At 48.5% G+C, this 217,594-nt stretch overlaps 10 protein-coding genes and 1 long non-coding RNA gene across 20 annotated transcripts; 7 read left to right on the plus strand and 4 right to left on the minus strand.

The window, feature by feature from the left end:
* Positions 1–19,109: 19,109 nt before the first annotated feature.
* LOC122377839 (xyloside xylosyltransferase 1-like) lies at positions 19,110–38,876 on the minus strand. Of its 2 annotated transcripts, none has more exons than XM_043358329.1 (3): positions 38,657–38,876; positions 20,801–21,280; positions 19,110–20,528 (listed from the first exon to the last, which is right to left on the minus strand). In XM_043358329.1, the coding sequence occupies exons 2-3, from the start codon at positions 21,227–21,229 to the stop codon at positions 19,857–19,859; spliced, it is 1,101 nt and encodes a 366-aa protein (XP_043214264.1). In that variant the 5' UTR covers positions 21,230–21,280; positions 38,657–38,876; the 3' UTR covers positions 19,110–19,856. The 2 variants fall into 2 exon arrangements, with proteins under 2 accessions (XP_043214264.1, XP_043214263.1); XM_043358328.1 differs by lacking the exon at positions 38,657–38,876 and adding an exon at positions 24,829–25,052.
* On the minus strand, positions 28,994–31,333 carry LOC122377798 (uncharacterized protein K02A2.6-like). Its single transcript, XM_043358228.1, has one exon. It carries the CDS (start codon positions 31,331–31,333, stop codon positions 28,994–28,996), a length of 2,340 nt encoding a protein of 779 aa, XP_043214163.1.
* On the plus strand, positions 35,370–45,602 carry LOC122377838 (zinc finger protein 135-like). Its single transcript, XM_043358327.1, has 7 exons — positions 35,370–35,409; positions 35,661–35,674; positions 39,619–39,833; positions 41,427–41,534; positions 41,741–41,938; positions 43,396–43,530; positions 43,920–45,602. The coding sequence occupies exons 3-7, from the start codon at positions 39,703–39,705 to the stop codon at positions 45,187–45,189; spliced, it is 1,842 nt and encodes a 613-aa protein (XP_043214262.1). The 5' UTR covers positions 35,370–35,409; positions 35,661–35,674; positions 39,619–39,702; the 3' UTR covers positions 45,190–45,602.
* Positions 45,603–47,338: 1,736 nt separating this feature from the next.
* LOC122377840 (zinc finger protein 436-like) lies at positions 47,339–60,528 on the minus strand. Of its 2 annotated transcripts, none has more exons than XM_043358331.1 (6): positions 60,396–60,528; positions 56,448–56,723; positions 55,880–56,073; positions 55,259–55,408; positions 54,724–54,849; positions 47,339–49,133 (listed from the first exon to the last, which is right to left on the minus strand). In XM_043358331.1, exons 2-6 carry the CDS (start codon positions 56,643–56,645, stop codon positions 47,975–47,977), a joined length of 1,827 nt encoding a protein of 608 aa, XP_043214266.1. In that variant the 5' UTR covers positions 56,646–56,723; positions 60,396–60,528; the 3' UTR covers positions 47,339–47,974. The 2 variants fall into 2 exon arrangements, with proteins under 2 accessions (XP_043214266.1, XP_043214265.1); XM_043358330.1 differs by lacking the exon at positions 60,396–60,528 and adding an exon at positions 58,919–59,065.
* A 7,354-nt stretch (positions 60,529–67,882) lies between these two features.
* LOC122377841 lies at positions 67,883–91,069 on the plus strand. Its single transcript, XM_043358332.1, has 12 exons — positions 67,883–67,998; positions 68,678–68,775; positions 69,208–69,303; positions 81,041–81,190; positions 81,510–82,028; positions 83,465–83,593; positions 85,854–86,067; positions 87,450–87,668; positions 88,876–88,988; positions 89,153–89,305; positions 89,836–89,886; positions 90,080–91,069. Exons 1-12 carry the CDS (start codon positions 67,908–67,910, stop codon positions 90,176–90,178), a joined length of 1,932 nt encoding a protein of 643 aa, XP_043214267.1. The 5' UTR covers positions 67,883–67,907; the 3' UTR covers positions 90,179–91,069.
* Positions 91,070–95,839: 4,770 nt separating this feature from the next.
* On the plus strand, positions 95,840–116,369 carry LOC122377843 (fibropellin-1-like). Of its 2 annotated transcripts, none has more exons than XM_043358335.1 (14): positions 95,840–95,946; positions 97,304–97,407; positions 101,732–102,023; positions 105,875–105,945; positions 106,400–106,468; positions 107,232–107,366; positions 107,747–107,914; positions 108,302–108,477; positions 108,801–109,110; positions 109,557–109,637; positions 110,845–110,895; positions 111,161–111,306; positions 115,145–115,338; positions 115,727–116,369. In XM_043358335.1, the coding sequence occupies exons 2-14, from the start codon at positions 97,305–97,307 to the stop codon at positions 115,740–115,742; spliced, it is 1,812 nt and encodes a 603-aa protein (XP_043214270.1). In that variant the 5' UTR covers positions 95,840–95,946; position 97,304; the 3' UTR covers positions 115,743–116,369. The 2 variants fall into 2 exon arrangements, with proteins under 2 accessions (XP_043214270.1, XP_043214271.1); XM_043358336.1 differs by having other exon boundaries at positions 111,164–111,306.
* On the minus strand, positions 109,319–134,580 carry LOC122377844. Its single transcript, XR_006255926.1, has 3 exons — positions 134,413–134,580; positions 118,419–118,569; positions 109,319–109,620 (listed from the first exon to the last, which is right to left on the minus strand). It is a non-coding gene; the product is annotated as an uncharacterized LOC122377844 (long non-coding RNA).
* LOC122377842 (neprilysin-1-like) lies at positions 118,010–126,977 on the plus strand. Its single transcript, XM_043358334.1, has 16 exons — positions 118,010–118,103; positions 118,352–118,527; positions 118,888–119,007; positions 119,307–119,552; positions 120,075–120,301; positions 120,728–120,943; positions 121,151–121,252; positions 123,277–123,430; positions 123,691–123,808; positions 124,061–124,157; positions 124,363–124,536; positions 124,952–125,055; positions 125,185–125,292; positions 125,577–125,790; positions 126,018–126,185; positions 126,505–126,977. Exons 2-16 carry the CDS (start codon positions 118,362–118,364, stop codon positions 126,679–126,681), a joined length of 2,391 nt encoding a protein of 796 aa, XP_043214269.1. The 5' UTR covers positions 118,010–118,103; positions 118,352–118,361; the 3' UTR covers positions 126,682–126,977.
* Positions 134,581–156,674: 22,094 nt separating the features above from the next.
* LOC122377849 (serine/arginine repetitive matrix protein 2-like) lies at positions 156,675–182,938 on the plus strand. 2 transcript variants are annotated; one of them, XM_043358349.1, is made up of 3 exons: positions 156,675–156,792; positions 174,344–180,903; positions 182,162–182,938. In XM_043358349.1, the coding sequence occupies exons 1-3, from the start codon at positions 156,779–156,781 to the stop codon at positions 182,386–182,388; spliced, it is 6,801 nt and encodes a 2,266-aa protein (XP_043214284.1). In that variant the 5' UTR covers positions 156,675–156,778; the 3' UTR covers positions 182,389–182,938. The 2 variants fall into 2 exon arrangements, with proteins under 2 accessions (XP_043214284.1, XP_043214286.1); XM_043358351.1 differs by having other exon boundaries at positions 174,344–180,846.
* Positions 182,939–197,312: 14,374 nt separating this feature from the next.
* LOC122377806 (flotillin-1-like) lies at positions 197,313–205,245 on the plus strand. 4 transcript variants are annotated; one of them, XM_043358236.1, is made up of 2 exons: positions 197,313–197,480; positions 202,324–205,245. In XM_043358236.1, the coding sequence occupies exon 2, from the start codon at positions 202,360–202,362 to the stop codon at positions 203,635–203,637; it is 1,278 nt and encodes a 425-aa protein (XP_043214171.1). In that variant the 5' UTR covers positions 197,313–197,480; positions 202,324–202,359; the 3' UTR covers positions 203,638–205,245. The 4 variants fall into 4 exon arrangements, with proteins under 4 accessions (XP_043214171.1, XP_043214172.1, XP_043214174.1 ...); XM_043358237.1 differs by lacking the exon at positions 197,313–197,480 and adding an exon at positions 197,549–197,633; XM_043358239.1 differs by lacking the exon at positions 197,313–197,480 and adding an exon at positions 197,552–197,642.
* A 421-nt stretch (positions 205,246–205,666) lies between these two features.
* Positions 205,667–212,237, plus strand: LOC122377807 (ras-related protein M-Ras-like). 3 transcript variants are annotated; one of them, XM_043358242.1, is made up of 6 exons: positions 205,680–205,786; positions 205,969–206,013; positions 209,045–209,263; positions 209,690–209,843; positions 210,169–210,331; positions 210,703–212,237. In XM_043358242.1, coding segments are annotated over exons 2-6 (627 nt in total). In that variant the 5' UTR covers positions 205,680–205,786; positions 205,969–206,012; the 3' UTR covers positions 210,793–212,237. The 3 variants fall into 3 exon arrangements, with proteins under 3 accessions (XP_043214176.1, XP_043214175.1, XP_043214177.1); XM_043358241.1 differs by lacking the exon at positions 205,969–206,013 and having other exon boundaries at positions 205,667–205,786; XM_043358240.1 differs by having other exon boundaries at positions 205,675–206,013.
* The last annotated feature ends 5,357 nt before the right edge of the window (positions 212,238–217,594 follow it).

Genomic DNA, 217,594 nt, shown 5'->3' on the forward strand with positions numbered 1-217,594 from the left:
TGATACAACTATATATTCCTATCAACTGAGGGACTGAGGCAGACCAGACCGGAAGACCGTTTGGTGTTACTTGCGCAATACCGTGAGGAGGTTACTGAGTGCTATATTGCGGACATTGCGAGTTTGGCGTGCAATGCGAGGGCAGTGACAGTGAGGGATCCCAAGTGACAGTGTTCCTGGCGATGCGTGGTTCGATGCGGAGAAGAGCGACTCGGACATTGGGCGATTCTGGTATGATGCCAGCCGGCATTTGTATCGGTATCAACAAAAAGTGAAAGCAACTATAAAAAAGACACCGGTGCAGCGTGATCAACCTTCCTTCGGTTTAAACCCCTCCCAGTGTAGAGCCTGGGTGGACCTTTACATTGGTGATGGTCGCGCAGAATTGATGCTAATTGCATCAAGTGTGTAGATAAGGACTGTACATTTAGGAGCGTTCTGGCCGTGTGTTTATTGTCCATGCTATATTAGAATAGTTACGTTCTGTGGCGGAGTTAGTATGTTTAGTAAAACGCGTAACTAGGTGCGGTGGTGTAATGCCAGTGTCGGTGTATTGAGATATGCCATAGGTAGTTCAGTGTGTCAAGGTAGTTAATAGGTAATTAAGTTGGTTAGGTGACGTTTGCCAGGGTGACGGTATTTAGATAATATAAGGTGTTTGTATTTAAATAAGGCCTCCAGAAGTTGTGCTAATATGTAGTTTAAAGCTGTGTAATCGATAAGCAGATCGCTGTGCAATGACTTAGGTTGCGCTAATATCTATGAATACTCTGCGGTATTGATAGATTAGCAAAAATAACAAAACACATATGCGACATATAGCGATCTTGTACACCGACAGCCGGCCGCGCCAGCTCGCCGCCGGCTAGAAGGTGGCCGGCCTTGCGACTGCGTGAAAACGTATAAAAAGGCGCGTGTGACGCACGGGCGAGAGATTCGTGCCCGAGGTCCCGACGCAGTGTGGTCTCTTTGCGATCATGTAAGTACTTGGGCAGTTCCGGCCTTGGTGGAAAGGCACGGGCTGGACTCTGGCTATACAAACCCTATAGGGTTTGTATAGCGAGGGTTAACCCTCGCCCGTATAGGGGAGGGGGTCGAACGGACCCCCCCCCATGGTTTTTCGCGAATAACTCGCGTAAAAAGCGGCCGATCGCGACGAAACTTTCAGTACCCTCGCGTTAATTAATTTACACTACCCTGAAAATTTCATGACCCTGACCCCAATGACCTTTGACCTGTGACCTACTTTTCGAGACCATTTGGCCGGAATCGCGATTCGGCGTATGTCGGCTCGCATTAGCCGCGCGTTTGCAGTCTTTTCGTGGTTTCAAGCGTTCAAACATGTGATGTGATGCTGCCCCATGCATTAGGGTGGGTGTCAAGGTCACCTGAAGGTCAGGTCATTGACCTTTGGTGACCTTGGTTCACTTTTTCGAGTTTTACATGTTTCTAGGCCAGTTTTTGGAGCTGAATTCGAATTTAGCAACCATATGAACATTTACGAAGTAGTTTTGGTGCCTTCGTAACATGTTACGAAGCTGTCAGAGGTGGTTGACACCTACTAGGAATACCCGGCAGGACCCTACTGGTTGACCTGACTTGACCTGGACTAAATGCATAAAGACATCATCTGTGATCAAAACTAACATGATATTCGTGATCAGTGCCCCGAAAAACCCACAGCAGCCACACTTTACGACGTTCTAACAGGTCCCAATTTTCCCGACTTTTGGGTCATTGACCTGACCTGCAAGGTCAACCAATGACCTAGAACCTTAAAATTAGGTATCATCGGCTTCCTCTCGTCACGGGCAACACGCTCGTTTTTTCCGCGAAGCTCTAGCTCGATCAGGGGCGAAACGGCAAGGGGGGGGTCCAACGGACCTCCCACCCCTTATACGTTCGCGGCTGGAAAAACACCAATACGGGCGAGGGTTAAGATGGAAATATGCTAGAGCGCTGAAAACACTGGATGCGTTCAGCTCACCGATACGAATTCATTGCAGCATGACCTTTTCGGTGACCTTGACTGAGTTCAATTTTTTTTTTAATTGACCTTCGATGTCAACTTTTAGTTCATTCAACGCGTCTCGACAAGAGAAACGCGATGCCTGTAAAATCAACGCAATACAAGTTTGTCAAAAAATAATAAAAAAACGTTTTACCGCAACCGTTGATCTCAGGTCAAATCTGAGATCTCAGCAAAGCCTTTGAAAGAGCTATCTAATGCGCTTTTCCGCGGTGCTATTGCTCTATCGGTTCCCGACTTATGTGCCGATTTGTGAACAGTTGTCAAAATCGGTGGTAAACTCTGCGATGACCTGATCGAAAAATGGTCTGCATATTTCTGAAAGATCTTATAAGACAGCTACCTGGGTCCTGCGCCATCATGTCCCTGTTGATCATCCTGCACAGACACCCCTGCTCTTTTTACGTAAATTATATTCTTGTCTCCTGCAGGCGAAGAGCTCTTCAACCTCCTTATGGCGCTCGGAGATGATATTGACTGCTACATCACAGAAGGTGTGTGCTACCTCACCTGAAGGCCAAAGGACAGCTCTACGCCGTGGTCGTCGAGGGGAAGGAAGTGGCGGAAACTGGAAGCCTGGAGGAGGCTCTGCTTCTTCTGGTGTGGGGGCACCATATTTTCTACGACAAGTACGTAGCGGCGACGCGCAAAGGGGTCCTCTTCCTCGGGAAGTATGTTCTGGGGTACCTCGAGGCCAGTGTGAGCACCCCTCTAGCAGTCAAAAAAGCATTCAAGGCGCTGGGCCTGATGGGAGTGCTGCCTCGTTCCGCCGCCGGCGAGTGAAAGCGAGTGTTTTGAAGGGTCGCAAGATGGCGGCTGGTTTGTTGACTTCATAAGTTCACGGGGAACTGTTTGCCATAGCTTTTGCGTGGAAACGATAAGAACGTTGCTACAAACGCTGTTTGAAGCGCTCAGTTGTGTTCCACAATACATTCGAGTCGTTCACTGACGTCTTTAATTTTGCGTGATGGTGTAGATGACCAGTTCCGGACACTCGAATATACCGGTATTTCTCATATAGGAGACTAATAGTACCGGTAATATATATATATATATATATATATATATATATATATATATATATATATATATATATTATATATATATATATATATATATATATATAATATATATATATTATATATATATATTACCGGTACGCTGATGTATGACGCTAACAGGAACAGGCTCTGCACCGGTATAGAAAAACCATCCCAAGAGTCATTTGACACCGTCGAGGTGACACCTACGAGGGGTGTTTTTTGAAGCGTACCAAAAACGCGCAGTTTCCAGGAGTCAGATTACACCCGGAATCAGACACTTCCTAGAGTATTATGACTCTGATTTGGGGTGTATTTTATACCACATGTCGTCAAATGATTCCCGGAATCATACACCGTGTGGGATCAAAATACACCCTCAAGATCCGATTACTCCCTGAAGTGAAACCTGAAAGGGGGTTTTTTGAAGCGTACCAAAAACGCACAGTTTCCAGGAGTCAGATTACACCCGGAATCAGACACTTCCTAGAGTATTATGACTCTGATTTGGGGTGTATTTTATTCCATAAGGTGTATGATTCCGGGAATCATTTGACGCCGTACGGTATAAAAATACACCCTCAACCAGTGTCATAATACCCTAGAAAGTGTCTGATTCCGGGTGTAATCGGACTCCAGAAAACTGCGCGTTTTGGTACGCTTCAAAAAACACCCTTTTAGGTGTCATATTTTTTTCAGTGTAGTCTCCAAGGGTCTTAGGACCGGCGGATTGAGAGGGTCTGTGAGCCTCTGTCCTGTTCGTGACCGCTGCTGCGGCCGAAATTTCGACTCAAGCACCGCCACACACGTATACACACACTTGCGTAGGATATTTACTTGTAGGTTAAGGCTGCGGTACCGTGACTAGTTAAGGTGTAACATGATGGCTCTTGTATCATGGAACATGACTCAGTTTATTTCGGCTCTTCTGGCAAACATTTTTGGCTTGCACTGAGTCAGTTCCCTTTGGCGATAGTCAGTTGGTGTTATTATTTGGCTTGAGTCTTGTTTCGATGGTCTCGAAATGGTTTTGGCACTTTGGCAATTTTAGCAAGGCACGGATACCGTGACCCTGCTCACTTTGGCTTTTTTGTTGTTCGACTTGTTTCGGCCTTATTCATTCGTCTTTTGATTCATTCATCTTTTATACGTTTCGGCTTTTTAATACAATACATATTTAGTTCGTATACCTTTACGTTCTTTCTCGAGGTTGGGCAACGAATGTGGGAACACGGGCAGTATGACATCTCAGACGAACGGGCTGGTGGGTCTCCAGCAAACAGTCGATCAGTTAATGCCCTAGACCACAGTAGTTGGTAAAGTTTCAGTTCACCCCTAGACAACGGTTACTGGTTGACGGCTACAGGATCGTACAGTGTTAAGACGATACCCTAGACAACGATGAGTAGGATTGTGCAGATGGTACAGATTAGAAAACACCCTTAGACACCACGAGTAATAGTAATAGCAGATGAACAGTAACAGCAGCCAGTAGGCGGGCCTGTGTCTATCCGCACACCTATCCACCACCTCTTCAAACATCTTCCTCCTTCTCCCAATTATCCTCATCCTCCTCCCAACCCTAACACCACTTATAAATTCACACTGGGGGCTCGTCCGGGATGTGATCTTAATCAGCTCGATTAAGAGACCTGAGGCCTCTTGCACCAAACTACCTAGCTAGGTAAAATCGAAAAACCGGTTTCAGAATAAGCTAATCTAAAGGTGGTAAATTTGTTTGCAATAGCCCAATACATAATCCTACATGTGCTTGCTAAATTTTGCACGCAAATTGTTACATTTGAGACTTAGACTGGGTATACGATGCAAAATAATTCAAGCATTGGTGCAAGAGGATTTTGGTGCAAGAGGCCTCTGGACAGGCTCCTACTGGCTTGTAGAGGTGCTTGTTTTGTTTAACGGTTTTCATGTTCCCGGCCTCCAGCCGGTGAAAGTATAAATCACTAGGTCCGTTGGGGTTCACGGTACCGCGAGCCGAAGGTCAAGGTCAGTGAAACTGACAGTCATGGTCACAGAACGGACACCGCGCCGCCACTACACACGCACACGGGACTGGGGGAGGGCTGCGGGAGGGCGTTGACCTCATGACCTCACCGCACGGCGGTGGTGGGAAACGCCGCCCACAGCTTGAGTCTAAAACTTTTTTCAGCTGTTGGTGTGGGTGTAAGGCGTGTATGGCATGATATCAATATGCTATGTATGCTGTGTGTCCCGACTCCCGCCCCGTGTTTTGTGTACATTTTTTATTTTACTGACAGACACCTAGACGAAGCAGTGTCCCGACTCCCGTCTCGTGTTTAATGTTTATTTTACTGAAAGGTACCTAGTTGACGCAGAGATGGGGTTAGGTATAGCGAAGGGGTGACATTACCATTCCAGACAGTAATGAATAACCCACAATAGTAAGATTAAAGCGGACCCCCCCCCCTCAGGCCAGAATCTTCAACCCCTAACAAGACGAACCGACAAAGTGTGACGAATCACGACTGACCATGGACTTTTATACTTTTCCCTTCCTTCAGCATGAACGGAGACGGACAGACATCCAACGCAAATGACAGGGACGGGCCGGCGCCGTCCCGACCGACGCCGCCGCCGACCCCGCCTTCATCACCCGACAATGACAAGGATGACAAGGACGTAGACTCTGAGCTCGAGACTACGGAGCTCGAGTCGGAGACGGAGACAGAAGAATACAGAATGTCCCCGACGCAGCCCGTTTGGGGCGAGGAGCCGGTCGGGCATGTTATACAATGCGCATCGCCCTGGCCGGACGCGCCCGATTGAAGAGGGGTTCCTTCGGTTTTTAGCCTCCCTTGAGGAGGAACTTACCGTCGAAACCACCTCCTCGACATCCGTCACCGTTTGCAATGTGTAAAAAAAGGACTATCATACAGGTGACTGACTGATGACGAATAAAAGGGTCAACAAACGACCCAAGACAAGTGTTTATGAGCATGGATATGGACGAACAGAGGACTACACATCCTTTATAACTAACTGAATTAGACAAACGACAGTGTAAACGGACATAATGGCAACGTAATAAGTAAAGGAGGACGGTACACTGCGCAATGACGCCTGACAAGACGAATTAGAAAGACGTATTAGAGCGAAAGACCTGACCAGAAAGATGGGCATGGTATGATATTCGGCACTAGATACCTGACGTAGGCACCAGGTAAATGTGACGGTGATACGGAACGACTCGGCAGCCACAAGGTGTAGCCACCAGCGCGTTGAAAGACTACGGCTGGCATGAGGTCACCTGGCGATCGGGTACTTGGAGTGTCAGGACGTAGAGTCTTAGATAGGAGACCAAACCACCCCACTCTACGGGCCGGAGATAGCGTATAAGGGGCGAACCCCCTGGGCCATACGCGCTACGCGGCGGCGCCTGATCAGCGAGCCAAGTAGTTTAGACACTGCCAGTGACGAGGCCCCAGGGGGTACAGATTACATAAGGGTGGTGTCTGTGACCCCACGACAGTCATTGGAAGAGAGGTATTAGTTGCCACCCTCGTTTCCGTTATTGTTCTTGTTCTAGAGAATGGAAACCCGGATGGTGTTGAGGTGGTGGACGCTATGTGGACGCTAGTCCTGTGCCCTTCAGGCTCCGGCTTCGGCACAATTTACGCGTAAACTGCTTTGTTTATAAGGGGGGGGGGGGCGCGGGTGGGAGGTGTTGTAGCATCTGGCCCCAAGATATTGTAGCATTTGGCCCCAGCCTCCACTCCCCAAATTTCAAAATCATGCTTGTCTTTCTTCGAACGATGCTTCAACGCACGGCGGCGCACAAACGCGATGTAACATCTGGATCTTGTCAAAGGTTGACAAAAGTATATAGAACTGCAAGCTCAGCATGCGTCACAACCGACGATGACTGACAAGGGCGCAGCGATGTAATGACAGGCGACATCTGCCTCATATCACCATACTAGGTACTGCAAATGTGCAATGACGTTGCGTTTATGCTAGGTAACATCTGTGTGGTGTCAGCGCGCATATGCACACAAAGAGATCACGAGGCCAGCAACGTGACCCGTGCATATAAAAACTTGCTGGCACGAGGTAGGTCAAGTTAGTCCAGACCGAGGCACTGTACAATCAAGACCTCAGTCGCAGGGCGGTGCAAGATCCACCGGGTCATACGTAAACGTGTCCCCTGCTCGGCCAAATAGAAGGAATCTACGACAACTGAGTTTCTTCTGAGCCGAGCCGGCTTCACCACTACCGAGAAGCAACAGGGGCACCGTGTTACAGTGTCCCGACTCCCGTCCCGTGTTTTGTGTTCATTTTTCACTGACAGGCACCCTGTTGAAGCAGTGTCCCCACTCCCGTCTCGCGTTTGATGTTTATTTTACTAATAGGTACCCAGTAGAAGCAGAGAGCCTGTGTTAATGCGGTTAGGCATAGCGAATGGGTGACATTGGCATACCTGACAGTAATGAATAACCCCTAATAGTAAGGTAAAAGTGGACCCCTTAGGCCAAAACTTTAGACCCTAACGAGACGAACAGAATAAGTGTGATGAATGGCGACTGACCATGGACTTTTATTTTTTCCCTTCCTTCAGCATGAACGGAGACGGACAGACGCCTCCCCACGGGGATGAGACAGCTATGGCATCGCCCCGACCGACGCTGCCGCCGACTCCGACCCAGGACGAGATGGCTCGGGCGTCGTCCTGACCGACGACGCCGCCGACTCCACCCCCTATGACCTCCGACGATGACGGGGACTCGGAGGCAGAGTCGGAGACGGTCTATGAGCTGTCCCCGACCCAGCCCGTCTGGGACCTCTCCCAGCCGGTCGGAGAGGTGGTGCGGTGCGCCTCCCCATGGTCTGACATGTCGGAGGACTGGGAGACAGAAGCGGAGGAGGAAGAGTTTCGGGCATTTTTGCTCTCCCTCTTCGAGGAGGAGGAGACCCCCATAACGACTTCTCCGACTCCGCTTGTTAATTGACCCTGATGACGAATAAAATGGTCAACCAACGACCCAAGACAAGTGTTTATGAGCATGGATATGGACGAACAGAGGACTACACATACTAAACGGACATAATGGCAACGTAATAAGTAAAGGAGGACGGTACACTGCGCAATGACGCCTGACAAGACGAATTAGAAAGACGTATTAGAGCGAAAGACCTGACCAGAAAGATGGGCATGGTATGATATTCGGCACTAGATACCTGACGTAGGCACCGGGTAAATGTGACGGTGATACGGGACGACTCGGCAGCCACAAGGTGGTGCCACCAGCGCGTTGAAAGACTACGGCTGGCATGAGGTCACCTGGCGATCGGGTACTTGGAGTGTCAGGACGTAGAGTCTTAGATAGGAGACCAAACCACCCCACTCTACGGGCCGGGAATAGCGTATACGGGGCGACCCCCCCCCCCCTTGGGCAATACGCGCTACGCGGCGGCGCCTGATCAGCGAGCCCCATAGTTTTGGACACGGCCAGTGACGAGGCGCCAGGGGGGTACAGATTGCATAAGGGTGGTGTCTGTGATCCCACGACAGTCATTGGAAGAGAGGTATAAGTCGCCACTTCGTTTCCGTTCTTTTCCTTGTTCTAGAGAATGGGAAACCCGGATGGTGTGGAGGCGTCTGCCCGCGTGGGGAAGACGGAAGGCGTGGGCAGCCCACCCACGGCCCCTCCAGCGACGGGAGGAGACGAGGAATATTATGACCCGAGACCGAGGTCCCGATGGACAGCCTAGCACGAGGCAGCGACATCCGTAATCTCACGGGACAGCCTGGAGCCGGACAAGGTCAGTTCCGATCACCTGTGATGGACGGGGGGATGGTCGGTATTCGTAATGCACAGGGTGGTCCCGGGAGAACAACAGGTCAGGATGACTCGTTCATCCTACGCAATTTACCCTCCTTCAAGGGTGAATACAATGGTACAGCGGTTACAGACTGGGTGCAGAAAATAGAGATGTTGATGAGGCTCACAGGAGTCCCCGATAGTGACATTTTATCCCTGTTACCCCTGCGGGCTGAGAGTCAGGTCGTGAGTTTCCTGGAAGGTCTGCGCAGTCGTCTGACTCCCACACAATATACTTGGTCCAGAGTAAAGCAGGCCTTACTGAAACAGTATGGTGGTATCTCAGACTCGGCTAAGCTCGTCACCAAGTTTCATTCAACAAGAGTGGGGCGTGAGACGCCGGTGCGTAAATTCGCGCAGGAGGTGGAACGACTCGCTCGACTCGCCTATCGGGAACTGGCAGGAGACCTGGGATCGGAAGAACAACGTGCGGTGCAGAGAGGCATTCTCAATCGAATTGCCCTAGAGCAGTTCATCTCTGGACTTCCCCCGATGCTGAGCCGAGCTCTAGCGGAGCGGCAGATCACGGACTTCGAGGAAGCTGTCAACATAGCCGCCCATCTGGATGAGGTAAACTCCAGATATTTCAAACGATCAACCATTAATGCTATGTATGATACTGGCAAACAAAACGGAGAAGATGACTATTCTGGTTATCCTTGCGACACCGTCCCAAGGGGACATCAACAGAGCCGGAACAAGCCGGCCCGGGGCAACAACCGACCCAGGCAGCAGGGACCAGAGTGACGAACCAGAGTATCCAATAGTGACGAGAGCCTGCCGGATGATGCGCGGAAGGTTCCGCGTGAGTGCGGCCAAAGCGCACCACTGTGGCGCTACTAGCGCCACCTCTCGATGCTGACCGTCCGACGCTCGTAAGGAACGACGGTCCGTCATACGACGCCGGTGACAGAGCCGCTGAAAGCTGACATGCCACCGCCGCAGCTCCAATACAGACGGTTCACAATGCGCCGCCTGACAGAGTCGCCGGTCACCTGCGAGCTGCCGTCGCCATGCTGCCGCTGCAGCAGCGCCACGCGCCACCGCCGCAGCTCGGCCTGCTCGGTACACTCGGGGGCAGATTGATGTTCCACCACTCCCTACCTATCAGGCTCCCATGGCTCAGCACTGGCTGCTGCCAGTGGCAGCACTGGCAGCACTGGCACTGGCAGGCAGTGCTGACCAGTGCTGAGGGCAGGCAACACTGGCAGCAGCCAATGCTGAGCCATGGGAGCCCGATGGGTAGGGAGTGGTAGAACATCAATCTGCCCCCGAGTGTACCAGTCCAGCTCGGTCTGCTCGGTACCGGTCGGCGACGCGCCATCGCCGCAGCTCCAATACGGACGGTTCGCCATGCGCCGCCGGACAGAGCCGCTGGTCCCCTGCGAGCTGCCGCTGCAGCAACACCGCTCGGCCGTTCCCTATAGGCCGCCGCCGCCCTGCAAAGCGCTGCCCTGCGGTGCGCTATAACGGCGCTGCTCAGCCATGCCCCGAGTCGCCGCCGCTCTGAAGCGCAACCGAACGCTTCAACGCGAAACGTGGATAGCCGAGTCGCCGCCACGCTGCTCTGCTGACTCCACTCCGAGTGCAACGCGCCGCCGCAAAGCCGTCCCGCTCGAGAGCCGCCGTCCTGCCGCGCACAGCCGGGTTGCACCGTCGCACCGCCGCAACAGCGCAGCCAGACCACGCTGCGACGACGAGCCGCCGCAGTTCCGCACTGGGAACATCGTCGGGCCGCCTGCCCGACGCGCCGCCGCCACACTCCACATGTCGATAAGAGAGTTGTTTAGGTTCGATTAGTTGTTAGCCTGTTCTTCTCGTTTAAAATTCACTTAGCTGGCTTATTCCATTTAACCAATCTTCGGGCACGATCGGCACCGGCCTTGACCGTGTTCACTCATTGTTTATGTTTATGTTCATATCCGTGTATGTTACTAGTGGTGTTGGTTTGTTCAGTTACTTGTGAGGTTTATGTCCCGTAGTGCAGCGTCTAAATTCGTCTTTGGAAACAGGTGATTTCTTGTAAACTTATTTCATTTAACCACTCTTCGAGAGCGATCGGTACGGGCCTTGCCCGTGTCCACTCATTGTTTATGATGACTGTGAAAATCATATCCGTGTATGTTGCTAGTGGTGTTGGTTTGTTTAGTAACTTGTGTGGTTTATGTCCCGTAGTGAAGCGTCTAAACTCGTTTTTCGAAATAGGTAATTTCCTGTAAACATTACATACATGCACCCTTCCCCCGGAGTAAGGGGATTTAAACCCTCTCCCAGAGAAGGGGGTATGTATGTAATGTCAGCGCGGCCTGGGTAGGTCCCAGGAGCAGCCGCCGCCACGAAACGGGGCCGGCCTCTACCCCGAGCCGGCCACGTCACGTGGTTTCGCCTCGGACAGCTTAAAACGTAGCGCTCGCCGTCTATCGGGGCGCTTCGTGGCTGGCGACGTTCGAGGTAGGTGTCTGCTCCTGCTTTTGGCTAGAGGGTTGAATTCCCTCTCCGAGGATTGTCTTCAAAATTTTAGTTGCGCGTGTAGGTACTTAATAATAGCAGTCTGTTTGTAATGTCTTGGTTTCGTGTTTTCTAGAATAAAAACGTCGGTAAAATTGTTACATATCTTTTACTGCGAAGAGCTGGGAGTATGGAAGTATTTGACGGAGACGCTAAATCACACACGGTTCGCTGTTAATAATTTGGCTTAACCGGAATTAGCTGTTAAAGAGCCCAAGAACTGACACAGCCCGATGGGACCGTAGCCCACCACGTGGTTCAAAAACAGCAGCATCCCACTGGAACCAGAACCGATCGATTGTTGTGCACTGCACTGGGTGGCAGACGGTGCGGCACACACTGTTATTAGAGTTGCAGGCGTGTCCTAGACATGAGCCTCGTTTAGCAACAACATAGTATAGTAGGAACAAACATTTCGTGATACTACAGGCACTATGTGGACGCTAGTCCTGTACCCTTCAGGCTCCAGCTTCGGCGCAATTTACGCGTAAATTGCTTTGTTTATAAGGGGGATAGGAGGTGTTGTATACAACACTTCCCATCCCCCTTAGCATCTGGCCCCAAGGTATTGTAGCATTTGGCCCCGGCCGCCACTCCCCAAATTTCAAAATCATGCTTGTCTTTGTTCGAACGATGCTTCACCGCACGGCGGCGCACAAACGCGATGTAACATCTGGATCTTGTCAAAGGTTGACAAGTGTATATAGAACTGCCAGCTCAGTCGACGATGACTGACAAGTGCGCAGCGATGTAACATCTGGATCATGTCAAACGTTGACAAGTGTATATAGAACTGCAAGCTCAGCATGCGTCACAACCGACGATGACTGACAAGGGCGCAGCGATGTAATGACAGGCGACATCTGCCTCATATCACCATACTAGGTACTGCAAATGTGTAATGACGTTGTGTTTATGTCAGGCAACATCTGTGTGGTGTCAGCGCGCATATGCACACAAAGAGATCACGAGGCCAGCAACGTGACCCGTGCATATAAAAACCTGCTGGCACGAGGTAGGTCAACTTAGTCCAGACCGAGGCTGCACTGTACAGTCAAGACCTCAGTCACAGGGCGGTGCAAGATCCACCGGGTCATACGTAAACGTGTTTCCTGCTCGGCCAAATAGAAGGAATCTACGACAACTGAGTTTCTTCTGAGCCGAGTCGGCTTCACCACTGCCGAGAAGCAGCAGGGGCACCGTGTTACACTATCTGTGCTCCGTCAGTTATATCAGATGTCTGTCTACGCGTAGCTTGCGGCAGTACTCCGGCCGTCATAATAGTGGTCCATATTTTCGAAGGCGTTGGCTGGCGGTATGAACCAGCACTATTTGCTTTCCTGTCGCACTTGTAGCTTAGTACAATACATTAGGTGACGGGAGACAATCCTCTATCAAGAGGTCGGGGTAACGAAAAGGGGTACGACACGTCAGAGAGAAAGAAAGAAAACACTGAGACACACCATCGAACTCGTCCGCTCCGAGAACACACATGTCACTCAGATTATACGAAGATTCCAACAGCGAACACAATCCCGCAACGCCTCCTGACGTTCGACCCGGTCTGGGGCGAACTGAAAAACGGAAATCATAGCTACAGCAACTGAAAACTGTGACGTGACTAAATGACTGGCGTTATGAAAAATAGAATGGCTCCCGAATCTCGGAACAAAACGAGCGTGTATGAGATGCCGACGGTCATCACCAGACAGGCGGGAGACAAACACGGCGGCATTGACCTTGTCTTCTGGCCTCAGGTAGGTACACAAGTGGTGGCCCGAACTAAGCTGGCCCTACGGCCGCCACCAACTTCCATCGGTGGCGGCGCGGGATGACATCCCTCCGTTCGGGGTGCACCTCGTACCAACTGGCCGGGAGGGTAGCAAAGATCACACCTCTTTGTCGCAAGTGAAGCTGAACACCGTCCGTCAGATCTCGCCTCTCCCTCGGGCTGCGAGTTGCGATAACTGCACTCAAGGCTATTAAAAAGATGCTTTAGGAGGCAAGGTGATGGTCCGACGGCCGCGGGCGCCACTTACAGGTCGATATCCCCTCGGTGGCAGCGCGTGACGACTTTCCCCTGTTCGGGTTTCACCTGGTAGTCAAGTGATAAACATGGCGGAATAGACTATGTCTTCTGCCTATATGTGCACGGGTGGCCTGAACCGAATTCGCCCAACGGCCGCCACCAAGAGACCAACTTCCTGTCGGTGGCGGCGCGGGGTGATATTCGTAGTTTCGTCCCGGAGTACACCTGTTGCCGGCCGGCCGAGGGGGAGTGGGGGGGGGGGGGCAGTGAGACGGAGCTTATTGAGTACAGTACCGCATCTCGATGTCAAGGGCGGAGCTGATCGCCGTACGTCCTGAGCTGATCAGCCTGTGTGGTTTGCGCCGTTCGACGCGCCCACCCTAGCCCGCAGAGCTTTTACGTAGGGTAGGGTTCCATGACGTCCCGACCCGAGCCGATGTAAGTGAGGCCTGAGTCTAGTCCACGTACATTCTAGTCCAGAGGAAACGTTCATTAGTCCATTGTGCCATTAAAAACATTGCTATCGACGCAACATAAACAAGAAAACTATGTTCCATCATTTGAGGGACGAAAAATACCGCGTTGTTGAGTTGAGTCAATAAAACGTCAAGCCAGCTGAGTTGCAAGAACAATCAAGACTCAGATAGCGGAGAAGTGTGATGTCAGCATATGAAGAAGTGTATTGTCACCATATAGAGGTGCAGTGGCAGTGGCTCGATGGCGCCTCGGAGAAGTGGCAGTTATGTGACGGGGCAACGTTCATCTCGGACCGGTCTATGATTATTGATTTCGAAAAGCAATCAAGACTCAGACAGCGGAGAAGTGTGGTGTCAGCTTGGAGAAGTGTATTGTCAGTGTCTGGGCGGCACCAGGGAACAGTTGTGTTCATGTGACGGGCCAGTGTTCACTCCGCACCGATGTATGGTTTTGTTCCGAATGCGAAGCGCACGCCGTCTAAGGCGCTTTGTGACTGACAGCGTTCGACGCAGTTGTGTGCACCTGCTCTGTGCAAGCTCCCGTTGTTTCAAGCTCCCGGATTCCGGCGGTCAATGTCAAGTAGCCTGGTGATAAACACGGCGGTATAGACTATGTCTTCTGCCTATATGTGCACGGGTCCGGATTCCGCCGGTCAATGTCAAGTAGCCTGGTGATAAACACGGCGGCATAGACTATGTCTTCTGCCTATATGTATGTGCACGGGTCCGGATTCCGCCGGTCAATGTCAAGTAGCCTGGTGATAAACACGGCTGTATAGACTACGTCTTCTGCCTATATGTGCACGGGTCCGGATTCCGCCGGTCAATGTCAAGTAGCCTGGTGATAAACACGGCGGTATAGACTACGTCTTCTGCCTATATGTGCACGGGTCCGGATTCCGGCGGTCAATGTCAAGTAGCCTGGTGATAAACACGGCGGCATAGACTATGCCTTCTGCCTATATGTATGTGCACGGGTCCGGATTCCGCCGGTCAATGTCAAGTAGCCTGGTGATAAACACGGCGGCATAGACTATGTCTTCTGCCTATATGTGCACGGGTCCGGATTCCGCCGGTCAATGTCAAGTAGCCTGGTGATAAACACGGCGGAATAGACTACGTCTTCTGCCTATATGTGCAAGGGTGGCCCAAACTAAGCTGGCCCTACGGCCGCCACAACTTCCCATCGGTGGCGACGCGGGATGACATCCCTCGGTTCGGGGTGCACCTCGTGCCCACCGGCCGGAAGGGCAGCAAAACGGCATTAATAGAATACCGCACCTCCCTGTCGCGGGCAAAGCTGATCACCGTCCGTCAGATCTCGCCCCTCGCTCGGGCAGCGAACTACGGTAAATACACTCAAGGCCATTAAAAACATGATGAACGATGCAATGAAACATACGCCGGTCGGAGATGCGAGCTGTCAGCGTCGGCTGTCTCCAGCTGTACTGCATAAAGACGGCGGGTCTCTGGTTGGCTCAGAACACGCTCGGAGGAATGTGGACAGATAGACAGACGTACATCAAGACGGTGGTTCTCTGGCTGGCCCAGGACACGCCCGGTGGAACGTGGACAGACGTCACTGACATCGCCCACCGACCCAATCAGCCCTCAGCGCTGTCATCCGAGTTCGATGCAACTTTCAGCGATGTATGTCTCGTCAATAACCCTTTCGTTTCAGACTGCAGCTCTGGCCTGGTGTTCCTGTGACTGGTGCTGCCATCTCCACCGGTTTTCGGTTGTCGGCCCTGCAATCTGTCAAACTTGTTTCGGCACCGACTGCAGAATGTAGCTACTTAGCAATGTCTTTTAACAGCATTTTAACAGCAGTTTTACCTGTTGGTGTTTTATCAGACGCATATCATGGGTTTGCATCAACTTCATTATCTCATTATAGCAGCTTGTTATTTTGGCCCGTTACAGTTTGAAGCATAGCGTCTATGAAAGCTCATGCATCCGTAAAGCCCGTGCCTGTAGGAATAGGTGTTCCTGGTCGACGGGCGCCGCGTCGGAACGCGAGGCTGGCTTTCACCTCCGGCGGGCCGACCGTTCCGACTCCCGCCTCGAGCTGGGTTATAATATAACGCGTGAGCGCCGACCGATCGGGGCTCTCGTGTGCTGGCTTCGCTCGAGGTAGGTGTCCCGCTGACCCGGAGGATGGGGCCTTGTGCTCACCCCGCCTCCCTAGCTAGACTAGGAGCAAGGTAAAGTAAAATATGTATAGATTGCGCGTGTTAGGGTATGTTAGGATAATCTGCGCGTTTATCTGAAGCGATATAATTTCCCGTAGACGAACAATATTTCACCCAAGCAGTCTTGTTTCACCCTTTGGCATTATTCTTGCTTTATGTTAATAATAACGGAACAGAAATCTTTATCTTGTTTGGCGGAGAGAGACATCGAATCGAGAGACGAAAGACGGAGATAATGAATGAGTCACGGAGTTAAAACATTAACGTAACATAAATGTAATAGGTATTAACGTACCTTGTAATTAAGACGGTGTATTGCACACCGCAACCCACGAGGGTGCGCGACCCACCGTGTGAGCTCAAAGGTGATGCATTCCCTGTCAATCGGATGCTAAAGTAAAGTAAGGACAATAGCTGGACCACCACGGCTGGGTGGCAGACGGCTGTCGGAGGATTGCACGGGTGTTGGCACTTGGCGGTAGCGCTGCCGCTGGCATCACGAGTACATTACACATCAACAGAGCGGATCAGCGACAGGTCGAAAGAGTTCAGCGCAGGGCACCCCGGCTGGTAGAGAGCATCCGCCACAAACCCTACACGGAGCGACTCAAACAACTCAAGATGCCATCTCTGCATTATAGACGACTGAGAGGTGATATGATCTTCACATACCAACTATTTCACGGAGGGGTCGATGCCGACCCCAGGTCATTCTTCGTTCTGGCTGGAGGAGTTACTCGGGGACATCAGTTTAAAATCCAGAAGTTTCCAGCAGCCTCGAGGGTGAGGCGGTCGGCCTTTGCCGCCCGAGTCGTGAACGACTGGAATGGACTGCCCTCCGAGGTGGTTGATGCACCCTCGCTTGATGCAGGCGAGGTTGATGCAGGCAAGACTGGACGCACACTGGTCCCACATCATATACTCCATACCTGATCCTGATTGATCTCGTAAAGCCACAATCCCAGGAGCTCGATAAGATCGGGTACCACAGGCCATTATGTCTAAAAATCCCGAGACCGTAAGGTAAGGTAAGGTAAGGTAGTACAGGTGAGCGCGGGAGGAATCGTATGTATAGAGTCTATGTTTTAATTTGTGTATTATTGCCGTTCTGTAGGTTGGCTGCAGCAAATCGCCGCTCACTGAGTCTGAGGCTTATTCTGTGTAAGAGCGTCGTACCCCGCACCGCGTTCGTGCGTCGTCCGATTGAAACTCGTTCTGAGTTTATTATTGACACCTTTCAGAATGGCTTTCAAGCGCAGTAGTGAGGCGGGTAAAATGGAACAAATGAAACCGCGAAAGAAAAGTAACGCAACAGTTGTTCAGAATCTCGATGATCCAGCTGACAGGCTAGTAGAGGACGGAGAGAAGGGACGAACAGCATCCTAAATGTTGCACCAGCCTGGTCAGAACAGGAAGACGATGGTGCTGCAGCCTAGGAGTTCATTCGCTACAACCTATTCCCACAAACTCGAGAACGGATGGTTGTTTCATGTTTGCCACATTTTCGATGGCTATTGGCCATCTACCGGCGACCTGAGGAGGTCCTGCTGTGGTATTGGCCGTTGCCAGTAAAATACAGTCAGTCGTGGCCTGACCGTGGTCTGTGTGGTTTGTCTCAAACTGACTTACCATGATTGAAGCGGAAAGGTCGGATCCCTCCCACTGACAGGTCATGGCCTCTTGTGGAGACCACGGCACCGACTTGACCTCGGGAGGGACAGCAACCGCTTCATCACGAGCGTGTCAGCTTCCTTCCATAGGCGTGAGCCGTGCTCATCGGTTGGTGGCTATGGTGCTCCGTTTTTCGAAAATCTGCCAAGTTCTGTGAAAAGAAAGAAAAAGATTGCTGGTCATGATACTATATAACAATGTTTGAAGGGCGAGAGCTGAAAGGACTTAACTAGAAACGTCAATCAGATGGCATTTGGGACATAACGATATCAAACAGCTAACAATCGGCCTTGATATTCAACAAGGCTGTTTTGATACCGAGGGGCCGGAGCGGGTGGGCGCTTCCCCGCCGTTTCGCCCTTAGCTGGACTAGTTAGAATTTAATGTTAGAACACCATTGAGGTCTACTCAGGTGTTGACTTCATGTTAATGTCAGGTCAAAGTCAGGATTAGGATGTTTGACCTCCCCGTATAATTCATGTAGCAAATTGTCCGATTCGAGCTCTTTCTGAGTTTATTGAAGCCTTTCCAGAATGGCTATCCCACTTTGGTCTGCAGTTACTGACCCCTAAAATGTCGATGAACGGATCCCACAAGTAGGACATAAAGTCATGATCCCTAATCATTGAGAAAGGACAAGCTCATTCCAATATCTGATGGTTTGCACTTTGCAATGTTTCTTGGTGTTTTGCTTTGTTTCGGCTTTAAATAAACAAGCAAACACTAGACAGAAATCAGCTAGTGTCCGAATCACTCGTCAGTCATTTGCAAACCTCAAGTCCCTATATTGCCACTCACCTGCGTGTCTCAGGAGCTCCTGAATGAGCGTGTACTGGTGGCGAGTGCTTGTGTGCAAAGGGCGGCAGCCGAGCTCGCCGGCGAGTCTATGAGCGACGAACATTTGTGAGCAGATACCAACCGAGCTTATCAGCGGAAAAGCCGGATGAAACGCCAGCATCGGACACGTGTGTGCAAATGGCAGCGTCCGCCATAGCTGCTGTGTCGCAACTCGCAATCGCCCCTCGCCTACTACAAAGGGGACGGGTCCGCGCCATGCCGGCCCCCCGACCAGCGGACATCCGCCATTCGGTCAAAGATAGCTCGTGCAGATGGAGCTTTTAGGCACTTGTTGGGTTGGGGTACCAATGAACATTCAATGAGACAACGCCGATCAGAGTAGATGATGTGAGAGGCTAAGAGCTAAGTCTGTCCTGAGTGTGTAGATTTGAGTGAGTAGGTGCCGTAGATTTACATAAGCAGTTCATTTATCCATGCCCTATACAGAAGCCTAAAAAACGCACAGTGAGATGTAAAAATATGTATTACCTAGAAAGACAAACACAAGCCGAGGCACAACCGACAAAGAATGAATCAATGTACACACAGCTATATAAGCCTACAAAAGAAAGACAACCGAAGTAACGCGAGGCTATCCCAATACATGATAGGAACACGCAGTTCACTGGGCAAAATTCATGAGTCGTTACTACATATAACACAAGGCATATGAAATGACGCACAAGTCTAAGTTGAACCTTAAAGATCAACACAAAACCACAAAAATAGAGCTTAAATCTTAAAAATTCCCTGAAATATTTAAAATTTAATTTCACATAATGACCGCATAAAGAAATTATAAGCACTCACTTCAAAGATGTCCTGGTTCTACAAGCTGGCCAGCTTTGACAAACTGAGAGAAGTGTGCACAAATAAACGCAAAAGAATTACGTAATACGCACGGAAGAAGGCTACTTGGCATTGTCGAAAACGAACTGCACCACACTACGTTTACGGCAGAACCAAACGACTGCTAAAGGAACTATAAGAGGTAGGCACAGCATACTGACCAGACGTTCGAATGAGATCACGCTTAAGCCCTGATGATACAAACGTTATGATACAACAAACTCATGCGCACACACACAGTGCACTGAATCATCCACTGCATGAGTTCACCAAAGTGCGTCCGAAACTCTAGTCCTTACCCGTTCCATGAATTGTGCACACCACCATTCAGCTCAGTCCCTCGCCGTGCCACCGGTGACTCCTCCTATTTGGGAATCTCTGTTTGGCAATTACCGTGGTAAATGCTGATGGGACCGTCACAGCGGAAGTACTCATCGAACACATCGGGGTGCACCTTACGCCAGAACGTGCAGAGCTGTCGGTTCCAGCCGCACGGCAGCACATAGAACAGCTGCGGATCGTCCAGCGCCAGCAGGGTGTACAAATCCTGGTCGCCCAGGTGGCCCTTGAAGCCGTCATAGCGCGACACGCGCCGCGAGATCTCGTCCGGAGTCAGCAGCGCGTTGTAGCGCTCCGAGCGGCGCATGCGCGCCAGGTCCAGCAGCACCACGCCGCTGTTGAGTCCCGGGAATCCGGCGGGCGGCGCGCCGCCGGCCGTCACGTTACCCGTGCGCTCTCGGTAGGCGGTCAGCACGTGGCGGTACACGGGCGACAGCTCCCAGCTGAGACCCATCACGTGCTCGGACGAGAAGTGCTCAAAGTGGCGCGCTAGCTGCGCCAGATCGTCACGCACACTCACGTCAATGTCGAGCATGATGAGCCGGTCCAGGCCCGGCAGCGAGCGGTGCATGGTAGTCGTGAGGAAGAAAAGGACGTCGTTGTAGTAGGTGCCTTTGCGCGGAGCGAAGTGCACCTGCAGAATCTCGATCAGCGACTTCATCTGTTCGGCCATCGGTGCGATCGCATGACTGGTCACCTGAAGGGAGAGGAAAGCGGAGGGTCAGTGATCTTCAGAATACAAAAACCGTATACGCCACGGTAAGCTACACGTCCGGGGATGAAAGACAACACGCAAAATAGGAACACAGGAAAAAAAACCAACATAACGACTAGCGCGGCGTTAAACTCAATGTCAACAGCAAATAAACTATTATTTCTGTTATCCATAAAAGGCGAAAGCAACAAAAATAAATAAGTAAAACATAAATAGTGGTACAAAGCAGGCAAGCAGGCTGCGCCGTGGCTTACCTTGAATCGATTCGGCAGTTGGGCCTTCGCGAACACAGCGTCAATGACCGCCTGGCTGCGCTCGTCGGTGAACATGTTGAAGTTGACACACTCCTTGGTGCGCGCCGAGAGGCTTTTCAGCGTGTGCAGCAGGTTGGGCTTCATCTTGGGGTGCTGGTCGGCCTTGGTGAAGATGAGTCCGACCTGGATCCACTCAGCACAGTGCGCCGGCGCGGTGACCAGCCGCGGCACGGGCGCGCGGTCCCCCTCCTCGTCAGCTGCCGCCGCCGGGGACGCCAGGTCGGCGTCACGCCACCGCGCTGACTCCAGCTGGTCGTTGAGGGAGCCGGGGCCGCTCTGGGCGTTCCACAACAGCAGGCCGCTGAGCAGCAGCCCGACCACCAGCAGCAGCTGGCCCAGCCGGCGCCGGTGCAGCTTCAGTACAGCCATCACCGCCAGTCACCGCCGCTAGCTGCTGCAGTAGTCTGAGTGGCCGCACCGCTGAAACGGGTCCGGAGTGAGGCGCGGTGCAGCGGCCACAGAGTTCGCTTGGCCGGCGGCTCGGCGAACCTCCTCTTATCGCACCGCTGGCGATGGTTTTATCCGAGTTAAAATGTAATACAAATATTTTGTGTTCGTTCAATACAAAGGGGCAAGTAGGTGATAGAAGTTTTCCGTAATTTCATGTGAAAAAAGGATGAAATTAAAAGAAAAGATCAGTGCCCTCTGGCAAAAATAATTGAACGCTGGCGTAAATATTTGAAAAACAGATGAAACCGAACAGATTTCTGAACCACAAATTACCAAATGAGAATCGGGATAGATGATGCTGGTAGCTGTCACCATCATAAAAAAGTGCGAGCATGCGTACTTAATCCGCTGTTACGATCGCAAAATACACTTCTAACTTCTAAGTGTTCTAACTAAAAATTAAGATGTATCTGTCGGGTACTATGGAGACAATTTGTTATTATCTGTACTCTGAGTCACCCTTGACAACAAAGTTATTTTCTGAGCATTGGACCGGGAAACGCTTTAACCCGCGCCCCACTGGGGGGGGGGGGGCTATTTATAGCCCCTCCCCTCCCGTTTTTCTGCAATAACTTCCAAACCGCTTGACGTATCGACGCCAAACTTTCAGTAACTTCGGCTGCATCAATTTGACACATTGTGTCAAAATTTGAACTTCATTCCTACCATAGGTCGGCCGGAAATGACGTCAGAATGACGTCATGTTCGGCCGATTTCGACGCAAAACATTGAACCACGGCAATCGCTCCCAAGAGCTCACTTTTTAAGCTAGATCCAATTTCTTTGCATAAGAGGACTCAGAATAGACTGCGCTATCAAACTGCTATCTCGGATTTTCGAAATTTTGAAAATTTCGAAAATTTTATATAATAAAATTCAAAATTTTACATTTTTTCAATTTTTTTTTGCTTTTCGAAAAAAACGGATTATATGTGATAGAACGCATTACCTATTATGACTAACTCTAAAACAAGTTTTAGCTAAATATCTTCAAAAATGGCCAAGTTATACGCATTATTGCAAAAAATTAACAATTACTAATTTTTCAAATCAATTTTTTCAGCACGAATTTGATATCGTACGCCAATATAAATAGCACCATCGTGTTCCTGAGGTCAAACTGCATCCAATAGACACCTTTTTTGTTGAAAAATTTTAACTTCAAAATTTGACATTTTTTGACCTGAAAGTGACCTGACCTAAGCTAAATTTGACTCAAAATGACCTCGAATGACACAGACGACATCAAATTCGAAATTTTTGGCCTAAATGGACCATAAACATGTGTCACGTGACCGACGCATGATATAATATTTTCGTGACCTGTGATGACCTGACCTTGACCTGAAAATCAAAGTACAAGTTTGGTACCCTCAGAGTATCTAGAGCATCTGTTCACGAGTGTGTGAACCAAAAATGAGCCTGATCTGACCTGTAAGACGGCGGCCAAAGCCCAACACGTGAAGAAGCCAAAATGCTAATAATTTTTACTTTGACCTGACCTGTGACGTCATCGGTGACCTCGAGGTCAATGAAATTAGGTTTCGCTCGACAGTTTTTCCGGGGCTATCAGACGCCGTTTGAAATTTGCCGATCGGCCCAGTTGTTACGGAGTTAGGAGGGGGGCTATGAATAGCCCCCCCCCCCCCCAGTAGGGCGTGTTATACGCAGACCCCAGTGGGGCGCGGGTTAACGTCAAAACCGCTAGAAATGCCGACGTGAGATCGTACGAGCATCACGGGCCAGCACCACCCGGCCGTATCACCGGCGGCGCCGTCTACTCGGACAAACAGGCAGACTGAGCCGAGAAAAACACATTCCAGGCCGGCCGCGGACCCCGGATCCCGACGGACCCGAGCGGGTGGAAGCCTGGGCGAAGGAGGGCCAAGTGACACCACTAATTACCATAGGTATTCAAATGCATGATTGGAAACCCCAAGGCAGAATATATTTGCTTGGGTAGAATGATGAGAGAGTGCTGACTCCCATGACATGTTATGTAAGATGCAGTGGCAGATTCAAGTGTGAAGGGGCGGAGGTGGCATTTGGGAAAAATGCTCCCTTTGCAGTGCCTGAAATCAATGAAATTGTGCCTTTTTCCTAGAGTAAACAGGTTTTACTAAGAAAAGTGTGTTTTTGACTGCAAAGCAGTAAGTAAGGAATCCAAATACAGGATTTTTTTTGGAATTTGGAGAAACATTTTTGGGGTGTGCCAGCCCTCCCCCACACACAGCATCTGAGATCACCTTTGTGGATCCCCTACAGCCAGATGCCAAATCAAAAGGTGTCCAACTGGGTATTCTTTGACACCTATCTTCAGTCCAAAACAAATCTGAGCTTTCAAGACATTACTTCTAATTGATCTTGGATGTCATATGAGTATATGATACAACTTTTGCATACACAGTGCAAATGACAGATGATTTTGTCAATTTCTTCCTTTTTCAATGATCCATATTACTTCAAATTGTCACTGATATTATACCTCTCCAGCAACAAGGCAAATGGTTCTAAAATTCAGTGCCAATACATGCATGAAGGCCATTAGAAACAGTGGTAGTTCATAAAACTCAGCTGGCAAGACAATGCATTTTGCATTTCAATCCTCAATGCATTTTGGCACACTGATAGAAATTAGATATACTCAGACACTGGCATTGTTTTGAGTTCCTTATTGTGATCACTGCCCCTTCAAATGCTACATCCACCTGCCCCGGGCGGCGGGCCGGTTCTCTGCGGCACCCAAGCAGGGCCAGGAAATACAGTCAGGAGTCAGGTCAGGTGACCCTAGCATGTTTGAACCCCTCCTGACTCCTCAGTGTCTGTCTACCTCGGCTCCTCAGCTGCATGGTGACATGGGGTAAGTGGTGCTCAGCAGCATCAAATACCCAATATAGACCAGTTTATTTTTGTTTCGGTTTAAGGTCAGATCATCGACAGAGGTCATCAATGATAGCATTTCATTAAGTTTAACATTTCGGTAAAAGTATACATTAAGTCCGAGTGACTGTTGAAAGATAAAATTTTCATATTCGTACATAATTTGACATCCTGAATCCAAAAATAATACTTATATGTCCTGGAACTAAAAGAAAAAACATAATCAAACCTGACCTAACCTTACCTATTTAGTACCTACAAACCCAACCTACAACCTACAAACCTACAACCTCAACCTAACAACCTAAAACCTACAAACCTACCAACCTAAATCCTAAAACCTACAAACCTACAACCTAACCTAGGTAACCTAAAACCTAATTGTTCTGCTGTTACATATTTGTATCAACAGCGTCACAATTGTCCACTCGGACCTAATATATACTAATAGGTACCAACATTTCTTACATAACTCACGAAATCAGGAATGGTTAGAGCCGTAACTGCAGCAGTAGCTGTATTGTATTGTATTGTATTTACATTTAAGAGCGATCCACATACGATGTGCGTGGCGATTACTGCTCTGACGAGCTGTTGTGTTGTACCATGAAACAGGGTCCTGTAACCTGTAAACTTACCTTAAAATCCAAGGCAAAGGCCAAAGCGATGACTTTAAGTTGACAACTGATAGACGACTGACGACTGCAACTGACGAGTCAAATAAAATTAGAGCCAAATAATGCCACTAACAACTTTCTCTAGTAGTCCATATCGTTCTACTCAATGCAGGAATATGCCCAGTATGAACAATTATAAGCAATTTAATAACAATACCTAACATAAATCAGGAACATTCCCTGTGCAAAAATGAGGGATCCCCCAACAATAAACGTGCGCGTCACAACTGCCGCAAAAAGCGAAGCTCTTTAAGGATAAAGATAAAAACAGATTGGTGCCTAAAATACTTATCTACTTTTGATGACGTACATGAGCAGGAAAAATATTTACCTTTAAAATAAAATAATGCTTTCGGATTTTAAAAAGCATGTTTAGAGACATACGTTTTATGAATCTAATTAAAAAGTTTTTTACATTGTAAATTCATCTCACTGAAACTTGTTTTGTTTATCTGACGTCATGATAATTTTACCGATCTATCTCAATGGTCTTGCAGTTGTTTTTTGGTAATGTTGAATTCTATGTTCTGCCTTTTTTATCCATCCGCGGATTCAGCGCGCTGTGATAGTAATATATTTATAGTCACCGTGGTAATATTTTGTTATTCCGGTCCTATTAGGATACCCGGAGGGCTGTTCACGGGCCCTGTGTGCGGTCGGACCGCACACAGCCTCCAAGCTCCGCCCACTGCGTCCAGTGGCGGATCTAGGATTTGAGTTTAGGGGGGGCCAGGGGGGTACGCTCCGGCTGTTAAGCATTATGAAAAATGGTGACAGACGTTTGTGGAGGATTGTCGACGAACTCTTGTTCCGTGAGCAGTACTTACACGCTAGCGGAAAATTCACCAATCAGCGCTCGGCGGTACTCGACGCTGATTGGTCCGACGCTTGTGACGAAATTGCGGGGGACCGCAGTTATTCTCTATGGACCCGAATAGGCTTTTGGATTTCGGAGGGGTTTCTTTAAAATTATATGCTGTTTCGAGCTGTTTTCGAGTTGAAATATATTTCTTATGACTGTTACCTATATAATGGCACCATAAAATCATGATTTTGATAAATATTACCGATGAAATATCGGCCGAAAAGACATGCTGTCATGGTACGGACTGCCCTGCGGCTGATGTGGGGTCCCTAATGCCAGCGTATGGTAATAATGGGGTGACGAAGGTTTATTGGAGACTCTTAGAGCCCCATCAGCATTCAGCATAGGGTCATCAGAGGCCGGGAACGTCCATCAGGGGTCTGAGTAGGCCTGTCATAGGGGCATACATGACACATCATGGCCCATGGGTCAATGTAGATCCATGGGGCCGTTGAAGGGCCAGCATTGTTCAGCGTGGGCTCGCAATTACCTCTGATGGGCATATGCCGTGCCCCGATGGACTAACGCTGGCCCCTGATGAACCATCACCAGCCCCTGATAGGTCTACAAAGCCCACTGCTGGGTCTAAATTGGTCACTGATATGCCCAAATGGGCCACTGAGAAACCCGTACAACATCCCCTGACTGCACCTGCTGGACCAGTGCCGTCCTCTCATGGGCCCACCACAGCTCTTGAATGACCTTTTCAAGTCCCTTGAAGTGCCTTTATTGGCCTAAATGGCCCCTGATTGGCTTATGTGGTCCCTATTGGTCCTATATGGCCCCCATGAGCCCTCAACGTCCCTAGACGGCCTTACATTATATGTCACTGGGCCCTGTTGGGTCAGCACCGGCCCCTGATAGGCTTGCACTGGACCCACCGGGCCTATACCGACCCATGAAGGGCCTATGTCGAGCCCTCATGGGCCTCCGATGACCACACGCCGGCATGTGTGGCCCCATCAGCAGTGGTCCGTCTATCCCATGTACTTACGGTCTTTTTGGTCGATGTGACACCGGTAGTATATAGAAATGTTATGATTAAATGTCGTTATTACACAGTCAAAAGTCACAGAAAGAATATCCAAGCTCAAAAATGGCCTCAAACCCAACAAAAACTGGTACAAATCCCCTTCAAAAGCCGTAAGTCTATTAAACGCCATAGGGGAATAGCTGCAGTCCCCCGCAATTTCGTCACGAGCATCGGGCCAATCAGCGTTGAGTATTGCCGAACGCCGATTGGTCGATTTCCGCTAGCCTGTAAATGCTGCTTGCGGATATAGTTTTGAACAAAAGAGGGTCGCGGCTACTAATTATCGCTTGTCACCACTTTTTCGTCGGGAGCGTTCTACCTGGTTTATATAGCCTTGGGGGGGGCAAACATTGCGCCGCCAGGCAAGTCGGCGAGAATTTCAAACGTCCAGTCTTAGGAACAAAAAAAAAAAAAACGAGCTACCCCTATTTTTCTCCTCGGATTTCGGGAATTTTTTTTTTTGATTTTTTACATTTTTGTCAGTTCGGCCAAGGCCCTATATACCAGGTAGGGTCGTCCGGCGATTCTACCTGATCGTGACGTCAGCTTGTGACGTCATCTGGGGGCAAGTCTTGAAGCCCCGTTTGAGTCCCATGTAAATGGGCGATTTTTGAAGCGCTGTAGAACAAACTCTGTCGGAGCTAGCACAAAACCAAGAGCATCATCGGAAAGACGAGACATTTTTCTTTGAATTATCTAAGAGCCGTTTTTCACTTAACCCATTAGTTTTTCCGAAAATGCGTAAAAAAAGCCCCCATGCCTCCGCAGCCTCCCTTCCGCCGGCCGCTGCGCCGCCGCGGTAGTGTAGTGGTTAGGATGCTTGCACCGTGATCCAAAGGCCGCGCGCTCGAATCTAGGCGCGGGTCGGACTCAAATCGAAATTGCAAGCAGACTATGTGTTTTTTCTTTACAAATCTGTTACGCCGCTAGTATCCGCGGCTGAGTTCGTTCCAGCTTCCGGGTCCGCGATCTCGGTCCGCGATCTCACACAGCGTTCTGAATAACGTAGTCCTGTATTGGTGATCGGTGTCCGGCGGGGGCCGCTGCCCGACTGCTGCACGGCCGCACCGTGCCCACGAGCGCAACGAGCTCAGCGCCACCTAGTCTACTGCACAAAGTTCAGAGGGCAAAGGGCTACGTCACCACACACTACCCCCCTCAACAGGAATGACAGTCGTGGCGAAGCAGACAACACAAAAACTGGCCGAAATAAGACTAAACATCCGTCTAAAACTATTTCAAAGCAAAGCCAGTCGCTTCGAACACGACTTTGTGTCGCCGTCACATTTCGGCTATGAGGCGACGTGGCTGCTTCCGCTGCCTGACGGAAGCACGCTGAGCGATGCCCCCAGTCGCTGATCCAGCTCCTGTTCCTGTCGCCGATGAGGTCACACCGCCACCTCTGCTGACCTGCGCCTCCTCGGCACCAGCGTCGCCGCCTGCAGCTACCTGCGCTTCCTCGGAGCTGCCACCGGTAGCGGTAGCAGGTGCTGTCACAGCATCATTGCCCGTCGCCTCTGGTCCGTCTGTGGCCGGTGACCTGACCGTCGTTTCCGACCCGCCGGTCACACCTGACCCGACGATGACCCCCGGTCTGATGGTCACCGGTGGTTCGCCAATTCCGGTGGGTGCCACCGGAACCTGTCCGTTACGGTTCGGTGCTGCCACCGTCGGCTGCCGGCTGATTTCCTCCGCGCCATCGGACGCTGCAGCAGCCTGTTGGGTGCCCGCCAGACGCAGCTGGTCGGCGTGCCGCGACCAGATCGCGCTCCCCACGTCCACTTCGAACGACAGCGGGCCCGTCCGGGCGGTGATGACGCCCCGCCGCCACTTGGACGGTCCACCGTAGGCCCGTGTCCAGACGTGGTCTCCGATCGAGAACTGCCTGTTGTGACCTGGCCTACCGGCCTGCCACTGGCGAAGTTTTTCCTCACGCTGCCGCACATGCACATCCGGCTTTAGGAGGTCCAGGTTGGTTCGCACGTTCCGTCCCAACATCATTTCCGCTGGAGACCTCCCCGTGGTCGCGTGTGGCGCCACCCGGTATGCCAGCAAGAACCGCTGGATGCGCTGAGAAAGCGTTCCTCCGTCCTTGAGTGCAGCTTTCAAGCCATTCTTTACGGTTTGAACTGCGCGCTCCGCCGCCCCGTTGCTACTTGGATGCCACGGCGCTGTCCTGATGTGCCGAATCCCATTCGAGTTCAGGAACTGGGAGAACGCAGTGGCGGTCAGCTGGGGTCGCGCAGAACACGCACCGTGCTTTCCGTGCTGGTCTCACGCATCGGCACTGCCTCCACCCAGCGCGAGTAGCTGTCATACACTATCAGAAAGAAAGAGCCCTGGAAGGGTCCAGCGAAGTCGATGTGAACCCTGAACCAGCAGCTGTCCGTCGGTTCCCAAGGGTGTAGTTCAGCACGCGGTGGTGCCCCGCGCTTTTCCATGCAAGCCGCGCAGTCACGCGCTAGGGCCTCCAGCTCGGCGTCCATGCCAGGCCACCATACGTATCGGCGCGCCACACCTTTCATTTTGGCGCTGCCCAGGTGACCTTGGTGCAGCTCTGCCAGCACCTGTTGCCGAAGGCAGTGGGGAACCACCGTCCTGCCACCCCAGAGCAGACATCCCAGGTCCGTGGAGAGCTCATCCCGCCTCTGACGGAACGGGGCCAGCTCCTGCTCCACCTGTCCGGGCCACCCACTGTGCACGTACGTCAGGACGCGCGACAGTACCCGATCGCGGCGTGTCGCCGCCGCGAGTTGTTTGGCCGTCAGAACCGGAGCTACTCCGTCCATGAACAGCAGATACGAGCCGCCGCTGGTGTCGTCCTCAGCGTCCGCTGGCTCGACCTCTCCGCCTGGCACTGCCATACGAGACAGACTGTCCGCCAGGTGCATATCTTCTGATGGACGCAGCTCCACATCGTAGGTGAAAGCCGCGAGCTGCAGCGCATACCGCTGTAGCCTGGCCGCAGCCAGCGTTGGCAGCTCACGCTCCGGACTCAAGATGCGCGACAGCGCCCTGTTGTCCGTGACCAGGGTCCACCTCCGGCCGTAGAGAAACTGACCGAAACGCTTGACAGCGAAGGACACCGCCAGCGCCTCCTTCTCTACCATTGGATATTTCCTCTCCGTTTTTGTGAGTGTCCGAGAGGCGTACATCACCGGACGCTCCAGTCCTTCCTCGTCCGGCTGCAGAAGCACGGCTCCCACGCCGACTTCACTGCTATCTGTGACGAGCTTGAGCGGCGCCTCTGCATCGTACCGCTTCAGGACTGTGTCCCCTGCCAGCAGTTTCCGCACTCTGACCAGTGCGTTTTTGTGCACATTAGTCCATTTCCACGTGGCGCCCTTCTGTAAGAGATCGTACAGCGGCGCTAGTGCCGTGGAGAGGTTGGGAAGCACGCGCTGGTAGAAGTTGATGCTCCCCAAGATGCTGCGCAGACTTTTCACATCCTTAGGGTCCGGCATGTCGATCACTGCGTCAACTTTCTCCTGTACTGGACGCAGCCCCTGTGCTGAGATGCGCCAGCCGAGGTACTGCACCTCGTCGAGTCCAAGTTGACACTTCTCCCGTTTCAGCTTCACTCCATGAGCTTCCAGCCGAGTTAGCACTTCATCCAAGCGCACGCACAGGTCCGTCATGTTCGCCGCCGTCACCAGCAGATCGTCTTGATAGGCCACACACCCGTCTATGCCATCCAGGATGTGATCGATTGCTGCCTGAAACACCGAACTGCACGCCGATATGCCGAACGGTAGAGATTTCATCCGATACCGTCCTCGGTGCGTGACGACTGTTGTCATATCTCGCGATTCCTCCGCGAGCTCCAGCTGCAGGAAGGCGTCTTTCAGGTCCAGTTTGCAGAACCGCCGTCCTCGGACGCTCGCAAAGATGTCCTCGGCGGATGGCGTAGGATGCGTCGCCATTTGCAGCTGCGGGTTTACCGTCAGTCGATAATCACCGCACAGACGCACACCACCATCAGCCCGTGGCACCGTCACCAGTGGTGTTCCCCAGCCGGGCGCGTCGTTTGGTCCGACTTTTTCCGCGATCCCGGCCTGCACCCAGCGGTCCAGCTCCTGCTCGACGGCCGGTTTCAGTGCATATGGAGGCGAGCGCACCGGCCGTGACACCGGCCGTGCATCCGGTTTCAGTGTCAGGTGCGCCTTTACTCCACTGATGCGCCCCGGTGTGCCGTCAAACACCGACTTGTGCCTGTTACAGACCGCCTCCAGATCCGCCGTCCCTCGGTCCGGAGTGACGTCCATCACCGCCGTCTCTCCGCCGCCCACACTGATGTCCAGAGCCCGCAGCCAGTCGCGGCCTAGCAGACGGCGATCGCCAGGCAGGTCCACCACGACCAGTCGCAGTCGATGGTCCCGACCGCGAAACCTTACAGAGACGTCTGCCTCACCCCGGAGAGGGATCCGGTGACCAGTGAATGACGACAGCTGTAGCTGAGTAGGTTTCAGTCGCAGCCGCGGGATGACCGTGTCCCGCCCCACAGCAGTGATAGGGCTGCCGGTGTCCACCACCATTTTGATGGCCACCCCGTTCACCGGCAGAGTCATTTTAACCGCTTCCGTCAAGTTAACAGCGTTTATCTGCCCCAGCCCCCACATGTCCGCCGTGGCAGGCTGCTGTCGGCATTGGCTGCGCAGATGTCCGATCTGCTTGCAGCGGTAGCACCGCCGCGTCTCCGGTGCCGGTCTGACCCCGTCGGACCCACGAGTGTCAGATTCCCGGCGCCCCGGCCCCGTCGGCCGCCGTGACGCTGGTGCCGCACGCGCTGACTCATCCGGGCGCCGTCGGCTCTCCTGACAGTCCCGCTGAAAATGTCCCGCCGCACCGCAGCGGTAGCAGCGGACCGTGCGCCGCTGGCGGTTCCGGTTACCGTCAGCCGTGCGCTGTGGCCGGACAGCGTTCAGCTGATCCGGTCCCGAGGTCACCACATCGACCTCTGGCCGCTCGTCCAATGCGGTAGTTGACCGTCCGACGCCGTCCGTGCTCAGAGACGCGTTACGGAACTGCGTCACTAGCATTTGCGTTTGCTCGTATGCACGAGCCGTAGCCTGCAGATCTTGCAGTGAAAAGTTGTCTCCTTTGGTTCCGACCGTCTGCAACAGTCGCTCCTGAATTTGTGGAGTCGCGCCGGCCACGCTCCTGTCCCGGAGCTCACGGTCGAGGTCAGCCGCCGGGAACCCGCACCGCCCAGCCACCGCCCGCAAACGAGCCAGGTACGCGTCGAATGACTCGCCGGCGTACATGCTCGTGCGGTGGAACGTTACACGTTCCGCCATAAGGTTAGACGTCGGCTGCAGATATTGGCGTAGTTTAGCCACAGCGGTGTCGTATTGTGACGTTGCAGCCGTTGCAGCCGCGGTCGGCTCCGGCAGGGTGTCGAACACGTCCTGGATGTTCGGCCCCATTAGATGGAGCAGGACTGCAGTCCGCCGCCGGTCGTCTGTTATGTCCATCGCCTCGGCGTAGAATTCCAGACCCTTCAGCCACCGGCTAAAGTCCATCTCCTTTGCAAAAGGAGCCACGCTCGGCAGTCCGGCCGCCATGTTTGCCACCGCCCCGAGCCTGCACCGGGGTCGGGCACTGCACACTGCACTGACCGCGCTGACTCACCAGTCACGCCACACCGAGCAGAGTCCAAAGTTCAGAGTCCAGCGGCCGCCGTCGCCGCCCGCACCACTGTTCACCCAACACGGAGGTGCAATACAAATGTTCCCAACAACGATACAGCGAAACGCAGCGGCAGAGCTTACAGCGTTAATGCACAAAATTATGCAGCAGTATAAAAAAATACTAAGCACTAAGCAGAACTAAGCACTAAGCAATATCACCCGGCCCGACGCTATCACTTCACCGTGATGTATATCCGCGCCGACCGCCGCGCACTGCACCATCCAGCACGCCAAACGAGTTTGTCCGAGTCCCGACGCTGTCACTTCCCCGTGACGTATATCCGCGTCGGCCACCGGTGCCGCACCACCAGAACGCCAAATCCGTGAGAACGCCACTTGTCCTTCCGAGATCACCACTAAGCGAATCTCATCCTCGTCGCCAAGTTGTTACGCCGCTAGTATCCGCGGCTGAGTTCGTTCCAGCTTCCGGGTCCGCGATCTCGGTCCGCGATCTCACACAGCGTTCTGAATAACGTAGTCCTGTATTGGTGATCGGTGTCCGGCGGGGGCCGCTGCCCGACTGCTGCACGGCCGCACCGTGCCCACGAGCGCAACGAGCTCAGCGCCACCTAGTCTACTGCACAAAGTTCAGAGGGCAAAGGGCTACGTCACCACAAAATCACTTATATTACAGCTAACCGTTCATTTAACTATCAATAACAATTGACTGAAAGCCAAAATATAGATTACATTCTTATAAAACAAATTCAAATATGGCGGCCGTTGCGCTAGGCTCCGCCCCCGACTCCGCCCCTTCGCGTGACGTCATCTGTGCACTTGGACACACAGGGAGATAGGGGACGACATGGGCCTGAGTTCGGCCAAGCCAGGGCAGCGCAAAAAAAATTGCAGCCACCCTGACTCCGGGAGATAGTTAGAGAATAGCTCACCGGCGCTATGGACGGTCCGTCCTCTACCTCCCGCATCACCTCGGCAAGACCTCGTCCGAAAGGTCCGCCCGCGCCGGTTCTCAAGGGCTTCTGTATCCGGAGACCGATAAGGGTCGCAGCAGCAGGTTCATGTGTAAATGCCCACGACCAAAGGCCACATCAGCGTACCTGCGATACTATACGCAGTCAGGGTTGCCACGTAGTTAAACGTATTAACAGTTGTTTCCGGTAATAGAAAATGAGATCAGTCGATTAAGAATCCCAACAAGAAATAGACGAAGAACAGCGCATTTGTTTTCGGTCCTGCATTTATTGATGCAATTACAATGAACATTCCTTAACTTTGGGACTAAACTTCGCGAGCTAGCAAAATTATACAATAAGTGTTACTTTCGAGAGGAGATAAACGATGCTTCTACAGACTACATAGGACCACAGCGCAACAGCCAACGGAATCACACTGAACAGCGTTAAGTTCCCACAACATACTGAGCTTCTCCCAAGGCTATATAAACCAGGTAGAACGTTCCCGACGAAAAAGTGGTGACAAGCGATAATTAGTAGCCGCGACCCTCACTTGTTCAAAACTATATCCGCAAGCAGCATTTACAGGCTAGCGGAAATCGACCAATCGGCGTTCGGCAATACTCGACGCTGATTGGCCCGATGCTCGTGACGAAATTGTGGGGGACTGTAGCTATTCCCCTATGGCGTTTAATAGACTTACGGCTTTTGAAGGTGATTTATACTAGTTTTTGTTGGGTTTGAGGCCATTTTTGAGCTTGGATATTCTTTCTGTGACTTTTGACTGTGTAATAACGACATTTAATCATAACATTTCTATATAGTACCGGTGTCACATCGGCCAAAAAGACCGTAAGTACATGGGATAGACGGACCACTGCTGATGGGGCCACACATGCCGGCGTGTGGTCATCGGAGGTCCATGAGGGCTCGACATAGGCCCTTCATGGGTCGGTATAGGCCCGGTGGGTCCAGTGCAAGCCTATCAGGGGCCGGTGGTGACCCAACAGGGCCCAGTGGCATATAATGTTAGGCTGTCTAGGGACGTTGAGGGCTCATGGGGACCATATAGGATCAATAGGGACCACATAAGTCAATCAGGGGCCATTTAGGCCAATAAAGGCACTTCAGGGGACTTGAAAAGGTCATTCAAGAGCTGCGGTGGGCCCATGAGGGGACGGCACTGGTCCAGCAGGTGCAGTCAGGGGATGTTGTACGGGTTTCTCAGTGGCCCATTTGGGCATATCAGTGACCAATTTGGACCCAGCAGGGGGCTTTGTAGACCTATCAGGGGCTGGTGATGGTTCATCAGGGGCCAGCGTTATAGTCCATCGGGGCACGGCATATGCCCATCAGAGGTAATTGCGAGCCCACGCTGAACAATGATGGCCCTTCAACGGCCCCTAATGGATCTACATTGACCCATGGGCCATGATGTGTCATGTATGCCCCTATGACAGGCCTACTCAGACCCCTGATGGACATTCCCGGCGTCTAATGACCCTATACTGAATGCTGATGGGGCTCTAAGTTTCTCCAATAACCCTTCGTCAACCCATTATTACCATACGCTGGCACTAGGGGCCCCACATCAGTCGCAGGGCAGTCCGTGCCATGACAGCATGTCTTTTCGGCCGATATTACATCGGTAATATTTATTAAAATCATGATTTTATGGTGTCATTATATAGCTAACAGTCATAAGAAATATATTTCAACTCGAAAACAGCTCCAAACAGCATATAATTTTAAAGAAACCCCTCCGAAATCCAAAAGCCTATCCGGGTCCATAGAGAATAACTGCGGTCCCCCGCAATTTCGTCACGAGCGTCGGACCAATCAGCGTCGAGTACTGCCGAGCGCTGATTGGTGAATTTTCCGCTAGCGTGTAAGTACTGCTCGCGGAACAAGAGTTCGTCGACAATCCTCCACAAACGTCTGTCACCATTTTTCGTAATGCTAAACGGCAGGAGCGTACCCCCCTGGCTTCTCCAACACCTCGCAAACCAAAAGCTCTGACTGAGCCTTTCTGTGTTTGTCCCCAGGGCTGTTCACGGGCCCTGTGTGCGGTCGGACCGCACACAGCCTCCAAGCTCCGCCCACTGCGTCCCTACGTCAGCCTTCCGTCACCGCACACAGCGATCGCTGTGGCCGGTCGGGACTGGCCACAGCGGACCGTCCACCGCACGCAGCCGTGACGTCAGAACCGCCTACCCATCCCCTACCCCCACGCCTGCTGGACGCACCGCACACAGCGCACGCAGCAGTGTGCGGTGCCCGTGAACACCCCTCCCGTTAGATAACGGTATGGCTCATGAAAAAGCCGCGATTGGTAATCTTCTTTACGTTATTCCTCTCAGAAACCTATCTCGCACTTCATGCATACACATATGCAGCTCTTGTAGAGACTCTCGGACTTTGACACCCTTTTGGCACCCTCTTTGGAAATGGCTGTATCCGCCTCTGGACATAACTAATGTAGCCACAGTGGAAATGCTAGGTACTATTGGATATTTAGACCCACCAATATTTTTCAGCTCCTACGCCCATGCTATCTAGCAATAAAATATTATGCAAACACTTCTTATATACCCATGCAAACCCACCACTGTCCAACCGCTCACCAGTGTGGTGACCCCTGACCCCACACCCCACTGGCGTCTGGCGGTCTGCTGTTGACGGTTTGTTTACTTGTTTCAAGGTTTCAATAAATCGCGTTATTTTTTTTTTTTTTTGGTAGCAGTAGCAGTAGTAGCACTGCTGATGGATGACGGAATGACATTCATGGGGCGGAGGACTTTTTATCAGCTCACACGAATATGACAACCTTCTAGTCCTCCATTTATTTCACATTTTCTTTTCAAACACCATATTTTTAGTATTCAAGTTGTAGTTTTTTTTTAGGGGGGGGGGCAAAAAGATATGTTTGCCCAGAGGTTTTCCGTTTAGGGGGGGGCAATTGCCCATTTTGCCCCAACGTAGATCCGCCACTGACTGCGTCCCTACGTCAGCCTTCCGTCACCGCACACAGCGATCGCTGTGGCCGGTCGGGACTGGCCACAGCGGAGCGTCCACCGCACGCAGCCGTGACGTCAGAGACGCCTACCCATCCCCTACCCCCACGCCTGCTGGACGCACCGCACACAGCGCACGCAGCAGTGTGCGGTGCCCGTGAACACCCCTGATCCAAACATATCAATATACCTAGCTTGGGCCTGAATCCTTTTTGACTTACGGACACCAACACTGACACTACTAATGATAACAGTAAGAACAACTTACAATCCACCGCAAAGTATTGCGGTATTGGTATCAGCCGTGGTCCGTGGCTATGCTTTGGACTTTGGTTCTGTATCTTATGAGGGATTTGCCAGACAAAAAATACATTTTGAATGTAGTTTACACGTAGGAAGTTATTGAGGTCAAACTGAGATCATGTTCGAGCAGAAATGAGCAAAAAACATGAAATCTTGAAATGCTCACAAAAGCTACAGTTAACCCGGCAGTTGCTGGGGTATTTCGCCACCCACCCAGCCGATAACTCGAGAACCAATAGGCGCAGCGAAACGCACGAGGCGGCAAACGAAAGAACGCGACGAGACGCTTCAGATGAGTACTTTAAAGTTGAATTTTGAGGTCACAGGTCAGGTCAAGGTCAGGTCAAACACCTGAAATCGGGCTTTCAGTAGCATGGACTTCAGGCCTGCGCAATGGGCGCCTCTCGTCATAAACTCTGTCAAAACGGTGCACAATCCATCATATAAGGCCCACAAGAGTGTCAGCTCCATATAGGGGTCAGTCAAGCATAGGTCAGGGTCAAGGTCAGGTCAACCGGGCAGGCACATATCCCCGAAAATCAAAACTGATATTCGCAGCCTGTGACACATGTTTTATAGGTAATTTGGGGCGTAGAACACGATGGTGACATTCATTTTACCATATGTTTACGTGTTTGGCTAAAAAAGTTCAATTTAAGAAATGCATGTATCATGGTCGTGAAGTAGTCACGAGAAATTGCCAAGATTCAGTTCAAGATTTTGGAAAATGTGGAACGATAATCAACAATCGAAGATAGCCATTTGATTCTTCATGGTATTGGCAGTCTAATGGCGTTTACGGCATGTCTGTATGTCTATTCTGTGATTTTATATTATTTTTTGAACATATGCCGTTTTTGGTCGATAACTCAGAAATCATGACGTCACTAAAACCTCGATATCTCAAAAAATTTCCGACCGATTTTTTTTAAACTTTGTCACAATAAACTTCAATCAATTCCCTACAGGTACCTAAAATTTGGCGCGCCTGCGGCGTGCCGTTTTTATGCTATGGCCCGGCGAAAAAAGTGGGGGCGTTTAACGCCCCCCCCCCCAACAACTCGCGGGTTAACAAGTAATTTCAAAGTTCTTCCAGTCCAGTGGTCATGTAGAAAAAAGACGGCGCTACAAAACTGCTATCTTGATTCTTGGATTTTCAAAATTTTGGAATTTTTACCCCTAAAAATTAAAAATGATTTGATTATTGATTTGATTTAAAAAATTCAAACGCAAAAGAATCCTAAAAACTTTTGGAATTTCATAAAAAGCGGAATATATGTGAAATTCCCTGCGCTGTTCTGTTCTGTCTATGTTCTACATACTAAATCTTAGATCAATGCCTCCTTTTTTGGCCAAGTTATAGCGAAAAAACTGTTCAAAATTGATTAGGTACATCAAATTTTTGAACTCAATTTTTAGCAATTCTAGACCACGTAGCACGAAACAAAGACCACCATTAGACTCCCTGTGACGAGCTGCATCAAATCAATATCCATTTTATGCAAAAATATCAAGTTTGAAATTTGGCCCAATTTGACCTGACCGGCTTGACCTGACCTTCATCAGAACATAACCTAAACTGGCCCCGCAGGCTGCCTAGTGCCTGACCCACATATTCGCACTTGGCATGTAAAATATATTTGCGATTGTGAATATCTCGTGTATCAAAAATACTGCCTACGGTCACCTACAAAATACTAGGTCACCTAAGCCTTTAAATTTTGTGCGGAGGTGTCAGATTGATGCACGGGAAGGTACCGGAAATTTGACGGCGCAAGTAGGTCAAGTTTCTTAGTCGATTTAAGTACCCGTGGCACTGCTGCAATCGTGTTTGATTGTTGGTGAATGTAGGCTTTTTTTACCTTACCGGTTTATATAGCCTTGACCTTACCGATGTAATGGAAAACGTAACGACACCGTAACGTTTAAAACACGTCATGCAGGCGGTCGGTAGATCCGACCGGACCCACCTTTCTGAAGAATGTAGTACTGCGTGCGCTGCAGTTGTACGCTCAGAGTTGGGACGAGAAGGCCGCGACGACCCCAGCTGTCGGAGGCTGCGGCGCACCGGGCCACCGGCGCCGCCGCCCCCAAACGCTGAACTGTGCCCGAGCTCTCCCGGCCAGGGTCGCGCCCATGGGAGAGAGCTGGCCGCCGCTCACCGTTAACGGCTCAGTTTCGCCTGCCGCGGCCGCTGTGTTGAACGGTCTGCGCCCGCCCGTTTCGCCCAAATCGTCGGTGTCACGGTGCGTGCGGCCGTCGGTCACTCATAATGCGGTGTGGAGGCTCCTCCCCGCCGGGCATTGTTTGTGTGCGGTACAGCGTCCTCATTTCGAAATGGCGCGGTACGCTGAATTTCATCAGTGCGAGGCACGCTGTGCGTATTTCGATTCCACCACCGTGTATGTACATTTTGCTTTGAACTAGATATAATGGTGTTCTTTTGTGCTAGTGTTAGTGTGTGTACTACTGCTGCGTGGCTTTAGTGTTTCTCTCTCTCTCTCTTTCTCTCTCTCTCTCTCTCTCTCTCTCTCTCTCTCTCTCTCTCTCTCTCTCTCTCTCTCTCTCTCTCTCTCTCTCTCTCTCTCTCTCTCTCTCTCTCTCTCTCTCTCTCTCTCTCTCTCTCTCTCTCTCTCTCTCTCTCCTCTCTCTCTCTCTCTCTCTTCGTCCATCTCTCTGCTCTTCTTTTCTGCCCTCTTCCATTCTCTTTCTCTCATGCACCGTCCTGCTCCTTTCTCCTCATTGGCCATGTGAAACTGCCTCTCCTACATCCGCCAGTCTGTCAGACGATTACAGCCCGCACGGAGGATAGATCAGATGGCTCTCCATCCCCCCCCCCCCCCCCGCCATCTGGCCTGATCGACCAATCATGATCGGCAGTCATGGCATGCCTGTCAATCGTATTGACTTCTGGCCTACCTGTCTTTCACAGGTGATATAGCGGCAGTGGCGGCGGCAGTGGCGGATACAGCGACGGTGGTACCGGCGCCGGTGACCGTGGCGGTGCCAGGCCGCCATGCTGGGGGAGGCGGGCGGAGGAGGGGCCGGCGACAGAACCCGCACCGTTCTGCAGCTAGCTCCGCCCGCAGCCCGCCACCAGCCGGGGCAGGGATGGACAGAGACGGACCGCGTCCACTGGATGAAAAGGTTAGTGGCGTGGTTTGTTCTATTAACCCGAGCCATGCAGTGGGGAGGGGGGAAGGGGTGTTGAACACCTTCCTATGGGTTTTGGCATACTTAATCATACATCTTTTCCGCACATGTGAAAATTTCAGACCAAGGTCTCCGAAAGTCCGAAGGACAGGAAGGTAAGTGGTAACCAAGTCACGTGAAGTGACCTCACCTCAAAAAAGTTTCAATGCCTGTCATAGCTATATCGAGTGATGGATCACTTTGAAAATTTCAGCAATTAATGGAAGCAACAGTATATTCAAAATGTATGTGTCGGAATTTCGACATCGGTGACCTAAGGCCAGGTCAATTTTGCGACCTCTCCATTATAAGTCAATGGGAGAAAATTGTAAGACTCTTTTGAACGAACGTCATTCTAAACACTCTCAAACGTTGAATTACAAGTAAACATGGCACACTGAACCGCAAAATGGCACCTGTGACCCCTCCTTATGTCCCTGAGATTATCTCAGGTCACGAATGGTATCTACCAGTTTTTCGCTACTAACTTTTGATAGGGGCATGCTAGAACGATGAAAATGTCTCAGATGTGTTCAGCTCGACGATACGGATCGACTGATATGCACCACGACCTCTTCATGTCAGGTCATGACCCTGACCTGAGGTCAAATTTTCAAAATGGCTCATTCGATGCGTCTCGACGGGAGGAAAATGATGCTGGTAAAAGTAGACCCGTGCAAGTTATGAGCAAATAGTTATTGCAGAAGTATTGTTCCCGGAAAATGTCTTTTTTGGCAGTTACAATTAAATCATATGAACATAACGAAAAAAAAAATATAACCCAGCACACCTGGGTGATATTTTTTATCTGAGGACAGTCTACAGAAAGAGTGTTCAAAGAGCTATCAAATGCGCTTTTCCTTGGCGCTGTAGCTCTATCCGTCCCTTAGCTATGCACCGGTTTGTCTAAAATTGTCGAAGTTTGGCCTGGCAATTGGCGGAATTTAACCTTCGATGACCACTGATGACCTGGCCTTTGACCTGACCTAAAAGGTGACCGAAGTCATTTATCAAATGTTCTACATATACCCAGCATGATACCGCCGACGGTTTAGCGTTCCGTGATAACCACTGAGTTGTGTTTGTCTGTGGAATGCTGTGTGATACTTTTGCGGGGAGAGGGCGGGGAAGGGCAATGATTTTGTTTACCGTCTCCGTTGTAGGTGATAATGACTTGCGGCCGGCGCTGGGTCACTACCCCTCCTACAGCGCAGTCGAGGTGACTGGCTGATCAGGTCGTTGGCCCCATCGGGCCCGGTATGAGGGCATGACCTGCCGGTCATCTGGGAAGTGTGGTACGGGCTCCGACTCGCCCTGGTCCCATGACGGATGGTCTGTTGTTGTCTGGCCCGAAATCCCGCCCGGGGCGGCAGAGCCGGCACTGCTGACTGTAATGGTAATCGGTGTTTGCGCTGCTCTTCGTTTCGACTGGCTCGGCACCGGTGGGCGCCTGAACCTGACGTAACGTTGAATGGCATTTCATATATCCTCATTTCTACCTATTTTGCATTTTCAAATTAATATCTTGTGTACATATTTCATCTGCAGGTTTTTGAATGGTGAATACGACCGATGGATATCGACGAAACGTCAACTGAAAGTGGAAGAGGACCATGTTATCGTTAGAGTTCTGCTCGACTTCTTCCAGTTACATGGGTAAGGGTGAATGTATTTCTGATTTGCTACCTTGTGTATCTGCCATTTACAAACGGTCTGGATGTTCCTAATTTGATTCGTCGTGCATTTACAGGTGCTCCTAATATGATAAATGAATGACTGTTCTCATAGTTCGGCCGATTTCAGGACCTTTCTTTAATTTTAGTTGCCACACATTTTATGACGTTTGTTCACCACTCTTTCAGAGGTCTTGACTGGTACACATCGAATAACAACGGCTCCCTGACGAGCTATCCAAGTCTTAAACGAGACGTCCCGCCTACTGGCCGGTCAGCTGAGGAGAGTGACAGCCCGCACAATAACCGGTCATTGGAGCGGGATGAAGTCACACTCATTGACCGGTCGACGGAGCAGGATGACCACTTCTCCGCGGAAGATACCGGGTAAGGAGGAGTAGGCACTAGCTACTCACCTTGCCAGACAAGTATTTAAACGGTGGATGTCCATTGTCCGTCCACATGTAGGGTGAAGTCGTATAAGAGTACGCACTTAGTGGATTTCTTGCTCTCATTTGTTTAATATTTGAAGGAAAGAAATCGCAAATAGGGAATATTAAAGTTCATTGAATTAGCCATCAACCCATGGGGTAACGATCCTTCAGCGTAAATGGAAGTGGTCTAAAACTGACATTTTCTGAACCACTGCAGTTGCGTACTCTTACCATATGGGGTGTGTAAGAGTACGCACGCCAGGCGGGTGGAGTACGCAAGCATATGAACACACACCTATGTGGCTTGTACTGTCCAAATGCTTAACTTCAAACTCAGAAGGCATTTAAGTTAATTCTAGTATCCAAAAAGAAAAACATAAAATAAATCTTTCAAGTCTATAAATCAGGAAATAATCATGTCGTGTGTTTCTTAAAAAAAAATGCACAATCAAAAGGGAGAATAACTCGTATTTGGAAGAATTTCGGGTACGCATCTGCATCACAGTGCTACATTGATGATATACCTACAAAACAAACGTCATTGAGCGATAGATTACTAATTTTATATTTCTGTATATTCGATTTAATGTATAATTCTGCGTACTCTTACCATCCTGAACAGTGCGTCCTCTTACCGTACATGCAATTCGCTCACAAAACAACCCCGAAACGTTGTGCAAAACTTCGCAAACAGAATATTGCACTGCACATTATTTCCCCAGATAACCTCACAAGTTTCCCACAACAATCACGGAAATGTACCTTGTCTCAACTGCCAAGTATCAAAATTATTGTACCATACCATAATAATATCATAACGCTCGAAAATCATATTCATCGCCTTAAACTCAACAGCGTCGCCGCTCAACGCACACATTCCGTTGGTGACAAGCACGCACTGGCGGCTTCATGTCACTTCATGAACTCGACAAACCCGCGTTGCTAAGCAACCGAAACAGCTGATGCGTACTCTTATCGCCCGCGTACTCTTACCCGCCCTTACCCTATATTGGTCATAGTTGGACATCGAGTGCTTTTTATACTAGATTATCTTACCTGTCGGTTTATTCTTGCACTCAATCCATATGCGTTTCACATGTCGACGGCAACCCGTTATCTTACCGTGGTATCGGCTCAGTAGCTTGTTTTGCGTCGTATTGAGAGTGGCTGTTTAAGCCACGCTTCGCCATAGCCTTGTCCGAATTTCGGTCATTGTACGCTGTTGCTTAAACCCATTGTATAGCTCCATTTTCTGTAGTGTTACCTGATTTCGTTAATTCAGTTTGTGCTAACAATTCCCATTGCTGTATCTACTCTGTCCCCCCCCCCCCAAATGCGGCCATTTCCTGTCACATTCTCTTTCTTGCACTGACCAGCCACGCCTCACATGCACTTCCAACCCCTTTTCAGGTGTGATTCGCGACTCTCTGAGCCAGATGACCCGGAAGAACCCCCGCCACCGAAGGAACGATCTCGCCCCGTCGTCAACGGCAGGTTAACAAGCCTACAGAACAGTCGTCAGCAGGAGACGCTGATAAAGGGCAGGTGAGATAGGTAATAGCGTTTCTGCGTTCATATTAAGTACACCATGATAGTTAATATGAACCCAGATGATGTGTGTGTATATTTTGGCGCTATTCGTTTTATTTTATACATACACACTACACAGTACTCGTATAACTAAGTTTCAGTCGTTATCACGTCTATTTCTCCTACACTACAGTTGACATGTTTATTTTGCGAACAATTGTTCTCTCAGGTGTACTCGCTCCACCTTTACTTGTGGGTGTTGTGGATATTTATGGAATGGTTACATGTACCACTGTCAACTTCTTCCTGATAACCAATATAACCTCCCCTATACGAGTATTGTTACAACCTCCCCTTCACTGCCTTAGTGGGGTCGCCGACTGATCACGCATGTCCTCCCTCAGGAGCCCTCCACGTCCACCGGCGGTGCCGTCTGCTGAGGTGGCTGAGGAGCGACCTCCTCCTGACCTGCCACCCGTCGACGGGCAGCTGATGCCCCTCTTCTGCTGCGGTCTGTGCGGCGCCGGAGATTTCCCCACTCTCGCCGCACACTTGGAGCACCTCTGGAGGGCGCACACTGAGCTACGGATGCTGGGCAGCGCTCAGCGGCGGCGCGTGCCGCTCAAGCTGCGACCGCACATGTTTGTGCTGTGTGCGCTGTGCGGGCTGAACAACCGCAGCACGAGCACGGCAGGCGCGGCGGACCGGCACCTGACGCGCGCCCACCTGCCGGCCAGACACCGGCGAGCCCTGGCGGCCGCCACCGCCGGCCCCTCCCGGTATGTCTGTGATGACTGTGAGATGGAGTGCCCCAGTCGGGCAGAGCTGGCCGTGCATGTGTTGGATGCGGGTCACGGCTGTGTCGGGTTTGTGTGTGAACTGTGCGGCGAGGAGGGGGAAGGAGAGGCAAATGCGGCGCACCACCGTCTGTGGCACAATGCCACGCTGCCGTTCCAATGCTACCTCTGCGCTGAGCGGTTTGCTGCTGAGCCCGAGTGTGTGGTTCATGTTCGCGCCGAGCACTCGGCGAGCTTCAACATACACCGGTGTGCGCGTTGTCCGTACGCCACATCCACCGTGGGCCAGTTCGTGGCGCACGCGCGCTCGCACGTGGGACTCAACACGTGCGTATGCCACGAGTGCGGCGTCACATTTCAGACGACTCAGTCGCTGCGGCGTCATCTGATGACGCACGCGCGCAGTGAGTTCCGCTGTCGTCATTGTGACAAGACGTTCCGCCACCCACTACCACTGGAGAGGCACGAGCGCAGCCAGCACGATCGGCCCGACGACCACAAGTGCTCCACATGCGGTAAGCTGTTTTCGTCTCGCTATCATCTGGAGAGGCACGTGCTGATCCACTCCGGACGCCGACCGCACCAGTGTGACAGGTGTGGCCGCGGATTTGTACAGAAAGGGGATCTGGCGCGACACGTGCGCAAGTGCCGAGTGGGCGAGCCGGGAGAGCCGCTGGCTTTGCAGCCGCCGCTGAAGGTGGCGGCTGTGCCGGCCGTGTGCCCGCCCCCGCCCTTGGCGCCACCGCCGCCGCCAATAGCGCCGCCAGTGACGGTACTGGCACCGATGCCGCCTCCTCCCCCTCAGCAGCAGTCGGTTTTACTGCACGTGTCGCAACCGCCTGTGGTGATGCCGCTGCCCGCTCAGGGGGCTGGATAGATCCCCAAGGAACTGAATGGGCCCTCAGTGAGCTGGATAGGCTGTCAGGAAAGGATGTCGAATCCAATGTTAGGTCGGTATGTAGGCACTTTGCCGGCGCCACGTACATTGTTAGCATTGTTAGTTGACGGTTGTGTGTTGGATTGATGAGCTGCTGAAGGATTTGTCTCCATAATATTCACGTAACGTTCGTAGGAACGTGAAAACCGTAACCATAAATGTTCTCCATAAGAATAGCAGAACAACTGTAAACGCACTGGTAAATGTAGTTTCAGCAGCGCATTTGTCGCTGTTTGAATAATCATGTCGGTGATCCTCTTTAAGATCATGGCTCCATACACCTCGCGATTTTTCCCGCGAAATACAGCCACTCTATACCTACCAGTAAAACGCCTTTTGGGCGAAGAACGAGCGAGCGAGATAGTGAGCCCTGCACGTGCAGAAGGGCGAGAGGGTACTTCCAACGGGCTTGTGCAAAGCACCCTTCTAACCGGCCGCTAGCGGGTGTACCAAATTTGAACGCAATCGGCCCACCCGTTCCTGAGATCTGGAAGCGGCATTCTGCACGTGCGCACGTGCAAACGGGGTCCAAAATGACTTTTGCACGGCACCCTACTAACCGGTCCCCAACCGTGTACCAAATTTGAGCGCAATCGGCCCGGCCGTTCTCGAGATCTGGAAACGCCCCCTGCACGTGCGCACGTGCAGTAGCACCCTAACCGCAACACATGGGAACGCATTGCCTGGTGGGTGCCTACCTGTATGCCAAGTTTCAGCGAAATCGCCCCAGTAATTACCGAGTTACTGAAATGGGAACACATTTGGCACCTCTTATTGTTGTATTTTGCACGTGCAGTGGCGGTCACTCACATAGATGAAGAGTATCCGACCTTTGGTAGAAGGGATGCAGCTACCCTTTAAAAATGACCGCAAGACAATCGCTCAAGCCGCTGCTGAGATATGGGCCTCTCAAAATCATTACTTTTGCAAAACTGCTTGAACACCCTTGACTTTTCACGTGGCACGTGCCACGGCGGTCACTGAGATGTATCAAAAGTAGTCAATTACGGGGTAGAAGGGATGGGGCTGCCCAGCAAAAAAGACCGCAGGCCAATCGGTCCAGCGGTTGCTGAGATATAAGCCTCTCAAAAGCGTTACAGGCCGGGCCGGGCCGGGCCGGGCCGGGCCGGGCCGCTCATACTGAGATTTTTCCGTTATATTGAAAAGACTTCGCTTCGCTCGCTGCGCTCGCTCGCTCGTAATAATCCGCAAATCAGGCAGTTGATGTTGATACTGTTGCTCCATAGAACGCTGTTCAGAATGTGTTTGTATTTGGACACAACGATTTAGCCAGGCGCCGCCATCTCTGGAATTATGTCCGTTGGAAGTGCTGTCTTGAACTATTGCCAAGGGGCTCCTGGTCATTATTATTTACAGCTCGTGTGTATTTGAAGTGTTACATGTTTGTAGATGCGGATTTCATCAACTCCCCAGTTGATGTTGACATTCCATGACGTCTCATAAGGTTGTCTTAGCCATGTTCTTGTAGTTTTACGCAGTGTGCAATGTGCATATGTCCTGAAAGGTGTCGAAGTGGCTTTCTGCGGTGGCTCGAGCTATTTATTATTACTGTTTAGGCTGGCTTTTTGCGATGTGCAGCCGTTTGTCCCAGGATATGCCATAATGAGCTGATCTGTTATGTCAGTACCCAGTCGTTAAGCTCAGATGTATTAGCGACCGGCCGCGGATCCCAACCTAACTCCATACAATTTGTGCACTGAGTCGCCATCGTCGCCATAGCGACGACGCCCGTTGCTTCTGTCGGTCTCCATAGTTACCCTGCCCGAACGAAGCCTTTTACGTGCTGTTGAGATCTGAAAGGGTACTTGACGGACGAAACGCGGCGAAAGCCGTCAGTGCTGATCACTCTTGAATGAGTTTGTGTTCTGACAACCGGAACAGATGTCGATGTGAGCCCTGCTGGACAAGCTGCTCTTGGAAGCGACTAGCTCACTGGGCTTTTGCCGGTTGTAAGTGTCTGAAAAACCTCGCTTCAGCTGTGTGCTGTTGATGTCAAATACAGCGGGAAAATACGATGGTTGACGGTGTACATACAAGTTTGCGTTGGAGTACGCGAAGAACGGCTCACTGTAGCAACATGCATATATTTACAGTACATAGAAATACACTGGTCACAGCCTCAAGGGGTATCCAAGTGGACAATGTCCACATCAAATGCATAGCATCAACACAGACGTTCCGGTCAAGGTTACGAGAATCAACACGAGTAAAAGAAATGAACGAACACTGCTACTGGATTTGTGGGATGACTGTCTCAAAACATGTTCATGCGAGACGTTCGCGATTGAACGAAACTACCAGCGGTCGGGAATTTGTTGAAACAGTATGTACTGTACAGATCTCCACGCCCTGAAATGGGTAAAGTCGACTCTATTTCGACCTATTGATAGATTTCAGGTCAGAGTTTACAAAACATCTGAATTTCATAAGCAGGATTGTTGCGTAAAAATTGAGCTATTTACAATCGCATATGGTAGGATAATACTAATGCGCAAAAATATCATCAAATGAACTATGAAAATCCATATCCAAAACATGCATACCGATACAAAAAGACACCAGTTACAAAACTCATCGCGAAGGAGCCTGATACAAATACTTGCGGAATCGCCTAACTACACAGTCTATCGTTAGGTCATGTGACGATTATTTACTGGCATGGCACTTGAAACCTGACCACTGAATCAATGCACCTCTGAACCTACTAAATCGACGTAAATACACTGTGTGACATATCCGTGAACTTGCACCGCTTATAGTGACTCTGCAGGTCTCCTTTTTGGACGAAACCCCGTCCACACTTGTCACACTGGAACGGCCGCTCGCCCGTATGGATCATGAAGTGTCGCTTCATCGAGTACGCTGAACCAAACTGTCGACCACACACGCCGCAGGTGCATTTATCCGGCCGGTGATGGGCGTTCAGCTCGTGCCGCCGCCGCGTCTGAGGGTGCGAGAACACCTTGTCACACTTGTCACACGGAAACTTGGAGTCACTGTGCGTCCGGATGTGATGTTTGAGTGACATTTTGGACACAAACATGACACCACACACGTGACATACGTGTCGATTCAGGTGCGAGTGTGACCGAATGTGCAGTAGGAAGTCGTGGAACAGAGCCGTCACGTAGCCACACCCACTGCACTTGTGGACGTTGTAGTCGCCCGAGTGATGGCGCTTGATGTGCCCGATGCAGTCTGCCTCGCTCACAAACATCTGCATACAGAAGTAGCACTGGTACGGGTGTGACAGATAGTGCGCGCGGAGGTGTGCAATGTAGTTGGCGTCGCCCTCCATGTCCAGGCCGCAGGCTGTGCACCGGTGTGCTGGGTTATCATGCTCCGTGTCGAGCGAGTGCAGAGCCAGGGAGCCCCGGTCGTCGAACTCCACTAAACACTCGTCACAGCGGAGAGGCTCTCCACCAGGAGTCAGCAGCGACGAGTGCGACGGCATGTGCTGTCGCGTCAGGTACATCAGCCCGTTGACGTAGCCGTTGCTGCCCTTGTTGTTGAGCCCGCAGAAGGCGCAGATGACGAACAGCTGCGGCCGCAGGCGGATCGGCACCCGCTGTATCCGACCGCCGACCATGTGGAACTCGGTGTGCTGCCGCCACAGGTGGTCGAAGTAGCGCTCCACGTCGTTAAAGCCCCTCTCGTCGCAGAGGCCGCAGCTGAAGTAACAGAGGAGCTCCGGCTCCACCGGCGGAAAGGTGAACAGTTTGGCCGGCTCGGCGCCCGGGGTGAGCTCGGCGCCAGAGGCCAGGTCGAGCACCTCCTCCTCGTGGCCGCCGCCGTCACTGCACGACTCGTAGGTGACGTCGGCGTCCATCTCCGTCACCGGCTCCGGCTCCGGCTGGTGCCACCTGAGGGGAGGAGAAGGCGGTCAGATGCACCCTTTGAGGGAGGGCTACAGTATGAAGCATCGGTCACGCGCGCCCTCTGAGAGAGGGCTACAGTATTGGTCAGACGAATGGCCTGCAGCGGCGCTATACGGCGGCAGGGTTGGCATTTTTGCCGGCGAAACTAGTTCTTGCCATTTGCCGGCTTAAACCGACTTTAATAAGCGGCAAAAAGTGGCGAAAATTGCCAACACTAAAAATCATAACGCTATGCCTAGGCATGCATATGAACAGGGAACATTTAAAGCAGGATTCAGTGAAGGCCATATGTATGCTTTCAAACAGAAGCGTGATATTAATCCTTCCGCCGTGCTTCATGTGTCCACCCTTTCACACTTGTACGGAAAGGGGTTGGGTGAAGCCCCACTCCCTCCTAGCCCGCGCCCCGTAGGAGGGGGGCGAAACGTCCCCCCAAGGGTGGCAGTGTTCGCCGATAGCCCTACGGTGCGCGGGTTGAGCGAATAATTAGCGTAAAAAGTGGCCGATCGTGATGAAGCGTTAAATGTCCTAGAGTTAATTGATTTTATATACTATGGAAACTTAACCCGCGCCCTGCTGGGGGGGGGGGGGGTGTTTGAACACCCCCCTTGTGGTTTTTCGCGAATATCTCAAAAACGGGGGGTGTTCAAACACCCCCCAACAGGGCGTGGAAATCCAGGACCCCCAGCCCGGCGCGGGTTAATGGCCCTGACCCAAATGACTTTTTACTTGTGTTGACCTATTTCTAGGAGTAGGGGCCATGTAAGGCCGAAATCGCGATTCGGCGTATGTCGGCGCACATTACTGCATTTTGACCTTAAAAGGTCATCTTGAAAATTTTACCTCAGGTCAAGGTCATGACCTGACCGGAAAAGGGTCATGTTGCATATCAGTCGATCCGTATCGTGGAGTCAAACACATCTAAGGCGTTTTCATTGCTCTAGCGTGCCCCTGTCAAGTTATTAGCGAAAAACAGTTGGATAAAAATCGTGACCTGAGATGACCTCAGGGACATAACGAGGGTTCACGGGCGTCATTTTCCGGTTCAGTGTGTCATGTTTACCTACTTGTATTACGATGTTTGAGAGCATCTAGAATAACGTTTGTCAATTGTCCAAAAGAAAAGATGTGCAGAAAAGATGCCTGATAAGGTGTGCAAAAAAGGTGTTTCTGAGATATTCGCGAAAAACCGCAGGGGGGGGGTGTTCAAACAACCCGCTCCAGCAGGGCGTGGGTTAAATACCAGCCGAGTTTTATATGGACCGTATTTCTGCGCTTTGTAACCACCACAGACCTGACCACGGTTGGAATTGACGTTTTCGGTCCTGGCCCCGGAGAATAAAATCTGTGCGGGAGAACCAGCCAGCTTTTACAAAACCCAATATTAATATCATATGTTTGGCCTACTAAATGTGGGAGCTGTTAAAATGTGTTACTCTCAATGCTATTTCTGCATATGATAGGTGTAATATAAGCAGTTTTTCGTCACAAAGGCCTGCAAATTTTGGTGATTTCAGGTGGCGGAGTATAAATTTGTAATGGAGAACACAATCTTTTGGACCCGACTGGGACCAGCAAAGGGTCTTATTTCGAACATTGGACCTGACGCTCCTTTGTTTCAATTGTTTGACCCGTGCCACATGCAGTGATGACCATTCGCATATATCGAGAGTGGTCCGATACTTATAGAAGGGATGAAACTACCCGAAAAATACAAGTCAGTCGGTCTAATGGTTGTTGAAATATAGGCATATCAAAAACGCTACGTGAGCGGAACAACTTTGACGCCCCTGATTTTGCACGTAGCACGTGCCATGTTTGTCATCAATATGCATCGGAAGTAGGTTCATGATTTAAAGAATAGGTCTATCTTCCTGATGAAGAAGGCCACTATTCGATCGGTGGAGTAGTTTCGGAGACATAAGATTGTGAAAAGCGTCACGGGGCCGGGAGCTGCGACTGCTCGCTTGTTGACTATAGAATAGTGTAAAGAATAACACTATTACACTATGACTATAGGATAGCGGTCAATACGAATAAGTCAAGATATAAGTTTGTATAGTTGTATTTTGCGTACATATAACTATAAGTTTTAACTAGTGATAAGATATATAAGTATCACAATGCCAATTATATGTTCCAAAGAACAACATAAGTACAAAATAGCAGTTAGTACCATCTAGTCAGAGATTAGGGACACTGAGTAAAATTAAACAGATGTGTATAGATAATCGGTCCGCAGAGAAGCGCCGAGTTGCACCCTCGTATCACGTCACGTGAGTAAGCAAGAGCTTCAAACTCTAACCCTTATTATAGTGTTAGTTAATGACCGTGGCAGCGGCACGGTGCACATGTCACCAGGTTAGCTACACCACAGTGATGTCCTCCTTTGTGTCGAGATCAGTTACGCGGGCCTGATCTTCATCTCGGTCTTCTTCAGTGAGTTATAGTCCCTCCACTTCCACCACCATATTCCAGCGATGGCCCACTCGCCGCCGTCCCTGTACGGTCCGTTCAGGCTGCTGGACCCGCACGCGTTGTGCCACCAGGCCCCCTGACGGCGCTGTGCACAGTGACGGTAAGACGAGTCGTCCTGGTCACGGTCACGGGTCGAGAACTTCATATTGACGTTCAGCCGCAGACCATCCCCGGCAGTTCCCGTGTAATTGGAGGCGCTCAGTCTGTAGCCGTCCACCTCAGACGAGACGCCGAATCCCTGGTATGTAGCGTATGATCTATTGCCGTCGAACGCCTCAAGGTCGATACGTAGCTCGTACCGTCGGTCGTTTGATGAGGTCAGCTGCCTCACTTTCTGCAAGCCCCACCAGAATTCCTGGGCTACATTACCAAATCCCTCCTTATACTCCTTCCATCCCAGGTAGAAGTCCTGGCGGGGTTGGATGTTGTCTCTCCGCTGAAATACCGTCCAGTTCCCTCCGGCAGTGTCCATATCGCAGTAGGCCTCGACGGGTGGTTGTTGGCTATCGCCACTCGGCCGAAGGAGGTAGACTCCAGATGGGGAGTCGACAGGCAGGTCGCTGCAATCACGTGGGTACTGCTGGTTCACTGTACCGTTATCTTTAGTCACTGTAGCGCCATTGTCCATGGTTTTTTGTTCTGTGGGTTGAACATCGAGTTGGTCCGGCTGTGAGTGCTGGCTGTCCAGCCTTGTAGCCAATTGACCCATTTCACGGACATGTTTTTCCATGTTGGTGGCGATAGCACTCAGCCGTTCTGCGAGGTCGTTCACAGTGACTGTTGTCTCGTCCTGCTGGGATTTTTGGCCGTTCAGCTGGGTGACGACCTGGTCCAGCTGAGTCTGCTGGCCGTCCAGTCGGCCGGTCAGCTCCTCCATTCGGGAGTTGAGCAGAGTCAGCCTGTCTTCGATGGACTCCAAGCGTGACTCAATTCTGCGCTCCAGAGCCTGCATCCTAGACTCCAGCCTGTTTTCCAGACGTGCCGTTCCTGACTGCAGTTGATCACGCACCAGTTGCTGTGTAGCTTCCCCCTGCGGGACGGAATGGCCCTCGTCACAGCCGGCCGTCACGATGAGCAGGGCTAAACTAAGAAGCATTGCCACCCCGCCGCTGAGGGCCGACATGGTGACACGGACACAGAGATGGCAGGCCTTCAGCGCCGGCTGCCGATCTCGGACTGACGGCTCGGAGCTGGCAGGTCGTCTGCAGAGCTCGGTACGGCTGACCTCTGTCAGAGGCGCCACATCCGGTGAGGTGGCCCGGTCCCGTGACCGACGGACCCAGCGCTAAACATTTACAGCGGCCTCTGACCACTCTGTTGCAAGAATCACCTTGCTGCTCCGTGCTCTTAGCAGCCACCATAGGTATCGATTTCTGTTCGTTTGCAGGTGCCCTAATTCACCTAATTTCACTCCGGCCTGACTTTTTGGAGCTGCAACAGGCGGCGCGGGTTAAGGTCACCGGTCGCGGCGAATTTGTAGTGCTCGGGTACCCACAACTCAGCAGAAATTGACACCTCTGGTAGACACAATCATAACCCCGTTTATTTTAATTTAATTTAACGTTAACCCCGTTAAATTCGCTCAATAAACGACTCAATATGTTTGAAACTTATTAAAACACACGAACAAAACACCAACAAATGTACTTGAATTGTGGCATCTGAAGGATTTGAACGATACACGCTTGGACGCAAAAACAGTCTATTAGATTTGGTAAGTTCAAGTGTTAAGAAGTTGTTATTTGCTTGTCCTGCCCGCTCCGTCCGGAGCATTGATGCTAACTTTGAAAAAAAAACTTGTTGCCACTGGCAATTGCTCTGTTTTAGGGATATTATAAGATTACACATAACAATTCACGGCGTATTGGAACTTACTGACATGGAGCCAACTGGAAACATGGTTTCACAGGTTGCGTATGGTGAGATCTACTCGGATCAAAGATCTTGGTTAGTCGTCAGATCCTGTGAGATCATAGATAGGTCCAAGATATATTTAGGTTCAATGGAATCATAGCCCTAGTTTGTCATTTGCTTCGATATTCATTGAGATCATAGATCCATCATCCGGACCCATGCACATGTCTGGTGCGGTCGCAAAACGTCAGTGTTGAACTGTTATCTCTCGCCGCGGGGTGGAGCCTGGAGGTGCCGCGGGAAAGGGGGTTTGTTGGTTCAGACGGACAGGGGTCACCTTGGAGGTCCCCGGTGGCAGCGGCCGGATGCTTTATTTGCACAGTCCCAGCCCCTGCTGGAGCTTGGTCCAAGCTTACGAATTGCAGGTCTTTCCTATTGACAGCATTTGGTAGCTCATGTCATTATTCTGCTGTTTGCAAATGCGTACCTGAATTAACTTTTTTCATGGGAGCGTCAATATTCGGTGAACCGAAATATGTCAAAACCTTGTTGCATTTAACAGCCGTTCAACGAGACTGAACCCCAGCTAGTGCTGTCAAATCCCATTTACGACCTCGGTAAGGTTTTGTTCCGACTTTGGAGCATCTCGGCGAGAGCTGAGTGACTGAAGGATGGTGAGGTCAGTAATAGTGGCGTGCTAGTGCTAATGACGGGCAGATGGACGGGGGCATGTCATGGACACACGGACGGACGGACAGAGAGACAAAGATAGAGCGAGTTAGACAGAGAAAGGGAGGAAAGAGAGATAGATGAGCCTCGTTGGAAGACAGGGAAAGTGTGAGGAAGACTGAGATGGGGACTGAGGATGATAAAGAGCAGCGGATAAGGAGGTTGAGAGAGACAAAGAGAGACAAGGGAGCTATGCCATTTTACTCCTTGATTTCCAATTCCTAACCAAACTCACCAAAATGTCTATGCTTTTAATTCAAATGACATTCGTCAATCATCCATACAAAGGCCAGTCAGGACTGATAAATGGCTTCAAACATATCATTCGCTTATTATATCATTCCGCTCTTAGTAAATATTTCCACATGGCCCCTTTTGCCAAAATTGCCGTTTGCCGCCAAGGTAATTGGCTACTTACGGCACGCATAAATTCTCTTTTTCAGACAAATTACACATGCTTTACCCCAAAGAACCCCAGCACTATCGCTGTTGTGACAATAGTCAGGCAACTTACCCGGGTGGTTTCTTAGACCTGGGGCAGGGCCGGTCTCGCCGTGGGATGGACGCTCGGGCAGTACGGCGAGCTCTCACAGCGACCGGTGCTGAGTGAGTGACCGGTTGGCCACTTCGTGCAACGGCGCTGAAATGAGCACAGAAGTGCTGAGGGGTCAGCCGATGCAATTACATTAGATGCCAAGTGCAGCGACATAACTTTTGATAATGACACGTAATGTATTCGGGCATCCAGCTTGTTCAAGCCTATTTGATAACAAGAAATGAGCAATCCTAAGATGGGTTGCATAGCATGTATAGTCAGATACTGCCACATACTCTTCACTACGGCCGTCGGAAGAAATAATACTAACAACGATCATGGCCTTTCGAATTTCGCGTAAGCCATACTCATCACACACTTGGCATAATATGAGTTTAATTTGTATTGATGTCTCTAGTAAAAAAAAAAACGATAACGGCACAACAAATCCTACCTAGCGTTGTACCACCCGTAATCTCCGGTCCCTCTCGCCGGCCGTAGTTGCCCCACTCACCAGGACGTTGCCATCTCTCCCCCGGCGCTGCGAACGTCCACGATCCGCGGTGGCGGCGGACGCGCCGAGCCACTGATCTCGCAGTGAACCACCCTGGTGTTCTCGTCACCGCCGTACTCGTCCTGATCGACGTCCGCCTTCATCGCAAGTCTGTAGAAACATGAACGAGTTATGAGACAGGGACGTGGGGATGGGGGGGGGGGACAGTCGGGGGGGGGGGAGGGGCAAGGGGAAAAGTCCGCATGAGGAGGAGGGAAGATGGGGAGAAAGAATTAAAGAAAAAAGGAGGGATAATTTAGGGCGAGAGGAGGATCACGGGACGGTTGGGGAAGAAAAACGAGGTAAGATGGGAGGATAGATTGAGGACGAGGGAGGAATGAAAGGGGGACGACAAAAGGAGAAGAGAAGGTTGACAGAACGAAGGTAGGGTCATACACGGCCTCTCTGCATTGAAGTTAAGTCACCTTTGCAACATTTGAATTATAAGTTGCCATCAGCATAACCAAAAAAGTACCTACCAATTAATAGGCAACCTCAATCACAGGACTAAATCACCAACATCGTTTGCTATCGTACACGTCCCAGTCCCAGCCCACATTCGTGCTGTAAACCCTTACTCACTGTTCCGACTCCACGGTGCTCTCGTAGAGGTCGAGCAGCACGCGCGCCACCTCATGGTCCTCCAGGAGCTGTAACCTCTGTTTGACCGCCTGCCAGCGCGGGTATTCGCCGTGCAGGAACACCCGGCCGGCGGCCTCGTGGCCGTCCGACACCACAGACACCTCCATATTGTGGTGGGCGGTGGTCAGGTGAGCCTGTGAGGAGGAAGAATGACATGAGATATGAAGTAGATAAGCAGAGACTACTGCAACTACAGCCACCACACAACAGCGATGATTGACTATTATGCAGCTTGGGGAGTAGAAGAGTGTCCAGTATCTGGCTTGAACAACTTAAGGGAGACAAAAAGAGATAACGGCTGAAATAAATACGATAAAAAATAGTGGACATACATAAAAACGTTAATTGCATACACAATTCACAAACTAGCAGACACTAGCAAGAAGACACCATTATCGGGGCGAATTACTATTCATATCAAAATCCTCCTGACAGACTTATAGCAAGCACAGTAGCTCCAGAGCATCGTTCGCTCTACCACTGAAACCTCATGCTGGTCGTCTCTAACCTTGCTGAGGTCGATGTACTGCACGGCATCCACCAGCTGTGCCCCGGTGTGCTCGGCCAGCCGAGTGAACACGGCGCTGGCAGTACCGGGCAGCTCCGAGGCGCGTGACGGCAGTACCATCACCGTGTCGGCCGGCAGCACCGTCAGCTGGTCCACGCCGGCCGGGAGCAGGCTGGCCTGCAGGTGGCCGCCGTCCATTGTCCTCCAACTGCTGCTGCTGCTGTGGTGGCAACTGCTGCCGCTTCTACAGCCAATGATAGGTGTTTAGAGGTAGGTCTGAAAGAAAAACAAATGATGAATGTCAAGATGAGCATGTTTATCCCGCGCCCCGCTGGGGGTCCTGGATTTCCACTCCCTGCTAAGGGGGAGGGGGTTGAACACACACACACCCTTCTAGCTTGGCACCTGGGCCACGTAGCGATACGCGAAAGGCGGTGTTCGAAACAGCGCCAAAAATAATGACGAAATCACTTCGGTCACTTTTTGGCCAGGCCAAAGGTCAGGTTACCAGAGGTCATTGAAGGCAAAATTTCGCCGATTTTCATATCGAATGTCGACGATTTCCAAAAAGCCAACGCTTAACTCGGGAACCAATAGAGCTACAGCGCCGCGGAAAACCGCATTCGAACACGGATATTAACGCTCTTTCTGAGTATTTCTCTCTGATTTGACCTAATGTCAACAGTTTTTCCTGCAGGGGGAAAAACTGCCAAAAACCTATCCTTTCCAGAGTTTTTTTGCAATAACTTTTGACACAAGCCTTGCAAGAGCTTACTTTTACCGACATCGTGTTCCTCTTGTCAAGACGCATCGAATGAACTGTAATTTGATTTTACAATTCAGTGCTATTCATAATGGCTTTCGTCCAAAAGAGGTGCTTTTCACTTTTCTCCCATTGACTTATAATGGGAAGGTCACAAAATTGACCTGACCTTAGGTCACCAATATCAAATTTCAAAAATATAAATTTTGTATTAACTAATTCTCTTATCAGTCGCTAAATGTTTCAAAGTGATCGGTCACTCAGTGTACCTGTGGCAAACATTGAAGCTTTTTATGAGGTGAGGTCACTTCAAGTCACCTGGTGACCTGACCTTGAATGACCTTGGTCTGAAATCTTAACAACATGTGTAGAATTGATGTATGATATGGTGTGCCAAAAACAGTATTTGCGAAAAACAGCAGGGGGTGTTCAAACACCCCACGCATGACTATTGTAGGGCGCAGGATATTGTAGGATGCAATGAGTGTCATTGACTGAAAGTAAATTAAATGATGAACTAAGATTTCTGTGTCTTAACTCTTTGGTGAGCAAAATTATGAATTATTTTGTCTGTGATTCATGGTAGTGGTGTCTAATTTTTTAAATAAATATGAAGTCAGTGAGTGGGACAGCTAATATCTTGCTTCAGTTATGGCTGTGTTCTGTGCAGCAAAGTTTCCTGTAAAAAAATAAATACTGATTGCAAGTAGAGGCAGCAGCACAAATTTTTGCCAGTGGGGGCCCAACTGTTGTCTGATACCCCATTGCCCCAGTTCATAGAATCAAGGAACTCCTTGCCCCTAGATGTTGCCAATCAAAATTATTATAATTTCATGTACACTTATTGATTATAGCATTGTGCCAGGCCATTCAAATTGGTTCATAAGTGGTGCACACCTCACAATGTGTCAAATTAATGCTGGAAATTGGCAAATGATAGCAATTCCACACAGTGACACAAGGTCAAGGCAGTGACCTGAAATTGACTTTTCGCAGAGACTGACTGAAGCCGTGCAGACATCAATAGTTCAAAAGGGCGTCAATATTGGTGCCAAACCTAAGCCACTGAACATCCCTTCAACAGTATCACATGAAGTATAAACCATCCATAGAATTGAAACAGAGCAATAGCAATTGCTGCTCTCTCCCCGTTTCCGGATGACAGTGAAAGCAGGGTGCCTGCGGCGATTTGATCAAGGCTCTTGTAATTCACTCCCAAAAAACATGTGACAATCACTGTCTAGAAGGTATTGAGAGGAGAACTACTCAATAGTCATGGACCAAATATGCTGATGCCCTCAGTCGCCCTGTTTTCACCGGTGTTCCTGTTACCCTCCTTTCTATAATAATTCTTTTGTTTTACCATTTCATTTCAGGGCTTCAGAGGTGACATTTCTTTTGGTTTGTTTGTTTTTGGCATTCAATGTCTGGCGATTTTCATGGACGTCGTTTGGCTTTCCAGGACGTCAATGAGAATCCATTTGTGATTTTCCACCCAGTCACTGATAATCAGGACACTGGGTCACGGTGCAATACTAAGGCTGACTTTAATGTAAAAACATGCTACATGCAATACAAAATACATTCCCTGAACTATAATTGCTCAAAATTACAATAAATACACACAACTTCACTTTAAACCTGAAACACATTGATATCACCAAACAATTCAAACTCAGATTCATAAAAGGATAATAAGGTAGCCTACCTTAAAAAATTTCTTTCACAACAATATTTGCAGTTTCCAGCAAGGTCAATTTATGCAAAATTATACGACAATACAACTTACAAGGTACAGCTCCCACAAAAATGAATAATCGCTTGTAATATATTAAATAGGCATATCTGGCGAGTCAGCGTCAAACACGAGCGCAAACACGGCTGCTAAATTAAAAAAGGACAACATTTTCCCATTGCCAACCACGTAACCATTAGAGCACTTCATGGGCCGGATAAATCCGTTATCCACGGATAAATCCGCGGACCGGATAGGATTGGATTCTAAATTTGTTAAAAAAGAACGGATATGGGCGGGCCGGATTTGGGAATTGAAGGTTGAACCCGGATCAAAACGGATCAAAATTTTAACATTCAACATTGAAGTTAAAAATTAACCTAATGTGTTAAGCGGCAGCAGAGGTTTGATTAAAGTAATAGGTATCATTTTATGACACTCACTTGTCACAAGACTTGTCTTCAAGTGGATAATGTATGCAATGTATGCATGGTTTTTGGAACCATGATGGTCTATGAGATGTATGGCTGTCTGGTCCCTTAGATTGAATTTGTTAGTCCAGTTTTGGGTGAAACCAGTTATTGGTGAAACGGATTATTACGGATATTTTTTGGAAGTTTGGCTGCAATACGGGTCATGGGTGGGCCGGATTCTGATATTCAAAGAAAGGCGGATAATGGGCGGATCTGGATATGACTTGCCGGATATGGGCCGGGCCGGATCCTAAAAAGCCTATCCGTGAAGTGCTCTAGTAACCATCATACCAATATACCACAACTCAGTGATTACCACACAGATCAACCACACAGATCAACACTAATCTGCTATCATTCTATTTGTTATAGGATGTGAATCTATCACTTTCGCTTTGCCCTTAAACCGAGCACAGTGACCTCAGTTATACGTAGTGGCTGACCTTTGAATATAAACACAATAACTGGTGACCTCGGTTCACTCAAGCATATTCTCACTTCTCAGATTGTAGTTAGAAAGCAGCAGCAAATGACGTTATCGAGACAGAAATGCTTGCAGAAATGTCACCTGCATGATTCGATTCACCGTATGCGAGAGGGGCGGAGCTTACCATACAGTTAACAGTTGGTGGGGCGGCTGCCCCAAGGCCATCTAGCTGCCCCATCAACTTGCCATTTGCCCCACCAATGAGCGTTTTCCCCACAAACTTTAGCTGATCTTTCGGACTTTATGGCTTTGCAAATCAATATTTTTTACACGAGGTTCTTTGGGATGTCTGTGTAATGCAAAATATTATAGGTATCTGTAATGATGAACTTTGATTCAATGTAGCATTTTATTCAACTTCACAAGATTTAACTACTTTTTGCCCCACGGCACTGTCCCTGGAAAAGCTCCACCCGCTATTTCATCTACGATGCTAATATGATGACCTCACGTGACCTTAGTGACCTTGAAAAGTCAGTTTAGTACCTACATATCTGCGTCTATTTGCGGAGATCGAGAGACTCAGCAACCACCGGTACTGTCACGGTGTGACTCGATTTGGCCCGACACCACTCCGCCACGGCACGGCGATCCAAACACCGCGGTCGCCAGTACCGAACTGTATTTCCGTGACCTGACCCTCTGCGCCGGCCGGCACAGTGGCGCAGAGGCGCACACAGGGACCGGACAGCGGAGCGGCGCAGAGGCGCACACAGGGACCTGACATTCTCTCCTCTTGCAAAAAAAAATAGATAACAAGGACAACAAAACAAACAATATAACAGCAAAACAGCTAACCAGTGATCCATATTCCATACCATACACACAGTGATCGCATACCGCCCACATTCACAAATACACACATACCTACATTAGTACACTAGTCCACCAGCCGATCAACTACCGGTTTGAGATATTTCACATGGGTGCGGCGGGTCTGACCAGTCTGTGGGTCCACACACTCGACATGCCTCCTACTCAGCCTTCTAACCAGCAAATGAGTTGAAGACCACGGGGGAATTAGCTTCCGCGCCGCGCCAGGTGGACCACCGACGTTTCGTATCCTAACCTGATCGCCGGGCTTGATAAGCGGCTCCCGCGCCCGATGCCTCAAATCATATCGCCGCTTCTGATCCCCCTGTGTCATTCGCAATGTGTCATGTGCATTTTTCAAGGTGTCCGCGACCAGTCGCATCTTCTCCTGCACAAAGTCGTCTGAATATCTCGATACCGGCTGCGCGATGAGACGAGAGACAGACGCATTGACATGCCTCATAAAGAAAAGAAAGTGAGGTGAATATCCATGTGAATCGGAAACTTCGCTGTTGAGTGAAAAGATGACGGGTAGCAAGTGGCTCTCCCAATCGACACCGTAACAATCGGTTAACGCCCGCAGCCTTCGCTTAATATCACGATGCTTCCTCTCTACCTTCCCTATACCTTCGTGGTGATGGCCGACGGAATGTCTAATGGTAATACCCCAAAATTGACACAGCGCTGATACCTTCTGGCTTTTGAAATTAGCCCCCGCATCCGTCTCGATATGCAGAGGGGGTCCATATGTCAAGAACTGCGTCGACGACGCTTCGACTACGTCGTCAGCAGCGCCAGTCTGAAGAGGATAGTGTGTAAGAAATCTCGTGAATTTGTCTAGGCATGTTAGCACCAGACTTCTCCCTGTGAGACGGCTGGTCGGCATGTACACAATGTCAATGACCAGCGTGTCACCGGGCCCCCCGGGCGGCTGAGGTAACAGCGGCGGCGCCGGTGGTCCCCGATCATCTTTCTTTTCACTGCAGCGCCTACAACTATCGACGTAGTTTTTGCAGTCACGTTTGAGACCCAGATACCAAATCTGTCGCGATAACTTGTCGTAAAGTTTTTCGTGGCCGCAGTGTCCGTGATGTGAAGGGTCATGAATCATGATGATGATACATCATTTCGAATCGCTTGGCTCGTGGCCATACGATCCGTGGCTCTCTCCCCTCCTTCCCTCGCACACACAGAATGCCTTCACGCAGTTCGAATTTAGAAATGTCCTCCCTTTTCAGTGCGGGGGGACAGAATTTGGGCCATTTCGAATACTTCAAGTGATGAACGAGAGCGCGACAGTCCCTGTCGTGCTTCTGATACCAAACGATCGACTCACGAGCCATCGGTAGGTCGGCACTGCCCGGATCACTGACAATGTTGACTCGATCGCCCACGATCGGCACACCGTCGCCGCGCGTCGGCCTGCGACCGTCCGCCGCCGCCGGGGGACGATCACCCGTCACCACCCCCGGTCCGCGGCCACCTGCCGCCACCGCCGGGCTGCGGCCACCCGCCGTAGCCTCCACCACCGTTACCGCCCCATTGACCGTCTCAGTCCTACTCATCTGTTCAATCTCCGGCTGATTCTCCGGGATCCTTGAGATCATATCAACGTGCTGCATCGAGGCCGCAGGGCGATGCTCAGTGTCAAACTGGAACTGGCTTACATATGATCGCCACCGAGCGATACGGGGATTCGTGTCATCGTTATTTTGCAAAATTTTTAGCGCACTTTTGCAATCGCAAATCCAAATGAATTTTTCTCCAGCCAAATATCTATAAAATTTCTTGAGGCCTGTGATAAAACTGAAAACCTCGAGCTCAAAAATAGTCCACTTCGATTGTGCCCTGCTATATTTGCTTCCATTGACCGCGATGACTTTTTCTTCGCCGTTCTGCATCTGGCACAGAATCTGACCAGAGCCCACTGTGCTGCTATCAGTGTACAATATAAATCCGTCGCCGTTGCGAGATGGATATGACAAAACGCGATTCGACAGCAGGCACCCGCGCAAAGAATGAAATGCTTCATCCAACTCGGAGTTCCAGTAGAATGTGTCCGAGTTTGAGAGCTTAACTAAAGGCGCTGAGATGCTCGCAAAAGAAGGGATAAATTTCCTAAACCAAGCATAAAATCCGTAAATACGCTTCGCCTCCTTCACCGATACGGGCGGTTTGAGTTGCTCGATGCACTGAATCCGTTCTGGGTCGATTGATATACCCTCGGGTGTGATCTGGTGCCCAAGATAGGACAATTTTCGCATGCCGATCTTGCACTTGTTCGGTGACAACTTGAAACCCGCCCCATGAAGCTTATTTAGAACCGTGTGCAAGAGCTTCAGATGACTCTCCATATTTTTGCTCGTCAAGAGTACGTCATCCGCGTAAATAGATACGCCGGGTATATCACCAAGTACCCGATGCATGACTACGTGCAAAAAATAGGATGATTGGGCACAGCCCATGGGCATCCGCTGTGGATAATATGTCTTTCCCAGCGCGTAAAATGCGCAAATCTTTTGAGATTCCTCGGACAAACGGAGGTTCCAAAAAACATGTTTTATGTCTAACGAGCTTGCGACATTCCACCCCTCTAATGAATGTAAAAATTCATCGATGTTCGGCAGAACGAACTTTTTCGGTAGCAAATTCTTGTTGATGTCCCGCATGTCCTGCACGATACGAAACTCGCGTGACTTCCCTTTCGGAACCAGAATGACTGGAGAGTTCCAATCACTCGTTTCGCCTACGGCAATGACACCGCTAGCCTGCAACTCATCAAGCTGTTCCTTCAGTGCCTGTTCCTTAGCCCAGGGAACCGGATATGGTTTTGAAAACTGGGGCTTGGTGCCTGGTGCTAGCTCTAAATCTACGTCACCCTTATTGTAGCATCCCACGTCTGCGTAGCTGGTGGCGAAACTCCAGAAAACGACTGTAGTAGAGAGGCCATCTTTTCACGAGACGATCCCGTCACCTGATCACCCACTGCGAAGTGAGTCAGAATTTCATCCGTGTCCGAACCGAGAAACTGTGCATCATTGCTAGACACGGCATTTGTCTCCGGCGTGTCGGTGGGCGTGTCACGGGGAATAGCATCGGCCACATCTGCGCCATCTAAAGGCTGCAAATAGCCGACTACATCCCGCCTACGGAGTGTCACGAAACGGTCCGACCTGTTCCTCACCACTAGCGGAATTTCGTGAGACGAGTACGGTTTGACAAGCGTGTCTCTAAATTCGATTGGTGCAGCGTGAACACCGCTAAAGACATACTCTGTATCCACGGAAAGTTCTTGGTCAGTACGTACACAGAGACAAGACACGGATCTGGGTGGCACACGCACCGGCTTTTTCAATCTGATCTTTACCTGATTCACCGCGTCGGAACAATCGAACACTACACGATTCGCTCTAAAAAAATCCCAGCCAAATATACAATCATGGGAAAGATTCTCAACAACAGTTGAGAATCTTTCGAGACATCGAGACAATCGAGACAAACTACGATCGAGACAATAACGCCATATGCGATTGTATTGCCCGTTTCTACTTTCTGAATTCTGATATGGCGACCTCAGGTGACATCGGTGACCTTTATTCCGCGAGTTGCGGGGGGGGGGGGCGCCAAATTTTGGGTACCTCTAGGGAATCGATTAAAGTTTATTGTGACAAAGTTTCAAAAAAAAAAATCGATCGGGAAAATTTTTGAGATATAGAGGTTTTAATGACGTCATGATTTCTGAGTTTTCGACCAAAAACGGCATATGTTCACAAAATCATATAAAATCACAGAATATAGACATACAGACATGCCGTAAACGCCATTAGACTGCCGATACCATGAACAATCAAATGGCTATCTTCGATTATTGATTATCGTTCCGCATTTTCCAAAATCTTGAACTGAATCTTGGCAATTTCTCGTGACTACTTCACCACCATGATACATGCATTTCTTAAATTGAACTTTTTGAGCCACTAACACGTACATATAGGTATGATAAAATGAATGTCACCATCGTGTTCTATTCTACGCCCCAAATTACCCATAAAACATGTGTCACAGGCTGCGAATACCTATCAGTTTTGATTTTCGGGGACATGTGCCTACCCGGTTGACCTGACCCTGACCCTGACCTATGCTTGACTGACCCCTACATGGAGCTGACACTCTTGTAGGCTTTATATGATGGATTGTGCACCGTTTTGACAGAGTTTATGACGAGAGGGCCCATTGCGAAGTCCTGAAGTCCATGCTACTGAAAGCCTGATTTCAGGTGTTTGACCTGACCTTGACCTGACCTCTGACCTCAAAATTCAACTTTAAAGTACTCATCTGAAGTGTCTCGTCGCGTTCTTTCGTTTGCCGCCTCGTGCGTTTAGCTGCGCCTATTGGTTCTCGAGTTATCGGTTGGGGGCGTTTAACGCCCCCCCCCCCCAGCAAACGGTGGGTGGCGAAATACCCCAGCAACTGCCGGGTTAAAGCTCAAAAGAACGTCTTGTATAAGTTTTTGTCATCCAATCGCTTAGCAACTAGAGGGGCCGAATTCATTCGCTCCAAGTCCCACCCAGCTCCGTAGTGCTTACTGAGATAGGGCTTGCGAAAAAGCGTAGATACCTTTTGACATTGTGCTTCTCGAGAGAACTCCGAAGCCAATGGTACCCATCAGCTACCTATTTGGTGTCAGGTCAACCGGTGAGTCAGGTCAATGAATCGAAAGTTACTTTTAAAAACTTCCGGAAAGACATCGCATGACAAGGATGAAATCAGGGCACTTAAAGGGACCCTCCCACCTTCAAAAAAGCTTATGAAATGGCAAGAAAGTGATGTCGCTCGGTTCAGAAAGAGCGAAAACGAATATCTACAAAATTTCACCGAAAAATATTCACCGGTTTTCAAGATATTAGACTTTTACTTTTGTTTACTTTTTGGGATCTCCGCTGTTCCTAGCGACTTTATTTGGGAGCAATAGTTTGGCAGCTGAAAGTGCGGCATTTGTTGCGCGCAAAGCAGCATATACCACCGCGTGCACTACAAAACGTTTTAGTCGAACATTTAAAAATCGTTAGATATCTGCGCTGACGTCACACATTCAGAGGGGTATTCCTATGCATTAGCCCCTCTGAATCAAAATGCTGCAATTTTGAAATTCAATATTTCCGATTTAAGGCATTTCTCGATGCTGTGAGTGCCGAAACGGGTAATTGTGAGCCAGGGACCCCATTTTGGCTATCTCAACTCAAATCTAATGTTAACCCTCGCCGGACCTATTGGTTTTCTACATACGCGCCGGCCGAGGGGGGGGGGGCGGGTACGACCCCCCCCCTCGCCGTTTCGCCCCTGGTGGAGCTAGCGCGTCGCGGAAAAAACGAGCGTGTGCGCCGTTACGAGACGCAGAGATTGGTACCCGATTTTAAGGTCCTAGGTCAACCGGTGACCTCTGAGGTCAGGTCAAGTGCCCCAAGGTACGGTTCAGTTTTTGGTGAATAACTTCGCAAAAAACGGCCGCAGAGCGCCGATTTTGGCAGCATCGTGTTCGTCTCGCTCAGGCGCGTCGAATGATATACTTTTTGTCCGGGTCAGGTCAACTTGGGGTGTTGACCTCAGGTCAAGGTCAGGTCAGCACCCCCAGGTCACGAAGTTGGTCGAAAGGGGTCATGTCGCATATCATTCGATTCGGCAGGTCTTCCTGAGTCCATTGGTGGCTTTCCCGGCTCGCTAGCTCAGTTTGATCAAGAGTTATTGACGAAAAACTAATATGACCTTGATGACGTCATAAATGACGTCACGCAAGGTCAACATTGCAAAAGTGACGCATCTAAGCTTGCAAGGAGTGCATAAAATCACGATTCTGTGTGCTTGAGATAGTTGGAGATCGTTCCCGGCGCCAGAATAGCAGTTTGAATTTTTCCCCATTGACTTATAATGGTGAGGTCACGAAAATGACCTGACCTCATATGACCTTTAGGAAAAATCCGAGATATACAAGTTGTGAGACTCATAATGGATACTAGATCCTGCAAGTTTCATTTCCCTGTGACATCTCCTCTGGCAGTGAGGGCGTTGCGAAGTTGCGACATCTGAAGACCGTGCAGAGGTTCACTTATGACGTCATAGGTCAGTGACCTGACCTGACCCAAAAATGCGGTTGGTGTCAAAAGTTGCGGCTTGGATCAAAGGTCAGGTATGCCAAGTTTCAGCTCTCTATCGCCAGCGTGTTCGGAGCTATCGCGAAAAAACCCTATGGGGGGGGGGGGCGGCACCCGCCCCCCCTCGGCCGGCGAGGGTTAAGGTGGGAGGGTCCCTTTAAAAGGGCACTAAAGGACAAAATTATCAACAAATTCACCTTGTTTAACCAGGACGTCATACCTATAGTGCATTCAATGTATTCGGGGATCTAGTAAAGAGCAAGTAGCCTACGAATACCTATATTCAAGAAGCAATTACACATAATAATAAGCGGAGCTTATTATTGCAATAATAAGCGGACCGGTTTCATCTATCAAGGAATTCTTTGACACTTTTAACAAGAAAAGTAGCACAGTTTTCTTGTTATACGTTTTTTTAAGCGCTGAAGAAATCTTTGATAAGACGAAACCGGTCCGCTTATTATTAGGATGTAAATTTGCTTCTTGAATACATTCGTAGGCTCCTTGGTCTATACTACACAGGACTGCATGCCTGTCCAATGTATCTACATTCGAGGATCTACTGAACACGAATTCAGGATATGTTTTTGCCGATGGTTGTCAGCTAAAATGACCGAGTTGAATTCGTAAAATACCTACCTTTATACTAGCCTTTGCATCTACATAGTCGCCTACCACGCAGGACTTATAGGGCACAACTTTGATCATAGGACAATCATACGGCTTCTATAATATCCATAGATTAAAACCATTCACCAATTATACCTAACAACCGCATGGCGAGACAAAAAAAAATAAAGTTTTTAATTGCGTCAATGCCCGCGTTCTTGTAAGAACACTGGCAATCTATGAACGAACCAAATTCCGCAGCGCTACATCTCACTTCCACCACCGACTTTGTCCATGCATCGGTCTGTCATGCGCGTGGACACCTCCCCCCCCCCACGCTGTGTCGTCGTACGATATCGGCAGTAGTTGACCGGTCGGTACCGGCGGCGGTCAGAGGTGACCGGGTCAGTGTGTTAGTCAGTTCAGTCGTGATGGCCGGAATGAGTGGTGGAGCGCCGCACAGGGCTGATCGAATCCTCGGCTGTGGCGTGCTCCTCTCCGGATGTGTCCTACTCGGAATCGGTAGGTGAACTCTAAGGTCAGGTCAGGTCAGGTCAATGGCTCCGAATACATGAGCAAATAAATGCGCATCAGGAACGGATTTTCCTATTCGCCCGGCACCGTGATTCGTTTGTAATACTAGCATTTACTCCGCTGATGTATCTCGGTCAATATAAAATGCAGAAACTCAGAAGCTTATACATTGGTCACCATGGTAGGCTGCTCTCAATCAATTAGTTACCGGTTTCTATACGGGCATTTCCTAGCATTTAGACCTAATTCAACAGTGTTTTACAGGCCCAACCTTGTAAAACACTGTTGGCTTACTTCATTTATCACTCGTAATGCTTACCTACACCGTTTAAATTTAAGGTCCAATATAAGTGTAAACATAAATAAACATGTTAATTACTACGCTCGGATTGTTAAACAATTCGAATCGTTGCGAGACATTTACCCAAGCAGAATAGGTATCGTCTGTTATTATTGCTAACTTTTATATGTAGATGTAAGATGAGTGACTAATATGTTCCGACTGCATTTCGCCTGTCAGATTTGGATGTAATTCCAATTATCTTCACATTTACTGTAGAATTCAAGCATAAATAAAACTAATGTTCTACGTGCTTTATGAGCTTTACAGCCTATTTGATACACAGGCCTTCACTATCGCTTTAAAAATTTATCTTTCTCTTCGTAGGGCTAATCTTGGGACTGGAGTTTCCGCGATATGTCATCGACCAGAAGATGAAAACTTCCTGCGTGACAGGAGCCGACACACAACACTACAGGGACTGGGTAATACGGTCTTCGAGTTCCAACAGCATGGCCACTGGTCATCCTATTCCTCAGTCAAAATTTCTTAATTTGTCTCATAGAGCCAGTTAACTATGGCTATGCATCTGTCGAATCATGCAATATCCATGCTTATTAGAGAGATCCATTATAATTATGATATCCTCAGAAACTTCGACATTTATGACAGATTTGAGGATCAAAGTTTTGCGCTCTGTCAGTTTTAGAATGAAATCGAATATAATTAGACTACAGCTTGGCAGGGCTATCACTTTAGATGTTATGTTGTGTCACTGTTTCCACGAAAACATGTTGCTAGAATCGCCCATAGTCCAATGCGTCGCATTGCAGTCAATAGTGCTAAGATCGGCACACCGTCACGCGAGCTATTTAGCATTTACGTCACGTGGTGCACGCAATGCCCGTCTGTTGCAGCTCTCCAGTTATAACTCGACAGGCGTGTCCCTCCTGACCATTTGGCCTGCCAACGCGAAATCAGGCTTAGGAAGGACCCCACCTGGGAATCGCAAGGTAGGTTGATGCGCAACTATCATTAATATCTTTAATAAACTCGCTCGACCGCACCGATCGTTCCCTTGTTAAGTCGTTAATTATGTGTGCTGGTCATTGTTCTACAAAGGTTGAACGGGTTTCATGGACGATGTAACTTTGACAGAATGTCAATACCGCACCTTTTATCATGAACATCGCATCTATACCTGCAACTTTAATGGATTACTGTTGGTAATATATGAATAAATAATATAGTATATTCTAATAATATAATATATTTATAGTAATATATATATATATATATATATATATATATATATATATATATATATATATATATATATATATATATATATATATATATATGTTTCAATGAAAATGACAGCGTAACGGGCGTTGTTTTGCTTCTTGCCAAGATTCTCTAGGCTTCTCACAGTTTTTCGATCATCTAAGGAAAATTCATGTAAAATAGTGCCTATATTACTAGGCACTATTTTACAGGCATTTTTGTATTCGTGAAAAACTGCTTCCCAACTTCACTCATATATATATATATATATATATATATATATATATATATATATATATATATATATATATATATATATATTATATATATATATATATATATATATATATATATATATATATATATATATATATATATATATATATATATATATATATATATATATATATATATATATATATATATATATATATATATATATATATATATATATATATATATATATATATATATATATATATATATATATATATATATATATATATATATATATATATATATATATATATATATATATGTTACAGGCAAAGTGAAAACTCGGGCATTTTGCAAAATGCCTAGGCAATTTGCAAAATGCCTGACCGGCCAGGCATTTTGCAAAATGCCCAGGCAGTTTGCAAACTGCCTGACCCACCAGGCATTTTGCAAACTGCCTGAAATATTTTCTCAGGCATTTTGCAAAATGCCTGACATCCAACTCGCACTAGCGACGATGTATAGGTAAGCATCATTTGTAACTGCCGCTTACAACAGTTAATCGCTGTCAATGCACACCAAGCGAGGGGTCACTGCGTTCTCCGGGTAGCGCCGCCGAGTTCAGGTCACTGAGCCCCAGCGGCCGTCGGGTGCCGAGCACCGGGCGTGATTTCGTGGGGTAAACATGCGCTCGGTACAATGATTATACTGTTTCTAAGAGCTCTTGGTGGCTTTTTGAAAATACTATGGGTGGATATTGATCAGAAAAGAATACTCTTCCAATTCACGAAAATTTGATTGTTACACGTTAAGGTATATTATCAATCGTCTCTGCCGGAACAGTTGCCCACCAGGGCAGAATACTGGACATCGCAGCTTTTATACACACGGCTACAATTCCGTATATACGAAAGGTACGGAGACGGTGGCTCAAGTCCATTCAGCGTTGGCTCCATCTCGACAGAATTGACGCAAGACGTAGGTATTCAGAGTGTCACGAACTTGATACGCGGTTGGCGCGGTCTTGTCCCTCCATGCCCCTCCTGAGTGCTGAATGGATATAATTTGAACGGGCCCGGCACCAGGGCATCTGGACCAGGGCACTTGGCATCTAAATCGGCCATCTCCCGGTATCTGAAGATTTTACCCTGAAGCTGTAGCCGCTCAACCTCAGGCTGCAACCCTGACTTACCGTCATCCATAAGTGGTGCAGCTGGATTTCGACAAAACCCACCAAATCTGGACCATTCAGGACTAGAGATTCAGACTTTTTAATGATGAGGCCGTGAGCCGATATTAGCCGTATTCACGACGGCCATCTGGTACACATTTGGTTAACATCTGGTGCAGATTAGGTGCATATTTGGTCAAATTAGGTTCAGTGTGTCTCTTAGTAGTTATCAGCTAGGGTTGTACTAATTGCTTATATGCCTCCTTTGTCATATTATCAGAGAGCATCATCGGTTAAAACACTGAAATAAATTCATTAAATAAAGATATTTGCTGTAAAAGAGATTAGGTGCAGATTTGGTCAAATTAGGTGCACTCGCCGGATAGCCCGTCGTGAAAACGGCTATTAGAGCTCTTCTTAGTCACTAACCGTCCCGACAAGCAGTTCTGGGCCAACAGCAGCTCAGAGGCGCTGCACCGTCGAGACGGTGAAGCACCCACTGGGCACTGGGGATTCTCGTTTGGGACATGATGGGCTACAGAGGCCTATTTGAGCTTCACCAGGTGCCGCGGGGACAGACCATGTGGCCGCTGATAACTTGTCAGCGAGGTGCTGGAGAACACTGATGCAGTTACGATGCAATGCATTTCGGGACACAAGTACAACATCCCGCAACAATTTCGTGACACCCTGTATTCGTGACCGTGGAATGTGTCACATGTGCCCACAACACATGTGAAATGTGTTGTGGGGTCAGTCACAGTAGAACGTTTATGGTCTACGCCTGTAGTCAACAAAAACGGTGGAATATATGAAAACCCAGGCATTTTGCAAAATGCCTGGCGGGTCAGGCATTTTGTAAAATGCCTAGGCAGTTTACAAAATACCTGGTGGGTCAGGCAGTTTGCAAACTGCCTGGGCATTTTGCAAAATGCCTGGCGGGTCAGGCATTTTGCAAATTGCCTAGGCATTTTGCAAAATGCCCGAGTTTTCACTTTGCCTGTAACATATATATATATGTTTTTTTTTGCAAAATTTGCAAAATGCCTGACTGGCTAGGCATTTTGCAAAATGCCCAGGCAATTTGCAAAATGCCTGATCGGCCAGGCATTTTGCAAAATGCCTAGGCAGTTTGCAAACTGCCTGGCCCACCAGGCATTTTGCAAACTGCCTGAAATTATTTTCTCAGGCAGTTTGCAAAATGCCTGACATCAAACTCACACCAGCGACGATGCGTAAGCATCATTGTAAGTGCCGCCAACAGGGGTTAATCACAAGCGATACGCACCAAGTGGGAGGACACACAGTGAGACATTATCCGGGTAGCGCTGCTGAGTTCAAGGTCCCTGAGCCCCAGGCAGCGCGAGCGGCCCGGCCGCCGCGCCGGCTACCGGGCGCCCGGCGCGGTTTTATCGGTAAACACGCGTTAAACACGGTTATGTTTCTAAGAGCTTTGATGACTCTGGAAATACTTTGTGTGGATATTGATCAGAAAAGAATGTTCTTTCGATGCATGGTAGCTTGGTTGGCGAGCCACACGTCTACATTATTAATGCATTGTGGCCGTTTTCACGACGGAATAGCAGGCATCTATTTAATCCCCATTTAATCCTTTAGTTCCTCAGGAATTTTAGTAGTTCTTTTTAGTAGGTTCCCCAGCTTTCGAATGAATGGTGCGTTAGTTTGCTATTTTTCTATTAAATATCACATCGATTTACTTTATCTAAGGATTTATCACTAATATCAACATAAAGCGTAAGCACAATTATAAAATTATGAAATTATTAAATACTAGTACAATAGTTAAAAAAAAGATACTGAGTTGCCAGGCTACAAAGAATATATTCATTTATGGCGCACGACAGACATTTAGAAAGCAGCGCCCTGTTTTATTGCACGCTGCTAGCCGCTTCCATTGGGTTTTGCAGGCCGACGTCATTGGTCGTTACACGTATGATGTCACGCGCAGAGGTGAAAAAAACCGGCTACTCGCCTGCGTGCGTAGGTGACAGCCATAGGAATAAGGAGACAGATTCGAGCATCTTAGTTAATGCACCTAAAATTAATAACTAGGCCGTTTCCGCTAAAATCAGAGCTGTCTTCCCATAGAGAGCCACTATGGACCACGGCACAAAAATTTAACAGCGTCATCTCTTTGTAGACAGCTGGGGCTGAAAAATCCCGCCGGTGCGACAGCCGGTGCGTTGTGAATCGCCATAGACAACGCAGGAAAAACGGCGACAGCGCGACAGCTCGTCCCCGCTCGTCGCCGGTTGAGCGGTGGCGGGGACCGGCGCGGCCTTGGCCGCCGCTGGAGTAGGGGAGGACCGGACGACTGGGACGGGGGACGTCACATCTGGGCCACAACTGGGGTGAGGTCTATGACCATCGGTCCCAGAAACTTTGTAGGAGCGTTGATAATTGGTTCTGACTACTGAAGCAAAGGCAAGTGAATCAGTGACAAAACTGACAAGTGACAATCCTTTCGTGAGTTCTGATTGAACTGGATCTGGAAGCCAGGAGCCAGGAGGAGCTAGAAAGTCGATCAGACCTTTAGGTAAGTTGGAAGAAAGTGATTGATTTTTTGTTGTTGTGTCACTGAAATGTGGTGATGCTTTGTAATGCCCAGAGACCGAAATTTGGCCTTCAAAGGTGATGAGAAAACGTAAAAAAGGTACCTACTGTTTCAAGATGACTTGTAAAAAATTCGTGAAAGCTAGACATCGCGTAGGTGACAGCTTTTGAGTTTTATTCACCTCTGGTCACGCGACTTGTGGCCTGTCACGGCTCTTTAACCCGCGCCGTGCTGGTGGCCTGAACTTTCCGCCGAGTGCTGGGGGGGGGGGCGTTTTCACGCCCCCCCGTCTAACTCGGCTCCTGGGCCACGTAGCGACACGCGGTAAGCGGCAATCGAAAGAGCGTCAAAAATAAGGACGAAAACACTTCGGTCATTTTTTGGGTCAGGTCAAAGGTCAGGTCACCAGAGGTCACCAAAGGTAAAATGTTGACTATTTCAACATTTTGGAAACTGCCAACGGCTATCTCGGAAACCGATAGAGCTACAGCGCCGCGGAAAAGCGCATTCGATAGCCCTTTTACAGACCTTTCTGAGTAATGTTCTCAGATTTGACCTCGGGTCAACGGTTTAGCCTCCAGAGGGCAAAAACTCCAAAAATAGCCGTTTTTACGAAAAACGTTTTTTCGTCAATAACTTTTGACTCATAAGCGCCATGACATTACTTTTGCCAGCATCGTGTTCCTCTCGTCGAGACGCGTCGAATGAACTATTCGTTGACCTTGAAAGGTCATTTTGAAAATTTGACCTCAGGTCAAGGTCATGACCTGACCGAAAAGGGTCATGTTGCATATCAGTCGATCCGTATCGTCGAGCTGAACACATCTGACGTGTTTTCACCGCTCTAGCACGTCTCTATCAAAAGTTATAGCCAAAAAACTGCTGGCGACCGTTCATGACCTGAGATGACCTCAGGGGCACACAGAGGGGTCACAGGTGCATTTTTCCTATTCAGTGTGTCATGTTTACCTATGAACCGATGTTTGAGAGCGTTTTGAACGATATTCGTCCAAAAGAGGCGCATTTCAATTTTCTCCCATTGACTTATAATGGAGAGGTCGCAAAATTGACCTGACCTTAGGTCACAGATATCAAAAATCCGAGATATACATTTTATACATACTGTTACTCATATCAATCGCTGAAAGTTTCAAAGTGATCGTTCAGTCGGTGTAGCTATAGCGAGCCTTTGAACTTTTTCTGAGGTAAGGTCACTTGACGTGACCTGGTGACCTGACCTTGAACGGCCTAGGTCTGAAATTTTCACAACATGTGCGGAAATGATGTAGGAACACGTGTACCAAAAACGGCGGCGCTGCGCGCCGCCGTTTTTGAGATATTCGCGAAAAACCTGAGGGGGGGGGGCGTAAAAACGCCCCCCCCCCAGCACGGCGCGGGTTAATGATCTCCACTAAATGAATGCAACAATGGCCTTTTAAGTTGATCTCTGTGGCCATCTGTCTATGGAGCGACCAATATGAATGTTGGGTGAATTTACCGGGGTTACATGACTATGAGCAAGCAAATGTATATCAGGAATGGATTTAGGTGGAGAATTGCGCTGGACCATGAGTGCTCGAACGCTCCCAATTCCACGCCGGTTTGGCTTTGGAGCCGAGACAGACGATGCGGGTCAAGGTCACCGCTGGGGTAACGGTGGATTGGCTGCGCCCGAGCACCCGTAACGCGGCACAATTCTCCATCTATGGATTTTCCTATTCGCTCAGCATTGTGATAGGCGTTCGTAATAGCATTTACTCTGCTCATGTACCTATCCCCGGTTATTTAAAAGAAGTTTTTGTGGGGGAATATCACGGCTTTAGGTACTCGGTGGCCCTATTCACGACTTTCAAAGAATGCTCCGATAACTAAACACCGCACAGACCTACTGCATTAGTGAATCTGACAGAAGGTCTGTGGAATTACATCCCCCTCACCACACCCCTAAAAACTCATCCAGTGTCCAAAACCACTTTTATCGACTCGCAAAAAAACACACACACACACACACACACACACACACACACACACACACACACACACACACACACACACACACACACATACACACACAAAGCATGGGGCATGTCAGCTCTCAGTTCATTTATCATTGTCTTTACCATGGTTCAATTGCATTGCGCGATTTAAAGCACGTGAGTGCCTATATAGTATATATGTAGAAAATAATATCTACAGCAAAACATCCAAAATTACAAAGGCTACAATGCTTAAAAAGTAGGTTCATCAAGGAAGCCCATTTTTACTTGCGTTGTGTTCCCAACCATGCGATTCCAACGCGGGCTATTCGCAACGTCTGTTAAGGCACGTTAACAACTGACAAGCCGCCACCGCTGCCACTTATTCATAGATGGTTGATATCGCAGCTTGGGCGTCAGCAGCGCGGCCCACAACGCGTCGGCGCCAGCGCACGCAGCTGTTGGCACTCGGCAGCCGGTGTTGCGACTTAACGGCCGGCCGGCCCCATGAAGGAGAAGCTCTTGGTGAAGCTTTGTGATCGCCTCATAGCCGCCTTGGATGTCATCTTTCTTGGCAGATCCATCCGTTCAGATGGTGCGGTGCAGTCTGGATAAAGGACGAAGTCCAACGCCGCTAACCCCGCGACCGCCACCCCACAACGTGGCCGCAGACCGAACGGGCGTGAGGGCCGTAAGGGCCACCCCGCCATCCGGTAGGTGGCTGAGCAGCCAGGCGCAGCGGCGCCTGGGCGGCGGCCGCGCTGATATGAAGTCCCAAACCGCCATGTCGCCATCACCGCCATCACCATTGCTGCAGCTGTTCCCAACCGCCTCAATCGCCGCCGTTTTGCCAGCAGTCGCGCCGCGGAATGGCAGAAGCTCCAGAGTAGCCTCCAGCGCCCCTCTCCGCACGTGTGCAGGTGCACTGCGCCGCCGCCGGGTCCGACGTCCAGGCAGAACATGATATTTCCATGCTGCTCCGACGGTGGGCTGGTCTTGTTTGGGCGTTCCTCCACTGTGACGTCGGTCACGCCTGCCCCGGCCAGGGCGCAGAGGCCGACGTGTCACCATCCGGTTGCAGTCCTCAGTCGGGTCGCAACGTGTACCTCTTCCGCAGCGTGGAGCGCGCTCCCGCTGGGCAGCGATACAGCCAAAAGTAGCATAGCATGCGGGCGGCCAGCGCTGCGCCGGACAGCGGACCCATGCCGGGGGTATGCCGGTCTCGGCCATTAGCGGGGTCGTCGGGGCCGAGGCTGTACATACAGCTGGTGACCGCGTGAGCCGCCAATCGAAGCTCACGGCTTATAAGCTCGACGCGGGCATCACACGCCGTCCCGATGGGAGCTCCACGACGCCGCCGCGAACTCCAGCGCGGCTCGCAGCGCGAAGACCAGTACGGACGGCCGGGGCAAACGGCGTGCGGGAGTCGCAGGCGACGTTCTGCGGACAGAAAGGGTTGGGCATAAGCTGGTCGGCAGGACACTCTTGAGCCGAGCCTTTGATGTAATTACAGATGATCCAGAAGCATGCACAAAAATTCATGACACACTATTCTCATTTATGTATTTGCTACATATGATATGATATACCAGCTCATGATCAGTGACGCATTCTGGGCAATATGTTCTAAAGTGAAGTAACTGAAGTTACAGCTTAAAAGCTTTAAAAAAAACAGCTTAAAAAAAAACACACACACACACATTCGATAGCTTATGAGAATAACATGCCTTGTGTGCTTAATGCAGGAAAATATTTTTTCCACTTTTTTAGAAACAGCAAAAGAGTTGTCAACAAGCCATGTCAACTATCTAAACAATTTTTATGGAAACTGCTCTAGCTAGCTTAAAGTTCCACAACGTTTCCGGAGCACCGTACCCAAACTCAGTTCATGTTACAAGAAAAAACAGTAATAATGCCTCCTAATTTTGAATGAAATATAGGTATGAGTAATTTGATTTGGAAAGCAACAAATTTCCGCACATCATTTTAGCAAAATTACTATTTTCTTCAGCCATCAGGTTACACAAAACTATAGTAAACTTTATGATCTAGTTTGCACAAAACCAAAGCCCCGATTTTAACAAATGTAGATTAAATTTAAACAGTTTTAAAAAATGTATCGTGGAGAAAATGAAAGTGTAGATTTGTAAAGCCGGGATATTTCACGGATTAGGCACTTAAAGAAATATCTTCACCTTTCTTTGAGCCACCAGCCTTCACCCAAGTTTTACACGAATGTAGTGAAGCAGACAATGTGGCAACTCAAAATTGTGATGGTTTGAGATAATTATGACGGTAAAAGAAAAAGCAACACAAGGTTCCTTACCCTCGTTTTTTTTCACATGGGTTCAGATGAGGCTTCAACTGTTGCCGACCTGAGGAGCTATAGGGACTTGAGCTTTCCAAAACTCAATTTCTAAGGGCACTGAGCAGTGTTTGGCTTTCACACGAATGCGATAGTAAGTTATATGAAGTTGACAAAGCAAGCAAAGCAAAGCATGATGCCCCGCGCGCCCGCCCGCGACCACGCCCCGCGTCCGACTCCCGACCGCCGCGTGACCCGAGGCGCCCGGCGGTCACGTGACCTACCGGCCGGGACTGCAAACGGCCTTCACCACCATTCTTGTATGACGTCATATCCTACTGAGGTGCTGATTGGTCGGAATTAGATACCTGAAGGTAATTATCTGCCGTAGTTATTTTTGTTTCATTGTTTTGCGTGTTTTCTTATATGAAATGTAATTAAAAAATTTGTCATATTTTAATCACCATTAAAACATAACTGAATAGGTATAAAAGAGAACTCGATATATACTTTCCTTGTTTTTAAGAATTCCGGAATTAGATACCCGGGGGAGCAAAGAGGGAGCAAGTTGCCACGCTGATTTAATACCTCATAGTCGAAAGGTGGGCTACTAGAACCAAAAATTGCTGTGTTTGTAAATAAATAAGTGATTTGAGGGCAAAAAAATGCCCGGATTTAAACTTCTAAAATTATTTTGAACATAAAATATTTCAGTTTGAGGGATGTTAAGGCCTCTAAGGGTAGGTACTTTTTAGGTATCAAATAAGTTCCTCTGCGAAAGTTCCGTCGTGAAAACGGCCTGTGACTGTGTAAAGATGAACATGCCCGTTGCATGTAAAACTTGTAATTTCTACACTGAAAACAATTTAACCCAAGGCCCGCGAGTAAACCGGTGTTTTGCGGGTACCCCTATCCGCAACCATTTTTAACCACCCTCCCAGGAGTATGTACAGTAAGGTCCCATTGCAGTGTAGTCGTCCCTGCTCTAAGCGGACTTATTCGCTGACAGCGGTTATATCCGCTCAGAGCAAGTACGACTACACCGCAATGGGACCTAGCACTACTCCTGGGAGGGTGGTTAAAAATGGTTGCGGATAGGGGTACCCGTAAAACACCGGTTTACTTGCCAGCCTTGGGTTAAATTGTTTTCAGTGTAAGGCCTAAGCGTCTTTTTATTACAAAGGTGTGCACGTGGGTCGTGGATGACCAAAAACTTGCTTTTCTGGAAAAGCGGAAAAGCCACATGTTCTTGTTGTCTATGGAACGTATCTCATCTCATTCCAATGCATTGCCATTGTTTTTTAAATGCTGTTTTTCCTGAAATGTACCAAAAATGGCTGATTTCTCAAGATATAGACAATTTCTTTCCACGTGACACGTGATTAACAAAAATGTTTATTGGATACGCTTGTCTCTGTTCTATCGATCGCTGGCAACCCCGTGTCGCTGCGGCCCTCTCTTGCCGTGATGTAAATAAGCACGGGAAGCGAAGAATGTCGGGTCAATATTCGACCGGTCGCCGCGTTTTTCCGCGCCCATGTTTCTCTGTGCCATGCTCCGCGCCCCATCGCAGCATTCCTACACACGAACGGCTACAACTCCGTATACGAAAATTATAAGGAGACGTTGGCTCAATCTACACCATTCAGTAGTGGTTCCATCTCGACGGAAGTGGCGCAAGACGTGGGTATATTCGTACAATATTGAATGTGTTTGGGGCTCAGGCACATGGGAGCGACATGGTCAACGCCTGTGGTAAACAAAAACGGTAAAATAAATCAATCACAACTCAGACATTTTGCAAAATGCCTGACCCGCCAGGCATTTTGCAAACTGCCTAGGCAGTTTGCAAAATGCCTGGTGGGTCAGGCAGTTTGCAAACTGCCTAGGCATTTCGCAAAATGCCTGGCGGTCAGGCATTTTGCAAATTGCCTGGGCATTTTGCAAAATGCCTAGCCGGTCAGGCATTTTGCAAATTGCCTAGGCATTTTGCAAAATGCCCGAGTTTTCACTTTGCCTGTAACATATATATATATATATATATATATATATATATATATATATATATATATATATATATATATATATATATATATATATATATATATATATATATATATATATATATATATATATATATATATATATATAAAAATGTCATTAAACACGATGCAGCATGTTTGGTGTTATTCAGCTTTTTTAACACCAAACATACTGTCGTGTTTAATGACATATGCATCAGAGAGAACCTGCTTCCCAAATATTCTAAAATATATTATAGTAAATATATAGCATTTTCATCGTTTACTTATAAGCATCATGCTTGCACTAATTGTTTCCACCGTTCAAGTTCAAGGGATGTGGGTAAAAAAAAATCGATCAGCTGATACGTTGCCGGCATATTTAGCGCCGGTCCCTAGAGTTAATCGGCACTGAATAAGTTCTAAATTGCCAGTCTTCATAATGGCAAGGTTAATGGCAAGAAAATGCTAGCAATTCCAAAGCTGATGAGTTCATTATGGACCGTCTACAATCATTACGAAATTATACGCTAGTGACAAGTTAACGACGTTGCTGGCATACAAGTAACCAACTGCGTTTGTTTTCCCGTTGTCTCTTGAATACGAGGTAGGTATTTGAAAGCAAATCGGTAACAATGTAAATAAGAGCAACTGAAATGGAGAGGCGCCATTTCAGACAAATACGACTAAGCGTAATGGAAAGGCACGAATAGGAGCAGGGCTAGGAACACTTTTAAAGTCTATTTAAAGTTTATGGTCTTATTTGCATTGCTATTGTATTGTCATTCTCAGTGAGAAAAACAACATCGATAGCGGTGTATTCTTTCTGTAGGCATAGAAATAGGTATGACCAATAATATGTTGTTGGTACTTTTGTAATCAAAAAACTTTTTTCAAACTCCATTCGTTTGTAATAGGCCAGCCTGATGCCTATGATTCCATAGCAATACCCTTCTTCATCTAGCGCATTGCCTCTAGGCTTTCATTGTTTTTGGTAATTTTCTTTGGCGGTCCTTGGAAAAACAATACAAGGGTTACACTGAATAGTGTATGTACAGGTACATACATCCTCTTGATCCGTATTTCGTCGACTAACATTCAAATATAAACTGCCGGTCGTCCAGCCGAAACAAAGTGCCGAAATGTCTTTCCTCGAATACGAGTAAATGTCTCAGCCACATCATGTATGTTACTTCCGACAGAGGTTTGGCCCGTACGTGTTCACCAGTGACGAGAGGAAAGTGGATCTCTCTGGCCGTGATGGGCTGCTCCTGTTCAGAGTGTACTCACAATATCGGTTTGACGAGGACGGGACACGACGCCACTGTGCTACCTGCCATGACCACGACGAGGTGAGAAAAGGGTTGAAGGTGGATAGAGAAAGAGGAGAGAGAGAGAGAGAGAGAGAGAGAGAGAGAGAGAGAGAGAGAGAGAGAGAGAGAGAGAGAGAGAGAGAGAGAGAGAGAGAGAGAGAGAGAGAGAGAGAGAGCGAGAGCGAGAAAAGAGAGGGAAAGAGCATTGAGGAAAGGATGACGTTACAGATAAAGTTATATATTCTTTTATTTGTTGCTGCGATTACTATCTTTCTAAAATGACGTAAAAAAACGCAATTATCTAACCTTCAGCACAAGATTCCGTGTTAAAATCTCCCCCTCCCCTCCCTCGGATCAGGTCACGGTGGTCAGCACGGTACGTCAGCAGTTGCTGGCTCCGTTCGCCGGATCCGAGGCGGTCTACCTACGAAGGCACATCGCTGCCATGGCACGTGCGCTGCTACACTCGCGGTCAACTCGACAGGTGTCTCGTCCTGCCGTCCCACCGGCGCGAGGAGCCCCAACCGACCGACCGACGTCCGTGAGTCTGCTGACCTGCAGACTGGTGGCGTTGGACTCCAAACTGCTGCGGCTGGCGCCTCCCGAGCTGCTGGTACCAGCACTGCGGCTGCTGGAGGAGCCAGCGGGAGTGGTGCGGGCCCCGCTCACTGACAGAGTGTGTGATGAGGTGTGGAAGAGAGTGCTGAGGGAGGCGGTTGTGACGGAGGAGTGGTGTAAGGAGTACAGGACGGGGGAGGCCGCACACTGTGATGTGTGGTTCTTCGTGGAGCGTCACAGCCGGCTGAATGAGACGCAGAGAGGGAGGGTGGCGAATGTCACCGTTCAGCTGCTCTGCTGCCACTCCAACTACTCTCAGGTGCGAACGTTTGATGATAATTTGTTCGTATGTCTTTAACCCGCGCCCAGCTGGGGGTCCTGGATTTCCACGCCCTGCTGGGGGGGGGGGGGGGTGTTTGAACACCCCCCCCCCTTGTAACTCGGCTCCTGGCCACGTAGCGTTACGCAGAAGGCGGCGTTCGAAAGAGCGTCAAAAATAATGACGAAATCACTTCGGTCAATTTTTTGGTCAGGTCAAAGGTCAGGTCACCAGAGGTCATTGAAGGCAAAATTTCGCCGAGTTCCAGGTCGAATGTCGAAAATTTCCAAGAAGCCAACGCATAACTCGAGAACCAATAGCGCTACAGCGCCGCGGAAAAGCGCATTCGATAGCCCTATTAACGCCCTTTCTGAGTAATTTTCTCAGATTTGACCTAACGTCAACGGTTTTGCCTGCAGGGGGCAAAAACTGGAAAAATAGCCGATTTTTTCGGAAACAGTTTTTCTGCAATAACTTTTGACCCAAGCCTTGTACGAGCTTCTTTTTACCGGCATTGTGTTCCTCTCGTCAAGACTCATCGAATGAACTGTAACTTGACCTTGAAAGCTCAACTTGAAAATTTGACCTCAGGTCAAGGTCATGACCTGACCGGAAAGGGTCATGTTGCATATCAGTCGATCCGTATCGTCGAGCTGAACACATCTAAGGCGTTTTCATCGCTTTAGCATGCCTCTATCAAAACTTATTTGCGAAAAACTGTTAGATACCATTCGTGACCTAAGATGACCTCAGGGCATAAACAAGGGTCACGGACACCATTTTCATGTTCAGTGTGTCTAAACCACTTGTAATTCGGTGTTTGGGAGTGTTTATAATGTCTTTTGTCCAAAAGAGGCGCATTTCAATTTTATCCCATTGACTTATAATGTGGAGGTCGCAAAATTGACCTGACCTTAGATCATCGATATCAAAATTCTGAGATATACATTTTGTACATGCTATTGCTCTTAGCAATCTCTGAAAGTTTCAAAGCGATCGGTCACTCGGTGTAGCTATGACAGACATTGAAACTTTTTATGAGGTGAGGCCATTTCAAGTGACCTGGTGACCTGACCTTGAATGACCTTGGTCTGAAATTTTCACAACATGTGTAGAATTGATGTATGATAAATTGTACCAAAAACGGCGGCGCTTCGCGGCGCCGTTTTTTAGATATTCGCGAAAAACCACAAGGGGGGGTGTTCAAACACCCCCCCCCCCCCAGCAGGGCGCGGGTTAATAACGGTATATTTGTGTGAATCCCTTGTTCCATGCCACTGGCATGAAAGCACTGACATCAATGTAAAAAGACCGAATGTACCCAGCGATTATTCACGAACAATGATATTAGAACCCTAAAATGAAGCTGAATAATGCACTTATCGGTTGGCCGGAGGGGAATTCGGCGCTATTTTGATCCCGACTACCGGTTTCAGGTGGGCAGGAGTTCACCATCAGCTCTGCTCAGTCTAGTTCTCCAACTAGCGCCGCGGCTTCAGCAGGCGGTGGCTGACGTCTCCAGTCTGAACCTGCTAACAAACACCCTGCGCGGCCCCGTCAGTCAGGTAGGCGGCTCTATTAGTCCCGTATCTTGCACTCCGCCTAGGTTTCGTCGCTGAGGTGAGCCCGCCTCGATACGGCTTGCTATTATAGAAACCGTACAAATGAATAAATGATTGATGTCGGGGTAATAAAGGAATTGAATAAACAATGCAACTGTTATAGCTATTTGCTTTTTTGTTTTGCTTCATAAATAGGTGATTATACTTCAACGCATAGCTCGATGAAAGTTGAAATCGAAGAAAAAGATAAACAAATTATCAGCTCACCATTCCTATGCACATAATAAATTAATGCATTTAGGTATAAATGCATACAGATACGCTATGTCTCGGTCGAAATGTCTTCTGCCTTGTGTATGATGCAAAGTTATCGGCCCTGGATAACAACAAAAATTTCACTGCAATTTTCCTTGATATTTCTAAATATTTTGATAAAATTTGGCATGAAGCACTTCTTGCAAAATGTGAAATTCAATACGGTATATCCGGCTCACTGTTATCATGGCTAACTTGTTACCTTTCAGACAGAACCCAAGTAGTACGCATAGGCAACAGTTTTTCTCATCCACAAAAAATTATGGCAGGCTGCCCTCAAGGCTCGGTTCTTGGGCCTCTGCTCGCCCTGATGTACCTTAATGACCTATCAAACAAAACAACAAACGAAACTCTTTTCTATGCAGACGATACTTCTTTATATTCCTCCTATCCACAGAACAGCAAAACACATTTACAATCCCTACAAAACGACTTAGACAATATCAGTAAATATGGATCAGAATGGGCTATTACTTTTAGTGCACAAAAAACAGTATTGCAAACATTTACAAACAAACAGAATAACTCAAATCCCGAATTAAAGTTTAACGGACAAAGAATACCAAGTTCAACAAGTCACAAACATCTCGGCCTCACCTTTTCCACTGACCTACATTTCCACGAACATGTAAATTCGATCATCAAGACAGTGAACTATCATTTAGGACCAGTTTACCCTATTGCGAAATTCTTACCGAGACGTGTGCTGAATGACTTGATTACGACATACATTAGACCACACTTCGACTATTGCGACATTATTTACGATGGACACTTGACCTTGTTCGACTCAGCGAGACTGCAAACTTTACAAAATCGCTGCGCAAGACTGGTGACTGGGGCCCTATTTCGAACATCTACTGACGCACTACTTAAAGATTTAGGCTGGGAACGACTGGCAGACAGACGACGCATACACAGACTGATATTTTTCCATCGACTATTCTACAACGACCCTCCCCTCCCCTCATACCTGACAAACCTCATAACAAACACGAGACAAAGAGCTACGGGACTAAGACTACGCCAAGCCCAACTTCTCTCAGTCCCTACTACCCGTTTAACATCCTTCCGCAAGTCCTTTATCCCTACCACCATTCGGCAATGGAATCTTCTTCCTGAAACCCTTCGCAATACCCCATCCCGCCGTGAATTCACTCGTCAAGTCTGGCAGCGATTTGGGGCACCGGAGCCACCAACACTGCATTCAGTAGGGACCAAAATGGCCAACACATACCACACCAGACTACGAGTCGGTCTATCACATCTACATGCACATCTATATCAGTACCAACTTGCACAAAGCCCAGCATGCGCATGTGGACATCACCAAGAAGACACTGCCCACTACATACTCCGGTGCCCCCTATATACACACCAAAGATCACTCCTCCTTAACGCGGCGCGAACAATCATACCAAACTTCGAAAACATTTCCTACAAACGCAAGCTTAGCGCAATCCTATTCGGCCATGATCTTACTGAGAACCAGGGAATCAGCATAACGCATCATCTCCATGCATACATTGTACATACTCAACGCTTCAACACGCACACACAGCAATAACACACACACACACACACACACACTACACGACATCGTACCAGATTGCTGCTGCCCGGGGCCCGGACACCTGTTGACTATGCCCGGAGGGCTGCTCGGCGGGCTGCTGGCGGGGCCGTCGTGACCTGTGGCCAGGTGGTTTTACTTTGCACTTAATTTTTGTGTTAATATTTCCTTTTTTGTGTGTTTTTTGTGCTTATGTTTTGTGGGAAAGGCGCTTTGATTTAAGCATTTTGCTTTTGCGCCGATCCGCGATTATTTTTGCCGATATTTTTTGTTCGTGGTTACCAAAATACACTGAATGAATGAATGAATGAATGAATGCATAGTGGATGAATTATCACATAGTAAATCGTATAAAAAATCTGCGCGTGTCCCCAACAGATGGCGCTGGGTTTCCGCCTGCGCACGGCCCTGTTCACCAACAACAGCGTCAGTTGCTGGGACCTGCCCGAGAGGACAGTGCTGGAGGACGGCTGGATATCCGGGGCACTACGGCACCACGAGTCCGAACAACACAGTCGGAGACACGCCTCGCTGCGCAGCCTGTCCACCTGTCTCTACAACAGGTCCAAGGAGAGCAACCTGCTCTGGCACGGTAAGGCAGGGCCGCGGGGGTGTGGGCACCGTTCCGTCGCTTCCTTCCTCAGGATACTGAAATCCTTCTCCCCCACGCCGCAACCCCGACTCCGGGCTGGACAGGCACCTTTATCTCATGCGGGCTGCTCCCTTGGAGCGGCACCGCTGCTCCCAGGGAAGCAATACCCGTAGCCGGGTGCAGAGAGTAGTTTTTTTTTGGGGGGGGCTGGTCGGCCTGTCCATTCGGACGGGCTCAGCCCCGGCGACTCTCTAGGGTTCCTGTCCAGACTAATGTCTCCCCCTAATTCCAATCATCCTTCCGGATCCTTCGATACCTGTGTAACTAGATTTCCCTTGTAATCATTTTCCAGATATGTGTGTGAGCTGCGTTGTTAGGTAAGCCTTAGCAGTAAACCCCGTACACCTAATATCCCAGATAATATAATAGCATCGATACAGGCATTACGTCGCAATGCATACTCATATCTAGCATACCTGCATTCCTCCTGCCACATCACATGCGCTTTCGTCCTCTCCCCTCCGCTCGGGGGAGGGGGAGCATTATCCTCTGTCGGATCTCCCCGGTCTCCATCGGAGAGAGACCACAGGCTCGGTGCACTGATCGATGTGCAGCCCCGATCATTGATCCCCTGAGGTCGACTGCGGCTCTCCAGCCGACGTCATTAATGTCGCCGAGACAACGTTCGTGCCGCGTGGAACGGAACGTCCCCGCCGCCGTGGCCGCACGCTCCTCTGAACACCGATAATTAGCGCCGCAAAATGGTGTCGGTGGCGGTGACACGGCAGCTGGGGAGGACGGGGGAGCTGCGCCGGGTGATCGGGCGGACTGTAGAGAGGATACGACAGATCAGATGGATGGTGGAGGACGTGGGAGGCCCGGAAGATAGCTTGTCGGGCAAGGAGATGAGCGCACGGCTCGGGGCGGATAGGATGGGCGGGCAGAAGTTCGAATGGAAACGGCAGATTATTGAACGATACGACTCTCGCGGGAGACTGGAGAGCAAATCATGAAACATCGCGACAGGACACGGGTGGAGAATTGTGCTGGACTGGGGGTGCTCGAGCTCTCCCAATTCCACGCCGGCCACGCCGGCTTGGCTTTGGAGCCGCGGCCGGGCGGCGCGGGTCAAGGTCACCGCTAGGCGGCGGCGGATTTGCTGCGCCCGAGCACCCCCAGCTGGTCACAATTCTGTATTGAGAGATGACGTGCGCAGAGCTCAAAATTCATACGACTAGATTGGATAGTCTCTTGTTATGATCTCTCGGACCCTGACTGTAGTTCCCTTGTTCTCAGAGAGCTCCCTTGACCTCTCCTGCTTTTCTGTTTAGATCGATAAGCTCAGCGGTCACCTCCCTCGACACATTCCTCTCCTCCCTCAGACCGGGTGACGGTGTCGGGCCGGCGACTGCCTCGGCACACAGCCGGCTTCAGCAGCTCTCTTCCTCCGGCCACTCACGTGACGGCCTGTGGTCGGAGCGCCACGACCGCCGACGCTGCGGCTATCTACGAGCCGCGTGTGTGGCGTCCCCTGCAGTATGTCCGCTCCGGACGCAGCGCCTCGCTGGGGCAGGTGGCTCTGATGGAGCTCACAGCGCCAGGTGAGCTCCTATTATCGTAGCTACCTATAGTTACGGCTCGAGAGTGAGGCCGGTTGAAAAGCTTCAGCGATTTGCTTAACTCGCAGGGTCAATCTGTTGCTTTATAGGGTTCTGTCCCTGTGACAAGTCGACTTAACCCTATTCCTGGCGGGGGGGCCTCAGGAGCCCCCCCCCCTGAGGTTTTTTGGTTATTTCTCCCAAACGCGTTGAGCTAGGAAGCTCAAATTTTCTGACTTTTCCTAAAAGGCTTCTACGCAACATGTCTGAAAATTTTGAGTTGATCTGACCTCAGGTCAGGTCACCAGAGGCGGTTTGGTGACCCTACCTCAGAAAAGTTTGCAATCACGCCAGAGCTAGAATTTTTGACCGATCAATTTCTTCTCTTCAGGCTTTAGGTAGGGTACCAGTATGTGCAATTTGTATATCTCGGAATTTTGATATCGGTGACCTAAGGTCAGGTCAGTTTCGCGACCTCCCCATTGGGGGAAAAATCAACTCCCTGTTTTTACCACTAAAACGGGTCGGAATGGCCCCATATACCATACATGACTTCATATACGATCAACCTTCACTACCTTGAGGTCTGTTTTGCTGTTGGGCAGCTGTGAGGTCATGTGACGTCATCAAAGGTCACCAAAGGTTTTTGGCCAATAACTCCGTACAGGAACAAGATACAGACGCGTGGATGGTCTCATTGTGTTCAGCTCGTCAAGACGCATCGAATGATATACATGATGACCTCGAGGTCACGTGACCTGAGGTCAACCTTTGACCTTGACCTTTCGAGGTCAACATATATATCATTCGATGCGGATTGACGAGAGGATCACGATGATGCCCTTAGTTTGTTCCTATCTTGACTAATTCGAAAGTTATTCGAGAAAAACTCTCCATATCTAGCGCCGCCATTTTGACTTTTTCGACCCCTGTGACGTCATCTTTGACCTGACCTGAAAATGACCTTAGTAAAAATTGTAGACCTTGTCCATGCGTATCCGATGCCGTTTACCGCTTGTCGCTATCTTGCTTCGTTCTCGAGATCTCAGGGGGGGGCCGAATCGGCCCCCCCCCCGCCAGTTTCTTGTCCCGGCGGAGCCCGCCAGGAATAGGGTTAACAATTATTTTATTATAACAGATGCTGTAAGTACATGATGTGGCTTTCTTGCTTACAATAACTTACAATAATGGACGCTTTGCTTCATTCCAGAGTCCAACGCTTCGCTGCACGATATGCGGGACGTATCCGAGTTCGCCGAGTGGATTCAACTGGGACCACTTGATCAGCAACAGCACCAATCACTGAGCGAATATATCCCAAAGGTCTCATGCAGTACTGTGGTCTGAGCTAAACTCAGAGCAGCTGGGCTGCCCTGCCATGCTACCAGTCCAGTAATAACGTAGCTAGTTTTTTTTTGTTTTCTTCTGATAAATGGATTCGCCTTTTGCATTTCTACCTGTCCATCGAACGGTTCCACGATTCACAGGTTCTGGTGGAGCCTCTATCAGGACACATCTGGTCACGGAGCATTACTTGGACGTCATACACGGGCCAGAACGCCTCTTCATTGGCGCCACTCTGGACAGTGACGCAACACTGGCAGGTCTCTGATGACGTCATCACTCGACATCGCTGGCAGGTGAAGAAAACATATGTACGACGAGGCACGAGCTTCCTATTCGAACAGTAAAGGTCAAACTACACGGATCACTTTTTCGTTTTTTTCGCTTTTTCGATTTTTTAGAGTCCCTTTTTCGCTTTTAGAGTCGCTTTTTCGAATTTTTCGCGTCATCTTTTCGAGTTGCTTATTTCGTTTTTTTTTCGGCTTCGCTGCCGTGGGGCTTCACCAATGTTATCAAGTGAAACTGATCGTCTACTGAAGCCGAAAAAGTGAAAAAACGAAGTGAAAAGCCGAAAAAGTGTGCCGTGGAGCTTATACTTAACACATGTAACAATGATACTTACCTACACTTTTTTATGTTGACTTAAGGCCGAATAAAGATTTACGACTCGCTGAAGTTGTATGCTTTGCGGATGTCACTTCATTGAGTGCCTTCAAAAGTTATCGAATTGTTGCATTAGGTCAGTGCTCATAAATCAGCATTTCTCAACGAGGTACGAGTCAACTACTAAGTGAAAATGATAAATCTGAAAATGTCTTTGTTTCAGTCGATTGTTATTTTGGAGGTCGGCTGTGCGGGGCTGGTCACCTGTAGTCTGGTGAGTATAAGGACGCCTTCTACTCTACATTATTGCGACTTTGGGCAAAAAATGATCGGGCTCTACCATCATTTTTTTAGCAACAAGAAACAAAATACGATAAAACCATTGCCTCTTACAAATTGCAAGACAATAGAAAATGTTGGAACACCACCCATTACGACCTAGCCCAGATGACCTTCCTTCTCGCCAGGTGGGCGGTCTGGCGGTGCTGGCTGGCTACCTGGTCTTCCTCGGCTTCATATCGTGTCGCGGCAGCGCGGTGGCTCCCCTGATGTCGACCCATCGCTGACTGGAGCGTCTAACAGCAAGCTGAGTCATCAGGTCGTGGAGAGCTTGGTGATCGGTTTCTGGATTCTAAGTGTTTCTTGTTTTACATACCTGTTGACGCCGAGAGATGACTCGTGGCTGTTGATTAGAATGAGAAATGAGCAACGTGCCAAAAAGGAGAAATGAATTGTTCCAAGTTGGACCGTGGCAGGTGCCAGCTGTAACGTATTTTATTGTATCCTGCACTTCTCCGTCCATGTTCGAACTAACTTACAGAGAGAGTATCGGTCTCATTGCTCCGCAAGATGCAATTGTTTGACAATATCTATTTGCGGGCGTAAGGCTATCCTGAATCGATTCCGGTATTTTATCGCACACAACGGATAAAATATGTACACGAGTCCATATCTCTACGGTGGTGAAAGCACAGTTTGTTATCTCGCTTCCAATACCCGATCGTTTTGATCTCGTATTCTACGACCCTTTTGTGGAGGTGCCGGGTAACAGCGCTACGAAAAAGGAGTGTTCCACTAGCTTCTACATAAAAGGCCTCAAACGGGCATGGACTCTGAAGGCTATACGCATACCGCATCAATGTTCTATGTGGATGTTGCACCCATTCTGGGAATGGGTAATCTGTATCTTCCGTCCATGTCATTCCGTCCATTTGTATGGGAGTGTTCTGCTACAACACAGATTCGTCACTGGACATCTCCGAGTATGCATGTCTGCCGTATGTCGCATCGCCTGTGACATAGGTATGTCAACAAAAGCGCGGCAACTGTAAAAGGAACGCCATTGTCTGTGAAGATACATCTGGGTGTGTTATGTAAGTGCAGCTGTTCATGCTTTGAATGTGGAATGTGCCAAAGAGTGAGGTAATAAAAGTATCCATTTGAATGAATCCAGGCCAAGTCACCGACCACTAGAGTGAGTAGAATATCCAATACACCAGAAGGCAAGCGCATGCGATAAACTAGGCAAATTGTCAAAAATTCTTGAAATCCTGTCACCTTCAGCAAACATCGTCAATTCACCGTTACTTTCCTGGTCTAGCTAGTTAAACACACCCAGTATAGACCGCGGCCGATCGAGCCTGTATGGCCTGCGGTTGATCGCCGATAGCTCCAGCGGCGGGCGGCGGACGGCGCTCCTCGCTGGCCGGTTTTGTGCGGGTATGTGTGGGCGACCGGCACCCCTATATGGTCAGCGAGAGCCGCCGGAACGGGCACCTCCGCCAGTGCCAGGCGAGGAGGTGCCGCCCGACCCGCGACGAAGTCAACACCGCGCCGGCCCCAGACGGGTGTATGCGGGGAGACCCACTGGGTGCAGGGGGAGGCTGGAGAGAGAAGAGAGAGAGAGAGAGAGAGAGAGAGAGAGAGAGAGAGAGAGAGAGAGAGAGAGAGAGAGAGAGAGAGAGAGAGAGAGAGAGAGAGAGAGAGAGAGAGAGAGAGAGAGGACTCGATCACGGATACGGGGAGGCTTGAGGCTGGAGGCAAACTGTTGGGATTGGGTAGTTTCTCGATGAGGAATACGTTAGAGAGGAGTGAGCTCACGACTCACGGACTGAAGGGGTTCCAGGAATATACGCTCGTCAGGATGAATCAGAACATGAGCGAGTGCAGCAACTTTATTTGGAAGTATTTAAGCACGTACTTTCACATATACCTACATCAAGGAGGCTGTTGCAATATGGTGCCGGGATATGGTTCTTTCATAGACAGTGTATCGTGGTCGAGCGCAGCCGTCTGGAAGACAATCGTTGCTGCCTTATGTAATACCTATCGATACAGCGTTCGTTCGGACGCTGAGTTTGCATGAGTTTGTATCGGTATTACATAAGGATTTACGGATCGTCTACAGATAAACGGATCTAGGTTTGGCCTTTGGATTTGGATAGAAAACTTATTGGGCATTACAGACATTGTTACTAGCCTAAAGGGCAAATTAATTGCCTATTAGGTATACTATACATGCTTAATATTTTGAGGCAATATTGAAATCTTCCCGGCCGAGGGGTTGATGCCATCCCCTGACGTTTATCACGTACGACCATTTGTACGGTACAGTATAAGTTACCGTAAACCACACGATGTCCGCAGCATTTTTGGTCTGACCTCACAGGTCAACGGTTGACCTGAGACCTAAAAATTAGATACTCGTCGCTACGTCGCTCAACAGCGCAAACGCATGGTTTTCTGAGTTCTAGCTCAATAAGGGGAGAAACGACGATGGATCCTCTCTAGTCTCTTCCTTCCCAAGTCAGGTAACATATACCTACCATAGGTTAGAACATATACCCCGGTTCAAGTATGGAAAAGCGTTAGGTCATTCGAGGATTGATAAACGCTTAGCTGCCGAAAAACACACTGAAGCGTACACAAAATGTCAGAAATAACAATTTTGCTGAAACGTGCTAAATTGAACCATTCTTTCAGACTTGTAAAAAACTGATGCTTAAGCCCCGGTCCCACTAGGCGTTGCGACCACTTACGACCGCCTACGACCCAAATCATTGCCGACCACCGCCGACCATCACCGAATGCTGCAGATCCATCGCAATTACGGTTACCTACATATATAAAGGGTCGGCAATCATCGTACGACTAATCGCACAAGCGGTGGCAGACCATCGTACGAAGTTTGCCGAACCAAGAAAAAATTGGGACATGAGTCGCACGAATGACGTGCGAAACTCGGTGACAGCCGTGAGTACGTCATGCGATAGGTAACGACTGGCCGCTGACGACTGAAGATCTGTTCAAGACCTATCGCCGATTGCCGCACGATTGGTAAAGAGCGGATGTTCCGCTAACCAAATAAGTGGCAAGGGGGGGGGGCTGTTTACGTCCATCCCTGAGCTTTTCGGAAATATCTTCAAAACGACTGGAGCTAGGATGCCGAAATTTTCTGACTTTTCTTAAAACTAAGCTGGGCACTTTTCCTGAAAATTTTAAGTTGATATCTTTATCAGGGGAGGTTCCAGGGCATGGGGAATCGGGAGGTCCTATTCGTGAAGCGAGTCATTTAGTTAAAGATCACGATGCTGATGCATTATAACTGTAATTATTCATTATGTAGGTATATCAACATTATTTGTAGGTATAACAGCTTTAGAAGTGAACAAGAAACGGATCGTAGACGGTTCCAGGGAAGAGGAGAGAAGGTATAGGTATGTCACCTTCCACCTTCGGTGCCCTGATGCCGCCTATGAATATTCAATCTAATTTAGGCATTTTATCACATGTTTTTGTATCATAATGAGATTATTAATTTGCCAGCCCGTTTTGGTGACAGCACCAACAAAACATCCGATTGATTATGTATTTAATGTGCCTCCAAATTTCATAACCTGTAGGAATCCGGCTATTAATTTTCGAAATGCTTATTTTTATAATAAATGTCAAATTCTGATTCATCCTGCATCGATCGGCAGTAGTTGCGTCAAAATTGGTTGAAAAACATGGCCATGGTGAGGAGTTGAAAAAGCATCTGAAATGTGTAGTTTCTATCCCCCTCCTACCTTTTTGCGTTTTTTGGACTTCCATTCTTCAAAATGTAGATCACGTTGAGGGAATTGAATGCCATTCGAATTTTGAAAATCGGCAGGTTATATTTTGACACCAGCCGCATTTTCGGGTCAGGTCAGGTCATTGACCTATGGCGTCAGAAGTGAACCTCTGCACGATCTTCAGAGGTCGCAACTTCGCAACGCTCTCAGTGCCAGAGGAGCTTTCACAAGGAGATTAAACTTACAGGACGTAGTAGAGGTCTCACAACTTGTACATCTCAGATTTTTCCTAAAGGTCACATGACGAAAGGTCGGTTACGTGACCTCACCATTTCAAGTCAATGGGGGAAAATAAAAACTGCTATTTTGACGCTGGGAAAGATCTTAAGCTATCCCAACCCCAAGCATATCGAATCGTGATTTCATGCACTCTCATGAAATCATGCGATCCGTCACTTTTGCATTGTTAATGACGTCACTAGGGCCATATTAGTTTTTCGTCAATAACTCCCGATCCAATTGAACTAGCGAGTCGGGAGAGCCACCAATGGACTTAAAAGACCTGCCAAATTAAAAGATATGCGACATGACCTCATTCGACAAACTTCGTGACCTGTAAGCCCTGGCCTGACCGTGACCGGAGTTCAACCCCAACAAAAAGTATATCATTCGACAAGTCTCAACAAGGCGAACACGATGATGTCAAAATCGCGGCTTTGCGGCCTCTTTTAGCCAAGTTATTCATCAAAAACTGAACCCATAACTTTGGCACTTGACCTGACGTAAGATGTCACCGGTTGACCTAAGACCTTATAATCGGGTGTCAATAACTGTATCTCGTAACGGCGCACACGCTTGTTTTTCCTGAGACGCGCTAGCTCCATCAGAGGCGAAACGGGGAGGGGGGTCGTACCCGCCCCCCCCCCCCCCTTCGCCGGCGCGTAGAAGAAAACCAATATGTCCGGCGATGGTTAAGATCTCGTTCTTTTCCAGAGTCAACTGTTCAGCAATTTTCTTTTTCTTGGTCACGTTCCGTGTCGTGTCCCTCATGTTCTGGAGCTGGGCCGCCTGGAATGGTCAGTATTTTTGGGTCGGATCCCACCTCCGACTCGTGAGAGGCACTATATAGTAGGCGGTGCATCATTTCTTATTTCTTATTGCGATGTTTTTATTTGAAAATCTACTGAAAATGGACGATTTTTACGCATCCCCTTCATCGTCTACGGCTGATCTCAAAGTGAGAGCACTACATATGTTCGCGGCCGTGTGATAAGGGTCGGTATGAGATCTGAGATGTCCGTACCACTGTCGTCGACTAATTTCCGACTAGTGCCGTGCAATCGGCCACCATCGTGCGATTGCTCGGCGATCGAACCTTGGTGGTCTCGCGACTGGTTGCTGATCTTGGGAAGAACGTCGTGCGATTATCGGCGACTTGCATACGACCGCCGACCGCTCCCGACTAGGCCCGCGACCACCGAAACCTGTCGTGCGATACTCGCCCTCCTACTAGCGAACAATGAAATACTTGTTGCGGTTTCTCGCGAACTCTTTGCGACCAAATCGGTCGCCAGGAGGTTTTTAGTGCATCATCAAAAACCTCTTGGCGACCAAAATGACCTCGCGACGTCTGAAGACAAGTCGTTCATATCAACATCCAATCGTACGAGCTCTTGAAGAATTGCAACAACCTTTTGCCGACCACCGATCGCGGGCGGTCGTAAGTGGTCGCATCGCCTAGTGGGACCGGGGCTTTACATAACCATTCAGATATCGTATTAAAGACCTTCTGCTGCCTGGTCAACAGGTCGCAGCAATCAGCATATTTGTGGCTTTCAGAATTTATTGACCCCAAGCATCCTGGAATGCCACTCGTGGCTGCCAATTACCAAACTGATCTCTGGATTCTGATAGCGTCTAACGTTTTAACGACGCAGTCCCAAGACATTGCCCTGAGCCACAATCTTCGATGGCCGTTCACGATTACTGTCGCATTCGTCGGAAACTCTTCCTAAATCTCCGAATGACCTCAGCCTGGGGCCAGCTTCCCGTATGCAGATCTACGTGGAAAACCCTACTCACTGCAGACCTGTCACCTCCGTTGGACGTCGATCATCGGTGACGTCACGTCTGTAATGACGTCACCGGAGTCTGGAGACCGGTCGACGAGCGATGTAGCGGCGCCGGGTCTTCACTGTGGACCCAGCCGTCTGGAGCGGTGGACTGGAGCCGCGGCAGCTTGGTGGAAAGGACAGAGACCAGATTTCACGGAACGGCAGGTACGAACTGCTTAGATATGAAAGCTCCGGTGCGATTATATTCTGCAAGCGTGGCTCATTTGTTATTAGTTATATCACTATTTTCCAGAGACGGTTTACCGTCCGCATGACTGCCCAATAAAAATAAAAGATAAGAAATTGTGTAGGTAATAAGAGTATAAAATGGTACTTTGATGAGTTTTGTATGCCTACATATAATTACGTTGGCTTGAAATGGTTATGCTTTAACAGCACGCTCATCGCCCGGTCGTATAAAGAACGCATCTTGTTGACATTACGACGTTTGATTCATTTATTTTTTGTTGCAGTAGCCAGTAACATATATCGATGATTCGTCATAGGAAACAAAGCGTAGTTTCCACATGACGCAGTCGTTAGTTCCGCATAGGTTTTCCTTCCGCATTGTGTACCTACTGTTATTATTAGCAGTTTTTTACAATTAATTTATATTTAATTCTGATCCCTTGTGAATGTGAACATTTCGGACTGATAATGCTTTTAGAAGAATATGTAATTGTTTATGATAAGTAATGTCTTGGCTAAAAGATCTTCGATAGTTAATAGGTATTATTTTCGAAGGATAGCTTTTTCTCTGGTAAGTATATGCTGTATAGCTTATACTTTCGACGATAAATACGGTATTAATCTCTGTACGTCGTTCAACTGCCAGCTCGTCGGTAATGAGCCATATTCATTATTGATCTCTATAAAGGAGTACGAGCTCATAATACATTTTAAACCAGCTGACTTAGCTAGTATTCTCCCCAAAATTCGGTGGCTGAAGAGCGTCGCCTCCGGACCGGACACGCTCGATCGGGGTGTTTTCGCGGATCTGTTGCGGCGCTCGGTTAGATCTGCAGCCGGAGACGGCAGCGCAGTAGGAGAACCAGTTTGTCCCACCACCTCCCTAGTTGGGACGGTGACACCACCTCGTTTGAGACGTCAAACCGAACTATCGGAAGGCTGATCTATCTAAGACGGCCGAGCGACAAAGCGACTTGTCGGTACAGGAAGGCCTCTGCGACCGATTCTCCTTTTCACAAGGAAAATATGCGCATGATGGACAGTTATACTGGAATCCGACTTTTTGTAGACATTGGGATAAATAAACGGCTAAGACTAGTCAATTGACCTTAATTAGCTTGCATTGATTGTGTAGCACTTGGATAATTAGCTTCAATTTAATAATTAGCTTTATTAAGCGGTATACTTTATATAGTGTTGCAGCATAAGGGTATAAGGCGCGTCCGATTTCAGAAAAGGGCAGGCTAATGTTAGTGGCTTTTAATACCACATATATTAACATGAATGCCTTATTTGGCATAGGTGCTGACAGAGAAATTCCGTTCCCTTTCAGAATGTCGGTCGGCCGAATGTGCCTGGCCTTTCTGGGCCTGGCTGCCCACGCCTCTGCTATGCAGGGGTGCGCCCAGTGTGCTGAGGGGGGCGCTTCAACCGGAGGTAAGTCACACTAACAGCTGCGCCCTAGAGTTGGAAGGTCAAAGGGATTGTGCAAACGGGGTCCGAGTGTTGCAACGCTGCGACGTGCTTGATTTCTTGGAGCGTCGTCCGATCTATTATACAGCAAGTCAGCTGACCAAACTGATTCCTGAGCTCTCGGTATGGACCACCAATCACCATACTGATGCATGGCAGGTGGTGATGTAGAGCAGTGGTCGTGAAACTCTGGGCAGGCTCGGATATTAGCCGTTTTCACGACGGGCTATTCGGTGAGTGCACCTAATTTGACCAAATCTGCACCTAATCTCTTTTACAGCAAATATCTTTATTTTATGAATTTATTTCAGTGTTTTAATCGATGATACTCTCTTATAATATGACAAAGAAGGCAAATGGTGCAAATAGTGCAACCCTAGCTGATAGCTACTAAGAGACACACTGAACCTATTTTGACCAAATCTGCACCTAATCTGCACCAGATGTGCACCAAATGTGTACCAGATGGCCATCGTGAACACGGCTATTATCAATTATCATTTTAGGTGCAGAGTGCATCTGAAATAATATTCCATGCAATCTATATTACTATTTGAGGAGGGTGCGTCTGTCCGTTACCGAGGTCCCGACTTGGTGGTGCTTTGCGTGGACTACAGGCCAGACCGTTGCACCTAGCCCGGTGAAATTTGCACAACTCATAGATCAAGGATGCGCGACGTGCCTTTGAGGGGTCTCAGATCGATCGGATTGATAGGGAGCGCGTGGCGCGTGCCCAAAAAGTGCAAAATCGCGTCATAGACTTTACATGTATAAATCGGCGTGCGAAATCGGGCGAAAACGGCTAATTTTGGCCGACACGGGTCCGGTCCAGGTGCGATATCTTGGTGACCAGGGGTCCGATCGGCACGGGGAAAACAGCATCGTGTACAGAATTGAACGGGCTATTGAATGGTGTGCAATGCAGAGGATAGCACGCGCCACGTGCACCGGAGAGGGCACTTTTATTTGAAAAATTGCGGTTTTTGAGGGATTTTGGAATTAATTTTATTTTTAGGTGACCGTTAAATGGAGCGAGTTGAGTCAACGCCTATTTGCAAGAGAAATGTACCGCCTCTCATATAAAAATTGTGAAAAGCTGATTGATCCAAATCAAGGTGGTGCAAATCACGGGAGAAAATGGTGTTTGTCAATTTTGTGCCACTTTATTAATCACACGGGGTTTGCTGCATAACCTGATACCTTTGGCAATTGAATATGGTACCATTGGATAGAGCATTCAATTCTGTCCAATATACACTCTTCATTTTTGCATGGTGAGCAACAGTATCCTTAAAAATGTAAATGTTCCAAACCATTACATTGTCATTTTTAGCGAAATTCATCGATGGCCCTCAAAAGACTTCACGCCAGTTTTCGAATCATTCTAAAGTAGAACGCATGATAATACGACACGGGCACCTCGATGCGATGTATCTTTTTGTTTTCTTACAAAATGCTTGGCCGTCAAAAAGCAATCGAACGAAATGGATATCTACCAACCAAATCGACACAGACCAACCCAATACCCACGGGTCAAAAAATCCCCCCTTCGCGTTGCGGAGCACGCGGGTAACCCTAGTGGATTACTAATAAAGCTGACGCGTGTTTAGCTGTTTAGTGGAAATTTTCGGTAGCTGGTATTCGCGCTTTTATTCCAAAGCTAGACTGCACCCGGTAAAAGTCGGCCGCTACTGGTGTCCCATGCAGTGCCGATTGACCCTGGGTTAGCTCTATTAGGAGGACCTTTCGTGTCGAACCAAGCAGCGTCCACAGGGCACTCCGAGCCATTTTAGGAGGCAGCCAAACCCCAGGAGCGGCTCTAGCCCCCGGTCTGTCGGCCAAGGCCGCGCCGGTTCCGGCTCCGTCAGTCCCCCGGGGTGTGTCCTTACTCAGACTGGGCTGAGCTGACACGACCGACGGCCGCTTCTTCTTCTAATGGCGGACCTCACTGAGCAGGGCTCAGCGCTAATGGCGACTGAAGACAGTGTCATGTCACCTGCTGCAGGAACAAAGCAGCATCCCACTGGCGACCAGATGGGTGGCCTTGGTGAATAATTCATTTATTCATGAGGATGCCGCGAACAATACACCAGTCAGAAACAATGACCCATTCTGCACAGTGCATGTGCATCGGCCGAATCTGAAGTTTCTCTTTACTTGAAAAGCGCCCGACTTTACACATCCCTTGATTGAACAGTACCTAGGTATAACATGAGCTGGAATAATGTTTTTCATCAGTTTGCACAATTTTCTCTTCGAACCACTTCTGGTGAATCTGGATGCATATCCAATTACATAATAAGCATGCCTAGCATCAGTTTGGCTTATTGAACATCTTGTCGAGCACTGTCCGGATAATTGTTTCAATAAACTGCTTGGGGTAGCCGTTCTTTTGGAAGAAATCTCTGATGAAGTTCAGCTCTATATCAATCAATTTGTAATTGGAGCAAAGGCGGAAGGCACGAGTCACAGCCGAATAAACTATTGCCCTTTTGACGGTTTGTGGGATAAAACTGAAAAAGCTCAATCCCAAGCCTGTAAAAGTGGGCTTTCGGAAAACGGACATCTGAAGGCGGTTGTTTCGACGTACTACGTTCAGGTCAAGAAATGACAGACAGCCATTATTTTCGATCTCTTTTGTAAAACGAATTTTGGTGTGCTGACTGTTCAGGTAAGTAAGAAAATGATCTATATGAGTCTCGTCTCTGAAGATGATAAAGCAATCATCTACGTATCTTCTGTAGTGAACAGGTCGAAACACCACGGGACAGTCGCGTAACCACTTCTGTTCATGAAAACAGAGGAAGATGTTGGCGAAGGTCGGTCCAAGCGGCAGGCCCATACCGACGCCGTCTGTCTGTTTGAACAGGTCACCATTGAAAAGAAAGTAAGAATTGAGGGTCGCTGTTTCTAACATAAGTCTAAAAAGGTTTTTGGTGAACTTGACAACAGAATCCTTTCCATTGAAGACATAATTGATACAGATATCGATAGTTTCACGAACAGGTATGTTGGTAAACAAGTTTTCTACATCGAAGCTAGCCATAACCATGTTGTCATCTAGAGTAACTTTAGACATGTCTTCAGCAAATTGGTAGCTGTTCTTCACAGTGAAGTCATTTTCAGTGTAAGGAGCAAGTATAGGAACAAGAAACTTCGCCAGTTTATATGTGGGTGTTTTACATGCCGAGAAGATAGGGCGGAGAGGAACCAAAGCCTTATGAACCTTCGGCAGTCCATAAAGTATGCCGGGATTGGAACCTGAGCAATATAAATGGCCGTACTCAGTTTCTGAGATCGCTGCAGTCTCTTTAAGTTTAGCCAAAAGCCTGTTCACCTTTCCTTCCACTTTGAGTCAGTTTGGCTTTCCTTGGACTTCTGCCCCAGAGTCCTTCTTCTCCTCGCGATGTCTATCTTCATGTCTCGCTCTTCTTGTTTTCAGTGCTCCTCTGCTGGGCTGCCTCCCAACCTTCCGAATATTTCTGTCTGCTGATAGGCATCTTCCACCTTTCATTCCTTATACTCCACTTGACCTTGCCCGCGACTTCCAAGAATGTTCTCCGACAACCGTTTACGTTCACAACGCCTGATTGGGCCAGCTGATACACAGGGAGACCGAGAATAACACAAAGAGAAATGAATGCGATACATCGTGACCTTTGGTGAACGGTGCCGTCAGCTTTTCTTCGCGAGAGGATGGCTAATGTATTGCGATTCATGCCGAGGACTTTCTACCTCTATGTGCACTGTAAAATAACCTCTGGTAAACTACATTTACTCCCCGTCCAATGTAGTCTAAGGATTTGAGAGGCAAGTCCATGCTCTGACTTCTATTGACCTGAAGTCAACAGCTCAACTATCATCATGTCTTAGATATAGGGCCCGGACTTTTTTAAGACTGAACAAGTACGCTCGTCCACTGATACATAATTCATTGCGACATAGGACCTTTGCCTGACAGTGACATATATCCCTCGTCCCTTGACTTGCCATACCTTGACTGAGCCAATTATACTTTTCTCAGCCGAGCTGATCCCTGATCGCTCGGTCGACAGCCGTTTATTTCGTGTTCGAACTGACCTCTGATAACCCCGCCCACAACCTTCCACACTGTGCCTGAACTGACCTCTGCTAACCCCCGCCCACAACCTTCCACACTGTGCCTGAACTGACCTCTGATAACCCCGCCCACAACCTTCCACACTGTGCCTGAACTGACCTCTGCTAACCCCCGCCCACAGCCTTCCACAATGTGTCTGAACTGACCTCTGCTAACCCCCGTCCACAGCCGTTCACACCGCGGTCCGGTCCGGCAGTAGCGGTGTCAACTACCGGCCCGTGTACACCAACCAGCAGGTGTACAGCCAGTCGTCACCGGTGTACTCGCAGCAGTACACGCAGCAGTCCAGCGGCCGGTTCCCGTCGGTCGGAGCCTCCTCAGTGGACCCGTGCGTCCCCTCTCCGTGTGGACCGAACACGGAGTGCAGCATTGATAACCGGGGTATCGGCGTGTGCCGCTGTCTGCCCGGCTACTTCCCCAAGCCGGATACCATCACCGGCTGTGGGCCCCAGTGTACCAGGTCAGTGGCGGGGCGTTTACTGCACAAAGGTCAGTGTGTAAAAGCTGAAACAGACTCTTTCCACATTCAGAAAATCGCATGCGAGAGCCTACTCCAATGCATTATAATTCTCATAGGCGTCGCCAGAGATTTTCGGTTGGGGGGGCAAAATCATTTTTTGTGTTAAATCTTGCCTTTCCCCAGTCTTAACTCACACGTTTTGCGTATCATTCGACGCGCAATGGTGCGAGGAATCCGATGGTGATAAAGTCTTCCTTCTAGCTATGACATGTAATTTTTACGGAAAAATTCGAAATTTTGACATTTCTGGACAAAAACGACCGGTAGATTTACAGTGCTGCGATTGCCGACGCACTGCAGAGGGCTCCTGTGTAGACGCTCGTCGCTGATAGACATGATCATCAATCAGAAAAAAAGGTGAAAACGCTCCATTTAGTCCAGGGGTCGGCAAATGGTGGGGTATGCCCCCTTTGGGGGTAATGGAGCCCTTTCGGTGGGGGTAATGAGGGATTCTGAGAAAACCTAGCTTTTTAGAGTTAGTGGCTCATTGATGGAACCAAGCCTAGGTCAAAGGCATAGCACACATTGATTATATACCAATTTTCACGTAGCTGCTAGCCCCACCATCTCACTGCGGCTCCGTACAGTCGTACAAAAGCAGCTGCAATTTTTAACCGTCGCCCGTCTGTTGGCGTTTCCACAGCCGCTAACGTAAGGGGGAGGAGTCGATCGGACCCCCGCGGCCTCTCGGACTCTGAGATGGAGCTGTGCATAAAAAACGAGCGTATTACCCGTGACTATAGGAAGCCGCTGCTGCCCATTTTTAAAGTCCTTTGTCATTTCGTCTCATTCAGGAGGTCAAAGACAAGTGTCGAGAAAATCGGGACCCGCTATAACTTCTTGAAGTGAGATTTTATGGCTCAAGATGATCTACAGAAAAAGCTCATCAGCCAATGATCATTATGGGTCCAGAGGCCAGTTTTGCCGACAGAAAAATAGCTGCCTGCCGGAGTTTTGCGCCTAAAGACCGCTTCACATACGGAGCGTAAACGGTAAAACCCTATCCACTTACAATGCTCATCGCGCTTACGGTATGTGAAGCGGTTTTTAGGCAAAAACTCCGGCTGGCGGTTATTTTTCTGTTGGTAAAACTGGCCTCAGGTTTTCCCGGGCAGGTAAAGAAAACAAAATGATTGGCTCGAGGGTACAATTTGGTCGTGATCCAACGGCTTTTACGTGAGCTTTTACGAAAAACCACCGGCCGCCCCTTTATGTACGAGGGTTAAATGGGATATATTAAATGTTTTGTGGAGGAAGTGTCATGTTTTAAATTTGATGCATCGGAAATGCAGAAATACCCAAAGAGTTCCAGATGCATGGAATTTCAGTACCTAAACTTGGTTGTGTCAGCAATGGGGTATGGTAGGTGGGGGTAATGGCCCTGCCTGGCGCCTAAAAAGGGGGCACGACCCCGAATGGCCTGCCGACCACTGATTTAGTCGGATCACCCTGCTAAACCTCCATTCACGCATGCATGCAGAGGTTTTACGTGAAATGCATAGGGCTTATCCAAGCCGCCGATTGTAGCTAATTGGGCATTCGGCGGAGAGTGAATGTCGGAAGTGTGAATCGGAAGCAATTCATCTTTGCTCCAGTGAGAGGAAGTGTTTTGTTCACTCGAGTGTGAACAAAAAGTTTCTCGTTTTTCGTGTGAAGGGAAGCGCTGCAAACGCGAACAAAAAATGTTTAACGGAAACAAAAGTCACGCGCGGCATATGCGGCAAGGGATCCCTTGAGATAGGCTTGGGACTTCCAGGCCATTCCAGGCCACTCAGGGTCAGTGTGGACTCTTAGAAGCCTGCTTAGGATCCCGGAGATCGGTGTGGGTCACCCCAAATATTTACGTGCATGTGGTGCTTTGGGGCTTTCCAAGCCAAAGGTGGGGCCCTCAGAAGCGTGTGGGCGGCGGGCGCTAAGCGACTAGGCCCAGGGTGAGCCTGGAGCCCTCGGATAACAGTGTGAACCATCGTGGTCCGTGTCGAATCCGTAAGGACGCTACGTAGGGACATAAGAAATATGTGCTGCGACCCTCAGAGGGACACGTGAGTTGTGAGTTGTGACCCCTCAGATGCCGGCTTGGGGTTAGCAAAGTCTGTCGCCTCAAAAGTTCGGCTGAACTATCAGAGGCCAGTTGAGGTTCTCAGAAATTTTCGAAGGCATCCTCAAAGATCCATGTGGCCCTTCAGAGGACTACGGATGTATGCATAAGATCCCCAAAGATCCCAATATGGGCCCTCAGAGAACATGGACACCAGTGTTACTCTCAGAGGCCGGTTTGGGCCCTCTGAAAGCTTCTTAGAGCTCAGTAGAGCTCCTTAGGAGCCTGTGTGAAAAGCAAGCTCATGAGCCCTCCGGCACTTGAACAGTACTTGAGCCTGTCGCAGACATTTGACGAGAGTTGAGAAAGGCCCCGAAGATTTCGTGTCACGCTTTGAACGAAAATTATGTGTCAGCACTCTAAAACTTATGAAAATCAGCTATAAAATGTAATAAAGAACCCACTAGGAACAGGGAATGAATCACAGCATTGACATTTCCGAGTCTGGAGTCGGGGTCTTGCAGATTTTGGCGACTGCTACTCCGACTCTGGTTTGAACTGCACGCTCCAACCGAGTCTGACATCACAGGCATTCTCAGAAAGGTACCCCCCATTTTTCCCCAACTCCAAAATCTCATCGAATCTGTATCGATCTCAGTGGGTGCCCGGTCAGAGGTTGGGGGGGCAAGCTGCCCCGCTTGCCCCCCCGTGGCGACGCTAATGATAATTCTTCCCGCATCAATCGCATGCAGGAGGTGCGTGCGATTGATGCGAGCGTGCTTCTATGTATTTGAATAGGCTCTCACATATGCGATTTTCTGACTGCGGAAATAGTCTGTCTCAGGCTTAAGTGTACCAATAAATGGGCGAGAGGTGAGAGAGTGATACATAGCTGGGTCAGTGGGGGGGGGGGGGCAGTGGAGTGGCACCAATAATGTCACTGGCAAGGGTCGTACCTACTGTCAGGTCAGTGGAGGGGCGCCTAGCCAGCGTTGGGGAATCGCAAGAGGTCACTTGGCAAGAAAGCCATTCTAGTTAGTCATGCGACAAAACACCATGCTGGCATAACTTGCTGGTCACAAATGAGATTGTAGGCGATAGCTAACGCTGTTGTGTTCCCTCCATCACCGGTGCATGGCCAGGGATTTGTCTGTTGGCCCTCCGTAGGTCAAGGCCATCAGAGTCCTGGGATGACAGTGCCGTTTTCTTTCCATACAAAAAAAGATCGGAGTGGTATTGATTGATAGACCGAACAATGACTTGACGATGTTTTTATTTTTGTTTTCGTTCTCAGGCATAATATCAGGATTCAAATTAAGGTGTCCTGAAATGGTTGCAGGCTGAGGCTGCATAGCGCTTAGGGTAGATGTCAGCCATGGTACAAAGGCCCGATAAAAGAAAAGTTCCGTGTAAGATTCAGAGCTCAGCTGCCCAGATTAGGTCGGACTGGTGGCACCAGTGGTTCGTGGATGTTCCAGAAGATTTCCCGAAGGTTATCGAGTTCTTCATATGGGTAGGCCACGCCTTCAGTCGCCACTTATTCCGAAACTCAATGTGGAGGATGACTCAGCGTCGGGAGTCGATTATTCTCTCCAAGGACAAACATCATCCTTATGTGAATAGATCAACAACTTTGTAAATGTTACGTTGATAGGAGTGCAACGCTATCGCTTGTAAGCGCTATCATCAACACTAATGCGCACAATAAGTAAAGCACCATGCTTGCAAGTTAAAACGCTTCTTTTTCTTTCAGCGCCAGTGAATGCGGGTCTGGGTACAACTGCGTGAACAACAAATGTGTCCGCTCCGGCGCATCTGTAACAGGTCAGTGAAATGTAGGGAACACAATATAGTGAACACCATGCTGGCCTACGTATGTGTTACTTTGATTATGTCGCAGCGGTAGCTCGACATCGAGCTACCTCTAAGGTATGTACAGCCCACCGTTAAAGTAATGTGTGGTTTTACCAATCTCAACGGATGGCTTTGACCGACGATTTTTCAATACGGACTGATTGAAAAGAAGATGTCAATAGATAAAGTTGTAGCTGCAAGGGTGAAGATACATGTAAGCTACATTTAAAGTCTCGTTGCAGTCTGGCTAATCGTTCCTAGGCTTCAGAAGCAGAACATACCCATGACTGAAACCACACATTACTTCTGCTGTGGATTGTACTTTGGAGCCCAATACTTCATAATCAGAGTAGTTATGTGTTCCAATGAAAATGGACCCTGCAATGACGAACTATATAACCATTAACAAATAGCGATTTTTCAGGCATTCGAGGCACATCACAGACGATTCACCGGACCAAGACGGTCGTCTCCAGAAACCCAGCCGCCGCCTGTAAGTACCGCTCTTATTTTGTAAGTCAACAGAAACTCAGCAACCAAACTGTATTTACATAAATGCATGTCCATTTTTGCTTACTGGTACCCGGATCGATCAAACCAGTGCTCGTCCTGAGCCTAGCAAATGAGTCTGCTTTTATAAACTTTTGCCGTTGGGTTGAAAACAAACATGTCTGGTGGGTCATGACTGCCGCACCTACATAGATGAACAGTGCACATTTACGAGCTATTGATAGCTCCTTTTGATCTACCATTTTCGTGGTACCCGCTACCAAATGGCGAAGGAGTGCATTTTATAGACAGGTCCGACATTTGCCCGTGGACCGATACAGCAAACTATCTTGCTGAATCAAAATGGCTTTGATGCACGGGAAAGTAAAAGTCGTGTCAAAGGTGTCGTGTCGTGTCGTGTCGTGTCGTGTCATGGAGCTGAAATTGAAAAAATAGACTTACCCAAAAGGTGTGTTTAGCGGTCATAAGAAGCACAAAAGATCTGGCATCGATTTATAGCAGATTAGGACACTGGCCGAAGACCACAAAGGTTACTGTGACTGAGCTGCTGAGTGCTGACGGGCGAATGCGTTACAGCATATGCAATATGCATCCCAGTAAAGCAAGTTTTAACTTATGTTTCTTACTCGGAATAATCTTCAGTTCCCGATGCAGAAAACATCAATAAGATATAAGTAGCATAAAAATAAAGCTTTTTTCTATGCCTACACGTAGCTGAATCGCTGATGTCTCACCCTCGCCTGCAGCTGCGGATCCGTGCAGTCTGGGTCTATGCGGCCTGAACGCCAACTGTGACAATGTCGGAGGCCGGGCCGTATGCTCCTGCCCGGCCGGCTACTCGGGCAACCCTCTCGTCCAGTGTAACAAGGGCGAGTGCACAGGTGAGTCCCATGACTGATCACACACCGACACTTCCTCGAAGTACTGTCGTAAACTGCCGTCACTCTCGCTCCACATTTAATGAGTGCAAGGAATTACGAGGGGAAATGTCGCGGGGACAATGAACAGTTTTGCAATAGTCTTCGAGCTGTTTCACATTTTGGGAAGTTAAAGAGGGTCATTTGTGTGTTCGTCCTTTTTCTAAAGTAGGTATTTTATGCTTTCGGCCTCTTTCTGTCTGCATTATTATTGCCCACATGACCATCAATCATAATAAGTAAGTAACGCAGACGCACACGTAATCCGCCCACGCCTTCGCCAATCACATCTCACCACCATTTGTACCAGAACTGCACCGTTCTGACGCGACCTCCACCGGCAGAGGACTCTCAGTGCGGCGCCAGTCTGGCCTGTATCGGTGTCAACTGCGTCGACCCGTGCGCTGAGGTGCAGTGCGGTCTGAACGCCAACTGCAAGGTGATCCAGCACCGTGCCATCTGCAGCTGCCCCCGGGGGTACAGCGGTGACCCGTTCGTCAGCTGCACCCGGCGTGAGTCGAGCGACTGAGACGGAGGGGAGATCCAAAAGTTCTTAAAACTGTCAACTAGCAAAATTGACATACATTTTAAGTTAATTAAAAGCGGTTAGTTTTGTAGTGTCAGCTTTCCGTGTACATAGTTTCCGATAATATGTGACAATTGAGTCAGCATCAGGCATCATTTCGAATCGATAGTTTTCAGCTTATGCCGTGTTTATTTTATACAACTCATTGAGAAGACCGAAAAAAACTGCAGAGCCTTCGTATCTAAACCCTGCGAATCAATTTCATCTCGTCGCATATAAAATATGATTTTATTCACAAAATGTATCCTACCACACAAAGGGTCTGTTTTCTAGCTCTCCATCACTTCACTATCCCACGATATCTAGCCCACAGAGTCGCCAAGGGCGGCGTGCAGCCCGTCCCCCTGCGGCACCAATACCAACTGTGAGGTCAAGAACGGCCGGGCCATCTGCAGCTGTGTGCAGAACTACATCGGTGACCCGCTGGTGGCCTGTCGTCCCGAGTGCACCAGCGACGCCGAGTGCGCCGGCCACCAGGCCTGTTCGCAGGTGAGAATATCATAGGTGTAGATACTGGGTGAGCTTTGGTCAGATCTTGGTGCTACAGCTGGTCGCAAGGCCTGAGCAAAGAAGGAAAAAAACAGCCTGAGCTGGTACTGGGTGAGCCACCGTGTGAGTTTGAGCTACGAGTATTTGAGTTACATCAAAAGAAGCTGCAACTGAAAATCAGTCTCGAGTTCATGACAAAAAGGCCATAATGCCTGCAGCGGGATGCGCAAAGGTCGATGCTCAACTTGTACATTCAAATATGCAAGCATGAAAGATATCATCGAGTATGCAGCCCCTGAACGCTACGCCCCCTCTGTCCACAGAACCGGTGTCGCAGCGCCTGCATCGACGCCTGCGGCGAGAACGCCCGCTGCGACGCCGTCAACCATCGCCCGGTGTGCAAGTGTCCCCAGTTCTACAAGGGCAGTCCTCTGACCGGCTGTTTCCCGGAGTGCACCAGCCACGCCGAGTGTGCCGGAAACCGCGCATGTATCCAGCTGCAGTGCACGGACCCGTGCGCCGGCGCCTGCGGTATTGGTGCTGATTGTCGCGTGCGGGACCACACGGCTATCTGCTCGTGCCCGACCGGCTACCTGGGCCACCCGTACGACCGCTGTACTCCGCCCGATCCGGGTGAGAGGGGCAGGGAGAGGGAGAGGGAGAGGGAGAGGGAGAGGGAGAGGGGCAGGGAGAGAGAAAGAGGAGGGAGAAAAGGGGAGAGAGGGAGAGAGAGAAAGAGGGACGGAGAGGAGAGAGAGAGGAGGGAGAGAGAGGAGAGAGAGAGAGAGAGAGATAGAGAGAGAGAGAGAGAGAGAGAGAGAGAGAGAGAGAGAGAGAGAGAGAGAGACAGGAGAGAGGGAGAGGCTGCTCGGGTCAGGGTAGTTTAGGGTAGAGGGGGCGCCAGGCTACCTATAGGTCATGTCATCCTTACGACCGCTCCACTCAACCCGACCCAAGTAAGAGGGGGAGGGAAAGGGATGGCTATTCGAACCAAGGGAGGACAGTGAAGGGAGGGAGGGGCACCCAGCTGGGTCGAGCCGGGCCTGACCTGACTTCCCGCGCTGTTCTTTGTGCTGCAGCTGCCGCCGTCGCTACGGCCGCCTCTGTCCACGGAGGAGGGTCTTCTGGCACCGTTTGCGATACCTGTGAGACGAGCGCCGGTGAGTAGAAGTCTCGATCAGAGACCCTATTGCACATTCGTAAATACAACTACTCAGTCAGGTCACTGCACATGTTCATCGACTACTGCTCATTGCATTAAGGTTTGCATATTAATCCATAATTTGGATGGTGACTTTATGCAGAGATTAGTCAATCACGACCAGCTAGCTAGTATAGGGGAAGTTGGGGCAATGCCGGAGTTGGGGCAAAGCCGAAATTTGAGATATTTCGAAAACCGTACGACATGGATGCCACCTGTCAGTGATGCTCTGAAGCTTAAGTGACTACCAATTATCGCATGTTTGTTACCAGTCGTCATTCGGAATACTTCGGCTGTGAGGGCGCCAAGAGCGTTTTCAAGGTACGTTTCCTTTGTACTACATGCGTCTTCGAAGCCGCATTTCCTACTCATTATGCTACCGTTTGTCTGGCCAATTCGGTCAAGTAATCTTCAGCACGTCTTTGCATAAGTGTGCTGCCTATTTGAAATCTATACAGCACGTTGAAAAGTTATGGGCCTGCAAATGAAAGTATGGCTGGCTGGGGTAATGCCGAAAACGTGCAATTACGCGCGTTAAAGCACGCTACGTGAACTTTACCGCTGTAGAATAGCAACGCGTATTTTTAGTCACACAAATTACACTTTTAACCGACACAACGGCCTGTCTGTTACCATAAGGAATGATTTACCTGGCCTTTTCTTATTATATCACACAATCATAACTTCCAGTGTGCACCAAGGGTCCTCAAGCTCTTAAAACGCGTGTCAGCTTTGACGAATTCTGGATAAAATTTGAGATAAAATAGCAAAACATCAATTTCGGCATTCCCGTAGATCATTTCTCCCATTTTCGGCTTTCCCGCAGTCCGGGGCAACGCCGAAAAAGTCACTTCTTTGATATTTTTAGTTTGTGCGCTTAACGGTATGCGAATTCAACAAATGCGCCTGGTATGTTTGAAAGGCAAAAGGCTGGCCTCTCGAATGACGCCAACAAGAATAGCTTATGTTGTCTACCTTGCGTGCTACGGGCGTCAGAAAAAAAGTATTCGGCGTTCCCCCAACTTCCCCTAAGCTCAAAGAAATGAGCGTAGCAACACTTAAGTTTTTTTCACTGTTGTTTCTTATTTCTGCTGTGCGCGACTTTGCCTGCCTACGTTTTTGATAGTGTGCCTCACTGACACGGTTGTATTCCATTGTTTTCTCAGGCAACGCTGGATCATCTTCTGGAGTGTTTGTGCAGACTGCTCCGTCCGTGGGTAAGAATAACTGCCATCATTGGAATGTTTAAGGGTGCATACCAGTAACGTAGCAAGTCACTCTATCCTTGAGGGTTTTGGTATGCTACATTGCAGTCAACATGACTTTTTGGATATATCGAAGAACAACCATTTCACTAAATATCTTCTGCTTGTTAGGCATATAACTAGTGCAATAATCACTGTGCAATAATCCAGTGTGCACTGTGCCTAGTCCACCATCACTTCCATTTAACACAGTCACTCCTCACTCCTCTGCCGTCAGGAGACCTGTGCACGCCGAACCCGTGCGGACAGTACGCCGATTGTAACCCGGGAACGGACAGGCTGGGCCAGCCGCGGGCCGTGTGCACGTGCCCCAAGGGCTACCTGGGAGACCCGCTGACCGCCTGCCAGCGCGGCGAGTGCGTGGTGAGTGCTTATTCGGATGGCGGCAGGTAGAGAGCATCTGGCCATTGAGTGAATAATGAATATGGTTGTTGGATAGGTGATGGATTTATTTTGTAATGACAAACAACTGAGCTGAACCACCATTGTGGCGCAGTTGGCAAGTGCGTTCACGTTTGGCGTGGGAGGTCCTTGGATCAAAGCTGACCTATGGCAGCGTTTTCCTCGGCCGGCTCCTACCCAGGAGATGGCAGTAACTGGGGAGTGTTCGCTCGGTCGTGGGGATTACCGCGCCAGCCAGCGCCCCCGGCTGCAGGTACGGGGACCCGCAGTTGCTACTGTACACGAACCCCAACTCTAGCCGTCTGTCCTGTCCAGTAACAACCGATAACATTGATATCCGACTGCCGGTCCCTGTGTAAGAGCAGCTGAAATTTTCTGTGCGTGCCCTCTGACAGCTTATTTTTGTTCCCTGTGAGTGTGCTGGGACAATTTACTCAGGGTCGCTGTACAGTAGCAACTGCGGGTCCCCGTACACGGGCCTGATCCGCCTTTAAACAGATCCTTCGATCCGGTGACATGTCCCGAGGGCACGGCCTCGCTTCATGTCCCGGAGCAACCCTCTGACCTGCCGGGCCCGAGAAATCGGGATAGCCCCAGCGTGCACACCAGTGCGGTGCCACCTGGGGTGCGTGACAGGAAGCGTGCGGTCAAGGCTGTCCCGCGTAGTGGGTGCCGAAAACGATTCGTACCACTGCCGTGTATATGTTACGGGTCATATGCTAACTCGGGCAGTATGCAAACTACCCGGGCAGTATGCAAACTACCCAGCAGCCCGGGCAGTATGCATACCGCCCGGGTAGTATGCATACTACCCGACCCCTTGGGCAGTATGCATACCGCCCGGGCAGTTTGCATACTGCCCGGGTAGTATGCATACTACCCACCTTTCTTCTCACGGGCAGGATGTTGACTCGGGCAGTATGCTGACCGTGGCTCGTGAGGCTAGTTAATGCAACAGCTCGCATACTATGTCAATGGCAGACACTTTAACCCGCGCGGAGCCGCGCTCGGCGCCAGCCGTGCCGGTTTTTTTGGGGGGGGAGGGGATGAGCACCTCTGACTCGACTCCTGTGCCACTTGGCGGCACAGGAGTAAGCTACATGTAAGATGCGGTAAGCAGCATTCAAAATAACATCAAAAATCATAGAAAAACTCCAGTCATGTTTAAGTCAGGCCAAAGATCAGGTCACCAGAGGTCATCAAAGGTCAATTTTCACCTTTTTAACTTTTTTTACAAATCGGCCCACAAGCTCGGAAACTAATAGAGCTAAAGCGCCGCAGAGATACGCATTCAGTAGCTCTTTTAACGCTTTCTGGATTAAACCCTCAAAGTTGACCTAAGCTCAACGGTGCAGCCTCCAGAGGGCAACAACGCTTAAAATAGCTGTTTTGACGATTTATTTTACGGCAAAATTAGTTTACCTTAGATAGGCACGACATTGCGTTTGCCGGCATCGTGTTCCTCTCGTCGAGACGCGTCGAGTTAACTATAATTTGTCTTTTAAGACCACATTAAAATTTGACCTAAGGCTAAGGTCATGACCTGACATGAAAAGGTCATGTTGGTTATCAGGCGATCCTTATCGTCGACTTAAACACATCTAAGGTTGTTTCCATCGCTCGCATACGTCTCCATAACATAAAAAGTAATCGTAAAAAAAAACTACTGCAGATCTGCTATGACCTGACATGACCTCATGGTCATAAAGAGGGGTCACCACAAGTGCAATTTGCCGATTCAGTGTGTTGTGTTTACATGGAACCCGATGTTTGAGAGCGTTTAGAAGGACTTTTATCCAAAAAGGCGTCTTTCAACTTTCTCCTGTCAACTTCTAAGAGACTGTGCAAAATTGGCCTGACCTTAGGTCATCGGTTGGACATCAAAGTGCCAATTCATGTATTTTATACATACTTTTACTGTTATTGATCGCTGAAAGTTTCAAAGCGATCGTTCAGTCGGGGTAGCTATGGCGAACAAGTTCTAACTTTTTTCTGAGGTAAGGTCACTTGATTTGCCCTGCAGTTACCTGACCATAAGAACTTGTTACGCCTTACATGCAAATGGTTTCATGCAGTGAGCATTAGCTATTGAAACTGTACTTACGTCCTCTGCAGGTCCAGATGCCAAACCAAAGCCAGCGAGTGATGAAACTATAGAACTCCCTTCATTTCAGATGAAAAAGACTTGTTGGCCGCTGGCTAATATTCTGAGAAAAAATTAAGTCATATTCCAATTCTTATTCCATCCTTCAATCGATAAATCGCGTTTGACGGCAAAACATACTTTGTAGTTAAGCTACGTTACTCACTGCCATTTTTATTTTTAAAATGGACATGGAATACACAACTTCAAGACGAGAAGCGGGCAGTATGCAAACTGCCCAAGCATTTGGGCGGTATGCATACTGCCCAAGGGGTCGGGTAGTATGCATACTACCCGGGCGGTATGCATACTGCCCGGGCTGTTGGGTAGTTTGCATACTGCCCGGGCAGTCTGCATACTGCCCAAGTTAGCATATGACCCGTAACATATATAGTGTATCTAACCCAGTATGAATGTGTGCTACTAACGACAAAAAGCCCGGGCATGGTGTGTCAAAAGTGGAAATAGCCGCCCGGCTTTAGTTCGCCAGCCTTGTCAATAGATGGCAGTACCACAATATGGGCAGCGGATCGTGCAATTGACGTCAAATTTTCGTTATCTGCTAAGAATTGAATGGCGGATCTTTTCATGCAAGAATCAAGTAAATCGGTCCACAACTTTTCTAGCAACAGAGATATGTAGTCAAACACCCTGCCAGAGCGGCGGCGCGGCGGCCGGCGGCAGCCTGGGAGACTGGCGGGGGCGCTGAACGGTTCCGACTTGGCACTGCACTAAAACCTGTTAACTGCTTGGAATAGTTATTATAGCAATATTTTCATTCAAGTGAGGGATAACCAAGGGCAGGAAGTATGTATGCTTGTGTGCGTGCTATGTAAGCCAAGAAACTGCATTAGCAGATACTCGCTAACATTAGATCCAGCCAAGTCCAAACGCATTCCAGGGGATGTGTTCCTGATGGGTCAACAATATTTATCGTTCGAGGGCGGATACAGTTTTAACAATACAAAAAATATTTTTGCACAGCTCTATTCCTTGAATAATTCTCTTCAACGCCTCATTCCTAGTTAAGCGAATTAGCCCACCCTGGTTGAATAAATAAGGCGATTTCGCCACAAGGTCGCGGAAAACCGACCGAAAACGGCCGCGCTCAACGTTAATTTGGGCATGCAGGCTCTTAAATACTCGCATTGGGCGGGTAGGGTTTCCCAGGTATTGGCTCCAAAACACCGTATTCGGCTCCCGAATACGTCCAAGTGACCCACCTCGTTCCTAGTTAAGCTCTAATTAGATCAAGTGACTCATAAGGAGCGAAAAAAGCGACAAAAAGCATGAATTTCCCTATGGCGGCGGGCTGCCGGGTTGCCAGACGGCGCACCGGCTATTTCCACTTTTGACACACCATGGTCGGGCACCAAAAAATATTAAAAAAAAAAACAACTGAGCTTTGTGTGACTTTGATGAAAGTAAGAGACCGTAAGATATAACATTTGCTTCATTATGTCGTTGAACTGAGAGCACAAAAAAATCTTTTTCACATTGACGACCATAACTTGACATTGACGTTAATTGGCGTCTCAGCGTTTCGAGCAAAGCAGGCGCATAAAGAATCATCAGTCATTAGCCAGCGCCAACTGAACTCGTAACCCATTTAACTCCGTGTGCATTTCTAACTCATTTTGCCTCTCAACTCTCCAGGACCACTCCAACTGCCCGGCCACCCAGGCGTGCTACAACTACATCTGCACTAACCCGTGCCTGAGCTCCTCCGGCGGCAACGTGTGCGGCACGAACGCACTGTGCCGCGCCCAGAACCACAAGGCCATCTGCTATTGTCCTCCGGAGTACACTGGGGAGCCGCTGACCGAGTGTCGGCTCAAACCCGTGGCCAGGTGAGAAGACAAGGACGATGATGGAGGGATGGGCAGGGGACAGAGTGATGGGACAGTGCACAGAGGGATGGGACAGTGGGTAGAGGGACGGGACGGGGAAATAGGAATGGGATTGTGCACAGAGGGATGGGGCAGAGGATAGAACAGTGGACAAAGGGATGGGGCAGAGGATGGGACAGTGGGCAAAGAGTGGGACAGTGGACAGAAGGATGGGAGTGGGGAGGGGGTGGACAGAGGGATGAGACATTGGACAGTGGAACGAAGGACTGGAGGGAAGAGGGCGGGTCAACAGAGGATGGGAAAGGCCTGACCGGATGGTTTGTTAGAGAGTGGTTCCGGGTTGTCAGGCTCTGTCCTACCCAATGATCACGTTTTCTTTTCTTTTCAGTAACCATAGCGGTTAGACTGGCTAACCCAAATATCAGCAGACTGGACAAGTCGCTGAAGGAAGGAGTCCTCAACTAACAGTCAGCACGACAATCGACAACCGGGGAGGCGAGAAGAATGAAAGGCATTCACAGGCAGTTTTGTTCGACCTAAATGAATTAACGAGACTTTCCGAGTGTCAGAAACACCCTACACTTGTTCTTGTGTTAGCATGACAGGTGTTGCGTTTAATAGTGTTGTAGTGAGTGGATGTTGTGAATAAAGGAAGATCAGCCACTATCAGGTGACAAGAAGATGCTTGCATGAATTCATAACGGTTTTAACCCATTTTCCTCCTGCTGCGGGCAAGAATTTTCTAGGATGCTGAGTGAGTGATTTCGGTGTACTTAGGAATGGTTGTGTGTATAGCTCTGAGACACGTGCTGGGCTGAGAAGGTGCGAACATTTCGTTGATGTGGGTTTTGTGCTGAAATGTTCACATTCAGGTGAAATATTCGCTGGCATCGCATGTGTTTTGACATAGGATAACACATTCATGTTCTGGTCAAAGCATAGAGAAACATTAGATTTTAGAGAAACATTAGATAAGTAAAGCGATGAATGATAAATCTTCTTGAAATAAATGTAAGTAATCTTCGAAGGTACGAGCTCTTTTCATTTTTATATCATGAACATTCTATTAACATGGGATGAATATTTCTCGCTAATAGAAATAATGTTCATACGAATGCTATGAATAAAATGTTCCAATTGATGGTCTAGAAAAAGCCTGGTTATAGACTCTGTAAATTTTAAAGTTGCCTATATTTAGAGAAATAAAAATGTGGAATGCTGTTTTGCATTCATCACTAATGTGAGTCATTTGATAAGATGGGATATTGCGTGAATATAGGTTACCGAAGTTACCTACCGAAGTTTGAAAATGTATGGGGTCTTTCTAGAGGGGTGACTACGATTTCATGCGTAATCCAGTTTCTAGTCTCGTTACGTCGGATGTCTACAGCATTGAAAAATGACTCTGCCGCCTTCAGTTCTTCTCGAAAAGCTATACAAACTACGAAGAAGCAAGTTGTTTATAATCTTAAATCGATGTTTATCATCTTAAACGCATCACAGGCCGTAGGTACGGCTCTCGCGAGATTAAAGGGACCCTCCCGGCTCCCACCTTAACATTAGATTTGAGTTGAGATAGCCAAAATGGGGTCCCTGGCTCACAATTACCGGTTTCGGCACTCACAGCATCGAGAAATGCCTTAAATCGGAAATATTGAATTTCAAAATTGCAGCATTTGGATTCAGAGGGGCTAATGCATAGGAATACCCCTCTGAATGTGTGACGTCAGCGCAGATATCTAACGATTTTTAAATGTTTGACTAAAACGTTTTGTAGCACGCGGTGGTATATGCTGCTTTGCGCGCAACATCTGCCGCGAACGCCGCACTTCCAAAATGAAGTCGCTAGGAACAGCGGATATCCAAAAAAAGTAAACAAAAGTAAAAGTCTAATATCTTGAAAACCGGTGAATATTTTTCGGTGAAATTTGGTACATATTCGTTTTTGCTCTTTCTGAATCGAGCGACATCACTTTCATGCTAATTCATTAACTTTTTTGAAGGTGGGAGGGTCCCTTTAAGGGTAGGTTTAACACTTTTACATTTCCGGTTATATCTTAAACACTAATCGATCTACGATGAAGCCATTTTACACGATCATGGCCGGCCTGTGAACCAACAAGTCGATCGCATCTTCAACACTTAAAAGCTTAAGACGACGAAGATATAGCCTGAAGAGTACACTACATTTTCTAGGTGCAAAACCTGCCGCTAAAACCAGCGAGACCTGTACGTACTACGTACATATGTGTATATTTCGATATCGACCGAACGTCTCTAAATTTACACTAAACATCACTTTAAATCGTCACTCAAACAAATCAAACAAATCGCTCAAAATCACTTCAAATCACTTTAAATCACTTTTAACCACTTTAAATTACTTTAAATCACTTTAAATCACCTTAGAAATTTACACTTGTCATGCATTGCAAATGAATTTACCACACACATTCCCTCGACCCCATCCGTTTCCCGTCCCGTAACAGCATCGCTCCCACACATCTCTCCCACTTGCCGGACCTGTCAGCCACAAATCTCTCCTGTCAGCGCCGCCCTGCACGCTATCGAGTGACACAGGTGTTCACACAGCCCCCGTCCAGCTGTGGCGACGTCCGATCGTCGTCACGCATCGCAGAAAGTTGGGAGACGAGTGATTGGGCCGAACACGGGGAGCGCGGAGGTGACAGTGGTGGGACAGTGAAGTTTGAAACGTCAGACAGACAGAAACTGACCCAGTGAGGAGAGACGGTACGATTCGTGAGGTAAGCGCTACAAAATAACATTACAAAGATAAACGTGACTTTTCAATTTGTGAAAAAAAAACATAATTCCGCCCTTAGCGTGACGTAGCTCAAAATTCAAGCTTCAAATGGTCCAAAATCATTTTCGACAGCAGTCTCACAGTGTCCATATCTCTTGCTCTATCTTATTAGTTATTATACACATTCACCTATTGCCGTTACAGGCTTTGCTTGCCACCCTCAGTTTCCCTGTCTGGTCGTCTCGCCAGTTATCTCGCCATGCCGGGTCAGGCGTACGAGCCTCTGAATGGACCACAGAGCGATGAGCGTACCTACCTGATGCGGGGCGACTCTCGCCGACAGCGGGGCCTGATTATCGCGGCTGCAGTGGCCTCTCTGACCGCCTCCCTGCTACTCATCACCGCCGTCTTCCTGCAGATGGAGTGTGAGCAGGGGGCCACAGTGCTCGTCGTGTTGTGGGATCGGGCTGAAAAAGAAAATGATTCATCAGGCTGATTGCATGAGGACTTGAACAGTCGTCTTGCAACCTGCAATAGCGTAACTATCTGATAAATAAAACTACTTATTTCAGGAAAGACAAGCATTACTATGAATGGTCAGCCAACAAGTTGTTTCTATTTTAAAAGCATTTCTCCTGTTCCTCTGGACTCCCAATCTAATAACTATACATCGCAATAAAACGTTATGACAAAATGTCACGCTTATTCGCCCTGTAAGAAGTTTTGTAGTTTTCTCATCTCAGACCATAACAAAAACAGACTGTGCATAAGGCCGTGCTTCACAGACAGAGAAGCCCACCACCACGCCGAGCAGATGGAACAGCTGTGCTCCACCACAGCGGCCCCCCAGTCCACCGCGCCGACACAGCAGGCGCCGTGCACAAGCGCGGGGTGTGTCAGAGCAGGTCAGTGTATACCAGAACGCACAGTGCAGCAGCGCAGAGTGCATCCGAGCAGGTTGCAGAGGCTATCAGACAACGGGAGAAACGGTATAGTGCAAGCTGCATGCGCATTTCACATAACTCTCAGCCAATGAAATAAAAAGCCTGTGTTAGAATTGTTAATAGAGTAGGTATCGATCTAACCAACGATTTCTATTTCCCATCTCTCTTCTCTGCATAAGGTATCACGCCTATGCCTCATTCTGTCATCCTATGCCACTTTCATTCGAGTACAAACAAGTTTTCACACCCCTTTTTCACAGCGGCGCGGATTCTGGACTACATGGATCCATCGGTGGACCCGTGTCAGGACTTTTACCAGTTCTCGTGTGGCCAATTTCACTTGAACCAACCGCGTCCCACGGAGGAGGCCACCTGGAACCATTTCCTGATGGTCAGCCGACACCATCAGACGGTGATGAGCGAGGATTTGATGTCTAGAGAGCCGGAGGACCTCGCCGGAGCGGCAGGAAAGGTCCGACAGGCCTTCCAGCAGTGCACTAACATGAGTAAGTTGTCAGGAGGGTTGATAAGGTTGAAGATGGTTTGTTGAGGAATTGCTTTTACGACTTACGACCGAGGGTAATAGTGTTCTCACAAAACAAATGTCAAAACAAAGCTTCGTCATTCAGATTCTTACAATGCGCTTGTCAAATGCAGCAATATTTATGGCTTTCATTGCTGCAAATCAAGTGTTCAACACACCTGTGTACTACCACGAGTCACGACCTTGATGTTTTGTCACAATGCCGACTCTAGGTCAACGGATACAAATATTTCGAAACTAAGACAACCGGATGAATTTAGTCTCTGATCTCTCCGGTAAATACCTTTAAACTACCGCACACCAATTAAATACCTACAGCTTTATGATAAATGGCCAACTCCAAAATACATGAACTTATTGCTTGTTTGTCAATTCTTAGTTGCTTGAATGTGCTCCCACTCAGCATCTCACCTGATCTACCAATCCAACTATTAACTATAAACATAACTAACTTGCCATTGACATAACCATAAATCTGCCGCAGCGTCACGTGACCAGGCTGGCGTGAGTCGTCTGTCGGCGGCTCTGGAGCGGATCGGCGGCTGGCCGGCCCTGTCCTCCCTCACGGGGACCCAGTGGAACAACACCGGCTACAGATGGTCGACGGCAGCGATGTTGGCGCAGCGCTACACCGGCAGACTGACCGGAGCGCCGCTCGTATATCTATCCGTTTCCATCGACGAGAAAAACGCAACACGGCACCTGTTGCACGTATGTAGAGTAGCGGGAGCGGCGGACTGGGTTTGATGTTGTGCGGTGCAGCATAACTTCAGACGCTTACAACTAGAACCATCTGGCGGCAGGAATATCAAATTGTAAGCCGCTCGCTGCCGTGCGGCGCAACATAACTTCAGGCGCTTACACTAGAGCCATCTAGCGGCAGGAGCAGTAGAAAGTTGTCCGGGACATTCAGTGATTGATTTCCGCACGATTGTCATTTACTCGCGGACGGATCATCCGATCAGCCTCTCAGTCTTTCGTCCTCTCTCCCCTCTCTCTTTCTCTTTTTCTCCTACTCTCTCTTTCTTCTCTCTCTCTCTCTCTCTCTCTCTCTCTCTCTCTCTCTCTCTCTCTCTCTCTCTCTCTCTCTCTCTCTCTCTCTCTCTCTCTCTCTCTCTCTCTCTCTTCTCTCCTCAGGTGGATCAGCCATCTCTGGGCATGACCCGCGGGATTCTGGTGGAGCCAGAGTCTAACCCCGAGCTGCACTCTGCCTACGAGCGTCTCATCACCGACACTCTGCTTCTGCTGCTGCCAAGGGATGGCGAGGGACAGTCAACTGTCAACGAGACCGTCAGAGCGGCAGCACAGGAGGCTGCTGCCCAGATTCGGCAGTTCGAGGTCCAGCTAGCCAGGGTGAGACTGGTGACAATGCGACGGGGAGAGTGGTTGATATTACGCAATTGTGTCACAATTTATTCAGACTACGGGTATGCGCAAACTGTGTAGGTAAATGTCATTGTGAAATTGAATGACTCATGATGTACTGTTTTTTTTGCATACATTAGAAAAAAAAAACACTTCAAAAATGTCGGCATGAAAAATTATGGTTATCTTTTGCAGCTAACCATCGCAGCCGAGAACCGTCGAAATAGCAGCCGGATATACAACAAGATGACGCTAAACGAGCTCCAGCAGCTTACCGACCAGATTCAGCCAAACATGGTTCGTAAATCGTAATGCTATACGAAGCGCTGGATGCCTTTTATTGCATGTCAGCATTACACAATTGAGTTGCATAGTCTCGAGCCAAAAACGGTTAAAATAATACAAACGAAATTGACTACGTTTCCATGGGCAAGGGGATTCGTATCCGGATCAGTGAAGCCGCTACTGATCCGGATGACTGGGGCCGTTTCCATGGGCAAAGCCGGTACTGATCCGGATCAGTGAAATGCGAGTGAAATAAGAGCCGACCCCCACCGGACACGATTTGGTAGCCGAGGTCTGTGACGTCAGGCGGGCGTGAAGTTTTCCCTTCACCATAGGCTTCACACACAAACCGGCCGAAGTTCATGCCAGGATAGCCCGGCTTGAAAGTGCAAAAATGATTAAATTTTGCCCTCAATAGATTCATTGCTTCATTTTATAACTAAAAACGTCCGTTATTAGGACTCAATGAAGGTAAAAAGTACTCAAAATCGAAGTTTAAGAAAATGCTGTCCGAGCACAATCTGGTAGCATCACGTGACCTCTTTTAAGCAGAATGTATATAATTCAAGGATGTTATTACACGATTGCTGCCTAAAACATCATAAATAATACGCTTGTAACATTTATTGCTTCTGTTTAAGTCATAACATTGCAAAACGCAAAGTTCATCATGGTAGTCACGTGACCAAAGGTATAGCAGGGGTTGGGACAAGCACTCAAAGGATTTCAAGTTTTTTAATTAAATTATATAAGTTTCATGATGAAATTGATAGAATGTATTTTTTCCTAATGAAATACAAATTTTCGTATGTAAAATATTTTCCTTATGGGCGAAATTCTCCATATAAGAAATGTCAGTGACGTCACCAGGGCTTTACTTGGGCTTTACTCAAAACATCGGACCTACCTGTTTCTTATAGGTATCTTGATAAGAGCTCAGCCGCTACTGATCGGCTTAGGAGGGACGAGTATGGCGCACTTTGGCAATTAATAAAAACTCCAGCTAACATTTTTGCCTAGTACTGTGCAAACATCGACTAGGATCTTCCGTCCTGAAGATTAGCTTTCTTTTATCATACCGATAGCAAACTCGGCTATTGGGAAAATCTTCCAAACTCTCTACAATAACTAATTTTTAAGATCGATTCATGTTGAAAAATAAAAATAAACAAATAAATTTACATAGCAATTCGTCCGTCTTCCATTACTTCAGAAAACGCTTCGGGCGACCCCGAGTTTCGAACCCGAGACCTTTGGCTCAAAAAGCGAAAATTTTACCACTGCGCCACCGCGGCACTCTGCCGCCTCTGTCCTAAACTTATATGTGAAAATAGTTGACAGGCAAATGATGCAACATCGAGAAAGTCTACATTTGTGCTGTAAGGGATTACACGGGTAATGAAAAAATGCTGGAAAAGATTGCAAAATTGATTTGCCATCTAACACCAACAAATAGATTAAGAATATTGGCACAATAGATCTTAGCAAGATAACTGATGGGTGGATGCTGTTGCGCAACGGAATGCTTGTCACCGTGCAGGAGGAATGCACAAACAAATATCTCCAATGGTTTAAATCTATAATAATATAGCCCAAATTTTGAAACATATCATTTTGGTAATAGTATAATTTAAATAAAATATTTCTAATGTGATATATGCATCCAGGCCAATTAAAACAATTAACATGAAAATAAGAAAATTAAAAAGCCAAACATTAATCCCTATCGTAACGGCTCAGCTTCTTTCGAAGCTGGATTAGAATCCGGATCAGCGGTAAGGGATTACGGGTGTTTCCATGGGCAGCCTAATCCCTTACGAGGCACTGATCCGGATCAGTGATGCCCATGGAAACGGGGTCATAAATAGTAAGCTCATCTTCTCAATGCGTTTTCAAATACATACATAGTAGCCTTGCTTGAATATTTTGCGTATTCAACATTAAAAATCGAGGTTATTTGACTGTAGCAGGCAGGTATGCCACGTCACTACCCGAAATTCCAAAAGGAAATACGCTGGTCTCGTTCATTTTCGCAGATTCCTTGGACGGAGCTGATTGATCAATTCCTTTCTCTGGGCGGCGACACGGAGTCGGGACCACCAGACGGCAGCATGGAGGTCGTGGTGCTCGAACAAGACTTCTTGCGAAACCTCACACTGCTGCTGAACGACACAGATATCTCTACCGTGGGTAAGTCTAGTTCTGATCATTTACATACAAGAGCAGTAAGCCTAGAAAATACCAATTTCACTTTCATGAGGCGCATCTTGTAAATTTAAAACAAAGATTTCACTACATAGAAGCCAGCAGTTTTTTATTTGAGACGGTGCATCAGCATGCATTTAACCCAAGGAACAAAAAAGGTGCACCTAAATCTGGCGTATTTCAATTTTGAGTTCAAATCACGCATATGCATGTAAACTGACCTCAGAGTTATTGATCGTTTTCAGCAAATTACATCGCCTGGCGTGTTGCCCTGAGCTCTCTGGTGCATCTTGATTCGGAAGCAGGGAGGATTCGCTATCAATTCTACAAAACTACGGCAGGTCTGAAAGCTCCCCCACCCGTGTAAGTAGAGCTAAAATCAAGTGATGGCAAATTTAGATTGAACTGCGTCTCAATGGATGAATGTAGGCCCTTTTTGTGTGTAAAATATTCGCATTTTGCTGTGGTTCACGAAGGGCCTTCTTTTCCAATACCTAACACAAAATCGGTAGCGATGTACGTTTCCGTTTATTCCTCGCTGTTTTACGTAGTCCGTACAAATTAAATGAAGAACATATTATCTACATATGTAGTAACATCAACGAGTTTTTCCAGCGAACAAGGCTGCTTCAATTGGCTGATAGAATCAATGGGAGCAGGACTGAGTTATATCTTCATCACAAAGTTCTTCCCACCCGACCGCAAAGACAAGGTAACCACTAGCGATATGCACATTGCACAATCTACGTTGCAGACATTGTCATCAAGGTTTTACAGTACATTATCGATATTGCTTTCATTGGTCATCCGATTTCTCGCAGGGTAAAATACTATCTCAGGATCTTTATCATTTACTAGCCTACTAAATTTCAAACACCCCGAATATTGACAGCTACCCCTACAAGGGTGTCTGACAGGTGACTGCGATGGCATCCGACATCGGCACGGCGTTCGGTCAGCGCCTAAACAACATCACCTGGATGGACGAGGCCACGCTGCAGCAGGCGCTGGCCAAGGTGGACCAGATGGTGACCAACGTGGCACACCGGAACTGGATGGCCAATGTCACCGAGATCGAGCAGTACTATCAGGCAGGTCACTGACGGCGACGGCCTGCAACAGATCGGTCTAGTTTGTTCCAAGAATGGGTTTCCTTTCCGTAAATGTTTTGGATGAGTCTCGACAATAACAAGAAATAATAGCCACATGTGAAACAGCGCGATTTAAATGACCATTTCTTATTAATTGGCCTCTCTTGATAGTATTGCATAGTATATTATTTTGGCTGTTTTTTAGTTTACATATAGTATTGTAGGGGAGAGGTATCCAGGTTAGCATACATGCTACATACAAGGAATTTGGTGGATATTGCGAATCCATGATGATGTTAACATTTTAACTGCCCGATAAATCCATTAGATTGTAAAACTTATCAGTTCGTCGTGCCTATCGCGGGCTACCTTTTTTATTTACTGACCGCATGATTACTCTTTCTTTTGCCTCCAGAGTTTCGATTTTCAGCCTGATCAGTTCGCAAACTACGTGTCTCTGAATCGGTTGGAACAAGGAAGGAACGTTGATCTTCTCACCAAACCAGTGGATCGACACACGTGTGTATAGTATACAGGACAAAATTATTGACCACTTATAACTTATAAGTTGACTCAATTTGTATAGTTATTGCAGAGCACTTCAGATAATTCCGAAGATTTACAGGGCCTTTGATTTCCTTCTCGCAGGTATCTGGAATACCCGATCGTGGTGAATGCTTTCTATGAACAAACACTGAATTCGATCACCTTCCCAGCAGCGATTCTGGCACCACCATTCTTCGACGACGGACTTCAGTGAGCCCTGAACCGCAGCCAGCCTGAAGCTGATAATTTATCACTGATTGCAGCAACTTTAGGATGTTATAGTTTTTCGTTTGCTATACCTACCTTTTTGTCTTGACGTTATGAAATCAGATGTAATCAAATTTAGATTACTTTATTTGATCTAAATTACATCTTATGCTCCGGTTTATCGAAAGCTCTCTTCAATATTCAGAAGTTTGAAAAGAGGAACTGATCAACACTGCATAATGAAAAAAGCATGCTCTTCAAAGCGATTTTATCTAATTTATCGTCAGAGTGCTAAACTACGGCGCGATCGGCTCGGTGGTGGGGCACGAGTACACGCACGGTTTCGACGACGTGGGCAGTCAGTTTGACGCTGTGGGAAACCTGGTCTCCTGGTGGTCGGACCAGACCTCTGCAGAGTTCCGACAGCGGGCCGACTGTGTCAGAGATCAGTACGGCAACTACAGCCTCCCCGGACTGGAGGCGTTCACTAACGACTCTCATGTGAGTGACGGAGGCAGTGCGGGAGTCGAAACTGGGAGAGCATAAATCTGAAATATCCTTGATCTGTGATTCAGGTAAAATATTATATCCTATTTAATGTGTGTGCCTTAAAACAGTATTTGTTATCAACATATATCCATTTAACCCACATTTGCAAGCATATCCACATCCAGTCTTTTCCTCTTCTCTCGTTGCTCAGAGTAATCACCTCGTTCCCCTGTCACCAGGTAAACGGTCTTTTGACACTGGGGGAGAACATTGCCGATAACGGCGGTCTGGCGCGCGCCTACGAGGGCTACTTTGACCAGTACGTGCGCCGGCACGGGCCGGAGCCACCACTGCCGGCACTCACCAACTTCACAGCCGAGCAGCTCTTCTTCATCGCGTTTGGTCAGGTAATGGTCACCGAGCAAACAAGCGTTTGAAAAAAACGCTCATTTTGATAGACTGAAAAACGACGCTCATTTTAAAGAGTTTACAATAACAATTTTATTTTTTCCTCAGAAAAACTGATTTATTTTCCTGGCACAAAAATGCAGGTAATTTGTTTTGCAGCGGATCAACCGAACGTCGGATTTTCTTGTCAAGATCAACATAAGATTTCGAACCTTTACACATGTCCACCAATAATTTCACTTCAAAATATTCGTTCAAATCCATTCCCCGACACTTACGGCTAGCTATATTTTGCCTCCGCTTTGTCTCCCCTTCCAGATGTGGTGCAGCAGCGAAACCCCCGAGTACCTGCACAGCCGCCTGTTGATGGACCCGCACAGCCCGCGCCGTGTCCGCGTGCACGGTACCGTATCCAACTCTGTCGCCTTCGCCGCCGCCTTCTCCTGTCCGACGGCGGCGCCCATGAACCCCGAGCACAAGTGCATCGTTTGGTGACCTGTACTGAGCGGGCATTATTTGAAGATAGTCGTGCTGGATGGTGGTGATATGATGTGGTTTGCCTTTGACTGTAACAATGAGAAACGATATAAAAACTAAGCTGATAGTGGCCAAAAGGCTTGTTATACAATGTCATCATATATAACAAGCCTTTTGGCTTGTTATATGCAGGTTCTGATATTGAACGTAAAAAGAAATACATGTCTTTACAGATTTCGAAGTCCATCATATCTGGTCGTTTGGCATGTTTTGCATATATAGAATTTCCACATCCAGAAATACAGCTTTTTGCTGAATCAGTTCCTTACTTCACATGTCAGATGAATGCCTATATGTAAAAGATATGAGCAATATCAACCATTCGTGGGAAGGATGAGTTTTCGGTGGATTTTACACCCAGCTGAAGCAGGGTCAGCGTTTCACGGTCCTGGGTAGGTGCATTTAAAGGGACCGGTCGCTTACGTTAAGTATAGGAGAAAGTCACACGGTGCTCTTTAAAGTGATAAACTGACTTGTCTCTAAATGCGGTTGCGCATCGTCGCTTGGCAAGTGCAGATGGCGTTGGAAGGCTGAGACCCAAACGGGGCGGACGCATAGAGGGCGACACCATTATCTACTTGATAGGGCTGTGAGCCTCCAGTGATTAGTGCCATTTATCAAAGGGATGTATTCAAAATATCCCAAACGAAAAGTAAAATCATTCGCATATAAGCTGTGAATGCGTTGTTACAAGACATCATTCTAAATGCCAATGGCATACGGCGGTGAAAGTGTCTGACTGCTGAAAACGCTATTGTTTTTATCATAGCTCAAAACATTTTTCAGATGGCATTTGAGTTCAACAGCAATGACATAATTTCACTAAACAGCACTCACTATTTCTTTGGAGAATTATCAAACATTCAGCACATATCGTTTTGGCCAGAGCAAAACTAGAAATTAGAAACGCCCCTTCCATCTGCATGTGATTCGCAGATTCTCCTCCAGGGGACATGTCAAGGTCATGGCTGAACAGTGAATCAATCTCTCTCGGTTTCCAGTTTCCTTCTAACCTTCAGACAAGGCACAAATCCCAGCTCTGCATCGATCTATGGCTCCGAAATCCGGGGGAGCGGCTGATGGAAACAAATCGACCGTAAAAAGGACCCCTGGTGCGAAGATGCTAACCGTTTCCACGAGCGGACCTCTGAAGGGCGGCGTCCTCGGCCGACCGTGAACCCCAGCACAGCGGTCACGAAGGAGCCCTCTGACACTTTTCTAACGTCCCGTCGAACGCCAGCTGGCGTCTTTTATCTACTATGACCTTGCCATGAAGTTGCGGACGGGAGTCCGGGACTGCTTGGATGGTGTAGCTTCCGGGGTTCAAAACTCTCGGCCGGGTACCAGTTAGCCCTCAGAGTGGCACGGCTCGAGATAAGCGCAAACTGGTTTAAATGTCTAGTGATCAGGGAAGTGGTTAAAGCGGACTGAAAAACGGAGCGGTGAATTTAGATAAGAGTCCATGTAAAAGTACGCCCATTGTCTGAAAAAAATGACACTTTCTGTACTTTTATGCTAATATATTTTGTTCCTCAATTTATTTTCAAATAAAGCTTAAAGGGACTATCCCACCTTCTAAAATGTTGTTAAAACCAGTTAAATTGTGCCCGACCTTATAGATTGGATGACCAGGAACACGGTTCTGGCTATCATTTTTCATTAAACATCTTAGGCTTCCCATATTCCAAACACAAACTTTCAAATATGTGACGTCACAGCCCAAAATTACCTCCTTCCCCAGGTCACATTACTGTCATAAAGCTGATTCTTTTTACTCTGTAGGCACCACAACAAAGTTCAGACCAAGTTTTAAGCGATTTTTCAACGAACAAACCCATTTAAATCAGAATGACTAAACGAGGTGACGTCACACTAACGGTCGCTCCATGTTGAAGATAGGGCCTTGTACAAGGCCCATTTTCAAATGAAGGGAACGAATTTCTTCAACACCAAGAGGCCGCGGGGGTTGCAACCTAGATAGTGGTTTCTGAACCTCGCCGCAAACTTGGCTATCTCAACTCAAATCCCATGTTAAAGGTGGGATAGTCCCTTTAAATGCAGCACAGCTGATTAGCTAGGTATATGTACTTATTTTGATTAGCCAATGAAATGCAGCTTGGTATGACAAATGTATGCTGAATGTATGTTTTATAGCCTACTCAATTGCAGCCACACTTATAAATCGTTATATTTTGGGGTCATTTGCTAATCACGCTCATTACCTAGTACCCATCTCCAAGGCAGACCGGTCAATCTTGTTTCCTACCTTGTCTTGTAACATCTTCCGGTTGACCTTCCATTGGTGACCCCACCCACGCAGTGGCCGCTATATGGATGACGTCACGTGAGCTCTAGTGACGTCACGGTATTCTTTGTGGCTGTTTGCCAAGTGCCCCGGCTACTACTGAGCATGATCCGTGATCACGTCACCTAGAGGTCAATTTTCTGGCCGCAGACGTGATAAGTGTCTGACAGATTACCTCTGAGTCTGCGCCGGAGCTCTCGAGTCACGTCATTGTAAACTTTCAACAGGAGGAAAACTTCATATCCAAGATCCTGGTGTGAAAAACCACTCCGCTCACCGAGCCTTAGTTAGTTACTCTAAAATCACAAGAATATCTGCCTGCTGGGGCAGCAGCGAGCCATCACCCTCCCGGCACCTCAAAGGCCACCACGAGGCCAGCAATAGACGTGCGACGCCTGTGACCCGGCTGATTGGACGGTGCATGAGGCCGGCAGACGGGCACGACCCCCGTCAGTTGCAACACTGCGGCGCCTCTCCGCTGACGAGGCCCGACCGCCGGCGAAGAGGCGCCCTTCGACGTTCCACCACGTGTTGTAACAGGTCGAACTCTGTTTATCTCGTGGGTCGGTGTTGTGCGCGACAAGTAAATGCAGCGCTTGGGAGCTCCGTCTAGGCTTTGTCAATCAAAAGAGCGTTGAAGAGGCTTCGTGTTGGGCGGTGATGGTATATTTTCAGTTGAAAACGAAGAGCAGCATTGCTTTTCTCGTTGAATCGGTGATGAGGAAAGGCTAGCGTTGAACAGCTGCACCTTCCTTAGGCTCTTCAGATGAGAAGGCCATTGCTATCTCTGTTAAATCGGTCAGCATGTGAAGCATTCCGCCTGGCTGTTTATTAGGGTCACCAATACGCCTTCTTTGCGAAGGTCGCAGATATCCCAGAGATATAGCGACTTATGCCATCAGCTCCGACATCACAGTCGGCAAGAAGTTGTCAGCGGTCGCATGGTCATCCCATCGGACACAACTTTGGCCTCGTCTGGTTTTTCAGTGAGAGAGCCATCATGCCTGCCGGGGGGCAAAAACCCTGTACGTGCGATGTCTGTCAGGGTGATGTGGGCGTCCGCTTTGTCTCCGTCCATCGCTCGCCACTAGCCGGGGGCGGGCGCAGGTGACCGGTGACCTTGGTAATTTGGACGGCGCACTACTGGGCCAGACGCTGCCGCACCGGATGCGTAATGAGGGCAGGGGACACTGAGCCACGCGGAAGGACAGTAGAGGAAGGGAAGCTCGTAGTTTACGCAGATTCCGACCTCAGTGAGCGTGAGTAATTGACGGAAGCGAGCTAGTTGGAGCAGGTATCTGAAGGTAACCGGATATCGAGTGTTGTAGTTTGTGGGGACTAGAATTTACAATAATTCTAACAGCATATTTGAAGCACGGATCCCTTACTCCAAACGGTTTTAAGTGCTTCCCAGTGAGTCACGTCTATTTCCTGGTAGCATGATAAAACTCACAACACTCAGATAACCGTCACTCGAACAGAACGAGAAGTCATTCCTACGACTTCTCTTTTTTCCCAGTGAGTAGCTACGAGGGAGTATCTACCTAAGCACATTTCTCAAAGCAATCCCACACATCTTCTCAGACACCAAATGATCACGATCTGAGCGTACTGAGCACCGAAAACTCTTGCAGACTGCTGTTTTAGTGTCAGATAACGGTTCAGGGATGTGTCCGATTCCAGTCGGACAGTTGCCTGACGCTGCCAGCACGGATGATACGAGAAAACAGGCACCGTTAACACACGGTGGCCGTCGCATATTTTGATTGATGCTGTGAAAATGTGGCTTCAACTAAAAACTATGTAGAAAAAGTAAGAGCCATCAGGGTTCAGGAGGTATTACTATACGATCGCCAATGCATTCTTCGTCCAGAACAAGTTCTCTCGTAATTTTATTTCATGAGAAAGCCACGCAGCCAGCATGTGGGCAACTGTAAACAATAAACAGCAGCGTGCAGTTCATGCACCTAGGCTAAAGTTGTAATTTTGATGGGCACAATTTGTAAATCGAAACTGCGGCGTATTTTGCAGCAATACTGCGCAACCGCTGGGATATGCGACGCTTTAGTGCGTTTAGGAAGGGATCTGCGACATGTAAGCGCTCAGGAGCCCGTGTTAGTGGATCATCACTCGCCTGGCAGGAGTGTGTAACACTCACGGAAGCCCGGTTCGAGCTGACTTCTTGACACGCGGCCGGTTCTGAGCTGACTCGACAGGTCGTGTCGCAGTCGTTCCCTGTTCCGCGTTTAGTGCAACTGCAAGTAACCGACAAAACGTAAAATTGCGAAATGATGAGCAGGGGCCTCTGGGCGATTTCATTTTGTGACATCAATTCATGTGGCTAGGGTATAAAAATAAATTTCTCCATCCCGCTGCGCTTGCAAAGACATGACTTGTGGATACGGGTCTATGTATTCCTGACATTTACCCCAAGTCATGCTCTTTGGGTGAGGGTAACGCCCTCAGGTGGTACAAGTCAGGGTAACAACATACATAGCCGGGAGCAAGTTATGCACTGCGACGACAGTCGTTGTCGCTATACAGTTTTGCGCCCGCGGACAGAGAAAGGCTTTGCCGCTCACCACCGTTGGTGGCGCGCAGCAAATACATTTCGTCCAGACACTCACTCGTGGAAAGTAGATGCGAATCATGTTTTTGTGGGTTAATAAGGAAGCTATATACCTATAACATTTTTACTAGCCCTGTAAATATAAAAAAAATAGTTTAAATAAATGTCACTTCAAAAATGCACTCATATTGGATCTGGCATCATAGTAAAACAGATGTGGTGCAAGCACCGAACAAAAGTCATTTTACGCATAAAAAAGAGCTAGCATATTATTGCGATAAAAGGTTCCACCAAATAAAAACTGAAACAATCACGGTGGATATTTCGAGCGGCCTATAAAAACGATGCCTAGCCTCCGCAAAGTTGAGCTGAGCATGGAACTTAACCGGACTTTCTAATTATTTACTGTGTGAGTCAAGCAAAATCCTGGAGTAATGACACACAAAGACCTTGTCTCTGCAGTGTATGGGTGTCACACGTTGAAGTTAGTTTAGTTAGGGGTCCTTCAGGTGCTTACATAAGTTGGGTGTCAGCGCAGCATGCTATGCAGCTTTTCACTGAAATGCATGGAGATAAATGGCCCTTGTCGCTGCAGCAAGGGTCCCTTTCTTAGCACTGCAGCGCCGTAAGCCTAAAATGTTTTTTACTTCATGTAATTTTAACAATGTGATAGGTGCATTTATGCTACCTGAAGGCAGCGTTTTTGCAGAGGTGATGTGCCAACTCATTAGCAAATGGAAATAAGAACTGGAAGCCCCGCAGATCTTTTTAGAACACTGCTAAATCAAAGTCGCGTTCCTGTTTCGTCATGGAGCGCGTAGGAGCGTGGCAGCTCACGAGGCGCGCACGAGCGGCCACGACAAAGACGCCCGGCACCCGCCGCGGCTGTCCACGTGACTGCGTGACCGGTATGACACCGGCCCGGCCATCTATCACGTGACAGATCCGGCCGGGGCGCTGCACACTCTCAGGAGTGAAAGTTGCGCTCGGCGTCACCCCGGTGTGCCTCTCTGAGCGGCATGGCGTCCCCACCGCCCCCTGTCTGCCCCCGAGCGCCGGCATGGGACCTGTCTGCCCGCCAGTGCAGCTGGGAGCACCGGAACCGGTTCATCGGTCCGCCGACTAGCCCCGACACTGCCCTCTGAATCACGGCGGGCTTCTCCGCCCGGCCAGCCCCGTCCCTGCTCGCTCCGGACCGGCCCGGCGCGCGCGGCCCCTCGTCTGGCTGCCTGGGGGAGATGCCGCGGCGCCTGGCACCGGCGGGGTGACCTTGGCTAACTGCTCTCCGTGCTACCCACCGGGGACGCTGCACCCCGGAGCACCGGCGCGGCGGTCGGTGATGACGCGAGTTCGCAGAGTCGGTCACCTCAGCTTCCGGCGCGATGTCCCTGCGCTTCTCTTGGTAGGTGTTCACTCATCGGCTAAGCAATGGATTTTAGGAGGGTATGATACCGGTTCGATCTGTCTAATCCCTTGAAATTCTCCCGTTTTAGGTTTGCGGGCACTGTTAATTTTCTCGCCTCTCAATCTCAGGTAGCCTACGAGCCACTGAGCTGGGCACTGATTCTCGACCTTCTAGCCCTATATCCTGTGGAATGGAGCTCCTTATCCAACACGTGCTGACTGAAAATTCCTCACAAGTCATACAATCCCCTCAGTAAACCCTCGCCTGACGATCCATCCGCCGATTAGGGGCTAACCTCTAAGGCCGACCTACAGCAAATGAGTGGGTGCATCACCACCTTGAGTGAAAGTTGCCGAGATTCTGCAGACTCGGACGTGTCATGTGTTGACGCCATCACAATGCATCAGTCACTTCAGCAGGCTTACTGTCACTCATTCGTCGAGGTATTTGTCATGGCATGGGTCAAATAATAAAACAGTGATGCAGAGATGATGAGGGCATCACTGAACAAGGTGGATGTCCTAAAAATAAAATCCCAATCAAAATGCTATTATGGTAAACAAATTCGTTAACACATGAGGGTCGGACTCTCTGAGAAGTTATAATTGCGGATGGGAATCCTGAATATAACTTCCAAGCAGAAAAGATTAGCGTGCTTAACAGATGCGTGCTTTTGCATTCAGCATTGCCGGCGCCATGGAGACTAGAGAGCAACCATGACACAATTTATTCAGTTTGATCATAGACGTTTGATGTTTTTAGTTTACATCCCAATTTAGAACACGATTTCATGTGGAATGCGGTGAGCTGCGTGCCAATGCCCCGCCAAGTGCGCTGGTTCCACTTCCCAGAATTTTCGTCATTGCTCCAGTTTAACCAGCAATCAGATGGAAGCCTCGTGCTTGAAATAGTGTGTCAAGGCGTATCTGAGTGCGTTCTTCATAATTCTGCAATATGAAACTCGATCCGGCCAAAAATTTAGAGCAGCGAAGATAAGTATTCTCCATGAAATCCAGCTGCCTTGGAGAGTCCCATTCTCCAGAAATATTCACAGCGAATGGACGCAAAACTGAGACACGTAGCGGCGAAGCAGCGAAGAATGTGCACACTGCAGGTCAGTCAGGTAAGAATTGATGAATTTTCGTGAGTTAATGAGGCATATCTGAGTCCATTAGCGACATTAGCTGGTAACTTATGCCCCTTGCAACTGACGGTACCTACAGTTTGCGCGGTTCAATTGATAGCCAACTGAAACATTGATGATGAAACAGCAAGTGCTATGCTGCGAAACAGAACGACCGTCACTGCATGTCAGAAAAGTATAGATTCACAAAAAAGACATTGATTTTATTTCATGCCCGACGACGAGTGACGTGCCATGACGAATCGGTACAGTTTCTGGGTACTCACCAAGGTGCAGCCGCTGCTCTAAATCTTTCGATCAGTGCGACTTTCATCCTCCATCTCACTTCACTGCACTTCGATCTCACGCATGCATAACACCCTCTAAAACTCTGAACAGATCGGCACAAGTCACCAAAAGTCTATTGGAAACTCCCCGAGTTTGATCCACTTCTCCGCCACGCACTCGCCCGCGTGTCCCGGGGCTGTTGTCAACTGACCGACCCTTGGAACGACCCTTGACCCTGGCCGTCGCCTCCTGCGAGTCCGCCTGGCATGCTGCCAAAAGGGGCGGGAAGAGCTACTTCGCGATTGGAATGTTCATTATCCAATTTGTAGCCGATTTTTAACCAAAACAGGTGATTTTAGTTGAGTATTTGTTGATCAATTCGCCTCGGCTACGCGGTATATTATATTCGGTTGTGATGGTGGTATAAATATTTTTATTCAAGACGGGACACAAAAAGTCGATGCGTAGCGTGGGCGTTCTCGTGACATGGTATGCGAATAAAAATCGCTCGAAATGCGTTGATAGGAAACATCCTGGTAAGTGGTATTGCTGCAAAAGGGAAGGAGAACTATATGCGGTAGTGTTTTTACTTCCTATCCGCCCATGTAAATCAATATAGAAAATTACATTATTTTCATTACCTGCCATAGTAAGAAACAACTCTAGTATGCAATCATCATTGCATCTTGTCAGGGAAAGTGCCGATTAATTGTTAACCCTCGCCCGTAAACGGCGATCTGCCACCTTCGCCCATGCAGGGGGGGGGGGGGGGTTGGTGCGACCCCCCCTTGGCGTTTGAAAACGGAGCGTCGTAGAGCTTAGCAGAAAAGACCAACGGATTGCTCTCGCCGAGATCTCGCGATTGGTGGTATATTTTTTGGTCCTAGGTCAACATTTGACCTACTTTTGACCGGTCAAAGGTCAAATTTTCGGAAAAAATAGACTTTTTCAAATTTTCCGCGACGATTGCGGCAAAACGGTGGGAGATATCGACTTGAAACCTTCACTATCGTATTTCTTGATCAATTCTCTATCGTTTGGTATGTATTTCGTTTCCCTAGCTCTAAAAATGGCGCGTTGGGAGCGCCGAAAGTCGGCAAGGTCACAGTCGGCGGCAGAAATTCGAAAAATCAAAATTTAAATTTTTGAAATCTGATTGTATTTTTGGATTTGGGATGTCCATTTGCTCCCTATAGAAGCTAATATTGCTGCATATTCCCATTGAGGTGACAAGAATTAGCAAAATAGTGGTTCGGGCGCTTTTCAAAAATAGTACCGGACGCTGTTCCTCTTGTGACGTCATAGCTCCGTGACCTGACCTGACCCGGTCAAGTTTTTTATACCATATGATAGCCAATACTTGCCCCAACATGCATGGGAAGTTTCATTACGATCCATCAACCGATGTCCGTACCACCGGCAGGAAACCTCGGGCGTTGGCACTCAGTTTGTGAAAATCCGGCCGGAGGCTGTTCCCTTTGTGACGTCATAACTCCGTGACCTGACATGACCCGGTCAAATTTTTTTTATCAAAAGATGCGCAAGATTTGCCCCATAAGGTACCCAAAATTTGGCGGCGCTGCGCGCCGCCGTTTTTGCACTATTTCCGAAAAACCTCAGGGGGGGGGGTTGCACCAACCCCCCCCCCTACATGGGCGAGGGACGAGGGTTAAGATATCAAATGGAGTAATGAATTATTATATTTGTCAGCCATACACGTAGGTCCGTGGACCTCTGTATACCGTATACAGAGGGCTATGGCCAGTGGCGCAGCCAGGATTTCGTTTCGGGGGGGGGGGGGGTCATCGCCTCCAAAGCGGGCCCCCTAGGCCCTAGTGTACGGGCCCCCCACCCATTTTTCAGAATCTCTCCATATTTCATACGCATTCTGCTGAGCGGGCCCCCTTTACCTGCACGATAACCCTGAGCGAGTTTGAATCAGAAAATTTGGATAGAACAATAGCTCGGTGGTTAATCACCCGGTGTTCAATTTTTACGCAAATTGACCACCACAGAAATATGTTACTATGACGTATGTATTCGTATCTTTCGAGGCCGAAATGTGCCCTTTCCGCAATATGCATACATTGCATAGCATATAATGCAATCAGAACTGTTGCCTGCTTCTGTCGGACAAGATTTAAGTAGTCCCATGTGCTTGTCCTAAGCCATATATTGGCTGCTGTAGTAGATTGTGCCTGTATTCTTCTTCATTACGTGAATTCGCTCACAAGAAGTTTTAACCCTCGCCGGCACATGGGGAGGGGTTGATGCACCCCCCTTAAGGTTTTTTTCGCGAATAACTCGCGTAAAAAGCGGCTGATCGCGACGTAACTTTCAGTACCCTCGCGTTCATCAATTTTACACCTACCCTAGAAATTTAATGACCCTTACCCAAATGACCTTTGAGCTGTGACCTACTTTCCGAGACCATGTTTGGCCAGAATCGCGGTTCGGCATATGCCGGCTCGCATTAGCCGCGCGTTTGCAGTCCTTTCGTGGATTCCAGCGTTCAAACATGTGATTTGATGATGCTCCCATGCATAAGGGTGGATGTCAACGTCACCTGAAGGTCAGGTCAGGTACTGACTTATGATGACCTCGGTACACTTTTTTTCAAGTTATGCATGTTTCTAGGCTAGCTTTTTTGGAGCTGAATTCCAATTTAACAACCATTTGAACATTTAAGAAGTAGTTCTGGACTTCTGGTGCCTTCGTAACATGTTACAAAGCTGCCAGAGGCGGTTGATACGTAGGTACTACGAATACCCGGCGGGACCACTACTGGTTGACCTGACCTGACCTGACCCGACCTGGCCTAACTGCATAAAGACATCATCTGTGATCAAAACTGACATAATATTCGTGATCAGCACCCCGACAAAAAACCTATAGCAGCCACATTTTACGACGTTCTAACAGGTCCCGATTTTCCCGACATTTGGGTCATTGACCTGACCTGGAAGGTCAACCAATGACCTAGGACCTTGGAATTGGGTATTATCGGCTTCCTCTCGTCACGGGCAACACGCTCGTTTTTTTCCGCGAAGCTCTAGCTCGATCATGGCCAAACGCGAGGAAGGGGGTCGTACCCTCCCTCCCTTGTGCCGTCGAAGGACGCAAAATGGCCTGAGCCGGCGAGGGTTAACGTGCTCACATGGGTCATGTATTGCCTTGGGCCAGGTTTGAATTGTGGTGTGGTGATGTGGTGACGTAGATTCTGTCTGCCACCGTGGTTCCGGCATGGTGTTACTTATCCCGGGGTAGGTACAGGTCAGACCGTTGCACCTACGTTAGTGCGCTGAACTTTGCGCAACTTATAGAACAAGGATGGGGAACGTGCCTGTGAGGGGTCTCAGCTCGATCGGGCCGGTGGTGAGCACATGGCGCGTGCTCAATAAGTGCAAATTCGCGTCATAGACTTTACAGGCTTGCAAGATTGGGCGAAAATGGCTAAATTTGACCGACACGGGTCCGGTCCCCGTGCAGTATCTCGGTAACCGTGGGTCCGATCGGCAAATGAGGATCGAACGGGCTATCGAATGGTGAGCGGTGCAGGGATGGCACGCGCCACGTGCACCCGTGAGGGCACTTATGCTTGAAAAATTGACGTTTCGGACGGATTTTGGACTTAATGCTATTTTCGGGTGACTGTCAGACGGAGCGGGTTCAAACAACGCCTGTTGGCAAGCAGAATGTACCGCCTCTCAAGGAAAATTTGTGAAAAGATAATTGATTAAAAACAATGTGGAACAAATCGCTGGAGAAAATGGTATTTGTTCATGACTTACTGAATTACACGGCTTTTGCTGCATAACCTGATACGTTTGACAATTAAAAATGGCATCGTTGGAAAGAGCATTCAATTTTGTCCAAGATCCAATCATCGCTTTTGCAAGACGAGCAACAGTATTCTTAAAAATATAATTTTTTCAAACCTCTACATGGCAATTCATCTATGGCTCTCATTTTTCAATGACCTACGTCAACCTATGCTATAAAATACACTTGACAAGTTCTATAGTAGACGTATGGTTATCAGACACGAGCACCTCGATGCGATGGATGTTTTTTTTTCAAACCAAAATGCTTAGCCGTCAAAAGACAACCGACCGAAATGTATACATGACCCACGGACACAAGACCAACCTAACGCCCACCGATCGAAAATATCCCTTATTCGCGTTGCGGAGCAAGCGGATCACCCTAGCGGGCCCCATCCACCCGGAGGGCCCGGGCCCCATCCACAGGGGGCTGGTCCCCGTCCACACGAGGGCCCGGGCTCCGTCCACCCGGGGCTCCGGGCCCCGTCCACCCGGGGCTCCGGGGCCCGTCCATCAGAGGGCCCGGGCCCCGTCCACCCGAGGGCCCGGGCCCCGTCCACCCGAGGACCCGGGCTCCGTCCACCCGGGGCTCCGTGGCCCGTCCACCAGGGGCCCGGGTCCCGTTCTCCCAGGGACCCGGGCCCCGTTCTCCCGGGGGCCCGGGCCCCGTTCTCCCGGGGGCCCGGCCCCGTCCACCCGGGCCCCGACCCCATCCACCTGGGGCCCGGGCCCCGTCCACCCGAGGGTCCGGGCCCCGTTCTCCCGGGGGCCCGGGCTCCGTCCACCCGGGGCTCCGGGGCCCGTCCACCAGGGGCCCGGGCCCCGTTCTCCCGGGGCCCGGGTCCAATCCACCCGGGGCCCGGGCCCCGTCCACCCAGGGCCGGACCCCATCCACCCGGGGCCCGGGCCCCGTTCTCCCGGGGACCCGGCCCCATCCACCCGGGGGCCCGGGCCCCATTCACCCGAGGGCCCGGGCCCTATCCCCACGGGGGCCCGGGCCACGTCCACCTGGGCTCCGAGTCCGGGCCCCGTTCTCCCGGGGGCCCGGGCCCCGTTCTCCCGAGGGTCCGGGCCCCGTCCACCCGGGGCCCGTACTCCCGGGGCCCGAACCCATCCACCGGGGGGCCCGGGCCCCGTCCACCCGGGGTCCGGGCCCCATCCACCCGCAGTCTGGGCCCCGTCCACCCGGGCCCGGGCCCGTTCTCCCGAGGGCCTGGGCCCCATCCACCGGGGGTCTGGGCCCCGTCCACCCGGGGCTCGGGGCCCGTTCTCCCGGGGCCCGGGCTCCGTCCACCCGGGGCTCCGGGGCCCGTTCTCCCGGGGGCCCGGACCCATCCACCGGGGGCCTCAGGCCTACCCCTCACCCGTGGTGTCCCAGTAGGCACTTTTCGAAGCGGACCCGTCCGATTATGTAGATTAGGATCTCTCTCTCTCTCTCTCTCTCTCTCTCTCTCTCTCTCTCTCTCTCTCTCTCTCTCTCTCTCTCTCTCTCTCTCTCTCTCTCTCTCTTCTCCTCTCTCTCTCTCTCTCTCTCTCTCTCTCCTCTCTCTCTCTCTCTCTCTCTCTCTCTCTCTCTCTCTCTATCTCTCTCTCTCTCCCTCTCTTTCTCGAGCGGGCCCCTGACAGAAATTTCGGGGGGGTCAGCTGACCCTCTGACCCCCCCCTGGCTGCGCCACTGGGCTATGGCCAGTCTAACTAGTTCGGTATATATTCTTCAATAGCCAATGGTAGCCATCGAGTGTCAATATCACACGGCGTGTCGGACCTTGAACGTGTCTGCTACCCAGGCGTTAGATCCGTCTGAAAAGTACTCTGCTACCTCCAACGGGTCTGGTAGCTCGTGCAGAGGTGATTTTGAGCTCTGAGCTCCGCCGCCGCCGTCACCGCTATGGGAAGCGAGGTCGTCTGGTCGACCATGTCGGAAGAGCCCGCACCTAGACTGGCTCCGAAAGAGCGATGACAGCGGGGGTAGACAGAGGAGAGAGGAGGAGAGGCAGAGGGCGAGAGCAGCGAGCGCGTGACACTAAGATGAAGAGATGTGATGTGTTCCGGTATCTGGTCTAATGGCTAATGGGAGGAGTACAGAGTCTATTATCAGGACCCTGTCGCTCTGCCAAGGCAGTTTCGGTCCAGATAGAAAGTGAAACGTCAGGGTTTGTTTACTGTCTCATGTGCACTAACATAGATCATTTCATTTGCATATCAACGTCGACAAGATAACTGTGCTCACGCCTCACGGCTTTACGTCTCGGCGGAAAATGCTACAATTTACATAATTGTCGAATACAGCAACAGGAGGCTCAACATGTGGCTAGTCACGTCTTCTGTCTAAGCATCAGAATGCAAGCAAGAAACATCAGAAACAATAGAATGCATTGCAAGAAACAGCGCTAGATGTTTTATAGGTGATTTTGATCAGTAATGACAAATGTCACGTTCTGAATGAAATTGGGTCTGCACCTGCACATATGCAGCTCAAATGATGTTACTGTATGGCCCTCGCCAGAGCCACGACTCAATAGGAGAGTGGTAATAACTAATAACCCTCTATCAATATGTATTGCCGTTGTCTTGTCTTTTGTGACGGAAAACAGGCGAGTCACCTCAAAAGCCTTGACAGCTTAGTGGTAATATCAGGGAGGCATAATGTTAAAGCAGCATTCCAAGCATGACTGTACATTTAATGGGGAGCTTCAACAACCAAACTAAGCGCACCAGAACTTTTTTGGCATCGGTTGAAGTGGATATGAGAGAGAAATGCTTTATATTGTCCTCGTATGTTCAGATTGCAGCAGGGGTGAAAAATTGTATCGTTTTGTCGTTGTCGACGACAACCGAGAAGACGATCTTATGGCGACCACGCGCAGCGCCTGAACTGATTTAGACCTCCCGCTTAGTGCGGTTAGAAGCGCGCAATCCATTCGTATCTGCCCACCCAACCCAATCGCCACTCCCACGCAAACCATTCTCTGTCCCTCCCCATCAAATCGACTCGCATTTCTCGAGTCCGTTACCACCCTACGCGGCGGCATCCGCCAGTGGAAAATTTCCTGGTAGCTACAGACATATTCCAACTCCCCGTAGCTATCTAGTATATACTGCGTCGTTCGACCATCGTTCGGACGGCCGACCGGCGACCCTCATAAAGGCGACCAATGACATACCTAGTGGTCGCCGTGGTTGTCTACTGGCAACACGTGTCTGGCAAATCTAGTACCTTGCAGGACTCGGCCGGCCCCTGCCCGCACCCTTCAGCGCCGCCCCCGGCCGGCGGTCAGTTAGCGTCCCCTCCAATCCGCCGGGGCTCCTTTTGTGACGTCATACCCACCCCCGGCGGCGCCTGGGGGTAGGTCCGCGGCGGGACCGCGCCAGTGCCGGTAATATGTTGATGCGGGGAGGGCACGCCATGTCATGCCCACGAGGATATGGTGTCTCGGGACTTCCGAGGTCGAGGAATAGGGATCGTCGGACATTTGAGCTTGACAGCTGAGCGCCCTGCGCTATCAAGAAGGAGAGGTATTAGAATGTATTCGCACGCAGGGTCCGTGGCGTCTGCACGACTTAAGTGCTTGTACTAACTTGAGCACGTTTTGTTGAAAGGTGAGTGGAAGTCGACCAGTGGCACCATCGAAGAGTCACTGAAAGGCGGGTCAAAAGGGCTATCGAATCTTTTCCGCGGCGCCGTAGCTCTATAATTGGTTCCCGAGTTGTGGGCCGGTGTTTCGAAGAAAAAAGTTGAAAAAGGCAATATTTTTCATTTAATGGCATCTGGTGACCTGACCTTTGACTTGATCTAACAAATGAATGACATATTTTCATCCTTATTTTGGACGTTCTTTCGAATGCCGTTTACTGCTTAACACTGCTTGACCCAGTGTTGTACCCCCCCCCCCCCCCAGCAGGGCATGGAAATCAAGGACCCTCAGCGGGGCGCGGGTTAGACATCTTTAGCCGACAACCAAATAAGCCCGTTTTCCTTCGGACGACAACCACCGAAACACTTTTTTTCAGCCCTGGATTGCAGATTATCAGCATTTTCCTCTGCACCTCTAGCTATCTTTCATCTTACGTGATCCAATATTCGTACATAGGCATGAACTGAGTTTAGCTTTTGTTTCAAAACTTTGATGACTTAAGTTCCTTGAAATGCTCACGAAATGCTAAGTACAAACATACCCTTGAGACAAAAATAATCGAAATCCCCAAACATGTCTAGATTGCCTAACTGGCAAAATCCTGGTCCTATCATCCCATTTTACCACCTGACTTGTGGGATCCAATGAAGGTTGAATTGCATCAGTCCAGTCTTCTTATGTTACGACACCGTTCATGACTAAAATAGCCAGATTGTATCGTGATCACTGAGAGGGGACTTAGCGAACAAGCCTTTGCTCCCAGCTGGACACGGCGATTAAGCTTCTCGAGAGCTGCATTCTCAATCCACTCACCACTGACAACGAGTGAGCAATGCTAACTCAATTAGCTCGGCTGGGCTAAGGACACTTTGAAAGCGATATTTTATTTCAAACGTGATAAAGACCAAATTGCATAGTAACATGTAAAGTATCTACTGAAGTGAGAGATGCTTTTGCTGCATTTTGTGCATCCAAATTTTAAAGAAGCTTTACTTTGAAGTTTATATGTACGATATATTAACAACAGAGGACCAATAAGGGCGGGCCTGCATTCCAATCTGGCGTTTCATGGTACAGACCCCTCTGTCATGGTGAGCTCATGGGGTAACCAACCCGGCCCTGCAACAGACAAGGACGACCTGACCTTGATAGGAGGTCCGTTCGCCATCTATAGGGCTGTTGAACTGCAAAGCTCCGAGCAGGGGATAACTTCTGGGCGGCAAGGGTGTGGTGAGCCAATGCCCCGGTAGCCAGACTTGCATGGCAATGAGGTGGCTCTGGCGCGGGTGAGTGCAATAGATGCCACTGAATTTAATTTTATTAAGCCGTAAACCAATGTTGAACATCAAATGGAATACTTTTGACCGAAAAAGACAATGGTGAAACATAAAATTGCAGTGGTAGCAAGAGCAGTAATGAACCACATCCTCCTAACCGCGTCTCAGGCACCATCACACAGTCATATACTAATTACAGATGGTATATTTAATTAGCGTGCGTCAGCAAGATCGTGCACGCTGATGTCACTAAACCGTGTCCTTGTTAGTGATAGCTTCACGAGGACACGGATTAGGGGAGCCAAAATTAGGGGAGCAGGACCCTTGAGAATTACTGAAGCATGCAAATGTAATTACTAATTGCCTACGTGAAGCAAAACGGTCGTAGAAACGACTGCGTTTAGATGCGCCATTCTGCAAAGGAATCCATTGATGGACACTTTGGTATCACAGTCGCCGGGAAGTAAACATGTGATACCATCTAAACGACCGCTGTCGTGCTGTCATTTTGATAAATGGCTATGCTATTTCATTTGGACACGTTGTTGACCATTACGCTGTGATCCGTGAGCACACGTGGCCTAATGCAAGCACAAACTTTTTCTTTAGCCTGCGGCTAGAGTTTCAAAGTTGTTTTTAAGAACTCAAAGTTTACTCCAAAACATTCCAGAGACTGCAAGAATAAAGCTGACAAGGTGTGAAGTCAGAATGATTCCCAAAGAACGCTTTTTAGGTTGATTTGCACTTCTAGGAAATATTGGCAGCGGAAGTGCCGTACCGGCTGATGGGATTCCGTCGACAGGCTGAACATCATCAGCTGAGGGCACCAAGGGCAAACCACCGAGATAGAAAGTTGTACGTGCCAGTCACTGGGTGCCAGCCACTTCCGACAAGCGGGCTCTTATCACGCATAGGCTACCATCCGTCTTCTCAACAAGATACAGACACATCGCACTAGCTATAAACGAAGCCGGATAGCTCTGCACGAGGAGGTCAGCCGGTACATAACACTCCACGCAAATGACCATTGCTGGCATTCATAACGACAGCTCAGCGCCATAACTGCTTTGGCTATTAGTGTAAGGCATTTGTTATTGACATTTGGCAATTCATTCAGGTAATTTGCGATGCCGTATAATTGCTGGAGTCAAGAGGAATGTTGACGGCGAATGAATATCCCTCCCTGGCTCATGAAAAACTTCTAACACCTACCTATAAGTGCTTGGGAATAATCCAAAACGTGCGTCAAGCTTTTCAGTGGATAACTTACTACTGCACAATAGTCTGTGCCAAGCATAAAACCCACGGAGGTGCCACCATGTGCAAATTTTCAGCACTATCATCCATTGAGTCCACTCATTTTCAGCCACATATTTACCACTCCGGCCTAGGCCGTGGAACCGTCGGCCCCAGTCCAACGCCAGCTGGTCGCTCGGAATGCTTCTCACGGGTCCCAGAGTCGTATCATTAGGGCAGCGGCCATTCCCGACGCTTGGCCGAAACAGCGACCAGCCGCCGGCAGGGTCGTCCGGCTAGTTCTGCTTTGTGCACGTGTCCTGCGCTGGCTGCGACCTTCAGAAGGCTACGTGAGCGCCGCGGGCGCCGCGTGAATCCCTGGCCCCGGGCGGTCAGAGGAGCCGGGAGGTGGTCTGCCAGCCGGCGTGCCGGTAGCGGTGGACTAATTCAAGGGCGAACCACGACAACCCACAAGCTTTGAAGGAAGCCTTTAAATTAGTTAATGGCAGAGTTTGCTACTGCTGTGCTAACATTTCGCAAATTGTGCATGGTAATTCATTCATAAGCCCCGGATGACTTAAAAGCAAAAATTAGAAGGAATTAAGTAGCTGATCAGTGATCAGCCGTAAGTACCGACTGCGGCACCCCTTATCAATAGCATAGTCATACGATACGATCAGTGGAATGGACACCCTGGTCTGATCTCTGTAGCGAGCAGCATCTGCCTAATGCGAGGACCGGTCCGACACACTCCGAGACCAGAAAAGTGCGACCTTGGCTACTGATGAGTAATGCATGACCATTAGGTATGTGTGGCGCGCATTAAGCCTTTATTCGCCGGTACGGTTTTATCGGAATCTTCCATACCAGATTTATGTAATGAAGAAGCGAATATATCACATCGAAAAGCGACATTCCTAAAACAGTCGAAACCTTCTGCAGCCTGAAATCCGCAACATCCAATAGCCTTCAGAAGAACGCTAAAAACATGTAATTTTTATAGTGACCAGGCTTTAGATGTGATGTAACGTATAGTGCATACCTTTTTATAGTGCACAGTTTATGCATACTGCTCAGCATGAAAATCTTTGCTGACAGTGAAACGCATACACGGTAACGTGTTCAGTGGTCACGCTCTGGAAATAAAGCTGTTTTATTGCGCGAATCAAAACCCTACTAAAATTGATGACAAACACAACTTATAACTCATGCATTGTCATTAGATTAACATTGATCCCACATTACTGCCTCAGAACGCTCTGCAATAGACTCAGGGAAAAACTGACTGTTCTAACACAAAAACACCATGTCAGCCGTCCGGTGACTTGTGTGAATATAAAGCAGCCCTGCTGCTGAGATGCTGAGACTGCAGCTGTTATAATCCCTTGTCGCCTTTGCCCATAAATCACCAGCAGTTACTCAGCAATCTGCACTGAACTACAAGTAGGTACCGCTATTGCCGTGTGAAGCTCGCCAGCACATCATAAGTGCTGAGAACGATGACATAGACAAAACAATCGCGAAATACCAGCAGTGCTTGTCAAATACTTGGCAAATTCAGCGGTTGATGCAGACGTCTGCTCGTCTTCAGAGAATTCTTATGTGATGACCATACGCACATGAGCATTTTCACCTCACAGAATTACTCCACACATTCCATACAATTCGTGAATCACAGTGATGGCTATAGATAACCGGTTTTAACGAGATGACTGTTAGGACGATCCGGAACACCAATCGTTCAGAACAGGTGCGTTCTGTCGGTTTTTATGCATCGAAAATCAGCGCCCTCAATCTATTACAAGGAGGACAAGCCCGTCCGGGGTGCTACAGAAGAAGCACACAACCTTGGTTTGCGAGGCAGCCTCTTCAAGGACCGCGACTGAGCCGGGCTGTGTCTGCCTGCCCCCAGGGCACGCCGGCTTGGACCACTGGGAATACATAGCTCAAGGTTCCCGGCGCGGCGGTCACTGAGGTCTTGGGTCGGATTTATTGGACAGAGGTGAAGGCTGTCGAGATGGGCAGTTTTAGCTCATCTTTGGTTAAACATGGTCTTGGATAGATTATTAAAAGCTTACGTCCGGTAAAGATTTCCGTTGTGGCTTGAGCTGGAGGCCCGAAAATTCCTTCGCATCTGATTAAACCTCAAGGACACAGCTGTGTCGGCAGATAACTAATTAGGCATTATACAACGTTTCCAAATCCTTTATCCATGGTTGTCCGTGATACCAGTGTAATGCGGTGGCATTATCTGACACCTTTCAGACGAAAACACATTGCGACATTCTTTTGTCTCATGTTGTACATACCTACTCACTCCTTGCACTTACTAACCGAGATAACACTTGTCTGCTTTATCAAGCTTACCGGGACGCAACCAATCCTGCACGACTGAAAGATCACACATAGTAAACCAGGGCATGCCATTTCCTATCACACTTGTTTCATATGGCCATCCAGCCGATATACAAAACTGAAACGCAGCTTCACTATCATATCACCTGTCGCACGGCTATATAACGAGCGACTTCAAAAGTGCCCGCTGCTAACGATACTGCGCAGATCTTTGAACGTTCCAGTGGCTTCTTGACATCATCTCCCTGTCCTCAAAATAGAAGCGTGGCATCCTCTGAAGAAAACGCGAGTCAGACGCCTCGTGGAACCTCGAGCCTGGCACGGTGGAGCACGGGGCGATGCCACCCGGCAGTGTAATCCCCTGTCAGCACATAGCCGCACCATCTCTCGACAAATCTAGTACTGGTGCAGCGGTATACGGGTATACCTGAGAGGCAGCGCACCGGTCTGACGGTTAGGAGCAGCGCCGGACTCGGGTCTGTCTGCGGTCTGCGCCCTCCGGGCGGTGGGGCATGCCAGCGCCATGAGTTGTGGTCAGACGGGTGCCGACTGGAAGGTCCCAGATGGCCTATCGGCGGGACTGGTGGTGCCGCCCGCCCGGTAGGTCGGCGCGTCACTACGGCGTTAAATCCGACCGCATACAGGGGGAGACCGGGAAACGAACAAAAATGGAGCGCGAGAAATTCGTAAGCCCATCCTGAAGGACATAAAAGGATGTTGTACGATTGTGATGTTCCTTGGGGTGATTTTCCATGGCCTTGCCAACCATTTCTTTTGTGCATGTTTCTCAGCATTCGTCAAAAAACGCACGCAAATTAATCCAATTATTGATTCCACAACATGGAAATAACGAGTGATCCCACGAGCACGACTAAAAACTATGCCATTAGAAACAAACGCAGGGTTAGAGTGAAGGAGTAAGTGAGTGGGTGTGGGGAAAAGGGGAGAGTGAGAGAGAGAGAGAGAGAGAGAGGGAGAGAGAGAGAGAAAGACAGAGAAGGGGAAGGAGAGAGAGAGAGAGAGAGAGAGAGAGAGAGAGAGAGAGAGAGAGAGAGAGAGACAGAGAGAGAGAGAGAGAGAGAGAGAGAGAGAGAGAGAGAGAGAGAGAGAGAGAGAGAGAGAGAGAGAGAGAGAGAGAGAGAGAGAGAGAGAGAGAGAGAGAGAGAGAGAGAGAGAGAGAGAGAGAGAGAGAGACAGAGAGTTAGGGAGAGAAAGGGAGAGAGAGAGAAATGATGAATATTTTCAGCCTGATTGCTTCGTTTTTAATTCCAAAAAATCATAACGATCAGGGCTTTACAGTAATTCGGTCAACTTTACGAACGAAGAATGAGGGGATTGAACGTCCCATCAAAGAAAATACATAGGTATGTTTTATTCAAGCAAACTTCAATGATTAAATTGTTGAGAAGTTTCCGTTTGTGGATGCATTCCTTTTGGTTATTCGTTCCGATGAAGTTCAGCCTTGATGATCCTCATCCTAAGGTGTGATGGCACGCTCAAAGGGACAAACACATCAAGGATTGACTCAGCAGGGAATGCTCAAATAGACGGCAAGGTCGACTACTCTCCAAGGCAAGGTAGCCGTCCAGAAAGCTGTGACAAGAATGACAGTTTTAGCGGTTTCCGAGATTCTCGCACCCACTGCCGAATGAACGATAAGCGCTAAAATGTTCAGAAATGGTGAAATGAGCCACGTTACGAAACAATGAGAAAGTGGCGCCATGCGAAAAAAAAATGAAGGACACCTAAAGCAAACGTGTCAACCTGGACGCAGAGAGGTAGCAGAACAATGGCAAGGGGTGTCAAATAATCTTGAAAACATATTTTGTGAGGAAAGCACATCAGTCGGCTTTTATGATTGTTGTACTAACGAAATCAAAACACTGATCATGATTATGAATGACTTGCGCTTTGTGACTGGAAAGTCAATTATATGGTGCTGTACCTGCTGAGAACCATAGGTTAGACCATGTAAGGTCTTGCGGGATGATGCATTATGTAGACGCTGGATGCCCTGAGGTAATTGCTAGTTTGCATTGGCATTTATGAAGGAGTGATCTCAAGGCCAAAGGCTGACTTCTTTCAGTTCATTCCTAATTCCTATGTAGGAGCTGTAGATAAGTGAGCTTGTGTGCTTCAATGATGTTAACAATCACATTTATGCATCCATCTAACTTTTTCAAATTTGTAATTAGCCCAAACGACACAATCACCGAAAAAGCTCAATCATCGTTGATCGTTATTACCCATACATACCGATGTTTTATTCTCATAGCGTTCACTATTGCAAAATTGCTGTAAACAACATCGCAGCGGCGTGCCAATCACTATCGAATTCACGATTGACCGTATTATGCCTGGCCAGGCATGCGACCCGACACCAGGGATTAGGGCCAGAGTCTGGGCCGTAATAATTAATCACCAATCGGACTCCACTATCAGCTTACTTTTTCGTCTGAACGCGCCGTTTGGCACCTCAAGGCTAAACGTCGCATCTGCCGAATACCTATCGGCGTTGTCATGCACCACGCGAATATCTCCCAGCCGCCGCGCCGGCCGCCAGGGGGCGCGCCCGCGGGGCAGCGGCGCACACTGGGCCGGGGGCCCGGAAAAGTGCTAGAAATTATCTGTGATTGAGTTGTTGATCTCAGTGACAAGCAAACATGCTAAAAACGACGTGGGGCTGCTTAACCCTCGCCGGACCTATTGTCGGACCCCCCCCCCCCTCGGCCAGCCGAGGGGGGAGGGTTGGTACGACCCCTTTTCGCCGTTTCGCCCCTAATGGAGCTAGAGCCTCGCGGAAAAAAGAAGCGTGTGCGCCGTTTCAAGACGAAACGCGATTGATACCCGATTTTAAGGTCCCAGGTCAACCGGTAACCTCTGAGGTGAAGTCAAAAAGCCCAAGGTAGGGTTTAGTTTTTGGTAAATAATTTCGCAAAAAATGGCCGCAGAGCAACGATTTTGGCACCATCGTGTTCGCCTGGCTCAGGCGCGTCGAATGGCATACTTTTTGTCCGGGTGAGGTCAACTTAAGGTGTTGACCTCGAGTCAAGGTCAGTTCAGAGCCCATCAGGCCACGAACTTAATCGAAGGAAGTCGTATTGCATATCATTCGATTCGGGAGGTCTTCCCGAGTCCATTGGTGGCTTTCCCGAGTCGCTGGCTCAATTTGATCATGAGTTATTGACGAGAAACTCCTATGACCGTAGTGACGTCATAAATGACGTCACGGAAGGTCAAAAATGCAAAAGTAAAGCATCGGATCTTGCAAGGAGTGCATGAAATCACGATTCCGAGTGCTTGAGATAGTTTGAGATCATTTCATGCGCAAAAACAACAGTTTCCTTATTTTTCCATTGACTTTTATTGGTGAGGTCACGTGACCTCGAAGAGTAGCAGGCATTAGCAAAAATTGCGAGTAGGGCATGACAGAAAGATGATTAGTGGTTTGTATGGCATGGTCATTTTTAGCGGCTCGAAATAACATTTCTCAAAAAGTCTGACTAAAGAGCAAGTTGTTGTTGATTATCACTGACTTGTGTTTGGGGGTTAATAACGACTGAATTTTTTAGTTTGGGCCAAAATTTTTAACAGCATTGTGTGCGTTGATCAATTCTGAGCTCAGGGACATATATTCTATTCTGATTATACGCGTTTGTTTTTCAAAACTTCCAGCGCTTTAACCCTAGAACGCCTAGGGGGGGGGGGGGTTGTATCACCCCCCCCCCCCTGAGGTTTTTTCGAAGTGCACGCTAAACGGCTTGTCGTAGCGAGCTGAAATTTTCAATACCCTCTGGGGCAACCTTTGCGCATCTTTTGCCGAAAAAAATTGATCGGGTCATGTCAGGTCACGGAGTTATGACGTCATAAGAGGTACAGTCTGTCTTAAAAGTACCGCGCAAAGTAACGGTGGATCCATCAAGACTGACCGAGGGAGGGCCTGCTAAATTTGAGTCACCGAAGCAATTGACATTCTCGTCCATTCCCCAGGTCAATTGGTTCGGTGACTATCAAATTAAATCAGGACCTTCCTCGGTCAGGCTTGATGGATCCACCGCCACTTTGCGCGGTACTTTTAAGACAGACTGTACAGCCTCCGGCCGGATTTTCACAAACTGAGTGCCAACGCCCGAGGTTTCCTGCCGGTGGTACGGACATCGGTTGATGGATCGTGATGAAACTGCCCATGCATGTTGGGGCAAGTATTGGCTATCATATGGTATAATAAATTTGACCGGGTCAGGTCAGGTCACGGAGCTATGACGTCACAAGAGGAACAGCGTCCGGTACTATTTTTGAAAAGCGCCCGAACCACTATTTTGCTAATTCTTGTCACCTCAATGGGAATATGCAGCAATATTAGCTTCTATAGGGAGCAAATGGACCTCCCAAATCCAAAAATACAATCAGATTTCAAAAATTTAAATTTTGATTTTTCGAATTTCTGCCGCCGACTGTGACCTTGCCGACTTCCGGCGCTCCCAACGCGCCATTTTTAGAGCTAGGGAAACGAAATACATACCAAACGATAGAGAATTGATCAAGAAACACGATAGTGAAAGTTTTAAGTCGATATCTCCCACCGTTTTGCCGTAATCGCCGCCGAAGGTTGAAAAAAATCTATTTTCCCGAAAATTTGACCTTTGACCGGTCAAAAGTAGGTCAAATGTTGACCTAGGACCAAAAAATATACCACCAATCGCGAGATCTCGTTGAGAGCAATCCGTTGGTTTTTTCCGCTAAGCTCTACGACCTTCCGTTTCGAAACGCCAGGGGGGGGGGTCGTAACAACCCCCCCCCCCTGGTCGTTCGTGTTATGAGAAATGGCCTGGTCGTGCGAGGGTTAAAGAGCGCCGGGCCTTCAGTAGAGCGGCGAGGTGACAATTGCCTCTACATCATGTGGTTTACTTGCGCATATCTCGAAAAGTAGCAGGGAAAAGCAGCAAAGCACCTATATGGAACGAAAGATGAGTAATCAGAGGCTAGTATAAAATGTTCATTTTTAGCTGCTCGAAATCACATTTTTATAAAAGTCTAATTAAAAAAATTAGATATGATTTTTAATTACGTCTTGCAGCTGCTTGCAAAAAGCTAGCTTATCTTGCAGAAAAGCGATGCAATATGTAAGAATGATGTTGGCACAGTGAACAACAGTGCCCTAAACTAGCCTGTGAGGAAATTTCGTTCAAAACGACGATTGGTCAGCTAATAAATTACCACTGAAGATCATCATGAAAATCGGTAAATGTGGTGGCCACTAGAGAGTCTAAATTGTCTTGTGTTTGGTGACAACTGACGACCTCAATTTTGACCTTAGGGAAAAACTGGCATCGGAATCGTATTCTTCGATCAATTTGGGATTAAATGATACCTATTTTGTTCATATTGCGGAGAGTCAGTTTGGGGGAATTTCTAGCGCTTTTTCGGGCTGCCGGCCTACAGTGCGGCGGGGCGGAGTCTCAGGACAGGACCGGCGGCGTGCACGGCGTGCACGTGGGACGTGCACATGACACCGCCTGTGCAGCTGAGGATGACACCGAGTCGGGACGGTTTGTGCAACAACGCGTTCTGCCGGCCGGCCGCGGCGCCGGACAACTTTCCATCGGGTGATGGCAAGGTCGCGGTCGGCTGCTCCAAGAGTTGCTGAGAGGGGAGCGGGGGAGCGTCTCTGCCCTGGAGCATAGCGGCCCAGCTCAAAGGGCGCCGACACAGGGGTGGAGGACAGCCACCCACACCACTGTTGCAGCTGCAGTGGCGATCAGCATTGCCACTGACCGACAATGGGGAGATGGGCGAGATTTGATATCAAAACTGCAAACGTGGAAACAAAACAAAGTTTTATATAAAAAACATATGGGCGGTTGCCGGTTGGTACCATTTTGCACCATATAATTAGTGACAGAATAGCTTGAAGAGTTCTGCTGCACTCACTACTGCGAGATCTTTTCGAAAATTATATAGCCAGATTCGAGCTTATTTATTTATTACTGATGCACAATATGTATTCCGGCTTTGAAGGCAGTTTTGATAAAGCATCAAACAAGATATTGAATAGTTTCTTAATATGCTCAATTTGAACCATAAAAAAGAAAGAATATATATTGCGAGTTTCTGCATATTCTTAATTGCCTTGCAAAAAATCATTGGAATTTGATTTGTGAAATTAGCTTCATACTTAAGCACTAAAATGGCAAATCGACATGGATTGAAATCTTCAATACCGCTCTAAGCACCACTTTGGCCTCCGTATGAATACGAATCAGCCCAATATGCCAAACCTGAAAATCCAGTCTCGCAGCTAACAAGTGGCATCAGTAATTTTCGCAATAATCCCCAACGGCAGCCGCTAGATTAGTCTGGCCGAATTGTATCGGCTGGATACGCTCAGCAGAGCTGGTATAGCACACAGACGGAATCCCCCAGATATGTGGTGTCGCATAGTGGGTCAGAGTTCGACCTTGACCCTCCATTATCGCAGCAGTGATACGGGTGGACCCTCATGACGAAGGTCAAGGGTCAGCTAGTACGTGATCAAGTCCGTGCGACACCTTCGGATCATCCTTCCAGAAGACTTACTTAGAGCCATCACGCTGACTTGGAATAGCTAAACAGAATGACCGAAGCATTATACCGCCACGCGCGATCCCTCTTCGAACACTTACGTAATGTCTTGGCCAATGTAGACCGAGTGGTTGTATCGGGTATGGCTCGACGCATTAGGACGCTGCTTGCGATCACTGACGAGTAATTTAACTTGCATATGTAGTTGGCAGAACAGAGCGTCTGAGCCTTGCCGGTATGCGTGTTTCAACACCGCTGATAGCAGATAAGCAAATGCCTGGGTATGCATGTATCCCAGGCAAAGAACATTGCTAATGCCGCTGTTGGGGTGTGAGTGAGCCGCGCATTTTATGTGTGTGTTCTGAATCACAGAGATGCGGTGTTTGTGACCTTAGCGACGTGCAGGTCGCTTGCATCAGCAAATATACCTACACAAATATGATACATTTTTGGCTGTATACAATAATGTGTTTTTACCGCAACATTCATAATGCATTTATTTACCCGTAAACACAAACCAAAACAGACATGTTTTGTTTATATAGCTTCTATTTACAATTTACACCATTGATCATCAGCTTGAGAATTTGTGAGAAAACATGGGCGCAAATGCAAGAAATGCAAGAAGACAAATGCCAAAAACCTTGGCCTTTTTCTGAGTATCTAACATACGCATAACCAGCTGATCATCGTGACCACGTAAACCGTAATTAATGCTGCACAGATATTTCATCCAGCTACATTCTAGCCGTGGAACGTGCACAAGCACATTGTTCCTCGGCTGTAAATTCCTGGCTCATCAGCCGCGACTGGCCGTTGTTTGTTCACTTGCTCTGGCCGCACCTCTGCATACATTACGATGCAGAGATTGCGCATATTGACATGCCTCTGCGCTATCTGCCCTTGTCCCTGTTTTCCTTTCCCTGTCCCGTTTCTTACGTGTGTGCTGACCGACCTCCCTCTGTGGTCAGGTCCATGATTTCCAGCCAAAGCTACCCAGATCTGTCCAGGTGAAGCATGGAGATGCCAATCATTCCGTACGCGGGCTGACATGTGCAGCTGTCAACATGTTATCGAGATCCTGACGCTACATCACCCCATTTCAACATGACGGCACGCCAACATCGTCATTCAATCAGCTTTGTAGCTTCGACTTCATCTCAACCCATCCGCCCATGAGTCAGCCATATCATACCAAAGTCACCTACGCGGCTGAATCACTACCACTGACTTCGTCTCCTCCCTTCCCCACATTCCAACACAGTACGACTATCTACCCAGTCTGCAAAGTTAATGTTCATTTTGCGATGATTCATGCATACTCAGCCAGAGCAATTGATTGTGGCCAGCCAAAGGAGTGAGGAAGCATCCGTCGCATCCTTTGCGGTGTCATACAGTTTGACCCCTCAAGACGTGCTAGGCGAAGTCATAACTGAGTCTTGCTACCCCGGGGCAGATATTAGCCGTTTTCACGACGGGCTATCGGCTATCCGGTGAATGCACCTAATTTGACCAAATATGCACCTAATCTGCGCCAGATGTGCGCCAAATGTGTACCAGATGGCCGTCGTGAAAACGGCTATTGTGACCTCATAGATGCGTCACGTAACTTCCAGGTCGCACTAATTGACCCCAACTAACCGAAGAGGGAGGGGGTAACCTTGTCGCAGGATGAATTATCTTCCTGTGGAGATCCAGTATCAGCTCATCATCACAGAACAACCGGTTGCACCAGGGAGTGGCACCCGTTCTGGTGACGCTCTTGTGGTTGATGCATGTTCGCGAACTCCTCACCTTCCGGCCGGGCTTCACGCAACGTGACTGGGGTGCGTCAGGCCACAGAAGGTCACGTGAGTGGTCATTCCGGCCTTGGTGTCTCGTCTGTCTGCTGTGCGGCAGAGGGTGACTCAGAAAGGGCGGTATCTAACAGGTATGATCGCCAGTGACGCGAGAGAGGGGGTGTCAGATAGCAGAGAGCAAAGATTATAAAGGAAAACTGGATTGAACCGGACGGAAAGGCTTGGTCGGCAGATGATACCACAGTGGGCAAGGCCGAAAGGTAAAGACTATTGTGTAATGGAGCGATACGTGGATTATTATCTGTTCTTGACATAAACAGTTGTTTGAAAGTGATTTTGTTTAGTCTGCGGTCTCTAAATATTGACCCATAGACAATAAATGTGCACAGAAACAATTTTCCAGAGGGTAAAATACCCTGAAAATTTGATTCTTAATCTGTGAGATGATGAAGGGCCTAGCCGGGTGAGGGTTAAGGGCATAAAAAAACATGAACAAGCAAAACAAGAAAAATACCCAACAATGAGCATTGTTGCTGATAAAGAATCAGCTTATGGACTGTTCTGAAAAAAATATACAAGCCAGGCGAAGGCCTGGTAAATAACGAGCTAAATTATCGCAAAAACTAAACAAGTGTCCATTACTATACTGTGCGAAATAGTGCGACCTTCAGAAAACCAGCTAATGGTTATGCCAACTTTTTTGTTGATTGTAGTCCTTGTCATTATCAGCCAACGCCAATTGACAAAACCGTCAAGGTACTGAACTAATAATGTGCCTCACTACTTCAGCTTTGCGACAAAAGGATGACTAACTATACATTTACAAATAGCATGGATGAGAATTACCGGTTTAAACTCCAACGAAGTGCGACTTAATATAGAAAAGCTGTTAAACGACAAAGGCGACACAGCCAATATAAAAAGAAGTAAGAAGCTAAGCGAGCTTACTAAAATGGGTGAGCATATTAAGAATATAGTAAAGCTAAGACCGGTAATACAATATCGGGCGAACAGTGACCAATCTCGTAAGTAGGCTCAATAAAGCTGGTTCGACAGCTTGATCAAATAATCCTTATCAAAAATTAGTTTAAAAAAAGCCTCGAAAATCATTGTACATGTGATTTAGCTAAAAAGAAAAAAACAGCTTTAACTTTTCATTGACAAATAAATTTGACAATTTTATTGAAATAAGATAAATTGATCATTTGCCGTTGCAAGGCAAAGGAACGGATGTCAAAAGCCATACATCAAACGCCATAAAGGGACATTCGTTTGTATCACAAAGTTCAATTCAAATGATCAATCTTAGATTGAATCCTACTTTGATTTTTTTTTATTTACAGAAAATAACTTATTGTCATCAATACAAATACCTATCTAAGCTAAAAAGTTGTCTCTTAATTTTCACGATCACCGGGACAAACCGTCCACAGCCGACCCTCCTCTGCCAGCGAAGCGGCGGCCCGGCTCTGGCTTTGCTGCCGTCATGGTCCGTTGTGGGCCGGCGCCGGCGCGGGATTGGTCGGCGTATTAGCCGGGTATAAAGCTATCTTACTAAGCGCGCCGCCAGTTCACTTGGCGCCGAGCTGAGTGGCTCGGAGGTGCAGCTCGCAAAGAGCACTTGTGCTCCGGTGGGACCAGAACACACACAGTGAAACAGAGAACACAAGGGGACAACATGATCTACAAAAGGTGGGTGCTGCATGCGATATGATTCCTGCACACTGGTGCAGGCTAATAAATGGCCAAATAGGTGCGAGTACCAATAGGCAAAATGTCGTTTTACCAATATGAAAGATGTAAGCATTAACTCACAGCACTGCAAACAATTTTATTTCCGTAAAACACTGAGAAACGCAAATTGTTGTGTATAAGTAGGCATACATTTGGAATAGTATAAGGGTACATTTTCTCCGTGGTGTGCATCATTTAATTCTTACATACTTAATGTATGTCACATTTAGAAAAAAATATCATCAATATAATTGTCTAAGATTGTCAAACCAGAATTTCTCCGTAACACACGACGTATTTCTAGAATCATTTTCCATCCTCGTAATATTTCCCCCTACGTTACAAGTAAAAGGCTTCGGTCGAAAAACAAGATGCCTTTTTTAAAGAAATCATAACATTAATATTGAGAAGTTTTTTTTTTTACCTCCCAAAATTGTGTCACTCCCATAACCCCCATTTTGAAAAGAATACCTATAAGGAGGTATCTCACTATCATAAAGTGTCCATCAAAGTTGTCAAGCATCCTATATCATAGAGAAAAATATTTACATCGGAATAATACAAAATGCTGAGACGTAAATCATTTTAGACTGAGACCGCTTGATCAGCATTAGACACTGCGAATATCACCGAAGTCTCAGTCTGATGATTAGCCCTTATGTAACTGCATTGGTTTACATATATTATGGCAGTCACTACACGAGCACCGATGGGAGCCCAGCGGTTTCTATTTATACTATCACGGCCAATGTCACACTAACTGCTCTTGCGTTCTCCAATACCCCACAGCGGTGATGAAGACTTGAATGGTCGGCAGTGGTGGCTGGACCACTTTCGCTCTCGCTGTCTTCCTTGTTGAGGCTCTGTATCTTGCTTCTAACTAGATAAGTGCAATGATAGCAGCAAAGTTGACTAAAACACTCAAATAATCGATCGACAAAATTAACGTCAAGAAGATGATCGAAAGGTGATTATTAATTTCTAATTCAAATATGTTTTTATTCCAAATTCTTATGATTTGAGAATCAATCATCAGTCATTTGAAATATTTTATGACCATCCCATACCATCCTAACCAAACCATAAAACCCAAACAATTTGGACACAAGGCCAGCCATTTTTTTTCTGGTTAAAACTTAAAACTCACTCTAAAGCTCAATCTCTAGATTTATTCCAAACTCGCCGCGACCTTTTCCCCCTGCCCTCCCATTGATGGAGAGAAAGAGCAAAGGGTCATAGGTCATGCTCGATCCGATTGATTGCTGGCGTGGCACCTCCATTGTTTCCGGCGGGCCAAGCGCGCGTATCTGCGGCACTCCTCTCGCTCTCGTCAACAATGGGAGAGATTCGCCCCGTGTCAGCACTGCCAGTCAGGGGTGGCGAACTGCCTGTTCACCCGAGAGACTCATATGGGCACACGTTGAAATTATGGCGGTAACGGTAACGAAATTACCGTCGGAATGACTGAAGTGATGGGTTATTTGACGTGATTCATGACAGAAATTCCAGGTGGATCGTGAAAGCATGGCGGGAATGAGTAGGAACGGTTCACTCTATACCGGCGAGTGGTGCCAAGTTTGCAATGAATATGCAAAATATTGGAGGCGGTTTATCCACTTTTACTCGAGTGACAGTGACCTTGAATCTCGATGCGGAAAGATACTGTGCCAGAGTGCATCATCCCTAGCGCGGAACAAATGGCGATTGGGGTGGAGACTTCAATATCACACACAAAGAAAGCACTATTCGTCTCGGAGACTGCGACGCTCATAGCATAGCGCTTCTCAGATGGGCGGATGCAAACGGGCTATCATGGGGTTAAACTCATACAGGATGTAAATTGTGCCATCCATGTTGCAATCACTGCAAGATAAAAGGCGACCTTCGGGATAAGCTGATGAGTTGCACCACTCGCTGGCGGCACTGGAAAGCCAAGAAGTCTCTGAATTGACACGCTCGAATGCACCCGTTGCGTCGATCCTGTAATTATGACCACGATTGGTCTTAGTTGTCGCACTAATTGTGTGTTCCTACTGTGACCGAACAGTCACGAACTAAAAAACCGCGTGTAGTACGGTCCATCGTGTTGTGAAGCGTGAGCATGGCATTTTCCATCGTAAAAAGTGATGCACTTGACATATTTCCCCATGTTGGATTCAGAGTGTCTGCTTTTGACACAGTCGAAGAACGGGTTACATGGGATGCACGTCCTCTGCGATCGCATGACTTTTGGTGTTCAAAACTTGCATCAACGTGGGCAAGCTTATGAGATTAACAATGCGTTTTGTTCCGATTAGGCTTCCAACGCCACACTTAACAGCAGAAGAGAGTGGCATGACGTTGCAATCTCGCATGCATTGTCTGAGATGCGCTTCAATGGTACTGCTCGCATGAATCGATTGGCGATTTTGAAACTGTGGTTCCGGTCCGCAATGCTTGATGACCCAGCACGTTTCAACTCTTGCGCTTAATTCCCACGGCTCATTTAGGCTCTAAATCATTTTCTGGACTCCCTGTCAGTTGGCATAGTAAACATTTGAATAACTACATCACCATAAGTCATTCCTGTCTTTCTCCTATTGCACAAATTGCCGTTATGCCAGGGTCAAGGCAGATTAAAAGTAAGAGTGACCGCGCTGGCGACTTCACTGGTCGGGGGCCAGCCGGCTGGTCCCGTCAGATTAACTCCGAAGTGGTGGTCGGCCCCGCATGCCAGCTCCACCGTATGTACAGCACGGCACGGTACGGGTGACCCAGCTGATCTGAGAGACGTCAGTTGACTTCGGGACGCTAGTGGAATTATCTGAGCCATAGCTTAATTCCATCATTCAACTGACAGATTTCGAATAGCTGGGTAGATGATTAGAGCGCATGTACCAAATCGTAGGTATATTTTCAATGCAGCGAGATCTTGAGTGACATTACCAAAGAAAGGGAGCATAATGTGATGTATGAATGGTATCTTACATTTGCATCAAACCTCACATTTTTGGCACATTTGAAGGAATATAGACTTTGAAATATTACGGAGACAAGATCAGCTTATCATCTGCATAATATAGCAAATTTGTCCCTACGGCGACGATAGTGTAAGATAACTCTACCAATAAGAAAAGTAAATACCGTCCTTTCCAGACGTCCTCTCCAGAACAGTTGCGAAAATCTCCTCAATGATGTCTCAATAAAGATTATCCCTTAACCCGCGAGTTGCTGGGGGGGGGGGGGGCGTTAAACGCCCCCACTTTTTTCGCCGGGCCATAGCATAAAAACGGCGCGCCGCAGGCGCGCCAAATTTAGGGTACCTGTAGGGAATTGATTGAAGTTTATTGTGACAAAGTTTCAAAAAAATCGGTCGGAAAATTTTTGAGATATCGAGGTTTTAGTGACGTCATGATTTCTGAGTTTTCGACCAAAAACGGCATATGTTCAAAAAATCATATAAAATCACAGAATAGATATACAGACATGCCGTAAACGCCATTAGACTGCCAATACCATGAACCATCAGATGGCTATCTTCGATTATTGATTATCGTTCCGCATTTTCCAAAATCTTGAACTGAATCTTGGCAATTTCTCGTGACTACTTCACGACCATGATACATGCATTTCTTAAGTTGAACTTTTTTAGCCAAACACGTACACATATGATAAAATGAATGTCACCATCGTGCTCTACGCCCCAAATTACCCATAAAACATGTGTCACAGGCTGCGAATATCAGTTTTTATTTTCGGGGATATGTGCCTGCCCGGTTGACCTGACCTTGACCCTGACCTATGCTTGACTGACCCCTGCATGGAGCTGACACTCTTGTAGGCCTTATATGATGGATTGTGCACCGTTTTGACAGAGTTTATGACGAGAGGCGCCCATTGCGAAGTCCTGAAGTCCATGCTACTGAAAGCCCGATTTCAGGTGTTTGACCTGACCTTGACCTGACCTGTGACCTCAAAATTCAACTTTAAAGTACTCATCTGAAGCGTCTCGTCGCGTTCTTTCGTTTGCCGCCTCGTGCGTTTCGCTGCGCCTATTGGTTCTCGAGTTATCGGCTGGGGGCGTTTTACGCCCCCCCCCCCCCCCAGCAAACGGTGGGTGGCGAAATACCCCAGCAACTGCCGGGTTAAATACGTACCTATAAATGTCTCCCCGGATTATCGTCTGCAACATACCCATCTGCTAGAGGGGTGGATTTTTCTTGGTCTTATGTCCTTTCATTTATATAGCAATAAGTACTAAACCGTATCTCACCTTCGAACATACTGGCGCTGCAAACATGCTGCAAAACACTTATGATGCAAAAATAATAGTTAAAAGTAACTTAATCTAAAAAACCAATAAAACCGATATCGTTCCCCAACGGAGTGTAAACAATAGTGAAAACAAACATCCATTATTACTTACAATGCCATGTCGTTGACGTCAATTGGAGAGAGTATCTTGATTCTCGTGAGGAATGAGCATAAGTTGCGCCGACCCTTCCCACCCCGTCTGGGGTGAGTGCCGTGACGTAGTCTTCGTGACGTGACTCACACGGGCCGTGACGTGACACGCCATTCGGTTGTGCCATCCCCGTGACCCGGTCGTTCGGGTCTCGGCTTGACGTTGACAGAGAAACAGTCACCTAACTAAGCCGTCGTGCCGCGCCGTGCCAATCGGACGGGGTCAGACCGACAGTTGTGTAGGTATGTCGAACATGCGGCGAGAGAGGGTTAGCTGGCTCACAATGCGGCCCATTTAAAATCCTGACTGTCCTAGTCACCGACAGAGGGGGCGAATGTGGGACTTGGTTGTGCAGCAAGACTGCTGGAATGCTGTCAGGGGTCGACCAGCCCTGGCGCCCAGCTGGGATACATAAATAGCAGGGCTGACATGCTTTGTTCTCCGTGGAGCTGCAAAGGGAAAGGCGATGCTGGTCAAAGCGCTCTTTGTGCAGGTGAATGTGGGTGCATGCTACGCAACCGATCGGGAATTCGTTCAACACCATCTGGGCAGCGTGCAGGCTCTGCCAGAATGCGTTAACTATCTCGACAGTCAGTTTTTAATAGAACCATGTGATCAATCTTGCTTCCGTGCACCAGACTTGAGCACGATATGCAGCGGTAACACACCCTACAAAAACGTGCACCCACGACCCCGCAAAAAGGCGGAAGCTGCTCAGCTCGCTGAACTGGGAACTGCTACACCATCAATTACTCTTCTGAGTACATCTCGCGCAGCGCCGTAGGCAGAAGAGGCGAACCATAATCACATTCCGTCGCCCCCGGCCGAGCGATCAGCTTCTCGACAGGAGGGTCAAGGTCAGGCCGGCGCCGCAAACAGCTCAGCGCTGACCAGGTCAGCTGTCCCACGTCCGACGTGGGACGGCAGAGGCGGGGCAGAGTGACCGGCCTCCCTTCCCACGACTGTGGGCTCTCTCATGGCCCTGCAGTGGCCGCGGTGACCGGTCGGAGGCGGCGCTCCTTGCTGAACCCCGCCCCCAGCCTCTGCCAAGTCCCAGATCGTCACACTGAGAGCACACTCCCACTCATAATGACGGCGACTCAGCTTCCGTTGTGAAGAAACACCGGCTCCCCTTGACCCGACGCTGAGACGCCGCGCGCCAATTTTGTCTCTCTGATGGCGAGAATTACGCACGCGCTGACCGCAGTCCCAGGGGAACGCTAAATAATCTAAATGATTACTGCAAAATGCCGGGGTAATCGGTGGGACTGGGATGGCAGAGCGCTGAACTCAAAGAGCGATGCTCATTGGTCAGGCAAGCTATAATCATAGCGACCCTTCATGGCTTTACTCCCAACTGAATTGCGTAAATATTCGATTTGCTGAATGGAAGATGAAATAATTGTCATCGAAGAAGTTCCTGTCCTACTCGTTGTAAGTTCTCTGCCAATCTTCCAATTTTGTTTTTGCTGGTTGTTATCGGGGCACTACCTTTAGTCGTCTGATGAAGCATAGACTTGAATCCACAAACAGCATTTCAACCACGGACACACCACCGACATATACCGGCCGGGGCTGGCCGTACCAGCGTGTGAGGGTCGGGAGACCAAGGACGTCCAGCCCGAAACCCCGGGCGCTGTCCATCCGGTGGTGAGGGAGAGTCAGGGAGGAGGGGAGAGGAAGGAGTGGCCATCCGTCGGCACCTCTGTACCCGAAACTCCCCGCTGGGTCCTGACAGGGTGCCGCCTGGTCAGAAGGTCACAGCGATGGACGCGCTGAGACGATGATGAATACCGCCGGCCGTTTTCGCTTTCCGTCGAGGTCGTTGGAGGCGGGAGGAGGTCGCCCGGATGGCAGCCGTTAGGTGGTTGTTGGTATGCCGTTTGGTGTGTTGTTGTGACGCACTGGGAGGTCCTTAGAGCGCTTCTGTGGCCTCGGAGGAGGACGGGCCAGACTCCGGAGTGGCTTGGGATGACCTTTGACCTGCTATCTCAGCTGGGGATGGTTTGTGAGAGGTCAGACCATGTAATGCTCTCAGAATATGTGGTCTTGTGTGACGTCTGACTTCTAACCGGGACAGGTGACATAATAGCGTTCATTGGGGCGAAGTTTCTACTAAGGGAGCTCTTACGTCATGAGGGAAGGAGCGATGAAGATGTTATCTGGCGGCGGCTATGAGGAAAAGAAACCAGACCGGAATGTGGTCGGAGAGACGCCCTGAAGCTGCCTTCTGGTGGCTATATCCCCAATTTACATAGTCGACGAGTATTGTGGGAGAAGTCACGCCCGTCATTTTAACCCTCGCCGGACCTATTGGTTTTCTACATACGCGCCGGCCGAGGGGGGGGGGGGGCGGGTACGACCCCCCCCTCGCCGTTTCGCCCCTGGTGGAGCTAGCGCGTCGCGGAAAAAACGAGCGTGTGCGCCGTTACGAGACGCAGAGATTGGTACCCGATTTTAAGGTCCTAGGTCAACCGGTGACCTCTGAGGTCAGGTCAAGTGCCCCAAGGTACGGTTCAGTTTTTGGTGAATAACTTCGCAAAAAACGGCCGCAGAGCGCCGATTTTGGCAGCATCGTGTTCGCCTCGCTCAGGCGCGTCGAATGATATACTTTTTGTCCGGGTCAGGTCAACTTGGGGTGTTGACCTCAGGTCAAGGTCAGGTCAGCACCCCCAGGTCACGAAGTTGGTCGAAAGAGGTCATGTCGCATATCATTCGATTCGGCGGGCCTTCCTGAGTCCATTGGTGCCTTCCCCGACTCGCTAGCTCAATTTGATCAAGAGTTATTGACGAAAAACTAATTTGACCTTGATGACGTCATAAATGACGTCACGCAAGGTCAACATTGCAAAAGTGACGCATCTAACCTTGCAAGGAGTGCATCAAATCACGATTCTGTGTGCTTGAGATAGTTGGAGATCGTTCCCGGCGCCAGAATAGCAGTTTTCATTTTTCCCCATTGACTTATAATGGTGAGGTCACGAAAATGACCTGACCTCATATGACCTTTAGGAAAAATCCGAGATATACAAGTTGTGGGACTCATAATGGATACTAGATCCTGCAAGTTTCATTTCCCTGTGACATCTCCTCTGGCAGTGAGGGCGTTGCGAAGTTGCGACATCTGAAGACCGTGCAGAGGTTCACTTATGACGTCATAGGTCAGTGACCTGACCTGACCCAAAAATGCGGTTGGTGTCAAAAGATGCGGCTTGGATCAAAGGTCAGGTATGCCAAGTTTCAGCTCTCTATCGCCAGCGTGTTTGGAGCTATCGCGAAAAAACCCTATGGGGGGGCGGCACCCGCCCCCCCCCCTCGGCCGGCGAGGGTTAACTCGAGTAGATGAATGACATACCTTCCTTACATGACGTAATGTTTGCCTAAAAGTTGTCGGTTTCTCTAAAGTTACGAATATGTTCTTCAGAACTGACAACCTCTGCAAAAAGCAGGCCATTATACAATTGATAATAATTTTCTTGGGCAAATCTTTGTCCTGTTGACATTTTCGGATTCAAAGAAACCTGTTATTTTAATTCACAGGCATCGACGATCTCTTTAAGGTCAAACGCCCTTGATATCTTCAACCGAGCGATAGAAATTACCTACCATGTAAACTAATAAGCCGCAATAAGAGCTGCTTGCGGCCAGGAACCCGCCTGCTACTATATGTCAAACATAACCACGAACCCGATTTCTCAAAGACCTACCCTGCCATACATATGTCATCAAGGCCGTGTCATTTCTCATAATCGCGATGTCCCTAACCAGCCACGGGGGTGTCACTGAAGCCTTTGTTTGCCCGCTTAGACGGCGGACCAAGGCTGTGGGTGGACTTGGCCCACTGACATGCCCCAGATTCTCCAATCTCAAACAACAAACGGGGCGTTACGAGGACCAGCATCGCCTGTCACCACCACAAAACGCCGACAGCCGGCGACTTTTACAACTCTTTCTGTAGATTCTCAGCCACATTTACACACACATTCGGCCTCTCAGAGCCCACAAATGTCGCCGGCGCGGTGGCTCCTCCCGGTGTAGCCGTACCCAGCGCGGCTCGGTGATGGGCAGCCGCAGGGGCGGATCCAAGGGGGGGGGGTCACATGGGTCATGGCCCCCCCTTGAGGCCCGGGGGCCCAAAGACCTGCCAGGGGCACCACCGGCCTATCAGGGGGATCACAGTCCTGACAGGGGCACCACAGGACCGCCAGGGGCACCACAGGCCTAGCAGGGACACCACGGGCCTGGTGCCCCTGGGCCCTGACAGGACTGTAACGCCCCTGGCAAGCCTGAAGTGTCCCCGGCAGGCACGTGGTGCCCCTGACAGACCTGAGGCGCCCCTGCAAGGCCGGTGGTGCCCCTGGCAGGCCTGTGGTGTCCATGGCAGGCCTGTGGTGCCCTTGCTAGGCCTCTGGTGCCCCTGACAGGCTTGTAAAGCCCCTGGAAGGACTGTGGTGCTCCTGGCAGGCCTCTGGTGCCCCTGACAGGCTTGCGATGCCCTTGGAAGGACTGTGGTGTCCCTGGGCCCTGACAAGCCTGAGGTGCCCCTGACAGGCCCGTGGTGCCCTTGTTAGGCCTGTGGTGCCCCTGGCAGGCCTCTGGTGCCCCTGGCAGGTCTGTGGTGCCCCTGGCATGTCTGTGGCGCCCCTAGCAGACCTGTGTTGACTGGTGCCCCTGCTAGGTCGTTGGTGTCCCTCACAGACCTGTGGTGCCCCTGGGTCTTGACAAGCCTGAGATGCCTGGCTATGACAGGCTCGTGGTGCCCCTGATAGACCAAGGGTGCCCTTGCTAGGCCTGTAGTGCCCCTGGCAGGCCTCTGGTGCCCCTGCTACCCCTGCGCCCGGAGAGGACTATGGTGCCCCTGAAAAGCCTGAAGTGCCTCTCGACAGGCCCGTGGTGCCCCTGGGCCCTGACAGGCCCAAGTTACCCCTGCGAGGTCGGTGGTGCTCCTGGCAGGCCTCTGGTGCCCCTGGCAGGTCTGTGGTGCCCCTGGCAGGCCTGTGTTGACTGGTGCCCCTGCTAAGCTGCTGGTGCCCCTCACAGGCCTGCGGTGTCCCTGGAAGGACTGTGGTGCCCCTGCCCCTAGGGGTGCTCATGGGCCCAACAGGCCCGTTGTGCCCCTGACAGGCCTGTCGTGTATACTTGCTAGACCTGTGGTGCCCCTGCTTCCTGGCAGGCCTGTGGTGCCCCTGCTTCCTGGCGGGCCTGTGGCGCCCCTACAAGGCTGTAGGTGCCCCTGACAGGTTTGTGGTGTCCCTGGAAGGACTTTGGTGCCCCTGACAAGCCTGAAGTGTCAAGGACAGACCCTTTAGACGCCAGGGTCAAGTTCGTCGGACTGACAACGATTCGCTTACCTGATAACGTTCCTGGTAAGTACTTACTACTCAGCGTCCACAACATATATACACATAGCACATTCATGTATACTTGCTTACAATTGGTAAATGTGGTTGTGGGTAAGAGTTAAGATACTGACTAAAAATAAAGAATGAAAATAAAAAAACTTAAAATGGGGGCACCACCAAAATGAGGTGGACGAAATCCGTTGAGTTTTTAATTTTGGGTATAGGTAGGGGCACCACTTCGATTCATGACCCTCCCGTTGGAGTTTTCCTGGATCCGCCCCTGGGCAGCCGGAGGGGAAGAGAGGGTGGGGAGGGGACGGGGCGATGTCGCGTGTCGTGGCCCGTCTGCTGCAGCGCCGGTGACATGGAACATGGCCACGACGTCGTCACAGTTGCGACAGACCTCTGACCTGATCAGCAGGGAGCTCAGCTCCCCTCCAGCGCCACGCCGGTTGATCAGTGTCCGATTTGGACGGGACACAGCCGATCGCTGTCCGATTTGGCCTGTGTCGGCGCTGTCGCAAAACCGACACATTTGGGATGGTTGGTAGGCCGCTGTCAACGCCCAACAGAGGCTCACTCGCGTCTGACGACATGAGGACATGTATGGATTGCCAAGTATGACGAAAATTGGCGGCTCGACTGGGAAGGCTCTCTGGACATGTATCAGTGTCGTATTGTTTACGATGAGGTAGGTATGCCATTGTTCATTGGGTCAAGCAGCTTCAAACAAAGACAGAAAGAGCTTTCAGTGTACTCTCAAGGCCATTTAAAATAGATGCAAAGAATTATATCTCACACCACTGCTTAACGACCCACGCTACACCCAAAACCCAAGCAGCATTCTAAAAATGACTCCGTGTTTGCCACAGGCGCTAATCTCTATAGTGACCCAACAACACACAGCCCCGAAGGTCAATGCACTTAGCGGGTTGGTTGGTGAATGCCTGATCTTTCAGCAACGTCTGCTGTCCGTCTAGCCAAACAACCCCTCTAATCCGAGATACTGGCCGGCACCAACAATGAGTTGCACTCCATTGCTTCCCACGAGAAGGTCAACTTATGCTGCCTGAGCTCTCAGGAATCGAATGGATGGATTCCAAACCTCTCCGCCCACCACCCACCGCCCTGTGTCCAGCACCCTTCGCCCTGCCCCGCCGCAGTGACACCCCGCCGCGACACGACCTTTCTCCGAGGGCGCAAAGTGAACCGGTCACGTCCTTCATGTCTCCACTTTCTACGTCTGTTTTTTGGCGGTGCCCTAATCCGCCGGGCCGGGCGGGCACCGCGGCTAGGTACGGCTCATCTCGGCGGGCTCTCAGAGACAGATCTGAGACCAGGTGTGCCGAGGTCGGATGGTCGTGCCAGCCGCCGAGAGACGGCGGAGACGCAGTCTGCACCGGACCGTTACCTGCAGTGGGGAGCCTGTTTTATGGACAACGAGCCACTGATCAGGGTCATCGTCGGGTGCTTCCCAATCAGGCGCATTCGCCATCATAAAAAGGTTTTTTGATGGTGAGATACCTGTAAGTTGTGAAATGCTTAGGGTCATTTGGTAGTAAAAATAACTTATCTTGCATAGCCGGTCGAGGAGACCTTCAAATTTCTCAGAAATGTTTTGGTATGACGCATGAGACAGAAGCACGCCGCTTGTAACGTAATTAGTACGTTATCCGGGAGGAAATATTTTTGTGCACGATCGTGTCCAATCGGGCAAATCCAGTTAGCTTTGGTGAGCGTTTTCCCATGATGCTAGAGCAGCCAAGAGCTCCAAGCCACGTGCAGCGGAGCACGCCGGTGTTTCCACTGCATGACACACATCTAAGAGTAGCGTATTTTTGTGACGTTGTATTACTGATCGTGCTGTGGTACTAGACATGAGTGAGCATTTTACCTTCGGCGCTCACGAGCTGCAGGCCCATTTCCTCAAAGTCATTGACTTGTGAGCTGCCGTAAAGATTTTATCACCGGCAAACACAAAGGACTTTTCAATGTTATGTCCTGACCTGAGACTAGCGCGCTGCTCACGGTTCTCTCTTGAACTGCACCGATCTCCAGGTTCACGGAAACGAACTCGAGATGTTTAGTCAGGCGCCTGTGTGTTAACGACCGAGTCAGGGAACCACACCCTTCCCGCCCTGACGGAGGCCAATCATTGGGGGGAGGGGGGACCACGCCCTTCCGTCCCCCCCCCCCCCTCCACCCCTTTCGGTCGAGGTGAGTCGGCCCCGGTGATCAGAGGTGGGCGTCGTCCGAACCGGTCACGTGGCTTGTTCACGTGTCAGGCGGCGCACTGAGAGGGCGTGGTTAGGGAAGAGCCTTTTGAAGAGGGAACAGACCACTTCCTTGGAGAGCTTGCTGTCCTCCGCTCACAACTGGTGGAGGTTAGATGGATGATGATTGGCAGATTCTTTACGTGACATGGAAAAGCAATGGAAAGCGAGCTAGGAGAAGGAGGCTGAGATCAGTGTGTCGTTAGGCGGCACGGGCGGACATCGATAGCAGCGCCTCTATCGGTCACTAGGGAAAGCTGGGCTGTAGGCGACGAAATACCGGCTGAGTTGTCACGTTGAATAGGTTTATATTATAGGCATCCATCTTGTGAAAAAGTTGAACTTTTGCCTTTAACCCGCGCCCTGCTGGGGGGGGGGGTGTTTGAACACCCCCCCTTGTGGTTTTTCGCGAATATCTCAAAAACGGCGGCGCGGAGCGCCGCTGTTTTTGGTACACCTTACCATACATCAATTCTACACATGTTGTGAAAATTTCAGACTAAGGTCATTCAAGGTCAGGTCACCAGGTCACTTCAAGTGACCTCACCTCATAAAAACTTTCAATGTCTGTCATAGCTACACCGAGTGACCGATCGCTTTGAAACTTTCAGCGATTGCTAAGAGCAATAGCATGTACAAAATGTATATCTCAGAATTTTGATATCGATGACCTAAGGTCAGGTCAATTTTGCGACCTCCCCATTATAAGTCAATGGGAGAAAATTGAAATGCGCCTCTTTTGGATGAAAGACATTATTAACACTCCCAAACACCGAATTACAAGTGGTTTAGACACACTGAACTTGAAAATGGTGTCCGTGACCCTTGTTTATGCCCTGAGGTCATCTTAGGTCACGAATGGTATCTAACAGTTTTTCGCAAATAACTTTTGATAGAGGCATGCTAGAGCGTTGAAAACGCCTTAGATGTGTTCAGCTCGACGATACGGATCGACTGATATGCAACATGACCCTTTCCGGTCAGGTCATGACCTTGACCTGAGGTCAAATTTTCAAGTTGACCTTTCAAGGTCAAGTCATAGTTCATTCGATGCGTCTTGACGAGAGGAACACGATGCCGGTAAAAGTAAGCTCGTATAGTCGACTACAGAATGATGTTCCACTTTTCACAGGCAATTATTTGCCTGGTGTGGTAGGCTGTGGCGCATCACACGGGCTGAGTTCACAAATTATAGCTTTGCCCCAATGCTCACAATCGACACGCTTAATTGCGTGATAAACGGCACAACTTAGTGCTCCGGTCAACTGATAGCTTCTGAGGAGTGGAACATCATTCTGTAGTCGACTATACAAGGCTTGGGTCAAAAGTTATTGCAGAAAAACTGTTTTCGAAAAAATCGGCTATTTTTGCAGTTTTTGCCCCCTGCAGGCAAAACCGTTGACGTTAGGTCAAATCTGAGAGAATTACTCAGAAAGGGCGTTAATAGGGCTATCGAATGCGCTTTTCCGCGGCGCTATAGCTCTATTGGTTCTCGAGTTATGCGTTGGCTTCTTGGAAATTTTCGACATTCGACCTGGAAATCGGCGAAATTTTGCCTTCAATGACCTCTGGTGACCTGACCTTTGACCGGACCAAAAAATTGACCGAAGTGATTTCGTCATTATTTTTTACGCTCTTTCGAACGCCGCCTTCCGCGTATCGCTACGTGGCCCAGGAGCCGAGTTACAAGGGGGGGTGTTCAAACACCCCCCCCCCCCCAGCAGGGCGTGGAAATCCAGGACCCCCAGCAGGGCGCGGGTTAATATTTCTACAGGCAATTTTAGAAGTGTCTTCACATGGATTACAAAACCGTTTAGATTATTGTATTCACTTCAAGCCTTCCCTATTGTTCTTGATGATGCGGGAACTATTTCTAATTAGTGTTTCTAGCTTAGTAAAAGAACATACTGTGCAAACGATGAAAAAAAGCATAAATGGAAGATTTTAAATGCAATTTTCTCTAACAATTAATGGTAAATTCTCTACATATCAAGTAAAAGGTGCATGCTAACTGATAATTTAAAGTTCTTGGGGCCAGTTGTTTTCTTCTTTTCTTACGTCGCCCCAATGGCCGCGAATGCACTTGTGATAACGCCTATCAATCAATGTTATAAGTGACATCGAGCAAATTATTACCTATATTACTACCTGCAGACTCATGAGTCTGACGCCTCAGCGATAAAAAAACTAATTGGATTTGGGTTTTCATGGAATTTTATCTGAAAGTTGAAATATATACAATATAGCATGGAGTAAATCAAATTACATACATTTTAATTAGTGCTATAAATCAGTTGCCAATAACTTCAGTCGTCCTCAGCGTTTACATATCGCTAATTATAAGTCGATTTATGATTAAAATTGAAAAGCCATGTGCACTAACGAGATTAGCTAAGGTAGTGCAAACACACAACTTTGTCCGGCTTGAACATGACCTTACAATGAAAATAGAATGTCACGATGATTGCTATGTCACCAAGCCTACCAAGCGATGTCCACAGCAGTACAATACCATGTTCGACATCGATATGTTGTCACGTGCGTTGTCACGAGAAAGGTGGACGCTGTCTCTCGACACCAACCGTCGCTGATCTTGTATTTTATTTGTAAGATTTCTGCCTTCTCACGGCGCCACCTAAAAGATATCTGAAACGAAACCATGACATCAGCAGTTGTAAAGGCCGAGAATCCATGCAAAATACCATGGTCTTGCGAAAGGTATCGTAGTATTCGAGTGACCACAATTTATCACGGATCCTTTCTTGGAATAAAAATGATCGACCGTTGGATAAAACCTGCTACCCACGACCTTCAGTTGACGCAACCCTGCATCCTAACCACAATGATGCGGTCACCCGTAAAGCTGCGATGACCCCACTAGAGGCGAGTTCCCGTGGGAGCCAGCTGCTGCGTGAGTGCAGCCATCGGCGGCGGCTGGCCCCGCCCGGTGCGGCCCGGCCTTGCCGGAGGGCCTACGATTGTCTGTGATACCACGCAGCTCGTCGCCCCGCGACCGACCGTCTGGATGACAGAGTCAGAAAAGACGTCCTTGTGCCAGGTCTCTGACCGTCGGCAGATGTGCCGAATGCGGGCTATTCCTGGCACTCAGACCCGAACGATCAGCTTCCCGGACCAGACGGAGCGAGGAAATGAAAGCGAAAGTGCCAGGCCAGACAAGTGCGATGGCGTGAACAAAGCATCACGCCCGCTTCGCTGACCGGTCGACCGCAGTGTGAGTCCATCAATCACCAGATGGAGACAACAGTCCAATAATTAACAATTTGGAGCTGTCGTAGCCGCTCATATCCACCATTGTTCAATTCAGCTCCGATTGTGGAATGCTGTGTCTGCTGAGCAGTGACCGAGCCACGGGGCGGCCGTGACCCCCTCGGCACCGCGCTTGGCGCCGTCGCACCGCGATCTAGAGACGTCTCCCCACCGCAGCACCCGGTCTGTTAGTTCCCAGAAGCGATACCTCTCCGGTAATCTTAATCCCGCGGCGATGCCGGTGCCAGCCACCGGCTGCCAGGTCTGAAGGTCTTCCCGAGGCGGGACACGGCGGACCAGTGACGCATCAGACACAAACGCGCGGCATTCACGGCAGGTGTGACGTCACAATCACGGATGCACCGCCCCCGCGATCGGGATACGTGACGTCACTGTCTGTGGAGGGGTCTGACTCCCAGACTTGATGACGATTGAATGGAATATTCCGACCACCTTGCCGGCACGGCATAGAAAATCTTCTTACAGTAAAGCAGCTTAATTTAAAATCTCAGGTCTGTCCGGCAAGGCCAAATTGTGGGGTTGGTGCTCGCTGCCGAAACGGGTGTCTGAAGTGAGCTGCAATCTAACGGTGGTACTAAGCCTCCCAGCAAAAGTAGCTGGGAAATACCTAGATAAGCCACCGAGAGTCCTCCTTCGGTACGGCCGAACTGAGCACGGATGCCGGACTCCCCAGCCATCCCAGCTGAGGGCGAAAGTTGTTTTGGGAGGTGCCTGGCCGCTTCCCAGTCCGGCGTTACGCCACCGGACACATATCTGTCAGTTCATAAACAGCGCAGCCGTGCCGCGGCCGCGCTGACCAGCTTCCCAGTCCGTATTCTCCTGCGGCGCGGTGATCCGCTCGGCGAGAGGAGGCTCGTTAGAGCTGGCACGTGACGACAGCGGAGACTGCGCCGCCGCACAGGAAGCTAACGAGAGACTGCAATAACTCACAGGAGCCTAACACCGGAGCGGTTTCACCTTTCCGGGAGGGCGAGTAATGACACTGTGACCGTAAAAAGTTAAACGGCGCGTTCAATGCATTAAATAACCACACACTTCCGTTTTTAACAAGGAATGATGGAAATGAATCGACATCAATATTCTGTCACCGCTCGTAAGTCAAGTCACCGCTTTTGGGCAGGCATCGGTAGCAAATATCCACAGCGAACAGCATCCAATAAACACAAACCTTTCACTGATTTAAATGACTTTTCCTTCTGTGTTTCAAACAATCTATTAAATAAACATTTCTATTTTCTATCATTTTCATATAAATAGGTAACGTAGGTAGGTATGTAAATGCATCAATAAATGACCATTCGCGATGTTGATCGGTGTGAGTGTTGGAAATAATTGACTAGACCCAACAGCCAGGTCTACGGATTCAATGATATAGCTTCACCACTCTTGCACTCCATATTTACATGTGGACATAGAGGAGGGCAGAGATCGCATGCCAGCAGTGAAACCTGGCGTGGGCTGCTGGTTTGGATCAGGCGTCGGCTCGATGCCGATGATACTGCATAACAGGGTGGGCCCTCGCATGAAGCCAATGTGACGAAACGCGTCCCGACCCAAGTGTGCTGTCTTACCCGTTTCAATATATATAATATATATATATACTAGTCTTTTGATACCTAACTCAAACTCATTGCATTGTTGCTTCATTGCTCAAAATTTGTGTGCCTATATACTTAGGCACTTAGTTTTTTTTTTTTAATGAATACTTATAGTAGGCATCAAATGACAAATCGCACCTTAACTTTAATTAAATGTGTGGCGAAAGCTTGGTGTGATTCTTTTTTCCAGCTGCGCTGCATTACGAATATAGGTATCTAAAATGTTATTTTCAAAACGGGCTTCGCTGAGGAAACTAAACATTATAACCAAATATTTCGGCTTAGTGATCAGCCTTGTTCACTAGTTTTATTTGGAATTTGGTTATAATATTTAGTTTCCTCAGTGAAGCCCGTTTCGAAAACAATTAACATTTTTGACATCTATTAACCCGAGGAAAAGAATAATGACGCTTCGGCAACATCTTAGGGTAGGTAAGTTATCACATACCAAAACATTGGATCTCGTCGGCAGCACCACGTAGCCGCCCCCCCCCCTCGCTACCCTGTCCTCAGAAGAAACCCGTAGGCATGTGTGTGACTGACAGCACCCTCTGTGTGTTTCAGGCCGGCAGCGTGGGTGGCGCTGCTGCTGGCGGTAGCCGCCGCCGCTCCGCAGGTGGCGCCACTGGGCAACGGCGAGCCCATCGAGTCGCGCATCGTGCGCAAGGTGCTGGAGAATGGCACCATCGTCGAGTACGAGTACCTCTACTACTACGACTACGAGGATGGCGAGGCAGAGAACTCGCTCGACTTCGATGATAACTTCGCTGAGAGCTCGCCCAGCGATGCTTCGACCGCAGCCACGACAGAGGCAGCGACGGAGGACGTTGTGACCGACGCTCCGACTACCACCACAACTACCACAACGACTACCACAACCACGACCACCACGCCCACCACAACCACGACCGAGCCGCCCACCACGACTGTCGAGGCGGTGACTCGGCCATCGCGGCGCCGCCTGCGCCCGCAGCCGGAGATCCTCAACAACGAGGTAACCCTGGTCTCGGAGGGAGGACAGTTCTCGCGTGGACGAGCCAGTCGACGACTGATCGGAGGTCAGGCCTCCAGGGATGAGAATGAGGAAGAACGGACGCTGTCCAACCGTCGCACCATCAGCCGTGGAAGCACTTCCACGTCCAGTGTCCGCACGGCGTCTGTCGGTGGAGAGGCCTCGACTGCCGTCAACCGTGGGCCAGCTCGTGGATCGAGGCGAGGTTCGACTCGTGGGAGCATCAGAGGACGCGTCAGCGCTAGCCGTGAACGTGCCAGTGCTGGGCAAGAGGAAGAAGACGTTGAGCAGGAGGTGGCTGTCACGACTAACGTCCGCACTTTTGCCACATCCGGCCGGCGGTCGAGCCTGAGCCGCGGCCGAGGCAGAGGTCGCGGACGGCCACAGTCCAGTCTGACTTTCACTACCGAGCCAACTACTACTACTGAGGAGCCCACCACTACCGAGCCCACAACCACTACTACAGAGCCTACGACGACCACGACCACCGAGCCCACGACGACCACCACTGAGCCGACCACCACCACGACTACTGAGGCAGCCACTACTGCGGCAGCCGCGGAGATCAGCACCACAGGCATTCCTCCCAAGGACTTAGAGTTTGTCAACTACGACGAGCTTTACGACGACGGCTACGATTACTACTACTATGGAGATTATGCGTACACAGATGACTTCCCCGCTCCTGTGGCTGCCGAGGCTGCCGCTGATGCCTTCCTTGGAGAGGGAGTCGGCATTTCTCTTAGCAGGTCGCGAGGACAGACCATCCAGCCAACCACAGAGGCTGCTCCAGTCGCCCCTTCAGAATCCCCAGCTCCTGAAGAAGCCACTACGACTGAAGCAGCTAAGCTTCTGTTCTCTGAAGCCACCAGTGAAGCTAATGATGGTCCGATATCGACCACCACAGCTCTGCCCGAGCTGGATGAGGCCACTCCCACCATGAGCCTTGATACTGAGGGTTTAAGTGCCGGTGTTGACTCCACGACAGAGGCCGAACTTTCCACTACTGCTCGTTCTGCGCCTATTGAGACTGCGGATCTTTTCCCGACAGTGTCAACTCCGGTACCAACGGACACTTCAACCATCTCAAACCTGAATGACGCAGTCGATGGTGGTGCTGACACACCAGTTCCTTTTGAGGAAGCATCTCCCCTTCCAATCTCAACAGAATCAAGCTTCGAGGCCACACCTACAACGGAGGCCAGTACTCTCCAAGATGATTCAACCACAGAAAGGTCTCGAGGACGGTTTTCCTCTCGAACCAGGCTTTCATCGACTCGAAACCGCATTACCACTCCCGAAGAGGCTGCTCCCGTGCCAGCACGCGATGCACAGGAGGAAGTCGCCATCAGCTCCACTCTCAGCAAGGAGGAACTTGAACAGAAAAAGGCTGCCATTGACGAGCCGATCAGCACCATCACATCCCAGCGTCGCGGCAGCAGCCGATTCCGTTCCCGTGCACAGGCTGCCACCCAGCAAGGTTTCGCTCCAGTGCGTCCTCGAGGCCGCCGTCCAGTCAGCGTGCCGACTCCTGAGTCGAGCGTCGCCCCGACCCAGGAGGTCACGAGCAGTCGCGGCTCGGTTCGTCGAGGTGGCACCCGCGTGGTCAGCAGTCGCGTCAGCAGCCGCACCCGAGCCTCCCAGACAGAGAGACTGAATCAGCAGGATGAGCAGCTGGAAGCCGAACTGCAGGATCCAGTGGTGCTGGACAATGCCCGCCTGGGCCGTGTGGTACAGCGTACCAGCAACCGACGACGGCCGGTTAACGATGTCACTATTCAGACCACGGCGGTGCCGACACCTGCTACCGAAGAGTCCACAGAGTCAATCGTCTTGGACAAGAGGCGGCTCCCCAAGAGACCGCGCTTCCCTCCCCGTGGCCAGCAGCAAGAGAGAGATCAGGCTTTGGAGCTAGAGCTGGAGCGAGAGTCAGAACAAGCACCTCAGGAGCAGCTTGAGCTTGAAGGAGAAGACATCGCTCATCAAACTGAACAGTCACGGGAAGAAGTTCTGTCGGCGGAACAAGCCTCGGAGCAAGAGTTAGTGGACGAGCAGACGACTGATTCTGAGTTGGAAGTGAGGCAGGAGCCGATTCGCATTGAACCTGAGCTGGGTCTGGGTCAAGCACAAGAGCAAGCACCAGTAGGAGAGCCTGAATCCACTGAAATAGAAACCAGCGTGGAGCTCGGACATACCCAACAGCAGGAACCCCAGGGCACCACAGAGGCGGTTGCACCTACACCTACAGCCGCGTTTGCTGACGATTACGGCGATTACTACGACGATTATTATTATGCCGATGCATTTGCTGACGATGCGGTCGTTGGTGCTGACCAGGACATCCCCATAGCACCTGAGGTAACTGAAAGTCGATCAGAATCAGATGGTAAAGAACCGACTATTGCTTTGACAACGGACACCGCTTCCACTTCTCCTGCTGTACCAGAGCCAGTCGTCGCCATCGATGACGAGACTGCAGCTCTTGACGTCGCTGTTGAGACTGAGGGTCTAGAAACAGAAGTGACGGTCACCGAGACGACGGCCGCTCCCACCACATCAACGACTACAACGACCACGACGACCACGACCACGACTACCACCGAGGCAACCACCACGACCACTGCTGCGCCCGAGGAGGAGACTCAGCGCACGCGTCTTTCGGGAGGTGGCCGTCGTCGTCTAACGAGTAGCCGCCGGGTCCGACCGCAGCGAGTCCAGGAGACTGTCGAGAAGGAAGAAGTCAATGTAGAGGAAGCGCAGCCAGTCAGCAGACTTTCTTCCAGATCGAGGGTTAGGGGACGACAGCCGTTGCGCAGGACGCGACCCGGGCGTAGACCACAACCAGAGCCCGAGGCTGTCGAGGACCAAGAGGAAGTGCAGCAAGAGGCTGTTGAAGGAGAGGTTACCGCAGAGGCTGTGACCGAGCAGAGCACAACCACGACCACAACCGAAACTCCCTCGAGGCTGTCTGGACGCCGTCGCATCAGCAGTCGCCGCAGGGGAGGTTTCCGCGGCCGAGGACGCCCGAGGCCTGAGGTCAACGTACAACAGGAAGAGGACACGGAGGAAGAAGACTCCACGCCAACTAAAGCTACTCCAGCACCAGAGGCTGCATCTCCAGCCCCCGTACGCCGTGGTGGAGTGTCGAGGCAGCGTCTAAGGTCCGGTGGAGATCGCCGCCGCACACGTCTGCGTGGCCCCTCACGACTTCGTGGTCGCCCAGAACCCGAACCTGAAGTAGAGGAAGAAGAAGTGGTTGATAATGTTCAAGAAGAAGAGACACTGGATGTGGAGACATATGCATCCAAATCGAATGCTGTCGAGGAAGAGACCATCGCTGTCGAGGAAGCGACTGAGGAGGCCCCAGCACGAGGTCGTCCGGCCCCTGGCCGCCGAGGTAGACCCACATCGTCAAGAGGGTTCCGCTCACGGGGACCTGGCCGTCGCGGTCGCCGACCGGAGCCTGCCGAAGAGAAGCCGATTAATGAGGAACCCATTGAAGAACAGGTCCAAACTGAATCTGAGGTCAAGCAGGCTACTGAAGTGTCTGAAGAAGCCGTCCAAGAAGAAAAGCAGGAGATTGAAGAGGAAGCTGTGGTGGCACCAGCTCGTGGTGGACGCCGAAGGGTATCAAGACTTCCTCTGCGTGGATCACGCCCCAGCCTGCGTCGGGCTCGCCCGTCGCGCCGGGGACAGCGGGTACAAGAGACGGTCACTGAAACTCCAGCGGCTGAAGAGGTCGTGTCTCAAGAGACTGCTGAGGTCGTCCAGGAAGAGCCTGGTGCAGAGGAGCTAAGTGAAGAAGCGCTTAATGAGGTAGAGGCTCCGGCGAGAGGACGAGGCAGCAGCCGATTCCGGGGTAGGCTTTCAAGCCGTTCACGGGCTCCTCTTCGTGGGCCTGCCAGACGACCTACATCAAGCCGTCGCAGGCGCCCGACGGTCACTACCGAGGCCACTCCAGAGCCCACCACTGAAGAGATTGTAACGGAGCCAGAGGAACAACAGACAGAAAACGAGATCGAGGAGAGTAACGCTGTTGAGATTGACGAGACGCCGAGAAGAGGTGTCAGACGCCGAGGATTCCGTCGACGCACTTCGCGTGGCGACGCTGAAACAGTCGCGAGCACAACCACCAACGTCATAACGGGGCGAAGTGCTTCATCTTCCGGCGTAACCAGCACCAGGCGCATCAATCGAATCCGCACCACTGGTCGTCGTGGGTCATTCCGCCGCGGTGGATCTCGTCAGGCTCCTACGACAGAGGAGCCGACCACTGAGGCCACTACTACCACTACAACCACCACCAATCCTCCCACCACTGCTGCGCCAACGGAGGCTGCCATCGAGGTAGACTCTGAAGATAACGGGGCCCCCGCCGAGCCTTTGGCACAGGAAATTGCGACGGAGAGTGCGTTTGTCACCGAGCCCATCGTAGAGAGTGTAGAGGAGAAAGGTGCCGCCTCCGAGGAGTTGAATGAGGCTGCCGAGATAGCGCTTGAGCAGGGTGAAGAGGAGCTCACTGCTGCAGCTGCTGATGAAGCTATTGCAACGGCTGCAGTACCTCCGACCACCGAAGCTATCCTTGAAGAGTCCACCACCGCCGTGCCGCCTTCAGAAGAACCCACCACGCCAGAGTCCCTGATTGGAGGCCGAGGAAGGCTTGGACGGAGGCTGAGAGGCAGGAGGCCGGGTTCCAGGCGCAACTCTATCACTGCGACTACGAAAACTGAGGCTTCCGAGGTGTTTGAGGAGGCGCCGGCCCGACCGACCAGGCGGCCACGCCCCTCTCTTCGCCAGAGGGTTTCTACAGCTTCGACCCAAGAAACATCTACTACCGAGGAAGTGACAGTCCAGCGACCGCAGAGAACCCGCCCGTCTCTTCGCTCCCGACTTTCGCAGCAGGAGCAAGAGCAGGAGGAAGACAGTGTCTCAGAGGAAACTAGCAACAAACCAGTAGAAAAGGCTGAAGAAACGCCAGCTCGGGGGCGCTTCCCGATTCGTCGCCGCCCGGCTTTCCCTATCAGGCGCCCAACTGCGCCTGAAGAGTCCCCAGCAGTTACTGAGGAGCGTCAGACTGTCAGAGATCGTCGGCCAGCCTTGCCCATCCTGAGACAGCGCGGAGATGCCGAAGAGTCAGCTCCTACCACTGAGGCTGATGCAAACACCGAAGAACCCAAGCCAGAACCTCCTAGACGTCGTCTGCCATTCTTGGCACCGGGATCTCGTCGTCGCGAGGGTCCCAGGCGAGGCTTCCTCGGCATCGCCGCTCCCACCACCACTACCACTACCGAGACCCCTATCCAGGAGGTCGTCGAGGTGGAGCAGACTGCTGAGGAAGAGACTGCCGCCGAGGAGACGACCGTAGAGGAAGCCGAACGCTCGGCCACTGCACCTGGATCGCGACAGCTGCGCCTTCGTACGCGTGGCGAGCGGCCAATCCGTAACCGTAACCTCCCGCCCGTGATCGGTGGTAGGAGCATTCTGGGAGCGCCAGGTGGCACGCGGGCCCGTCGACCTCTATTCGCCCGTCGACCTACTGAGGCGCCGGCGGAGAGTGCCGATGAGGTGACTCCAGAGACGGAGGTGCGCGAGGTTACCGTGGAAGCAGCTGAGCTGCCGTCGACCGAGCAGGCCGAGGAGCAGAGCAGCCCGGAACCGACCGAGGAAGTACCTGAGGCAGAGGTCACTAGCCTACCACCGGTGTTCCGCAGGCCCTTCAGCGGCCGGCAGCGCGGAGCCGGTAGCCGGCGTCCGTTCGTCCCAGGTGTGCGACGCACCGGTCGCCCCGCTGGCGGCCGACGAGGAATCGCCTCTCTACTGAGAAGTCCCGATGCGCCCGTGCAGGCTGTCCTGGTGTCGACGACGCCGTCGGCGCCTGTCGCTTCTGAGGCAGAAGTGTCTACCGAGGAGGCCCTGCGCGATGAAGAGCTGCTCGTGCAGGAGGTCTCCGCTGAGAAGGCCGTTCCGGAGGAGGAGCCGGCCGCCGTCAAAGAGGTGGTCAAATCCGAAGAGGCGGAGCCGGCGAAAGAAGAGGAGCAGCTAGTGGTGGTCGAGGGTGAGACTGTAGAGGAGCCTGATGACCTGGTGGAGGGGTCTGGAGCGCAGATCCAAGGTAAATGGTTTAAATAAATGGCTTTCTCCAGACAAGGTTTCGCAAAACACGGACCTTCTCATTTTTTTAAGTTAAAGATGGGTAAACGATCCCTCGATAAACATACGGCTCGGTCGGTATTCGGTACAGCTTTTATTATCAAATCTAGATAAATTTAACGGTAATCAGTTAGTGATGATGAAACAGCTTTGATAACACATTGTGGTTTGCGAAACTTTGTTTGGAGTGCTTGATAGTAGATACCAGGTAGTTTATTATTTTTTACTGCTTTTCACGAATGGTAGTAAGAAGTAGCGCTTGGGAACTAGTGAATCTAAATAATGGTAGTAAGTTGTTGGTTAAAGCACTTATTTTTGCCGGTCACTTAGAGTGTTGTGGTGCTTTTGCCTTAGTACATCGCATAATAAGGGAAACGGTGCGCACAACAGCGGATGCTTCGGTTTTTCAATCATTAGTAGTTTTAGCTGTGAGTGCAGATAGAAACGGCAAACTTTAAGCAAAAGTCAAACCAAGCAAATGAGTTAAGATATTGTAGAATATTTTAAAGAACTTTTCCTCGAGTAAAGAAATGTTTAAATGGCGAAAGTGATACATTCTATTAGTAAATTTTCGCCCACAGGGCATCTTCAGGCAAGCAATTAGCAAACATATACAAATCCTGATACAAATCCTGATTTGTATACCCTTGCTAACTGCGTGTCTGAAGATGCCCTGTGGGCGAAAGTTTGCTATCTGGAATAGGAGTATATCACTTTCGACTTTTAAATACCTACTTATTCGAGGAAAAGGTCATTAATAGATAATATACCTATAACATCATAACAAAATCTTCCTCGCGAGAGGAAATTAATTGAATAGTCAGTTGATTTATTGAATAATTTTGCTGGATCATATATTGAAATTCCAGCTCTTTGGTTTGACTTTGTGTTTTGAGCGCGCGGTGTACTTTTGCTTTTGGAAGCTTCTGTAGCAGGATCTGGTTGGTGGTGGTGATGGCTAGTAGAACGACTTTGTAGTCTTTCCTGTTTGTCGATCTCCACTGAAGAGCACAACTCGGAAGTTTGCGGGCTACCGACCATAATCATTACAGACTCGGTCAGCCTGATGAGCTCTGCTCTCGTTCAGACCCCACAGGTCTTATTGTGCTTAAGGAGTTATCGACAGACAGGAAGGAGGTATCGACAGGGACCGGTGACTGGCGCTTGGCATGCGACTGTTCCAGGCGCGCCTCTCCCTGACCCCACCGCCGCCGTTGCAGATGAGTTGGCGCCCGAGGAGGAGCTTCAGACGCTGGTGGTGGAGGCCGTCGCCATCGAGCCGACGAGCACCCAGCCGCCTACCAGCGCGACCGAGGAGCCCACCAGCGCCGCCCCCGAGCAGCCCTCTGTGGCACCTCGCAGGAGCGCCTTCAGGGGCCTCAGGGCAGAGGGCCGGGCACGGCCGTCCCTCTTCGAGAAGCTCCAGGGTCGCACCAGCCAGTCGTAGGGAAGGAAGTCCGCGTGACTGTTTGACAGGATAGGGGACACAGGTGACCGTTCCGCGGTGACAGACCGCTGACAGACTAAGAGCGCCCCTCGATAAGCAAAACTCTTAAACGTCTCGGTGGAAGAAGTACGGTGCGAGACGTCATGGGCGCTCGGGATATGGTTTGTGAAATTTGCAGAAATCGATACGCGTCGATTTCGAATAATGTCCACCTGTTTGGCTCACAGGTGTGTGAGAAAAGTCTGCGTGGTCACTCCTTGATATCATCTGAGCGCGTGCGTGTGTAAATGATCATGAATTTCCATTGTACTACGCTCGCGTATGAACGGATTACGCAACACCGTCCACCGGAAGCTCCTTTGCGTAAACTGTTGCTGTCGGCTGATTGTAAGCATGTTCTGATCATTGTTATGTCGTGCCCTTTTGCTGTGAGGTCTATCGTACTTGAGTGCCATGTAGACGTGATCATTGACGCACGACGAGTGTAAGAGGAACATTAGATGAGAGGCATGACATTCATGGTATTGCATAAATAAGATGTGAAACAACATGTCGGTGTTTTAGGCATGCAGACGATGAAAACGTGTGACGCATATCCGTACGAAACGGCTAGAGTGAGGGATCCACCCTCATTCGGCCTCGGCCGGGTAGTGTACAAAACCGGTAGGTCCGGTGGGGATATAATGCTTCCACAAAATTTAGCGCACTTAACCCGCGCCCCACTGGGGTCTGCGTATAACACGCCCTACTGGGGGGGGGGGGCTCTCCATACCCCTCCTAGCTCCGAAACTACTGGACCGATCGTCAAAATTCAAATGGCGTCTAATAGCCCCGGAAAAACTGTCGAGCGAAACCTAATTTCATTAACCCGCGCCCTGATGGGGGGGCATTTTGCCCCCCCTGTGGTTTTTCTTAAATAGCGAGATAACGGCGGTGCGCAGCGCCGCCAAATTTTGGGTACCTTACCGAGCATTAATTTGACACATTCACACAAAATTTCAAGTCACAGGTCACCTCAGCTCAGGAGTTATTGAGGTCAAACTGAGGTCATGTTCGAGTAAAAATGAGCAAAAAACATGACATTTTGAAACGCTCACCAATTCTACAGTTAACAGGCAATTTTAAAGTTCTTTATGTGGTTGTGTAGAGAAAAGACGGCGCTACAAAACTGCTATCTCGGATTTTAAAAATGTTTGGATTTTGACCCCCAAAAATAAAAAAATTGATTTGTTTTAGAAAAACTCAAAATATTTCCAATTTTTTTTTCCGAATTTCGAAAAAATCGGAGTACATGTGATAGTCCCTGCGCTCTTCCATATACATACCAAATTTTAGATCAATACCTCTTTTTTTGGCCAAGTTATAGTGGAAAAACTGTTAAAAATTGATGACGTCAAATTTTTGAACTCAATTTTTAGCAATTCTAGACCTCATAGCGCATAACGGAGACCACCATTGAACTCCCCGTGACGAGCTGCATCGAATCGATACCCATTTTATGCAAAAAATATCAACTTTGAAATTTGACCTAATTTGACCTGACCTTGACCTGACCTTGACCTGACCTGGACCAAAACGTGACCTAAGCTGGCCCTAAAGTCTGTCTGACCCACATAATCGCATTTGTCATGTAAAATGGACCATAAAACATGTATCACACGACACTTTCATATTGTGACCCCCTGCAGTGACCTGACCTCTGTGACCTGACCTGGTATCAGTGACCTCAAATAGCAAAATATGTGTTTGAAGAACATTTCCCCATAGACGATTTTCAATGAAATGCATTTTACACGATTTTACAACGCATTTCTTGAAATGCCTGTAAACGGTGAAAATTCGACCTTTGACCTGACCTGTTACGTCATCGGTTTGACCGAGGTCAATGAAATTGGGTCACAAGGTAGTTCCCCGTTGGGGCTATCCAACACCGTTTACCGCTTGTCGCTATGTTGCGTGGTTCTCGAGATCTGAGGGGGGCCAAAATGCCCCCCCATCAGACCGCGTTGCTCGGTAGACCCCATCTGGGCGCGGGTTAACCTCGAGGTCACTGATGACGTCGGTACCTACCAAACTTGTACTTTGATTTTCAGGTCAGGGTCAGGTCATCACAGGTCACGGAAATATTATATCATGCGTCGGTCACGTCAACGTGACACATGTTTTATGGTCCATTTAGCCCATAGATTTCGAATTTGATGTCGTCTGTGCCATTAGAGGTCATTTTGAGTCGCATTTAGCTTAGGTCAGGTCACTTTCAGGTCAAAAAAGGTCAAATTTTTAAGTTAAAAAATTTCAACAAAAAAGGTGTCTATTGGATGCAGTTTGAGCTCAGGAACACGATGGTGCTATTTATATTGGTGTACGATGTCAAATACGTACTGAAAAAAATGATTTGAAAAATTAATAATTGTGAAGGTTTTGCAATAATGCGTATAACTTGGCCATTTTTGAAGATATTTAGCTAAAACATGCTAATATTAGTAATAAGCATGCGTTCTGTCACATATGTTCCGTTTTCTCGAAAACTCAAAAACTTTTTGAAAAAAAATATAAAAATATAGATTTTGAATATTATTATATAAAATTTCCGAAATTTTCAAAATTTTGACAATCCGAGATAGCAGTTTAATAGCGCAGTCAATTCTGAGTCCTTTCATGCAAAGAAATTGGATGTAGCTTAAAAACTGAGCTCTTGGGAGCGATTTTTGACAGGCAGTGGTTCAATGTTTTGCGTCGAAATTGGCCGAACATGACGTCACTCTGACGTCATTTACGGCCGACCTATGCAAGCTACGAAGTTTAAATTTGGACAAAAGGTGTCAAATTGATGCAGCCGAAGGTACTGAAAGTTTGGCGTCGATACGTCAAGTGGTTTGGAAGTTATTGTAGAAAAACGGGAGGGGGGCTGTAAATAGCCCCCCCAGTGGGGCGCGAGTTAAACGGTTTAAACTTTAACAATTACCCGCTGCCTGTCACAATGCGAGTAAAAGCATCGTGCGCCACGATATAGTAATCGGCCAGCACCTTACTTCAGAAGCAGTTCTTGCCGTGTTTTTTTTATGTGTGAGGTCACATAGCAAGATGCGAACTAGGAATTGGGGGGGGGGGGAGGATTTTGGCGATAGATGTTGACTGGCGAAACGTCAATCAACTGGGATTGTGTGCGATGGTAGCAAGCAAAGATAAAGGTTGTTGAGTAAAGAAGCGGGATTGAAATGATATCTAAGCGTTTATCACTTTTTTTTTTGGCTGAGGGGCCAAAACATGCTCTTAGAAGCTTGAGAAGGGAGGTACCGTGACACCGGCACCCTACCAGCATCATCCTCGCAACCCGCATGCGAGGTCCAGTGTGGGGCGGCCTTAAGATTTGCTTAACTTTTTACGTACACTTCGGCACATTTTTGACGTAATTTTTACGTATATACCCCAACCCCTCCTCCCCTAAATATTGACCTAGAGCAACCAAATTCGCACAGGGGCGAGAATTCCTGGGGGTACCTACCAATCTGCCAACTTTGGTGTTTCTAGGTGTCACAGGAGCCAATCGCAAGGGGGATGTCGCATCGACCCCCTCCCCCCAGCCAGGCCGCGTTATGAAAAATGCTCTGCCAGGGCGAGGTTTAGCCCGCGCCCCAGCGGCGCTCTCAGCCAACCAGGGGTGTCGTTTTCCGAAAATGATTGGTAGTGCCCAAAGGCGGCGGCTGGCCATATATGACGGGGCTTACAAGGTAGGGTACCCCCAAATCTGCCTTTCTCATCGGATTTCGGCCACTTATTTTTCGCCCTGGTCATTGACAAGACTAACCGAAATCTAAAAAAAAAAAACACAAAAAAAAAACTTTGGAAATCTGGGTCCACACCGGACGCCATGCACAAAACGTGCAGTTATATAGGCAATAGTGTCGGAGGAATGCACGCCATTCTGAAAGAGGCCCACATCGACTTAAAAGGACGGCTGTGCTGAAAGGGGACAGGAACAGCTTTGAGGGCCCAAGCCGACTAAAAAAGACGGCTGCGGGGCCAGGAACGGTTTTGGAGACCCACGCCAATTGAAGGGTTCGACAACTAACGAGGACTGGAAACACAACGATAGTTAGAAAGACCTGCTTGCCAAAATAAAAGGATGACAGTACGAGGAGCGTTCAGAAAGCTACGGGCCCGACCATGAAGGAGCAGAGAGATACAGCATCGACTCATTAGACCAAATAGTTCATTTATTCAAATAAACACCGTTAAGACAAACACATTTCGCGCTGCGCTTCGCGAGAGCCCTCAAGGCCTCCATAACCAAGTGGGTTTTGGACCCATCCTGCACGTCCAAGACGGCTGATTTCGTCTCCCTGCTGTTAGCGAGGTTGCCGCTGCTAATTTTCTTATGTTGGGGAAGAGGTGGCAACCACTAACCAGAGTGTGCAAGGTTCGGAGAGAAAAAAGTGGATGCGACAACAACTCGAAGCTCATCGCTTCACTGTTCGTCATCCCGCCCATGTACGCAGGTGCGTGGTCGCGGATCAGGTGCACACTTTACGTCAGCTTCCCTATAGCCTCTCCTTGATGTTTATCGAATGGACGCACATCATCAATTGTGTGCCCCTGTTTTGGAAAGTTGACGAGCGGAGGGGGGTCGCATCGACCCCTCCCCCTGCCAGGCCGTGTTATGAAAAATGCCCAGGGCGAGGGTTAACGCTTGGTGCCTTTTCTGCACTAACTACTATGAAACGAATCACTGCTCTCTTCTGGGCGTCGCCCATCCTATCCGAAATGGCGAACTATGCTACGAATAGAAGCCCGAATCAATCACATAAGAGACTTAAAGGGACCTTCCCACCTTCAAAAAAGTTTATGAATTGGCATGAAAGTGATGTCGCTCGGTTCAGAAAGAGCGAAAACGAATATCTACCAAATTTCACCGAAAAATATTCACCGGTTTTCAAGATATTAGACTTTTACTTTTGTTTACTTTTTTGGGATCTCCGCTGTTTCTAGCGACTTTATTTTAGAAGTGCGGCGTTTGCGGCAGATGTTGCGCGCAAATAGCATATACCACCGCGTGCTACAAAACGTTTTAGTCAAACATTTAAAAATCGTTAGATATCTGCGCTGACGTCACACATTCAGAGGGGTATTCCTAACCATTAGCCCCTCTGAATCAAAATGCTGCAATTTTGAAATTCAATATTTCCGATTTAAGACATTTCTCGATGTTGTGAGTGCCGAAACCGGTAATTGTGAGCCAGGGACCCCATTTTGGCTATCTCAACTCAAATCTAATGTTAAGGTGGGAGGGTCCCTTTAATTAATGGCCACTTACTTAATTTGCATAAGTGGACATCCCAATAACACATCATTTAACACACCGCCTTGCAGGCCAAAATTCCAACTCCTTCATTGTTCGGCCCGAAACTTTTTGAACGCCCCTCGTAGTTACGAGCGTCAGTTTTCGGGGTCTGATGCGGTAATGACCTGGCGTTGAACCCTGGGGAATCAGGCTGCATCACCCACTCAAATCAATATACCTATGGCCTATTCTGGAGCACCGCGGCACCTTCCGAAGTAGGTGTAGGGCCTCCACCGGCTGGTGTGGAGACGGATCGGGGTCTATTAGGGGCGGTCGCGTGGTATGCGGGACTCAGAGGCAGTTATGGACCTTTATAACCAATTGCGTTTTCGAGCCTCTTAAAATCCATTAAGGACCGGAGTCCTAGACACGTGAAACCTCATTGTCAGCTACATGCACCTACTGTGGCTAGAACCTTATTTATGTACTTGCATATGTGCTTATTTAACCCGCGCCCCGTAGGGCTACCGGCGGACCCTACCACCCGTAGGGGGGGGGGGGCCGTTTCGGCCCCCCCCCCTAAGATCTCGGAAAGTTACCGGCCGATTTTGAAAATTCAAACGGCGTTCGATAGCCCCACCCGGGAACTACCTTGTGACCAAATTTCATTGACCTAGGTCAAACCGATGACGTCACAGGTCAGGTCAAAGGTCAGATTTTCACCGTTCACAGGCATTTCAAGAAATGTGTTGTGAAATCGAGTTAATTGGTAATTTATTGAAAACCATCGATGGTACATTGTTCGTCAAACACATACTTTGCTATCTGAGGTCACTGATACCAGGTCAGGTCACAGCGAGGTCAGGTCACCGGGGTCACAATATGAAAGTGTCGTGTGATACATGTTTTATGGTCCATTTTACATGACAAATGCGATTATGTGGGTTAGGCAGCCTTTGGGGCCAGCCTAGGTCACGTTTTGGTGAAGGTCAGGTCAAGGTCAGGTCAAATAAGGTCAAATTTCAAAGTTGATATTTTGCATAAAATGGGTATCGATTCGATGCAGCTCGTCACGGGGAGTCTAATGGTGGTCTTTGTTTTGCTCTACGAGGTCTAGAACTGCCAAAAATTGAGTTTGAAAATTTGACGTCATCAATTTTGAACAGTTTTTTCGCTATAACTTGGCCAAAAAACGAGGTATCGATCTGAAATTCGGTATGTAGATAGAAGACGGTAGGTACTATCACATATCTTCCGGTTTTTTGAAACTCAAAAAACTTTTTGGATTTTTTGGCTAATATATAAAAAAAAAATGTTTTTTTGATTTTTGGGGTTCAAAACTCAAAAATTTCAAAAATCCGAGATAGCAGTTTTGTAGCCCTGTCAAGTCTACACCTTTTATGTCTTGATCATTTTTCTGTATCTTCAAAGCTGTAGGCCTGACAGGTCTTCTCGCGAAGGTCTTTTTTCGGTCGAAAATGACAGAACATGACGTCATTCTGACGTCATTTGTGGCCAACATATCATAGCCTCTGGAAAAATTTTTGGTCACAATGTGTAAAATTGATGCCCGGAGGGGTCCTGAAAGTTTGGTGGCGATATCTGAAGCGGTTTAGGAGATATCGACCGAAAAGGACAGGGGGGGCCGTTTCGGCCCCCCCCCTACGGGGCGCGGGTTAATATTTGCTTATCTGTTTATTTTGATTTTTTATCAACTGATAAGTGACAAAAGATTGGTAGGGCTCAGAGAACATTGGTAGGGCCCAAATAAACATTGGTAAGGCTCGGGCCCTACCAGGCCTATACAAAACGACGCCCCTGACTATTGTGAAACTTGGTAGGTAGGTAGGTAGGTAGGTACGTACCACATAACTTGAAATTAGGTACTTGACGTAATGACATGATGTGGAAAGTGAAAATGATACCTAGGTATTGATGGAAATTTATGGACTTAGGTACGCTACAAGAAGATTGAATTGGTCAACCAATTCAAATTCAATCTACTTGTGGAGTAAGTCTATAAATTTTCATCAATAGTTACCACTTACCATTGAAGTTACTTGCTATCATGTTGATTTTATACATAAGAACCTCATTCATTTTATTTGTATGACATGTTTGAATGCAATTTTCTCAATAAGTGAAGAAAAATGTTGGTAGTGCTCAACAACACATTGGTAGTGCTCAGCTGAACATTGGTCGTGCTCGGGCACTCCCAGGCCTATACAAAACGACGCCCCTGCAGCCAACTTCGCCCTAGTGGGGGGGGGGGGGGGGCGTATGTTACCACCCACCTCTAACTCAAAAACTGAGAGGGCTAGAAAAACGCGGTAAATAGCAGTCGATAGCTCTCGATGCGTACATTTGAAAGTATTTCTGTCATTTTTCATCTTAAAACAATATTGGGGTCACCAGAGGTCATCAAAGGTCAAAATTTGCGAATTGTTGTTATATTTTTCAGAAAACATGCCATTATCTCATGAACTATGATAGCTAAAAAAACGCTTTGAAAAGCAATCGATAGCTTTTAAACTCTTCTTTTGATAAGGTTTTATCAAAAATGACCTCAGGTCAACGGTTTAGCCTCCAGAGGGCAAAAACTCCAAAAATAGCTGTTTTTACGAAAAGTGTTTTTCGACAATAACTTTTGATTTAAAAAAGGAAGGACATTGCTATTGCCAGAATCGTGTTCCTCTCGCCGAGACGCGTCGAATGAACTATATTTTGACCTTGAAAGGTCATCTTCAAAATTTGACCTCAGGTCAAGGTCATGACCTGACCGGAAAAGGTCATGTTGCATATCATTCGATATGTCTCGGCAAGACAAACACAATGAAGCCAACCCCAGCGATCTATCTCTTTCCAATCGAGAGTTATTGGCAAAAAGCTGTTTGTAGCCTCAAATGACCTTGGATGACCCTTCTAGAGGCTATCAGCAAAAAAGACACCTTGGTCGTCACGGATGGTCCAAATCATTGTGATTCTGAAATATTTGGACTGTTCCTATGCGTACACACGGATCTAGAGGCATTGTCGTTTTTCTTCATTGACTTATAATGGAAGGGTCACGCCATTGAACTGACCTTAGGTCACGCATATAAAAAATCCGAGATATACAAATTGTAGGCACCCATAACATCATGCAATCCACCAAGTTTAAAACCTCTCTGACAAACACTGCAGGCTGGACATGATTGCATACTTTTTTAGGCTTAGTCAGTTAACTTGACCTGGTGACCTGACCTGACATGACCTGGGGTAAAAAATTTCACGCATTGTCCAAAATTGATGTGCAAAAAGCTACTCAAAGCGGCGCGGCGCTACGCGCCGCGGTTTTTTATTCACACGCAAAAAAAAAAAAACGCGACAGGGTGGTAACATATATGCCCCCCCCCCCCCCACACACACACACACTGGAGCGAAGATTAACCCGGCGGCCGCTGGGCCTCCGCGCCACCCGCCGGCCGCTGGGAGGGGGGGGGGCATATAGTTGCTCCCCTTTATTTCCGCGACGATATCGTCGCAACGCGAAGAGATAGAGAAGCGAAACTTTGCTCACATTTTTCTGAATACCTAGCCGAGGTTGTGTCCAAATTTGGTGCCGATCCCATTTGAAATGACGTCACAGTGACGTCATAAGTCAAATTATAGATTTGCGACTCTCAGTTTCCTCACGATACATCAGATATATGGGTCCGAATATAAAGGGCCGATTATTGGTTAGGAACTAGATGGAAGTGTACTTAGATGTTTTAGGATAACAGCAGGTGCTGTCTAGGTCATTTACAGTTGAGTTTCATGCTCAGCGTCATCAGAAACTGACCATATCGGAAAACGACAAACCCTTATGACGTCACTATGACGTCATCTTAGGTGCTACAACCACCAAACTTTCTTCAAACATTGTCTAGGTATTCATTTGAAGCTATGCCAATTTTCACGTTCGTAGCTCATCAGGTTTCGGAGATATTCCACAAAACGTAAAGGGGGGCAACTTTATGCCCCCCCCCCCCCCAGCGGCTCGTGGATCACCGCTACCCAAAATCGGAGATAAGTAAGTACGCAGTTTGCACATTTCTTCGCTTTTGCTAAACGGCGCTGGGTTGGGGGTTAAGACATACCGCGATTTTCGCAACTGAGCTAAAAAATGTTTTACGGTAATAACTTTTGACTCGAGACAACCACAACATTTTATGCCAGTGGTCCTCTCGTCGCGACGCGTCGAATGAGTTACACGTTGACCTTGAAAGATCATTTTGAAAATTTGACCTCAGGTCAAGGTCATGACCTGACCGGAAATGGTCATCTTGCATATCAGTCGATCCGTATCGTCGAGCTGAACACAGCTGATGTGTTTTCACCGCTCTAGCACGTCTCTATAAAAATTGTGAGCCAAAAAACTGCTGGTGATTGTTCATGACCTGAGATGACCTCAGGGGCACACAGAGGGGACACAAGCAGTGGCGTACGCACATACAGGACATTCCGTGCATGCCCTGTCCCTTTGGCTCATCGTCCCCGGCGCCCTCAGTGACTGGCGCCCCTCTGTCCAGTGTTGGCGCTCCTCCAGTCGATAGCGGCGCGCTTCTAGTTGATGGCGAAGCCCCTCTTAAAATATGTGCACCTAATGGTGAGAGAAGTCCCTCGTAGGGAGTTGGAAGTTTCATATTTTTTGAACATATATGTCACTGTGAGAGGTGTCACTCGTGCCGAAGCAAGTTTTATGAGAAATGTTCCGTAGAAACCGCCGCATCATTTTAGGAGTGAGACGTCCCTCGTGGGGAGTTTATAGTGCTATATTTTGTGGATATATGCCAAGGTGAGAGATGTCCGTCGCTGGGTGTTAGTGGTAGGTATATTTTGTAAATATATAGCACTGTGAGCAAAATACTTTGCTTTTTGTAATCGGCTATTTGATGACATGTCTTGCGAGAGCACATTTCGATTCAGTTTAAGGGCGTTTGAAGAAAAACACAATTGCTATTAGGTACATATTCGACCGCAGACGTGACGGAGATAGGTACTCCTACGGAGTACGGAGTAGCGCCGATAGATAAGAGTAAAGCCGGCTGGCTCAGTGAGGAAATTATATTGAATGTAGCAATGCATATGACACCAGTAATACAAAATAGCAACGGAACAGTGATGCAACGCGCACCACAGACTCACCCAGAATGCTCGGCCGCGACACTTTCACGTTCGCAGTTATGAGTTATGTTCGTACCGCACGTGTACCGCTGCCTGAGGCTGATCAATGTGTACGCATGTACAATGTCAGTTATGTTCGTTCCGCACGTGTACAAACATAACTGACACATTCAAGTTTCAGATATGTGGCGCCCTCCTTGTTGTTGGCGCCGTCCTTGATTGGTGCCCTCTCGTCCAATGCCAGCTGGTCCTTCGCAAATTCCTGGGTACGCCACTGGACACAAGTGCATTTTTTTTCCGATTCAGTGTGTCATTTTCACCTATGTTTGAGAGGGTTTTGAACGACATTCATCTTAAAGAGATGCATTCAATTTTCTCCCGTTGACTTATACCTAATGGAGAGGTCGCAAAATTGACCTGACCTTAGGTAAAAGATATAAAAAACCGAGATTTTTTTATACATATCAATCGCTGAAAGTTTCAAAGTGATTGTTCACTTCAGTCGGTGTTCCTTATCCACGGGTAGGCAAAAATCGAAAGGTGCATCTGTCCCCACAAAAAATATAAAAGTATATAAACTTACAGCCATATTTAATTAACATATAAAATTACACCCCTGACGACTATACACCCCTGGCGACCAGTAGCGGCGGAACACCTTCAATTAACCCTCGCCGGCACATGCCATTTTGAGTCTTTCGACGGCACAGGGGGGGGGGGGGGGGTTGGTACGACTCCCCCTCGCGTTTGGCCCCTGATGGAGCTAGAGCTTCGCAGAAATACAAGCGTGTTGCCCGTCACGAGAGGAAGCCAATGATACCCAATTTTAAGGTCCTAGGTCATCGGTTGACCTTCCAGGTCAGGTCAATGACCCAAAAATCGGGAATATCGGGACCTGTTAGAAAATCGTAAAGCGTGGCTGCTAAGGGGTTTTCCGGGGTGCTGATCACGAATATCGTGTTAGTTTTGATCACAGATGATGTCGTTAACCCGCGCGGGGCTGGGGTCTCCAGCCGAACGCGCGGGGCTGGGGGGGGGGGTAAATTTTACCCCCCCTGTTATCTCCCGAACTAATGGTCCGATTTGGAAAATTCAAACGCCAATCGAAAGCTCTCATCACGAACTACTAAAAACATGTACTTAATTTAAAGTTTGAGGTCAAGGTCAAGGTCAGGTCAAGGGTACAAATTGCAAGTTTCTACAGTATCGGCCTTGCACCGTAGTTGCCGAAGAATGGAGTCATGGACTGAGACTGATCGCCCAAAACGTGTTCTTAGGCTACCAAGACAATATTAGTTGCATACAATATCATTCAGAGGTCAAGGTCAAGGTCAGGTCAGGTCAGGTCAGGTCACCAAAAAACAAAATATAGAAAAGGGCATGTGCGACACATGTTTTATGGGTCATTTTACTCATAGAATTCAATAGGCACACTCAATAAGTGATATGGACCACCTCTGGATGAATTTCAGGTCGAGGTCAGGTCAAGGTCAGGTCAAGTGAGGTCAAATTTTGAAGTTGGTTGTTAAGGCCTAAAAAGGTGTCTATCTGATGCAGTTTTTCACGGCGAATCGAATGGTGCTATTTTTGTTTCCGTACGAGGTCTAGAACTTTCAAAAAAGTCATTTCTCAAAAATTTTGTGTGTCGTGACGTCATAAAATTTTGAATAACTCCCACATTTTTGAACCGATTCTTCCAAAATTTGGTATGTAGGTGCACATAGACCACTTCTCTGACATATATTCCGGTTTTTTCGATAGACTCAAAATTTTGGATTTTATAATGATTTTGCCAAAAAAATCAGTTTTTTGAAAAAATTTAGGCCAAAATCCAAAATTTTCAAAAAACCGAGATAGCCATTTGATAGACAAAGTAAAATTACGTATAACCTTTTTTGTTACGTCTTGATTCCTTTAAAAATGAAGATGTTAGCGGCGTTTGAACTTTTGCCGTTTTTGAGGCGAAAATGGCGAACATGACGTCACTAAAACGTCAATTTCTCAAAAATTTTCCGACGGATTTCGCTCCAATTTTCAGGGAAGGTGTCAAATTGATGTAAGAAAAGGTACTGAAAGTTTGGCGGCGCTGCGCGCCGCCGTTTTTGAGATATTGCAAATATTCGCGAGGGGGGGTAAAATTTACCCCCCCCAGCCCCGCGCGGGTTAAGCGTTTAGACCAGATCAGGTCAGGTCAGGTCAGGTCAGGTCAGGTCAGGTCAACCGGTAGGGGTCGTGACGGGTATTCGTAGTACCTACCTGTCATCCGCCTCTGACAGCTTCGTAACATGTTACGAAGGCATCAAAACTACTTCGTAAATGTTCAAATGGTTGCTAAATTCGAATTCAGCTCCAAAAACTAGCCTAAAAACATGTAAAACTCGAAAAAGTGAACCGAGGTCACCAAAGGGCAATGACCTGACCTGACCTTCAGGTGACCTTGACACCCATCCTAATGCATGGGAGCAACATCAAATCACATGTTTGAACGTTTGAAACCACGAAAAGCTTGCAAACGCGCGGCTAATGCGAGCCGACGTGCGCCGAATCGCGATTCCGGCGAAACATGGTCACGGAAAAGAGGTCACAGGTCAAAGGTCCTTTTGGTCAGGGTCATGAAATTTTCAGGGTAGGTGTAAAATTGATCAATGCGAGGGTACTGAAAGTGTCGTCGCGATCGTCCGCTTTTTACGCGAGTTATTCGCGAAAAACCTTACGGGGGTTGCATCAAACCCCCCTGTGCCGGCGAGGGTTAAGGGGGGCACTGCCGACTTTTGGTCCCATTCTTTCCATGCAACGTCCATAGGGCTAATGTTTAAGTGCCAAAATCAAAGGGGGCACGGTGCCCCGTCCCCGTTCCGCCGCCTATGATATCAACTTTGACAACTTTTATCATCCCAGCTTCCTATAAGAACCACTGACAGATCAAGCAAAGCAGTCTTGGATGCTGCGGGGGCATGGGGGCCGGGGGGCATAGCATAGCCCCAAATAAGTTTCTACAAATTCCAAAAACTCATGGGATTTTGATTCCTTAGTGTGCAGTTTAAAACAGATCTTTTTAATAAAAGTTTAGTTTTAGTTTTAACCTTCGCCCTGGTGGGGGGGGGGGGCCATTTTGGCCCCCCCCCCTGTGGTTTTTCAGCGATAACTCAGAAACCACTTGAGTTAGCGCCCTGAAACTTTGTATAGCTGTTTATTCAACATTTTTACATCATGTCCTTTTTTGGGGGGTTCGGGTCAGGTCAGGTCAGGTCACAAGGTCACCAAAACTGACACCACCTCTAAAAAAGTTCAAAGCTCTCTCAAAGGCACAGCTTTTATCCGATCGATGTAAAATTTACAGTACTTGAAGATGTCACCCAGCTCTACAAAATGGCTATCTCGGATTTTTTATAAATGTGACCTAAGGTCAGGTCAGGTCATCGCTGCTCCCCATTATAAGTCAATGGGAGAATCGAAAAGTAGTTGTTTTTCAGCTAAATCGGGCGTGATTGTTCCTATATTTCGTTATTGAAGTGTCTTGGGTCAGCAAATCACAGCCCATGTGAAACCATTTGCTTGTGACCTCGCTGAGGTCACGCTAGGTCATCTCCCTGGTCACCAGAGGTCACCAGCGGTTTTTCTGCACTTACTTGTTATTGAATAGAGATAGAGACTCCATTCGACGTTTATCGTGTTTGTCTCGTCAATGCGGATCGAATGATATGCAGCATGACCTATTTCGGTAAGGTCATGACCTTGACCTGAGGTCAAATTTTCAAAATGACCTTTCGAGGTCAAACTATATATCATTCGACGCGTCTCGACGAGCCAAGCACGATGGTGCATGAATCGTTTCTCTATTTTCTCGTGAATGCATGCTATAGTTAAAAACATTTTCAACGAAATTTGCCAAGTTGACCTTGCATGACCTCTGTAGGCCAAACCGTTGAGCTGAGGTCAAATCTGACGAACCTTGGCGAAAGAGCTTGAAAAGAGCTATCGATTGCTTTTTTCCGCGGCTCTCTAGCTCTTCTAGTTTCCGAGCTACAGCGGAATATGTCCGGCAACACCGAAAACACTGAAATTTGACCTATGATGACCTCTAGCGACCTCAATATTGACCTTAGCGAAAAAATGACCGAAATACTTTCGAACGTACTTGTTATGGGCTTTCGTTTGCTTTTTTCCGCGTCTTCCTAGCCCTCTTCGTTTTCGAGTTAGACGGGGGGGGTCATTTTGGCCCCCCCCCCACCAGGGCGAAGGTGGCTCAGACCCACACCAGGGCGCGGGTTAATATCGAACTAAACCGCATTTTTTGTCGATTTCGGGCGCTGCGGGGAAGGGCATTTGCCCCAAAATGTTCCCCCCCCCCCATCTTGATCTCCCAGTGCTAAGAACCGGCCGAATACCGTCACCGATAAGCTGCCGGTCTGGAATGGCCTTGGTCTTGAAATGGGCGGCTTGGGCTTGGGTCGCTGATGAAGGAAAACCAGAAGTGGCAAAAGTCTGGAGGGAATATGGTAGCACCTAATGCGGCAATAACGCGTCAGATATGTATCGCGTTAGCATGCGCTGCGTTATTGAAGGATGATTGGATGATTGGATTGACTTAATTTGGATTACTAATAATTACCGTCAGTTGCTGCGGCTTTGGCTCTGCCCTGACTGTCTGGTTTAAAAACGAGTAAGTGACATTTCGACAGGTATCTAATTTATTTTAGCATTTTCGATACGGAGCCGGGAGGCACGCCCACCTCAGCTTGCATGCATTGCGACGCTACCGTCGTTTTTGCGTCGCAGTTTACGACTGGTGATTTCGGACAGAGTTTTGGAACTCGTAAGGGTGGTATGAGACTATTTCGTGTATTTTTGCAGCATTTACTTCTGGTTTGTTCCCGTAAGAATGGCTACGACATATTGTGATTGCTGGGAAATTTAGGATGGAATTAGAAAAAAAAAATATGCCAGAGGGCATATTGACCCCACGTTCGATGTCTCTTGGACGGCAAAGATTCTACGCCGTCCGGCCAATCCCTTTCAAGATCAGTGGGGGCTCGGCTGCGGTTATGGAACGTGATTGGCCGGACAACATAGAATCTTCATCGTCTGAGACTTGAGAGACATCGAACGGGGGGTTAGTCAAGTGCACTGCAAATAAATTCTCGCTTTTTCATTGCCATTAACAAGCTAAATGTCACATGATTTCAAGAGCCTTTATCAAATCGCCCCCGGCACCCTGTTTTCCGATTCCACCACATTTTGTAGCAGCATTTTATTTTAAAAGTAGGTACCGTAAAATGGGGTGTTAAGGGACAGTGGGGTGTTAACCCTCGCCCTGGCAGGGCATTTTTCATAACACGGCCTGGCAGGGGGGGGTCGATGCGACCCCCCCCTCGCGATTGGCTCCTATGGCACCTAGAAACACCAAATTTGGTAGGTAGGTGGGCCCCCTGGAGTTCTCGCCCCTGTGCAAATTTGGTTGCTCTAGGTCAATATTTAGGGGGGTTTTGGGGGGTATAAATGCAAAAATTTCGCTAAAAACAGGTCAAAAGGTTTTCGCTTATAACTTTTGATATAATTAAGATAGAGCAAAAAGAAAAGCACCAGTGAACTCAGCACGTCAAGGCGCGTCGAATGATGTACTTTTTAGCTTGCTTAAGTGTACTTAAAGTTTTTCTTAAATTTTAAGTAAACTTAAATTAATAAATTAAGTTAAAGTTAACCAAATTGCATCATATCGCATATCATTCGATTCGGCTGATCACCAGGACCACAATGATACCATTTTTTAAGCTCTAGCGTCATTATGTGCCAAGTTATTGGCAAGAACGTCATTTGACCTCAGTTGACCTCATTTGACCTGACCCATGGATAAGTACACCAAACAAAGAAGCACCAAGTGACCTGCTGTTAAGTACTGTGGTTTCAAAGCACAAAAGTGATAGAACGAAGCGGATATCTCCAGTATTTTCCGAATTTAGTATTTTCCCATAGGCTTAACATTACGACGTAATGACCTCTAACTGACCTCAGGTCAGTGACCTTACAAAACCCGAACTATATGTTATACAACTCGGTGAACTTAGCACATCCTGAAAGTTTGAAGGAAATCAGTGCAAAACTGTGAGTTGGACAGGTGCAAAAAGAAAATTGAAATTTGACCATGACCTTGTACCGGTTTTTCTGACCTGGTGACCTGACCCAAGGTCACCCGGACCTGAAACTTTCAGGTCATATGTAAAAAGGTTGCCCCATAGGCTGTGCCAAATTTGGCGGCGCTGCGCGCCGCCGTTTTTACGCTATCTTCGAAAAACCTTAGGGGGGGGGGGGTCGCATCGACCCCCCCCCCCTGCCAGGGCGAGGGTTAAGGGACAGTTGCATGGGAAAAACTTTGAGTCACATTAACTTCCTAATTTGAGAAGGTTCAATAAAAACTTCAGTGTGGTAGTTGACACTGCTTTGCTCTTGACCATAGGAGAAAATGGTATGGTTTTTCATGCAAGTGATTTGGTTCAAAAATGGATTTGAAAATCATGCCACATTTTCACAAAATTGAAACATCTCCAAAACTCTGTGTGTACCACATAAACTAGTGGGTGTACAGGGAAAATGAATGCATAGGTGTATTGTCACATGTATTGCACATGTTTCCTGAAAAACTTGTGCAAATCCACCCATTCATTCATCATCCTCTTCCTCTTTTCCAGATACATGCATATTTTGAGGTGGATGTGGGGTGCTAAGGAACAGGGAAGAAAAAAATAAAAAATAATATCTAAATATAATTTAATTAAGTAGGCATGGAAAACACCAAATTCCACATAAAATGCTGGCAAGTTCATGCTTTTATCTCTAACACATCTTAAGTTATGTAACAAAACATCTCAACACTCTCTTTTACAATGATGGGTCAATGGAGACTGATGTAAGTAAATGTGATGTCATCATAAAAAGGCTAAAACAAAGAGGGCAACATAATGACAAGTGACAAGCTTCAACATGGGTTTTTATTGATGACAGAAGATTACTTTTTGGTTCTGTTTACCTGTTATAATTAGCACATTTTCCACAAGCGTAAACTGCATTACACGTAATTGGCTAAAAAAGTCATTAGTGGTGAATGAACCTGACTTGTTTTGTGACAGAATATGCAAAACATTTCAATAAATAAATTGTGTGCCCTTCCACACCCCAATTGTGGGCATTTGATGACCATTTCTTGGAATAATATAGGTGTCCCTTAACACCCCACATTGGGGTGCTAAGGGACAGTGATGAAAAATAATAAAAAATAATATGCAGGTATAAATCTTAAAAACTTTAATGTGGCAGACATGTAAAGCACCAAATTCCACATAAAATGCTGACAATTTCATGCTTCTATCTCCAACCCTTCTTGAGTTATATAACAAAACACCTCAAAACTGTCCCTTAACACCCCGTTTTACGGTAGGGGTTATAGGATATTCCTGTATTTCACCCCCCTGAGAACCAGCTTCAACAATTACTACATATAACATATTACACTTTTTATTCAATTGGGCTTCTTCATTATGTCTTGATTTGGTTTGAAGTTGTCAGGCAGATACTGGGAAATTAATTATTCATTTGATAAAGGTATTACTAGCCCTAATCCCTATAGGTACCTGATCACAATATTTTGAATGGTAATGTAATTCACAGCCAATCTTACCGTCCATTCTACAAATTTGCTATCTGTTTTAATTTTAGCTCAACTTCTTGAATGGGAGGCAGTAAGAGCCCACCCTAGGCAGATCTTGCTGCGTAAACCCTGACACATTGCACATATTGTTTGACTGGACAATGCTGGGTGGCTGGATTATTAAGTAGGATGCCCAAGTTTGGCAGGCCAATCAAAGCCTTACTTAACACAGCTACACACCAGCCTAAGCTACTAACACCAAGCACAGACTATTCCATTATGAGTGTCTTAATGCTTATAACTTTTGAGGCAACTAAAACCCAGACTCTTATCCCCACAAGCCCAATGTTCTACCAACTGAGATATGGTACAGACTATCTAGTTTTATTTTTGCATAATAGGAGGTACCTAGTGATAAGTGTCTTGCTTATAGCTTATTTCCACCTTACCCTTATTGCAGTCAGTGCTGGAAAGAAATGTTAACAGTTTGTTCCTTTTCCACCCTCTGCTGGATTTTCTTGTGCCTACAAGTTTATAGTACTTTCTTAGAAGTAGGTGAACAGATTATTGACCATTAGTTAATAGATCTGAAATGATGATTTACCTGTAAATATTATTTATTTGTGAATTGTCTCACCACACCTAATTAATCAGTACCTAATCACACACTGCAAGTGCAGACCTAAAGGTAATAATTTATTTAAATCATAAGTGAAAGTGAGAAAAATAAAGGTGAACGAGGGTCAAAGGACAGTAAGGGTACACCTATTCCTGACTGCTATTCCCCAAGTCAAGATTAATCTGATTAAAGGTTATTTTAACAATATTACTGTGAAATGATGATGAAGTGGATCAAAGAAATTTTCTTAAGGATTGTTAGGTATATGGTGGAAGTGGCTGACCATTCCCTTTCACCAGGAAAACTTTTGATGCTGGTCTGCTTAGTTGGTTGCCCAACTCATTTTGCTTCAAAGTTTGGTGACTTGAATTTGTTTTAGGGCTGAGGGTCATTGTGAACACAGCCAACCATTCCATGTGCTCTAACTTTTTCTCGAATTTAATATTGTGTATTGAGTTGGATAGCAAGCAATCAACTATAGGCGAACATATCTCAGGAAGATGCCTAGCAGCAGTCGCCCAGGCTCATGACCAGTGTGGGAAATAAGTCCCTTTTCTCCCGAACCAGTCGGGTCCAAAAGAGTTTGTTCACTTTTGCAAATTTATGCTCCAGCACCTAGAATATTCTAAATTCCCATTCTGTTAATTACAGAATACTGCTATTATTGCATCATTCTAAAGCATGCAGAAATAGCTTTGGAAGCGACACATTTCATCATTTCTCACATTTAGTAGGCCAAACATATGATTTTGATGTTGGTTGTCCTTAAAGCTGGACTCTTCTCCGGACAGATTTTATTCTCCGGGACCAGGACCGAAAACGAAAATTTCAACACTGCTCCTGACAATTAACTATTGTTTCTACCTATCCTACATGATAAATGTAGGATAGGTAGGTATTTTATAATTAATGAAGTTATTTGACATTTCAAATGGAAATAATGTCACAACAAGTGGAGCCAAGTACTCCTATTTGCTAGAACATCCCTGCAATTACGTTCTGGAATGTGTGTTTTGCGTATGTGCACAAACTTCTTGGTGGACCCGAAACTATGGTTCATCACCAAATTTTAAATGTTTATCATCAATTTTCGAAAACTCAGTTAGTATTTGATTCCATCTGGATGTGTTCTTTCTGTTAAACGTTCATGTGCTTCCTATCCACAATGTTTAATTGTGCTTGTCAGAGTTTTGTTGTAGTGCGTGCTTATACTACAATTTATTCATTCTTGGCTCCTTTTGACAGGTGATCAGCACTTCTTCGTAGAGCCTCCCAGCAAACATGACGTTTGGATTTGTCACTTGCGGCCCTAATGAGGCGCTGGTGATCTCCGGTTGCTGCTACTCGCAGCCGCTTCTGGTTCCTGGTGGTCGCACCTTCGTCTGGGGATTCCTACAGAAATGCCAGCGCATCTCTCTGAACACCATGACGCTGCAGGTGGAGTCGCAGCGCGTCTACACCAGCCAAGGCGTTCCCATCTCCGTGACGGGTATTGCCCAGGTGAAGGTCCAGGGACAAAACCAGGACATGTTGCTGGCTGCGTGCGAGCAGTTCCTTGGCAAGAGCGAGGATGAGGTGCGCCAGGTCGCGCTGGAGACGCTCGAGGGCCACCAGCGTGCCATCATGGGCAGCATGACCGTTGAGGAAATTTACAAGGACCGCAAGAAGTTCAGCGAACAGGTGTTTCACGTCGCCTCGTCTGACCTGATCAACATGGGCATCACGGTCGTGTCGTACACTCTGAAGGACGTACGTGACGAGGAGGGCTATCTGAAGGCGCTCGGTATGGCCCGCACGGCCGAGGTGAAGCGAGATGCCAAAATCGGCGAGGCTGAGGCTAAGCGCGACGCTGCCATCAACGAAGCAATCGCTGAAGAAGAGCGCATGGCTTCTCGTCTGCAAAACGATGTAGAAATTGCCAAGGCGCAACGTGACTTCCACCTGAAGAAGGCCGCTTACGACATGGAAGTGGAGACGAAGCGTGCGGAGGCTGAGATGGCTTACCAACTGCAGGCTGCCAAGTCACGCCAGCGCATCAAGGAAGAAGCAATCCAGGTGCAGGTAGTGGAGCGCTCGCAGCAGATCCAGGTGATGGAGCAGGAAATTATGCGTCGAGAGAAGGAGCTGGAAGCCAAGGTCCGTCAGCCGGCCGCTGCGGAAAAATACAAGATGGAGCGACTGGCCGAGGCCAACCGTAACCGCATGGTAATGGAGGCTCAGGCCAAGGCTGAGGCTATCACTCTCAAGGGCCAAGCTGAGGCATTCGCTATCGAAGCTCGTGCCAAGGCTGAGGCTGAGCAGATGGCAAAGAAGGCGGACGCATGGAACGAGTACAAGGAAGCTGCCATCGTGGATATGATGCTGGAAGCCTTGCCGAAGGTTGCTGCCGAGGTGGCCGCGCCGCTGACGCAGATGCAGAAGATCAAGATGGTGTCGTCTGGCAACGGCGAGATCGGCGTGTTGAAACTGACCCGCGAAGTTCTGGCCGTGGTTGGGGAAGTGCCGGCCATGGTCAGTAACATGACTGGTGTCGACATCAGGAAGGGCGCCTCCGCTTAGACGGATCAAGTGACAAGGTCACAGGCCAAGTGGGCACTTGCTGGCAGTTACAGCCGATGTCAGCAATGCGTGACGAACGCGTCGTCCTTGGCAACACCTGGATACATCAGACTTCGAATACATCATTTGCCCCAGATACATCAGACTTCAGGGGCAAAATGAGCCGCCATACTTCGACCAGACCGTGGAACCGACTTGGAATCATGTAATATGGATGAAAACCTGGCCTTTGGCGAATGCTCTCGATAATATGTAAGTAATCGCATAGCACATAAAGGCCAGTTTGGGATGCCGGAGATTCAACTGTCGCAAAGAGCGGGGAGTTGCCTGAATGATGTATATTTTACGGTCGAGCATTTGCCATTGCTGCCGCCTTGCTGCCTTGCTAAAAGTTTAGGATGTCATTCGTAGTTACCACAATACGTGGAAAGAATGATGACTACTTAGATATAGTGTACTTGGAGGATAATTGGTTTTGTATTTTACATGTTTTTTCTTGATGAAGCCCGACTCAGTTCGTTCTTGCAATATACATGGGAGATCTGAGTAAAAGTCGACGACATCGGACGTAGTCACGGGTTGCAAAGAGTGGGAAACAGTCTGACTGGGCTCGTGATTGCCGCATACTAACCTGGCTGGGATGTGTGTAAAGTCGTGTCTTTGGCCTTGCACGATCGTAAACCGGACTGCGCGGGGAACTCAATGTAGCGTGATGTGTTTATGTAGTCTCGCAGGTTTCCGCTCTTGTAAGGAGCAACTGCCATCAGTGGGAATCACGCAGCAGAACGCCCTCGCTCTGTCCCTTCTATTTTACGCGCGTGTGTGGTGTCTTTGTCCTCTTTGTCACGAACTTCATGGAGCCGTTGTTTATTTTGGGGATTACTAACCTTGGCATTTGATTGTCACTGATTTACAATTAACGAGCTCTTATGGCGACACCTGGGAATCTTAATTGTATTGCATTTTAGTATTCACTTCAGTGAGCTTGATTATATCCTGCGTCGGAAGACCTGTAAGCAGAATACTGGTGCATATGTTTCATCATCCTTTCTATCGCTACTCTTTTGTTGCGTTTCACGAGCTAACCAGGGTTAGTGGTTTTGTTTTGTGACACCGGGTACCTGCCATATAGTCTTATGTGTGTTGTGTTTCCCTGGCGGTTTATACTGTACAATGGCCCAGGCTTCCTGCAAGCATGCTGCATGCTAGGAAGAGGTTATAGCACTTTTGTTTTGATGCGATATTTCACAACGTCTCGGATAATGTGTTCGTCACGCGAGTGGAACCGCCTACACAGTAGATGTACTGCAGCGTTCATATTACTCCTTCATGAACTGGTTATTGATGGTTTCGTACGTTATTTTCGGTATTATCATGTATCGCTGCGTTGGTGTTAAATTTCCCCGTTTCACCTCGCAATGTGTACCTATAGCTGCATTTAGTTAACATTTTGACTCGTGAAACGCGCAGGGTTGTATTGCGACCGTATTGTGTGCGATTGGTACGGATTTGCTGTTGTTTTACCTTGCCACCGCATTGTCCTGTTAATTTGCCCGCTGCTGCTCGGTGCTCGCATTTATCACCAATAAAACGTCTCCGCGACACAAACACCGTCGTCTTTTGGATGATGAGGGCCAAGAAGGACCGTGACAGCCCGACGGACACTGCGACCAAGGCCCTAAATACAAATACAGACTGCGACTTTCCACCATGACCGACTTGGACTCATAGAGATCTTATATACATTATGTATTATGTATATACGATCTCTATGCTTGGACTGGCGAAAGGTGCGAAAGGTTGCCTTCTTTAACCTTCTTTATATATGATAACCTGATATGCCATTTGTCTTAGCTAATCCGAATAATGAATAAAAATGCGGAATTGGGGTCTCCTGAGAAAGTGGTGGGGACGACATAGTGATGTTTTTGGCAAGATTGTTGTTGGTCTATGGTTTTTGGGCAGAGAATAGGGCTATGTTTTCATGACGTCATTAGCATTTAACGCCAAGTATTCACTACGTAAGATTTCACAAACCTTGGAAAAAGTAAAGATTATTTTGATTCATATGTGGCGCAGTATTCGGTTGAATTCACATTTTGGTTTTGATGGCTATATCTGATTTTCGTCAAGAACAGTGGTGAAAGAGGCAAGAAAAATCCTGAATATTCATTTTGTCATTGATAGCCTAATTGCTAGCTATCTGTATATTTTAAAATCACAGTTTTGTTGATGTCCAGCTCAAGCTCAAGCTGCGCCATTTTCTTGGCTTTACTAATTTGAATTGCAGTTCTTGCTTTATTTTTCTAGCTGGCTGGTATTCTTTTTCAGTGATTCAACTATATCTTTTGCCATTTTAGTTGCCAACTTTTTTGAGTAAGTTATTTACTTCCGAACCTCATCCTTTGGATGTCTTGTTTTGTTTTGTGTGTACAACGTGTAGGTAATGCTATTTCCTTAAATAATTTGTCGCTTTGCCTTGCCTGCAAGGTAGTCGACCGTAGGATTTTATGGCATTTCAATTTGCTCAATTTGTGATACAATTATGCAACACCATAAGTTGTGGGTTGTACTGCAGACGTGCGTGCATCTGAGAAAATAGATCTGGGATCTGATCCACAAGTCCTGATCTTGGATCCATAGAGATCATGGTCATACATGGGATCATAGATCCAGCTTTCCAATTTTCAAGAGATCTGTAGGGTTCATAGATCAGTGGCTAATTTTTTGCTTGAGATCCAGTATGATCATAGATCCACATTTATTTCTGTGAACTCAGAAATCCCAGAAAATCACTCGCTGCAACTCACAAACGTTCTGTTTTAGAGATTTTATGTGATTGCACATCATAATCCATAGATTTCTGGCACTTATTGACATACAAACACTTGTCAAAAACGTGGTTTCAAATATTGTGCATGGTGGGATCCACCCAGATCATAGGTCCATGTTCTTGGTTTATAATCAGATCCTATGCGATCATAGGTCCAGATTAGTTTTTTAATGCAGGATCCGGTGGGATCATAGATCCTAACCTGCAGTTTGCTTTGAGATCCACTGAGATCATAGATCCATCGCTCTGATCCATGCCCATGTCTGGATTGTAGCAAGGCAGTATATACTGGTTGTAGGTTGTATGTTTTTAGGTTGTAGGTTTAAGGTTGTCGGTTGGTGGGTTGTAGGTTGGTAGTTTGTAGGTAGGTAGGTAAGGTTAGCTCAGGTTTGATTGTTTTTTTTTGGTAATCGTGCCTGTTGTCGCGGTAGCTGACCGGACCCGTCACAGTCGGACACACAGCGCGTCCGGCCCTCACTGTATTCTGAAAACCACTGACCCCGGCCGCCCGGCTCGCGGCCGACCCGAGCATCACGTGACCGGCCCAGGCCAAGGTCACCTGAAATGCGCCGCAACAACAGGCGCGCCCCCGACATTTCCCCCCTTTTCAAAAAAACGAAAACGTTTTCTACACAGCACAACAAAATATGATGCAGTCACACATAAGTACAACAGAACAGTTGGCGCACATAAACACCCTGTTTTCGAAGTTTCCGGTTTCACACAGGACACTCAAAATCACGCTTCATATTCCGCATGTGCGTACGGCGAATGCGACCCCGATCATCCTGTACGTCTACATGGCGACGGCCCACACGTTGCACCACAACATAAGGTCCTAGCCAAGGATCATCCATCTTTGACCTAGCTCCAAAATTTTTACACCACACGCGGTCACCAGGTCGATATTCTACATCCTTAGCTCGGTGCCGCCGGTCATAATAATGTTTATATTCACACATTCGCTCAGACTGCCGCTCCCGAGCCCGCTGGAATACTTCCGATTCCCGTAGCTCAGTTGGTAGGGCATTGGACTCCCGGTGGTGAGAGCCCGGGTTCAAGACGCTCCAGCGCTCGATATTTGAGATTCCTGATGGGGATGGTCTGTGGTTGGTGGGATCAGCCGCAGCCAGTTGAAGTCAGTTGAGTGGGGCAGGCCGTGTCCGGCTTTGAAGGGCACGCTAAACTTTGGCATCTAAATTCTCCCGATACCCGGAATTGCGTGATCGGACGGTAGGGATCGGGGTCTACGCAACAAGCTCTGCTTAGCGTGGGCTCCGGCTCTGTCAATCCGTCCATTCAAACATTCGAGCTAAATTTATAAAAAAAAGTGCCACATGTTAGTATCATATTTGGATGTAGGTGTCAAATTATGTAAGAATGTATAAAATTTATGTTTTAACCCTCGCCCTGTTGGGGGGGGGCAACTTGCCCTCCCCCTGTGGTTTTTCCTGAATAGCAAGATAACGGCGGCGCGCAGCGCTGCCAAATTTTCAGTAGGTACCTTCCCGGGCATTAATTTGCCACCTTCACACAAAATTATAAGTCTAAGGTCACCTTAGGTCAGGAGTTATTGAGGTCAAACTGAGGTCTTGTTCGAGCAAAAATGAGCAAAAAACATGAAATCTTGAAACGCTCACAAAAGCTACAGTTACCAAGCAATTTCAAAAGTTCTGTATATGGTCATGTAGAGAAAAGACGGCGCTACAAAACTGTTATCTCGGATTTTCAATTTTTGGATTTTACGGAATATATGTGATAGTCCCTGCACTCTTCTATCTACATATCAAATTTTAGATCGATACCTCTTTTTTGGCCAAGTTATAGCGAAAAACTGTTCAAAATTGATGGCATTAAATTTTCGAACTCATTTTTTTAAAGCAATTATAGACCACGTAGCGCGAAACAAAGACCACCATTGAATTCCCCATGGCGAGCTGCATCGAACCGATACCCATTTTATGCATAAATATCAAATTTGAAATTTGACCTAATTTGACCTGACCTTGACCTGACCTTGACCTGACCTTCACCAGAACATAATCTTAACTGGCCCCAAAGGCTGTCTGACCCACATAATCGCATTTGGCATATAAAATGGACCATAAAACATGCGTCACATGATATTTTCATATTGTGACCTTCAGCGACCTGACCTCTGTGACCTGACCTGGTATCAGTGACCTCAGATAGCGGAATATGTGTTTGACGAACGATTCCCCATCGATGATTTTCAATGAAATGCATTTTACTCGATTTTACAACACATTTCTTGAAATGCATGTAAATGGTGAAACTTCGGCATTTGACCTGACCTGTGACGTCATCGGTTTGACCTAGGTCAATGAAATTGGGTCACAAGGTAGTCCCCTGTTGGGGCTATCCAACACCGTTTGCTGTTTGTCCCTATGTTGCGCGGTGCTCGAGATCTTAGGGGGGGGGGGAAATTGCCCCCCCCCCAACCGGGCGTGTTGCTCGGCACACCCCGACGGGGCGCGGGTTAACAGTCATTCAGCAGTTCCCTCCCAGTGGTCGCATGCTGACGCCTTCACCCTCCCCCCCCTCCCCCCACAGTGGCGGGGGGACAGCGTGCCGGCGCCATGTCCAAGCCGCCGGCGGCCAGCGGAAACCTGACCACCTACAAGCTGGTGGTGGTGGGGGACGGCGGCGTCGGCAAGTCGGCGCTCACCATCCAGTTCTTCCAGAAGCTGTTCGTCACCGACTACGATCCGACTATTGAGGATTCGTACATCCAGCACTGCGAGGTGGACGCCCAGTGGTGCATCATGGACGGTGAGTGGCCGAGCGGACACGGAGGGGCGCGGGGATAAGGCCTGTCATGCTTAGACTAGCAAGGAAGTTTTTTTGTGATCATGGGAAATTAGAGCAATTAACCAGCTTTATTTTTTCTGTGCTTCTGCTTTAACAAGTAAGGAATGATAAAATTAGAATGGCGAACCCCCCTGACTGATCTTCAAGTAGGTAACAGTTTTGCAACATTGACAAAGCTTTGCAAAATCGAACACTTCTTTACTGAGTAATGCCAATCCATTTTACAATGGCCGATCGCATCGTATTACGCGTAGACTCGGTCTCGGTCACATTAACGAGTTGATGCCTCGATCGTCTGACAGTAACCCTTCCCCCTTGCCCCCATCTGCTGTCTCGCAGTTTCTGTCTGTGTTCTGACCTGTTCCGTGCATCCTAATCTGCCCACAGTGCTGGACACTGCTGGTCAGGAGGAGTTTAGCGCTATGCGCGAGCAGTACATGCGCACCGGCGATGGCTTCCTGCTCGTCTACTCTGTCACCGACAAACAGAGCTATGCCAACATACAGCACTTCCACACGCAGATCCTGCGCGTCAAAGACAGGTGCGTGATCTAGCCATGGGCTCACTGGCATCTGTAGATCTCAGGGTCCTGTGGTAGGTAGCTATGTATCTACGGGTGGTACTGCTACTGCACATTTTCTTTATTGTATGCTTGTAGCTAAGAGGTCGACTGTTGTGATAATGATAACTGAATGATATTTTTCATTAGTATTTTGCCTCGATTCGCTGTTTCAGACGAACGTTTATAACACTTCTTGTATATGTTTTTGTGTCCCATTCTTCTGGATACCTGGCTTCAGAAAGCGTTATCTCTCTCCCACAACCTGTCTCACGCAGCTCACCACACATATGCTCGTTTGTTACAGGGACTCCTACCCGATGCTCCTAGTGGCCAACAAGGTCGACCTGGTGCACCTTCGTAAGGTGACCGAGGAGCAGGGCCGCGACCTGGCCGCCAAACTGGCCATTCCGTACATTGAGACCAGCGCCAAGGACCCGCCGCTAAACGTTGACGCCGCGTTCCACGAGGTAAGCGCTGATGCGCCTGCAATCGAACTTACTAGACTTGAGGGAGATGGTAGGGGCGAGGGGCGGGGACGTACATACATCAGCGACCCCACATTTTAAAAAGTAAATGTTGGCGCGTAGATTTCGACGATCATGTGGATGAGCATTATGTCAAGTCACACTCCGTTGCGTGATTCCCTCTGTGGAACTAAGTTTTCTGGAGTCGGATTGGTTGGACCATTTTGCTTTGGTTTGATGTACCTGCAATGTAATACGTTTTACCACTGGAGTTTGCTTCCTTTCGCGTCGTGCCGGTCCTTTGAGGGTACTGAGCTATTGTCGCAGGTCACTTCGGTCTGAGGCTAGCAACTCCTCGTACCTGTTGTTGACAGGTGGTTCGTATCATCCGCACCTCGCCTCCGTCGGACCAGGACCGCAAGAGGCGCCGGCGCCGGCGCGGCCGTCAGTGCGCCCTGATGTAACGGGCCGCCGCCAGTCGCCCGACGGTTCGGCCGCGGCCGGACCATGCCCGTAGGTCCGTCTGGACCGCCGCTCCGCGCCCCTCGGCCCTCGGACCCTGCCCGACCCGGTCGTCCTTTTTATACTCTTTGTGTACGAGCCAGCCACCGCTCGATCCGAGCGAGAGCCGATTCGGTCGCTGTCCAACGCCGAGCCGCTTCTCGCGCTACCTGTGCCCGTGGAGCCCCGAGTATTACGATAGAGGCTGTTTTACACCCGGCTAGGTGTCGCGCCGATCGTGTCTAGTCTGATATAGGTGGCGCTAGCGGCGAAGACGTTGCTTGGTCGATGGTGAGGTCACAGCGTCTCGCCTCCTGATTGGTCGGCCCGTCTCACCTGTTCCCTGATTGGTCAGCTGTGTTGACCTCGGGTTTAGAGGCCGTGAAGTTCCCGAGCGAGCTGTGTAAGAGCTTAGATGTCAGAGGTGCTCTAATTTTGTTCCAAGAGGGCATTGCCCTGAAGCCATAAGTTGGTGCTGTATGTTTGGGAGACTTAAAAAAGACTGTTTGCTTGTCGCGGAATATTTCGCACAAAGGCACAAATGTTATTTTTTGAAGACATGTTAAGTTTGCCCGCACATGCTTTGCATTCAGAGCACAATCATCTTGTGCTAGCGTGCTATTTTTGTCGTTTTAATGATTATCGAGATCATGCGCTCTTCTAACAAGTTAACGGCTGATAGAGTAAGTTCATTGACTAATGCTGACCAGCTTTTAATAGATATATTATCAGCTGTTCTTAGCCAGTCACCGAATTGTCAAAACGCTCAAATTCGGTCACTGGTATGTTGAATCAATTTTATATTTTAGTTTTCCCATCGTTGGATCTCGCAGTGGAGACATGGGGTGCCAGTGTGTGTGTGTGTGTTTTGGGGAGAGGTCAGTGGTGGTCCGTCTCTGCCACGACGTGTCGTGTGCGACCTGTCCGCAGTGCCCGGTCTCGCTGTGGTTGGCCCCCGGGCTGCCGGGCACCTGTAGAGCCCACCGCCGCGTGCAGTCTCCCAGTGTTAGCTGTGATGTGTCCCGACCGGCCGACAGTGGCGCTACCTCCCCGGGAGTCAGCCCGGGAGTCGGCGAGAGAGCATTCCACCGACTCGCCGCCCGACGCCGAGCTTTCAGTGTTGACCGACAGGCGGCGCTAGCGGCGCCGTCTCGCTTGTCCGAGCTTTATGTTTGGTGTGCGGCCCCGGGACCGCGACGGGTCGGTTGTGACCACGTCTGGGGTGTTCTGGGAAGGTCTCCCAGACACCCTGTGCGCAGAAGGCGCTGGGCTGATCTAAGGCTCCCGACCTCTGCCCTGGTCCTGCTCTTCCCGCCGCTCTGATCGCTCTTCCTGGCCGGTGACCCGTTGCTATGTTGTGTGTGTGGTTGGGGCCGCGAACGCGTGGCAAATACATGTTTCGTGCTCATATTGTTGTTTTCCCGGCAGAAGTCATGGAAGGGAGAAGATAAATATCGACAGAGATATTGCACAATGCACATCACAAGTCGATCGTGAACGGGGAGAAGATGTCATTTACAGGTGTATGAATATTCTGACGTGTTCACAGGCTGTCCAGTGAGTACCCGAATTCTTGGTTTTTATCCGGTAGATTTCTTTCAGATAAGAGAATGGTCCATGTTCCTGCGTTTTTATGCCCAAAACGCTTTTCAATAAAAAAATAACATCAATTTGGGAAAGAGTCGACCATCGTCACCTTCGCTTTTGGTATTAGCAGCTTCGGTCCGTAGCGTAGGGTTGACTTGTGCTTCACTTGCATCGCAAAAAAGTGACATATCCTGGCTTGGCACAAGACGTGCAATTATAGAAGATAGACGAACAGTTACCTTTCCAGTTCGGGGAAGATTATTCGGATATTTGCTAGAAAAAAAATCAAGAATATCTGCAGCTCTCGCAGGAGTAAGGAAAAGCATTAGTGCTGGTTTCAGCCGGATGGTGGCAGCACAGTTCTGCCATCAGTTCATTCTGCATAGTCGATATTATTCTAAACATCTGCGTTGCGTCGCTACCAGTTGCTACCAGTGTGGGCCGTGGGGGTGATCAGGTCGATCACTTTTGTTGTTGGTTTTTAACCCGCGCATGACGGGCTCTACAGAGCCCCTCCCATTTTTTGGCAATATCTTTTAAACCGTTTGACGGATCAACACGAAAATTGTGGTACCTTCAGCGGCATTAATTTGACACCTTGTTTTAAAATTTCAACTTTCTAGCTACCATAGTTTGGCCGAAAATGACGTCAGAGTGACATCATGTCAGCCGATTTTGATGCAAAATATTGAATGACGGCAAACGCTCTCAAGAGCTTAGTTTTAAAAGCTAGATCCAATTTCTTTGCATCAGTGGGCTACAAATACATGTATCTATCAAACTGCTATCTCGAATTTTCGAAATTTAGAAAAATTTGAAAAAAAAAGACTTTTACAATTACAAAAGTTATATCTTTTGATTTTTTTTTAAGTTTTTGATTTTTTGCAAAAACCGGAATAGGTAGGTACCTATATGTGATAGAAGACACACTAATGAACTACTGTAGCAAGTTCTATCCCAATATCTTGAAAAGTAGCCAAGCTATTAGCATTATTGTCAAAATTTTACAATAGTATTTTTTTCAAAACCATTTTTCAGTACGTTTTTGGCATCGCACAGCATTAAAAATGGCACCATCGTGTTCCTGAACTCAAATTGCATCTGATAGGCACCTTTTTTGTTGAACAATTTCATTTTCAAAATTTGACCTTTTCTGACCTGAAAGTGACCTGACCTCCGGTGAATTCAGCTGAAAATGACCTCAAATGACACAGATGACATTATTTTCGAAATCTACGAGTAAAATGGACAATGAAACATGCGTCACGTGACCGATACATGATGTACAATTTTCGTGACCTAGGATGACCTGGCCTTGACCTGAAAAATTCGAAGTAAAAGTTCGTTACCCTCAGGGTATCTAAGGCATATATCAAGGAAGGCGTGAACCAAAAATGAGCCTAATCGGACTTGTCAGTCGGCGGCTAGAGCCTAAATGGTGAACAAGCGAAAATGCCGATAATTTTTACTTTGACCTGACCTGTGACGTCATCGGTGACCTCGAGATCAATGAAAATATATTTCGCTCGACAGTTTTTCCAGGGCTATCATACGCCGTTTGAATTCTGACGATCGGCCCAGTAGTTTCGGAGATAGGAGGGGGCTCTGGAGAGCCCCCCCCCCCAGTCACTCGCGTCATGGAAAATACCCCAGTCATGCGCGGGTTAAATGCTCCAACATAAACAATATTCAGGACAGAACTCAAGGATAAGTCATGCTTCAATACCTATGTGCAATTAATTTTTCCCACTTCTCAAACAGAACTTGATAACTTATGCTTATCAGAACCTGTTCAGTGTTCACCTTGCTTTCGTTTGTGAATGACGGATGACTACCTGTGCAGTGATAGCGAGGCTGTCTAATGTTATACCTACTTGCAAGTTACAACGTTATCATAGATAACAGAGCTTGAACGCATGGGTACCTTACCTACTTCCTATATATTTAGACGCAAATTAGCCCGGCAGGCGGTGGGCCTCCCGGCCACCTTCCGCGCGGTGGGGGGGGGGCATTTTTTGCCCCCCCCCCCCTCCCCCTCGTATCTCCGAAACTACTGGACGGATCCGTAAAATTAAACGGTGCTCGATAGCCCTGTCAAATTTGTATAAGGAATTTCAATTTAATTGACCTCGGGGTCACTGATGACGTCACAGGTCAGGTCAAAGATAAAATGTTTTACCTTTCACGGGTCTTCTAGGGAATGCGCTATAACATCGAGTAAAACGCATTTTGTCGAAAATCAGCGATAGGGCCTCACTGTCAGAACTGCCTAGCACATAATTGCTATTAGAGGTCACTGATAATACCAGGTCAGGTCACAGGTCAGGTCACCAAGGTCACCAAGTACATGAACCCAGCTTTACTAAGGTTGTGAGATGCATGTTTTATGGCCAATTTTTCATTTCCAACTGGGTGGTGTTGGTTATGAGACCGTCAGGCACGGTTAAGGACACTTTCTGGTGAAGGCCAGGTCAAGGTTTCAATTAGGTCAAATATCAAAGTTGATATTTTGCATAAGATGGGTATCGATTTGACGCAGCTCGTCACGGGGAGCCTAGTGGTGGTCTTTGTTTTGCGTTACGTGGTCTAGATATGCTAAAAATTAAGTTTGAAAATTCAACTTCATTATATTTGAACCGTGTTATCGTGTTAACTTGGCCAAAAAAGAGAGGTATCGACCTGAAATTTGGTATGTGGATAGAAGACGATGGTTACTATTACATATATTCCGTTTTTTCGAAATTCGAAAAACTTTTGGGATTTTTTTGCTATTATATAAAAAAATACTTTTTCTATTTTTGGGGGTCAAAATCAAAAAAAAAATAAAAACACAAGGTAGCAGTTTTATAGCCCTACCAATTCTAATCTACATCCTTTATGTCTCGAATATTTTTTTCTGTTTCTTCAAGACTGTAGGCCTGACCGCTCATCTCGCGAAACCTTTTTTGGGTCGAAAATGGCAGAACATGACGTCACTCCGACGTCATTAGCGGCCAACCTATCATAGCCTTTGGAAAAAAATTATGGCCACAATGTGTAAAAGCTATTCCCGGGACGCTGCGTAAAGTTTTGGACGGTCGGCGCAGCGGTTCTGGAGATATATCGAAAAAACTGAAGGGGGAGGAATGCCCCCACCGCCTGGAAGGTTAAAGGAAGACTGCCACCTTCAAAAAGTTTTCTCAGATCGGCCTATGATTTATTCCCTGGACAAAACAAAATTTTAGAATTCACCTGACAAAGTATCATCACGTGAATCGCGAAAAAAATTGTCGATTATCATACAATTATCAATCGGTTAATGTCTAGCGACAATGTTTACACATCACTAGACCTCAAGGTCATAAGATTATTACATTTTATTTGAAAAAGTAAGGTATTTTATGATTTACTAATATATGATTTCATAAGAAATTGGCCATGTTTAATTTATTTTGCATTTAAGTTCGTAAAACATTTAAAAATCATGGCTCATTTGGAATGGGTCTGGCCCATGTTAAACCCCATTTCCCACACTTTTTTGGAAAAAATGAACTACTGAATATATAAGTTTAACTTTTATTTTGACACTCCAAAATTCTTCTCTGATCTCGAAACAATCAAAGTTTTGACATATATTTACCAAAACATAAGAAAATTCATGTTTCAAAGTTATCGATAAACAGTAGAGATGTCGGTTTTCTTGGACTAAAAAAATGGCATCAAACTGAACTTTGGTCTCCGATTTCTCGCAAACGGGTTCGAATTTCGGAAAACCGACTTCAGTCTGGGACATAGGTGGCTCAGCTCTAGTGAAAACCGTTTTGTGGAAAAAAGGTGGCAGTCTACCTTTAAGCTAACAAGCGTTGATGGACAGATCAGCGACAGCAGAACTGCCCCGCCATGGGAACAGTGAGCACCGACAAAATGTAGCGTTTGACCTAGGAAAAAATACACAAAAGTTTTGGCGACCTGAGGTCAGAGGTCAGGTCAACAGCCCCGAGGTGGGGCTTTATTTTTTTCGCAAATAACTTCAACAGAAATGGTCTTAGAGCCACGGCAGTGGTAAGTACCATTGCATTGGCCTCATGTCAAGCGGCGCTAAATGGCATGTATTTTATTTGGAAAAGTCAAGTTTTATGTTGACCTCAACAGACCTCGACTGACCTGTGGTTGACCTAGACTCATGAAAGGACTTATGCGATTGGTTCGTAGCCGCCGATCACGAATCTGGCCTCAATTTTGCTCTACGCATTCATTTAGAGCCTCAGGATGGCGAAAATGTCTTAATTATCATGACTGAATTAAATCGTGAAATAGCCTTTAGCAAGGCTACTCTTCCGTGACCTTGACCTTGGAGCAGCATTATAACGTAAGTTGAACCACAAAAAGGGGCCTGTTAAAGGGACTATCCCACCTTCTAAAATGTTGTTAAAACCAGTTAAATTGTGCCCGACTTTATAGATTGGATGACCAGGAACACGGTTCTGGCGTTTCTTTTTCATTAAACATCTTAGGCTTCCCGTATTCCAAACACAAACTTTCAAATATGTGACGTCACAGCCCAAAATTACCTCCTTCCCCAGGCCACATTACTGTCATAAAGCTGATTCTTTTTACTCTGTAGGCACCACAACAAAGTTCAGACCAAGTTTTAAGCGATTTTTCAACGAACAAACCCATTTAAATCAGAATGACTAAACGAGGTGACGTCACACTAACGGTCGCTCCATGTTGAAGATAGGGCCTTGTACAAGGCCCATTTTCAAATGAAGGGAACGAATTTCTTCAACACCAAAAGGCCGCGGGGGTTGCAACCTAGATAGATAGTGGTTTCTGAACCTCGCCGCAAACTTGGCTATCTCAACTCAAACCCCATGTTAAAGGTGGGATAGTCCCTTTAAGCTTAACCCTATTCGTGGCAGGCTCCTGGCTACCCCTATTAGTGGCAGGGGGGGGGCTATTTACAACCCCCCTTGATATCTCGAGATCTAACGGGCCTGAAAATTCAAACGGCATTCGATTTCGCTCAACGTGATCTACATTTCTAAAAAAATAAGAATTAAAAAATGTCCATATGGGGGTAGAGGGGGGTAAAAACGGGCAAATTGCAGATACATTTTAGACTGTTTACCACGGCCAGGTTTCTGAACCAATGTTAACGCCACTTTTGCCGATCGATAGAGAATGAACCAGGAATTC

Source organism: Amphibalanus amphitrite, unplaced genomic scaffold (genome assembly GCF_019059575.1).
Source record: "Amphibalanus amphitrite isolate SeventyFive unplaced genomic scaffold, NRLGWU_Aamphi_draft 000051F_arrow, whole genome shotgun sequence".
NCBI classification, from domain to species: domain Eukaryota; kingdom Metazoa; phylum Arthropoda; class Thecostraca; order Balanomorpha; family Balanidae; genus Amphibalanus; species Amphibalanus amphitrite.

Bases quoted from the DNA above. Each gene is read 5' to 3' on its own strand.
- LOC122377807 (XM_043358240.1), top strand. The intron at 209,264-209,689 runs GTGAGTGGCCGA...ATCTGCCCACAG, and splicing joins CCAGTGGTGCATCATGGACG to TGCTGGACACTGCTGGTCAG. The intron at 209,844-210,168 runs GTGCGTGATCTA...CGTTTGTTACAG, and splicing joins ATCCTGCGCGTCAAAGACAG to GGACTCCTACCCGATGCTCC.
- LOC122377798 (XM_043358228.1), bottom strand. From the start codon at position 31,333: ATGACTCTGCCGGTGAACGGGGTGGCCATCAAAATGGTGGTGGACACC.
- LOC122377843 (XM_043358335.1), top strand. From the start codon at position 97,305: ATGTCGGTCGGCCGAATGTGCCTGGCCTTTCTGGGCCTGGCTGCCCAC. The intron at 106,469-107,231 runs GTAAGTACCGCT...CCTCGCCTGCAG, and splicing joins CAGAAACCCAGCCGCCGCCT to CTGCGGATCCGTGCAGTCTG. The intron at 107,915-108,301 runs GTGAGTCGAGCG...TCTAGCCCACAG, and splicing joins GTTCGTCAGCTGCACCCGGC to AGTCGCCAAGGGCGGCGTGC.
- LOC122377839 (XM_043358329.1), bottom strand. From the start codon at position 21,229: ATGGCTGTACTGAAGCTGCACCGGCGCCGGCTGGGCCAGCTGCTGCTG. The intron at 20,529-20,800 runs GTAAGCCACGGC...CTCTCCCTTCAG, and splicing joins AACTGCCGAATCGATTCAAG to GTGACCAGTCATGCGATCGC.
- LOC122377838 (XM_043358327.1), top strand. From the start codon at position 39,703: ATGCTGGGGGAGGCGGGCGGAGGAGGGGCCGGCGACAGAACCCGCACC. The intron at 41,939-43,395 runs GTAAGGAGGAGT...ACCCCTTTTCAG, and splicing joins TTCTCCGCGGAAGATACCGG to GTGTGATTCGCGACTCTCTG. The intron at 43,531-43,919 runs GTGAGATAGGTA...GTCCTCCCTCAG, and splicing joins GAGACGCTGATAAAGGGCAG to GAGCCCTCCACGTCCACCGG.
- LOC122377842 (XM_043358334.1), top strand. From the start codon at position 118,362: ATGCCGGGTCAGGCGTACGAGCCTCTGAATGGACCACAGAGCGATGAG. The intron at 124,158-124,362 runs GTAACCACTAGC...GGTGTCTGACAG, and splicing joins CACCCGACCGCAAAGACAAG to GTGACTGCGATGGCATCCGA. The intron at 124,537-124,951 runs GCAGGTCACTGA...TTTTGCCTCCAG, and splicing joins AGATCGAGCAGTACTATCAG to AGTTTCGATTTTCAGCCTGA.
- LOC122377840 (XM_043358331.1), bottom strand. From the start codon at position 56,645: ATGGACGGCGGCCACCTGCAGGCCAGCCTGCTCCCGGCCGGCGTGGAC. The intron at 55,409-55,879 runs GTGAGTAAGGGT...ATGTTTCTACAG, and splicing joins AGCACCGTGGAGTCGGAACA to ACTTGCGATGAAGGCGGACG. The intron at 54,850-55,258 runs GTGAGTGGGGCA...TGCTCATTTCAG, and splicing joins GGAGAGATGGCAACGTCCTG to CGCCGTTGCACGAAGTGGCC.
- LOC122377849 (XM_043358349.1), top strand. The intron at 180,904-182,161 runs GTAAATGGTTTA...CCGCCGTTGCAG, and splicing joins GTCTGGAGCGCAGATCCAAG to ATGAGTTGGCGCCCGAGGAG.
- LOC122377841 (XM_043358332.1), top strand. From the start codon at position 67,908: ATGGCCGGAATGAGTGGTGGAGCGCCGCACAGGGCTGATCGAATCCTC. The intron at 67,999-68,677 runs GTAGGTGAACTC...TTCTCTTCGTAG, and splicing joins ATGTGTCCTACTCGGAATCG to GGCTAATCTTGGGACTGGAG. The intron at 86,068-87,449 runs GTAAGGCAGGGC...CTCCTCCCTCAG, and splicing joins GAGCAACCTGCTCTGGCACG to ACCGGGTGACGGTGTCGGGC.
- LOC122377806 (XM_043358236.1), top strand. From the start codon at position 202,360: ATGACGTTTGGATTTGTCACTTGCGGCCCTAATGAGGCGCTGGTGATC.